The sequence below is a fragment of the Myodes glareolus genome, chromosome 10 (genome assembly GCF_982192425.1).
Source record: "Myodes glareolus chromosome 10, mMyoGla1.1, whole genome shotgun sequence".
In the NCBI taxonomy this organism is placed as follows: domain Eukaryota; kingdom Metazoa; phylum Chordata; class Mammalia; order Rodentia; family Cricetidae; genus Myodes; species Myodes glareolus.
In genome coordinates, this window is record NC_142035.1 from 84380932 (window position 1) to 84588869 (window position 207938).

At 43.2% G+C, this 207938-nt stretch overlaps 2 protein-coding genes, 2 long non-coding RNA genes and 2 pseudogenes across 10 annotated transcripts; 5 read left to right on the forward strand and 1 right to left on the reverse strand.

Moving 5' to 3' along the window:
- Positions 1-10326: 10326 nt before the first annotated feature.
- Positions 10327-34012, forward strand: Api5 (apoptosis inhibitor 5). Of its 4 annotated transcripts, none has more exons than XM_048443589.3 (14): positions 10327-10538; positions 18269-18430; positions 20108-20201; positions 20637-20702; positions 21178-21329; positions 22207-22413; positions 22967-23071; positions 24171-24260; positions 25196-25377; positions 26202-26295; positions 26717-26773; positions 28209-28285; positions 28743-28929; positions 31940-34012. In XM_048443589.3, the coding sequence occupies exons 1-13, from the start codon at positions 10470-10472 to the stop codon at positions 28918-28920; spliced, it is 1533 nt and encodes a 510-aa protein (XP_048299546.1). In that variant the 5' UTR covers positions 10327-10469; the 3' UTR covers positions 28921-28929; positions 31940-34012. The 4 variants fall into 4 exon arrangements, with proteins under 4 accessions (XP_048299546.1, XP_048299547.1, XP_048299545.1 ...); XM_048443590.3 differs by having other exon boundaries at positions 31945-34012; XM_048443588.3 differs by having other exon boundaries at positions 10328-10538; positions 28743-28879.
- Positions 34013-34055: 43 nt separating this feature from the next.
- On the reverse strand, positions 34056-38655 carry LOC125406573 (uncharacterized). The gene is made up of 3 exons (XR_007233949.3): positions 38426-38655; positions 37181-37439; positions 34056-34380 (listed from the first exon to the last, which is right to left on the reverse strand). It is a non-coding gene; the product is annotated as an uncharacterized LOC125406573 (long non-coding RNA).
- Positions 38656-38706: 51 nt separating this feature from the next.
- On the forward strand, positions 38707-151412 carry Ttc17 (tetratricopeptide repeat domain 17). Of its 4 annotated transcripts, XM_048443583.3 has the most exons (25): positions 38708-38887; positions 57802-57891; positions 64266-64435; positions 65010-65121; positions 65475-65606; positions 67017-67126; positions 67850-67994; positions 68401-68540; positions 71122-71282; positions 73425-73537; positions 76227-76373; positions 78191-78306; positions 78463-78628; positions 80172-80249; positions 80386-80610; positions 83091-83277; positions 106681-106851; positions 114599-114858; positions 116975-117128; positions 120502-120622; positions 122928-123087; positions 123623-123706; positions 146675-146794; positions 148522-148665; positions 150336-151412. In XM_048443583.3, exons 1-25 carry the CDS (start codon positions 38729-38731, stop codon positions 150465-150467), a joined length of 3597 nt encoding a protein of 1198 aa, XP_048299540.3. In that variant the 5' UTR covers positions 38708-38728; the 3' UTR covers positions 150468-151412. The 4 variants fall into 4 exon arrangements, with proteins under 4 accessions (XP_048299541.3, XP_048299543.3, XP_048299544.3 ...); XM_048443584.3 differs by lacking the exon at positions 106681-106851 and having other exon boundaries at positions 38707-38887; XM_048443586.3 differs by lacking the exons at positions 120502-120622; positions 122928-123087; positions 123623-123706; ... (1 more) ...; positions 148522-148665; positions 150336-151412 and adding an exon at positions 118693-119314 and having other exon boundaries at positions 38707-38887.
- Positions 125585-126104, forward strand: LOC148120713 (small ribosomal subunit protein eS12 pseudogene; annotated as a pseudogene).
- LOC148120714 (large ribosomal subunit protein eL32 pseudogene) lies at positions 133904-134388 on the forward strand (annotated as a pseudogene).
- Positions 151413-202045: 50633 nt separating the features above from the next.
- Positions 202046-203132, forward strand: LOC125406517 (uncharacterized). Its single transcript, XR_007233932.3, has 2 exons — positions 202046-202293; positions 202497-203132. It is a non-coding gene; the product is annotated as an uncharacterized LOC125406517 (long non-coding RNA).
- Positions 203133-207938: the final 4806 nt, after the last annotated feature.

Below are 207938 nucleotides of genomic sequence, written 5' to 3' on the forward strand. Positions count from 1 at the left end.
CCACTACTCCTGTGCAGACCACCGAAGAGGCAGCATGTAACTTGCCCAGCTGAGAAAGGTACGGAGCCATGTGGCTAATGTAGATAAGGATAATGGGGTAACATAAGTTATAAGAGTTAACAAGAAGCCTGACCTAATGGGCCAATCAGTATTATAACTTATAGAGATCTCTGTGTGATTGATTTTCTCTCTGGGACTTGCTGGTTGTGGGGTACCAGGCGGGAACAGATATCCCAACAAGCCGGCCGTCATGTTACATTATAATAAGTAAAAAACTGTTTCATTTTCTTAGAGACATATGTTGAACCATTATCTATCTTTATTTGTGTAGGTATACCAATGATGGTCATAACTTCTAATAAATGTGTGATTACCGAATCAGCCTTTTCTGAGCTTAAAGCAGTTGCCCACTGAAAACCTGAATAAGTATCAATGGTGTGGTGTACATATTTTAATTTTCCAAATTCTGCAAAGTGGAACACATCCATTTGCCAGATTTCATTCCTTTGAGTACCCTTTGTGTTAGCTCCTGCAGGTAGCTATGTTTGGCTATAGAAAGAGCAAGTAGGGCATCTCTTTATAATCTCCTTAGCTTGTTGACATATAATAGAAAACTCATTAAACCTTTGCTATTGACATAATGTTTTTATGAAATTCTGAGGCCTGAAACACACTTCCAATCAATAATTGATCGATTTCTGCACTACCTTGTGCTAGAGGAGCTGGCAGACCTGTATGGGATCGGATGTGTGTTATATATATAGGACAAAGCCTATTCCTGATTATGTCTTGCACTTGGATAAATAATGAAGTCAATTCTGTATCATCTGGTATAAATTCAGCAGTTTCAATTCTTTCTGTATATTGTGAATCAGTAACTATATTAAAAGGTTATTTAAAATCCCTTAGCACCATGCAAAGAGCATGTAATTCTGCCTTCTGGAGAGAATTATAAGGGTTTTTTTCCTCCTTACTTAATTCTTCTGATTTATATCCTGCCTTCCCTGATTTATTTATACCAGTATAAAAGGTATGGGCTCCAGTTATTGGAGCATCACATACAGTTCAGGGAAGAATCCAAAAAGTTCTCTTTATAAGATTAACTCTATCTCTTTGGGGATAATTGCTATTAATTTCTCCAAAAATATGGCACAATCTTTTTGTCATGGTTCATTGTCTTCTCATAACTTTTTTATTTCATCAGTAGTGAAAGGCACTATAATCTCTGCTGAATCTATGCCTGCTAATTGACAAAGTCTCAATTTACCTTTTATAATTAATTAAGAGACTTTTTCCACATACGTTTCTAATTTTTTACTTGGTTTATGTGATAAAAAGATCCATTCTAATACAATATCATCCTTCAGCTTTAAAATTCCTGTAGAAGAAATTCTCGAAGGCAATATGACTAGAATACAATTAAGATTTGGATTCACCCTATCCACTGGGCCACTTTTGGCTTGGGGACCTGCGTGAGGTCCCTCAAGGAGTTTCCTGGCGTTATTGGGTTGTCTTGTCTGTCTTATGTTGATCTGCACTCATTGATCCAATATCAGCCTTTACCAAACTCCTACATATACCTGAAGGCTGAGTCCTCCTATTCTCGCCATTCCCAGAGAAGATATTATTCCTAGGATTTCCTTGTCTACAATCCCTTCTCAGATGTCATATTCTACCACAATTAAAATTTGACATTTTGATGTCTCCTCATTCCTTTGGAAATCATTTCTCCTACTCAAGATTCAGTATTATAGTCAAATGTCTCAATGTTCACTATATGCAGGATCCATTCATCCATAGGTGCTGATCTAATCTTTAAATGCCCAAGTATCTTTGTGCATTCTAAGTTGGCATTTTCAAAAGCCAGAGATTCAATAAGTACTCATCTAGCATCTGGGTCTGTTACTCCTATTTGTACAGCCTTAGTTAATCTTTGTAAAAAGTCAGTAAAGGGTTCTCTCTGGCCCTGTTTAACCCTGGTATATGATTCAATTTGTTTTCCTAGTTCTTGAATTCTGTCTCAAACATTAAGGCTGCTTTGTGGCATAGGGACAAGATTTGTTCATTGTAAAGAGCTGGGACCAGTGGGTCAGCATCAGGGCCCTCACCAAGAATTTGATCTTGGGAAGTCTCAAGGCCTTTTGCTCTTCCCTGTTATTCCAAAATTTTTGCCTCTTCTCTGAAATAAATTCTAAACATTAATTGAGGCCCATCATCCAGGACTGCTGAAACTAACTGAATCCAATCTTGTGGTGTTACTTTTATGCTAGAAGACCATGTCTTTATCATCTCCCTAACAAATGCAGAATGAAAACCATAAGTTACAACAGCTTGCTTAATTTCTTTTAGATCATTCATTCCTATAGGTATTCATCTACTTCTTCGGATCCTTTGGGGCCTTTAGAACTTGATGCTTTGTCAGTGTAGATTATTGGGTAGGAAGATAAAACCCTGGGTAAGTCATTCCTGACAGCTACTGGCAATGTTGAATCCTGTCCTTGTGCCTTCTTTCTCTGTTCAACAGCTCCAATAATTTCCTCAATTATTCCTAATCTTTTTACTATTGTATTTTGTAAAGCCTGAATCTCCTGGCCTGTATGTATGTCTAGTGATTCCATTGAGGCACCTAGTCTCTGATCCTCATTCTGCACATGTCATTCCAAGGTCTGAAGTTTCTCCTTTAAAGATAACATCTCATCCTTGGACATTACTTCAATAGTGTGAAGACTGCCATCCTAGAGAGATACTCTATCTGCTAACTTATCATCAATTTTTAACAAATTTTAATTGTCAAATTCAACAGTATAAATTCTTTCAGATAACTTCTTAGTACCTTTAGATGTGGATTAAATTTTGTCTGTCAAACTGATGTTATTCTTTTTAATAGTATTACTTATATCAGATGACTTTTATTTTCAATCGTATTAATCCTGTCAACTAGTTGTTCATTATTAGTCTGCAAAGATGGTATCATTCCTAAAAGTGCCATATTCTTTCTTAATGATAGAATATGGCAAAGAAAACTGAGTCCCAATACCCAATAAATTGAAGTATCACCATAACCATATAAGCCTTGCATAATACAATACATTATATTAGCAAAAAAGTTACTAAAAGCTTTAATATTAATGTAGTCTGCCATATTGATTTATTAATTACCTGTTACATGATTCGGTAAATCTTTATTGTCCAGCAGATGTCGCGGTTGCAGTGTTGTGACTAAAAGCAATGCAACCGGTGGCGACAGAAATGGTCGCTCTAGTTTCTGGGCCACTTTAGTTTTCTGCCTTGGTACTGGTTAAATACTGAAAAATATGTTTGCTTGACAAATTAAAAGTAATTAAATCAATTCCATATATGGAGTAAAAAACCCAGAACTCACAGACAAGGAGCAGAAACTGGAAGGTGCACAAGTCGCCACACGGTAAGGAACCATGCCAGGGAATGCAGCTGTCATGTGTGTGCTTGGGAAATTTCCAGGTTTCCACGGGCAGTAAGCCCCTCTGTGGCGGGGGTTCTACAAACAACTGCTTAGGTAAAGCAAGCCAAGCAGGCAGGGTGGGAGACTGTCTGGACCGCGGACTGTCTAGGCCGTCAGGCTGTCCGCCCAGTAGGCATGGAGTCCAAATACACATGGGCACCAGATGAAGATGAAGGATGCTTAAAAGAAATCCCACACTAGCTTAAAATTGAGAAAATAGACAGTAATTTATTTAAGGGTAGACTCACAAATCAGAATCATCTGCTGGAACAGAGATCAGAAACCGAATCCAGCCAGAAAAGAGGCTGGACACATGCAGTACATTGGCATAAATAGTATAAGAGGCCATGCCCCAGTGGGCGGGTAACCACTGGCTGTAAGACTTCCTACAGCAATTTTCATAGTCAAAACCACCAATAAAATAAGACTGGACCTCCTCTGAGTTATAAAACCTCCTCCAGGAGACTGCCTCAGGTTCTACCTACAACACTGGCTCTCCTTGGTCAAACAATCTAGCTTTCGTTGTCTGGGATGTAAACTGGCCTTCAGAAATCAACTTGCAATGATCAAGGATCATATATTCATGATATTTAAATTATCTCAGAATGGTAAAAAGAAAGAGAGCAGACACTGTGTATTGGTGTGAACTGTCTGTCCTGGGCACTTTTACAATTCTACTTAATGTACAATAACTAATTCTATAAGGAGACACCATGAACATATGTATGAAGTTCCCCTGACAGGGCCCAGGTCAGATTAGGAGGTTGGTAGTGCTTTGATAAGAAATTTAAGGACTCTAGCCTTACTTATCAGAAATAAGCACATTAACCAAGAGGCAGTGTAATACAGAAGTTAGGGTTACCACCATCAGGGTCTGTGTGGACAGAAGTTTCTGTCCCGGCTGGTTCCATAGTCATTCAGTCCCAAAGAAACACACAGAGGCTTATATAAACTATAAACTGTTTGGCCTATTAGTTCAGGCTTACTATTAACTAGCTCTTACAACTTAAATTATCCCATAATTCTTATCTATGTTTAGCCATGTGGCTTGGTACCTTTTCTCAGTAAGGCATTCTCATCTTGCTTCCTCTGCATCTGGCTTGCGACTGAATCTCTTGCCTTTCTTCTTCCCAGAATTCTCCTAGTCTGGCTGCCCTGCCTATACTTCCTGCCTGGCTACTGGTCAATCAGCATTTTATTAAACTAATACAAGCGACAAATGTTTACAGTGTATAATAACATTATCCCACAGCAGGTCTGACTGCTGAGTATGAACCCCAGGACTCTGGTAGGCAATCATTGGTCCTGTGCCATCTACGTCATGAGGATAAATGCTGGTACACACCAGTGGTGGCAGATACTAGGAAATCAAATATGGAAAACAGGACAAAACCTGGCAGGAAAAAAAATCATTCCATGAGATTTAGCCATTATTATAACACACACATTAGCAAGCACACAGTAAACACCTAAGGAATGTTTGCTATTATTATAATTTATCCAATTAAGACCCAGGTAGAGGACCAGCAAGATGGCTCCATGAGTAAGTAAGGGTATCTAAAACAAGTCTGACAGCCTGAATTTTATGCCTGGACCCACACTGTGGAAGGTAAGAATTTACTCCCTCAAGTTGTTCTCTGACTTCCACATATGTATTATGATACACACACACACACACACACACACACTACAATAAATTTTTAAAAATTAAAGGGTCAGCAAAACCTTAATTTGGAAATCTTTATGATAGATTTTTTAAAAAATTGTAAAGACCCAGCTAGACCACAATTTGGAAAACTTTCTCTAATTTCTTATTGGGGTTTTAAAAGTCTTTCTTAGAAGAGAAACATCATTATTTCTTCCTTGGCCTAGGGGTGGTTCAGTAGTTGAATGTTCAGTTTCCATGAGTTCATAGGCTTTCTGGGGGTGAAATTGTTGTTAAATTCTAACTTTACTCCATGGTGATCTGATAAGACATAGGTGGTTACTCCAGTTTTTGTGTGTGTGTGTGTGAATATTTGCTTTGTTACTGAGTATGTGGTCAATTTTAGAGAAGGTTCCATGAGATACTGAGAAGAAGGTATATTCTTTCCTGTTTGGGTGGAATATTCTATAGATACCAGTTAAGTCCATTTGATTCATTACAATTTTTAGTTCTCTTGTTTCTCTGTTAATTTTCTGCCTGGTTGACCTGTCCATTGTTGAGAGAGGAGTGTTGAAATCTCCTACTATTTTATGTGAGGTTTGATGTGTGATTTGAGTTCTAGTAATGTTTTTGTTACATATGTGGGTGCTTTTATATTAGGGTCATAGATATTCAGGATTGAGACTTCATCTTGATGAATTGTTCCTGTTATGAGTACAAAGTGTCTTTCTCCATCTCTTCTGATTGATTTTAGTTTAAAATTAATTTTGTTAGATATTAGAATAGCCACACCCGCTTGTTTCTTAGGCCCATTTGCTTGAAAACCCTTTGCCCAACCCTTTACTCTGAGGTAGTGTCTGTCTTTAAGGTTGAGGTGTGTTTCTTTTAAACAGCAGAATGTTGGATCCTGTTTTCGTATCCATTCTCTTAACCTGTGTCTTTTTATAAGTGAATTGAGTCCGTTGATATTAAGCGATAGAACCTTTATCCAGTGACAGATGGAGATAGAGACAGAGACCCACATCAGAGCACTGGACTGAGCTCCCAAGGTCCAGTTGAAGAGCAGAAGGAGGGAGGATATGAGCAAGGAAGTCAGGAGTGCGAGGGGTTGGTCCACCCACTGAGACAGTGTGCCTGATCTAATGGGAACTCACCAAAGCCACCTAGACTGGGCCTGAACAAGCGTGGGATCAAACTGGACTCTCTGAATATGGCTCACAATTGAGGCAGACTGAGAAGCCAATGATAATGGCAGTGGGATCTGTCTCTACTGCTGCATGTACTGGCTTTTTGGGATCCTAGTCTATTTGGATGCATACCTTCCTAAGCCTGGATGGAGGGGAAGGCCTTGGACTTCCCATAGGGCAGGATACCCTGCCCTCTCTTAGGACTGGAAGGGGAGGAAGAGTAGGAAAGCAGGAGGGAAGTGGGAGGAGGGGAGGAAGTGGAAATTTTGAATGGTATTATTTGTAAAGCAATAAAAAATAAGAAAAACTTTTATTTCTTATGAAAAAATAAAAAAAGGAAAAGAGACATCAGCTTAAAATAAGATCTCTTACAATTTAAGATAAAGATGGATTCAAAAAAAGGCAGATAAAGTCATAGCAGGGGAAAGGGTGGCACTTTAATAAACTTTTCAATACACATTTAGAAGAGAATTCCAAAGAAAGAGCTGCAGAGATAGTCATTGCAGTCGAATGTTATAGAGCAAGAGACAGAGCCGGGTGCTGGATGGAACTTTGCCTGGTAAGCCACAGCCATGTGGTACTACACAGATTAATAGAAATGACTTAACCAAAGCTATAAAAGCTAGTTAACAATACACTTAAGTGATTTAAATAATATAGTTTCTGAGTGATTATTTCAGGTCTGAGCATCCGGGAATGAACTAGCAGCCTCCTACAACACACGGCAACGTTTATAAAGAAAAAATATTTAAGTGAGGTGGCTTGCATTTTCAGAGGTTCAGCCCATTATCATCATGAAATGGTGATGTACCGGCAGATATGGTGCTGAAGCAAGAGCTGAGAGTCTTTACATCCTGATCAGAAGGAAACAGGAAGGAAACTGAAATATTGGGCATGGCATGTATGAGACCTCAAAGCCCACCTCCACATGATCCACTTCTTCCAACAAGGCCACACCTACTCCAACAAAGCCACATCTCCCAATAATGCAACTCCCTTTGGAGGCCACTTTCTTTCAAAATGCCGCACAGCACAACCCAGAGGAATGCCCATCACGGACTCGAGCCTTTAGTGCACAGTCCCCCGCTGGTGGAGTCCTTTTAAGAGGATGAGGGGTGCCTGTGAAGGTTTTACGTGGCTCCCAGTCCCTTCCTCACTCTTTGCCTCCTGGTCGCCCTGAGGTGGAGAAGTTCTCTGCCCACACTCCCACAGCCATGATGCTCTGCCGAAACGCACGGAGCCAGACAACCATGGACTGGAGCCTCTGGAACAGAGACAAAATCTTCCCTCCTTCTGGCTGCTTTATCTGGCATTTTGTCACAGTGACACTTATGTGAATAACCTGAAGAGCAGGAGACTGCATGATTCTTGCTGACAGAGGCCAGGGGTCAGTGCAGAACTGTACACAGCAAAAGGCGGGACATGCGTATGTGTGTGTAGATGTTCTATCTCTCTCCTTCTGTCTATGAAGTCACCAGGTAGACTCTATACCTGGATGACCTCTGCAGGCCCCGGCCACTCCCAAAAGCCCTACTTCTAAGCACTCTAGCCAACCCAACTTTCCATTCTTAACTCCTCACAATGGGGTGTCCATCTCAACATATGAACCTTTAGAGGACATGCAAGCATCTACAGTAACCTCTGCACTCCCAGATCCAAAGACAAGGGAAAGAGTCACTACAAATACACAGCAGCCGTTGGAGAACATCCAGACTACACTAGATGTTTTCTAAATGCAAAAGTTAGAGTTCATGGCAATGGAAAATCACCCAAAAGGATAGGGATGGATTGTAGTGCCTCACCACAGGGCGGTGCAGTCCTGAGAAGGTCTACAGAAAACATCGCCAAGTGAAGGGCAAAGTACAGGACACAATGTGCTGCTATTTGTGAGTTTTTTGAAACTATATCTCTGTGTGAGGCCTATAAGGTTATAACCCACGCTGCTTGATATACCTGGGGAAGGGAGATGTGACGAGAAACCTTGCCTTCTGGACGGCGTTGTATTCTTTTTTTCAGTTATTTTTGTTTTTTGTATATGTGTACCACATGCATGCCTAGGGCCTGAGGATGTTGGATGCCTGGCCCTGGAGCTACAGTTGGTTGTGAGCTGCCCCGTGGGTGCTGGAAACCGAGCTCACATCCTCCGCCAGAGCAACAAGTACTCTTTAGCTACTAAAGCCATCCCTTCAGCACACGTGTGTTCTTTTACTTTTTCCTCTTTTGAGAATTTCAAGTGTTCACAATGAAATCGGATTCTATCTACTCCCCCATTTCCCTCCATCTTCCTCATACTCTCTCTAACACTTCCACTCCCAACTTTCTGTATTTTAACTGCCAGTGTGCGCTGCCCACATGTGAATGGCTGTGGTGCTCTCCACTGCTACTCCGTGGGAATCCGACCAGTGACTACATTTGCAAAGCAAGAACGATTCTCCCCCAGCAACTGTCCACTGACAAAGGCTCCTCCATAAGGGGTGTGGCCTGGAGCCCAGCCACCCCCATCCATGTATGCTAGGATTGTGGCTGGCTTGACCAAGTGTGGGTACCACCGCTGCTGTGAGCTCACGGTTGTGATCACCTGGTTATGTCCAGAAACCAGCATTGTGCCCTTCCGCTAACTTACTAAAATGAAACAGCTCAAGGCTGTTCCAAAGATACTTGATAAGAAGTAAAACTGAGAACCTGGGGTGAGGGAGGTCGGTTCAGTGACACAGTGTTGACCTAGAACATACAGGGAACAGGATTCAATCTCAGCAAATACAAAAAGTCAAGTTTGAGTGAAACTAGAAATGGGAGCTGTGACCATTTATATTAGTCAGGACTCTCGGGAGCCACAGAGCTCTCGCTCATATGTAAAGTCCAATATACATATAAATAAATATATATAAATTCCATATATATGGAATTTTTTGGAACAATTTGCAGACTGCAGTCCAACTACTCCAACCGTGGCTACATATGAATCGAAAGATCAGTCTAGTAGCTGTTCAGTCCCTCGAGGCTGGGTATCTTACGCAGCTGGTCTTCTGTATATGCTGGAATCCCAAAAACGTGGGCTCTAACGCCAGTGAAGGAATGGATGTGCTGGCAAGACAAGGGCAAGTAGGCAAAGAGCAAAAACTTCCTCCTTCTATGTTCCTATATTGGCTTCCAGCAGAAGGTGTGGCTAAGATTAGAGGTGGGTCTTTTCTGCCTCAAGGTCTGGATTAAAGGCTTGTGTTTTCCTGCCTCAATATCTGGATTAAAGGCAAGTGTTTTCCTGCTTCAAGGTGGATTAAAGTTGTGTCTTTGCCTCAAGATTCGTCTCAGAGTTGTGTATTATCCCCACCTCAAGATCCGAATTACAGGCCAGTGTTTTCGGATCTCAAGATCCGAATCAATTTCAGTTGGTTCTCTTTTTCCACTGCGGGTTCCAGGCACTGAACTCAGGTCGTCAGGCTTATATGGCAAGCACATTTTACCCTTGGAACTATGGCCTCATAACCTTGGTTTTTGAGGCAGGTCTCTTAATGAATTTGGAACTGCCTGATTTGAGCTAGCCAGTTCCAGCCAGTTCCAGCAATTCATCAGTCTGCATCTTGCAGGTGCAGAGATCACAGACTCACGCGCTGCCCCATGCCACTTTTTACATGGGTTCTGGGGAATCTAACTCAGGTCCTCAGCTTGTCCCACAAGCTGAGCCATCTTCCCAGAACCCCTCTCTCTTTTTAATCACATTTGAATGTTTTCCCTTATTGCGACCCTCCTGGATGAGAAGGAAATGGAGCGTGTGAATTCTCAAACATTGTGTGCTTTCAACTTAGCTCTGTATCTTCCTATTTCTGGTAAATGTAAGAACTTGGCGGAGCAGAAAAGCAATTTCCACCAACGGGCACCAGCTCCTTTAGTCCTTCTTGTTTCTTTTCGCACCGCCGAGCGGTAGGGGGCGGTAGATCCCGGGACGAGGCTCGGCTGCCTCCGCGGGCCGCTCCCGACGCGTCCGTGTCTGCGTAGACGTTGGGGGCGGGGCCGTGCTGTGCGCGGTGACTGGTGGCGGCCCCGGCGGTAGCTACCGGCGTAATAGTGCGGTCGACGGCTTAGATAAGTTCCGTGGAGGCGGCGGTGGCGCCGACTACGTGGTGGGCGGCGGGAGCGGGCCCGGAACTTGGCGCTCAGCATGCCGACGGTGGAGGAGCTGTACCGTAACTACGGTATCCTCGCCGATGCCACGGAGCAAGTGGGCCAGGTAGGTCCGCGGCCTGGAGGGCCCGCCGCTCGGGGAGTTGGGCTCCCGCCGCACTGGGCCACGTCGCGGGGCGCGCACTCGGGGCGGGAACGCGGGCTCGGCCTGCTCGGGAGCGCGCGGTCCCGCAGTCCGGCCTTCCCACGGTCTCCCGGGACCCACATCCAGCCGCTCCGCCTTTCGCATTTCCCGGACTGTGATGAAATGGAAAGTTTTCCTCAAGAGATCAAAATTGTCGGTTCTGGAGGCAGAAGTTGTGAATGGTGTAGAAAGAGTAGGATACAGGGCTTGTGCAACGCGCCGGCGGGGCCCTGCCGCCCGGACTTGGATAGGAGCTGGCGGCGGCGGCGTTCGGGCGCCTGGCGGACACCCAGCTGTGGCGGGCGTTGGAGGCGCGGTGGCAGCTTCGTGCTCCCCCGGCGACTAGTGTTGCGCGGGGAAAGGACAAGCGTTTTGTGTTGTTTCTCACTGGAAGAATTTTTGTGAAGAAAGTCGCAGGGCTGTGGAGAGGGGGGCGATAAAGCCCCAAATAGAATGTTCTAAGAAGTGCTCTCCACTCATTTTTTCCCCAGGTATAGTTTTCAGGACCCTGCTGAATTCCCCGTCTAGGTCTTGAAGCTTTGTTTTGAACTTGAGTTGTTAAGGTCAAATGCTTGTCCTCTGGGAAAAAGAAGCCAGGCTGGCAAGAGGTTTTAGAAGTCCACGTTTTCAGTGCGTAGACGCTTTAGTGATTTCTCTGTGCCTCATCCCGTAGCATAGAAAGCGAAACGTCCTTGAGCTGAGCGGTGGGGGAGTCCTTCCTGTCCCGTGGGACGTCTGCAGTTCTAGTAGAACCTTATGAAGTTTGCGGGGAAGGGGGGCGTGTTAGAACTTAACTCAGTATTACGAATGTACCAATTTCAAGTGATTTTGTTATGCCCAAATCCGCGGGGTCCCTACAAAAGCCAACAAAGGAGATCGAGTCCCATGTGTCAAAACAAATAGCCTTCATCGAGTTTGCAAACTCGGTCTCTCTGCACGTCCAACGTATATCCGGAGAGTCCCGAGCTCAATTAGAATTGGGTTTTTATAGTAGTAGAGGTGGGAGTGAGGGTTTTCTGAGGTTTAGGGCCCCTGATAGGGTGACATTTGTCTAGGGGTGTCTTGTCGAGGTACGCTGGCAGGTGTCTCTATCTCCAACTCTTGGAGTGCCAGGCATTTCATTTGAATGGTCTGCTCTTGGGTGGGGGTCAGGCAACCTCGGCCTGTGGTTCCTCCTGCAGCCAGGCATTGTCTCAGGGTAAACTGTTGAGACTCCAGACTCCATTTAAATTCATCGATGGCCAGAGTCCCAGGTGATAATGGTTGGAAGTAAAGAGCTTCCTTTGGGTGACCTGCCCAGACTTAGTTTATCATGGCTGGCCCCCACAGTTTTCCTTCCCTACTTCCATGTCTGTGGGGGCTTTATTATCAGAATGTGAAGGTTCGCCCTGACAGATGTGTATACGCTGTTAGAACCCTTGTAAAGCAGGATTTTTCTGCCTACTACGATAAGATGAAAAATAACAATGGTCAGTCATAGAGGAATTCTTTGTTCCTAGGAAAAGTGATACGGCAGCCTTGACCAGAGTGCTTTTGTTGGTGTTTGTAACTGAGTTAGGGAGGAGTGTAGTGATACTTCATTTGTATTTTAATAAATAAAGCTTGCCTGAAGACCAGAGAGTAAAGCAGCCCCACTGGTCAGCCTCACAGACCAGGCAGTGGTGACACGTCTTTAATCCCAGTAGCCACACTAGTTTGCCATGGAAACTGGCGGGCAGTGCTGTTGCATGCCTTTAATCCCAGCACTAGAAAGGAATATCAAGACGGAGGAGCCAGCTCTCAGTCTCATTCTGAGGATTCCTGGAGTCTGGATCTCCATTTTCAGACTGAAGTAGAGGTAAGAGCCAGTGACTGGCTTTTTTGCTTTTCTGACTTTAAGATTGAACCCCAATATCTGAATTTTTATTAACCGTGCTACAGAGGCGTGTGGCTGACTGCTTACCAAAAGTTAAATTTGTCGCACATCAGCAAGAGGGGTCAGGGATGGAGCCTAGAATAGGGATTCGTTTCTGGTTCTAGAATGGTACTCTCCTGTTTTAGGTTTTCGGGGTTTTTGTTGTTGTTGTTTGTTGTTTGCTTCTCTGTTTTTGGTTTGTTGTTTAGTTGTTCAAGACAGGGTTTATGTCTGTAGTCTTGGTTGTGCTGGAACTTGCTCTGAAGAGCAGTCTGGTCTCAAATTCAAAGAGATCCGCCTGCTTCTGCCTCTCGCGTGCTGGGATTACCAGGTGTGTACCACCACTGCTGCGTCCAAGAATGGTGCTCTCCTAAAGAGATAAATTGGGAATTTTCCAGGGAAAACTTAGAGACTGTGTACTTGCTGCTGTCTCATTCCCCACTGATTTTTGCTGAAGTAGGGAAAGTATTTTTTGACAACCACCTATTAGAGTACATTAGGGCAGATGGAAACCAAGTTCAGTTTGTGTGGGAGGGGAGGTATCCTTTTCTGAAATGCTTGAAACCACACACGTGTAAGTTGTTCTTTAACTTTCCATTTGACTTTGGAATACTGTAGACGGTATATGTTGATGAAGTGCCAGGCCCCAGTGTGACCTGGGTTTGAGAAATGAGAGTTGCAAAGGTCTCTTATCATTTAACTTTTTAATTTCATTTTTGCTGAGTGTGTGTGTGTGTGTGTGTGTGTGTGTAAAGATTCATGTGTTTATACCTGGCGCACACAACGTGGAAGCCAAGGTTGACATCAGGTGTTCTCCTTACTTACCATCCACCCTATTTTTTGAGATAGATTCTGACTAAATCTGGAGTTCACCGCTTCTGCCAGTCTGGCTATTTAACAAGCCTAGAAATCTTCTTGTTTCTGCCAATCCTAGTGGTGGGATTACAGATGCACAGTGTGAGCCAAACTTTTATGTAGGTTCTGGAGTTTGAACTCAGGTCCTCATCATATGGTAAGCATTTTACCTGCCGAGTCATTTCCCCAGCCCCCCTACGTTATCTTTATGATAAAAAATGATGTTGAATTGATAACTCTCCTCAGGAGAGCAAAAATGGCTTTCTTGAGGTAAAACTGCTGTTTGTGAAGAGTACTTAAGAAACAGAAGGTGAAAAGGACGAGTTTTTCTGGCTCAAGTGAGTGCTGGCGATTTCAAGGATGCTATATCGTGTTTGAGCATCTGCCAGGTGCTAAGCGCTGGGCATTGGGACCCAGCATGATGGCTTGTAGATAGTGGGTAGTCAGCATCTTCATGACACTGCAGTAAGTCCTGTCTGTGTGGTTCTTCTTCCCTTTGAGAGAAGATGCCTGGAAAGGCTCTCCAAAACACATAGTGGGCTTAGGATGTTGCTGCAGTTTTAACTAACCAAAGGCAAGTGCTAGCTGAGACACATAAACCATTGTAGAAAGAGATAATACCTTTTGTGTTTAGTAAAATAAAGTTTCATGTTACATTCTCTGACAGATTGTTATGTGGACCGTTCTCAAACCGACTTTGACAGTTTTTGATCTATTGTCTTTAATTTGATTTTTCAGCTCTGCTACTGCAAACCATTCTTTCCCTCTCTAGGTCTCTCTTTCAGAGCAGAACCCCCAAATACAAAGAAACACACAAGTCCTCTCAGGCCTAGAAGGACACAGTGGGTGCACGTGTGTATACATGCATCTAGAGGCTAGAGGTCACCTCTATTCCTCAGGAGCTGTCCACCTTGTTTGATGAACTAGTCTCACTGGGACCTGGAGCAGGGAAGCTCCAGGGATCCTCCTGTCTCCACTTCCATTGGGATTGCAAGCAGTACCATCATGCCTAGCTTCCCCAGACATCCTGGGTTTTGCACTAGAAAGTGGCAGTCACTTTCTAGACAGCAGTCTCCACAGATACCAGCCTCCCTCCCCCAAACCTTATTAGCTAGTTCCCCTCAAGCAACAGATCCTTCTCTCTCTCCCTCTGTTTTTTTTCATGAAATTTTTATTGTTTTGTACTAGTTTTTCCATTAGAGTGTATCAGATTCCCTGCAATTGGAACTATAAACAGTTATGAACTGCCACGTGGATGCTAGGAATCCATCTCCCCTCTGGAAGAGCAGCCAGTGTCTTAACCACTGAGCCATCTCTCCAGCCCAGATCCTTTGTCACTGTTTCTTCATTTATTAATAGTACTTCATGTTTGCATTTTATTTTATGTATAGATTTTTCTTATTCCTTTACTAAATTATAAAGTTGTGGGGGATAAGTGTTAAATCCTTGCACTGTATCTAGGAAATAATGTCTTACGGTTAAATAGATACAAAAAAGGTAAAAAATTTACAAAGTCTATCTGATAAATGAAGAGAGCTTTACTTTATAGACAGGTGAGAATCTGCATTTCTAATAAGCAGATTGCAGGTGATAAATTCTAAATAACTGTTCTTGTCTCAGAATATCATTCTCCTGTCAACTACAGGTGCTACACGTGCCTCCCCCATTCCAACTCTGCTCCTTCAGGTCTTCTCCTCTGGCTCTCCTCACTGCATTCTGACTCCAGCCTCCAAGTAGCCATGATAGAACAATGTGTAACCCACCTTTATTTCACATTTTAACTTAATTTTAAAATGTAAATACTTTACTTGTCTAGTGGAAACCTCCATATTCCCAGCACTCTGGAGGAAGAGGGAGAAGGAGGAGCCCTAAGCCAGCCTAGACTGTATAACAAGTTTTGGGCCAGCTTGAACTACATGTGATATTCTACCCTGTAAAAACTTATTGTCTAGCCTGGAGAGCTGGCCCATTGGGTAAGTCACCTGCCATCAAGCCTGATGACCTGAGTATAGTTTCTAATACCTACATGGAAGAAGGAAAGAACCAACTACCTCAGGTTTTCTTTTGACCCTTCCTAAGCTGCCTTGGTACGTGTGTCAAGACAGCTGTTAAGAGACTGGCAGCAGGCTGACCTGAGGCGTTGTGTAATCCCAAAGCTCTGATTTTGTGCATTGCCTCCTGAGGTGGAAGAGACTTGACTTGCTGACTTGTGATTCATGAAATAACACTCTTTTAGTAGCTTTATTCCGTATGATTAAACTACAGTCAAGGACCAAGTTCAAATTCTGAAAAGTATATGAAAATACTAGCAACCTAAGTAGTATAAGTGTTTGTATAAATACAAACACTCTTGAGTCAAGGAAGAAAGCAGTTATATAGTTTAGCTGAAACCCTATTTTCTTTCAGTGTTCAGTTGTATTTGAGGTTATTTTGCACCGCTAGGCATGGAACCCGGTGCTTACTGTGTGCTAGGCAAGGGTGGCACTGCTGAGCTGCATCCCAGCCCCTTCATCCTTTTCTTTACTCAAAAAATATATTTATGTGAAAGTCCCATCCTTCACCTAGTCTCTGACCAGTTAATGCATACTGCCTATGTTTTGAACATCACTGCTGCAGCTAATTTTGTTTTATTGGTATATTTTCATTATATTTTATATATGTACATAATGTATTTTTATCATACCCTGTTCACTCTCTCTACTGATCCCTTCCTTTTTCCAGATAGTCCCATTTTCATGTTTTAATTTTGTTGTTTATGACCCAGGAGTTTGATCCGGATTACACAGGAGCATAGATGAGGGGTTATTTACAGAGCATGGGTACTTTGCTAATGCCTCCACCACTGAAGAAAATGTCTTTCCCTCCCCTGGCAACTAGTAAATGCTTAGAGATCTTGGGGAGGGGTGCAGGGAGGGATGCTGTCTCATGCATTCCTTCCACTCTGCCAGGACGGTGGCTGGCCCAGTCTTGTGCAGGTATCACAGCTGCTGTAAATTGAGGATGCCACAACACTGCACTCCATCCTCTGAATCTGCTGTTCTTCTGCCTTACCTTCTGTATGTTCCCTGAGCCTGGAAGGGATGCCCTATGTCCCACTTTGGCTGTGTTTGCAATAGTCACTTATTCTCAGTACTTCTGCCATTCCTTTCTCCACTGCAAACAAGTTTCTCTGAGCAGTGCTGGCAGCAGCACTAACCTATAAGATAAGTATAATTATTTAGATGGCAGTTTGATGAGCACATGTCCATTTTAGCAAAACAACAGCTGTGGTTTCCCCACGTGCCCCTATGACCTTTCTGGCCACAAGCCTTCTGACCAGGTTTACAGTACCAGCTGTGAATTCCTTCATATGGATTGAGCCTCAGTTCCAGTCAGAAAACAATTGGCTACTTACATAACAGAATCACCACTGTTTCTCCAATGGGCATATCTTGCTTTGCATGTCAGGGTGCACAGCTGAGTAAGACTGTTGCTGACAAGGCTCCCCTGCAATCTGCAGAGTACCATTGTGGCCATCGGGAATGAAGCTTCCAGCTTATTTTCAGCCTGATTTCTCTGTGTCCCGCAACCAGAGCATGTAGTATCTTCATCAGTAAGGTCTTACTACCTAGTTCTGATGGGCAGCCAACCACAGTGGCAATTGCCTGTTTTCTTTGGGGAAATCTTAGATGCCTCTGTCACCAAGAATGCATAGGGAAGGAGCCCACCTCTCGCACTTGGGTTTTTACTTAATAACCTACACATTCTGGGAATGCCCAGAAGGCACCTCTGTTCAAACTCTTATTCTTAAATTAGTTTATCAATGGCCAGACTTCCTCTTGCTTTCCGTACAAGTATTCTACGCTCACCCCTCCCTGCCCATGCACACAATTCTTTCAGTAGAATACATTGATGAAAGTGATTCAAATTGTACCTTATATTTTTCTTGAAGGAACACCTTTAGAGTTCTATTTTATTATTGTTGAAAACATACCAAAACATGATTTTAGAAAAGCATCAAAAATATTTACAGTTGAGCTGGTGAGGTGCCTCAGGGACTAAAAGCTCTTGTTGCTGTAGTTCAGAGGATCTGCTCTTCTGACCACTGTAGAGACTGAATATACAAAGTGCTTACAGTTAATGCTTCTGTTGTTTTGAGACAGTGTCTCACCGTGGAACTGTTTGGCCTGGAACTCACTTTGTAGACACCAGGCTGGCCTCGAATTCACGTGGACCCCACAGCCATGCTGGGAGAGAGGTGGATAGAGCTGTGCACTATTTGGAATATTTTATGCTGCTGGCAGTCCAAAGTACCACTAAATAATAAGTCACTGATTCCTGGAGATGCTGTTTTATTTTCTATATTAGTAATTACTGAATTTCAGAAATGTATTTCTTTCAACTTCCTCAAGATGCTAATTAGAACAGGTCCATGTAGGTGGGAGGCAGGGTAAGAAAAGGTCTTGCTATGTAATTTAGGCTGTCTTCAAATTTGCCACCTTCTTTCTTCAGCCTCCTGAATGCCAGCTAGCATTACTCTATGCCTGGCCACAGGCATCTTTTAGTAAATGTAACACAACTGTGAGACTTCTACAATATCTTTCTCCATTTTAAAAAGCATGACAGAGTCACAAGGCCTGGTGATACCTAAATGAAGGGATGTTGAGCTATTGAGCATCTTACTTGCTTTTCTTCTACTTAAAATTAGGGTCATATTTCCCTCGTTCCTAATTGACAAATAAAACAGACTCGGCAGTAGGGAATAAGGAAATAGAGTAAAAAAGGTCATGTCTAATTTAAGCACTAGTTTTGGAACTAGTGTAAAACTCTAGTGTTTCTAAATATTGGAAGCATCCATGCATGTGTAGTAAATCTTCCTGTGCTTCTAGTTCTTCAGTATTGTTTCTTTTTGTCTTCCTTCCAGCATAAAGATGCCTACCAAGTGATCCTGGATGGTGTGAAAGGCGGCACCAAGGAAAAGCGATTAGCAGCTCAGTTTATTCCAAAATTCTTTAAGCATTTTCCAGAACTGGCTGACTCTGCAATCAATGCACAATTAGACCTCTGTGAGGATGAAGATGTGTCAGTAAGTTTATGATTGACACTTGAGTAAGCTTTCTAGTATTTGTTTATGTAAAAGTAACATGATCAAAGTAGTGATCAGTCCATAATCTGCTATCATAATATGGTCACATTATACCAGACCCCAAAAAATACTAAGTTTATTATCTTGTATTTATAAAAAAATGCATGGAATAACATTTTTGTTTTGCTTTTTCATTATTCACTGATAAAAATGGAATGTAGCTCACATCTTAAATTGTTACTCATATTTTGTATATTAGACTGTTAATGCAATTTTTGTACTGATAGGTGTAGTATATGTGTCACAGAAGTACTTGGTCACTGTAATACTTGTAACTGATTATCAGATTAAGCATTGACCCTTTTCTCATGGTTCAGAATTTACCATTAGCATTTCTAGTTACTGGTGTAGGCTTCTAAAATTTTTTCAGCTATTAGCTCTTAACTTTCTAAATGAAATGAATCAACCACTAGCATTTCATGCAGCAAATGACATATAAACTCTGCATCATTTTTGATGGAAGAGCTAGTAAATTGGAATCTTTTTTTAATTCAAATTAAGTAGTCATTGTAGAAGGCCCTAAAATAATTCTTGGTGAGGACTCCGTCACGGTTGCTGTTGTAAAGGAGCAGTATATTAACATACCTAAAAGTCACAGCCCAACAGCTGTATATACAAGTCACATACAAGCGTGTTTGTTACCAGTGAACTCCCTGCTGCAGTCCAGTATTTAATATCTCTTCCAGCTGCGTTTGTCTTATTTATTCTCTGAATAAATTTTACCTGAATAGTAAACTGAGCCAGTGGCATGTATCTTAGTCCCAGCTACTCAGGAGGCTAAGACAGGAGGATTCCTTGAGCCAAGAGGTTTATGGCCTGTCTTGGCAACATAGCAGTATCATGTCTCAAAAACAAACAGAGGGGACAAATTGTTTTTCAAACTGTTACAAACAGGAAGATGGATCAGCAATTAAGAACACCTGTTGCCCTTCTAAAGAACCTATCACAGCACCCACTAGTGCTCACAGTGGCCTCCAACTTCAGTTCCATTGGATCCAGTGTCCTCTTCTGTCATTCTGTCCTTTCTGGATACTAGCGCGCACACACACAAAACAAGAGACAGACAGACAGACATAAATAAAAGTAAAAATTTCCCCCCGGCCCACCAAAAATTTTTTAGCCTGGCAGTGGCAGGTGGATCTCTGTGAGTTCAAGACCACTCTGGTCTACAGGGTGAGTTCCAGGATAGGCCCCAAAGTTACAGAGAAACCCTGTTTTGAAAAAGAAAGAAAGAAAAAAAAAAGTAAAAATCTTTAAAAAATTTGTCTTTATGGCTGGTGAGATGGCTGACCAGGTGAAGATGCTTTGTACATAAGTCTAACCTAAGTTCGGTCCTCAGATCAGGACCTATGTCAAGGTGGAAGGAATGAATCAATTCACAGAGTTATCTTCTGACCTCCACATGTGCATTTGGGCCATGTGTACCTCCCTCCCCCATCCTCCACAAATGTACACAGTAATAAAAGTATCTTAAGAAAAAGCATCTTGCATTTTATGATTCATGTGCTCCTTAATATGGTTTCTTAATATGGTTTTAGTTGTCTTAAAAGATGAGTTTGTCATGAAGCCATTTTAGTTAATTTTTTTGTTTGTTTGTTTGCTTGAAATCATGCTCAGATACGACGCCAAGCCATTAAAGAGCTGCCTCAGTTTGCCACAGGAGAGAATCTTCCAAGAGTAGCAGATATACTGACCCAGCTTTTGCAGACAGGTGAGAGGTTCCTTTGTCGCCTTTGCATCTAAATATCCTCTCTGGAATACTTGCTGTTCTTGACTCTGTTATGCATGGGCAATGAGCATGGAGGCCCAGCCTCAGCCAGATGACACTGAACTTCTTTCTTTCATTCAGTATTATGAAACTCACTGGCTTCTGAGTCTGTGACTTGTTTTGTTTAAAATTCTATTTATAAAGGCATAATGGTAGGCTTCTCTTCAGACACATTATCATTTCACCTGTTTCCTGTGGTGCTGTCCCAGGCATGCCCCGTGACGTTCTGATGTGTCCCCATCCTCTGAAAGAGTTGCTTAGTGGCTGTAGGTTGCTTGTTCCATCACCTGAGTAAAACTTTGTTGAGTCTTAACTTTGAAAATGAAGGGGTTACTTTCAGTTTATCCTTTATTCTTCATGCTACTGTTCTCTCCCCAGATGACTCTGCAGAATTTAACTTGGTGAACAATGCGCTATTAAGTATATTTAAGATGGATGCAAAAGGTAAAGCCAGTTCTATTTCTGAATCATGCTTGGAGTCTTAGGAAACCAGGAGGCCTGGGCTTTACTCGGGTCTTTTTTATAAAAATGATGACTGTTCTGAAAAGGGGCCTCCCAGCTTAGATGTTTGTGACTAATTACTAAGTACTACTTACAATTACCAAGAAGTAATTGTAAAATAAATAAATAAATAAAACAGTTCAAATTTCCCCTCAAAATATGTTGGAAAAGTTCCTTTGGCAACTTTAAAGAATTCTTCCAAAATACTTGGACTTTATGGACATGGTTGAAACGAAATGCCAGTTATACTCAAGCTGATGCCCTAGGAGCAGAGCATGTGGCCTTTTGGTTTGAGCTGTAAAGATTTCAGACTGACTTTGGCCAGCATTGATAGTCTTGGGGTGTTTATTCCTTGTTTGAACAATGATGAGATAGATGTAAATGCTTCACACTATACAGTTGCTCTTTTGCTTTATAGGAACATTAGGTGGCTTATTTAGCCAGATTCTTCAAGGAGAAGACATTGTTAGAGAAAGAGCAATTAAATTCCTGTCCACAAAACTCAAGACGCTCCCAGATGAAGTGCTAACTAAGGAAGTTGAAGAGCTCATCCTCACTGAATCCAAAAAGGTCTGTTGAAGTCCCCTTGAGATTCACTGGTAATTGTCAGTGTTGGGCGTGGATGAGAGACGTGTTTCACTGCAAAAGTGTTCTTTACCTGCTTTTACCAAAACTCCTTCACACACTTAAATGACTCAGACCACTCTAAAGGGTATAATCATGTTGAAATCCTTGGTGGTGCTGTACTAATGACTCCTTATTCTTCTTTTCCATCTTGAGATGGTCAGAGTATTCTGGAGCATTTTAAAATGAGATAGCAAAGTGAAATAATGGAAACAATTTTTTTTTCCTTGCCTGTAAAAATCTTTCAAAAGTATAAAAGCATTTGTATGAACTGCTTACCTTGTTGCTGTGGCAGTAAACAGACTTCCACCATGTTGGACTATGCAAAGCAAGCAGGTAGTACCTTATATACCCTAGTAATGCTGTAGCTTAAGTTTTTAAGAAGTGCTTAGCATTTTAATAAGCACTCCTGGACAGTAAAGACTTACAAATACACAATAGGACAGATTTTCTTCATCATTTCTATCACTCCCCATCCTCACCAGGAATGTTTCTATGTATTTTTCTTATTTATTTTGTAAATTTTAATCTGAGTTATACTGTAAATCTGAAGCTCTATGTGTTGGTGGTGCTTTATATGTCAAAAAAGAAAATTTTTCTTTAGAATAATTTTGGTCCTCTTAAAGAATACAGCTTTCCCTTCCTCTGAACTTAAAACTTATCCTTTTATCATACAGAAGCATTAGGATATAACTGAAATAATGCCACTCTTGCTATTAAGCTCTCGCTCGTTCTCTCTCTTCCTCCCTCCCTCCCTCCCTCCCTTCCTCCCTCTGCCCCTCCTACTAATAAAAATGCTGTTCTTATGACCTTTTTTTTTCAGGTCCTGGAAGATGTGACTGGTGAAGAATTTGTTCTGTTCATGAAGATACTGTCTGGGTTAAAAAGCTTACAGACAGTGAGTGGAAGACAGCAGCTGGTCGAGCTGGTAGCGGAACAGGCTGACCTGGAGCAGACCTTCAGCCCCTCAGACCCCGACTGTGTGGACAGGCTCCTGCAGTGCACCCGGCAGGCTGTGCCGCTCTTCTCTGTGAGCTCTGTTCCACATAGATGATACTAGGGTTACTCTTAACTATGTCCGTATTTACTTGAACATTCCTCAGACCTTCCCACGACAGCGATCTTAGTGTGGTGGAGCATGTAGAAGCGGAGTGACACTGTAGGAACCCAGAGCAGCAAGAAGTAGCTCTAAGGGGTTGCTTAGAAACTTTGAGAGGTGTGAGAACTTACATTCTGTCTCCAGCTTTGTTTCCCTTGGATGAGTTTTCTGAGATGTGTATGCCTTACTTTGAAAAACATAAAGGATCTGTCCTTATTGGGAGACAATAAGCACAGTATGTAATACTGTGCGGTGTGTAAATCCAGCACTAAAGCACTTAAGTGCCACTAACTAAACTTGAGAGTGAATCCACGTCCCAGTGTTCCATATGTGCTTCATATGCAAGGAAAGTTTAATCTGAGTTATACTGTAAATCTGTGGGATAATTAGTTCCCACTTTTAAATGGCAGTCTACTTACTATTATAATCTTTGAGAAACAGACTTTTTGTTTTGTGACTTTTGTTTTTTACATTGTTTTTACAGAAAAATGTCCATTCTACAAGGTTTGTGACATATTTCTGTGAGCAAGTTCTCCCTAATCTCAGTACCCTGACTACCCCAGTGGAGGGTCTTGATATACAGTTGGAGGTAAGAGAACACCCCTGCTTTCAGCACCAAAAAGCTGTTCCCATATTTCAGTAGGAATGTGAATCACTGGCTTAGATCTAATTTCCAAGGGGGTAATTGAAATGTCTGACAGTGGCTAGCTAGTAATCTCCTAGGTCAGAATTAATTGCATAGGAATGATTTATAGATCCCATTATAGCTGCTGCGGTGGGACAGCACTGTACGGAGTTTATGCCTTTGAAGCCTAAATATTTTTAAATAAGGTACTTAGTTGATGACAGTTTGCCAGACAGAGTTAACCTAGATTCGGCCAGTGCGATGGTTCAAGCAGGTAAAGGTTTTTGCCACCAAGCCTGTCTTCCAGTGGAGCGAGCACCCTCCTGCTTTGGATCTCAGTTGTACAGACACAGTTGTGTGGTATCTGTTGTGTTTTGTGTGTTTACTGTGTCACTTCTCCAGCATTTCTTTGTACTCACTCCTGTGTCACACCGTGTGGCACAGAACCAGACTCTGAACAGCCATAATGGTGGTGAATTGACTGAAACCTGGGAATGCACATCATTTCCTTCAACAACCTCTAGAACAGGAAATATGGGTATATATTGCTTCAGATGTCCTAGGCTAAGCTGGTCAATCTGAGATTGGAGAGAACAGGATGAACTTCCCAATACTGGCAGTTACTAGCATTTTCAGATAGTACTAGAGTCCAACTTCAGTAGTTAGTAAGAACCCACCTTAATTAAATTTGAATGACTGGCTGCTATTACACATTCAAAGTGGTGCTTGGTGGTTTAATGTATTTATCATTTTTCAGTATACTTAAACACTGTCACTATGAGCCTATAGTAGAAAGGGTCATGGGTATTCTTCTCCTTGCTCCCCACAGATATATTGGGAATTAGAGGACCTGGGTTTGCTCAGAAACGGACCTCATGTCTGACTTCATTTCATTGAATATTTAATTGTAACATTTATCTCTAGAGAATTTTCCAGTTCTAACATGATTCTGAAAAGCATAATTGAAAATAAGCACAATCTTTTAAAGGTGTAAAGAATCACTCTCATTCCATAGCTCTTGCTCATTTAAAAATAGTTCTAATGGTAAATTTGTATGTTTTAGGTATTAAAATTGTTGGCAGAGATGAGTTCATTTTGTGGTGACATGGAAAAGCTAGAAACAAATTTAAGGAAACTCTTTGATAAGTTACTGGTAAGAGCTTTCTTCTTTCCTCATGGGGTGGTCAGTTTATAACCTTAAAGACTTCATTTACGGTTCATTTCGACATGGTGAGAACTTGCTTTCGAAATGTACCTTGAACACTAATCTAGTGCGTGTTCAGGCCTCTTTGTTTCCTCCTGTGAGGAAGTCTCTTTGGATCTTGGCATTTCCTGCTGCTGATGCTTTGTGTAAAGATCACCAGTGATTTAGAAACTAGATGATCCCCTTGCTCCCAAGTCAAAGTGATATGTCCATGAAAAAGAATCACTGACTCTTGTGATTGTGCTAAGTAGTCTACAAACTGTAGCTGGCATGGCAAGGTCATTTGTTCCTGGCCACCAACTAGGTAGCTGCCTTAGGCCAAATAGCTTTAGCAACCAGGAAATAGTCTGTCAGTTAAGTTGTAATTGTGAAGAAAATAGGCCATCTGATAAAAATCATTGTCAGCATCATTGAGTGGCTCTTGTATTTGATGTGAGCAGTTACATAAATGACCAGAGGTAAGCCTTAGGCCCTTGGCATATATGGAGACATTGAACATCTGCTATTTCCAGACTTTGCAGGATATACCAGTTGTTGTAAGGCTGATATTGAATGTCTGTGCCACACTCTGAGTGTAAAGAGTATAGACTTCAGGAAAAATTTTTTTAATTCATTAAGATTATAAAGTCTTGGTGTACATTGAATCTTATCTCTGAACTTTAGTGCCTGGTGCTCTATTTCCACGTTTGTTATTAATAGTAGCAGCTGTAACATAGGTTGATAATGATAGCTGATGTGTCAGAGCCTTGGTCCAATAGGTCCTAGCTCAATTTCCAGTCTGTTTTTAGTGTTCCATGTCTTACAACCATGCCTTAGGATTACATGGGTATTTATAACAAGAGGTTTTAGAACATACTGCAAACATCTGGTCTCTCCTGTCTTAGGAGTATATGCCTCTTCCTCCAGAAGAAGCAGAAAATGGAGAGAACGCTGGCAGTGAAGAACCCAAGTTGCAGTTCAGTTACGTGGAATGTTTGTTATACAGTTTTCACCAATTGGGCCGAAAACTTCCAGATTTCTTAACAGCCAAACTGAATGCAGAAAAGCTCAAAGATTTCAAAATCAGGTAATATAAGATAAAAGTGGTTTAGTCCTTGGCAAAGATGAAAAAATCTTCAAGCTCCTTTAGCTTTAATTGTGTTTTATAATATCTGATTCTCCCCACTCTTCTTTATACAGAGGAATAAGATGGGAGCCCAGAAGACACATGTTTGTAGCGTTTCACAGATGTGACATCACAGATCTCTGGTGGGAGGGAACTTTCAAACAAATGAACTCTGATTCTTCTCACTTGCCCCATTACCTTGGGCAACCACTCTACTCCTCAGACTTTTCTCATCTGTTAGATTTGAATGACGTAGCCATGTGAGTAAGCTAGTACAAAGCCCAGCACCTAGAGGTATCGGATACCTGTCTCTGCAGCTGATGATGTGCAGCAGTGGTAGGAAAGTTAGTGACTGATTTTCATAGGATCCTTTCAATAGAATCATTCCATTAACAAACCCACATCTTACATTTTGCAGTGTTTGAGCCTCACTGTCACCTGCTAACTAGCCTCTAATTTTCCACTGGGAGTGGTTTACTATGAACATACAGGCATCATGGCTCACAGACTCTATAGTCAAGAAGCTAAGGTACAATAATCACTTGGGCGCAGTAGAGGCCAACCTGGACAGATAGCGAGTATCCATCTCAGCATCAAATGCCTGATGAAATACTTGATCAGAAACAAACTACTTTTAAAAAGTGCCTGTTTTGTTTGTTTGTTTGATTGATTGATTGATTGTTACATGTAGCCATTTTTTTGCAGTGTGGATTGTTCCGCCACAGTAGATTATTTAAGAACAAAATTGAAGTGATGAATTACTGATTAAATACTTTGTCATTTAGGTTGCAATACTTTGCTCGGGGCCTTCAGGTTTATATCAGACAACTTCGATTGGCTCTCCAGGGTAAAACAGGCGAGGCCTTAAAAACCGAGGAGGTAAGAATGCTGGCTGATGACACAAAAGTTGTCAGTCCCATGACAGACTTTGGGTCCTTGCTGGGATTTAGGTCCCCCTGATCTTCATAATAAAAGCCAGCTTCATCACACTCCTAACAACACTTTCCAGTTTTCATTAAACTTCCTATAGTTTATACTGGTTTCCTTTAAGAAGATTCTTAGAAAACTATATGCCCTGTGTGTTTTTCAGATGAATTACAGGTCGTCCTTTCTCTAGCCTGCCAGAAGCATGGTTGATTTGCTTAGTATGAGAAATGGGGAAGGAACAAAAACACATTCTCTATAGATTTAAACCTCTGCCTAGAAATTCTCTACCTAGAGATGTGAATCTGGTTGCATGCAGAATGGGATGTACACACAGAAATTACTGATTTTAATTTTCTGTTCCCTTTACATACAGAACAAGATAAAAGTTGTTGCCTTGAAAATAACAAATAATATCAATGTTTTAATCAAGGTGAGTCCCTTTTTCCCTGACCTGCCAGCTAACAGAGTCAGTGCAAGAGGTTTTCTGTGTGTCTGCAATAGGGAGATGTCGTTTCCTTCCCAATATTTGCCTTCCTAATTTAAAAACTTTATACTTCTTTGTAATACTAAGTGATATTTCTTGAAGGTTGGAAAAGATGAGAGAGCCATGTGAAGCAGTCAGCAGATAGAGGTGGACTTGGAAAGTTCTGGTGTGTTATTTTTGTTTTGAAGACTTGACTTTTTTTTAAAAGAATGATATATTCATATTTTGTGCAAATTGGTTTTTTGCCTACATGGTGTCTGGGTTGAGGGTGTTTGCATCATCTGGAACTGGAGTTACAGTTGTGAGCTGCCATGTGGATGCTGGAAATTGAACCCAGGTCCTCTGGCAAAGTAACCAGTGCTTTTTACCACTGAACCATCTCTGCTGCCCCCAGTTCTGGTGGTCTTAATGTTATTGGGTCCTTTTGAAAGTCAGTGAACTTGGCATTGCCTGTTGTAATAATGGGCAGTGCTGTGCAGCACATGGAAGGTTCTCCTGTGGCCTTCTTTATCTGTTATTCATTCGACTAGTGGTACCTTGCCTTTAAGTTATAATTACCCTCCTGTTCTTTTTCCTAAATATCTGCTAGTGTGTAACACCCAGAGCATAAAGCCTGACAGTGAGGACAAGTATGCCATCAACTAATGTAGTAGAAATGCTATGGAGAAAGTGCTTTTTATCCAGGAGTGGACAGCATTCCAGAAAAAACGATAGTGTCATTAGACATGGAGGATGAGTGTCACGTTGCCAGGATAAGAAGTGAAAAGGCATTCAGAGCAGAGTCAGTGAATGTGTGGTGTGCTTTATAATTCTACCATTCAAAAGGTAGAGGCAGGAGGATCGCTACAAGTTCAAGATAGGCCTGCTCAACAAAGTGAAACCATCCCTCGTCAACACTCAGCCCTAACATACAACTCCTTTGAAAGCTACTATTTATTACCTGGGTTCAATCAGTGCCCATGTAAAAAGTCAAAGTACATGCATGGAATGCCAGCACTAGGGAGGCAGAGACAGTGAACCCTGGAACTCGTTGGCCAACAAATCTAGTACATTCTCTGAGCCCCACCCAGCTGACATTTTCTTTTTCATTGTTAAGGATTATACCCAGGGCCTCACACAAAACCAATATTTAGGATGTGATATGTCTTCCTAGCCAGGAGGTGGTGACACACACCTTTAATCCCAGCACTTAGAAGGCAGAGGCATGTGGATCTCTAAGTTTGAGGCTAGCCTGGTCTACAGAGTGAGTTCCAGGACAGCCAGGGCTACACAGAGAAGTCTCAAAAAACCAAAATCTTCCTGCCTCCTTCCTCGCCCAGTATTTTCTAACAATAGCACATCCATTAGAAATCTTGACTGATTCTTGTTTTTGTTTCTCTAGGATCTCTTCCACATTCCTCCTTCTTATAAGAGCACAGTAACATTGTCCTGGAAACCTGTACAGAAAGTTGAGATTGGGTAAGAAACGGATTTTAAAGAGATTCAAGAGTAAACAAATTCTGAGTGTATTGATAGTGAAATGATTCTCAAGAAATTGTTAAAATATGATGTTCAGAAAGAGGATTTAAAGTACAAGTCTTATGCCAAGGCTTTACAAGAGAGGGTGGTCGTGACAGTCCTGGAGTGCTTGGTTATGTTTGCATTCCTGTCATATTACTAGACTTTGTTGGTAGGTTTGCACAGTCAACACTGCATATGTCTTTGAAACCACATGTTTCAAGTAATGTATAGCCTTGTGAATGCCCTTTAGTAATTCCCGTATAACTGTATAACCCAACAATTACTCTGATGGTATGGAACTTTGTTTACTTTCTTATGTGACTGTCTTCTTTAGCTCACAGGATAGTTTAGGATTGTGTTGTAACTTTTGGCATAATACAGTGCTTTTTAACTATTGCTTTTCCCACTGTTATAGGCAAAAGAGAGCCAGTGAAGACACAAGTTCAGGTTCACCACCCAAGAAATCTCCAGGTGGACCAAAAAGGGATGCCAGACAGATTTATAATCCTCCCAGTGGGAAGTACAGCAGCAATTTGGGCAACTTTAATTATGGTGAGCGTTTTCGTTTGGGTACAAGCAGTCCAAGAGATTAGGTAGAAGTGGTACGTGCTTTTAATTGTGAATTATATATAGTATCATAGTTCTGTTAGGTTGCTTTTCTTGAGTTAGCCTGGAAAAGGGGACCACTGGGGAAATAATTATATCCATTTCTCTATAACTCTTGTGGACTCACTTGAAAAGGAAAATATGCCTGCTGTAGTTACAGGAACCAGAAAATTGTCGTGGGCCATCGTGTCCACTTCCATGAAGGGGAAGATCCAGCTCTGGCAGGTGTGGTGTAGAGGGTCTCTGGGACTTGTTAGCCTGTTGCTGAAAATACTCAGGTTTTCTGTAGCTAGTTGGAAAAGAAGCCATAGAAACGGAGGCAGGGGGTAGAGCACTGTTTGGCTGTGAGGCTGCTGTTATGCTGCCTTCTTTTGCCCAAAACACAAACTTCCTGCCACTACTTTCTATTCCCCCTTGGCTAGGAGACCTTCCCATCTGTCCATTCTCTCTGAAGGCTCATAGAATCAGTAATGAAGTCTGTCTCTTACTGGCTTTTCCCCATATAAATTCTTTTTTGAAAGAATGAAGAACAGGCTGGGTGGTGGTGGCGCACACCTTTAATCCCAGCACTTGGGAGGCAGAGGCAGGCAGATCTCTGAGTTCGAGGCCAAGCTGGTCTACAGGAGCTAATTCCAGGACAGCCAGGACTGTAACACAGAGAAACTCTTATCTTTAAAAATCCAAGAAAAAAGAAAGAAAGAAAAAACAGAATGAAGACTACATGGGGCATAGTAATACACACCTACAATCCCAGTGCTCAGGAGGGTGAGACAGAAGAATCGTAAGTTCAAGGCAAGCCAGAGTCAGAATGAGCAGAAGTAGCCCATCCAACCCCTTTTCTTGTGTAGGAAAAGCTTAATACTAGAAACCCCAACTCTAGAGAGGCAGAGACAGGAGGCATTTAAGGTCATCATCATCTGTATAGAAGGTTTGAGGTCAGCCTGAGCCACTAGAGCGTATCTCAATGATAACAGTATCAGCAACAATCATAACAATAGCAACCAAACATTAATGTGATTGATTTTGATTGCTAAATATAATAAATTCTGCAGTATTGTTTTTAAGTATATTCTGAGCCATATTTTACTTTATATTCGATTTCTGTTTTCAAGTGACATAATGGTGACATTGTAAATTCCTCTATTGAAGAAAGCCAGCTTTAGTCTGAGAAAAGAACCCTTCTATGTAAATGAGCTCTTTTTTGTTTGGTTGGTTGGTTGACTGATTTTTCATTTTCGAGACAGTTTCTCTGTGTAACAGCCCTGGCTGTCCTGGAACTCACTTTATAGACCAGGCTGGCCTTGAACTTGGAGCTCCGCCTGCCTTTGCCTCCAGAGTTTAAAGACTTGCACCACTACTTCATGGCATTAAATGAACTCTTAAAGACTTATTTGGGGGCTATATTGAATGGTATTTATCTAACTGCATATAAATGTGCATCTCTTTGCTTCTTATCTGAAAAATAGGGATAGCAGAGCTCTTAGGAGCTTCAGATAATATTTTTGAGAGCACTTTGCAAACAGAAGAGTCTCTATTGTTTTATTACATTGGATATTATCTTCTGATAATTTTTGACTTAATGTGTTATCTGTACTAATCAGAAAATCAGCAGTTAGATGATATGATGGTATATATTAGCATGAATGAAAGTAGCCATGAGCTTTTGTACAGTACATTAAAAAGTTCCTCTTCACTTGGGCAGTCACGTGCCTACTATGAGATTCCACAGAGATTTTTGTCTCATAAAACTCTCTGTGTGCCTGATAGAAGTTGGAGAAGAAATGCAGAAAATGTGACACCTTAGCTTGTATGCTAGTAAACCAGGATGTGATTATAGTTTAATTTTAAAATCTTAAAAAAAATGAAACAAAATTCAGTCTCAAACAAGAGTGGGGTATGGTGGTAAACACCTTTAATTCTAGCACTTACGAGGCAGAGACAGACAGATCTTTTGAGTTCAAGACCAGCTTGATCTGTATATATATTACAAGTTCCAGAACATCCAAAGCTGAGAGAGACAGAGACAGAGAGATACAGAGGGAGGGAGGGAAGGAGGGGTATTGACTAGATTGGAGAAGTCTAGTTAGTTTTCTCTCTCAGATTGAATTCTTTTTCCTTCTTGCAAAAGGAGAGATTTCATCAGAAAACCATCTGATAAGCAATACTGTCAAAAATTTAAAAATGGATTGTAAAATTGACCTAAAAGGTATTTTTCAAGACCCAAAATTGTGGATCAGAAAGGTAAATGCCAGCCTTTATTGCTGCAATGAGGAAGTTCAGCACAGAGACTGACTTCATACGCCCACGATACACAGAGCAGCCTGACTGCTAACTTCAGTTTCCTCACTGGAGAGAGTCCAATTCTTCATGATCCTGTTCTCCTGTGTGCCGTGATTTTCAGCAGAAGATGTCCTATGCTCACTCAGAATATATATGTGTAACACCCAGCTTTTTGACAGTTCTAGGGAGCTCATAGAGCCCATGAAGGGCTAAAAAAAAGGCTCAGCACTGAACCTGAACTTAACGTGAATGTCAGTGAAATCACAACGAAGGACGCTGCCTTTGTGTCACATACAAAAGGGCAGCCTCATTGTCCAAATCGATAGTTTAAGATACTTCTCATATGTAAAGATCAGAGATGTTTTTGTTGCATTTTAATTCTCTAGTAAATGCAGGCATTTTAATAGTTTTATTCTTTGATAGTAATGGGCACCACAATAAAAGCTTACAAATACGATTATCCCAACTTTGTCGCTTTGCAACAACTTTGCTAATGAGAAGCATTTAACCAAACTGCTATGAAGTGTCTGGCACTCTGCTGTTTACCTCTCTGTTTCTGTAAATGTTGTCCAGGTTTAATGGACAGAATGAGTTTGAAGACAGTAGAACACCACGTTAGCTTTTATAAGGCCTGCTGCTATTTTCAGAACTACAAGCTGTATTTTTTCTATTTGCTGAACCATGAAATTCTGAGCAAGACCTAAACCATTGTTCGCTTTTTCGTAGAGCAGAGAGGAGCCTTCAGGGGAAGTAGAGGAGGCCGTGGTTGGGGAACACGAGGAAATCGTAGTCGAGGAAGACTCTACTGAGTGCAACATCACATTCTTCAGCATTGTTATGAGCTTAATATTCTTAAATCTACTACTCATTGGATTGCCGGGGATGTCCCTTTAACAGGACTGCTGCCTTCAGCTGAAAATGTAATGTTCTTTCTACCTTTGTATGTATGATCTACTTTTGTAACAGACCATGGTTGTGTCCAAGGTAAAACCACAACAATATTTTTGGATGCTTTGTCTGCAGCCTTGACTTCTTTTCAAACTAGCCTCATTATTAGACTTGATCTTGTGAATCTTGCTTTTAAACATCTTGATAATTTGTTATTAAGAACTGAGTCTAATGAAAAATTCAGTCTAGCTCGTGATCTGGTAAAGCCCATCACTTTTGAAAGCTTACTTATTTTCCTCCCCATTCTGTTCCAGTTTTTTGCCCAACACATGGAGAAGAGTAATGATCAGTCTTAACCTTTTGCTTTCATTGATTTCTAATGAAGCTGCTAGGCAGTGTATAGCATTCCTACTAAGACTCATAGAAGTTAAATACTAGCTTCTCACAGTGTACAAGTGACATTAGGTTTTTAGGTAGTAAGTTTTGCATTGCTTCCTTCACTCTCCTCCATTTTTTGGGATACAGCTTTTGAACACAGGGTCTTATTATTTGAATAGGAATACATGTGCATAATATACATACAAACATAAGCATATGTTGTGTGTATATGTGCATGCCATGGAACTTGAGTGTACAACAAATCACTACTTTAAATTCTAGGAATGGGTCATCTGACACAGTGATTATCCTTTTGAGCCTGAATCCATTACTGACTTGGTATCCAGGTTTTTACTCCAGTAGGGAGGAATTTGAGTCAGTCATACTTACATGATTAAAATTGTTTAAAACTAAAAACAGATTTCTTTTCAGAGACAAATTTGAAGACCTTGTTGGTGAAATACAGCCAGATCTGGTGTACATACAGGTTCTCGCAGGATGGATAGTTTAGGATTTGGAAACTTAACCAGGGCTACCCAGGAAAGTGACTTGATGACATACTATCATTAAATAAGAGATGCTCGCTCAGTTTGCTTTTGCCACTTTCAAAATTTAACTTCTCAGGTTATTAATCAGATTATTGTATAAGTTAGCCAGTAGTCTTTAGGTTAAAACAACAGATGGGAGGTTTGTGGAGTGCCTCATATTGTGGACATTTTTAGTGGCTCAGACCCTTTGTTCTTCATTTGAATGTTTCATATATTTTTGTTCCACAGTTAATCTTCCTTCCCTAAATTTGCTATTCAAATCAAATATTCAGATGTCATTGCTAGTAGTTTTTTTGTTTGTTGTTTTGCTGGTTTGTTTTTTTTTTCTTTTTTTTTTTTTGCGGTTTCAATTCCTACACAGGTGTCCTCATTACCATTACTTCTACACTGGGAAAAAAAGCAAAACCCCTTTGTGAGAATTACTGCATATAATTTATGGAGAAAATATTGTTAGAAGTCTAGATGATACAAGTGAGCACAACAAGTTGGTCAGCTTGACTATGGAGTGCTGGCAATAATCTCTGAACATTCCACATGATTGAGCTGAACCTAGGCTCCCTTGGAATCTGAACAGACGTAGGAACATGGGATTGCCAGTTGAAAACTGACCATTTAGTATGGACCTCAGATACATCAGCCATGGTCTAATACCATTTTGAGTACAAAAATAAATTGGACTACAGCAATATAATTTTGAACATGTTATAATTTTTCCTTTCTCTTGTCTGAGTGTATTTGTAAACTCAGCAGAAATAACTTGACCTCATGTCTAATGCAGAGCTCACTGCATTCCTCTCTCTTCCCTTTGTTCCCCTTCCCTTGCCTAGGCAATAGTGCATAACTTACTGTTCTTTTGCTTCAGAGATTTGAATGAAAATCTTCATGCCATAAATATGTTTTTTCTTCTTCAAGACACCTGTTTATCCCCTTGTTTAAATGTAAATGTTCCCTTATGGTTTTGAAATAAATTTCCTTTTGTAATTTTGTTTTGTGTCTTAAAGTGTTATAATTATAACGTAAGATTCTTGGATATTCTTAGCATTTATTGATTGCTTATGGTAAACTGGTAGATCTTAAATATAAAGATGAAAAATGTGTTCTGTCATCAAGGTCAATTTTGATTCAGTCTTGCAAGCCATCTGTTTTATATTTTTATAAGTAAATACAATCTTCCGAAAAAAGATTTGGTTCTTTTTGTTGAAACAGTGTCAGCAGAGTTGTAACATGGTCCCATGCCTGTAATTCCATCAGGAAGCTGAGGCATGAGAATCACAAGTTCTTGTGTAGGCTGCATAGTAAGACTCTTCCGGTATTTGAGGATGGAAAAATATCGCCCAGTTCTGTGACAAACACCTGTACTCCCAGCAAACAGGAGGCTGAAGCAGGAGGATCACAAGTTTGAAGCAAGTCTAAGCTAAAGAGATCTATTCTTTTTTAAAATTAAAATCCCGGTCCAACAAGATGACTCAGCCAATGAAGGAGCGTCCTTCCAAGCTGGACAACCTAAGTTCAATCCCCTAGCTGGTAGAGAGAACCAACTCAATGAAAGTTGTCCTATTACCGACCACAAATTCACACTAAATGTAATAAAAAGAAGAAATTTTAATAAAAACCCACATCAAATACTTAAGAAATCATCATAAAATCTCTTCCAACTGCTCTTGCAGGAACCCCAGTTTAGTTCCCAGCATCCTCATTAGGCAGTTATGCCTGTAACTGTAGTTCTAAGGGACTGGACACATACTCCTCCTCAACACCATCTATGTTCATGTGTACACACCCACATACAGAGATAAATGCATAATTTTTTAAAAAAATAAACCTTTAACAGCTACTTTATCTTGAAAGATGAAGTAGGTACATTTCCTGTTACATACTGACCTAAGAATTGATTCACAGTGTGAGGTATTGTCAGTTCTCCCATTTACCATTTTATATTTTCTCAAAGGAAAGAAACGCATGTAGAATGGAAAAGAAAAAAATAAGTGCATTGAACAGGATTTTTAAAAAGTAACATGACTACCTGGATATAGAAACTCAAAACATGAGTTTTTAGAGCCATGGTTTGAATATGAAAAGTCTCTCTCTAATACAGTAATCAGGGGTGGGCTTCAGTGAAGTGGTTGAATCATGAGGGTGCAAGTCTAACATGATGAGTTTGCAACAGAATGAAACTGAAGGTGGAGAAAACTGCAGGTCTATTGTGTCCTTAGCCCACTTTCTTCGGATTGCTTCTCACCCTCCACTGTCACGTTCTCAGCACTATGGTGCCATCCAGCATGATGAGCTGAAACCCCTGCAACTGGGAACCAGAATAAGCCCTCCCTTTAAAGTGCTTGTCTCACGTAATTTAGGGACGAGAAATAGCACATTAGGTTGAGATTTATAATTATTTTACTCACTTGAAGTGGGGAAAGCTACTTTTGGGACTTGAAAAAACCCAGCCAAAAGTTAAGTATGGCTACTCAAGAAGACTATATTTATATGTAATAAGTATATATAATATATTATACATAACATAATAACATAAGAAATTCCTCCCATTTTTACCTAGGTTAAATAAGCAAAGAATTTTAGGGCAGACCCCTTAGATGGCCTTAGTCAGCCCAACTTTTTCCAGTCCTGCTTGAACTTCTCAGAACATACCAAGAATGAACTGATCTAAGTTGGGGACAGAAACCTTCATAAGGGTTGTGTCCTTGTTCTTTCTAGAGAACTATGTTGTACATGTTTATGCTCAGTGATACCAGTTTTACCTAGAATACAATACCCAGAATGCTTTGGGATCTTTCAGATGTGGTATTATATAGGATATTGCCATCTGCTCTGGGCAGCTTCCCTGACCTAGGAGAGAAAGTTTATTTGCTCTGCTTGTCTTTGCTGACTAACTGTATTGTATTTTCTTTTCCTAGTTTTAGTATGTATTGTGTCTCACTAGACTAAACCTAAGAACCTTTACAGAAATTACTAAAGTGTTTCAGTGCTCAAGATGTAGAAAGTATATCACAAGGTAGTCTGGTGTGTCATTAGTGCTACAAGAAAATTGACATTTTTACAAACTAAAGGAAGCACAAGTAAAGTCTGGGAAGAAACAAACAAACACTCTTCTCTGCATTAAGAATGCCTAAGGCAGGAATGGTGTTCATAGACATCCTTGTACACTGAATAAATACAGTTTTTTTACACTAAGACTGGGATTTAAAAAGATCCACCTGGACTATGGAAGACACATGTAGCTATGTGAAATTTCCTGAAATTCTATGTTATTTGGCCAAAGGTATTTTTGCAAATGCCATAGTCACAAATAAGCTAATTTGGGCTTAAGTAAAAAGGAAGATTATTCACTTGGAAAACCTTATCACAAATTAATTAAATCTAGACTAGAGATGTAATGAGTCAATTTCAAACACTGGAGACATTCTCTTGCTGGCCTTAAAAGTAATGGCCATGTTGAGAGCTACATAGCAAGATATAGTGGGTGTTTTGCATATTAATGGCTTGTCAGCATCCAGCTAGAAAACTGACCTCAGTCCTGTAACAGCAAAGAACTAAAACTTGCAAGAACTTGAATGAGCTTGAAGAGGACACCTCACCCAACTCTACCACCAAGCTTCAGACTGTAGCCCTGATACCAGTTGTGTGAGACAGTAGGTTTTTTCCTTAGAAACTACGTTTGTGAAGATTAGTTACACAACAGAAAACCATGGAGAGCTCTCAAGATCTTGTCTCAAAGGACAAGGATTATGATCTATGAGAAACAAATGGATGATCCATTGAGTTCATAGAAGCTAATTTTGCCTCCTTTCCAAAGGCTAAATGTCAAAGAAAAATTGCTAATAGTTAAAACATGATATTAGGGGTTCATTCTGGAGTTCTGAAGCCAAGTAGGTATATTAAACACAAGTTATTAAGTGATGGGCTAGAGATACATAACTCATTAGTGTGTTTGGCTAGCTGTGCAAGGTTCTGGGCTCATTCGTTAGCATTGTAAAGAAAAAAATCATGATGCCACTTTATATACAATAGATGACAATACCTAAAAATAAGGTGTTACTACTTTAACTCAGTTATACTCCTCATTGCCTACATTTAAACTCAATGACACACGAGACCCTAACAATTTGACACCAGCATCACCTTTACCACACTTTACCTGAATCATTTGTGCCAAGCCTTTTTTCACCTGGTTGTAGAGCTCTCTTGTACACACACACACATTATCTATATTTTAATTGTCAAACATCCTGACTTATTGCTCAGTGTTCATGTTTCCATGCCTGGTCTTCACTGTCATGCAAATATATGTCATACATTTATGTATGGTATATGTATTTGTGTATGACAGTTGTGCCACATATATAAAGATGGGTTCCCCCAGAGCTGGAGTTACAGGTGAGTCCAGTATGGGTTCCCTGAAAGAGAAAGAAATGCTTTTCAGCCCTGAATCATTTTTCCAACCCCAAGTTATACCTTTTTAGTAAAATGAATGTTAAAGTACTTTAAGAAAAGCTGCCCTTGGGGCTGGGCCTGATGGTTCATGACAGCAATACCAGCATCAAGAGACTGACAAAGGAGGACTTCAAGGCCAGCCTGGGCTAAATAATAAATCTCAGACAACTTGGGTTGCATATGGGGACTCCATTTCAAAAACAAAACCGACCTGCTGTCAGAATTAAACAATGTAATGGCCCCAGTGCCAATAGCATGAGGCAGATGTTTGTTTTTCTGCAACACCTATATGGGGAGGTGGCAGGGCACTATTCTTATCCTTTCCCAACAGAAAAAAAGCATAACAGCGACAACACAAAATGATACGCCATACTATTGGCAGTCATGAAATATCTGTAAGAACGTATGCTGGTAGAAGCTGGAACCTAAACTAGTTCATTACTCGGCTACCTGTTGATAGTAAGCTTCAAACTTGAATATGCAAATCAGTCATCTGAGACTTTATCCTTAAAACTCAGGGTGTGGGGAAGGGAAGCCACAAGTGCTGCAAACTTGCATATTTAATACAATCTTTGGAGATGCCAATATCTGGGCTCCACACCTAGACTTTTAGACTGGAGCTGCCCTCCAAAGTCCACTAGACACGTGCTGCTGTTCAGGCCCAGAAGGCACACTTCTGGGCCTTAACAGATGTGATTGATCTACAAATACATATCGCTTTTTAAATTTCGGAAGAAACTAAGTATCTATACCGATCACATATGCAGATCTTGAACTGCTACTTTGTATTTGATAAGTTAACCAGAGCGATTTTTTAATTCCTTATGTCACGCGCATTACATTAGGAGTGGGCCGCTTGACACTCCATTACGAACCTAGTAAAAAAAAATGCCTCTCTTAGGTAGTTCGAAAGCACATCTTTTATTGTACTACCGGAATTAATACTTACTTTTTTAAAAAGAACCGCCAGCCAGTATTCTCACTTCTGCTCAAGCTCCACCTAGTCTGCTATTACTATCTCCCCTCTGGTTCCCACGCTTGGAGCTCAAATAGCCTACGGGATAACTAAAGGCAGTTTCCAGCTCTGAGGTGTAGCGGGACCGATAGCCCCAAGCGACGCTGAAGGGACTGGTAGGGAGCCCGCTACACCCTGCGGGCTCCTCCTCCTGCTCCAGAGGCGACCTCCCCAAGATGGCGGACGGCGAAGAGTAGCTTCCGCTTCCGGTGTGAGCGACCCGGCTGGGGGGGCAAGATGGCGGCGGCAATAGGGGTCCGCGGCCGGTTCGAGCTGCCGCCTCGCTCTGGCCCACGGTGGCTTCTCAGCCTTTCCGCTTTGCTGAGCGTGGTGGCTCGAGGGGCCTTGGCCACCACGCACTGGGTCGTCACGGAGGACGGGAAGATCCAGCAGCAGGTAGCGGCCAGGGTGCCCCTCTGTCCCCGTCAGGGGCATCCCCGAGCCGGGCCCCTGTGAGGCTCCGCGCGGCACCGCCCCCAGCTCATCTCCCCGTGGTCCCAGCGCTGCTCGACCCCGCGCCGCCCCCTCCCCCTGGATCTCCCTGCCCAGGCTCCGCCGAGGGAAACTTCTCAGCCTTCCACCGTGGGGCCGCGCGCCGTCCCGGAACCGACCCTGGGGAACCTAGACTTGAGCTGGGGGCTTAGGAATCACATAGGCTTCATTAGTTCTGCCTTTGAAGCCTGTGGGCCGGGGCCCGCGCGCCACCAGCTCTTCCCGGGGAAGTAGAGAGCAGGTGGCAGTGCCGGGGAGTGCGCGAGTCCCAGGCCGGTGACAGCCAGGGTAGCTTTAGTGAATGGATCAGTCACTTAAAGCGACTCCTCCAATCTCCTCTCTCACATGGTGGGATTTGTTTCAGGATATGGTGGTGATTTTAGGCTGTGCCGTTAGCCAGGTCTCAGGAGCTCATTAAAGACAACCCATTCTTGCTGCTTCCGAAGGAATGTCAGAAGATGCCTCTGGTGGCATTGTCTGCATCATTCGGCTCTTAAGTGCCCTCATTTCATTGCGTCTTTATTTTTCATTGCTTCTTTACCTAGTCCCTGTGACCCAGCCCGACACGCAGCATATGCAGTTTACTAGATTATCCTATGCTTGAACTGATTTCTCAAAGGACAGACTGCTTTTCTTATGTAACTTTCTGATGCCCGCATTTGCGCTTATACTGCTGATGCTTAGAGTACGTTGTGTGTGCGCGCGTGCTCACGTTCCACCACAGACTCTTGTAAACTTAATGACTTTCAGTGCTTGACAACAATCGGAAAACGTCCAGCAGACGTTTAAAAAGTGAAGTGTGTACTCCATGCAATTGAAGCTTACTAACTCTAATGTTTTAACTAAAGTCGCGTGAAATTACTGATCCTTCGGGTTAACCGTAGAAACACTAAATCTAAACAAATATAATTTTTAAAAGTCAGCCCCTGTCTTTCCATTATACTGTTTACTTGCTTGTATTTATAGCTGTCTCCCATTTTAAAAGGTTTCTTTTCCATGAATAAAAAATTAAGCTCCAGCTTAATTTTTCATTGAGCTCCAGCTGAGGCTTATAAAGGTTCTCAGAAACCCTAGAAGATACAGTGAGGCAGTCTTTTCAACATAAGGTTAGAAATCTTGTATCCATTCGTTGTTTTCATCTTTTGTTTGCTGTTGCTAGTTTTCTCTAAGGCCCTCATGAAGGGAGACATCGAATGAGTACTTACACTGCAATTTGGGGAGCTCTTCTCCTATTGGCTCTTTTGCTATATTGTTTCTGGCCACAGCTATTTATACTCTATGACATTGACTTCTCCTTCCCATTCTGGTGTCCTGCCACTTGGCTGTAAAAGTAGTCCATCTGAAAAGTGAAGGCTCATTGATGGATATGGATTGTTTATATGCTGAATATTGCAATGGAAAAGTTAAATTGGATTTGGTTTTGTTAGCAGATGCTAACACTGGATCTATGTTTTAGAAGGGAAAAATGGGGTTTTAGTAACTTGCCTCAGAAAAGGACCAAATCTTCTGACTGCCTAGTCATCCCTTCAGTAAGTAGTTAGGCTTAAAGTTTAAAAAAGCAAGGTTTTTTGTGTCTTTTTAATGACCCCTTTTCATTGACTTTTCCAATTCTTCTCTGCACATTGAAAGTTGTAGCATTGAGTTCTAGCAGCCATGAAATTTTATTCTATAGAAAATAAAGTTGCACACAACAGTGTAATGACTGAAGGGTAGGGATAGGGAGAATGGAGTTAATATAAAGGGAAATCAGTACCAATAAATAAAATAGGAATTGGATATGGTGGGCAGCTTTTGTTTGGACTCCAATAATTGCCTAACTCCTGTGCCCTTTCCTGACAATAAACTTAATTCAGGCAAAACCTAATAAAGATAGTTTAGATTACAGTCAGTGGTCACATTGGGTATATATGAGTACACAGATTTGGGGATACTATAGTTCTGTTAGTAAATTCGAAACACAGTTAGGCGTCAGTGGCATATGTAATTACCGTTGCTGGATTCTTGCTTCTGTCGCTCAGCCAAGAGCAGAAGTGTGGTTTCAGTTTTAAAATGACCTGCTATCACGAAGGAGCTATGGGCAAACTGAAGTAGAAAATCTTAGAAAATTAGAGTGGCAAATGCCTCTCTCATTATTTGAATTCTAATATTTAAACTTTTTCTAATTATATGTAAGTCAGTATTTTTCTACAGTATAGTCATTTTTCCACAGCAAATGTGAAGATGTTTATATGAATTAATAGTCACAACTGAAGCCAACTGTGGTGCACACAACTTTAATCCCAGCACTAGGGAGGCAATGGCAGGTGGATCTATGAATTTGAAGCCAGCCTGGTCTACTTATTTAGCAAGTTCCAGGCCAGCCAGATCTGTATAATGAGATCCTATCTCTCAGGGAAAAAAAATCAGACTTGCCCAAAGCGTATATTTAATTAGGGGCATTTCCGTCATTGTAGTTAGTTTTAAGTACAGCATGGAGTCTTTACCAGGAGAAGTGCATATTCATTGGGTTTATATCTCAAGCGTTAGCCGACCCTAAAGATCAATACCCACCAGTTCAACACTGCAGGCTTGTGACTGTGCAAGTGTAGAAACCCTCTGTCCTCAGGTGGGTTGAACTGGGGCTTCAGGCAGGTAGATCTACATTCCTGCAGTCAGCCTCTTCACAATAAAAACTGGGGTTGCTGCTGGCTACAGCAAGTGTCCAATGCGTGCCATGGAAAATCAGAGTGTTTCTTTTCCATAATCCCTGCATTAGCTAAGAAGCATACCTTCCTACCACTGAACCCCAGGAACGTACTCTAGGGAGTCATGGAGTTGGGTTGTGAAGTGAATGCTCCATTTGCTATGTTTCTTCCCACCATAGACAGACAAAGATTAAGAAAAAGGCTGCCCACAATTGCAAGCTTCTTCTCAACTTTGGGTTCTGGGATACCTTTTATCATTCATTACCCCTGTGCCTGGAAAAGAGAAAGACCATCTATCTGTCTCCATTGTCCTTCCTGCTGCTCTGACCAAATACCCTTACAAAAACACCTTAAGGGAGTGCACCGCTCCATCTTAGAGTCCCTCATAGGAACATGCATGTCAGGGTAGCAAGAACTTAAGGCAACCAGTTTGAAGCAGTTACTCACGTTACAGCCATAGAGAGCAGTGAGTTAACGCATATAGGCCAGTGCTCAGCTCCCTTTCTCCACCTTTTTACAGTCCAGGCCCCAAACCTAGGGAATAGTGTTATCCACAGAGGGTGAGTTTCTCATCTCAATTAATAAAACCAAGACAATTCCCCCAAGAGATGCCCACTGACTGATTTAATTTAGCAGTCCCTCATTGAGACACGCCAGTGGTTCTAGATTGAGTCAGGTTGACAAAACTGATGATCCTACTTTATATCTCTTATTTAAGCAAGGGTCCTTAACTTGAACTCAGTCTGTGGATTAGATGAGTGTGTGCTATTAACCAGTTAGTGTGAGGCTCCACTGTGTAATTAGTCAAAAAAAAGAAAAAAAAGAAAAAAAAACCACACACCTTCCATCATCCTTAGGTGTTTAAATATGGGCTTCAGAGTTAGGTTTAGTGGTACACATCTGTAATGCCAGCACTTGAATGTGGAGGCAAGATGGTCAGTATTTTGTTATCCTTGTCAGTAGGTTATAGCAAGGTTATGTCCAGCCTGGGCTATGTAAGACCGTGTCTCTAACACAGACTTGCACTCGTGACACACATGCATACACGTTCACTTGGAAGAAGGATAGCAAGCATGCTTCAGCTAGAGAATGTAGGCGACTTCTTCGTAATCATAACTGGGGCTGTTGCTGGTTGGTTTTGTGAAGAATAAGCTTCTAGACAATATTTTCAAGTATTTCTTATTTTTTTAATTAAAATATAATTACATCATTTTCCCTTTCCTTCCTTCAACCATATACCCCTCTGCTTTCTCTCAAATTCATGGCCCCTACTTCTTTAATTTCAGTTAAATACTTTTGTTGTTTAATTTTGATATTCTTTGCTTAACGATAATGTAGGAACTTTTTTTTCCCCTCCCTTCTTCTTCTCTTCCTTCCTTTCTCTTGTTATTTGTTTGTTTGTTTGTTTCTTGAGACAAAGTCTCATGTAGCCTAGGCTTGCCTCAACATAAAAGTTTCATGTCCAGTAGATTTGCCTCAAGGTAACTGTAACAGAGGCTTGTCTTGAACTCTTTGATCATTCTGTTACCACTTTTCAAGTGTTGAGATTATAAGACTACCCATCAGGCCAAAGTTTTTTCTTTTTCTTCCCCCCCCCCAGAATACCTACTAATTAATAGGGAATGTTAAATAAATTTTTGGATTAGCCTACAGACCCTCTGCAGTCTCTAGTATCCTTTTTTTTTTTTTTTTTTTTTTTTTTTAGTTTTTGGGAGTTGTTTTGTTTTATTTTTCATTTGTTTTAGAAAGGTTCTCATGTACCTTCAGACCCACCAGGTAGGATGACTTTGAGCTTTGAATTTTATAACTGTGAGGTTATAGGTGCATGCTTCCCTGCCTGGCTCATCTCCTATCAAGTGAACTCTTGAAATGTGCTAGCTAAGTCTCTGCCTTCCCTATTGTTACCCACTGTCTCCACGGTGTAGCATTTGTTTTCTTGACCACTGTTTCTTTCTCCTCTAAAGTTAGAACCATCAAATTTTAAATTTAGTGGCAGAGGAGTGTTTTCTGTGGGGAAGGAATTCTTAAAGAAAACACATTAAAGGGCTAGAAAGATGACTCAGTGAGGTGACTCAGCTGTTAAGAGCACTGACCGTTCTTCCAGAGGACCCAGGTTCAATTCCCAACACCCACATGGCAACTAACAGTTAACTGTCTGTAACTCAAAGACCTGACGCCCTCACAAAAACATACATTCAGGCAAAACACCAATGCAAATAAAATAAAAATAAATTATTTAAGGTAAAAAAAGATTACATGTTACAACTTAGTAACCTTTTTCATACATCTAATGAGTATCATTTAGTAGTGACAATAATTATAAGCATATTAATCTACAGTAGCATGCACTTTGTGCTGTTTGAAGTACACGTTTTTCTACCCATCACCCCAGTAAGTGGAAGAATAGAAAGAAACATAAGAGCAAATGTGGAAATAAATGAAGGCTCATCTGATCTATTTTCTTTCCATTTAGATTATTTCAGCCAAGTATTTCTTAGTACATTTAGGCTAAGTGACAATGAGAGGAGAGGGGACTCAAATGTATGAGTTTATTTGGTGACTGTGTGATCATCTGCCTTCAGCCAAGCAGATGTCTAGGGAGCACAGATGCTTTTCCTTGCTCACAGTGAAGTTCCTGACGCATGAAATCTGATCCTTTCGGCAAAGCAGACATGCTAAGTGACTCTCAGCAGCTCTTGCCCAAAGAAGAGATATACCACATGGAGTTGACAAAGAGGCCAAAGTCCCCGTGGCACTGCTCTTCAGTAGGTTAGAAGTGGATGGGTTATTTGATTTTGGATCCAATAGTACGTGATTTAGGCAGATCTGAGAGGAGTTTCGCATGCACAGTGACTCAGCTGCGTTTCAGTACTTTTTAAGAAAGGAGATCACCTGGTTATGGTGTACCCAGGATATGACCCAAATTCTTCCACAACTTCTAACCTAACCCTTCCTTCTCTCTAGCCTTTATATAATCATCCGTCAGTGCCTAACCCTCACTCCAGCATCACACCCACACACACACACGCATGCCCACGCCTGTTTGCTACAAGCATCCGTAGGTTTGTTATGTTCTCCTTTGCTTCTGTTTTCCTCTGCACATGTAGCTCCACAACTTTGGTGTCATTTTCTTTGTATTTTCATAGCATGCTGAATTTCTTTCTGAAAGCCTTTACTGTCCCATGTTCTGTCCATTTGCTTAATCTTTTTTCTTTTTTGGTGGGGAGGTCTTTCAAGTCAGGGTTTCTCTGTGTAACTGTCCTGGAACTCACTTTGTAGACCAGACTGGTCTCGAACTCACAGAGATCCGCCTGCCTCTGCCTCCCGAGTGCTGGGATTAAAGGTGTGCGCCACCACCGTCTGGCCCGTTCACTTGTCTTCATATCCTTTGGACACTCACTGCACTGGTCCCAAGAGGGTCTGAATACATCCACCTCCACCACTGCCATCCCTCCCTCACTGTCAGAGCTACAGTTAACTCTTGATCGGCTGGTGCGAATAAGTGTGTGAGTGGATTCCACCTCTTAGACATTTACAGTTGCCTTTATGAAGCCGGTGCTCACTAGTTTGATCATCATCTGGAGACAGCCTGTTAGAAGTCTCACACTTGTGGAAATTTTTGAACAATCCAAGTTGATTCAATTGCTGAGCCCTTCAGCACTCAGAAGACCTGTGGAATAGACAAGGACTGTTACCTCAGAGACCACTCTTGCTCTGCTGCTGGTGATCAGGTTGTGCTCTGTAAGGGATAACATCCTCTTTTTCACTAGTGTTACACACAAAAGATCAGCTTTATTGCCCAGACATGTAAATATGTCAAGAAGCAATAAGAAAAACAGTGAACAAGAAAAGTAAGGGGAGAATGAGAAGGCCAGGCGGTGTAGACACAGACTGACAGCTACACTGCTGAGCAGGGGTTACAATCAGCTGTTTGGAAGCAAACAGAAGGCATGCTGGCAGTGAGAAATATGAGGTCTTGCCAACAGACCAAGTAAATTATTAGCTCAGATTTGTACTCCAGAATATGGAGAACAGTACCTGTGTCTCAGTGATACTCCATGATGGCAAAAAACTAAAACAGCAGAAGCTCCTGTGTGTGGTTCTGCAGCAGACAACTCAAAAGAGTCATGTGTGTACTCTTTTTGTTCTCTTAAAGCCAATCCAGTCAGCCCGTTATCCCTACAGCTCTCATAAGGACACCCAGGACTTCCCTCATTGCCAAACTCAGCTCTGAGTAACCTCAGCAATCGTACTTATTTAACCTCTTAGCAAACCAGTGGCCACCTCCTACCTTACTGAACTATTTACTTTCACGATTGCCAGGACACAGACTCTATTTTTCTTCTGAGCCCCTTGGCCAAGACTTTTGTTCTTTTCTGCTTGATCCCCCTTTCCTTGATGACGTTTACTGGCTGGTGTGCTGTCTTGCTCCCACCTTATGGTCTCATGCAGCCTCCTGCCATAACATTTGCCCTGTTGAAGTCTTCCAAATCTCGTCTGAGTTCCATGTCTCCTGGGAGTCTCCACTCAGAGTGGCATCACATGTACACATGCCTTAAGCCCACCCCACCTCAGACCTCTTCCATTCACTAGATTGCTGAGACACCAAAGACTGGTGTTTTCTTGACTCTTTCATTCTCTACTTCATACGCAGCCTGAAAATAAGCTGCCACTGTTACTTCCCAATCCAGCCATGTGTTTCCACTTCACTTCTGTAGCCCTAGTCCAGACTAATTCTGCCTCCATCCTGCTCTGCTGACAGTTCTTAGCTGATCTTCCTACTTCTCTTGTGCCCTAGATGGTCTGTCTGCTCTCCCCAGAATCACTGAAAATGTTTTGTGTTTTTAAACACATGTGGCCACGTCAGTCACTCTCAGATAGGACAGATAGGAAGGAGTCAGAGAACATGAGAGCCTCGGTTTTCCAATCACACATGAAGATGAATATCTAGGTTCTGCTGTAGCTTACAAGACCTGAGAGACCAGAGGCCTGCTCACCTCTCCAGCCTCAGGTCCCACTGTTCATCTTAGGTGATGTACCTAGCAAGTTTCTGCCTTTGGACCGCCCTCTACAGGTGCCATCATAGCTCAACTTGCCTCTTTTTTCAGGTCTGTTCAGATGGCATCTCTTATATACTAAAACATCATTTCTTCCAACAGTGTCTACTTCCTCTGCTTTATTCTTCATAGCACTCACTGCTGGGGCTATATTATAGCATTTATGTTTTATTTCCTGTCCACTCAAGAAGGCACCAACTTTGTCCTCTTCAATGAAGTAACCTCAGAACTGAAAACAGTGCCTGACACATTATGCACTCAAGGAATAGTGAATAAGTGAAAAAAGCATGTTTGCATACAGTATTTTTACCTGCAATATTACACATGTCAGCATACTCATAGGCCGCCATCATTTTACTGGTCTAGAGCAGGGAAGGTGTGTTTACTTGAGGGTGACAAGAGGGTTTCTTGATTCCTGTTACAAATGAAAAGCTTGGACAAGCTAAATCCTAGAGCATAGTGTCTCTGAATAAGAATTGTAAGATGTTCCCTTGCCACATCACAATGAGTGTTCTTCCTCAAAGTTTCTTGTATTTGCAAACACTTTTATGAATTTCTCTTGTAAACATACAACTGGGAACATTTTGTCTGATGACTAACTTGCTAGCTTAAAACCACAATAAAGGGAAAAACTTCCTTCTTGGTTAAGACTTGATAGTAACCAGTTGAATGAATATTCTATGTATGTTTATCCAGTGCTCTTGGCAGGCTTTTAGAGTCTTCAGGGTTTTTTTTTTTCTTTACTGTCAAATAATGCTATGGCAAATGAGGGTGTCTCTGTATTTTGCCTATGAGTATTTGTAAGGTGAATTATTGAAATGAAGTTAACTGGTTTAAAGAATGTGTTACTCTTAATTTTCCTAGGTATTGGCAAATTATCATGCTAAAGGAGTATGTCAGTATATGAATGTTGTGATTGTTTTGGCTCTTTTGAGGGTCACACCACCCAGCTCCCAAATAAATCACACACAGAGGCTTATTCTTAGTTGTGAATGTCCAGCCTTCACTTGGCTTGTTTCTAGCCAACTTTCCTAATCTTAAATTTTCCTAACTCTTAAATCTAAATTATCTACATCTAAATTATCTTAAACTGTCTATCTTTTTGCTTCTGGACTTTTATCTTTTCTTACTTCTACATATCTTACTTTCACTCTTACTCCGTGGCTTGCTGTATAGCTGGGTGCCTGGCCCCCAATGTCCTCCTCTCCTTGTTCTTATCCTCCCTCCCCTTCTCCAGATTTCTCCTTCTATTTATACTCTCTGCCTGTCAGCCCCTCCTATTCTTGCTCCAGCCTCACTGTTGGCCATTCAGCTCTTTATTAGGACCATCAGGTGTTTTAGACAGGCAAAGAATCACAGCTTCACAGAGTTAAACAAATGCAGCATAAACAAAAGTCACACACATTAAAATAATATTCCCCAACATTTGAAAATGCCCAAGAGTAGTTGGGATGTGCAAAACCTTTGTTCATAATTTCACTTCAGGAAAAGACTATGCATTGCCCTTAGTTAAACAGCACTGTCGCATCAGTAAGAGTGACAAGCAAAAGGCCACCTTCAGTTGCATCTTTGTGTCTTCCCAGAAAAATTACACTTTTACCATTAATGTGTGTTTCCTACTTGTTGTATTGCAGTAAAAGAAATCATCATATTGGTTTCATCCCCTGACCAGTGGGTTAGTAATGAGGTTAACTACATCCAGTTACTCTCTTTAGGGTGGTGATTTCCAGCATAAACTAGCAAAGTTATCCCCAGGCCATTTCCTTCCACTCAGTTACAGTATGGCCCAGTGTCTCGTCCTGATTGTAGTAGCTTTTCTAGGATTTGAGTAACCCAGTTATTGCACTAAGAATTTTAGAGCTCAAACCTGGTATTATATCTAGACTTAGTAAGTGCTTATATTATTTTCTATTGTTGCTGTTTAGGAGGAGAAGGAGGAAGAGAAGACCACAAACTTAATGGTTTAAAACAACTCAAACTTATTGCCCTCCAGTTAATAAGGCTAGAAGTCAACCTGAGACTCATAGGCATAGTCCAGAGGACAGCAGCACTGTGCATCCTTCTGGAGGTTCTGGGCAATGCCCACCTTTTCGAATGCCTGTGGCTGCAAGTATTCCATGGCTCTTGTCATTGTGTCTTCAAAATCAACAGCAGTGCATGCCTCTGACCTTGTTTTCTTTCCTTGTCTGTCTCTCTGTGGCCTACCCCGTGTGTGTGTATGTGTGTGTGTGTGTGTGTGTGTGTGTGTGTGTGTTCGTGCACATGTGCACACTCTCCCTCTTCCATATAATTTCACAGTACCCACCTGATATCCAAGCTGTGATCTCTGTCCTAATTAAGACAGTCTGATTAGCAACAATTCATCTGGTTAGTATCTTAATTCTCATTTGCCATACAGCATAATGTACTTACAAGATTAGGGATCTGAGCATGGAAATCTTGGTTGGGCCATTATTTTGCCTGCTGCTATATGTTCAGTACTTATTTACTGCTTGAATTAAAGTCGCATTTGAGTTACATATAAAAAAGCTATCTATAAACAACAATTGGGGGGAAAAGGCAGGAAAATCAGGGGGTTCACATTTAACTTCAGCTACATAGGAGTTTGAGACCAGCCTGTCTCAAAGGAGAAAACAGTAACAACAGAACCAGCTACATTGCTTTCATACATGTTGACAAGAGCTTCTTGACAAATACATGGAGAAATAATTCATGATTCTTGCCATCTCATCCTACATTTTAGTTTCTTTTCTTGGAAAGTTACAAATAGTCTAGCTGAGAGTAGATTGTTTATATATTTTCCCTGTGTCATAAATTCTAATCCCACTGTTGAAAGGGTGAAGACTGGAGAAATCCTGGGACTAGCCAGCCAGCCTAGCCTAATCAGTGTCCTTAAGAGAGAGTATCTCCCCTCTAAAAGAAAAAAAAAAAAAAGGAGAATGACTGTCTTGGGCAATAGCCTTCCACTGTGCACATGCACACACATGTACCACACACACATATGCACAAATGTGTGTAAGTTTTCACGGTTATAGCCAGGAGCCTACAAAGAACCTCTTATAAGTAGAGCTGGACTGATATTTCAAACTTGCAGTTCGAACCTGAAAGAAGGGGAAAGTCCATCATGGCTTAACTTGAGGGGTAGTTGGGTGGAGAGTTTTGACCGCATACCTACCTGTCTCAGCCCATCCCCTTTAAACTCATCCTGACTACCATGGTATGACCACAGCTGGCGGCACAGATGCAAAGGTTCCTTGACCAGTTCTTTGACAATGGCAATAATTTAGACTTCAGATAAGATTTAAAAGAAAGGTAAGGTCTAGAAAAGATATTTAGTTGGTACATTTTGGAGTTCTTCTCCTTAGACAAGAACTGTCTTTATGAATACTAAGAGAAAGCTTCAGACCTGGAATTCTACTTGTTATTGCAGTTTGTTTAAAATTAAATAAAACAAAATTGTTTCCTAGTATGCTCAAGTTTGATGTTTACAAAGATAACATACTTATCGGTAGACTTTTTCATTATAAATTTAAGCAATATACACTCCCTGTTGAAAAGACAGGAAGCACAAATAAGATAATCACCTGAGTTCCATTAACTAGAGTCATACTTTTAAAATATTGTACATAAACTATGAAATTTAAAGTGAGGCAGGAGAAATATTTTTAAATATAAAAGCACGGCCAATATAAAGCCCACAAAAAGATTGAGATTAAAATGTATTCCTGTGTTCTTCAAGGCTTATGGAAATTCACTGTTGGTAGAAATTTCAATTGATTCAACTATTTTGGAGAACATTAGCAAAAACCATGAAGTGTATTCCCTCTGACTTACACATTCTCTTCAAAGAGAAGAACTGCTGTCCCAAGAACATGTGTGGAAGGGTGCTCATCACAGTTTTTTTTTTTTTAAGAAAAATAATGAGTAACCTAAATTTTAGAAATAAAGTAGCGCTTTGTTAATCCTGAGCTAGGTTAACTTTGAGAGTCTGAGGTAGGAAGAGCATGAGTTCAAAGCTAGTCTGCTCACATGGTAACAACCTGTCTCAAAACAAAATATTAACCACTAATATTGAGGTTGAACTAGGGATGCAATTGGCAGAATGCTTGTGTCCATCCCCAACACTGTGTAATTGGGTGTGATAACCCACCCCTGAAATTCTAGCACTTGGGAGGTGGGTCAGAATTTCAAGGTCTTCCTCAGTTTAACAGAGACTCTGTGTCAAAAATAAATTGCCAGGTGATGGTGGTGCACGCCTTTAATCCCACCAATTGAGAGGCAGAAGCAGGTGGATCTCTGAGTTGGAGCTAGCCTGGTCTACAAAGTGAGTTCCAGGAATGCAGGGCAAGACACAATGAAACCCTGTTTCAAATAACCAATAAATAAATAAATAAAGTGCTTTCCCTTCAGTCCTAGAGCCCACAGAGGGAGTCCGAGTGCAATGGCAGATGAATATAATCCCAACACTGGGAAAGCAGAAGTAGAAATCTTGCTGGCTCATCCATCTAGATGAATTACTGAGAGACTGTCTCAAAACTTCAGGTGAACAGTTGAGTAGGGCACTTCTGACCTTTGTGCATGTGTGAGTACATATATGCTCAACACAACACACACACACACACACACACAAATAAATAAATGATGGAGTGATAGCTTGGTCAGAAGTGCTTGCTGTTCAAATATGAGGACCTAAATTCAGACCCCACCAGAGGACCTAAATTCAGACCCCACCACCCACATTTTTGCCAGTAGTAGCACATGCTTCTCATCCCAGAACTGTAGACATTCCAGAGCAGAAATAGGAGGATCTCTGCAACTTTTTGGCTAACCAAACTAGCCTAATTTGCAAGTCCCAAGTTCTACTAAGAGATCCTGTCTCAAAAAACAAGGTGGGCTATTACATGAAGAGTGATAGATGAAGCTGACCTTTGATCTTCACATGCACATGAACACGAACACACATACCTGTATATACACATAATAAGGAGATAAGATTAATGATCCAACTGTATTTACTGGGAGAGATTTTCAATAAAATGGGCAGGGGAAGGACTCAATGCACTAGAAATTATTCCCATTTAAAAAATTAGCCAGGCAGTGGTGGTGCACGTCTATAATCCCAGGGAAACATGGGAAGGTGGATCTCTGTGATTTCAAGACCAGACCAATCCATAGAGTGAGTTCCAGGACAGCCAGAGCTATTTAGAGAAACCCTTTCGAACTCCAGCCCCCATTCCTATTTGCCTATTTTTTAGGCAGGGTCCCTTCCCAGACCCGGTTGTTTGCTGCTGACACGCCCCAAGGATTCACATGTCACCACTCCCAGCTTTCTCCAAGTAGGTTCTGGAGCTTGAATTCAGACCCACATGCTTACATAGCAAGCATTGTTCTGATGGAGTCATCTTTTTAGCACCAGAAGAAGCTTTTAGCTGCAACTGTGGAAATCATCCTTGCTCCAAGCAAGTAAAGATTATATGGGCAAATTGAAAATATGCCAGTCTCATTGTTTTAATAGTAGAATTTTCCCACAGAAGTATAAGTCAGTCTGATAAAAATGTGATAGAGGTAGTGTTTAAAAGTTAGAAGAACCTAAAAGTCATCTAATTGTGCCTTTTCAGCTGATAGACAGGGAAGTACCTCGGGCAGTTTGATTCAGTTAGTCAAGGATATACAGTCAGGGGCATACTTGTTCTGACCTCTGGAGGGCTCCCCACTGTACCTCCAGTGGAACATCAAGCAAATGTGGCATCAAGACAGTGTCCTCAAATAACCAGCATTGTGTTGACTACATACCATACACCTCAGAACATATTACACATGAACAGTAGAAAGAGAGGTACAAATGGCAGTTGGAGAGTGTAATGCCTGATGATACAGGAGTATGTGTGCATGTAATGCCTGGTACAGGAGTATGTGTGCATGTAATGCCTGATACAGGAGTATGTGTGCCTATAATGCTTGGTGATACAGGAGTATGTGTGCGTATAATGCTTGATGATACAGGAGTATGTGTGCCTATAATGCTTGATGATACAGGAGTATGTGTGTGTATAATGCTTGATGATACAGGAGTATGTGTGCCTATAATGCTTGATGATACAGGAGTATGTGTGCATGTAATGCCTGATACAGGAGTATGTGTGCCTATAATGCTTGGTGATACAGGAGTATGTGTGCTTATAATGCTTGATGATACAGGAGTATGTGTGCATGTAATACCTGACGATACAGGAGTATGTGTGCATGTAATGCCTGATACAGGAGTATGTGTGCCTATAATGCTTGGTGATACAGGAGTATGTGTGCCTATAATGCTTGATGATACAGGAGTATGTGTGCCTATAATGCTTGATGATACAGGAGTATGTGTGTGTATAATGCTTGATGATACAGGAGTATGTGTGCCTATAATGCTTGATGATACAGGAGTATGTGTGCATGTAATGCCTGATACAGGAGTATGTGTGCCTATAATGCTTGGTGATACAGGAGTATGTGTGCTTATAATGCTTGATGATACAGGAGTATGTGTGCATGTAATACCTGACGATACAGGAGTATGTGTGCATGTAATGCCTGATACAGGAGTATGTGTGCCTATAATGCTTGGTGATACAGGAGTATGTGTGCCTATAATGCTTGATGATACAGGAGTATGTGTGCCTATAATGCTTGATGATACAGGAGTATGTGTGTCTATAATACCTGATAATACAGAAGTATGTGTGCATGTAATACCTGACGATACAGGAGTGTGTACACATGTAATGCTTGATGATAACAGGAGTATACAGTTTAATGTTAAATCAAGAGGAGGATGGTTGACTTCACAAAATAAATGGTTTTTGGTTCAATCTTCTAGCCCCTGTCAAGTATGTGCCTGGTAGAGGAAGCACCATGTGCAAAGTCACAAGAGTCTTGTTTTAGTTGGGATTTCCATGGCTGTGATAGAAACTTGGGAGGAAACTTGAGGGGAAGTGTTTATTTCATTTTAAGACTTTGAGGTAGCAGTTCATCAGTGAGAGATATCAAGGCAGGAATTTAAGCAAGGCAGGAGCTGAAGCAGAAACCATGGAGAATTGCTTCTTGTTGGCTTGGTCCTCATGGATTCTGTAGTCTATTTTGTAATAGCATCCAAGACAACCCATGCAGGGACAGCACCACCCACATTGGAAAATGCCCTATAGCCCCATCTTATGAAGGCATTTTCTCAGTTGGGGTTCCCTCCTCTCAGATGAAGCTATCTTGAGTAAGGCTGGCCAAAGAAGAGGGAAAAATAAGCAGAGTAGGCAGCATAAAGAGCCGAAAGATACCCTGGCAAGGTCTTTTAAAATTAGGTCAAGTTGGACCAGTGAAATGACTTAGTGGCCTGACACTTGAATTCAATCCCCAGCACCCACATAATGGAATGGAAGAACCTTTAACCTCTACTTAATTAATTAATTAATTAGAATGTAATAAAGATTAAGGAAATGTTTGATATAACATGAACACTTTCCGAATTATAAACATGTTACTGGCATATTGGACGAACTGCATGTGCTACACGTATGGTTTGTCCCAGGGTGTGAATAAAGGTAGGTTTTTGTGCTGCTTCAGCCCCATTGTCAGGCCCCTGGAATGCAAGCTGCCTGATCCCCAGTAGCTCAGCAGGAGTTCTGGATTAGTCTCTGTAGTACCACCTGACCTCACCTGGGAAACCCTATCTCAGAAATAACCATATGAGTAATAGAAAGAAGGCACTGGCCGGATCTTCCGGTGGAGAAGAGGAAACCAGCCATGTAACTGTGATAAAGAAGGAAAGTATGGGTCCTGACCAGAAAAAATTAGAAGTAGGCAGCAGGTAGAGCCATATTAGCTTTATGTAGAGGTGAAATGATAATGTCTTAAAAGGTTTCAATGTGATAGTCTTAATTTAAATAACTTAAAATTCTGAATTAAAAATATTCTGCTTCAAATTATTAACTTAAGGGGAATATTTTTAATGAGTATCATTACTGTAGGACTTTATTAAACAGTTTTCACACTGCTGCTAGAAGAACAGGTCTCCATGTACTTTAATATATTAAAGTGAATACCAGTGACGAGGTTAGAAAAATCACTATGTACGAATTAACGTCACTACAGAAATGTGTCATTGCCTGCTATAAATGACCATTGACAATTGATTGGCTCAAACTTGCCTTCCTAGAACATCAAACATCTTTGTACCCTAAGCTGGTTATTTTGTTTAAGATGTTCACCCTTATCTAACTTGGCAGGGGATCAATTTCCATCTGTTGCTGTATGGATTTACTGAATCCACCATCTTAGGACCCTGATTGGAGATCAGACATTCCCAATGTTTGGATTCGGGGCTGAAGGGATGGTTCAGCAGTTAAGAGCACTGGATGCTCTTCCAGATGACCCAGGTTTCAAATCCCAACACCCGCGTGGTTCACAGCCATCTGTATCTCCAGTTCCAGGATATTCGGCATCCTCACTCACATAGACATACATGCAGGCAAAACACCAATGTACATAATAAAAATAAATCATTTTTAAACATCTTGATTCATTAGAGAAAGCAACAAGAGAAATCTATAAAAGTGCACTTGATAGGAGTTAAACATTTACTGCTGTTTTATATTATTGCCTGTGTGTACTCATGTATTCTAAGGAAAATAAAGCTGAATTGCCTGGCATATTTTTCTTCTTTGGTGAAGTGGAACCTGTAGGCCCAGAGAATGCATCTTTCCCTGTCACAGAATTAAGTCCACAGTTACATTTCAAATGCCAGCTCCATTTTTCCCTACAGTATAATTTTTCTAAATATAGTTCATATTTCTTTCCTTAAAAAGAGCAGGTGAAAACAATTCTGCCTTTTCTTTGTGATTCGGGGCATCTTTTGCACCATCAGGAAATGGAAATTGGTAGTGTTTATCACTTGATGAAAAGCCACAGTGAACTTGGAGATCCTAGTGTGCAGTATGGTTGGTTGGTTGATCAGTTGGTTTCTTTATTTATTTTTTTGAGACAGTAAAATATAGCCCAGACTGGCCTCAAACTCATAATCTTGCCTCATACTCTTGAGTATTATGTTTAAACTTCCTCTCTTTGATACTTGGTTTTGATCCTGAAGGTCTTTAAATGCTTTAGATTATGCCATTGTATCATTCCTTTCCCCACTGCACAGAGAAAACATAGGAGTATGTAATTCCAAGTGTTCAATCGGTGTACCAGGCCTATAGAGACTTTCTAAGCACATGGGCGAGCGTATGCTCTGGTTTTTACAAGACTGCTAAGCAGACACTCATTTATAGTTTTCTGAGGAAAGGTACTCAAAAGGAGAGGTATCTATGCTTGGCACTATATACCAAGGTAATTGCCATAACATTTTAGAATTTAAGACCTTGAAATTACTGCAATAAAAATATGTGTCAGGTCATAAGTCTTCCCTTGCTAAACCTTTATCTGGCAAAGATCCACGCCATTTGCTGTCACCTCAAAAAGAGAAACCCAGCTGTCAGCTACCCTTTCTGTCAGCTAATAATTTTATCCTGATGTCTCTGCTTCTTTACTAGACCCTTTACTGCATCTTTACTGCATTCAAGGAAATGCAGCACTCTTTTCTCACAATGGAATGTGAGGAGAAGTCTGGTACAGCCATGTCTGTGTCCGCACTTCTAAATCTAAAGTAAGATTATTCATCCTCTAGCTCTGAAATGTGAAGTCTTCATCTGTCTTATTATTCCTGCAAGTCCTTCAGATAGCAGGTAAACAATGGACGTGGGTGTTTGATACAGAGGACTGTTCCCCTACCTCCTGCCCCTCTTGGTTCTTAGTTTTCTGGAAACTCCATTCAATAGCTGCTGCTTGAGGTCCAGGCAAATTGCAAGTAAACAAGCACTCTTTGCTTCCTATGCAAAGCTTTTTATACTCGGGCCGCAGGCTATAGCTTTTACGCTTTATTTTTGTTCCATTCCATTCTATTGCTTTATTGATAAGATTAGGTATCTAATATCCATTCAACTAAAAATGTTGTAGTGAGTGTCTTTATATATAGGTTTGCCTCCCTGTTTCAGAGTACCTCAGTTTCCTGGGGTTTGTTTTGCTAAGTGAAGGATCATGTAGTAACGGGGAACATGTTGATGTAATGTTGTAGATAACCCTGAGAAAGTGAGAGCAAATCTCAAAGCCTACTGCCAGTATATGGGGTTCATCTTCCTACATCAGCAACCACATAGTTGCTTGATCTGTTGGTCAGAGAACCCACACTAAGTAATAAATCTTATATCATCTTTGATTTATGACTTCTCCAAATGGCCTTACAAAAATGTATTTTTGATATCTTTTATCTCTTTCACATCTATTCAGATATGAAATGTACTGTCAAAACTAGGCAGCTGGTTTTTGTTTTGTTTTGTTTTGCTATTACAGGTATGAAAAATATTTAAAGGAACTTATTTTATTCTTTGATTGGGATTCCCCTCTGTATGCTGTGAATATGTTTTATTGCTACTGATTAATAATGAAGCTTCCTTCTGCCAATGGCTTAGCAGAGTAAAGCGAAGTGGAAAATCCAAACAAAGATGTAGAGAGAGAGTAGGCAGTCAGAGAGATGTGGTCACCAGAGGAGAAAGACGCCCAGAACTTTACCAGTAGACCACAAGCCTCATGGTAAAATATAGAATAATAGAAATGGGCTAATTTAAGATATAAGAGCTTAAGCTATTGGCAAAACAGTATTGCAAATAATATAGATTCTGTGTGATTATTTTGGGTCTGGGCAACCAGGAACGAAAGAGCAGTCTCCGCCTACAATTATTTGTTACCAAGTACTTCTCTTCCTTAGTTTACTCAAGGTGCTGAAAATGACTCTGCAGGCTGAGCTCACCAAGCAGCCCCTCCCACCCAAATGCAATCACCTCTACCTCCATGCAATCACTGTTGATATGCTCTGTAAACATACCAAGCAACTGGCACAAACTAGAATTGTGATAGGACCGCAGTTGAAATCATTAAATGGAACTTTATTAGTCTAAATAGACATTAATGAAATGGGAGTTTAATTTACTTATTTATTGCTTTCTTGTAGGTGGATTCACCAATGAACTTGAAGCATCCCCATGACTTAGTCATATTAATGAGACAAGAAACAACAGTTAACTACCTCAAAGAATTAGAGGTGAGGCAGCTGGACATATGATGCACAACTGAAACGTCTGCCTCTTAAGAGCTGATCGTGTTCAAAGAACTAGAACATACCATTAAGCCCAATTCCTGTGACTTTTTTAGGAATACAGTTTTAGATTTTGCTTTGAGGTGGGGTCTTTCAAAACAATTTTTCAAATTACTTTGTCAAAGCGGTGTGTGTGTGTGTGTGTGTGTGTGTGAGAGAGAGAGAGAGAGAGAGAGAGAGAGAGAGATCAGGTAATTTGCTCCACACAGTTTTACACATGTATGTACTACATACTGACTACTCCCACCCCTCCCCCACCTCCCTACTACCTCTGTCTACACTCATTCTCTCCATCAAAGTGATTGGAGGAACAGAATATCCTGGTGGAGGTAACAATTCTCCCTCACTTTTCCTAGAATAGGGTCTGTATCATTGCTCCCATCCCCACCTCAGTATGTGCTAGGGTGCTCTCTGGAGAAGAGGACAGTGCTCTGTGGTATGGTCTGGGAAGAGTTGGGGGGAAATATAAAACAGAAGAAAGGAGCTGGACATGATTGCTCACATCTGGAATCTCAGCACTCCAAAGGCAAAGAAGCAAATAGATCTCTGGGACTTTGAGGTTAGCCTGGTCTATATAGAGTTCCAGGATTATGCAGAGAGACTTTGTCTCAAAAAGAAGAAAGAAAAAGAAGGGGAAGGAAGAAACCAGACAGGTAGCATACAACCACTATCCCAGCTCTTGAGTCCCAGGCCAGTCCAGTGTGCATGGAGAGCTACTGTATCCAAAACAGAAAAGTTCTCATGAAACCTAAATCATATCCATTCATTCTGCAGAAGTAAAAACTAGGGTGCACATAAAATAAAAATAAATAAATAAATATCTAGGTTCTCACCTGTGGTCTTTTCTTATGGTTAAGTCAAAAAGTCTTAACCAGATTGTACCATGAAAGCTTAAAAGTTATACTTGGAAAAACAATATACGAGTTTTGTTTGATGAACAAACCAAGCAGTATTTTTAGGCTCTGATTTTTACCATTTATATCTATGAACTGGGTTTGCTCAATAACATGCAGTAATTGGAAAAACTAAATTTCCCCCCATAAACTATCTACTTGAAAGTTATAATGTAAATCATATCTCAGTCTTAAGGAAACTAAGTTATAGAAAAAGTCATGTGCCAGGTGAGAGAAAGTATTGGGAGTAAGCAGGAGGAAATTGTGTGGAGTGCTATACAGGAAGGGACACTAAGGATCGGCTCACCTTAGCCAGAAGAACTAAAACAAGACCTGCTCGGGTTCTCAAGGCAGACACAGCAGAACTAGAGGTAGAAGACTCATGACTTGTTCTTTGTTTTTTTGGTTTGGGGAAATTTTGTTATTCTTCTCTCTTAGTTTGCTTTCTATTAAAAGCAATATGACTACCCCTCCAAACTTGGGAAGGAGAGGGCTTATTTGGCTTGTGCATCCACATCACAGTCCATTGTGAAGGGAAGTCAGGGCGGGAAGCTGGAGGCAGGAACTGAAGCAGAAATCATGAAAGAACATAGCTTACTGACTCGTGGTCAGTGCCCCTTTTTATAACTCCCAGAATTGCCTGCCCGGGACTGGTACCTCTCGCAGTGTGCTGGACTCTCACCAATCGTTTTAATAAAGAAGGTGCTCCCGCACACTTGCCTGTGGACCATTCTGATGGAGTCAAAGCTTTTTCTCAGTTAAGGTTCCCACTCCCAGATAACCTTGTGTCAAGTTGTCAAAAGAGGGGAGAAAAAAGAAACTTCACTAGTACAGTCTTGTGGGCATTGAACCCAGAGTACGCGGGCAACCCCCATACTTCTGAGCTGTGTCTGTGCTCCCAGTGGCTTACCTCTTACCTTGAAAGTCAGATCCTGTTAAACTAAGTCAGTAATTCATTTTCTGACCACACTAAGCTCTGAATGTCATTGACATAAATTCAGACTGGTACCTCTATTAACATATATGTGTCTATAGATGTTTAATTTGTGTACAGTAAAAGGGAAGGCTTTTGGTACCTGTGAACTTTTACCTACAGGTAGAGTGTTCTTAGAACATAGAACTCAGTGTCGCAATATTTTAAAAGAAATTTCTCACCCTGCTACCACCAGCTTTGTCACTTAAACTTTGGAAATGTTGATATTTTTCCACTAATATCAGGAATACAACAGTAGATTTCTTTGCAGGGATTCATGTTTTGAAGTATGACCTGTTTTTCTTAAACATAGTGTTCAAATAAATGGTAATGGTTCAGAAGTTAGTTTTAACTTTTACATGCATAAAGACATTGTGTCTACTTACTGCTGTTACTTTTTTAGTGACATAAATAAAAGAATCCAGTTTAATGATAGATGGGGGACATGTAATTAATTCATCCAGTGAGTGAAATGCAAAGGGAAAGCACTGGATCCACCCTTTCTGGAGTAAGTTTAGTGTAGGAATTTGTGCTTATTTCATACAGACAGGAGCGACAGGTGAGATACAAATACAGATGCTAAGTGAATGGCCACACCGAAAAGCAGTGGAAACACCACCCGTGAAAGCAGAAGGGGACAGAAACACTAGTGGGGACCATAGCCACCAACAGGCTATAGTGTCCGTGTTTCAGCTCTTGGAGCTGAGACACTGACTGTGCTCTGGGTGGGTGAAGGGGCAAGAGCAGGCTTACTTCTTCAATACGGGTAGAGTCAAATTCTGCTCTTACAGAGGATCTGAGGAGAAAATTACCAAAAGGTCAAGTAAAGGCTGGTAATCCAGAAGGAAACAAGGCGCCCAGCAGTTCCCATTCTACCCCTCTCATATTCCCCCAAATTTCTCCCTTCCAACTTCACGTTTGTTTGTTCATTTTGATAACCTACCAAGTCCAAGTAGGTTATCAGTATGCTCATGGGTGTGAGACTATCTGCTGGAGGAGGGAAACCCACCGTGGACCATATCCTCAGTAGCTCCTCAGTATGAGGTAGGAGGACCTTGAGATAATCTGTGCCCTCTCCATGCTGGGATTCTGGTGCCTCAGTGTGCAGGGATCACAGCTCTGCTCCCCATCCTCTGGCTCTTCCACTCTTCCTGCCTGCTCTTCTGCCATGTCCTTGATCCTTGGTGTGGTGATCATTAATACTGATGTTTCATTTAGGACAGCGCTGAGTCTCTTATCCTCAGCACCTTGTACGTGTCTCCACTGAGTGCTGCCCACTGCAGGAAGCAGCTTCTCTGACCAAGGCTGAGAGCAGCCCAGGCCTAACTGCACTGGAAGCTGGGTCGACCTGACCAGTGGGATTCTGATGCAAACAAGGATTTAAAATTGGATTTCAAAAGGAGGGAAGAAAGACACAGTTGGGTTAGGTATTTGATATTAAGAGATTGCTATTTTAAATATATGGCAATGACATGATAGTTTTATGTTTCTAAGTTATTTTCTTACTGATAAAAAAATTAAAATAGGGGGTGGTCACTGAAGAGATGGCTCAACAGTAAGAGTATTGCTGCTCTTGCAGAGGACCAATTCTCATGGTGGCTCACAACTGTCTGTAACTCCAATTCCAGAAGGTCCAGTACCCTTTTCTACCCTCTCTGGGCAGCATGCATGAATGTGGCACACACACACACACACACACACACACACACACACACACACACACAAACATACACATGCCCACATAAAATAAAATAAATGAATCTTTAAAAAAAAATTCTCAGGGCTATTCTCAGAAAGATAGAAGCCCACAGAAGAACAGCCAAGCAATATGAATGAACCTGTTTAAAGTTTCCACTTGGCAAGATGGCCCAGTAGGTCGAAGTACTTGCTACATGGGCCTGAAATGATACTGGATTTGATTTCCACATACATGCCAAGAGAGGCACTTATATACACATAATAATAAATAAAATTCAAAATTTTTAAGTAAAAAAAAAGTTCTGAAAAACAATCACATGTCTACTCATCATCCCATTGACCAAAGAAAATCACATGGCTAAGCTTGTTATGTACATTAGGAAAAATGGGGTGGGAGGAGCACATTGGGAACAGATCGTAAGGTATAGAACATGCTCTTTTTAATAAGAAAATCTTTCTTAAAATACTTATGCTTATATTTGTGTGTTGTGTGTGTGTGTGCATGTGTGTCTTTATGGGAAGGGTCTTTATGTGTGCAGGCACCCCTGGAGACAGGAGAGGGTCAGATTCCCAGGAGTCGAAGTGTCAGGCTGTTGTGAGCCCCTGATGGGGGTGCTTGAGAGTGAACTCGGGTCCTCTAGGAGATCACTATATACTTTTCTTCACCGGGGCATATTTCCATCCCCTTTTGCTTTTTGAAGCAGGGTTTCATGAAGCCCTGGCTAGACTCAAACTTGCTATGTAGCTGAAGCTGTCTTTGACTTTCTAATCCTCTTGCCTTTGCCTCCCAAGTGTTGGGATTACATATAATCTCACTTGGTTGAATCATAAAAACTTAACAGCTAATTACTTGGAGTCTGACTTTCTGAGCTACTTACCAAGTCCCTGATCCATAAGGCTATCAGAGAAGACACTGCCTATATAGTAACATTCTCAGTAGCTAAAGTAAAACCTACTGTTAGCTTGCCTACTAGAGGGCCACAGGATTTCGAACATCATGTTGTGTAGGCTGGAGTCCACAGAGCAGTGGTGTAAAATTATTTTGTGAGGTGCAGGAGGACACAAAGGAGTATGATGTAGCCAATCATAGTAATGTGATCTCCCATGATAGTTAAAACCTATATGTCATACCCATCAGAACACATCAATAAAAAATAAGTTTAAGGATATGGACTCTGTTGTGGTCTGCTAGTAGCATTTTTATAATCACCATGAAGAACACATTTGACATTGTAAATCAGATGCAGGACTGGTAGGATACTGCTCAGCCTAGGGACCGAGTTCAATCTCCAGAACCAACATGATGGCAGGAGAGAACTGACTCCCACATGCTGTCCTCTGACCACACACCTAATTGTACTCCCAGCAGAATGCTTGCACTGAACATGCGTGAGTCTCTTAGGGGAAAGTAAACTGATTACCTAGTAGCCATCAGTTGCCAATAGCTCTCCTGCTAGAGGTGAAATCTGTAAGTCCTTCCCCAGTCCTTGCTGGAGTTTTCCCTGACTTGGCCTTGTGAGTGCTTCACAGTGCTCTGAGTTTATGATGCAGCAGCTGTCGTGTCTGTGTGACACTGTCCTCTGCCATCTCCTGCGACGAGAGCCTTGGAGGGAGAGTTTGGTATTGATGTCCAAATAGGGCTGAGCACTCCACAGTCTCTTCCTCTCTGTATTACTCACCGTCCACAGCAGAAGGAAGCTTCTCTGATATAAAGGTTGTGAGACTAATCTATGGGTATAGTAGTGAGTATTTACAGTATAGTTTAAGCTGAATACTGATAATTGAGTTTTCTTCTAGGACCTGTGACCTGCTTAGATATAAGTTTTTGGTCCAGTTAACCATTATTTTAGTTTTAAAGGTTTTTTTTTAATTAAAAAAATGTTGTGTATGTGGGTCAGGTATATTCAGGTGAGTGTGGGTGTCCATGTGAACCAGAGGAGGTCAGATCCCTTTCAGTTAGAATTATAGGGTGTTGTGAGCCACTTGGTGTGAATGCTGGAAACTAAACTCAGGTGCTCTTAACTACTGAGCCATGTCTCCAGTCCCTAACATTTTGTTGTGTTTAAAGTAAAGAAAAAGTTTAGAGAAGTAACCTAAGCATTGACAAAAATAAAGATATTTTTATATACATTCATGTAGAAAATGTGAAGCTATAACAACTGATAAAGGCAAATCTGCACATACAGTGTTACGTCTAGCACTGTGTACAGCAGTACATCAACATAAGACCAGTTATGAAAACAATTGAGTTTTTTATTTTGGGTCAATACATACATTAGCAAAATAATATTTTAAGAGAGTAACAGAACAAATGAATCCTGCATATGGATACCTTTTAGAGAGACTGATGTGTGTTAACTAGGGTAATTTAGGGCATTTCAGAATCTTTGTCTTCCTCTAACTAACTAGTTCAGTGCTCATTACATTCTCCTTTCATTTCAGTGGCATCTAGCTGATTTTTAAGCCATTTTTTTTAAACTTACATTTATTTGTGTGTGAAAGTATGCATGCATGCATGGTCAATTATGTCTGTGTGTGTGTGTGTGTGTGTCTGTGTGTCTGTGTGTGTGCGCGCACGTGCTGAAGCACACATAGGTACATGCAAAAATGCATGACAATTAGAAAACAACTTGCAGAAAGTTCTTCTGTCCTATCATGTGAAATCTGGAAATGGTCAGATCCTCAGGCCTGGTAGCAAGTGTCTTTACCTGCTGAACCATCTCACTGGTCCCCTTGTGTTTTTATTTTCTTACTAGAAGCAATTAGTTGCTCAAAAAATTCACATAGAGGAGAATGAGGACAGAGACACAGGACTAGAACAGAGGCACAATAAAGAAGACCCTGACTGCATCAAGGCTAAAGTGCCCTTGGGAGACCTGGATCTGTACGATGGCACATACATAACCCTGGAGAGCAAGGACATCAGGTAAAACGGTTCTCTTTCTAAGGCCTGAATCAGTAAGAAGTTCCTGAAAGTTAAGATTCATCACTGATTAAAGTTCAAAGTGCAAAATCTAGCAGGCCAGTTAAGATGTATTTCTCTACAATATAAAACGGAGCTATTTACAGCAAAAAGTAAGAGACAAGTGCCCAGTAAACATGTGGAAATACTTCTCTGAATTTATCATATGAGTGTAAGTTAAAACAGTTTCATCTACTACACTGCAAAAATCGCCCATGAAGATCAGTATCTATAAGAACATGAAAGGCTATCAGTGGCTCTCTCACTTGGTCTGACATTTCTAGAAAACACTTAGCCATTATTTACCAGTCTTCGAAAGACCACCATCTTAGCCACTACTATTTTCTGATTCTTGCTGTTTCTCTTTTGACTTGAATCCCCAAATACTTGACTTTTTATTGCAGCTGTGTGGAAAGTTGCAAATGTTGGCTGAGTACTGTTGCTTACAAGGTCGAGGTGCAGGGAGAATGTGAGTGAATTAGAGTTCCTCAAAGCAGTGTTTTACCTCTTTCATTCATTCATTGCTTCTTGATTTTAGCCCTGAGGATTTCATAGACACAGAATCTCCTGTCCCTCCAGATCCGGAACAACCTGATTGCACTAAAATTCTAGAACTTCCATATAGTATACATGCTTTTCAGCACTTACGAGTAAGTGGAGAATTTTAGAGTTTTGGGGCGGGGGGGAGAGACATACTTTTTTTTTTTTTTTTGGTCTTATGTTTATAACAAGTTTTTGTTTGTTTGCTTGCTTGGCGTTTTTTGGTTTTTCAAGACAAGTTTTCTATGTGTAGCTTTGAAACCTGTCCTGGAACTCACTCTGTAGACCAGGCTGGCCTTGAACTCATAGAGATCTCCTGAGTGCTGAGATTTAAGGCATGTGCCACCATCGCCGGGCCACCTACAAGTCTTATATCTTTAAAATAAATGCTACAGGATACTGTGTTTCTTACATCTTACATTCTCTACTATTACTGTGTTTTTTGAATTGCCTCCTCCTTTAGGGTGTGCAAGAAAGAATTAATCTATCTGCCCCTCTTTTACCTAAAGAAGATCCAATCTTCACATATTTATCTAAACGCTTAGGAAGGAGTATCGACGACATAGGTCACCTCATTCATGAAGGCCTGCAGAAGGTGAGTCACACAGTGACTGACTGAGCCAGGAGGCTGTGTGTGCACATGGATGTGTTCCTTTCAGGATACTTGCTTTGCTTCTTCCTCTAGAGGAGGATCCAAAGTTGTGATTACATAGGTACAAAAATACAGCATTCTACAGGAGAGGGCCTTAGGTAGGGTCATTTCCTTTATCAGGAAGAGATACTGAAAATATTTATTTAAACTAATAAAAGAAAGAAAGAAAATGAAAAGAACACTAGTAGAAACAATGGGGCTTATAAACTAGGTTCTCTCGGTTCAGCTTGTAAGAAAATTAACCGTGGATGCATCTGTACACAGCACACATTACCACCACTCTCTTCCCCAGTTACACTCATGTCTTCTGTCATTTGTTCACAAGAACTTCCTCCCGAGGCTGAGCTGGGAAACTCTCTCAAACCCACCAGCCCAAGACTAGCATGGGCAGCACAGGGTGACCCCAGCTCCAAAGTTTTTCTTTCTAAAGGAAGAAAAAACAAAAAGGAAGTAGGAAATTATGTAAAGTGAGCCAAGAATGTGTAGGGATTCCAAAGACACTTGTTGCTCTTTTCTTCCCTGTTCTAAGGAGTACCAGGCTGGGGTGTATGGCTCATTGGTATACTGCTTGCCCAGCCCTTGTAGGGCCCTGACTTCCAGCTTCAACACTGCATAAACCAGATATGGCAGGTATGTGCTTGTCTTTCAGTACTCTGAAGACAGACAGGAGCATCAGAAGTTCATGGTCATCCTTGCACTACATAGCAAATTTGAGACCAGCTAGAACTACATGAGACCTCATTTGCTAGAAGAAAATACAGTTCTGTGTCTAAGCAGTATTAATTATTAAGATGTATTATTACAGTTATACATTGTTTATTATGTATTGTTTATTCAGATACATGACTCTATATATTGAGAGAAAATTTTAAATAAAAGTAAGAAAAGTTTTATTTTCAAGTGCATTTCTAATTTTTATAGAAGTTAACCTCTTCACCTTGTCTTTCCAAAGACAAGTTTGCATTCTCAGAACTTGAGGAATCAGGAAAATTGGGGTGGATGCTCCCTCACTGACAGTGATAGGACTTTGTTGCTTGTTCATTTGTGTGTTTACTTGCTTGTGAGAGACAGGGTCTCATTATGAGATTCCGTCTTCCCTGAAACTCATTGTGTAGCCCAAACAGCCTCAAAGTCTTAACAATTCTCCTGCCTCAGCCCCCACCGTGACTCCACGAGGGTCTTTGGAAGGGTTGGTGTTCTGTGCTGTACCCTGTGTTCTTATCAATGTAGCTCACCTTACTTCCTTCATCTTGAGTTCCAGAAGAGCCAGTGTTTGAGCTGTGCTCATTTTGAACATCCTCAGTCAAATAAACTGTCTTCTCTTGTATGTGCTCTTGTTTTGCTTCCTCCTAGAACTCTTCCTCATGGGTGCTGTATAACCTGGCTTCATTTTACTGGAGAATAAAAAATGAACCGTATCAGGTAGTGGAATGTGCCATGCGAGCACTTCACTTCTCTTCCAGGTAAGATTCCTCCTCTTCAGGACCTCCTGACTAGCTGCATCACTGCAGACTGTTAAAGAGTAACACATATGGAACAATAGAAGCATTGTTGTGTTATAACTACACACTTCTCCATCTCTTAAAGAAATTAGTCTCATCTCAAAAAGATAAAGATCACAGATGTCAATAAGTTCAAAGTGAAAACTATGTAATATACTTTTCATTAAGTTTATAAGGTAAGTAGGCTGTGGCTCACATGAGATATTAGCGCCAGGACATACACTGGAGGAATTAGCATGAGTTGAACTGCCTTTTTTTATTATATGTGTAGACATATGTATGTGCGTGCCTGTACCCACACATTGCATGGATAGAAGCCTGATGTAAAGGTGCATCAGGTGTCTTCCTCTGTCACTCTCCACCTTATTTTTAAGACACTGTCTCTCGCTGAACCTGAAGTTTGATATTTTTGCCAGATTAGCTGATTGGTCAGCAGGCTCCTGGGATCCTCCTATGCTTAAAAAAGTGTGAGCGCTGAAGGTCCAGCCCCTAAAATGGACATCTCTTAAAGCCAATATAAGCCACAAATGACTTTTTCAATCATAAAATGTCTGTGAGATCTGTTTTGTGGCAGCGTGTGTAGCTGTGAGGTTGAGAAAGGACCGTCAGTAACTTAAAGATGAGAGGTAAAACATGAGGAGTAGATACACAGTCATGACCTCCAGTTGCCTTCTTCTCTTGTAGGCACAATAAAGACATTGCTCTGGTCAATTTGGCCAATGTTCTGCACAGAGCACATTTCTCTGCTGATGCTGCTGTCGTGGTCCATGCAGCTCTGGATGACAGCGACTTCTTCACCAGCTACTATACACTGGGGAATATATACGCAGTAAATACTACTGTTCTGTTTATTGAGCTAGAACAGTTGCTAGAGGGGAGTGAGCTTTGTTTATTTATTTCCTCTTGTTTTCTCTCAGAAGACTGCTTTTTTGTTTCCATTTTTGTCTGAACAATGGAAATAAAATGATTAGTGGGAGGGGGAAAAACACCTCAATGTTGTGTCATAATGTTCTTAGCTTTGGACAGAAATAGAATTAAACTGAAATTCTAACCTGCAAGATAAACCTCTTAAAAATAGCAGGTCTTTCCAGCTATGGTATGCCTTGCTGTTGTGGGATTCATGAAAGCAGTTTTCACTGCAGAAAAAGTGAATCATGAGGGCTTTAGACAGATACAACCATCTAAACATTTCTTCCACTGTGTTATGTATGTGTGTGTTTATTTTGTCTCCCCAGATGCTCGGGGAATACAACCACTCGGTACTCTGTTATGACCATGCTCTGCAGGCCAAACCTGGGTTTGAGCAAGCAATAAAGAGGAAGCATGCTGTCCTCTGTCAGCAAAAACTGGAACAGAAGCTAGAGGCTCAGCATAGGTAACTGGAAGCAAAAATGTACTGAAGCACCAGCACCACAGACCCTTGGGTTAAAACCATCCCAAGTGGCATCACCTTAACATGGTCAGAACAACTAAGGAGAAAACCTCTTCATACTGCAGGGCCACCCTGTTCACTAAATCCAAGTGACTTAGCACTGTTCATTGACAGGTAGCTGACTCTCCAACATCATCAGTGCCAGGAATAGAGAACATTTGTAATGAAAAGCTCCCAGTTTAGATCTTTCTAAGTTGTTTATTTTGAGGCACAGTTTCATTCTCTAGCCCAGAGTCTTAGTTACTTTTCTATTGCTGCAAAGAGACAGCATGACCACAGCAACTTATAAAAGAAGAGAGTTTAGTTGGGCTTGCTTACAGTTTCAGAGTGTTAGTTCCTAACCATCGTGACAGAGAACATGGCAACAGGCAGACAGGCAGTCATGGTTCTGGAGCAGTAGCTGAGAGCTTACATCTCATCCACAAGTAGCAGGAAGAAAAAGAGAGAGACTGAGCCTTTTGAAACCTCAAAACCCACACCCAGTGACATACCCACCAACACGCCCACACCTCCTAATCCTTCCCAAAATGTCTCCACAAACTTCACACCAAGCTTCAAATATGAGATACATTCTTGTTCAAACTACACCACTCAGACTAACCTAGAACTCACTATGTAGCTCAAAATAGCTATGAGCTCTCAGCAGGCCTCCTGTCTTAGCCTCCAAGTACTAGGATCACAAATGTGAGGCACCATCCCCAGCGTCTTGACCTCTTGTTGCTCTCATGACACTTGGTGCTCTTGGGGAGGCTCTAGGTATTCAGGAATTCTACTGATAATAGTTTTATTTTAACAGAATATAGTGTGTCAGTAAAATCACATGTGCACACAGTATTTTCTCTTTCTTTAAGCTTTTAGCTCCTAGGGTCAGACATTGCTTTTGTCCCACATTGTCACTGGGTATATGTTAGGTTGAACAGCAATGGAGCTCTTTTCTACATGATCCTATCAGGATTCCTGGCAAAATATGTTTGCTTCCATAGATAATAAGGCCCACTAAGAAACTTGATATGATTCAGAAGAGTTTTTTGTTCCTCAAAATTAACCTTCGTGTTTTGGGTCTATTTTGGTTATTAAAGAATTAAAGTGGAATTTAGGACCCATTAAATGTGCATATTTGCTCGTTTCCTAGTTTATTTAAAGCATTGTGTAGTGAGACAAAATGGTAGCATGCTTCCTTGTAACAGACTTCTATTCCACTGGATCAGAATATGCATATGTCCTGGCTGAAGATCTTCCAGTGTAATTCTTAGTACCCGAACTCACTCCCTCACAGTCTTCATACTCTAAATTCTCCATGTTATAATCAGTGTATAATAAAGTTCCAGTATTTAACTATAATCAGGCAGCTGGCTCATTGAAATCAGATGATGATGAATATTTCTAAACAATATTTCTCTATTTTAAGGAACTAGAATATGAGACCAGAACACTATGGCCAATAAATATGAACATGAGAAAAGGATTCTAAACTAATTTTGACTGTCAGTGGAATATACATTGCCATGATAAAACTTCATGACCAAAAGGAACTTGGGGAGGAAAGTGTTCATTCCATTTTCAAACTTACAGTTCATCATTGAGTGAAGTCAGGGCAGGAACCTAGAAGCAGGAACATAGAGGATGCTTGCTCAGCCTGGTTTCTTATAACACCTAGGACCATCAGTCCATGAGTGGCACTGTCCCCTATGGGGTGGGCCCTCGTATTCAATCATTAATCAAGAAAATGTCCACAGGCTTGCCTGAAGCCCAAAGAAGCATTTTCTCAGTTGTAGTTCTGCTTCTTAGATAACTCTAGCTTGTGTCAAGTTAACATAGAACTAGACAGCACAGATACAGCTTCTAGTTAACTTATATATTTGTGAATCCTCTGTCTATGATGCAAAGGAGTAAATGTAGAACTTGTACATGCTAGGCAAGTTCTCTGACATAGCCTCAACCCTAAATTCATTTTAGCTGATTTATAGAGACAGAGAGATGTGCTGTACTCTGTGAAATTTCAATGCATGAATTTATTGTCAAGAGCTATCTCTTGCCTGTTCACCATAATGATGTGTAAATATTTGAGGAGATAGTGTTTTCAGCTCAGGCAGCTGGGTGGTGTGGGTGGCATTGGGATTTTACTATGGACACAGGAAGCATAAGGGGGAGAGCACATCTTACAGGTAGTCCAGTTCAGTTGGGGCTCGCTGCAGCCGCCCTCTGCTCTACCTCAGTTAGAAGTCATGGGAAATCAAAGCAGATGATTCTGTTTCTTATGACATCTGAAAAGCCCAGCACATCATTTGATTTTAAGAAGGCCTTTGCATTTATGTTTTTTTTCAAATAGTATATTTTAATGTTTCTCAAGTATCAAGTTTAAAACAGCATTTATATAGCATTGCTATTCTTCAACTTGTGGTATAGAGTTTTTATTAATAACAATTATTGCTGGTAACCATAAAGTTTATGTATTTAAGCAAGTTTTTAAAATTCATGATTTTTCAAGGTCTGGCTTTTTCTGATATTAAAAAAAAATGTTAAGGTCCCTCCAGAGAACACTGAATGAATTGAAAGAGTACCAGAAGCAGCATGACCACTACCTGCGGCAACAGGAGATCCTAGAGAAGCACAAGCTGATTCAGGAGGAGCAGATCTTGCGCAACATCATTCACGAGACTCAGATGGCAAAAGAGGCACAGTTGGGTGAGTAGGGTCCTGAGTGCATGCAGGTAGAGAGTCCACTTCCAGCATGTTTGACTGGCAGACTTTTGGGGTAGCCTTAAAAAAATAAAAAGTTATATTTATGATTTTTCTGGATCTTTTTAAGAATGTGTGTGTGTGTGTGTGTGTGTGTGTGTGTGTGTGTGTGTGTATGTGTGTGTGTGTGTGTATACATGAGTATGCCACAATGTATGAGTGGAAGTCAGAGGATAAACCAGAGGAGGGAAAACGGGAAGTTTTCTCCTTCCATCATGTGGGATTGAGGTATCAAACTCAGGTTATCAGGCTTAGCAGCAAGCATTGAGCTATCTCCCAGCCTGGCTTTCTTAAATCTTTTTGTTTGTTTATTTTAATTTTACTGTGTGTGTGTGTGTGTGTGTGAGAGAGAGAGAGAGAGAGAGAGAGAGAGAGAGAGAGAGAGTCTGCGCACGCGTGTGCTCACCTGCCTACTTGTTTGTATTATCATTTGCTTGTAGGTACCTGCAGAAATAGGCATGGGATCTCTTGGAACCAGTGCTAGACAGTTGTGAGATTCCTAGTGTAGGTGCTACGAACCACTCCTGGGTCCTCTGCAAGAGCAGCAAGTACTTTTAACAACTGAGCCATATTTAATGTGCATATCATTCTCCTAGAGATCTTGGTTCAGCCCAATTTCTGACCCAGGATGTATGAGGTGGAGCTGAGCTCCTGCCCTCATAACAAACACTGTACTGCAGGCATCAAAGTTAATGGTTCTCAATCTTCCTCATGCTGTGACCCTTTAACACAGTTCATGTTGTGGTGACCCAAACCATAAAATTATTTTCATTGCTACTTCATAACTAATTCTGTAACTATTATGAGTCACAATGTAAATATCTGATATGCAACTCCTATGGAAAGGTCAAAGGGTCATGACTCATGGGTTGAGAACCACTATTCTAAGCAAACACAGAGAAATGCTAGAAACAGCGTGTGCATACTCTACCAAAGCAAATGTTGTTTTTTCCCTTGCTTCCCTAAAAACAAACACTATTTTAGAAATAGGAATTTAGACTAGAATTAGTAGGAAATCCTAGCCCAGGTCAGTAGATAAGCCGCAAGGGAGTTCCAAAGTCTTTTCCATAGCTGTCCGTAGAATCGCACGTGTGTGGTCTGTCTGTTTCCACAGTTGTCCGTAGAATCACACATATGTAATCTGTCTGTCTGTCTTTAGAAGAAGGCAGTGCATCACTTTGTTAGCCTCTCTTGAAGTCTATTTTCCCTAAAACAGAGCCACTAGTCTAGAAGAATTTAGGTTGGAAAGAGATCGATGATTTGATTATATCTAGAATATTTTGTTCCTAATTAAATCCCAAGGGAACAGATCTGACAACTCAGCAGCAGAGAATAAAGTCATAGACTGCCTTCAGTTGTTCCCTCCTCTCTTATGAGTATGTTCATCTCAAAGGACTTGAGCATTGGACCTTAGCTGTGACTATTTGTCATCCATTTTACAGTCCCTCTCACGGCTTTTCTTTGCCATTTTGAGAATAAAGAATATATTCAGGTTTTAGGATTATTTAGTGATCAGTCTGTACTAAATGGAACCTGTACTAAATGCTCTCAGATAAGCATTTGAAACAAAATTAAGAACTATATACAACAAATTCTCTCTGTAGAGATAGATGGTCTCTTCAAACCATGAAATCAACATGAACAGAATGTAATTGCTATGATAATTAACTAATGGGGTTAATCTCTCATTGTTTTCTATAGAGAGAAAAACCATGATTTAAAGATTTGTTTAAATTATGTGTATGTGGGGGGCAGTATGTGCAGCACATGAATACAGGTGTTCTCATCAGCCAAGGTGTCAGATCTACCTGGAGCTGGAGTGCCAGTGGTTGAAAACCACTTGGTATGAGTGGTGAGGACCACTCAGGTCATCTAGAAAAGCCGTATGTACTCATAATTACTTAGGCATCTCTCCAACCCTGAACTGGGACTTCTTTAATTATTTCATTTAATTACCTATTAGTAGATAGCCTGAATACTCCTAAGGCTAAGAAAGAGGCACAGTAGTAAAACTCAGAGACTTGCACTAAGAAAAAGCTGTCACTGCATGACCTTGCTCATCATATGTGTAACTTCTTCTTGCCCCAGGAAATCATCAGATATGCCGTCTGGTCAACCAGCAGCATAGTTTGCATTGCCAATGGGACCAACCTGTGCGCTACCATCGAGGAGATATCTTTGAGAATGTGGACTATGTTCAGGTCCTTTTCTTCGTCTCTTCTAGTTCTTACTGACTCACTTATGTATAAATATATCATGTTTTATTCCTTTGACGTTTTGTAAATTCACTTGCTGAAATGTGTGGCTACCGTTTAAAGCTTTTAAGATTTTTATTGTCTATTAAGTGTATGAAGGCAGATTTTGTTGTGAATTATCAGTTGCATTGATAATATTCCATTTCAATAGTACTAGCACTGTGTCTCCGTTCTTGTGCATTTGATTCTTTTCCTCTTTGTTATGGGAGTTAGACTTGACTGTTACTACTGTTTGACTCAGTTTTAATTTATCCTCTGAGCCAGTGATTTTCAATCTTCATAATGCTGTGATCTTTTAATATACTTTTTTATGTTAAAGTGACCCCAACTATAAAATTTTTTCATTATAACTTCGTATAATTTTGCTACTGTCATGAATCATAATGTAAATATCTGACGTACAACCTTGGTGGGGGCAAGACCCACAGGTTGAGAATTACTGGGTTTTTTTGTTTGGGTTTTTGGAGTGTTTTTTTTCCTTTTATGGGGGGGAGCTTGAGACAAGGTTTCTCTCTGTAGCTTTGGAGTCTGTCTTGGAACTTGCTCTGTAGACCAGACTGACTTCGAACTCACAGAGATCCACTTGTGCCTGCCTCCTGAGTGAGAATCACAGTTCTAAGGCATGAGTACATAAAATGTGGGAGAGAGAACCATCTCTTTCCTAAACTTCCATTGTATTGCCCATCCAGAAATACCAACAAAATTATATCGCCAGAAAAAAAAATACTTATTAAGTACCATTGCTAGGAGTGTGCTTTCTCTAACCATCTCTGTGTGCATATATCCACAACACACATACTCATCCACACACGTGTGAACATTCTAGCCTGTCTGTTTTGCAAGAGAGAGTATGTAACTATAGTGATACTGAGTAGTATGAAACTGTTGCTGGGAGAGTAATAGAGGGCGCATGCACAACCAGATTAATGATCATAGAGCAGCTATAAAAACAAAACCAGCATTTATCCTGTCCTCCGTATGACTCATTGTGCACTGTCCTAAAGAAATTTCTGTTAAAATAAGAGTCAGGAAAATATTTCTAGGGAACAAATCCTAAGCAAATTTGAGCCCTTCAATTTGAAAAACCCCAGACAACATAGGAATACTGTCTTAGTTAGGCTTTCTATTGCTGTGAAGAGACACCATGACCACAGAGACACTTATAAAAGAAAAGATTTAATTGGGTGGCTTATAGTTCAGAAATTCAGTCCATCATGATCATGGTTGGACATGACAGCATTCAGGCAGACATGATGTTGAAGAAGGAGCTGAGAGTTCTATATCTTGATTCACAGGCAACAGGAAGTGAACTGAGACACTGGGCATCGCCATGGCTTGAGCTTATATGAGACCAGAAAGCCCACCTCCATAGTGACACACATCCTCCAACAAGGCCACACCTCCTAATAGTGCCACTCCCTATGAGCTTATGGGGGCCAATTACATTCAAACTGCCACAAGTAGTAAGAACTAAGATACATAAGCCTTTCAGGAGGGGCAGCAGCATTGTGGAGCAAATGCTCCTCTAATTTCCACAGACCAGTCATTAGCACTCTTCCATGTTTGTTTGTGAGTAAAGACTCATACCAGCCTAGAGTGTATCTCACTGTTGTAAGCCCAAGCATTTTAAAGAGGAAAGAGGAAGGTTTAGAAATATGACTGAAATCCAGTATGACCTTTGGATATCCCGGTAGATTCAGTGCTGCCCTGGGGCAGTGTCCTTTCAGGTATATCACTTCTGTATAGCAGAAGAGTGTGTTTCTCTTCATGAGACATAGAAGTACAAAGTTAACATACTTGCTCCTTTCTCTCATGTCTTCCCTATTCTTCCCTCCCATGGTCTTTTCCTCATTCTCTATATGACACCAGTAGAACCAGGGTATCTTACAAGTGTTTGGAGGAAAACTATGTGTGTATGGTCCTTCAGTTTTAGTTTCCCCTCTTTAGCTCTACAGATTGTATAGAATTGGCAACAGTCTATACTCTCCAAATGACAGCTACATAAAACTTCTAAGAATACTTTTTAAAATTATATTAGTAGTTTTCATGTGTATAAGTATTTGTAGATAATGTGCATCATATGTGTGCCTGGTGCCTGCAGAGACCAGAAGAAGGTGTCAGATTCCCTGAAGTTGGAGTTAACAAAGGGTTGTGAGCCACCATGTGTGTGCTGAGAACCTAACCAGGTCCTCTGCAAGAGCAGTAAGTGCTCTTAATCTCTGACTTGTTTTTCCAACTTCTTTCACCTTCCTTGATTCTAACTGTAGAACTAGTTTTATAGAATAATAACCATTTTAGTTTTGGCAGGGTAGAGAAACAAATTGCCTAATTAGTTAACCATTGAATCTAAACTAGGAAAACCATAAAAAAGGAAGTGAAAGGACAGGAAGACAATTCGTGCTTTTTCTCACCTTCTATGGCAGAGTTGCATGAAAGGTGTTAACTGCAGCGCAGTCCATGAGAATGCTGTCGGGACATAGTTCTAAGGAGTAAATGATCCTATTGCTTATTGCTGACCTGCTTTCTGAATTTCTGTTAGACTGCTGATGAATGTTCACTAGGTTTTTAGTTTAAGTAAAACCTCCCTCATAATTCCACTTCTACTCAGAATTGATTTAAACTTTTCATTTTCTAGTTTGGTGATGACTCATCAACCTCCAGTATGATGTCCGTGAACTTTGATGTCCCTACAAATCAGAGTGATGTCAGTGAGTCTACCAAGTCTTCCCCTGTAGCCCATTCTGTCCTCTGGGTCTGGGGCCGTGACTCTGATGCATACAGGGTAAGTGTGTAGAGAATGATAAAGGTATTTTCTTCGGCAGACGTGGTCTCTTAAGCTGTGACTTTCTACTGCAGTGATTAATGTGGCCCCGACACTGTCCAGCCTCATGCAGCGCACATTGAGTAAACTTACTATTAAACGGAAGGCACTCTGTTAGGGAATTGAGTCAGGAAGATCTTCGCTGAGTTCCTCATCATCTACTGGAGCAGATAAAAACCCTGATTTCAGTTTTATATGCTGGGTATAATTTCTAGCTTGTGTCTTCTTTACTTGTTCAGTCAGTACTGGATGCTAGGCTGATACTAGGACATAGTAGATAACTTTTTGCCCTCTTGAAGCTTTATGCTAATGCAAGATGCATACAGTGACTGCATCGGTAAATACATTTCTAGGCTACCATGAAGAAACTGTGTGTTAGCCAGAACATGAGGACAAAAATGTGTACTTGTTATTTATCACTCAAATTTCAGAATATAATTGACTCTTTTTATTCTAACAATTAATTCATTCATTAGACTTAATCATTCTATAATACAAAATCCTCAAAGTTTGGATTAGTAGGCCTTTAGTACAGTTATTTATACATAGAAAAATGAACATTTTATAAATTTCTAAAGGAATTGTTGGGAAGCTGAAACAGGATTATTAAGTTTTGACATTTGATCAAAGATTTTTGGTTGGGGTTTGTTTGTTTTGCAATATTAGGAGCTTATATATGCTTTCATTTGCAAGTTACAAGCTGCACCTCCAAAGAATGTACCATTATTATACAGAGTCCAGAGATAGACAGGCTAAACTTCAGGCCGTAAGTGACCAGTCAGTGGCTTTCCCAGTGACATATTTCCTTCCTCTTATGGTGCCAAGCGCATTATTGGTTTCATTTGAAAATTTTATGGCATCCATCAGCAACTGGAACAGCAAGGCTTTCTGTTCATATGAGGCTGAGATTTGCTCTCTTTCTAGTAATGCTTCCAGTCTGTCCTGTGTTTCAGTGCCTTAGCTGACATAGGCCTGCCTTGCATGCAGTCAGTCTGTGGGGAAGCAAATAGAATAAAGTCAGACTACGAATCTGGTAGAAGGACTTGTAAAATCAGCCAGAATGCCCACATTTATCTGAAAATATTACTTTTATGTTCAGCCATTCTTGTATACTGTCTTAGTTGCTCTGCTGTGAAGAGACACCATGACGAAAGCAACTCTTATAAAAGAAGACATTTAAGTGGGGACTTGCTCACAGTTTCAGAGATTTAGTCCATTGTCATCCTAGGAGGGAGCATGGCAACAGGCAGGCATGGTGCTGGAGAAATAGTTAAGAGTTAACATCCTGATCCTCAAGCAAAGAGAAAGACACTGGGCTTGGCATGGACTTTTAAAGCCTCAAAATGATATACATCCTTCAACTAGGCCGTTAATCCTAATTCTTCTAGTCTTTTCAGATAATGTCACTCCCTGGTGACTAAGCACTCACATGTGTGACTCTATGGAGTCATTCTTAGTCAAACCACCACATATACCTAAATTATTTTTTTTAATATTTTTAGATTTTTTCTTATTTTTATGTATATGAACATTTTGTCTGCTTGCATACATGTGCATTACATGTGTGAAGTGGCCTACATAGATCAAAAAAGGGCTTCAGATTCCCTGGAACTAGAGTTAGAAATAGTTGTGAGCATCCATGTGGATGCTGGGAATGAAACGTGGGTCCTCTGAAACATTGTTCCAGCCCTAGAATGCCTAATTCTTTTGACAGTTTATTTACCATGTTGAAATGATGAGTCTAAAGTAATCTATGACAAGATTTGTTTCTTTCATAGGATAAACAGCATATTCTTTGGCCTAAAAGAGCAGATTGTAGAGACAGCTATCCCAGAGTTCCCCTTGGTGGGGAATTGCCAACATACTTTCTGCCTCCAGAAAACAAAGGACTCAGGCAAGTGCTGATGGATTTGGCAAAGCACCTGATTCTGCATGATTGTCTCCTGGCGGTTCTTTGAGAGCACCAGCCTTGGACTTGAAAGGTTAAGTCTTTGTCTTGAACTCACCCAAACTTTGAAAATATGAATCTTGTTCCTTTTTCTTATGCCAGGATCCACGAACTGACCAGTGATGATTATTCTTCAGAAGAAGAGGCCCAAACCCCTGACTGTTCCATAACTGACACCAGAAAAAGCCACACTCTGTCCTACTTAGTCAAAGAATTAGAGGTCCGCATGGATCTGAAAGCCAAAATACCCGATGACCATGCCCGCAAAGTAAGGCTCACTTAGGCTGCTGTTTCTTGCCGTCCACTCTGGGTGACTTTGGAAGCCTCTTAGATGGAACAGAAACTTGAAAGAAGGTGCTTAGTTTTCAGTCTGAGAAACCAAAGTAGCATTAAGAATTGATGAGATGACTGAGATGTCAGCCGTGCTTCTTAACAACAGAGCAGCAAGAAATGCTCTCTGGGGGCAGTGTATGGAGTCCAGCTGAGCACTGTCAGTGCCTCTAACCAGAGAGCTCTGAAGACGCGAGACATAGAACTCTGTCTAATGGAGGCAGTCCTGACTACTTCAGCTTAGCCTTGTGCCCTCTCAGCTGCCTTGGGAATTAAAAGCTCGAAAGTTCTCCTGCTCTCTCACGTTGTCATTTGCCTCGGACCTGTGTGAGGTCCTTGGGAATCTTTTGATTGCCATCCAACAAAATTATGAATAAATTCTGTTAATACTATTTCCTCTAGATCTTATTAGTTGTGTATGACTAAGAGAACTTTATTAACATAGATAGATGTGTTCTCCAGAGATAATATGTAGATTATCATATTTTAACAAATGTAACTAAAACTACAAATGAAAGCATTATCTTTTTGTGGAAAAACAGACCGAGGCAACTAATTTGGTGACATCATTTTAAACTAAGTATAGTGACTACTTAAATTTGGTACACATTCACTAAAGCAGAAAAATGGTTATTTACCAGGTACTGTTGTTGGTTCTTAGAACACAAAACATGTTTTAAGGCACAACATTTCTTTAGAGTGGCTCACAAGTACACAAACAGTGCAGAAAATAAAGTTGCTGGATTGAGGTTCAGTCCTTTCCAGCTTGGGACGAGTGCAGAGTTTTAGTATACCCAATAATGCATGTTGTTGATTCTGCAGAATTGCTCATTAGATTCTATACACTTCCTAGAAAGAGAGACAGACAGACAGAAACGGAGAATGTATGTACATCTTTTAACTTTCATAATTGAAGGACACTAGAGCATATATGTGAGCTGATGATTACTTGTTAGTATGTTAATAAACTTTTGTATATATGGTTATACATGAGTAATATTCTTGGGGAGACACCACAGTGGGTTTAGTGTTTGCCGCACAAGCGTGGGGACCTAAGTTCAGACCCCTGGACCTCCGTAAAAAGCTGAGTTTATAATCTCCCATTTTCTAAGGATGGGTGAAGAACTGGCATTTACTGGTCAGCTAGTCTAGCAAATCAGTGAGTTCCAAGTTCACTAAGACTTGTGTCTCATAAAATAGAGAGGACAGAGGAGAGGAAGACACTCTGCATCAACCTCTCACCTCCACATGTCATGCATACACATATATATACAGGAACACACACAGAACATATCCACAGTCATGTACAATGAATAAATAAATTCATTTTTATTTATTCATAAATAATAAATAATATATAAATAAATTTATTTATAAGTAAAATTTTGAGGCACTCATTTAAAGACCACCGTCATAGTGATTCTTCCAAATGCTTTCCCTGTTATTTTCAATTGAGTCAGTCTTTCTTTTGATATTTTCAGATTTTGCTTTCCCGTATTAAAAACTATACTGTCCCAGAAGAAGAAATTGGGTCTTTTTTATTTCATGCTATTAACAAGGTAAGTCATTTGTTTGCGACATCTAAAGCTTAAATACTTACTAAGTGTAATTAAAGTTTTTAATGTATTTGTTAAAGATTCTATTTAGAATGAGTACTGTACTTTTTACCTAACGGAAGTACTTTGACATTCTCAGCCAAATGCTCCGGTCTGGCTCATTCTGAATGAAGCAGGATTGTACTGGAGAGCTGTGGGAAACAGCACTTTCGCTATCGCTTGCCTTCAGAGGGCTTTGAATTTAGCTCCACTTCAGTACCAGGACATTCCTCTTGTCAACCTGGCCAACCTTTTGATTCATTACGGCCTTCATCTTGATGCTACTAAGCTGCTCCTGCAAGCACTGGTTGTCAACAGCTCCGAGGTGAGACACTCCTTTCTTACCGTCTTACAGCCGCGTGCTGTGAGAACAGTTTGATTGCAGAGTGCACTTTGTTTGTGTCTAGGAGGGTTATAAAAACTGTCAAGTTTGCTTTTTAGGGTAGAGTTTGCATAGTTCAAGAAAAATATATTTTACTTTCATATTTATTTTGAGACAGACAGCCAGAGCTCTCCTCAGTTCACAATTCTCCTGCCTCATGCTCCTGACCCAAGATTACAGGCATGTACCATCATGCTAGCCTTTTTCTTTAAATGAATGAAATTAACAATTCTCAGTTGGATTTTTTAAAACTTGCATGTAAATAAAAATTCTGCAGCTATGAAAATATACTGCCACTTTCTATGTCAGTCTGCAACACCTGTTCTTATTTTATCTCCTCATCTCTGAATGTACCTTGCTCAGAATTGTGTATTTTACAGATGGAATTTTTTGATTTTTTGATTTTTAACTGAGACAAAGCACAGTTAAACAGTTGTTTTTGTAAGAAATAACAGGCAGGGGACTGGAACTGAAACTCAGTGGTAGAGCCTGCCCAACATGACTGTGTTGTTATTTTTAGTTCTTATTTTTAAGGTACCACATTATAATTTATCTTATTGATTTATCACATTAGTTTTTGATGAAATGCCATTGTGTGTGTATGTGTATGTATATATGTATATAGCTCAGGTTTCTTTAAGGTATCCTAAAACTAAATTTCTAAATATAGGATGTTACCTATTGAGAGTTCATAAATTTACAACTGAATTTTAAGCATAATTTTTTAATTTCTATACTTTCCAGACGGTCAGGTTGCTAGTAAATCCATCAGATATTATCCAGTGTTTGCTCTGTAGCAGACATGGTGCAGTGAGAATAGGTGATACCCATATGCCAGGATGTGATGAAGAAGGCATACCCATGGAAGGCCCTATGCTGCTGTGCTCCATAATTCTGCACTTGCTGCTGCTACCAGCTAAAGCAGATACGTGACATTTTTCTGAAGAAGAAAAAAACTGAGCTCTCATAGAAACACTTGTCTTTCTGTATTTAAAATTATAAGTACATTTTAGTTATGAAGTGCTATGGTACTTCTACAAGATAAAGAGAGATTCAGTGAATCAGAAGGAGTGTAGCAAAAATATTCCTTACCAGCACTCCCTACGCAGCGTCAGCATTTGGGAATACTCACCTAGAACCAGGAATTGCAAGTATTTCATAATGAACCTTAAAGCTTACTACATTTAAAAAACTGTCACTATATAGTTTTAAAGCCATTCATTTAAATGGTTTAAAAAAAAAAAAGAATAGTCCATAGATTGTATTGCTACCACAACTTACTAGGTAGCTGACAGTCTTAATAACTATTGTTAGTAATGGTTTCTACCAGAGCCTTTTCTGTATTCCAGGTAACTATCTTAGCACTGAAATTAATAAGTCAGTGAAAGAGAAAATATCTTGATAACTGTGGTAGTCAGTTATTGGGTCCATACATATGATCGTAAGCAAGAGCTACAAATCCTTTTTGTGCCCGTGTCTTCATCTGAGCTGGGCACATCATTTGCTTTCTTATACGAGATTTTTTTTTCCCTTAGAGCCAGGCACCCTCCAGGTGTTTTACATAGAACAGTCCATTTTATCAGCAGAACAGCCTTAGGAAGTAAGTAGACTTCACCCTTGGTAGATGAGTTTAATGCTCGCAAAGACTAAAGGCATCAGAGCCTACCAGCTCAGATTTGAGCATGGGACACTGACCATAGCGCTCACACTTTACTAACAGTATATTGCCTCAGAACTAGCGTTTATAAAACTGGTTACCTTGTTTTAAAATGCCACCTCCCTGCCTTAACATTTTTTAGTCATTTAATAAAAATGTTTTCTTTTCTAAGATGATCTCACTGTGATAGTCCAAACTGGCCTCAAAGCTTATGTTGCCCTCTGCCTTTCAATTGCTAGGATTGCAGTTCATGTACTGTATGCCCAGTTTAGGAACATGATTAAGGAAAAGAAACTACTATAAGCAATATGTTTTGTATGTACATGTTAGAGAACTCACTGTTTGATTGGATTCCTGTGAACTTCATGAAGGGCAAAGTTAATGTGTGGTGGTAGAAGTCACAATATCTCAACAATGGTTGCTTTAGGTGGGGAGCTTCTGAGATACTGAAGACATTCTATTTTATATATATATATATTGGGTTGAGTAGCAGTTACCAGGATATATTAGTATGGAATATGAAATTCATTAAGTTACATTTAAGACTAGTTATAACTTTTAGTAGTTTTTAATCTTTGTTAAGGGTCCAGATATATATGTTGCACAGTTCTGAATGGGATGATGTGAATAACATGGACAGGTTAGCAGTAACCTTTATAGAGCAGCCTAAGAAAAGCTCAAAGAAGTATACTGTAAAGGTTTTCTGCTTCTCAAAACACAGCAGTTCATTTCCATTCTGCTGATTTCTTTTTTCTTATCTTCTCAGCCCCTGACCTTTTTGAGCCTGGGAAATGCTTACCTTGCTCTGAAGAATGTCAGCGGGGCACTTGAAGCCTTCAGGCGGGCCTTGAAGTTAACTACCAAATGCCCAGAGTGTGAAAGCAGCTTGAAGCTGATCCGCTGCATGCAGTTTTACCCTTTTCTGTACAACATCACCTCTTCTGTCTGTAGTGGTAAGCACCTGTTAAATGCCAGAACAATTAGGAGCTCAATCGGTGCTGTTGTCATGATTGCAAGAACAGAGATGCTTTAGAAACTTCCTCAGAATTCTAGAAAGCTAATTCCGGGTTAAGAAATGCTGGCTAGAATATTCAGTAAAATTGAGAGGTTATGTGTTTTCTCTCTGTTTAACCATAAAATTTCTGTTTAACCATAATTGATAAAGGAAACTCATGAAGTCAGCATGTGTCATGAGCACAGTTCTACATACTTAGCCCCTGAAGACAGCTCCTTACCTGTTAGAGTTGTGGCGCGGTTTTCCTGCACTTTCACAGTAACCACTTAATAGTACATCACAGGTATCCTTTCTCTGTAAGGCTGTCCTCCTCAATAGAACTAGCATGAAACCTTTCTAAAAGTCACATGCACTCCAGTAACCTTCATTGTAAGGAGAAGATTATTTACTTCACATTCAGCCTTTGAACTACGACAGGAACAGTTTACATGTGTGTGGATCTACAGCACCTAGCAGCTGCCAGGTGGAGCAACAGTGGACGTTCCATTGATGTCCAGATTATAGTGTGATGCTTAGGCAGAGGGCTGGCATTCTAGTTCCTTCAGTTTGGATATTAAAAATTGAACAAATCTGACACCCAGTTTATGTGACCTGACTTAGATGATTTATAATAGACTTAAGACAGAAACTGATTTCCCTGATTCGCTTTACCAGACTGCCTCAGCATGTTAATGGAATTTGGAATAAATGTCCTTGCATTATTAAATACCAAACTCTGTCAGCACCATAATAGGTCAGATGCATGTCAGTGTTGGGCATGGTATGAATTAGAGTTCTCATGAATACAGAAGGCCTGGATAGTATTTTAGTAAGGAATAGTCATGTGGCCAGCACTAGAATTACACAGAGTATGTAGGCCATACTCTGCCCTACAAAAAAAAAAAAACAAAAAAAACATATCATTACTTTTGCAATGAAAGACTAAAAAAAGCTGTCACATGCTTGCTGAGAGAATTAAGTGAGATATTTATGTTATAATAGATAACTGGGTAAAAGTAAACCTTTAGAAATTCATAGTAAGACCATTGAGATGGCTCAGCAGGGAAAGGCACATGCTGCCAATCCCAAAGACCTGAGTTCCGTGCCTGTAACCCACATGGTGGAAGAAGAGAGCCAGCTCCCACCAGTTGTCCTCCAACCTCCACATGTGTAACCACACACACACATGTGTGCATTAAATAAAAATGTAATTTTAAAGAAATTTATAGTAAATACCAGGTATTTCCTTTAGAGCTTTCTAGGGGAAAGTTTGGTTTTTACTTCATCATTTACCCAAGAAGAGCCTTGTTCTCCTTACTAAGGGTCTTTTATTAGGAGAAACTCATGTCCTTGCCTTCTCTCACCTCTCTTAACACTTTGGTTCCTGGAAGTTTATACATATTAGTGGCTTTCCTCTGAAAATTATTTTCCTTTGTGTTAATGGTACATACTTGTGTTCAGTTTTTGTTTGTTTTGTTTTTGTTTCTTGCACTTTACTCTTATGTCACTCGTGTAAACAGAAGGGATTTAGTTGTGATGGGCTTGTCCCCAAGAGCCTGACTCTTGGAACAAGTAATGTGAAACACATCTTTATCAGATATGGAACATCTGCTAGGCTAGATTATCTCCATGATATCCTTGGGTCCAACACAACTATGAAAGAAAACAATATAACTTGAAAGATGAACTGCTATTATTCTTTCAAAGAGAACTCATGAGCAAAAACTGGACAAGATTATTCCTTTTACACTAAGTAACTAACTTAACTAAAAGTTTAGTAACTAAAGTCATGAAGCCTTCGCCCTGATTCTAGAACAGGCTCTCCCAGTTAGTCAGTATTGAGATGGTGAGCGTGTGAACAGGAAAACGTCTAACCATGGCATTACCCTAGTATTCCTAGGTGTTAATCTCAGTGATCACACTGAGTGAATTTTACTACTGAATTTTTCTTTATGTATTATTTTAACAAACTCATTTCAGGTGTTTTATAAAGGAAGACTTAAAAGGTTGGATTTTTAAAGGTTTTTATTATTTCTTTGATAATTTTGTAAAATGTGTTATGATCATATTCATTCTCCCTCCTCCAACTCTTTTCAGAGCCACTCTCTCTTCCCTTTGTGCCCCATCCTACACCAAGGCCAATTTATGCTGTCCACATATTCTTGGGTGTGTGTCCTTCCACTAGAGCATGGCCAACTTTTCAGGGGCTATACCCTTAGAAAGAACTGACCCTTTCTCTCTGAGCAGCTCTTTGACTAGGAAGTAGAACTTGATGCCCAACTCCTCTCCTTATGCTGCTATTTAATCTGGTTTAGGTTTGCACGGATCTTGTGAATGCTGTCACAACCACTGTGAGTTCAGATGTATAGCTGCCCTGATACGTCCAGAAGACACTGTTTCCTTGTAGCTATCTACTCTATTTGACTCGTACTCTTTCCACTCTCCTTCCACAATGATCCCTGGGTCTTTGAAGCAGGGAGTATAGGGTATGTGTTCTACTTAGGACTGAAGATTCTGGAGTCCCTTGTTCTTTATTCCTCAGCCAGTTATAGTTCTCTGTGTTGATCATTACCTACTGTAATAGAAGTTTCTCTAATGAAGGTTAAGAGATGCCTTCGTCTATGGATACAATGATAAATCATTAGGAGAGGTTTGATAATGTGTCCATTTAGCAATAATAGATTCTCTCCTAGGGCCTATGATCTACTTAATCATAGGGTTTTGGTGCCAGGTATGGGTTTCATTGGATCAGGCCATAAATCTAATCGGAAAATGGTGGGTTACTCCCACAACATTCCTGACACTATAGTACTATCAGGCATGTCTTACCAGGCCAGTCGTTGTAGTGCACAAGGTTCACAGCTTAGTAAGACTGATGACTACTTTTCTCCTCTGGAACCATGCATAGCACCTTCCAGAACTATTTAAGCTAGCCAGTAGTGTTGATGCTTCCAGGTCAGTACTGTTCTTTGACCCAAGTATGTGATGTCTTCAACAATGGCTTACCACCAATGCACCAAGACATGTGTTTACCTAAAACATTACACTAGATATTTAGAAGTTGTAAATAGATATTCCACAGAATAAGTCATACATAAAATCAGCATATCTTAAAATTTTAGGCAAGTTTCTTTATAATACATGTTCAGTAGTTGTTGACAGAAGGTTTCTGCCTGGGCCCACAGCTGTTCAGTCCCACACAGAAGTCTACATTAATAGTAAAGTAGTTGGCTCAGGCTTCTTATTAGCTCTTATAACTTATATTAGCCCATAATTATTGTCTGTGTTAGCCACATGGCTTGGTACCTTTTATCAGCCAGGCAGTCTCATCTTGCTTCTTCTGTGTCGACTTCAGACTGACTCTTCCTCTTCCCAGAATTCTCCTGTTCTGGTCATCCCACCTATACTTCCTGTTTGGCTACTGGTCAATCAGCATTTTATTAAACCAGTACAACTTACAAAACTTTACAGGGTATAAGATCATTGTCTCACAGCACCCCTCCCCTTTTTTTCAAAACAAGAACTATGAATCAAATCTCCTTTGTTTAGCTTTTTTCCTGACCATTATCCATAACAACTTGCAACCAACATTCAAAACAAAGACAAACATTCATAATCCATTTTTTGGGAAGGTGGGCCTAGTTTTCTAGGCTACTCCCTGCTGATTGTGGGTGTTAATAATCTTATAGGGACCTAAAGAAAATTGAGAGTTATGATCAAGTCTTGACTGGAGTATTCTGTGAGGCTTGATCATCTCAGCCAGCAGTCTTGAAACTGTTCTGGAAGTAGAACTTAGACATCTGGGCCTATCGAAAATTCCTTCAGGGGGTCTTCCTTGATCAAACCTGATTCTTCTTAACCCAGAGTGAATCCACAGCCTATCATTTCCTGTGGAAACAAAAGCAAAACTTCTTCTCCAAAGTAACATATATTTTGACTTAAATTTTGAAGTCAAAACATTTTCAAAATGTATATGTTGTATTAATCCAGCAGCATATTTTTTTTAATTTACTTATTTATAAAAATTTTCACTTTCTCCCCTCCTCCCAATACCCTCCCATTCCCTACACTCCCTCCCCTCCTCCCTTTCCAGTCCTAAGAGCAGTCAGGGTTTCCTGCCCTATGGGAAGTTCAAGTTCCTCCCCCCTCCCTCCAGGTCTAGGAAGGTGAGCATCCAAAGAGACTAGGATCCAAGAAAGCCAGTACATGCAGACAAAACAAGACCCAGTGCCATTGTCAATGGCTTCTCAGTCAGCCCCCATGTCAGCCACATTCAGAGAATCTGGTTTGATCACATGCCCATTCAGTCCCAGTCCAGCTGGCCTTGGTGAGCTCTCATTAGATCAGTCCCCATGTATCAGTGGGTGAACGCACTCCTCTCGGTCCTGACATCCTTTTTCATGTTCTCTCTCCTTCTGCTCCTCATTTGGACCTTGGGGGCTCAGTCCAGTGCGCCAATGTGGGTCTCCGTCTCTATCTCCATCCATCGTCAGATGAGGGTTCCCTCTGATCCTGCCTTCCTTGCTCACATTCTCCCTCCATCTGCTTCTCATTTGGACCTAGGGAGTTAAGTCATGTGTTCCAATGTGTGTCTCTGTCTCTATCTCCATCCATCGCCAGATGAAGGTTCTATGGTGATATGCAAAATATTCATCAATATGGTTATGGACCAAGGCCAGTTCAGGCACCCTCTCCTCTGCTGCCCAGGGAACAATCTAGGGACCTCTCCTTGGCCCTGGGAACTCCTCCAGAATCAAGTCTCATGCAAACCCTAAAATGACTTCCTTAGTTGAGATATATACCTCCCTGCTCCCATAACCATCCTTCCTCCCTCCCCCCATCCCATTCCCCCAAGCTATCCCCAATCCTCCCCCTCTCCCTTCTCTCTAGCCCTCTCCCCTTACTTCCACCCCTCCACCCCCCGTGCACCCAAGTTTGCCTGGCAATCTTGTCTACTTCCAATATCCAGAAGGATAACTATATGATTTTCTTCAGGTTCACCTTCTTATTTAGCTTCTCTAGGATCATGAATTATAGGCTCAAAGACCTTTAATTAAGGCCAGAATCTATTTAAGAGTGAGTACATACGATATTCCTCTTTTTAGGTCTAGGTTACCTCACTCAGTAAAGCATTTTCTATTTCCATCCATTTGCATGCAAAATTCAAGATGTCATTGTTTTTTACTGCTGAGTAAAACTCTAATGTGTATATGTTCCACACCTTCTTTAACCATTCTTCTATTGAGGGGCACCTAGGTTGTTTCCAGGTTCTGGCTATTACAAATAGTGCAGCTATGAACATAGTTGAACAAATGCTTTTATAGTATGATAGGGCATCTCTTGTGTATATTCCCAAGAGTGGAATTGCTGGGTCCTGAGGGAGGTTGAAAATTTCTTCAGGGGGTCTTCCTTGATCAAACCTGATTCTTCTTAACCCAGAATGAACCCACAGCCTCTCATTTCCTGTGGAAACAAAAGCAAAACCTCTTCTCCAAAGTAATATATATTTTGACTTAAATTTTGAAGTCAAAACATTTTCAAAATTTATATGTTGTATTAATCCAGCAGCATTTGTAATCAGATGTCTTTTATCAGCTGTTGTTCCTTCTTCAGCCATTCAACCATTCAAAGACAACACAATAACATACAGTATCCAGACTCTCTGTGTATTTTCCATCTTTGCATGGCTTTATTTTAAACTCTATTTCTTTTATTTTTATTTTTAATTTTTGGTTTTTTGAGATAAGGTTTCTCTGTGTATCTTTGGCTGTCCTGAACTCACTCTGTAGACCAGTCTGTCCTTGATCTCAGAGAGATCTGCCTGTCTCTGCTTCCCAAATGCTGGGATTAAAAGTGTGTGCCACTACACCCAACTTCTCTCTCTCTCTCTCTCTCTCTCTCTCTCTCTCTCTCTCTCTCTCTCTCTTTTCCCTCCCTCTCTCTCTTTTTATCCTTTTTCTTTTCTCTCCCAAGCCTACATATATTTTTAATAACACTCTAAACCATTTAGAGGGTTTTTTTCTCATCTGACTCTATCTTTACTGTATGTCTCTCTTTTTCTGACCACATGAGTCTTTAAGTTGCTAGGTGATATGGCAAGAATTAAAGCCATCAGTTTGAAGACTGGATCCACCCCATTCCTTAGCTTTCTGAGAGTTTAGCCTCATGGCAGAGGTACTGGCCATGTTTATTGCCAGAACTCTATGAAGTTTCAAGGTCCCTGCCACCACCAAGAAGCATGCTATTGGCTATTCATCAACACCATTTAAGTGTTTGCTGGTGGGTCCTCTTAAAAGGGCTGCAAGGTTTTTGCAGCTAAAGCTGAGTCAGAAAATCTCTCTTAAATGAGCCAGGCTTGCCTCTTGCAAACAGAGCGCACATGAGAAAATGCTGCTACCAAGAAACCATGCTTAACTCTGTTCTTTTGTGTCTAGAATTGCTTCTCAAACTCTCTCAGGTTTTAAGTGGATTTAGCTATCCATGTTGGTGCCATTTTGTTGAAGGACGGTTTCTGTCCCTCCTGAGCCCATAGCCGTTCAGTCCTAAAGAAACACACAGAGGTCTACATTATTTATAAACTAGTTGGCCTATTAGGTCAAGCTTCTTATTAACTCTTGTAACTTTTATTAGCCCATAATTCTTGTCTGTGTTAGCCACGTGGCTTGGTACCTTTTATCGGCCAGGCAGTCTCATCTTGCTTCCTCTATGTCTAGCTTCCTCTGTAACAACTGCAGGCTGACTCTTTCCTCTTCCCAGAATTCTCCTATTCTGGTTGCCCTGCCTATACTTCCTATCTGGCTACTGGTCAATCAGCATTTTATTAAACTAGTGCAACTTAAAAAACTTTACAGGATATCAGACCATTGTTCCACAGCAAGTAGCCTTTGCAACAATTTCTAAATTGTGTATATGAACTTTAGTAGCTTGCAATGTATTCTTCTTATAGCATTTCTGCATTTATCACCTGCATTTACATAAATATCTCTTTTATAACATTTCATTCTATAAGATTTTAGTCTGTTTTCTGCAGCCAGAAATTATGTAGATTTATGGCTTGCTGTACACAGTGTTCTATAATTTAGATTTTAAAGAAAGCAATGTTGCAAGTTGCTGCCTCCTGCACACTCTGCAGCATATGCCACCTGTAGTTGTGTGGTGTGTGTGTGGTGTGTGTGTGTGTGTGTGTGTGTCTTTAAGATTTTTTTATAGATCCAGTTTGGGGAGAACTTCAATATATATTTAGGCCACCTCCATTTGTTTCCACAAAATAACTTAAAAAAATTAAGAACGCTAGTTATAGTTACCAGATAATTCTTTTGACATGCATCCATGTGATAAGGAAGAATAAGAAAAAGTCTGTGAGTTTATGGGTCTAGAAACAAAGGTTATGATTTGCCCAGGTCAAAGATCAGTCAGTAGAACTGAAACTAACCCAAACCGCTGCCTTCCTGCCAGTCTGACTCTTTCATTAATTTTCGTTCTTTTAAATACACAGTAAATCACCACCACATCCATGGTAGTAGAATTCATGTTTGTTGATCCTTGGGATGTTAATAAGAGTAGTACAATCCCTGCATTTCTGTTGCCATCCCTTAAAAGAAGTGTGTGTATCAGTAGATTATGAAGATTATGGAGAGCAGCTATAACCGCCCTCCCTACAAGCATACACAAGATGCTTGCTTTTTCAAGACTTGTGCACCAGTTTGCTGCGTGTGAATTGCTTTGGGCTTTGCATGGAAACTGGTAACTGTCCTTGTGTTAAGTCAACAAGCAGTGCTTTTCTTTGGATGTTCCCAGTACTTAGATTTTATGAACAAAATTTTTATCTCTGGGGCCAGCAAGGTAGCTCAGTGGGTAAAGGCAGTCAAACATGATGCTCTGAATTGAATTACCCAAGACCTACATGGTGGAAGGAGAGAGCCAACTCCCAAAGTTGTCCTGACCTACACACACACATACATACACACATACAGAGAGAGAGAGAGAGAGAGAAATAATTCAATTAAATCTTTTAACATATTTTTGTCTTTTAGGACACTGTATAACTCTATTTCATGGTGTTAAAACTGAAGGTATGTGACCCAACTAGGTTTATGTCAGCTTAACACAAACTAGAGTCATTTGGAAAGAGGGACTCTCAGTTGAGAAAATGTCCCCTTAAAATCCAGCTGTAGGCAAGTCTATAGGGGCATTTTCTTAATTAGTGATTGATGTGTGGGGGCAAACCCATTGTTGGCATTGCCACCCGTGGACTAGTAGTGCGAGTGCAATAGGAAAGCCGTCTGAGTAAGCCATGTGGAGCAAGCCAGTAGCAGCACTCTTCTGTGGCCCTTGCATCAGCTCCTGACTACAGGTTTTCTGCCTTGAGTTCCTGTCCTGATATCCCAGCATGATGAACTACAAGCTGTGAGATTAAATAAGCTCCTTCCTCCTGAACTTGCTTTTGATCCTGGTTTTCATCACAGCAAAGTAACCCTAAGACAATGTGTGAATACCTCCTGACTGATTAGTCTTAGGTAGGGCCTTGCAGTATAGCTCAGCCTGCACTTAAACTTGTGATCCCCTATCCTCCTGAAGGCTGGGCTTATAGTAATGCACCACCATTCCAAGCCTTCTTAAATTATAATGAAAACCTTTTGTCCTACATATAAAAATATTTTTATTTCTTTTGAGAAAGGAGCCTACTGACCCTTATACAAGTTCTTTCCACAATCATCCATCCTATCATATAGATTACTAACCTGGGCTGGGAGTGTGGAGTGTCAAAGGGCCTCTCTAGAATGTGCAAGGCCCTGGAGTAAGTCCCCAGCAAAAAGAAGTGGAGAGACAGAGTCCTAGTCAAATAATATCTAAGAAAAATTGTACATGATAAATGTTCTGTGTTGCCTATGTCTGTAATATATTGCTCCTCCTTATCCCCACACAGTGCTGGGAGTAGAACCCAGGCTGTCATGTGTGATCAGCAAATGCTCCACAACAGAGCAGGTTCCACAGCAGTGATGCCAAACATGCTCTCTTTTTTTCTTCAAAATTTCATTTATTTATTTGCTATTGTGTGTGTATAATATGGTGGGTTGGGGCACATGTCCCATGACACTTTTGCGGTGCTCAGATGACAACTTTGTGGTTCTCCTTCCACTATTGAGTGAGTTCTCGGGATCAAACCTAAGTCACTATGGTTGCATGTCAATCATCTTTACCCATGAGCCATCTCACCAGCCTGTGAATATAATCTTTAAGCAACAGAGTAGCATTTGATTTCTTTCATCTAAAGAACTTGCATGTGGTTTATTTATTCATTCAGCCAATACTTTGTGCCAGGAAATATTCTAGGACCTAGAAAGCAAGCACCAAAGCTTTATCTCTTATGGACTTACATTCTAGTTGTAAGAAATGGAGAGTGGATGGCAGGTGTAATTAATTAGGATAAGAGTGCTGCTGTGGGGGAAGAGCACAAGCATGTCAGGGGACCCCACCGAAGAAATGGCATGGTAGCAAAGACTTAATGCAGTGCCCATACACAGCATTAGAAGGCTTCAGACAGAGAGACTAGTCTTTGCAAAGACTTGACCAAGGAATAGACAGTTTATAAGCAGATTTCTTTGCAGTAAACATGAAGGGAAGATAAGAGCCTCATGTTTATTGTATGGCAAGTTGTTTTAATAACTGGAGGGTTCATTTCAAAAGCAAGATGTTTGGAAGGTTTTGAACAGTGATAAAGTGACTGAATTTACATTTTAACAAGATTATTCTGCTAAGAATAGATTGTGGTGGGGTGAGGGTAGAGACTTGAAGACCAGTTAGGATGATACTTCCAAAGAATCCATGAGAGAGGCTGGGAGATGGCTCAGAGAGTAACTGCTTGCTTCATAAGCCTGAGGCCCTGAGTTCAGATCCCTACCACCCATATAAAAGCCAGGTGTTGTGGTGTACATCTGTAACTCTGGCACTAGTTGTGGTGGGGGGGTGTTGGAGCAGAGATAGCAGGATCCCAGAGGCTCACTGGCTAGCCAAGCTAGTAACCAGTGGGCTCTAGGTTCAGTGAGAGACCCTTTCTCAAAAAAGAAGATGAAGGAGAGAGAGGAAGTCTCCCATTGTTAACCTTTCCACCTCTACCTGCACAGCAAGTTCAGAGGTGCACATATGCATACACACACAGAGAGAGACACACATACACATGCATGCACATGTGTACACACATGTCCATAAAAGTAATATTGATCTGAGTCAGACACAGAAGAAAGGGGCAGAAATGATCATGTTTAGGATAAAAGAACATCCGTAAAAGGAGATTGTGGAGAGTGACAGAGAAGGCAAGGAAGTCAGCTCCTGAACAGCTGGTGCGAGTTCATAGAGGGATGAAGATGAGTGAGCAGGCTGAGGGAGGAGAGCTGTGTGTCTAGACAGACTATGCTTGCATTTCCTCAGGAATTTACCAAGTGGAGATGTTGACAGTTGGCTATATGAATATTATAATGGTGAGTGAAGGGCAGGCTAGAAACTATGATTGTGAGCCATAGGCACCTGGGTTTTTTTGCATCACAAGCTTGTTTGGGAGTGCCTGAGTAACTGATATAGAATGAAGAATGTATAAACAATTACTAGTTGGGCATTTTAGTTTACATTGGGCACTGGGAAGATACAGGAGAATTGGTAAAAGTAGACAATACAGTAGGGAAGAGTAAGGTGAGTATTTACCCACAAGTCAGAAGTATTCAGAAGAGCAATCAAGACACCCAGTAGGTGCATCCTCGGATGCTGAGTCAGTTGAAGGCAGGATAAATCCAGCATTGGAGCAATCTTTTAAAACCTTCTATGAAATGGGGTTTGAAGAAGGTGAGAAAGTGGGATGGCAAGCTTTATGAGGGTGCAAAAAAGTAGGGTTTAATTAGAGGAGATTGTGAGATTGATGATGTTTGTTTTGGTTGTATGTTTACAAAAATAGAGTATATTGCAGCATATTTGCCTAAGGAAAATCAAATAAAAGGGGAGAAATGAAAGATGCAGGAAAGAGCTCATTGTTTCTCAAAATACTGTATTCTCTAGAAGAGGGGAGGGAGTGTGGAAAGGAGAGCAGGAAAGTAAAGGGACCCAAGACGTCTCTAGATGGGACAGGGACAGTATACAAGTAAGCATCCAGGTGTGCTTGCTCAAAGATTTAGTGGGAGAACAGTGGTTGCTCCTCAGCACAATAGAGAGCTGTATTGTCAGAGCAGAGTGAAAAGGAGCTGAGAGTGGCAGAGATGCCGTGAGGGAAGAGGTACTGAAAATTGTTTAGAATGTGAGTTGACAAGAGGTTTCAACTTTGCAAGGTCGGTAGATGTTAGTGTCACTAATTAAAAAAGGAAGCTCAGAGGAGAAATGACCCAGCATTGGTATTGTACTGGAGAACAAGTTCGCTCCATGTTCATTTACTGCCTCAGTTCCCTTGGAGAGGGGGAGGGGATTCAGGGTGTTAAATGCCAAGAACAGAGTCTCCAAAATGCTAACATTTAAAAATAGACACTGGCAGGCAGTGGTGGTGCATGCCTTTAATACTAGAACCTGGAAGGCAGAGGTAGGAGGATCTGTGAGTTAGAGACCAGCCTCATCTACAGAGTAAATTATAGGACATCCAGAGCTGCACAGAGAAACCCTGTCTTTAACACCACCACCCCCCAAAAAAAAATGAGAGAAAGAAAAGAAAAATGAAAATTGAGTTGTCAAGGTCTCACAATAGCCAAGGAGTGGGTAGTGCAGTTCTGAGGAACAGTTTGAGAAGAAAGATCAATAGTAGTGTAGCCTGTATTGTTTCCCACAGTCCAGTGTGGAACAGATGTTGCGGGGGAGGGTAAGCAGACTTTGGGAGACACTTGCAGTGTGACTTGTCTTGATAGGAATGACTAGCACTGAGAACAAGGGCAGCCAGGATGGGTGGCACTGCAGCTTTGCCACTCATAGAAAGCATAATGTTTATTAGTAAGATACAAGCTTGTATTCTCAGAATGACGGGACCAGAGACATTGGGAGCACAACCAGCCAGCACCATTAGGGATGCTGTCCCAAGTTTCTAAACGATGTATGGTTAGGGAACTCTAAGTGAGCTTTGCATCTCAGGTCCTCCTTTCTGCACCACACATATTATGAAGGTTGTTGTTATCGGAAAGTTGTATTTAGACAAGGTCTTCGTTTGTATTTGGGCTCCACTCTGCAATAGGAGCCTTGGTGATTTCTTGAACACACACTATAAAGGGCAAACTGACTGTGCAGAGCAACAGCAAGGAGTAAGATGAGCAGGGTGACTGGGCTGTGTCCTCTCCCTCCTGTGACTCTGAGTAAGTGTCACTGCACTTATACCCGAGTCTCTTCTTCTTTCTGCTTCTGTGCACTCAGTGCTGATTAGGCAAGTTCACTGGGCTTTGACTCATCTTATATCTTAAGTTTTCATTCACCCCTGATGTTTTTTTGGAGACAGCTAAGCTCATGTGATGTTAAGTTTCTTAGTTTGCTTTCTGTTGCTGTGATGAAGAATGTAGCTAAAATCAACTTGGAGAGGAAACACTTTTTTTCCACTTATGTGTCCTGATCACTGTCCCTAATGGAGGGAAGTCAGGACAGGAACTTGACTTCCCAGAGCAGAGACCACTTAAGAGTTTTGTTAACTGGCTTGCTTCTCCTGATTTTCCTCGCTTGCTTTCCTACTCAAGCCAGGACCCTGTGCCAAGGCTGAAACTGTCTTCAAAAGCTCGCCTTCCTATATCAATCACTAATTAAGAAAATGCCCTGCAGATTTGTCTACAGGCAGTCCCTTCCCAGATAACGCTAGCTTGTGACAATGTTGACAGAAAATTTAACCGGGACATAAAACTTTGCTCTTACACAGTGGCATTTGCATGAGTCTTCCTCTTTCAGAAAGGTTTTTGACAGAATACACACATTACACACACATGCAGTATCCATCCCTCACTGGTAGAGGGCTCTTTGACATTTTTTTATTTTTAATGACTTGTGCCGTTGGCAGTGCTTTTTACGCGATAGGAAACAAATTAATTCCTAGTTTGGAGACCTTTTAAAAGTTTGAGTGCTGTGTATTTAAACTCAGGTTTGGTTATTGGATGACATCTACTGAGTTCTATGGTCTGATGGGAATAAAACATTGAGTCTGTTAGGAAAAGAAATGGATAAGATTTTCAAATACAGATGACAAAGGAATATGCCCTGTGGGTGCTCCTGCCTGTGTGCGTTTGAATATGTGTGCCTTCTCTGTCAGTGCTGATACTCAGCCTTTGTGCTCCCTGAATAGGACAGTGGATAACAGAGTGAAGTAAGATACTGCAAACCCAGTAAGGATACACATTAGCTGTTGGTACCCAAGTAGGTAGACATGCCCCAGTCAAAGCCTATCTTCCTCACCTCCAAATACAAAGGCCTTGCAAGTGGGATCTGCAATGAAGTGAAGAAGTTTGTCACCGAAGTCTACAGGACTGTGCTCTAAACACTCTATTATAGAAGAACTTGAGTGGCTGTTTGTTGGAGGAAGCCGCTTGTTAGTTCCTGACCTCTCAGCCCCAAAATAAATACACAGAAACTATATTACTCTCCCAGCATTCCATTTAGTTTTCAGCCTAACTAAGTTCTGCCCTGCTATAGGTTCAAAGCAGTTTCTTTATTCATTAATGGTAATCATAGCATACCAAGGGAAATTCCACATCACCTCCCCTTTTCTGTTTAAATAAAAAAGGAAGGTTTTAACTTTAACATAGTAAAATTACATATAACAAAACAGGTATCAAGCAAGAATTACAGTTACAATATTTATATCTACTTTATCTTTTATCATAGCTAAGGAAAACTATACCTATAACTTCTTCAACTCCATCAAAGACTCCAGAAGAATATGATATTACCTAAGTAAACAGAAAATGCATTGCAAGCAACTTCCAAAACTCTAGAATTGACAGAGATATCTTGCTGCCTGGACAGTCACCCAAAGTTTTTCTCTACCATTGGGGCATCCATGTTCAGCCCATAGGCCCATAGTATCCAGCAGACTTTTCCATGAAGCAGGAAATTTGAAAGACAGTTCCGCCTATATTAGCAGTAGCAGACTCTTTCATGAAGCAGGAACCTCAAAGGATCATCTCACCTTTAGGCAAGTTGAGCAGTCATTTCTCTGTGCGTTCTACATGGCCAGTTCATCAAGCAGTTCAGACAAGAGCAGTTTCTTGCCCAAATGGCTAACCAACTCTATAAGGAGCCTCTTTGATGCCCATCTTTCTCATGAAGTAGCTTGATGATGCCAGGAGCAAATGTGTCTCATTGTCATGAAAAATCCTAAATTTTTAAACATTTTAAATGTCATGTTTGTAGTCTTTGAAAAGTTTGAAGAATACCTATCTGAAATACATCTCTGTACATCTGGAAAATCTAACTAACATGGCTACAAGCTTGACTATTATAGATTACTCTATTTACCTATATTTCTTAATTATACATTGCATTTTTAAATGAGCTGCACAATCACAATACCTTAATCAAGAACAAAAAATATATATACACAATATAACAAAATTGACCTTAAATTTGTATTAATAAACCAGGATCCATGCCAATGCAAATGTCTATAGCACATCCCCCTTTAAATGTAAACAAACATTTATAAATAATATTTGGAAATATGGGTGTAGTTTTTCTCCAAACTGCTTCCTGCTGTTATTTAGCAAAGTAATTTTTTGAGGGGTGTTCAAGGTGACCTTTCAGGGGGTTTTGATCATCAAACCATGTTAGTCTGGAAGCAGTTCACAGGTTCTCATCCTCTGTGGAAATAAAAGAAGAACCTCTTTTCCAAGGCAACATATGTTTATATCCATATTTTGAAATCAAGATACCTTTAAAATAATATCTTGGCTTAGCTTAGCAGTCAAAAAATTCAAAGAAAACACAATAGTATACATAATTCAGACTTCCTGTGTATATTCCATCTTTACATGGCTTATTTTTTTCACTTCTTTTAATCTATGACTGTCTGTATTCTGTCTCTTTAAAGACTTTGTTTTATTTTTTAAAGACCATTTACTTCTTTTTATAACTCTCTATACTCTTTTTATTTTCTCTACCAAACCTACATACATTTTTTAAACACACTGTGTCTTACTTAAAGGTCTTTTTCATCTGAATTTGTCTTTATTGTTTATCTTTAATTCTTTACTGTCCAGGAGCACTTCTTAAAATGAGCTTCTTAAAAACTTAAGCTGTGGCATAGCTAGGTCAAACACGGCACTCCCTGCTTGCCCCGCCTAGCCCAGCATGGCAGAGTGGAACTGTTCGCTGAGAGCCTTATACATTGCCCCATTTTCAGGCACATAGCCGGTCTGTGTTGCCATTAAGCAAGTTATCATACTCTGTTCACAAAACACATTTAAATGATCATTTCCCAGACCTCCCAAAAGAGCTAGAGCAGTTTGTGCTACTGAACCAGGAAGCCGCCACTTTTTTTTTTTTTTAGAAGTCTTGCAGTTTTTACTGTGCCCCGCAGTGCCTTGCTTCTGCAAACCCATCTAGGAAAAAAATTGTGGCTACCAAAAGACAATACTCTTACTTTGTGTCTAGAATTCCTTTTTAAGCTTTCTCGGGTTTTTAATGTGGATGTAGTGCCCCATGTTGTGTGCCAGTTTGTTGGAGGAAGCCTCTTATTGGTTCCTGGTCGCTCAGCCCCAAAATAAACACACAGAAACTCTATTATTCAAATCACTGCTTGGCCCATTAGCTCTAGCTTCTTATTGGTTAACTTATATCTTAATTTAACCCATTTCTATTCATCTGTGTATCACCACATGGCTGTGGCTTACCAGCTAAAGTTCCAGCATCTGTCTCCAGCAGGGCTACATGGCTTCTCTCTTACTCCGCCCTTCCGTTTAGTTTTCAGCCTAGCTAAGTTCTGCCCTGTTATAGGTCCAAATCAGTTTCTTTATTCATTAGTGGTAATCACAGCATACAGAGGGGAATCCCACACCAGCTCTTTAAAATTTAGTGGGGACAGAGAGGTGACCTAGTGATAAAGGCACATGCTATCAAGCCATATAACCTGAGTTTTTTCACCAGAATCTATATGGTGGAAGGAAAAAAATAGACTCCCAAAAGCCTAACCCCCACACAAGCTCTATGCATGCACAAACACATGTACGTTCTAAAAAATATAATTAAAGATTAAAAATTAATTCTATTAAACTTTGGTTTAGATACACTCACTATGCATAGCAAAGCTAAGAATTCCTGGTGCTCACATCTGAATCCTATGACAAGTCACTAGACCCAAGGTCTGAGCAGTTAGAGAATTCCTAAGTCTCTGGTTTTTGTTTGAGATGTTGTCTTTACAATTTACTAAACTCAAGAAATTCAAGACAGTTTATTAAACACAGATAAGTAAAGCTCATTTAGCTTTAAATCTAACAGTATCCTCCTAGCATCATGGCCTCACTCTAAGAGAAAGGGCAAGCCTGCTCCCAGCAGAAACTTATGATAGTGAGTCCCTTCCCTATTCCATTTCAAGAGTCTATGGCTTTTCTCAGTTCTTCTTCCTTCTCCCAACCCCCACTACCCTAAACTTCCTCCAGCTCAGAAGCTTCCCTACCCCCAGCTTCTCATCCTCCTTATAACCCTGCTATTTCAGCTATGCACTCCCTTGGTCTCTCTTTTACCTACTCTCTTTTGTCTTTATCTCCCTCCTCCCCACACTCTCCTCTGCTTCTCCTGTGGCCAGGCCCAGTCTGCTGGCCATATTCAGTCTACTTCTTTTTATCTCTGCCCTGGACTCTTCCAGATGCCTCTAGCTAGTCTCTCCCTCAGACCCATACGAAAATCCTTCCCCTTAACCACACCATGAAGCGATCATGTTATCAGTTTATATATTTTCATGTCTGCTTTTTACAAAGTTTACAAATTGAATCAAATTCTGGCATATAATGAATACATTGTATGTAGTCTACTTAACGTGTATGCACACATATATGTCCAAACTGACTTCCCAGTTTTGTGTGTTTACACATGTTTTCAGTAACTCTTCCCCACAACTTCGCATCCTCATCCCACAAATCAGCATATTCAGTTTTGAAGGCCCACTCTGCCTTCTGACGTATATGGTCCCTTATTTTGTTTGTTTTGTTTTGGTTTTATTATTTTCTGAGATAGTGCCTCACTATGTAGCCCTGACTGGCCTGGAATTTGCTTTGTTGACCAGGCTGACTTTGATCTTGCAGAGATTTACCTACCTCTCTCTCCCAAGTGCTGGGATTAAAAGTATGCATCACTGTGCCTGGCTCCTGGTCTACTGATTATAACTAATCACTGTGCTGCAATTTCCTAACCTTCTCAAGAGCAAGAACTAAGCTTTTTCACCTTCATGCCCATCATTTCTTCTGTTCCTCCTGTGTTGATGTCCTTACTGGAGTACTATAGTAGCTGATGATCCTTGGGGTTTCAGTATTCAGAACGCCTGTGTAAAACAATGGTAACAAGTAGCTGAACTGTTTGGTCCGTATTTACCCAGAATGCTCTGTAGAAACCATCTCTCATATGCATGCGTCAGCATAGAGCTTTTTAAAGTTTGCAGCTCCTGCCGCGGGAGGAAGATAAAGAAGAGTCTTGTCTCACTTGTCCACGATAAGCTAACAGATATTCTCCCAACCTTGTAATATACACTACAAGCAAATATCTCTTTTGACTCAGATTCAGTATTAGTATCTGTGAATTAATTAGGAATCCTGAGGAATTCAGTTGAGCTTAGTTCCTCACTATCCTAACTTGAAGAAAATCTCTCCAAGTTAAAGTATGTCACATTAAAATTAAAAATGGTAATGGCTATGGATAGTGGTTAACTTTTCCTTCTAGTTTCTGAATGTAAAATCCTCTCATAGTAAACTTCTTTAAGATTCTAGTGAGTGAATGCTGCTGGGTGTGATCTGGTCATTCACATTTCTAAAGGCAGAGCCTGGATTTCTCACTGAAGTAGTTTCTAAAGCTGTGTGTGATTCTGTCTCCGCAGAACCTGACTTTGCTTCCTAGCTTGGTCATCTCAGGAAAGGCCATGTGGCAGGATCAATAAGCCAAGTTTACATCCAGTTTCTTGTTTTCTACGCTATGACAATAGAGATCAACTCAACACCAAGCAGATAAACCCTCCCTACTTCCCTTGGGATAGAATTCAACTCCAGAATTTATAATATGAGGGACACACACACAGTCATGTGCTTTACTTCTTTTTTCTTTCCTTCTTCCCTCCCTATTTTCTGACTCATTCCCCTTACCAGGAGGGAATCCCAGTGAGTGCCAATTTCAAGTGTTAAAGATAGTTTCTTTCTCCCTGGCAATGCATATAGCCGTTACTTTAAACTTCCTGCAAAGAATTTCATTGGGCCTTAATTGCTGAATGAGAAATATAAGGAAACATTTCTGCTGATAAAATCATTTCTTTTGTTTTCCCCAAATAGAAGACAGCATAGGGCAAAGGAGGTAAAGCGCCTTCATCAGTCTCTCAGCTCCAGTCCTTAGCAACCACTTCATGTTACCCCAAATTCAAGGTGTTCTAAATTCTTACTTCAGCAGTGGTTTCATTAATTGTTGTTTCCCCAAGAGTCTCTGCACACAAGGGCTTATCTCTTCAGTTCAAATAAAGAAAGAAACTTGACAAAAATAGATTGTTAATTTGTTCAAATTTGCAAGACTAAGGTGGAATTTGATTTCCTGGCATGGAGTGTCATCTTGATCTTTAAAAGGGGAAGGCATACACAGGACTGTCACCCCTGACACAAGGCTCTCTGTTGTCAATAAGGGTTCTTCAGTGGGGCTACTGTGAGGCTACCTGCTAACAGATGCCTTGGGGCTCAGAAATGATGGCATTTGGAGCTGAATTGGTTGCTGTTTCTCTTCAAAGACTGATAGGATCTCTGCTTCCAGCATCCCATAAACACAGGAATGCATGCAGTATACATGCATGCAAACAGATACACACACACACACCACGTGCACAGAAGTGCACACAAAACACAAACACATATGCATACACACACATGTACAGAAATGCACACATACATGTGAACATATACGTACTCTCTGAAGTTATGCCTGTACCTCAGTAACTTCCAGTCGGTCATCTCTTAAGATTATTCAATGGCTAAAACTAAAAGGCCTTGTTGTAAAGAATGGTCATACCAGAAAACTTCTTTTTCCTTTGTGACTTTTCAAGGGAACAACACTAATAACAACAGCAGCTTATCCCTTGCTCACAATGGTCTCACTCTATATTTAATTCACAATGAATGAGTGAAGGCATACTATTTTTAAACTCAGTTTACATTGAGAGATTTGATACACAAAGATAATGAAAGTAACCCCCTGCTTTAGAATACTGATGATCCTAGAGACAGAGTTTGTACTCGAGAAGTCTGGTTCTTGCTGTGCTCCTGACTATAATCATGCCAAAAGCACCAAACCATCTTCTCCGTGACACCAGCTAAAGTTACTTGGCTGAGAGTTCCAGAATCTTGCTCCATAACTTTGCTGGCCTCATTATTGGTGCTCATGCCTCAGCCTTTCTAATGTTGGAGTTATGTGTGTGGAATATCATACTCCCTAAGATTTATCTCAGCATGCAAGTGATAGCTCTTGTTAGGAAGTGGAAAGTAATCTTCTAGGAACTTGGTAAACAGAATTAATGAGAAGAAAAAAGGTTTGCCTAACTTTAGAAATGACGGGAGCTCCCAAGATCTTAATTTACTCTGAAAAATCTATCCACAAATCAGTTTTATCTTTTTCCCTTTTTTCTACAACACCCTCATAACCTAGGTCAGTATTAGTATCCCTGGTATACAGCAGACACTCCACACAGAGAAGTATTAATAACCCTAGTATACAGCAGACACTCCACACGGAAAAGTATTAATAACCTTAGTGTACAGCAGACACTCCACACGGAGAAGTATTAATAACCCTAGTGTACAGCAGACATTCCACAAGGAGAAGAAGGGTTGAATTGCTGAAGCTCCTGCAGCAGTTCCCGAAGCAAAGGAGCCCTCCTTGGAGTTTCCTGCTTAGCTGGGATTGCAACAAGAGGAGATAGAATTGATTTAGATGAAAACACTTTGTAAGCAAGTCCAGAGTGTTATGCATAGAAGAATGCTTGTCTTTCACTTGGGACCTTGTTAGCTAAAGCATTTCATTTAAATCATGAGGTCCTTGTTAAAAATTATGGCATACATCTCAAGGGTAGCCTAAGCCATAGATAGAGTATCTTCCCTTCTACATCAGTTCAAAGTAGATGGTGTGTATAGAAAATGCTGTTGTTCCTTTTCATGCATGCATGCATGCCTGTCTATCTGTCTGTCTGTCTGTCTCATCAGAGTCTAACTATGTATCTCATGCTGGCTTCAAATCCTCCTGATTCAGCTTACCCATCTATTTTGGGTGTTGTTTTCTGGTATAGATCCAATACTTTCTTATCTTTAACAAGAATATCTACCAGGAAATTAAGTAACATGTTTCAAGGCTTGTCATTTCTGCTCTGAGTTGGAGCAAACGTGTACTGTGGTCTAGAGAACACAGACTTTAGCTCTTTCTAAAGTATTTCACTAACACTCGCCCTTACCACACCCGGATGACTGGAGATGTAGTTTTAAAGTTAGGCAACTTAACTTACCAGTAACCCAGCTACTTAGACAGATCACAGTTGATTCAAAACCAGTCTGTTTTAACTTTTGATGTAAAACAGTTAGCATTAATAGTTCTCATTTTTGAAGATTTAATTTTTTAAATTATGTATATGTTGTGTCTCTGTGTGGTTAGTGCTGGTACCCCTTGGAAGCCAGAGACCTTAATTCCCCTGGAGATGGAGTTATGGGTCATTGTGAAGTTGCTTGACATGGGTGCTGGGAAATGAACTCAGATTCTACGCAAGATAAATATGTATTTCTAAGCACCGAGCCATCTCTTCATTTCTTAATATTTAAAGCATTTAGTTTTCACTGGGTTGTTCTGATGCTTTGTATCACTAAGAAATGCCTTGTACAGAATAGCTGCCTGTTCTTCCTTCCCTCCCCTTTTTTGTTTCCCTCTCAGAGCTACTGGCTTGGGTTTGTGATTTGGAGGACAAGACATTCGTCAGCTTCACAGATGTTGCTTCCCAAGAGGGTCCAGTTCTGAGGCTATTCAGGAAGACCAATTTTAGCTTTAAGGTCTTTTGAAGATCATACCTTACAGGTTCCTCTGAGACACTTTTTTATTGCAGACATTTTAAATGATGAAATATTTTTTCAGTAGGAAAAGGGAAAGAAAAGAGAAGCAAGGTGATGTGACAGATTCATCAGAAAACTGCATCGGCCTATGCTTTGATACTGTTACAGTGTACACAGCCTGCATCAGGGAGAAAGTGATGTAACCAGTCTTCAGCATCAGTGTTTCCTCTCTGCTTTTAACAGCCATTCTTATTTATATCCCAATCAAGAATTGTCTTTGGGAAGTGTGAAGTTCGTCATAGTACATTAAAGTCAGTTGGGTGTGGAGAGTTGTCCATGTTGTGTTCCATTTCAGCGTTGTTATGCTTAGTTCTCTGTATTTAGTTGTTCGCAGCAGCTGGTGAAGCACAGGTGGGTACAGATCAGGCCCCTCTGTTCCCCGGTGGAATGTAGTGGGAGACTGCAGCTCCCATTGCTCGTGGCTGCCGTCCCATCGGCCCTCTGTGGACACATGTGCATGCATACTGTGTCTGTCAGTGTGTGTTCCCCATTGCCTCCTAGACACGAGTCTGCTCTTCTTTACCTGTGATGCCGGCAGGCTTCCATCCTCTCTGTTAGAAGGACTTCTGAGTAAAGGGTGACAGGGCCGACTCAAATTCCAGTTACCATTTAACTTAGTTTGGATTATTATTATTTTCACTAAGAATCAGTCTCCTTGTGTCTAAAACAAAGATATTGAACAATTTTTGTAAGGGTTAAGTGGAAGGATTTAAAAAAAAAAACACACACACAAAGCACTCCATAAATATTGGCACCTTTCCTTGCAGTTCCCTTCTGTGGGCTTATTGGATGTTCAGAGTTGAAGTTATGGCCCTCAGAGTGCTTTCTTGGAAGGACTTGGCACACGTGCCGCCTCAGCATTGTTTGCCTTGTATTTGCTGTCTTCCCAAGCTGCTTGTAATTTCTGAAAAGCAAGAACTCTTGAAACTGAATCTTCAGCTTTGGCAGTATCTTTGTTGTATGTGAGAAGCATTTCTTTGGAAAGTGACTCCCTCAGTCTGCAGTCACACTTAAATGTCCTGGTAAAGGAAAGAAATTACTTACATATTCTTAACCAAATGGTTGTCTCTACTAAGAAATCTGTGGCCTTCCAGTGATTGCATCTTCAGTGACTGTATACAGAGAGCAGAAAGGAGGAGGGAAGATCCCATTCAGTGAGCCAGACCATCTGAGACAAACAGTGGCAAAGGAGAGACGCCATAGGCTGGTTATTGCCACAGCAGACATAGTATTCTCTGGCCCAGAGCATCAGGTGGAACTCAGTCCTGAGGGTGTCAACAGGTATTCCTGATAGGGCCAAATCCTTTGACTCCCGGCACAGATGTAGTGAGATCAGTCCCACTGTGCGAATAATGAAGGCCAAAAGTGCCAGGATCTCATTCAAGATTGAACAGTTTGTTCTTGAACATCTTTACCCAGGCAGCGGAACATGCTGTCTGAAAGGAAGTCAAGCGACCTTTTCACACTGCAGTCTTAGTGTGGGATTGCTGCTCTCATTCTCCTTTAATTCCTTGGGGTTTTTAATGCATATACCTTAAGTAACCCCTCACGTTTTGGTATGACTCATGTGAGCTATATGAAAGACTAGTATATTTTTCTGTAATCCATTATTCTCAGACATATCCAGGCTCACTTTCTCACTTTTTTTTCTCAATTTTTTTTTTTTTTTTTTGGTTTTTCAAGAGATGTTTCTCTGTAGCTTTGGAGCATGTTCTGGAACTAGCTCTTTTAGACTAGGCTGGCCTCGAACTCACAGATATCTGCCTGCCTCTGCCTCCTGAGTGCTGGCATGTGTCACCACCGCTTTTTATAGTATCTTTAGCTTCAAGGGGATATTTTATAGTGATGAATAAAAACAAGATCTTGAGGCTTGAACTTTGTTACCTGCCAGCTTTTCACCAAAATACTTGATTCTTACAATACTATAGCAGCCAAAACTTGAATTTCAGTAAAAATCATGGATCACATGCATGCACCTGTGTACTGCTTTCTGCACTGTCTGCATTGTCACCTTTTGCTCTTGATGTTTCGGTACCTTGCATTATGAGGCAACGTGAGAGATGTTTCTAATGTGTGTATCTGTATCTCTTGTCATTGAGGTCATTGTCATGAGAAAACCCTGGACAACAGCCATGACAAACAGAAATATTTTGGCAACCCACAGTCATTGGATGCTGCTGAAGAAGAGCCCTCTAAGCAAGGAGCAGAGGAGGACCCTGTGCTTTCTGTTGAGAACTCAGGGAGGGGCTCAGATGCCCTTAGACTTGAAAGTAAGTTGATTTGACCTGAGCTATGCTTCTGTGGGAAAATCAACTCCCAAACATCAGGCTCACACTCCTCTCTCCTCTCAAGAGTTTGTTTCCTTCTTGTGACACTCATAGAGTCAGGAGAGTGACTCCAGATGACGGGGAAGTGCTCTTCACACGCTTTCTTCCTTTTCTGTCCTTCTGCTAGAACAGACTTGATTCATGCATGTGCCTCTTCTCAGTGCTCTCAGTCTGTGCAGTGAGTCACTGCTGAGAGGGATATCTCTGGCTTCTGGCATCCTTTCTCTTGACCCTGGCCTCTCCTCAGATGCTCTCCCACTCTCCTCACTTACTCTGTCCTGTGTCAGCAGCACACCTGTATCCTGGCCTTGCTCTTCTTCCTGCCCATGCAGTGTCTTACCTTCGGTGGTACAGATTCCTATGAATACATCAGTGACTCCCAGGCTGTGCTTGATTTAAGGCTTCTCCACAGCTCCAGCTGATGTTTGTAGGCTCTTTATCTTGATGAATAGGGTCGGCCTTTGAACTGAAGTGTTTAATTCCAATATCCCATCCTGTGATTGTAGCTCAACCCACCCAGGTCCCCTTTATCTCCTCAGTCTCTAAGACCTATTGAAGCTCTCATTTCTTCATCTACTCTCTCTGCTACTAACTGACTCAGGCTATCTTCACTTCTGCCTTTCCTCTTAATCTGTTTTCCTGACTATAGCCTTTTACCTTTTACTTTGTATATGCACTATCTCTCTATGTGTGCATACATTTAAGTCTATATAGAATTAGAAATATGTATATGTATAGTGTGTGTGTGTGTGTAGAGAAGACCATCAAAGTCCATTGTTATGGATTCCTGGTGAGTCCCAAGAGTTGTTTCTTAAATATACTTCTGATCAGGTAAGTTTCCTAAGCCTAAGTTTCTCAGGAACTCTCTATTATGATTCAGAAGAATCTAAACTAGTGTGAGCCATTAGGCAGCTTGGTCTCCATTCCTTTTGTAACGATACCTTAGCAGGAAGTACAGTGCCCATTTCTCTCTCAGGCCAGGTTCTTTTGAGCCTCCATATCTTTCACACAGACTTATAGTGACCTCTGCAAATGCTTTGCTGACCTGGGCATGTAGCTCAAATGGTAATGCTTTCCTGACAAGTACAAAGTCCTGGGTTTGTTCCCAGTACTGCATGAACTGGGCATGGCGGGTCACATATCAGCTACATAGGGAATTCAAGCCTGGTATATGTGAGACTATCTCAAAAAGGGAGGGAGGGTGGGAGGAAGAAAGATAGATCCTATACACATTTCCAGTGTTGCCTCCTCTGTGAAACATTCACAAAGGTTTTCAAACATTTAAGGAACTCCATCTGCTATCTTTTTCCTACATTTTACAAAACACATTTTATATATTGAAATTTGTTTGTGTGTCTTGGCTTCCATCAGATTATGAGCTTTCATTAACTCTTTTTGTTTTAGATTTACTTATTTTATGGGTGTAGGTGTTTTGCCTACATGTATGTCTGTTGCACCACATGCATGCAATGCCAGTAGAAGCCTGAAGAGGTCATCAGAACCCTGGGGTTACAGAGGCTTGTTAGCTGCCATGGAAGTTAGGAAGTTAGGAAGCAAACCCAGATGCTCTAGAGGAGCACAAGTGTCCTTAACTGCGAGGCCATTGCCCCAGCTGTTAATATCCATTTTTACTTACTGTTTCATGTGTTAAGTGTTTGGCCTGCATGAATTGATGAGCATCGCATGCATGCCTGGTGCCCCTGGAGGTCAGAAAAGTACTTTGAATTGCCTTAAACTGGAGTTACAGAAGATTGTGGGCTACGTGGGTGCTGGGAACTGAACCTAGGTCCTCTGCAAAAGTACCAAGTACTCTCAGCAGCTGCTCTAACGCTCCAGCCCCATCAGTTTTTGTTTGTTTGTTTTTCCTGAGGCAGGGTCTTTCACTCTGTAGCCCTGTGTCCTTGAACTCTCTATGTAGGTCAGACTGGACTTAAACTCATAGAGATTCACCTGTCTGCTAACCAAGTGCTGGAATTAAAGGTCTTCCCCACAATGCCCAGCATACAGTTGGGTAATAAAAATAAATATATTTGGGGATTAAAAAAATAAATATATTTTTACTGTTTTTTAATTACTTGTGTGTGGATATGTGCACATACATGCAGATGCCCACAGAAGCCAGAAGGGATGTCAGATCCTCTGGAGCCGGCGTAACAGATGGTTGTCCTCCACCGGACATGGGTCTTGGAACTGAACTGAGATTTTCTGCATGAGCACTCTGCCAGGTTTCTCTTCAGTGCCCAGTCTTTGAACTTTTTACATGCCATGACCTGTGAAATCTTACATTTGTTAATTGAACATGGTATTTGTCTTATGTGGGCTGAATTAAAATATTTAGCAAGTAGGGTTGGTACGGTGGTAGGTATGTGTGATGATCTGAGTCTGTTCCCAAAATCCACTTGATCCAGTGAGAGTGCTGACTCCTACACGTTATCATTTCACGTCCAGACATGTGCGTGCACACGTGTGTACACATGTACAAGTAAATAAAGAGAATGTCTAAAGGAGATACTAATACAAAATCTTTTCTCCTACTATTAAACATTTAAAAGCTCCTGTACAAAAGAAGCAAGTAAGTCCTCAGGAGACCACCACTGGTGGGAACGATTGTGTCTTTTCTGCCCACTGTGACCTTCACCCTTATCGATTTAAAGAAATAATCTGTTCTATTAGAAAGTATTAGACTTTAAGGAAACTAAATCTCACATACCAACTCACAGGAATTAATCCTTAAACTCGACTATGGGTTTGCTCCTTTAGTCAGGATGACTCCTCTCTGTCGCCTGGCCGTCTCGTGTCTTTTTTGGCACCATTACACCCACACAGTCCCCTGAACATCCTGAGGTCCTTGGGCTTACAGTCATCAGAAAGGACACTGAGTCATGCTAGGGTAGTTTACCCATTTATAGAAATGGTCCCTATTCCATTACAACTCTTTAGTATCCAGGATTTTTATGACTATTACATTAATCACTGTTTTTCTCTAGGATAATTTAGAGTAAAACCGAACCACAATTTTGACCCATCTCTCTTTTGTATAACACATCATTGCCTGAGACAGCAATCACCTGCTAAGCATTTTTGTATCTTCAATTTCGTGTTTTCCATGTGTTTCTATTCAACCCCCATGCTTAGGATGAGCCATACTTACCCTGACTGGGACAGGGAATTTCTTGAGCCCCTTCAGCATCATGCAGACTTACTCAGGTGGATTCCTTTTCTCTCTGATGATTCTGTTCAGTGTGAGGAGTGAACACTTTTAGGCACTCACTTTTCTTGGCCATGTGTCAATCATCTGAAGTTCTTTGTCTTGTCTTCTGGGTACCAATAATATGTCCACAAGAGAGCAGTCCACATGTTTTTATCAGTAGGCTTTCTTTGCTGTGATTATCAGTTGTAACAAGTCCTACTTTTTACCACAAACATATGATAGTGTGTTTTCATAGACACAGCCAAGCGTAGACAGTAAAGACATTTTGAGAAGTCTAGTTTTGGGGGAAAATTTTAAAAAATACAAATAGTTAGGTCCTCTCTGGTAACTGTTAACCGTGATGGTAATTCCTGCCTTTTGGTGGCATTTATAACTTACCCGGGATTGTGCATCACTAACTTGTGAAACAGATATCCTTACGCCCACTATATAGATAGCCAGTTAAGGCTCAGGAAAGTTAGATAACTCCCTCAAATTGTCAGAAGGTGGTATATCTAAAATTATATTTAGCTTCATGATGCATGTGGTCTCATTATTAGTGGACTTCAGAAATAAAGGTTTGATGGGTAAGAACATCATTTTTAGTAGGTAAGTCAGTCCTGATCAAAAATATACATCCAGCCACCTTATCCACCAACACACATTTCCCTAGAGAAGAAAGAACTTTACTCATGTGTCCTTTCTTAAAAATTTCACTTTGCTGAGAGTGAAGATGTTGCCACTGATTGACATTTTCAGATCACTACTCAGTACCTGTTTCCCTGGTCCACAGGTCCTCGGTGGCCACCACTAGAGAAGGAAGATGTAGACGCTGTAGTCAGAGACAGTGGTGTCATGACCTACTTCCACCATCACTGGAAGCTTGAGCAGGTCACCTCCCTGAGCCAAGTCCTTAACACACAGGAGCACCTAATATTGGTACCAGAGCCCCCTAGGAAAGATTCCCATTGGCATTCCTAGATTGTCCTCTGAGTTGTTGCTCCTGCTGTACTGACTCACATGGAAAAAGAAAGCACCACTGCTTTGTTTTTTGTTTTTCTGCTCAGAACACATCATACCTCCTTGCCCACCCTGCTTTCTGATTAGCACCCTGATGGTTTATACCAGTGCTTGTGACACAAGTGCCCAGCAGATCTTCAGCTTTGCGACCTGACTTATAGTCAAGGAGGATACTGGAGCACCAGACAGTATTGCCCTAACTGGTTGCATCCTAATTTGGAACCAAGTTAGTCTGTGTCCTGTGTTTGGTATCATTAAAAATGTGTGTACTCTGCTGCCCTTCGTGATGCTCACTTGGAATCCCAGTACTTGGAAAGCCGAGGCAAAAAGGATCAATGAGCTTGAGGCCAGTTCAAGATGTATAGCAAGCTTAGACTGGATGGCATGACAGAGCCTGTCTTCAAACCGACCAGTTCAGTTCTGGTGCTCCATAGGCTAGTGTTTCTATTAGACCATAGCAGGGGTGTTTCAAGTCAGGCATGAAGGTCTGCCTTTAGGCTGTTTACTGTGCATGTACTTTTTGTGAATCTATTCACATCTTTCTAATTTTTGCTCCTTAAAATGCTCTCAAAGCTGCTCTTCTGAAACTATAAATGCATTTTCTTATCCTCCACTTCCACCAAAAAAATATAGTCATGTGCTTTTATCCCCATTCTGATGTTCCTTTCCCTCCCAATAGGGCCCCTAACAGCAAGTCATCCACTGGTTCCGTGGCTACCCTGGGCATCTGGACCTTTCATCTCTACTTGATGATCCATTTCATTGTTCATTGATTTAAACATTTCTAACACTGAGTTGGAACACAGGCCTCCTCTTAGGAGGCCAGTGGTCTTGTTTCCTGTTACTGTCCTGCCCTCCTAGCATGAAGGGGCTGCCTGCCCACTCACTCTCCACATCAGTCCAGTGTGTTCATTTCCTTCCACAGTTCTTCGCTCCAGGTCTCACCATCCTTAAAATCCTCTCACTGAGACTTTTTACAGCTTTCCCAGCAAAGTATTTGTTCAGCTGATTGTTTCTGAGTTGTGCGTCAGCTGCCATTCTCAGCCCTGTGTCACCAAGACTCTCTCTGTTAGCATAGTCTCCTTTGGAATCTCTTACACTAAAGGCCTCAGACTTAAGCCTGAATGTCCATGTGTTTTTGAAACATTGAGAAATCACACTGAGCTGATTTTATTTAAATTGGGTCACATATGATAACTGCATTCTCAGCACCCCTACTCTCTGTGACTCTTGACAGAATCCCTAACATGACTGGAACCCACTGTGAACCCATGTGACCCTTACTGTGGGTACTCGTGTTCTCTCCAGCATCACAATATTTACCCTCCATTTCCCGTATGAAAATAGTGCCCGCTAAAGAAGATGAAGGGAAACTGGAGGCGTGGGTGTCAGTCTCTGTTTCAGTTTATATCACACCATCTGCCCCACGGGCTGCAAGCCTAGAGTTACTCCTGCTGCTTGCTTCCAGCGTTATTTAAAATCTGAGATTCCTCCACAATCCAGACCTGTCACCATATGGAAGGCTGTATTTCCAGCAATATCGGACATTTGTGCATGACAGTGCTCTACCTGAGCACTGTCTGCAGATCACTGCTTCTTTCCATTCTAGTCTAGTCTCTAAGCTCCATGGGTTATGATATCCCAGCCCTCGTCACACTACTGTGCACCAGCAGAAATGTTTATATGAGCTATCTGATAACTGCATTAAATCCTAACTCTCTCCTAACTCCACTTCTGTAGACAGTATTCCGTTTTCATACTCAGGTTGGAAGCTGACATCCACTCAAAGAAGCCTACTATTTCACATAAGACTTCAAAATCATCTTTAAGCTTACCGTTTTTCTTCCAACGTTCTCTTTGCAGTCCCAAAGTCAACTTCCTCTGTTTCATGAAATACCTGTCTAGTCCCATTTCTGTCCTTTCTTGTCCCTTGCCACCCACACCTTCACCACTGACTCTGTACTCCTAGACTGGGCTGTCATCATCCTCATGGCCTTCACATACTTCATTATTATTCTACCTAAAGAACAAGGGTTCCTTTTGTAGACTCCACCAGAAAATATTAATGTCACCAGCTTTCCTCTGAATTATCTTTGCTGATTGCCTATCCATATGCTTTGTTCTGAATGTTGTTGGCTGTATTTATACCCCTGGCCACGAGCTAGACAGCAACCAGCTGCTTTTGTTTCAGTGTCCTGATGAAAGCAGCAGTTGGCGTAGGAAACCTAAGAGGCACTTCCATGAAGTGACAGCAGTAAGGTCTGTGGTCACATGGTCATAAACAGAACCTTCCAGATTTCTCAAGGAAGAAGCACAGCTTGGCCTCAGGCTCGCCCATGTTGCACAATAGAAACTGGAAGGAAGGCAGAGGTGCCAGCAAAACAGAGGATCACACCACCGGCCTTGTGCAAAGTTGTTTCCAGTTGTGGTCATCACTCTAGCTCGTCCCCACCCTCAGGAGACGACTAACATGCGTTCTGTGGCTAAAGATCTGGTCATATATACGTGAGAGTCCTGACACTGGCCTGTTAACACGATGTCCTTAATCTCTGAAGAAGCTAGGATTGCCAGCTGAAGGAATAATAGAACTGGGATAGACTGTCAAGCTAACCAGTGGGGACATGTTATAAAAGGAAGCAATTTGCTCTTTGTTTTTGTACCTTATCCACTTCTGGAAAGGATAAGACATGACATTTATGAAAAACACAATATAAGGTCTGGTGATTAATTCAAAATAAATAGCAAAGATTGAGTAGTCAGCAATTTAGCAAAGAAAAATCTGCTAAGAAACTCAGAATAATCATTTCTGAGCGTCCTCATAGTCTGAGCACGGATGGAACTTAAAGATTGTAAGCTTCTTGGGAAAATAAGACAAATATGCCAGATTCTTGAGAGAAAATTTTTGCTAGCACATTCCACTGAAAGCCTCTGTCGGAGCCCTTAAATATTTGAGCAACATAAGTACCCGTTTTAAAGAAATTAAGCTAGCGTATGCCTATTTTTATAGTAACTATTACTGAAAATGGCCTTTGTGTAGAATTCGAGTAGTTTTCTACTAAATCACTGTTCAGACAACTGAGCAAGCAGTGTGGCCTGGACACAGGACTGTTCCATGATAACTGGATAGCATGTTCAGTAGTAACAGTGAGTATCATCCTTGCCTTCTATGTGTTATATAGACAGCAAGTGATCTTTCAGAACAAACCATGTGAGCCACAGCTGTCCTGTCACTAGCGACACCATGCCTGCCTGCCTGCCTGTGGTTTCTGCCATTGCTTTCCAGCAGGGTTTGGCAAAGGCTAAATGGCAGAGATGGTGCTCTGTTAAGATGTCTGAAGAGGCTGAGTAGTATTCTATAAGAGGAGCATTATAGCTAAGCTGCTGAGCAGAGCCAAGATGTCTGTAGAAACAAGGTTTGAGGCACTTGGAACTTGAATAAATGCTATGAAATTATTGACAATATGAACCCTTGAATTGCAGGCACAGTGGTTGAGGAGAGCAATGGTTCTGATGAGGTGGAGAAGTCAGATGAAACAAAGATGTCAGAAGAGATACTGGCTTTGGTGGATGAGTTTCAGCAGGCCTGGCCCCTAGAAGGCTTTGGGGGAACACTGGAAATGAAGGGTCGGCGTCTGGACCTACAGGGCATACGGGTACTGAAGAAAGGCCCCCAGGATGGAGTAGCCAAGAGCTCTTGTTATGGTGACTGCAGAAGTGAAGATGATGAAGCAACAGAATGGGTAAGAATTTGCCAGCTCGGAGCCGAGGAGAAGGCCCAGTCTGGCAAGAGCGAGAACCTAGGCTCAGTCCCCAAAGGCCACATTATAAAACCACGCATAGTGCCACGTGCTTGTCGTGCCAGCACTGGGGAGGCAAAGGCAGGAGAAACTCTGTGGCTTGCTGCCCAGCCAGCCTAGCCTCATCAGGAACCCCAAGGAAGACCCCATCTCAAAAAAACAAAATAAACAGCTCCTGAAAGTGTATACTTCAAGTTGTCCTCTGACCTCCATACCCATGAGTGCCAGTGTGTTCATAAACACACACATACGTGTACATGAGAGTTCACCATCTCAGTCCTCATGAAATAGATCCAGCTCTTTGGGGAATTCCTAATGGACAAGTGTGAAGGTTTTGGGTACATGCTCTACTGGACTCCACATTCCAGGACACTGTTCACACCAGACTTTTCCAGGAAGCGTTTTGTCTGTATAAGCATTGCTGACATCTGGGAAGGGAGAGGAAGGGGAGGGGTATAAAGCCCCTCCAAGCCCCAGACTTGGGGCAGATGCGGTGCTTCTCTTAGTGTCTGTGTGCTTGTCAGGACCAGGTTACTTTGTTCATTTCACTACCAAGTTTTCGTTAGATCTTTAAAATTAAACTTAGCCAGATGCAGTACACACCTGTAATCTCAGTACTCAGTAAACTGAAGCAGGAGGATGACATAAGCCCAAGAATTCAAAATTAACCTGGGCAACATAGCAAGATTGTTCAGACTTACTACTGCTAATAATAAGCTTAAGCGAAACTTAACAAGACTGGATTTTGGAAGATATTTTTCCTTTTCAAACTATATATCTAAATATTTTAAATTGGAAGCTAGGGGCATGTGTCAGTGTATAGAAGCACTGTTTATTCAAGTGCACTCGTGAACCCTTCCCTCATCTGGAGTCCTCACAGCCACTGTAGTACAAATGTGTGCTCTCAGCATTCCTGCAGGGAGAAGGAAGCAGAGACATGAGCATCCCCGAAGCTCTCAGGCCAGCTAGCCTGTGAAGAGACCCACACAAACACAAATGAGCACACACATGTACTCACATCTCACACACACAGATTTTTAATTGATCCATAATAATTATACATATTTATGGTAAAATGTATATATAAACATTTGTTTTTATCTCCAGTGGCTGTTTCCACATGTATACACAGTGTGAATGTGCAGCAACCAAACTGGGTAATTAGTGCATGCATCCAGGTTATATTTTTAAGTATAATATTCTTTGAAAATTTCATATGTATATATATTTTTATTGTATTTACCCCCTCTAACTCCTCTAAGACCCAGAACTCTCAACCTGTTTTTTCCCCCTAGTAACCTACCCAGTCCCATTTAGGTACACATAGAATACTGAGTATGGTACTATCCACTGAAGTGTTCAGCCCACGTGATGCCTTACCCTTGCCCTTACCCCTGGCTCTTAGTCTTTCTGTCCTCTCTTTCTCAGCTGTTCTGAGCCTGTGAGGAGGGATAAGATATAGCTGCCCCACTGTGGATGAACACTCTGTGTCTTGGCCAGTTCTGAGTTAACCACCATTCACTACACAAAGAAACTCCTCTACTGCGGTCTCAGAACTACACTATCAATGAGTATATAGGTACAGATTTCAAAGGCATGTTGATACTGTGTCCATTTAGCAGAATAGTAATGGGTTCAGCCCACCCTACCCCCAGGAACCATGGGTTCTTGGTCAGATTCCCAGCACCAGGCATTCATTCCCTCCTATGAAGCAGATCTTAAGCCCAGTAAGATAGCAATTGGTTACCCCATCGTATCCATGACAATATTGTACCCATGACACATGTCTTGCCATGCAGGTTGTTACTCTTCATCAGTGACTGTTTTCCTCTAATAGCCTGCATTGTCCTTGCTGGTGCTAGGACAGGCAGCCAGTGAGGAGGAAGCTTTCCGATCATATCTGCTTGATTTTCCATGTCCTCTGACCAAAGTGTGTGATGTTTTCAGAAGTAGAATCTTAGCAAGTTCTGGGGTATCCTTAAAAACCACTGAAATATATAGTGAGAGACAGATTCACTCTTGGGTCTCAATTTGTTTCTAACATGTTTTTGATTTCCAGATCACATTTCAGGTCAAACGTGTAAAGAAACCAAAAGGGGATCATAAAAAACCTCCTGGGAAAAAAGTAGAGTCTAATCAAGCAGAAAGTGGACAGCGTTACCAAACGAACTTAGAGATCACTGGCCCGAAGGTGGCATCTCCGGGACCCCAAGGTAAGTGAGGGTGTGTCAGATCACATTCTTCTGAGGCCACTGTCTCTCTCATAAGGAATGTGTTCTGTGACTTAGAGCAGTTCAGATGGGATGATAAAAGGACCATTTGGGTTAAAGGACACTGCCATACACTCAGGAGACTCCTTTCTCCCCCAGTAGTTAAATGGTGGTGATAGAATTCTTCTTTTAAAAAAGTAATAGTTTTACTATCTTAGACTGAAATTCAATTCATTAAAATCTGTCTTATTTATCTGGTTAAATGTGCTGACTAAAGCAGAGGGCAATAGTAGAATATATAGAATAGAATATATTGTCCAAACCCAGGGTGCACCTTAATAAAGTATGTCCAGTCAATAGCAACTATGGGAGAGTAAATGTAGACAATTGAGACTTTTGCTCACCACATTGGCTCTCAATGTATAGTACACAGTGAAAATTAGCAGAGCAACCCTGGAGTTAGTTTGGCTAGATGAGTCAGAGGAATTTAGAACGTACCAATTATTCTTCTTCTGTTAACACACTCTAGGAAAGTTGCCTTGTAGTCACCAAAGACATGTAGACAGAGATGTTGATTACAGGGGGCTCCTTATAGTAACAGCTGATAAGCAGCCTAAATATTGCATGTCTATGGCATCTGCTGTACACCAGAGAAACACAACACAGTAAGTGAGTAAAGACGGTTTGTGAATGGCATAAGGATGTTTCCAATTTGAGAGTTAAACACACTGTGTTTTGTCAACTGTATTTTTTCATATTTCAATGTCTCTGATACATGAGAGGCTTGTCACAGTACGTATAGTTGTATGTGTGTATCACTGACAATATGTAATAGTTGACAGGATTTTTCTGTCATAAATTGTCTGAAGTAGTCCATCCCGTGGAGATGATGGCCTCTTAGATCAGCTGCACTTGGCCTATCACGTGTGTTGACATGTGTGTAGAAGCAGGTGACCAGAGCACTGCAGATGTTCTCTGTGGGTCCTGAGAAAACTGTAGATCATCTGTAGTTTCTTCTCTGTAGCCTCTTCATGTTACAGACACTTTCTAATGATCCTGTATTACTTTAAAGAAACCGTCTTACAAAGGGAATTTTAAAGCTAATATGACTGAGGTTATATGAGAACATCTGGGCAGGTGTGTGTTTGCTTACTTGCTTGCTTGTGGAGCTTGGGGATTGAAGTGAGGACCTTGCTCATATTAGAAAGCTCCACTACTTCGAGCTTCGCCATGGTCCCACTTAAGCAGTTTCAAATGATCTCAGCTTGGTAGGTCCTAGTGGAACATTGAAGGCACTTGCAAATCATGAAGGTACGTACTTTTCTTAAAAGAGAATGCTCAGGATGAGAAGGTGCAAAAATACTGCAGGGAGTTAGTAGCCCAGTTTAAATAAGTATGGATTCTGTCCACTGCCAGCCTTCCAGCAAATCATGTCCATGTTTTAAAGCAAATTATTGAGCAAATGTCTGTAAACCTGTGGGGAGGAGTGGAGATCATTGTGAGCCATAGTAGATACACTAACTGCTAATGATAACATTGAACTCATTTTATTTCCTTTTTTGGCTAGGGCTTCTAAACTGGAAGACCAGGGAAGTGCCATAGACATAATGTAACTGGATTTCAGCAAGGCATTTAACATCCTCTTAATGAACAAGATGGAGAGATGTGGGCTCGAAGTTTCCCACTGCCTACAAGATAAAGTGCAAACTTCCTAGTGTGGCATTCAAGACCCTTTATAAACCAGCCTCTCTCCACCCTTCAACGCCACCTATGAAAAAACCATGCTCTTATTTTATCCATGCCTTTGTACATGCTATCCCCTCTGCCTCATATACCACATCTGTGGTGCTAATATTGCTCACCCTTAAACTGTAAAGTCAAGTGCCATTCCTCCCTTGCTACCTGCAGACAGAATTAGTTGCTCTTTCATTTGTGCGACTCTTGGGTTCCTTCTCAGGCACTGTACTGTACAGTGTAGCAGTTTGTTCAAGTTTGCCTTCCTCACTAGCCTGTGAGCTGCAGAGCAGGCTGCTCTTTATGTGTGTACCACAGTGTGTTACACAGTTCCCAGACCCTTATAATAGGTGCTCAATAAATACTTCTCAAGTGAATTTCTTAAATACAAAAAGAAAATGAGCTTTATTGTGACATGTATGCTTTATTTAAAGTTAATTTGAAATTCTCCCAAACTGTTCTTTTTTTTTTTTATTAAAATCTGAATCTAAATCCCTGCCTGAACTTCAAATGCTTTCTCTTACTGGTAAACACCTACAGTGTAAAAAGTGCTAAGTAGAATTAAGGTTTTCCATCCTGCCGCCCCCATCAGAAGCGCATCAGATAGACTTGGTTTTGCTCTTTCTCAGGGTTTGACATAAAGTGAATGACTCAGGCTGGAAAGGTGGTGACTTTACTACACAGGAACTGGACTCGTGTGTGCTAGAGTCAAGTAACCTGTGTCTGGGTTCCAGCTCTGTGCGCCCAGCCAGAGGACTGTGGCTGCTTCCTCCTGTGAGTTGTAAGGACCAAAGTCTAATGAGGTTAAGAGTTGCAAACATAGAATTCATCTTCTGAACACACATGAAAAACACTCATGGAATAAATTATGACTTTACACTGTCATAGATCCCATCCTGACACTTTTCTTTGTAGCAGTGATTCTACCAGGGGCACTTTTGCCCCCATAGAACGTTTGGCAGTGTGTGACGGTATTTCCTGGGCAGTATGTGACGCTGTTTCCTGGGCAGTGTGTGACGGTGTTTCCTGGGCAGTGTGTGACGGTATTTCCTGGGCAGTGTGTGACGGTGTTTCCTGGGCAGTGTGTGACGCTGTTTCCTGGGCAATGTGTGACGGTATTTCCTGGGCAGTGTGTGACGGTATTTCCTGGGGAGGCTGTGCTACTGAATTCTCACAGGTTGAGGCCTAGGTGCTGCTAAAATGTTCTCCAGTGCACTGCAGCATCCTTACAACAAAGCATTATCCAGCCCACACTGCCGCAGTGCCAGGGCTAGATGCCAACTCTAGGGATATCTGTTTCCATTAAGTCAAAGTTATCCTCATAAAAATCCAAACCCAGAAGGGTAAAAATTAAACATGGTAAGATTGTTAGAGTCTAAGAGGCTCTTAATTCGTACTTCCTGTTGACCAACTTCAAGTACAACAAAGGAGACAACTTTTATTTCATTATCTTTGAGAAGACCTTATTCAGAGAGGATTTTTATTTCCATTGTCATGAATAATAAAATTTTAATTAGATCTATTTGTCGATGGTGCCCATTCTAAAGACAAGAACTAAAACATGCCAGTTTGGGTTGTGTCACCAATAGGGAAAACAGCATTCCTTTGTACTGTGTCCATTCATGACATACTTTCCTTCCAGGAAAAAAGCGTGACTACCAGAGTTTGGGATGGCCCAGTCCAGATGAATGCCTCAAACTTCGCTGGGTAGAGCTCACTGCCATTGTGAGCACCTGGCTGGCAGTTTCTTCAAAAAACATTGAGTGAGTATCTTCGATGTTCATGGAATATCCTTACCCACGAACCACAACCATGAACCACAGGGGCCTTAGCTGACTATGGTGATGTCGTCTGTGTCACTGGTAGCTGGCAGAGCCATCTTTCCGACACTGGTGAACAGAGAATGACCATTATCACCCACCCACAGCCTAGATGGACTCAGTCGATGCCAAAAGCGGCGGGTGAACCGCAGGCTGCCTTCTTCCGCACTTCACAAGCTTCGGGAGTCTCATGTAGCACAGTTCACACTGAAGACCAGGTCCTTCTCTCTAGGAATACAGAGCCCACTGTGCAGAAGTGGGGCAGATGGAGATGTCCCAGCATCTGTGAGGAGACAGCAGACGTCCTGTCCTGGAAGTGTTGCTGTGCCCCTAGGTCTGCTCCCCTTCTTCTTTCTCAGTCAGTGACTGCTCCTAGAGCTTCCTTCACCACACATGGCAATGAGCCCTCCAAAATTTGTATCTCCAGGCCAGACCACTCTTCAAAGCCCCAGACTTATTTATAGCCACCACCTCAAGAGAACAGTTTTCTTGCCCAGCACCCAACATTTTTTTAAAAAATTGACTTTGTTTCTTCATTTCACATGTTTTTAAAGATTCATTTTTATTTCTTAATATTGTGCATGTGTGAATGAAGGTACCCATGCAGTTCAGACATAGAGTCCCATGGAGTGGAGGTTGCAGGAGCTTGTGAGCCACTTGGTGTGGGCAGCTGGTATGTCCTCCTAACCAGTGAGTGTTGGTGAAGGATGTTGGAGGTTGCTTGTTCTTCCCGCCCAGCTGCTTAGACCCGAAATAATCACACAGAAACTGTATTCATTAAATCACTGCTTGGCCCAATTAGCTCTAGCTTCTTATTGGCTAACTCTTACATATTAATTTAACCCATTTTTGTTAATCTGTGTATTGCCACAAGGCTGTGGCTTACCGGGCAAAATTTCCAGCATCTCTCTCCAGTGACTCCATGGCTACCCCCACCTCCTTTCTCCCACCATTCATTTTAGTTTTCCCCATCTAGCTCTGTTCTTCTGCCCTATCACAGGCCAAGACAGTCTCTTTATTCATTAACCAATAAAAGCAACACATAGACAGAAGGCCCTTACACATCAAGTGAGCCATCTCTTCAGCTCCTCCATTTCATATTCTTCAGAAATTAATTCAGCCATGTGCAGACCAGAAACCTGGATATCATCCTTATAATTCTTTCCCTTCATCCCTCAAGCCTTGTCTATTACCAGTTCTTACTATTTTTACTCCCCAATAACTTTAGAATTGCTTTTCTGCCTCCACACTGCTCTTCCAAAGCGTCTCTGCTACCACACAGGTGCATGCAGTCACCTCATTAGGCCTCTTGCCTGGCGCCTTGCCTCTCTGTCCCTACTGTGACAGTTCTTGCTCTGCCCATGCCCCTCAGTCATAGCCTTCACACCAAGGCTTTTTGAGCTCTGCTGTCTCAGGAAAGCTGCCGTAACCACCCTCCTTATGGTCCAGAGGAGATAAATACCCTCTTGGGCACATTTTCACTATTGCATGTCTTATAACTGATCATAGCTGTAATCCTACCCCTTCCAAGGCATGAGTAACATAACAACTGGGACTTCTTATGTTTGCTTAATTACTGTACTCTTGGTGTCTGATATACAATAGGTTTGAGATAAATAATCATGGAGCAATAAATGTTTCCCAAATGTAAGTTAAAGTTTTTAAATTTAAGTTGCAAAGTAAAATTTGTTAGTGCCAAATTACCATATGTAGAGCATATGATTATATATTCAAGAGCATGTACTTCTTTTCTAGAAGGCCAGAATTCGGTTTCCAGCATCCATATTGATGGTTTACAACCACCTGTAACTCCAGCACCAGGGATGCCCTCTGGTCACCTGCACACATGCACATACCCCTCACACACACACACACACACACACACACACACACACACACACACACACATATATATCTTAAAGTTATAATTTAAAAAATAACTTCTTGAGGTCATGAAGTGAAGTACTTGTATTTGATACTGAATACAATGAGTGTACAATGGGTCTGCATAAAATTTACTGTCTCATAGATGACTTTTTCTTTGAGCACAAGTGTGCTTATGCATGTTAAGGAAAAGCAGACTGGAGGAACTGTTGTGTGTGTTACTTTGTTTCCTAAAAGGAACGCCCACTAATTCCAAACCCTCCCTGGTGAGGAGTGCTATATGGAAGTTAGATCTGCTGGTTGTTAGAGCTGTCTCTACCTACTTGGGTTTTCTGTGGCTGATGTGGTCATCTCCATTTTCCAGCATCACAGAGCACATAGACTTTGCCACACCTATACAGCAGCCAGCAATGGAACCGCTGTGCAATGGCAATCTCCCCACGAGCATGCATACCCTCGACCACTTACATGGAGTGTCCAACAGAGCCAGCCTGCACTACACGGGTGAGAGCCAGCTGACAGAGGTGAGTACTCAGCCTTGTCCGGACTGATGGAATGTTAGCCTCACAGTTTTGGTGTGGCCAGGGCTCTTTGTGCTCACTCGCTCGTCCTTTCTTTCTTTCTTTCTTTCTTTCTTTCTTTCTTTCTTTCTTTCTTTCTTCCTTCCTTCCTTCCTTCCTTCCTTCCTTCCTTCCTTCCTCCTTCCTTCCTTTCTTCCTTCCTTCCTTCCTTCCTTCCTTCCTTCTTTCTTTCTTTCTTTCTTTCTTTCTTTTTTGGTCCTGAATTGTGTGACTTTTGGCTGAGCCCAATTCCTTTCAGTTCCTAGGACAGAGCTGTGATAACTGCTTTATGTGTCTATAACTTTTATTACGTGGGAGAGGGCCATGGTCTGTCAGTCACCTGAAGTATGTCTTTCATAGACTGGCTCCGAGCAGATGCACAGCAGGGTACCAGAAAAGTATTCTGATGTTATACGCCACCACCCATCTCCAAGGCGCCAGCAGCATTCAAATCCAGTCTCATTTTAGCCCTGTCACCTACCATCTCCTTCTGTTCCAGGTATTGCAGAATCTCGGCAAAGACCAGTATCCACAGCAGTCACTTGAACAGATTGGCACCCGAATCGCCAAGGTGTTGGAAAAAGTAAGTCTCCCAAGTGACTAGTAGATTGTTGGTTCCCACATGTCTCTTGCCTCTTCTGTCTGTGACTAGGAAGACCAGAGACCCAGGGTGAAGTACCCACTCAGGCTATCTCGGTCACTTTCATAGCTTCTCCGTCACCACTTTGCCTCTCTCCCACCCATCTTTGCCTTCTGGGATGAGGCGTGCCCAGTCAGCAGTGTCTCCTTCTGCTGTGTGGAGAGGTGCTGGTGGGAGCTCTGGGACCTGGCACAGGAAGTGAGCAGAACACACTGCTGACAGGAACCTTGTAAAGTAGCTTTTTTCCTGCAGTCCTGAAGCACATTTGCAGTGCTGCTTCCCTACAGCTCAAATCTCTGCTCTGAAGAGATGACTTTTCTACCTTAAGAAGGAGTTGCATTTTTAATTTGATTACTTTGTAGCCAAGATTCTCTCTAGTGCTGTCTGATATTGAAGAGGTTATTTATAACAGTGATTAAGAAAAGCAAGTCACTTGAGTGTGGATATGACAGATGTAGTAACAACTGCCTTCCTTTGAGTATCACACATGGGAACTCTCCATTGTAGTGAAAGTGGGGCACGGATGTGATCTCCAGACCCAATGTGAAGAGTAAGAAGTAAAGAGTGCAGAAGTGCTTGAGATCAGCATAGAAGGCACGTGGGAAGTGGAGGCAGAGGCAGGCTCAGATAGCCATTTCCCTGTTTGTTCACAGAAGTAAGTCCTCTACCTGACAGGAAAGGTAGACAGACGCGGGGCCGCCACACAGGGGCAGCAAGGCTCACCAGAGACCGCGCAGCAGAGAGATCCTGCAGGAGTCAAAAACATGGTTTAGTCTAGCCTTCTTGGCATGAATTTTAAAAATAACATGAAACAACTGACTTTATGAATCAAGGTCACAGAGCAAAACTAAAAATGCAGGGAGAGGTTAGCAAAGGGTGTGAGAACAGGATTCTCACCCTGAATGCTAGCAAACAGAAGAGATAGTGATTGATAGATTGGGGGAAAAGGGAGGTACAGGAAGGAAAAAAATGAAAGAGATAATCAAAAAGAATGGAAGAAAACATGATAGGATAAAATCAAATAAGACTTAGCAAGTTCTCATTTTTCTGTAAACATGTCTAATTAAAATGGCATGTTGTATGACAAAGAAACTGATTCAAAAGAGTTAGCAATGATGCTTATCCAAGCAAATTATTCTGATTTCATAAACAAGAGAGAATCCTTGTCACTTATCTCCTGACACAGCAGTTCTGTCTCCATGAGAGGTCGCCCCACTTCAGAACAACTCCACCCTGCACAGGAGAAGATGCTTCTGAGTTACTATTGGCCCTACACAAAGCAGATGTCCACAGATCTTTGTATTCATTTAAAGACACAAACAGACCACAAGTGTGAGTGTGAGCTCACTAAGAACAGCAAGCTAGAGTCTGCTGGTCTAGAGAACAATGAGGAGCCCAGGCCTGATGCAGACAGGAGGACAATGAGGAGCCCAGAGCTCATGCTGGGGTCTGGAGGGCAGTAAGGAGCCCACAGCTGGTGGAACTGAGCCTTGGACTCCCACTGTGAACCAGCAAGTCTGGAAGAACAGGTTAGCTAGGCTTGGGAGAGCTAGAGAATGAGACTGGTGGCAAAGGGGGATTTGAAAAAGAAGCAATGGCATATTTAACAGAATTACAAGTGAAAGAAATTATTTCCAGATGAAGACAAGAGAAGACAAAAGCAAGCATGCTGGATAATACCCAAGGAAGACAGAACACAAACAGGATCATTCTTTTCATCAAAAGGAGGCAGAGCTGCAGGTGGAGAACCACAGGCTTGCAGCATTCTGGGCTACATAGTGAGTTCGAGGCCAATGTGGACTAGCCAGCAAGTCCTTGTTTCAAAAATACAGACCAGAGCTTTTCCCCTGCCGCCGCCGAGTTGCGCGGAGGCGGAGCCGCGGGTGTGTTCAAGATTCGGCCTCACCCGTAATCCACCGCCATGGCCGAGGAAGGCATTGCTGCTGGAGGTGTAATGGACGTCAACACTGCTCTTCAAGAGGTGCTGAAGACCGCCCTCATCCACGATGGCCTCGCACGTGGTATCCGCGAAGCTGCCAAAGCCTTAGACAAGTGCCAAGCCCATCTCTGTGTGCTTGCATCCAACTGTGATGAGCCTATGTATGTCAAGTTGGTGGAGGCACTTTGTGCTGAGCACCAAATCAACCTAATTAAGGTTGACGACAACAAGAAACTCGGGGAATGGGTAGGCCTCTGCAAAATTGATCGAGAGGGAAAGCCACGGAAAGTAGTTGGTTGCAGCTGTGTAGTGGTTAAGGACTATGGCAAAGAATCTCAGGCCAAGGATGTCATCGAAGAGTACTTCAAGTGCAAGAAATGAATAAATAAAAAATTTGGCTCATTTAAAAAAAAAAAAATACAGACCAGAAGCACCACCCTCAAAAATACAGAAAATGCCAAAAAAATTTAAAAAAAAGAAAGAAAAAGTTAAAAAGCTAGCTATAAAAGAAAGAAAAAGACCCATTACCCATTTAATAGGAGTCCTAAAAAAGTGAAACAAAGCAAATATTAAAATTATAATTTATAAAAACATTCCTAAAAGAAAAAAGTTTGAAACTGTATTTTGAAAAGGCAAATCCTCTAGGCCAGCCAGAGCTGTGTAGAAAGATCCTGTCTCAATAAGTAAATAAACTACATAGAGAGAGCCTGTCTAATAGATAAATATAATTAATAGAATAAAATAATTTTAAAATGCTAAAATAAAAAACTCCCATCTACTTTTGGAGTTTAAGATAGACAATTCTAAAATATATTCTATTAGCATTATATTTTTAATTACTAGTTTCTCTCTCTCTCTCTCTCTCTCTCTCTCTCTCTCTCTCGTGTGTGTGTGTGTGTGTATTTTGAGTGCAGACATGTACACCATACCTGTGTAGATGTTAGCAGTAACTTTCTTCAGGAATTGACTCCTGCCACCTTGTGGGGTCTTGGGGTCAAACTTAGGTATTCAGTCCTGTGCACAGTGCCTCTTCCTCCCGAGCCATCTCACCTATCTCTAAAAATACTCAGAATAGACTCGTGTTGCTGGGTTTTCAACAAAGACACAATTCCAAAAGTCAAAAGAATAAAATTTTTAGGAAAAAACCCATGAGCCTTGAGTTGAGGATGAATATAAACTCCATATGCAAATGGTGATGAGCTTGCAGAGACTGTTGCTCCATGCACCCTTTCTGATAGATTGTGCTCTGGACAACCTCGATGACCATAGCAGCATTGGTAGAAGGAACTAGTGTCAAGCATGCTGTCTGCCTGCACAGCTAAGATGCTCTATGGAAACCGCTGTCATCCTCTGAAAATACAGATATGCTACACTGTCAAAAAGTAGACTGGGTAGGGGCACATATAAAAGGTAAGATCAGTGTACTGATTAATTGCTAAGTACTGGTTAGGATTTGAAGCTTCTGCTTATGTGGAAGAAGGAAGGAATGTGAAGAAAAATAAGAAGCCATCACAGTGCCGCATAAAGAAAGTGGCAAGCCCGGAATTCTGTGCCAGTGTGAGCACCCTTCAGAAGCTGTAGAAAAATGAAGATATGTTCAGTTGATCAAAAACTGAGGGACCTTTTCACTAGTATATCTAAACTGAAATAAAATGTAAAGGGAAATCTGTAGAAAAATATCTCAGGGGCTAGAGAGATGGCTCAGAGGTTAAGAGCACTGGCTGCTCTTCCAGAGGTCCTGCGTTCAATTCCCAGCAACCACATGGTGGCTCACAACCACCTGTAATGAGATCTGGTGCCCTCTTCTGGCCCGCAAGTATACATGCAAGCAGAACACTGTATATGCAATAAATAAGTAAATCTTTAAAAAAGAAAAATGAAAAATATCTCAGGTAGAAATATGCTATATAAGAAATGAACACCAAAAATTAAGATGGAAATGCACAATGCATATTCAAAACAATGACTGTAGTACCTGAGCAACTCACTCTTGTAACCATATAATACACAACAGCAGTTCCATGGGGACTGCGTGGGGTTTAGAGTACCACAGCTTAACTGGTGTCAATCAGAGTGTAAGAGTAATGATTTACATGTTTTTAAAATGTATGTTTTAAGTCATAAGCTAACTACCAAAATTATTTTAAGATACGTCTTAGTAGAAAGAAAATGCAATAGCATGAAAGTATCTGGTTAAATTCAAGGAAGTCAAGAAAGGTAAGAGCACAGAAAGCATCAACTATAATAATATAGACACAGATGAGTCGGGAGATGACAGGTGCATCAGGAGGTGGGTGCAAAGACAGACATGTAAGTCACATGTGCATCAGCTTTTAAACCCAGCCATGTACTACTTAGAAGAGAAACTTTAAATATTTGAATATGAAAAAGTTGAAAGTACAGATAGGAAAAATGACATCATGCAAAGTGACAAAAAAAGAATTAGGTATCACTGAATACTTATATCAAGGAGACATTGAGATAAAAAGCATTAATGGAGTTAAAGTGGTATTTCATAAAAAATAAAGAAGTCTATAGTAAACTGAACCATAACCCCCAAAAGATGTCTATGTCTGAATTTCAGAGTCTATGAAAGTTACCTTAGATTAGAGGGGGTACTTTGCAGGTAAGATTTTCAGAATTGAGAGATGGAAAGGTTTTCCTAGTTTATATAGGAAGACTTCATGCACCCACAGGTGGTCTTCCAGGAGGGAGGATAGAGGAGCCTGTGCTTCCATGACCACAGGGACATAGGTAGAAGTGATATGATCCCCAAAGAGTGCCGACCACCACCAGAGGCCACAGGAGGCAGGAGATGATCCTCCTCTCAGTACTGTGTGGGGAGCTCAGCCCTGCTGATCACGGATTCGCAGTAATACTGATCTAGGATTCTTGTCCCTAGTACTGTGCAAATAACACATTTCTGTTTCATTAAATTACTAAGCTTGAGTCAATTTGGTACAGCCATAGGAATCTAACCAATTCAATGTAGATGAGCCCTATTAACTGTATCTAATTCACTTAGCTCCGAAATATATACCGTGACTTACCTTTTAAAAAAAAATAGTGGCCGTACTTCCCATCTAGGTAGATTTTTAATACACATTACATAATAACTGTAAAATGAGCAGGAAAATGAACAGTGGTACACTTGACCCAGGTGACCACGGTGCAGAGCAGCATGTCTAGCAGTGACCAGGCCATGTTCTTCTCAAGTGCATAAGAAAGAGGGTCATGTATTGATTAACCAAAAAACAAAAAAAGAAGCTTCAATGTCTACAGCATTCCGAAGTTTGAAATCACTTAGGATATTAGGGCTAAACTAAAGTAAGTAAAAATATTTAAAGTGGGGGGCTTTCATACAGATATGAAGAAATTGTTAACTTATAAAAAATTTCTAAAACTGAGGGAAATTATAAAACAATGCTGAAAGATATTAACAAATGGAAAAATACAGCCATATTCCCGAGTGTAAAGTCCTTAAAGCCTAAGAACGTTCGTTCTTCCAAAGTTAATTTGTGATTTTAGCACTAACGATAAAAGTGCTGTGTTTTCCCCAGTAGCAGACAGGCTAATTGTAAGTTTATCCCTAAGAGTGAACAATGAAGAATTACCAGGCAGACTGTGAAAAAGAACAGTTAGAGAAGAGGAGGATTTAACCTCATATTAAACATACATGAAGTCCTTAATTAAAACTGTTTAATGGTGGCGCATGAATACGCAGACCAATGAGAAAGGACAGAAAGCTAATTGCATGTGGCAGCTTAGCATATAAAGACACCCCCTCCCCAGTGCAGAGAAATACATGTTTTATGCTGGGTAGGAAAAATGTAAAAATTAAATCCATTCCCTACACATACACCAAGATAAATATTAAGTGGATCAGAGACTTAAACTCATCTAAAAACAGATCTCATGTAAGTACAAGTAGAATGTAGGATCTTTGTGTGACCTGAATGTGGCAAACATTTCCAGATTGACTCAGAATTTGCATGCAGTATGGGAAGAGGTTAACAAATTACGTAACTATTAAAAGCTAACATTCACATGAACACTATAAACAGAGTGAACGGGCAGGTGCACACCTAGGAGCTATAGTTTCAAATGACACTAGAGGGAAAGTGTTTTTAAACTTCATTTCTAAGGCGCTCCTAAAAGGAAGAAAAGTCAGTATTTCTTGGCTTAGCATAAATGTAACAGAAGAAAGGGTTAATGAAGGAGCAGGGAAAATGATGGAAATATTCAGAAAGGTCAGAAACTATAATGTATTTCATTTAAACGACTGTACAGGAGGGTGGTGAGTCAGACAAACCCACAGGCTCAGGAGCCCTCTGGCCAGAGAGAGAAACTGGTGGTCTCTGGGAGAAGAGTGGGTTACTGGTCTCAGCACTCTCAACAGTACTCTGGCACACTCGAGTAACAAAGCAGAGGACAGGAAGCTAAGGCAGAATCCATGGGAAAGTTTGAGATGATCTTGCCAACTATGGAGGCAAGAATTTGAGCTCTCAATCACCATTGAAGTCAGGGGCTTCTGATAAATATCCCAGGATTTCATTTGAACCATCTGAAGATTTGTGCCTTTAAGAAGGACCCAATCAGAGAGGAGCCTTTGCACTGTGGTATAGAAGCCAAAACTCAGCTCCCATGATTGAATTAAGCAGGCTGGCTCTCACACACCATGTGAGAAGACAGAAGTTCTCTGTAAGAAGATAACCTTGGATCTCCTCAGTAAATTGGGAGCATGGGGACTCTGGGAAAGGATAGAAGGGAAAGGGAGGGGAGTGGAGAAAAGTATATAGCTCAATAAAATCAATATACTACACACACACACACACACACGGATAAAATACATCATATATAAAAGATGATAACCTTGGGTCAGCACCGGCCACCAAGCCTGATGGCCTGAGTTTGACCCCCCAGGTCCCACATGGTAGATGGAGAGAACCAAGGCCTGCAAGCTGCTCTCTGACCCCCACGGGAGTGTTGCAGCATATGTACATGCATACAGACACATTAATTAAATCGTGAGCAAATGAATGGATGAATAAATGTGAAGAAAATTGAGGACCCCAGTATCAAGTGATATTTTCAAGTATGAACATTAAATCTTATAATAAAATTTGTCATTTGGAAAAAGAAGATCAACTCATCTGGAGCTTCTGCGGTATTGGAGACAAAGGTCAGCCCCTCTACTAAATCACACTAGCTCTCATGGGCAAGGAGAGACTGTGGACGTAGACCTGCAGATGATGTAGGCTCTGGAGTTAAGACAAGTACTTTAAAAATCTCAGTGTTCAGTATGCTCAAGAAGACAGAAGGAAAGTAGAATAGGATTGGAAAATTTTCTCTAGAGAATTGGAATCTGTAAGAAAAAATTAAATGGACTTTTGGGGACTGAGAATCATAAAAACTGAAACTAAGAACTTACTGCATGATCTTAAAATGAGACCAAACAGTGGAAGCCCAGAAGTCAGGTGATGTTTGACCAGCACCAAGATTATTCTCTGTGGCAAATGGCATTAAGGAGATGGTATACTCACATGGGGAAAGCAGAAGCTCAACTCTTACATATAGCTGGACTCAGAATGGCTCAAAGGCCAAAACTACATGATTCGTGGGTGAATCCATGGAACGCTGATGCTGGGCATGGCAAGGGTTCTTGGTTGTGACATCAGGAGCACAGGAGTCAGAATAATAAAAGAGAGACCAGGCTCCACCATGACTAAAAGATTTCGGTGTGTCACTGGCACGAGAGGCAGGCTGTGAAATGGGAGGCAATACTGTCAAATCATCCTCTGATAACATAATGTCCAAAGCATATCAAAAAGTTCTACCATTCTGATGTGGGAAGTCCTTCTGTGTATGCGTTGCTTTTTATTGGTTAATGAATAAAGAAGCTGCTTTCGGCCAATGGCTTAACAGAATATAGCCAGGCTGGAAAAGATATATATAGAGAGAGTAGGCGAAGTCAAGGAGAAGTCTTGTAGTCCCACCAGAGGTAGGTGCTGGGGGGAACCTTGCCAGTATGCCACAGTCATGTGGTGATACACAGATTAATAGAAATGTGTTAAATTAATGTAAGAGCAATCCAGTAAGAAGTTAGCACTAATAGGCCAAGCAGTGATTTAATTAACACAGTTTTTGTGTGGTTATTTCGGGGCTGAGCAGCCAGGAACAAACAAGCGGCCTTCCTACAACACCATTCAGTAATAAATACTGAAAATTCAACCTAAAAATGTGCACAGAGTTTAAGTAACCATTTCTGCAGTGTTAGCATGCAATGGCTAAAATCATGAGAAAAGTATTGTGCATTACTAGTCAGAGAAATGCAAACTAACCAAAGTGTGTAGTTGATTTTTTTTTCCCTCTTTGAGGGCCCACCACCCAGCTTCCAAATAAATGCAGAGACTTATTCATACTTATGAATGTCTGGCTTTTACTTGGCTTGTTTTTAGCCAGCTTTTCTAACTTAAATTATCCTGTTTCTCTTTAACTTTGGTTTGCCTCTGGGCTTTTGCCTTCTTTATTCTATATATCTTTCTTTCCTTCTTACTCCGTGGGTGGCTGGTGGCTGGGTGGCTGGTAGCTGGCTCCTGGCATCCTCCTCTCCTTTTCTATCTTCTCCCTGTTCTTTTGAGTCTAGAGTCCTCCTTCTATTTATTCTGTCTGCCTGGCAGCCCTGCCTGTCCCTCTCCTACCTAGATATTGGCTGTTCAGCTCTTTATTAGACCAATCATGTTTTAATCAGGCAAAGTAACACAGCTTTACAGAATTAAATAAATGCAACATAAAAATGCAACAATTTTTGCATCAGATATTCCAAAGCACAAACAAATGCAACACATCTTAAACTAATATTCCACAATAGAAGTGGCCTCACATCCTTTAGGGAAAATGATAAAATGAAATGTTAATAAGGATGAAGAAGAATTGTAAAAAATGAAGTTGGTATGAACATAAAATCTTGCTGTTGCTGTGGAGGGGGAGGGGAGAATCATAGGTGTTCTTAAAGATAGACGTGCCCACAGAATCAGCAACTTCACTTCTTGATACATATTCAAAGCAACTGAAAATGTCATTTCAAGGAGATACTGGTGCAGTCGTGTTTGACTGTTCTCGTCTATGTAGCCAAAGTAGGGTTAGTATAAATGCTCGTCTAAAGATGAGTGGACAAAGGAAATGGATATAAATACAATGACTCAGCCGTTAAAAAGGAAGGAATTTCTGCCACATTCTATGACGTATGTAAATCTCAAGAAGTTTTGCTACCTAAGCCTGTTATAAAAAGTCAAATCCAGAATGTTTCCACTTAAGTATCAAAACACTCACACTCATATAGCAGACAGTGATGGTTGCCTGCCAGAGACCCGGGGGAAGGAGCTGCTGCTTAGCGCAGTTTGAGTGTGCAAATGAAACAGTCCTGAAGATTGATTGTGCACAGTGTGAGTGCTTTAGCACTGCCAAACTGTACACTTAGAAATGATGATCATCATAAATTTTAGGAAGTCAGAAGAGACAGTGGAACATGAGATTAGTTGTAGGAGTGAAAATGAGTCACATTAAGATGGGTTATTAGAAAATATTCAACCTGAAGAATAAAGAGGTGAAGGAATTTAAAGGGAGTTCACATAAGGACTTAAAAGACAAGAGACACATCCAGGAAAAGAACAAACAACAGCAAGGAGTGCAGCATAATCCAGGAAAAAGAGAGGACAGCGCAGAAGCAACATTCGAGAAAGAAGTAAGAGCTAAGCATTTCCTAACAATGATGAAGGATATTATTCCATAGAATCAAGAAAGTCTGCGGCACAAAGAATTGTTTGTTATGTTATCATCGTAATGACTATGGACAAAAGACTAAATAAAATCTTAGAAGACAGAGAAAAGGGTGTCACTTTCAAATGAACTACAGCCAACTTCACAGGAAAGTCACACTGGAATGCAAAGGAATCGCAGCTACTGAAGGAAAACCCTAGACTTCCATCCCCTGCAGATACCTCACACAGCGAAGGCTCTTCAGTGTGTGCAGGGTGAGCAAAGATGGGTAAATGGAGGCACAAAGCAGAAATAAAAGGCCACAGATGACCATAGTACTCAGTGTGAAAGAGTGTTGTGAATAGATGACTATTAAAGTAAAGGGGAGCCACTGTACTTCATGTAGTCCCTAGAGGGCAACTCGAGATGAGTTATGAATGTAACTCTCAAAGCTGAAACAGGCTTCTTCCTCGGCGCTACCTGTGAGGTGGCTGCCATCTCCTTTGCGGCATCATGGCTGCCCTCCGACCTCTGGTGAAGCCGAAGATCGTCAAAAAGAGGACCAAGAAGTTCATCCGGCACCAGTCAGATCGATACGTCAAGATTAAGCGAAACTGGCGAAAACCCAGAGGTATTGACAACAGGGTGCGGAGAAGATTCAAGGGCCAGATTCTGATGCCCAACATTGTTTACGGGAGCAACAAGAAAACCAAGCACATGCTGCCTAGCGGCTTCCGGAAGTTTCTGGTCCACAACGTCAAGGAGCTGGAGGTGCTGCTGATGTGCAACAAATCTTACTGTGCTGAAATTGCTCACAATGTTTCTTCCAAGAACCGAAAAGCCATCGTAGAAAGAGCAGCACAGCTGACAGCTGGCCATCAGAGTCACCAATCCCAACGCCAGGCTACGCAGTGAAGAGAATGAGTAGATGGCTTGCATGCGTGTTTTATTTGTGTTTAAATAAAACCACAAAAACTGCAAAAAAAAAAAAAAAAAAAGCTGAAACAGTACAACTATCCGGATAACATAGGTAATCCTGAGGTCCTTAGAGTAGGAGAGTGAAGATGTTCCAAACACAAAAGCATGAACTGCACAGGAAGAAACTGAAAAGCCAGACTTCATCAATAGATATTTCAGAAAAGAGGCAAGCCACAGTATAGAGCCAGATACTCACAGCTCATGTATCTGGCACAGGACTGAACTCAGCAGTTATAAAGAACACAAATGCAAACCAAAACCCAAAGAAATCACACTTATAAATGTAGGTTTAAAAGGAAAAAGATGAATGGCAAATGTTGGAAAGGGTGTAGCCAGCTGCCAGTGACGTAATCATTTTGTCAGCAGGGTGGCAGCTTGTTATAACTTAAATCTCCGTGGCTCAGTAGTCTTACTGCTATACATTTATCAAAGAGACATGAAAACATATATCCACAGAAGTACTTATTAAGAATGTGCACGGAAGCTTTAACCACATCCACCAACAAAATCGGAACAGTGGGGGAAATGGGCAACAGACGCTGGTGTATTTGTGACTAGATACTATTCAGCACAACAGAGCCGGCGTCCCCAAAACTCAAAAGTATGCTAATAAAAGAAGTTGAGGGTGGGGGAATAGCTCATTTGGTAAAGTGTTTGCCATCCATATTAGTTAGGGTTCTCTAGAGGAACAGAATTAATAGAATCTGTGCCTCTGTATGGGGGGGGGGATTAAAGGGGAATCTTTTAGATTGGCTTTCAGGATATGACTGAGGTAGTCCAACTCTGCTGTTTCCTACATTCCCAGAGACATGCTCTGTTCACAAGCCTGAATGTCTCAGAAATCCCTATCTAGCACTAGGACCTGCAGGGTTTCTGGAGAGCTGCTGGTCATTAGTCTATATTAGAAGCCCAGAGGCGCTGTTCCTAATGTCTAAAGAAATGCTGCCGCAGTAGGATAGATGGGCATGCCAGCAAGACTGGAGGAAAGCAGGGAAAAAGCAGTTTTCTTCTTCTATGTTCATGTTTATGTGGGCTGCCAACAGAAGGTGCTTGCCCTCATTTGGCATAGTTCTTCCTACTTCAAATAATCTAATCAAGAAAGTTCTTTGCAAAAGTGGTCAGAGGTTAGCATTTTAGTTGGTTCTAGAGCCAGTCATCAGCCATCACACCATGAAAGCATGAGACATGAGTTTGGTCCCCAGAACTTACATTTAAAAAGCCAGGCGTGGCAGCACGTTTGTAATCCAGTGCTGGGGCAGGGGTGGGGGAAGGGCAGAGATGAGCTCCACGGGACTCATAGGCCGCCTGATAACCTGCTTGATGAGATCCATGTAGAGAAACTGTCTTAGATAAACAAGGCTGGTACCTGAGGAATGACACCAGTTAACCTCTGGTCTCCGTGCACATAACGTGTGTATCTCCTCCTTGAATGTACATATACCGCCCACTTGAACTCTCTCTCTCTCTCTCTCTCTCTCACTCTCACTCTCTCTCTCTCTCTCTCTCTCTCTCTCTTACACACACACACACACACACACACACACACACACACACAGGGTTTGGGACAGTTCATAATGTGTGGTTCCAGCTCTGTGGGATTCTAGACACATCACAAACTAGGTTTATCGTGGCTGTCATAATAGAAGCTAGGCTGCTTCCTGGGGACAGTGTAGAAAGGAAGCAGCATGGACGCACTTTCTGGATTGTTGGGTATTTAAGGAATTATCAAGGCTGAACATTACACTAAGATTCATATTTCTATGTGAATTATGAAGGAAATTTTGATTCTTTAAAAATAAAAAAAGTTTAGATAAACCACCCAAAGATGTCTAGACTATCAAAGATGGAAGGATGTATGTTGCCTGCAGACTCCAACTAAAAGTCTCTAGCAGGGTCTTTTCAGGCCAAAGGGAAATAAACGGTCAAAGGTGAAAGCTCAGATATGCAGGAAGCAGCAGAGAGCACCTGATCACATCAGTACTGGGTATGAACAGAAATAAAGCTAAATGAATGAGTAGACAACCCCTCTGAAGTCATTTATCTCATGGCTACAGGAGTGCACAGGCGACAGACAGTTATGTCTATTGACGGCCTAAACTGCTCAGTCCAGTTCAACACTTCTTTCACATAGCTTGGGTGGCTTCGTGGCCTCACCAGAAGGGTGTGGTACAGGAAAGGCAGTGAGCTGCACAGAAGAGCATCTTCTACCTGTTCCCTTCTCTACCAAGGTCCAAAAGAACAAACAAATCACGTGATCCATTGTAACTTAGGTCTCAAGTCCCATTTAAGGGGTTTTCATATTTTAATATAGTTACCCAATCCAGGTACAGTTCACCAACCAGAGTCATTTTCACTATAAGCTCTGCTGCCTGTTACCACCCGTTATTAGGTTTTCATGGATGAAGAACTAAAACATTAATCCAACATTGCTTTCATTGTAGGTTCACAGACTAAAGTCCTGAGCTCTGAATTGGTAGCCTTCTGTAGTACTCAGACTTCAGGGTACACCAGAGTCATAATCTTGTTAAAACATAATGATGGATCCATGTGGCCCTCCTCGATATTCCATAAGTCTGGGGTCATGCTTGGGATTTTTGTTGCTACTGTATTCTCAGATAATACTACTGGTCTAAGGACCCCAACCAGAAGCCAGTACCTTAGCACGGGGCTGAGAGAACCGCAGGTGTGGTGCGCTTTCTTCCTGATGACCATAACAAGGCATAACAAAGACCTCTGTGTTCTCTTGCCTTCAACTTCTAGGATAGTTCTTACCCATTAGTATTCTTCAGGTGCCCATCAGTAATTATCTCCTTGGGGAATTATTGAGTTTGCATTGCCATTAATTATCACCAACTGCCAACAGATGACATTAATTAGACTCCACTCTAGGTTCAGATCAATAAGCATCATCAGACCCTCAACACTCAGCTGAGCTTTCCACACAGTGCTCAGATGCCTCAGCGCAGGCCCCTCTGTGCCACCACGCTTGCACCACGCTGTTGCCGCCACCCGCATCATGTACTAGGTTGCCACGTGATCCTGTTGGACCTTGTGCAATGGTACAGGGGAGTTCTCTCTCCATGTGCTCCATTTCACAGGTGCGGAGTCCATGCCATCTGGGCAACCGGCAACCCAACAGAAACAGTTGAGTTCGGCAGAATCTCAGGCATCTGGCTTCCCCCGTCACCTGTGCTTTGAAGTTCTCACTCTATAGCAGTTATTGCCAATGTCAAGAGCTGTCCTCTGCTTCTTCTGATGCTCTTACAGATTTGGGTCTTATAATCATTAATAACAGAGGTTTTATATGAAAAGGACTGCTAAATGTTCTGAATTGGAAATGTAAGTGAGGCTTCTGCTACATTATATCATTTGTAAAATAAGCATTGCTGACACTGGAGGCTGCAGCAGTGCCTGGCCTGTGCTGAGGTCTCAACTGTGGTGTCCAGGCTCCTACTACACTGCAGGGAGTGTATTCCTTGGACAAATTGCTTTCTTAAAAAGATTCATTTATCCTATGTGTACGTATGGATTCCTGAGTGAATCTGTACTCCATGTGAATGCAGGTACCCATAGAGGCCAGAGAGGCCTTAGGATCCCCTGCAACTAAAGTTACAGGTGGCTGTGAGCTGCCCTGTGGGTGCTGGGAACAGAACTCAGATCCTCTGCAAGTGTAGTACATGCTGTTGACTACTGAGCATCTCTCCAGCCCCTGGAAATAGCTTCTACCAAGTCTGACAAGGAATCTCCCAAAGACAGGAACTAGGTCATGTCAGAAGAACTCAGAGCCAGTGTAAATAAGCTCCCATTGTCTAAGAAATGGGTAAGTTGAGTGACAACGTTAGTGACCACGGTGATTTCAACTATCACTTGTATTTAAACTAATAAATCTGCTGTAGTAATTTTTATCTAGGGTGCATGAGAACAGCTTTTTATTGAAAATGAAAATAGAAAATCACATGCATTTTTCCTACTAAATTCACTGTATCTTGATATAACAAATAATTGATGTGGAAACTATATAGGATATTCTAACTAGAACACTAGGAATGATATCCCTGGTGTGTTAATGGGTGTTGCCATGCTCACAAGTATATGGCAGCCAGTGGGGACCAGTGGCTTCATAAACAGATAGTGACACTGTATGTGACATGTTGAAAGCTCACATCACTATTTAAAAATAATCCTGCCCTCACTCTCCCTACGAAGTAAAATCTGAGTCCAATCCAGTCCCTAGTAGCTGTTGACAGACAATGTTGGGGACAGAAGAGCATGCTGGGCGGAGTTATTGGGACGCATGCAAGAGTTCAGGGATGGCTACATATTGTGTAGCCCTGCTTCTTCACAGAAATAATTGCTGAGGAAAGAACTAGGTAGACTCCAGAGACTGAATGAGGCATAAGGAATGTGCCAACCAATTGCAGTGTATGGACCTCACTTAAATTATTATTCGACCTGTAAAAGCAAAACAGAACTTTCATAATCCAATTGGGGGAAATATGCCAACTAAATAATTAATAGTATTACAGAATAAGTTGCAGTATTTTAGACATAATCTATTAATCATGGGCTTTAATATGAGTTTTTAGCTCAGCAGTACTCTGAAAAATTTATTGGCACAACTACGTAAAGACTGGGATTTGCTTCAGTTTAATGTAATTGAGGGTGCAGACAAGATGGAAATGGACTGATCTGCAAAGCTGGTAATGAACACAAGGGGGTGTCACACTGCTTTCTTATTGCATGTGTGCCCTGTATTTTTTTAATTACAAAATTGTAATTGTAACTAATGTATGCACATGCAGGGATTAGCTGACAACTTGGTGGTTGTTTTTCTTCTATCATGTGGGTTCCAGAGACCAAACTCAGGTGGTCAAACTTAGCAGCAAGTGCCTTTACCCGCTGTCCATCTTTCTGGCCCATGGCTGCACTTCCTAATCACCCATTATAATGTATTTTAAACATGATATTTAAACATGATAAAGTAAAGGAAAAACAGTTTAATAGCAACAGTGAAGATCAAATGAAATGAGAAAGAAGTGAACACAGGCTAATTAGGAGGAAGGGTTTGGAGAGTGGTATTTTTGAAACCAAACCCAGTGTAGCCCAGGGTTGCCTCAGACTCACTGCATAGCTGAAGGTGATCTTGAACTCCTGAATTCCCACCTTCACTTCCCCGGTGCCGGGGTTACATGTGTGTGCCAGCTGTAAGTGGAACACCTCAAGTTAAAAATGTAATTATTTAAGGATTTTAGTCACACAGTGAGTGGATATGTTAGAAGAACCTAAAGAGTGACTTAGAAGCTTTATGTAAGAAATGACCTGGCTCCTCTGTCCAGAGAGTTCGTGGATCCCAGGACCTGCTGCCCTTCTTCTCAAGTCAGGCCTCTATCCACTGTGCTCCTCCTCACCAGCACACTGGTGACTTTGCACATAAAACACATAAGTCCACATAAAACAGTGGACTTAAAAGCAAGAGCATTAAATAAAGAGACAGGGAGATCAGTCAGTCGGTAGACAGGACATGTGATGTGTCCCAAACTGGGTAAGTACGGAGACCCACACCTGGGTACAGTGTACGGAAGCTGCCAACAGCACAGACCAAGATGACCTTAAAGCGTTTGTTCAATCAGGGCGCCATCAGGGAGACAGAAAAGGCACCACGTGTTTCAGAAGAGCAAACTTAGTTTAGAAAATCGATTGTGTTGTTGTGGAAGGTCAAAGGGGAACAGGAAATACTGAGGTCAATCAGGAGTAACAGCTGTAGGGAGTCCTCCCAGCCCAGAGGTGGGAGAAGGCGAGCGCTGGGCCTCTCCTAGCTTAAAGATCTGCGGGAGGCATTCTGAAGGGTTGGAGCCCTGTTTCTAACACAATCTAGCTGCTGATGACCAGTGAGGCTAGTTCTAGGGGAGCAGTTGGGGGAGCGGGGAGGAGGGGGAGGAGGTGGGCAGCCCTGTGCGCTGTTGCTGGTATGAGTCTGAGCAGCATTACTTTCGAACAGGGAGAACAACTTCCCTTGCCCCACCGACCCTTCAGTTTTCAAGCGCACATTTGCAGAATGTAACAAGAAGCCTGCTCACAACAGAGCAAGGTGACCATGGTGCAGATTATGGAATTAGGCTTTGGCCTTGAGGTAAACAGCTTAATAAATATCAAAGCAGCCGTTCATTCATTTACTCATTGAGCAGATATTTACTGAGGGCTTAGTTACTGCATCACTTCTCAGTGCTCAAGATAAAGCAGTGAAGGAAAACTGAAGGACTTCTGACATCATGGAGACTGGGGAAGGACAGATCATCTACAGAGGACGGTGACTGAAATGACAGCCTGTTTGATAACACCATCAAATGGCAGTTTCGAAAGGACACAGACCCCCTAGAATTATATGACCTTCGGTGGGGGAGGGAAAAAGACATTTAAAGATAGAGAGCTAAGAAAAGTTCACATCCAAGAGTCCCTCAGGAACTTCTCTGTGTAATAGACACCAACACAAGATTTGCTAAGAAGATGACAAAGTTACAAATACAGACATAACCTATAAATCATGATTACTTATTTTAAAAGAAATAACAAACTTGAAACCCTGGAGTTAGCCTATTGGCACTGACCAAATATCTGTGGCAAACAAGTCACAGAAGGAAAGGTTGGCATGCTGGGGGCTAAGTTCAAGGCCAGCTTGAGCTACAGAGGAGAGGGAGGAAGAGGAGGAAGAAAGCTTCATTTGTCTCACAGCAGTTCTTGTATTATAATGCAAGTTAAGTTTAGAGTCTGGATAATAATGACCGTGTGTAGAGTGGAGAAGTATTCTTCCCACCTCAGTTTTCTGAGACAGTTCTTGGAGAATTGATATTTTTTTCTTAAACGTTCGTTACAGTTCTCTCAGGACAGGAGTTTTCTTTCTAAGGGGGTAAACTAATTCAGTGTTTTAAATAACCATGGTGATCTCTTCTTCAGTGATCTTTGGTAGTTGTATCTGTGAAAGAATTCATACTTTTCGTGTAAATGATTGGACTGATTTATTGATTTGCCACCATTTGAATATCTGTAGGATCTGTAGTAATGTCTACCCACTCTTAATCCTGTAATGCTTTGTCTTCTTTTTTTCCTGCTCAGACTACATAGAAGTGTGTACATTTTATCCATCTTAGCCACGGTTTAATATGCATTGAGGTTGTTTTAGTTTTTCTTCTGTTTCCTCTTAAAAATCAGCTTACTTACTACCTGTATTTTTGCATATATGCACAGGGACACACACATATCTCTGTGTGTGTGTGTGTGTGTGTGTGTGTGTGTATAAAGAATTCAAAGAAGGCGTCAGGTATCCTCCTCTGTCCTCCACCTGTTCCTTTCAGGGTCCCTCCCTGAGCCTGGGGCTCACATTTTCTTACCTAGTCTGGAGATGAACAACCCTAGTAGCTCCCCTCCCTAAGTGTCCTGTCTCCGCCTGCCTTGGAACTAGAGTTATATATGTACACAGCTGCAGGGATCCAAACTCCAGGCCTCATGTCGTGCAGCCAGCACCCTTGACTGTTGAGCTACCTCTCCTGACCCCTGCTTCCATGACCACCTGCCCTTTATAATTTCTCCTACTTAATTAAAATTAAATTGGAAGTTTGTAATGTGGATTTTTCCCTTTGTTCTAAAGCTAAGTAGTCTCATTAAATTTAGAGGAAATTTCACTTATCACAATGTGATTGTTTAAGTTGATTTACAGCTTCCTGTGGTTTCTTTTTTTTTACTAATTTAAAGGTGGTACCTGGTTTTCAAATAGATGAGCATCTTCCAGGTCCATGCACATGGTGTTTATTGTGTAGTAGTAAACAGACATGTAAATGTACTCAGATTATTTTATGGTCTAGAAGATGGCCTTGGGAAATATTTCATACACTAGAAAGAAACAGCATCTGTTGTTAGGCAGACTAATCTAGAAATGCTGGCATACATTGATTGATAGTATTGTTCGTGTTTTCTCTAGCTTCAATAATTTTTTAATGAATTACCAAGAAGCAAACTAAGCATCCATCTATAATTATGAGTTTGTTTATATCTTAGTTGTGTATATTCTATTATTAGATGCAGACATCAGTGCAAGTGAGAACAAAGAATGAACTCATCTAAGAATGTAGTACAGTCAACACTGTACAACTTGGATTTTGTTAACATTTAGAAAAACTTCTTACAAAATTAATTCTAAAAATTATAAGTAACTAATATCAGGAGGAAAGAGAAAATAAAACTGCAGCTGTGTTTGATTAAAGAGGTTTTTAAAAGCTGGAACTGGGAAGGTGGCTCAGTGGAAAGAGCATTTGTGGCACAAACGTGAGGACCCGAGTTCAAATCCCCAGCCAGTTGTGGCCAAGCCCACCTATAATCTACGTGCTGTGGGGACAGAGGCAGAATTGCTGAGGCAGATTACCTGCCGCCCTAGCTTCAGGTTCTGTGAGAGAACTTTCTCAAGGGAATAAGGTTGAAAATAATGCCTCAGAACACCTGGCCTTGGTGCACAGGTGTGTATACATGTACTTACATAAACATTTATGCCACACTTACACTACACACACCCACACACACACACACATTAAATAATCAATCAATAAATAAAGGCATACTTACATCTTTATATCAATCAATTTGAAAATACCTAACTTTAAATTCCTAAAAAAGAAAAAAATCCTGTAATTTATCTAATCTGATTCAAGAACAAAAACAAAATCTGAAAACTCTTGAGCAGTAAGTTAAAAAATATGTTTTCAGCAAGAAATAAGACACAGTTGGGTTGGGGAATTCTACCAGACTTTTGGTAAATACTTCAATCCCAACAAATAGACTCTGGAGCAAGAGAAAAGAGAACATTTATCCAGTTACTTCCTTGAGTCAAAAGTAATCTTGAAAACAAGACTGTAGTATATAATGTATTATATATAAAATTTAAATTAAAAACTTAATCTTATGAACACAGCAATATAATAAACAAACTATTGAAAGACTGGATCCAACAATGTATTTTTAAGATTTATATTGACCATTGTGGATTGTCCAAGAAATTTAGAAAGGAGTAGAACCTTAGGAAAGTTCAGAATTTCATTTACCACACTGAAAGAGAAAATTCTGAAAAGTAGAATGCATTTGAAAAATTCAGTCACAGTCCTGATGTGAACTAATGTAGAATGAGCAGTCTGGGACCACCACGGTCTGCACAGCAGGACTTGGGAGCTAACTCCTAATGGGAAAAAAGTATGCCAACCCCGACACTTCTTCTCAACCTTGCGTGTGTCTGAGTTCCTGTCTGCAGCTGTGGTCCAACACTGTGACCAGGAGTGCCTTGCAGAAGGAAGGTTGTGTGAGCCCTGTTCCAGGAAGTAGAGTCCTAAAGGCAGGGAGGCGTGGCAGCAGGCCTCTGGAGCAGGAAGCCCCAAGGTCACTTCCTCATCCACACACTGGAAGAGAGGTGGCGAACTAGAAGTAGGTCGCAGTTCTGCTCAGAGCCCACCCCCAGCGGTATCCTTCCTCCATCAAGGTTGCATCATCTCCCCAAATAGCACCAACAACTGGGGACCAAGAACTCTTAATACTTGAGCCTGTGGAGAACATGCCTCATACTGGAAACAAGCAAATAAAAAGAATTAATAGTGTGTTAGGTAAAAATCAATGTTTCTCAGAAAGAATACTGCTACCTATGTAGTAATCAGAAAATATACAGTCAGGTTTTTAGGAGCATTTTTATTCGGTGGCTGCATGTAAGGGCAGTAAATAAAGATAAGTTGCGTTTCCATTGTTGCAAAAATGTGTTCGTAGCATTTGTTATAACAACAAATGAAGCTGAACCTATGAACAGAAAGGGATAAAAATTGAAAGATATTTTAAAAGACCTAAATGGGGCCAATGTTCTTGGTATATTTATGTTTGTACATATTTCTATATTTACGTACTACTGGGCACAGCTCAGTAGTAGAGAGCCTGGCCAGCGTGAGCCTCAGTGCTTCCAAAAGCAGAGAAAAAACAGGAAGAAGAAGTGTGTGATAAACAGGAAGTAATTCTTAGTTCTACTGATGGTCAAGAAATGAAAACTAAGATCCTTTTACGGCCATGATAGACTCAGAACGAGATCATGTACCACCCTCAAAGAGCCCTTTTGATCCACCGTAACTGTAAATCAGTAAGTGTGTAGGAAACAGTATAGACTTCTCTTGGGGTTTTGACCATCTGCTTGTCCTGTCGCCCAGCACATCTGGCAAATCCCTGCTCTTGATCACAGAAACTCTGTGTTGTATAAAGTTTTACTCTTTTAGCTCTTTTTGGGGCCTACCACCCAGCTCCCAAATTAACCACACACACAGGCTTATTCTTAGTTATGAATGTCCGGCCTTAGCTTGACTTGTTTCTTGCCAGCTGTTCTTAAATTATCCCGACTGTCTTTTGTCTCTGGGCTTTTACCTTTCTCTATTTCTGTACACCTTTCTTTACTCCTGACTCCATGACTGGCTTGGTAGCTGCATGGCTGGTCTCAAGAGTCCTCCTCTCCTTGTTCTCCTTCTGTTTATCCTCTCTGCCTGACAGCCTGCCTGTCCTTGCTCCTGCCTTGCTATTGGCCATTCAGTTCTTCATTAAACCATCAGGTGTTTTAGACAGGCAAAGAATCACAGCTTCTCAGGGTTCAACAAATGCAACATAAACAAAAGCAACATGCCTTAAAATAATATTCCTGCGCAAGTCTGCACGTTTGTGCATAGGGCATTAGAGCAGGCAGCCATTCCAGTGCCCATGTGTATAAAGGGCACATGCGCTGGAGTGAATTCTTAGTGTCGTTTAACTGTCCAGTGAAGACAGTGAATGAGACAGAAGTACATAGCGCCGCATGGATGAATTGGATTCTGTGTGTGGCAGAGGCAGCAATTGGAAGAGGTGACTTTTTCCTTTAAAACTGTTGAAACAACTGAGTGGCCATCTGGAAAGATAGTAAGTCAGATAAACATTTTATGTCTTTTTAAATTTTGAATGAATCAAAGATTTCCATGTGAAAATGAAATTTAAATTTTTCTTGGGGAGAAAAACACAGTAAAATTTCTTGATCATCTTGGAGTAAAGGTAGCCTTCCTAACTATAGCCAGAAACCCAGAAGTCATTGTAGATAAATGAAAAAAAAAAAACAAATTCTGCAGAAATAAGAACCTGTGTCATATGAGGCACTGGGATTCCAAAGGTAGGCTTCATGCTGAGTTACCTGTCTTTGAAGTCTCAACACATGAAGTACTTTTTGCAGAAAACATGGCAAAGACCTCAGGAACATTAGCAGAATGAGACAACTGAAGGTTTGAAAAAAAATAATAATCTAAAATACTACAGATAGGCAACAGCAGCCAGTGCTGTTCCTAAGTGGGAAGTGCAGACAGAAGCTGGGGTTCACCTCTCCCATCAATACAGGGCCCTAGGGCTCTGCCGCGCAGCTGCTAGGAGATGGGAGCACTCATGTCTCTGGCAGACTGTCACTGCAGTCCTGTGAACAGCAGCGTGGTAGTATCTACTGAGTGAGAACGTACATCCCTTTGCGTGCCGTGTCCACCTCTGGAACTGTACACACATGCTCACACGGTAAGGTCACACCTGTGTGCAGATTTTTTTTAATCCCATTTAGGCAATAAAAGCAATAAAATATTGGGAAGAGGTATTCATTAATTAGAGTTCTGTGAAGGAGAGGACAGACAGCCACACCAGGAAACACTGTGCAGCTATTGACAAGGTGGCAAGGACGCTTTCCTCAGGCCAACAGAGAAAGTCCCCAAGGCACACTGTTTCCTATAGTGAAGCAAACACTGATTCATATAAAGTCTTGTTTTTTAAAGATAGTATAATTCCATATCGATAGTTGCTTATATAAAGCATAAAGATATGATGAAAAACTATATAGGAAACTAAAAGTAGTGTTTACTTACAGAGAGGAGGGTGGGAAGCTAACTTTTTTCTTTAAGTATGCATATTGGTTCAAAGAAGTTAAATAGAACAACATAGGGACGCAAGTGCCACTCTGCTTGTTCTCCAGTGACCTTGGACAAGGACACAGCTCTCAGAACCACAGTGTTCTCCTTGGTAGAAAGTTGTATTTAGTAGATCCCAGCTGGTAGAACTGTCTCAAGGATCCACGAGAACACCAAGTGGCTAGCTGAGCGCCAGCACCTCTGACTCAATGGCAGCACTGGATGCGTGGTCCAGGGGACTCTGCTTAGCCCACTGGTGTTTTGCAGAATCAGACATCGTGGGTCCTTTCCAGCATGGCAGCCCTCTACTGGAGAGTGAAAGGCCAGGGGAAGAAAGCCATCGACTGCCTGCGCCAGGCCCTACACTACGCCCCCCACCAGATGAAGGTGAGTGAGGGGGGAAGGGAATATCTGTGTGTGCTCCTCTCTGATGGCCAGTGGCTTCATGCTGTTTCAGTTAGGCGTCCACAGCTCAGAAGGTGGTGCACAGAGGTTGCGGTGGGAGCGGTGGCCTGTGGCTATTCCCACCTCACAGAGTTGGAGTGTAAAGGAAGGTCTGTCATCTCACACCTCTCCTGTACTGGAGAGCCACTCCTTATACAAGGTATCCTCTGGCTGGGAGTCTCTCTGGGGTTAGCTCATGCCCTGTGGGTTAGGCCAGCTCCTAAGTGCTTCACTTCCAATCTTTTTGCATATTAGTAAACGCCCTTCTCCTTCTCTGTGCACCGCGTGCTGCTGTAGCTCTTTTGGTGTTGTCAGGGGCTGAGAGTGTGGCTGAGGATAATGAACATTCCCGGCTCTCAGTAGTCTAGGTGCCCTGCCTTGTACAGACCTGTGTGTGTCAGGTGGCGCCCAGGCTGGCAGAAGAGCCACTTCACCAAGGGCAGCTCTGGGTTCCAAGCACAGGTCTGCTTTGCACTGACGTTCTGACCTGGGGTCAGACATTGAACACTGCTCCTATCTGCCCATTGAGGACAGAGATGTGTCCCTTTTTGTTGTTTGTCCATGTCTCCATAGGACCCAGCGCAGTGTGTGACAGCCATGCTCAGATGGCATGTTTAAAGGGAAAAGATCTGTGGGAATTGGTTAGTGTTCTGTTCTTCTGTGCTTCACACTGTGAGCTGCAGACAAGGCAGACAGTAAGGCATTGTGCTGTGCCCGCCAGAGAGCCTCTGCACACCTGCTGGTCTTGCCTGTGGTGTGAAGCTGCCACATCAGTTAGAGGGAAGTTCCTTCCAATCACCACAGAAGCAAGTGCTGACTGGACCTGGCCTGTGGGCACGTCTGCCAGTTACTACAAGTGACATACTCGTCCTTGCACAGAATCGAGGCTGTAGCTCAATAGAAGAGCGCGTGCAAGCGCACTCTGGAGCACTCAGTCGTGTCAGCGCTCAGCGCAGGCTGTGGCTGTGCCCAGGTGCCTGGCTGTAGACTTCCCATTCACCGTCTGCGGTGACAGAGAGCTCGCTCCCGTGGAAGTCACTCAGAGCTCACTTCTGTTTGTTCTGAGCATTAATATAAGAGCATTAATAATAATTGTTATCATTATTATTAATAATATTAAATCTTTTCATGGAAAGCTTTCTCAGTGACAGGGTTTTGTTAGGTTTTTTTTCTGGTGCAAGCTCCTATTTTGCTCTTTGTTTCGAGACCAGTAGCAAACAGCAGCCTGGCTCTGTGTACCTCCTTGTCATACTCGGTCATCTCCCAGAAGCAGGGCTGTATTCTGTAGCGCAAATAATAAAAACCCAGAGGCCGATATTGGGGTTCAAACTGAAGATCAGAAAAGCAAAGCAGCCAAGCCACTAGAGAGCTCTTTCCTCTATGAAATCTTCAGACGGAAAGAGAACGAGTTCCTGTCTCATCCCACCGTATAATCCTCTAGTGCTGGGATTAATGGTGTGCACCACACTACCCGGCCTCCATGGCTCACTAGAGTGACGCTGGGATCGAAGGTGTGTGATCCCACTGCCTGGCTGCCTAGTGTGACGAGCTGTGCACTCTGATCTTCAGGCAGCCTTTATCTATTAGATCATTAACAGAATATCACTGTAGTATTCTTCATGTCCACAGTCAGGAGAGAAGCTCAGCTCCCCTCTCTCCTCCTTCCCCAGGATGTGCCCCTCATCAGCCTGGCCAACATCCTGCACAACGCCAAGCTCTGGAATGACGCTGTCATAGTGGCCACCATGGCTGTGGAGATTGCACCACACTTCGCCGTGAACCACTTCACTCTGGGCAATGTCTACGTGGCAATGGTGAGACTGGGGTGTCAGCCAGCTCAGGTCTGATACAGAGGACACTGTAACTCCAGAGCTTTGTTAGAATATGTCACTGTGCTCAAGTTTCCCAGAGGTTTTATGTCCAAAATTACCAGCTACATCAAAATAAAGTTTATCCAGGGGCTTGAGGGGTTGGGTTGGGTTCTTTTCTTTTTTTGGGGGGGGGGGGTTGTATTTTTTTTACAATTTTATTTTAGATTGTATTTTATGTGTATGACTATTTTGCCTGCATGTATGTATATGTGCCACGTGCTTGCCTAGTGCACTCGAAGATCAGTAGAGGGCATCAGATCCTTGGGAACAGACAGTTGTGAGCCATCAGATGGGAGCTACAAAACAAACCCAGCCCTCTGGAAGAGAAGCCAGTGTTCCTAACTGTGCATCTATCTCTCTGACCCCATGGGTTGCATTTCCTTAAATAGCACATGTTATATATAATCTAAGCATTTACAACTCCGTGTTCTTCACCATTAGTTTTTTAGCACAGTGGCGTTAACCCGGTAATCTAAAACACTTGAAACGACTCGAGTGTTCGTCTCTTCCTCTAGATTTCCCCTCTGAGCCCCTGGGACAGAGCTGCTCTTTTTCATGTGCAGGAGCAGACTTGGTGCCCAGCAAATCAACACTCGCTGATGAAATCCAGTAGCTTTGCAGCTACTTTTCACCAGGGAGAATGATAATGCCACCCTCCAGTTTCCTCATTTAGTCAGAAAGAGGTCTGACTTCACAAGTGTGTGTGTACGTGTGTGCCCGTGTGTGATGTTGGGGAGCAAACCCAGAGTCCTCACACATGCTAAGCAAGTAGTTTCTCATTGAGCTCTGAAACCCCAGTCTTGATTTCAAAACTTAAAGCCAAATGTTCTACCAAACCTGTCGTAACCATAACCTTGGGAAGCAGGCTGTCTGCTTTCATTTGAAGGAGAGGGCGAGGGGGCAGCTCCATGCTGCTCTCCTAGCAGATAGTAGAGCGAGCGGCTCTGGACTGTGAGCTGTGAGGGTCGTCCCTGACTTCTGAGACATTATGTCTCTGCCCAGGCTGACATTGCCAAATGTGTAACCTTCTTCTCTACTTCTTAAAACTGGAGACTGTTTTTATCCCAGTAAATGTGAAGTTGCTGCAGTAAGTGAGCAAGTGAGTCTCACTGAATGAGAACGCCAGTGAGGCCTCCTGGTCTCACCGTGTGGAACTGTGCTCAGTGTAACGGTGCTCACTTCTAGACATTTTAAGTGTTTAGGAAAATACAAAGTTCTAATATTATACAGTGGCAAGAGATGCCCGAGTTCAGCCCCGTCTTGCCAGGCATGCTAGAAAAAATCAAAGCAGATGCACAGTGAGCATTTGCCAGGCCTCAGTCCTGCGGCTTGGGAGCCTAAGTCAGGAACATCGGAAGGCACTAGCACCATGCCAGGCACACCTCAGCGCTTAGTGGTGGTGGCTCTGAGGAGCCACTGCCACTCCAGACCAATACAGGCCAGTTTTCTGCTTTCTGTTTGGTTTGGGCACAGCCACTGCTTGCTTTGTGGTTGTGCCTTAGGGATAGGCCACCGTCTCCTCCCACACCTCAGCTCTCTTTAGTGGGTTGTCACTGGTCACAGTGTGTGTAGTCAGGTGGTGCCCCCCTCACATGTGTTTCCTGTCCTCACAGGAGGAGTTTGAGAAGGCCCTGGTGTGGTATGAGTCAACACTGAAGCTACAGCCAGAGTTCGTGCCTGCCAAGAACCGGATCCAGACCATCCAGTGCCACCTAATGCTGAAGAAGGGCCGGCGCTCCCCCTAGGGCCTGCCTCCCCTTCCCCAGCTCTCCCAGCCACAGTCAGAGCAGAGCCCCATCACTGCCGGTGCCCACGTGAATGGTGTGTGTGAATAACAGGACTTGGCCTGCAGAGCTGGCTTTGCTTGGTTTTTAAGTTCGTCCTCCCCAGCCACCCTCAGAAGAGGCATCTTCAGAAACAGGGTTTCCCAGACACTGTAAATACTGAGCCAAGACAGCCGGAGCTCTGCTCTGTCTTCAAAACCTCCATGCCTTCAAGGCTCCTCAGTGGTCCAGCCTCTTCCCTGGAGAGGCTCGAGCCACGCTGCCCATTCTCTGCTTCCTGCATAGCCTCTGTTGTCCCTGGAACTGCAATGCCACCTGGGGCCGGTCACTGAGAAGCAGGGATTCCTGTTGTCCCCACCAGCTCTGGGCCCTGCCCCAGTCCCGTCCATTCCACGCTGCTATGTTACGAGCGCTCAGAGATCGTTTGCAGGGGAGGAAGGGGAAACAATTTTACAAACAAAATATTTACAACAGCAGAAACTCTTAGGGTCATGTGACCTTTGTAAGTTATTTATGTTGGGGTGGGAGGGGGGCTGAGCAGGGGAGTCAGCCGTGTGCAACATCTTTATCATTTGTATTTTAATTGCAGATCACAAGGATACCAATACATTGAAATCCTATATAACAGGTTTATATATATAGAATATGTGTATTTGAAGCCCTCTACAGACTGACTCTGCGTTACTAACTCCTTGTTCGCTGTGTTCCCCGTCTTGGACTAGGCGTAACTGTCAGCCCTCTCCCTGACACTGGCACACCAACTCCTCAGAGGAGAGCCAGGAGCCAGGGTTGGGTGTCCCATACAGTGCCCTTACCTTTGGTCCCTGGAGAATCAGAAACTCCAACATTTTGGAATATTTAAGGGCACATACCGAGAACGAAAATAAAAATTGTTTATGAGCAAAATTGCTCCGTGGTGTAGTTTTTCCTTCAGATATGGGCTAATTTGGACTCTAATGGCTGTGCCTCTGGTTGCCTGCATTCTGGGTCATCTCACAGCATCAAGATGAGGAATGAAACCATCTATTGCTGGTGAACAAACTCAGAACTTGAAACTTTGACCAGAAAGCTGCATCGTCAGCAGAACTCGCCGTGTGACTGGGCTTCCTGGAAAGGAAGCGTCGTTTGTTGTTAAGCCAGAGTCACGACTCCTCGACTTGTCAGATGAGCCCTGAGCCTCTTGTCTGCCCAGGACAAAGTGGGGCCAGGATGGATGGGGGCCCACCGAGGGCAGCAGTCTGCAGAGTTTTCCAGAACATCGTCAAGCCATCGCTAACGCTGGCTCACTGAGGTAGTCCAGTGAGTGGCGTTTGGAAAGCAGCAGGCTCTTTCGTGACTGGATGTGGCAAGGCTCTGCTCAGGAGGACCCTCCGGTATGTGTCCAAGGGAGGTGCTCCCTTCTCACCTCATCACAGTCTGACAGTTTTCCAGAGACCTTCAGCAAATGCTTGTTGGCTTTTGAAACTTACAACAAAGTTGATCTGGTGTATGCTCAACGAAGCTGAGTTTCCACAGTGGTATTGAGTCCTACAGCCGTGATAGCAGTCAGAATATAAAACTTCCACCGTGGTCCAGGGGTTGTGGCTCTGTGGCAGTGCTTGCCTTGTGTGTGAGGCCCTGGGTTTGATCCCTCATATCACAAAAAAAAAGTAACATTAAATTTCCTACCCACCCACAAAGGCCTCTCCCACTGATGCTCTTTTAGCCCGACCACCTCCCGTCTGCCCCTGCGGCTGCACGTTTCCATAGTGTCAGAAATAGAATCACACAGTGTGCATCTCATTCTGAGGCTAGCTTGCCAGCTCCTCAAGGTCTTCTCTTTTGTGCCCACTTAATTCTACTGGTTTTCTAGGGCTCTCTTCACTGGATGTCGTCATGAGGTAACATTCACCACACTGAAGCGTCCCCTGCCAGGTGCCCAGCTCCTTAGTCTAATATCAATATCTGTACCCTCTGTTCTCACAACAGGCCCAGAACTTAGTAGTTGCTTAAAACTATTGAATTAGAATTAAAACTATTGAAAAGACCAAACAATAAAACTGCAGAAAACTATAGTGTACCAGGCTTTTTCTTTTAGGCCACCAACCAGCTCCCAAATCATGACACAGAGACTTGTTATTAGTTATGAATGCTTGGCCTTAACTTGGGCTTGTTTCTTACCAGCTCTTATAACTTAACCTGTTTCTCTTCATCTATGTTTTGCCTCGGGGCTTTTTATCTTTTTTCTTCTGTATTGTCTTACTTTCACTGCTTCTCCTGTCTGGTTGGCTGGTGGGTGCCTGTTCTGTCCCCAGGCTTGTCCCTCTCTTTCTCCCTTGCTCTCTCCTCCTCTCTTCTCTCAAGCCTAGATTTCACCTACTTATTCTCTCTGCCCACTAGCCCTACCTATCCCTCTCTTGCCTAGCTATTGGCCATTCAGTTTTTTATTAGACCAATCAGGTGCCTTAGGCAGGCAAGGTGAAACAGCAGCAAGTCTTTGCATAATTAAACAAATGCAGCACAGACAAATGTAACACATACATCATTAGCAAAGGCAACAAGAAGCAAAAGTAATACATCTTCAAATAGTTAAAGTAATATTCCAGAGCATAAACAAGTGTAACACATCTTTGCCTATATAAAATAATATTCCACAACACTATAATGACATCAGGGAGAAGACACCAGGAAAGAGGAGCTAGAAGAATGGGGGAGTCTAAATCATCAAGAACAGCAAAGGCGTGGGAAAGCTGCTGCCACCAACTAGGTCCTGCCCCGCCTCTGACCATGCACAACTCCTGACACCGGTAAGCCCTTGGAATAAATATAGCCATATATTAAGCTATCAATAGGCATGAATTCTTTTTAACACAGGCCTTCACTTTCTAACTAGGCTTTCCCCCAGTTCTGGAAATAATAACATTTGCCTCCCTAGTAATCTTTATTCAGAAGTGTGACTGTTTAACACAGTAACTGTGACATGGAAGGTAGGATACGCTCCAAAAAAGCCCCCAGTAGAAACTCCTGGGGAAGTGTTTAAGAATTTCAAGTTGATGGATTTTTTCCATTCTGTTTTCCAATTTACTAACTCAACTGTATCAAGTCTACCATTTTAACCCACCTGTGATTTTCATTTCACATCACTTTTTGCACTGAAAAGATTTCCAGATACTTCTTTGTACTCTATCCACCAGATTGTATTATATAATCTCTCATTTTGTGGGGTCTGGTCTTCCTTTTAGCCACTTGAACAATTTCGGCATCCTTGTGTTTCAAATCGGCCTATTTCTCTGTTAGGCATGAATTCTTCTCATGTTTGTTGAATATAGGTTATATAAGATAAAACTCAGAAAAGAAAAGAATCTATCCAAATTGGCTTGCTTCCTTGACCCATTACTCTCCCTCTTACACCTCCTGATAGTAGTTAAGCACCCCCACTTGTGCTTCTGCCTCAGGATCATGCTTTTGCTGTTTCCTTAGTCCGCAGTATTCATCTAAATAACTACTTGGCTCATCCCAATGTTTTATGGCTCTCTATTCTTCTATGTCATATATAATTTAGGATAAGGGATTGGTACATGTGATTGTGGGCATCTAGAAGCCCCATGATCTTTTCTCTGCGAGCTAGAGAGAGCTGGATGCCACCAAGTTCCAGTAGGGTGATTGAAAAGCCAAGGATCAGGAGCACTGAGGGCAGATAGACCTCCATTCCAGCTCAGTAAGGCAGAAAGAATTCAGCCTCCCTCCACTCTGTTCTGTGCAGTCCTCCACATTTAAGATGAAGTCCACCTTCATGGGAGCAGCCACTACTTTATTGTTACTTGGTTCATATGCAATACCTCAGAGACATAGAAAATATAAGCCATGTATCTGAACAGCCTTGGTCTTTATGATGGTTAGTTAATTGTCAACTGGACACAATCTAGGATATACTGAGAAGAGAGTCTAAATGAAGAGTTGTCTACATTAGGTTGCCTATTGGCATGACTGAGGGATTTTCTTAGTTATATTTATTGAGGTGAGAAGACCCACTATGAATGTGGGTAGCACCATTTCACAGTCTTGGCTGTGGACTGAATGCCAAGGAGAGAGCGAGACGTGCCCTAGTGTGCATGCATTGCTCTCTTTTCTTGGCTGTGGGTGTAATGTGCTGAGCTTCTTGACATTCTTGCCACCTTGGCTTCCCCACAATCATGTCCTGAAACTGTGAACACAACCTTTCTCCTTTAAGTTGCTTTTTTAGAGTGTTCCTCACAGCAGCAGGAACAAAACTAAGTCCCTGTCAAGACAACCCGTAAAATTATCTATCCTCAAAACCCTGATGAGATGAAGTCCCAGTGGGACACTTAGCACACGCTAGCCTCATAAAAAAATGGCTGTGAAGAGCTGGAGTATTGATAGCTAAGTTCTTTCCAAGAGTTTCTAGTCTGAGTCTAGAGTCTGTCTCCACAGCCATTCCCACTACAATCAGATACGCAGAGCAACTTCATAGAGCTAGGCAATTGGATAGGCTAAGGGATCAATGCACTTCTGCCTGTTGTTCTCCAAATCCTGCAGGGCCACCTGAGCACAAGGCTAAGGATCTGAGAACCAAGCTCTCCGTCTTTGGCAACTGTATATTTAGGCACAGTGGTGTTCATGGTCAGGGGGCCTTAGGTGGGCTTAGGCACCAAAGTGTTCACGGCTGCCAGCTAGCTGCACAGAAGGCGTGAGTTCGAAAGAAGAGGACAGTGCTGTCCTGCTAACCACATCTGCCTGTTGACACTTGCACATAAGTTCATTAAATTTTACTTACAATTCTCCTTTCTCTATACTGAACTCATTGCAAGGACTTACAACGGCTGCTGTGGAGGACATGCAGATTAGAAATCAAAGTCCCACAGGTTAGCATGGTGTTAGACAATGAATTTCACCCATCTCCAAAAGCACTCTGTCTAACACCAGAGGAGGCATACCGACAGATGCCCACTTAAAAGGCCAGAGCAGAGCCCTTGATGCCAACTACTCTCAACTTCTTAGGAAATAGCCACTGCTCCTCCCTCCAGACTGCACAAAACTTAAGAGTTCTGGAAGACTCTGGCTGTGAGATGGAGCAGACTCTGGACCTTCTGGCTAAGGAAACACGGGCAGGTTGTGTTGAAGATGGTACCAGGCCTCCCACAGCTCCCAAAAGAACAGTGCCTCCAAATGTACGTGTGTGTCTCCCCTGTGTGCCCTACCCTTCAAGTCTACTCACCTGCCAACCATAGGTGCTAAAGATGGCTTCCATATGACCAAGGCTACAGACCACACAAGATCCCCCCAAGAAAGGGGTGCCAAAGCTCATTGGCACAGGCAACCAGAGGCCAGGAGCAGCTCTCTGCCACGACACCTTTGAGATCACTGAGACAGGTGTTTTTCTCTCAGAATCTCTCCTACACGGGGCTCAGCTTTGGGGGCCACAAGATTGATAGTTACCTTATCACTGTTGTGGATGGGCAGGGTTTGCCTGCATGTATGTCTGTGAACCATGTGTGTGCCTGGTGCCCATGGAGGCCAAAGATATCGTATCCCCTAGAACTGGAGTTCTAGACAGATGCGAGCCCCCATATGGGTCTCTGCAAGAGCAGCAAGGTCTCCTAAGCACCGAGCAGTCTCTCCATCCTTCTATCCCTACAGCGTCATCATTTTATTTTGAGAGACTTATTATACATGGAAGATATTTGCTAATATCTTACTCCCCAACTCTAAGCCCCAGTTCTACGCCCTTCCCTACCCACCCAACTTTGTATAACTTGATTTTCTAAGGCTTTACGACCAAGTTGTGCTGCCCAAATAGTTTTGGATGCACCGGAGCATGCTCAACTCACCAGAGGCTGTGCTCCTGGAGAAACGGACTTTTCATTGCCCAGCAACTGCACAGTTGAGGGTGGACTCTCATGCCTCACTCTGCCTTGCATGCGGACACTTAGTCTGGCTTGAGCTTGTTCAGATCCTATGCATGCTGTCGCAACCACTGGGAGTCCATCTGTGCACCGCCCCGCTGCACCCACAAGATAGTTTCCTTGCAGTCACACACAGCCTCTGGCCCTTATCTCTCTGTCCACTCTTCCACAATGATTCCTGAGTCTTGGTGTGGGGGGCAGTGTGTGTGTTCATTCCCCAGTGTTTTACTTTCTGTATCTTCACCAGTAATGGGTCTCTACGTTGGTCATTAACTAATAAAAAGACATTAGGTGTCAGTTTAATGCTGTGTTCACTTAACAGCATAAAGGACATGTGTGAATTCTTAGTCTTCTTCTGGAACAGCCTAAGCCCACCTCGAAGTCTTATGCATGCCAGACACAGTAGCGATCAGAGTTTGAGAAGACTGTTCCTTCCTTTTTCAAGTGGGGCAGGCTTTGGGTGTAGCTCAGCTAATAGAGTGCTTGCCTAGCATGCGTGAAGCCAGCCCTGCACGCTGTTGCCTGTACAGCATAAACCAGGTATGGTGGAGCACTGCTGTAATCCAAACACACAGGAGGCAAGGCAAGATGATGATGATGATGATGATGATGATGATGATGATGATGATGATAATGATGATAATGGTTCTGATAAGATGGCTCAGGGAGGGAAAGTACTTGTGGTGCTGGTCCCCGGGACCCAAAGTGGAAGAGGAGAACTGACTTCTGCAAGTTTTCCTTTCCCTTTGCACAGTGGCACATGTCTGAGCACTCTCCTGCTCACTTGCTCCCTTTCTAAATCAATAGATAAGCAAACAAACTCAGTTCTTCCTGGGTGAGTTTGCAGTGACAGACAGGCAGAAGGAATGGCCAGAAGACTGGGTTTAGAATCCTGAGAGAGAGCAAGGAAATGTGAGAAGGGTCATGGCTGTGAGACTCCAGCCCAGCCTGGGGTGGGAGAAGGCAGGAGCAGTTCTGGTGGGAGGGGCGCTCATTAACCCAGTCCTGAGAGCAGGGAGGGGCACATGCTCTAGACAGAGCCCTCTGGCAGACAGTGAAAAGGAGCCACTGCCATCTTCCACCCTCTGGATAATATGATTGCATTGATGCAGGTCTATTAGAGAGAGGACTGAGGGGTCAGATGGGCCCAGGAGACTGGTGCCAAAGTGCTGATAAGGAGTGAACTCGGGGAGGAAGTAGGGCCCCTACTGTCTGTGGACAGACAGGAGAGAATGCTGAGGAAGAGAGAACCCGATGACCCGCGACGGGGCTTGAGACAGAGGTGAGGTATCAAGGGGATCCCGGGGTTCTGGCTGAGGAAAGCAGGTAGATGATACAGAAATAAAGGAAGAAGTGCTGGAGTTGGACTTGATCTTGTGGTCAGCGTGGTTACTGGATCTCAAACGATGGTCCCCAGACCAACAGTGTTCTGCGAACCTGTGAAAGATGCACACTCTCCGGTGCTGCAAAATGAGGAGTTTTGAGTGGGTCCACTATTGTGAGTGCTAAGGAACCCTCTTGTCCCCGGATGCTGCAGTCCTGGCTCTGCAAGGGAGGAGGGAAGCCCTTGCTGTAGTGTTTGCCTATGCCAGTGGTGTAAATAACCACACTGTTTCCTATCTTGAGCCATGTGGGGCTTGGGCATATTAGCTGCACTTGTGATCCCAGTACTAGGGAGGTGGAAACAGAAGTGACCCACTGGCCAGACAGAGAGCTCAACTGCTGGGTGGGCTCCAGGCCAGTAGGAGAATCTGTCTCGATAAATAAGGCGAACAGCATCTGATGAACAACACCTGAGGTTGACCTCAAGCCTCCACAAACTCAAGCTCACTAGTGAATGCTCACATGCACGCATGTGCGTGCGCGCACACACGGGGGCAATTTAAATAGAGGTACAAATAAAGGGAGGGGTGCTTTCCACCTTAGAAGGTCAGCGGAGCTTCTCAGGGAATAGCAGCTGTGGGTCTAAACACAGGAAGGGGCTGTGGAGATGGTTTAGAGCAATTGCTATGCAAGTTTGAGGATCTGAGTTCAAATCTCCAGCACCCATGTAAAAAGCCCAGTGTGGGTGTGCATACTCTGTCACCCCAGCACTATGGGGAATGGAGACAAGGGATCCCATGGGATTTGAGCAGCCAATATCTTTCTCCGACCCCCATGTGCACTCACACACACACACACACACATGCACATAAAACGCACAGATACACAAAGATTAGGGGTGTGGCTTGATGGTAATAGAGTGCTTGCCTGATATGTATGATGCTCTGGGTTCGATCCCCCAAAATAACAAGATAATAAACACAAGGTGGGCAGGAGGAGGGCGACGAGTATCCTGTCAGAAGGAAAGGCTCCGCATGTGACAGCGGATTGGAGCACCACGGTGGCTGTGAGGCCAGGAGACGCAGGTGATGGTGGTACTGGCTCATGGAGAAGCCCTTCTCTTTCATCAGCCTCTCCATCACTGAGCCATCTCTGCACGAGACTGCTTTCTGCTCCTCAAACAGTGATCTGCTTCCCACTCCAGGCCTGTGGGGTCCATCTGCCTGGGGCTCTATCCTGTTCCCCTCCCTGAGTAATCCCTCATCCTAATACTCCCTAAGTATCACCTCCCTTAAGGAGCCTGCACCGGCCAGGTTTCTCAGCCATCTTTTAGGTGTTCTGTGATGGAGAGACAAGCCAGACATTCAAACTCAGAGAGTGGTAGTGGACTGCGGAGGTGGAGAAGCTAAGTGGACATTCTCTGCCTGACCTGGTCATCATAGGAAAGATACTTCTTCTGCCACTGACTACTGCAAACCTTGCCTTCACCGCCTGGTTCTGAGTCCTGGTTCCTCTTCATCTCTGAACTGCTGTTTTATTTTCCTGTATGCAAATGACCCTCCCTGCAGCGAGTCTCCCCTCTCTTTCAGGGAGCTTTGTTCTGGGAAGCACCTATCTCCTTCCCCATGGCATGGGCTTTATGGCTCAGCCTCATGACGGAGGATGGGGGAAATAGATTATAACAGGAACGCTAGCAGGATAACAACAAAATGCCTGAGACCACTCTCTTATGAGGAGGAAAAGGCTTATTTAGACCACCATTTGGGAGGCTCCAAGACCAAGACCGGGAGGTCTGGCCTCCGTGGCACACCAGGAGCGTATGCAGGAACACAGGGTCCCATCATGGCCCAGACAGCAAAGAATGAAAACAGGCAGGGCTATGCTTGACCCTTTATATCAGTATTCTAGAGAAGAACTGAGGAGTTCCATGATCCCAGCACAGAGGCAGGAGGATTCCATGCCAGCCCGGATTACAGAGTGAAATAACATGAGAACAGCCAAGGGAGTTAAAGACTCCCACGACAATGGGAACCTGGGCTCGGACCCTCCCCCATGTACCCACAGTTCCCTCGTATGGATCAAGCTACACATATGACCCTATACAGGAACTCCGCAGTCAAGGGCAGCAGGGAGCACCGGAAGGGTGATTCCTTCACAACTACCCACCTCTATCAGCTGTACCCGGTCTTGCTCACGGATATCAGTACATCCCCTTCCTAGTGGAGAGGCTGGTTAGTGGTCAACAGTCATCGGCAGCCCAAATGATGGGAGAAAATTCCTGCAAATCACACATCCGTCAATAGAAGAACACCCAGGGTCAAGAGGGTGATGTGCTTGTTGTACGAACAGGAAGACATGGATTCCATTCCTAGAACCTTGGAAAACCTGGGCGTGTTCGCACACTTGCAATCCCAGCACTGGGGAGGCAGACACAGGAGAGTCTCTGGAGCTCACGGGGGAGGAGGGCCTCACTGACTAGTCATTATAGCAGGTGAGTTCCAGGCTCAGTGACAGCCCCTGTCTCACCCTGTCTCAAAGAGTAAATAAAGCAAAGATTTATTGAGGAAAACACTTGATGTCCACCTCTGGCTTTTGTATGCACAGACAGAGATAGAAAGAGGGGGAGGAATAGAGTCAGAGACTAGAATATATAGCAAGCTCCTAAAACTGGGAGTGAACTTGGTACCACTTAGATGAACTTTAAGGGCATCACTAGTTGAGTACGGCCCTGTGTTTCTCCATCTGTAACAATCCACAGTCTGTGCCTGACGCTCCAATCTTACTCAACTCCAGTGCAAGTATCTAGACATCTTGAATACCCACCCCTAACATACCTTATGTGACCCAGGCTGGCCTTGACCTTTGGATGTTGCTGGTACTACATCCTGAGTGCTGGGATTAGACATGTTTACCACACACTCCATTTATGTGGTAAAGGGGATTAAACACAGGGCTCTGCACACACTGGGCAAGCATTGGACCAAGTGAGCTGCATCCACAGCCCTGAGTGTCTCAAGTGTTATATGGCACATCCCTGGCCACACCTTCTCTGTTCTCTGCCTTATACATCTTTTAGCCCGGTGGCTGTCCCTAGGTCAGCTGTTTAATAGCTCATTATGGTCTAGTTACTGAATCATCAAACTCCACGAAGTAGACTCCCCAGAAAATGATCCTTTGACACTCCCTTTCCCCTCTGTATGCGGAGGGAAGACACAGAGCTCCTGCAGCAATGCCACCTGCCCGCCCACAGTCACCTTCATCCCAATACTCCTGAGGGTGACACGCTGGGCCTTGTTAAGGGGAAGGAGATTGTGGAAACGGCTAACACTCTTTGGATCCCAAGCCGGTGACTAAGGAGGGCGATCGAGCTGGGTCGTTCTGGGGGCAGGAGTGACTGCGCTGGGGAAGAAATGAGCCTGAAATTCTTTTGTAGTTTTCAATCTGTCCCCGAGGACAGCCCAAAGGAGCTCTAGACAGATACAAAGGCAGTGTGTGTCCCTCCTACAGTGATGAGTCTGGGGAGTGCGGGGAGTGTGGGGAGGGATGCACAGGGTGCTTCTGCTGGAGTTTTTAAGTCTCTGAGTTCCTTGAGAAATGATGCTAGCCCTGAAGCTCTCTCCAGAAAAATCTGTGAGTCCATCGTCTGCACGTCATTTCAGGGGACCATGGGTTCGGCTGGAGGACCTCAGGCTGGAAGGAGCACACAGTCCTGCATGGAGGTACCAGAGAGCAGCCATTGGTGCCTCAGTTTCTCAGTTTCTGCCCACGGAGACAACGATGGGCACAGCCTAGTCGTGTGACCTACAGAGATCCCTAACTCGTCCATGAGCTTCTCATACAGTCTTAGTTGCTCTCAGACCAGACAAGGTCTCTGGGTAGAGGCTGCCCCTGGCCCACGGTTCATTCAGAAGCGTAGCCGGCAGTCTGCCTTCCGGAGAGCAGTAGGTAGCAAGGTTCTTTCTTTCTTTGTCTTTCGAGACAGGGTTTCTCTGTGTAGCTTTGGAGTCTGTCCTGGAACTTGCTCTGTCGAATAGACCGGCGGCAAACTCACAGAGATCCACCTGCCTCTGTCTCCCGAGTGCTGGGATTAAATGTGTGCACCACCAGCCCTGATTTACCAGCAAGGTTCTTGCTTAGGAGCGAGCAGAAAAGAGTCCTAGGGTTCCAATAAGACTTGAGCTAGGCATGTTTTTACTTTGACTGCACAACCAGCCTGGCCTGGTGTGTCCTTTCCTGAGGAGGAGGATAACTCTGTGCTGCAGTCGCCAAGGGCATTGGATGGGACGCCACGCGTCATGAGGCCTCACAGCCACAAGAGGGAGCCACGAGCTCTGAAAGGGGACAGTCTGGCTATGAGCCTGTCTCCCGCCTTCCTCTCCCCCAACACCCACGCAGGCTTCCTAATCGTGATATTGGGTGCTGATTATGGAGGTGGGCAAGCCATGGGATGCTAGGTGTGGGTGGACCAGTAGCTGAGCAGGTGTTCCCCTGCCACCTGCCTCCTGGCAAGTACCCTGTGCACAAAGCCCGGGCACCTTTGGGACAAGATGCCCACCCCCAGTGCCCCTGCCCCTGCAGGCCTTTCTCAAGGAGCGCCTCACCCATTCTTAATCCTTCATTTTCTTGGTGAAATCAACTGAAATTCAAAAGGGGAATGGGGAAGGCAGGTAGGCAAGGGGAACCTGCAACTGCCCCTTCTCAGAGCCAGCCGTTGCCACGACAGAGGGATGTCCTTCCCAAACACTGCTCTCAGAAGGTTAATAAGCACCGGGGGGGGGGGGGCTTTCAGGAAGAACGAGGGTCACTGGAGATGGGTGTCTGGACAGTTTGTGTAATGCCAAGAAGCACCTGAGCTGCAGTATTCTGACGGGAGAAGCAAGTGGACCTCCTGTGTCCCCGAGACTAGGGGTGTCTGCCCTGTTCAATGCCAATGTGCCACCTTGGTGAGGCCTGCTTTACAGCTGGGGAGACCGGATGCTGAGGACTGAAATGACTCCCTGGGGCCTTGCAGTTAGATCTGAAGCTGAACTGTCTTGCCCAAGAAGAAAGCGCTTCAGAAACCCCCAGGGTCCCTAGAAGGGTCTGTTAGCTTTCAGGCTCAGAGAGCAGAGGGCCTGGCCCTGACCTGCCTATATCAGCACCTCACTCCAACCTGTGCCCTTGGCAGCCACAGACAGTCCCGAGTTCTCAGGACGTCCCCGGAGTTACAGATGTCATCCTGTCAGCCCTGTGTGTGTCAACCTCACCATCCACTGACCCTGACGGGCTTTCAGAACCTGTGAGAGCTGGAGAGGGGGTGAGTCCTTACTCAGACAGCTAGACTGTTCGCTGGTATTCTCCCTTCACCAGGGACTCCACGGCAATGCCTCCAACAGTGGTCCTCGAGAATGGGCCAATAGGGCTCCGATCATCTTCTCTGGGGAGAAGCTGGGCTCCTGTTCTTAGTGACATCCTTCCCCCAGCTCTGAGAACACACCAGACCCCTCTCTTCCCACCTCCTGTTCTTAAGACACCTATTCCCAGACTCAGCCTTGAGGCCCAGGGAGAGGCCACTCTCTGTTGCCAGGGCAACAGCTTCATTGTTCCCGGGCTGTAGTGGAGCTGTAGGCCCCCTCAGTTCCTGGACTGGGCTCTCCCTGCCATTCGGAGCCAGTGGAGCTAGCAGGGCCCCCATTCTACTCCTCAAGATGTAGAGGAGGGGGAGATCGGCCAGCTGGTCACCATGCCAACATCGCACTGCCCACATTCCTGAGGGAGGGAGCGGCAGGGTCTCTGCAGTCTAGAGAGCTAGTGTTTAGTCCCTTAAGTCACCTGCCCAAAGGGCCCCTGCTGCTGACCCAGCCACCAGCCTGCAGGCTCACAGCGGGAGAGGGTTTTCCTAGCATAGGTATTTTTGCCCATTTTGCTCCATGTTTGCATGTTTAAGCAAAGCTTGGGGCTAAGGACTTCCCTTGGCAGACCTGAATCTTCAGCCAGCCGGCAAGTCCATCGCTAGCCAAGGCAAAGGAGCCAGAGCAAGGCTCCCTGAGTTGGAGCCTTCTCAACAAGGCTTCTTGTTGCTTCATCATTTCTCTCTCCTTCCCTACTGCAGTCACTCACGACATTCACCAAGGTGACTCAGGACCATCTTGTTGGTTAATTTATACCTGGGAGAAACTCTTCAAACTTGAAAAGGTCGAAAGTGTCCCAGACACCAAGCTTTCGGAGGAGGGAGGAGGCTGGGTCTGCCTGCCTGGCTCCAGCATCCCCCGTTCAAAGCTGAGAAGCGATCACATCTCTCCAGCATCCCCAGCATCTTCATTCCCACTGTGCACAACAAGTAAATTGATTATTGACTAAAAATGAAGCTGGCTCAAGGAAGTTAGGGGCAGGGTGACTTGCACGGTTGCAGCTGTTTCATATTACAATGAATTTGTAAGTAGATGTGCAGAGTGGCTACCTGCCGTGTTAGGGCAATAATGAGATGACAACTGTTTGCTCATTCATTCTCTCATGCTCTCAGCTAAAAAGTACTAATGGATCCTGTGTGCTATGAGGACAGAACAGACACTATGGTGAGACGGACAGATGTGCAAACCGTCCTTTGCCCTCCAACAGGAAATGCAGGGACTAGGGGCATCCCCACTCTGCAACTGCCGGTCTGCAGGGCCGGGAGCCACTCAGTCTGAGTTCAGTGGAGTTTCCCCTGTGGAAAGCCATGAGTCACACACGGGCTGGGCTGACAATGACTCTGACACTCCTCTAGCTCCGCTGTCATCCAGTCACCACCGTCTTTGTCATATCTGTGCACCACCTACTGCTATTCAAGTAATAATTTTCTTTACACTGACTAAGGTCTAAAAATAGAGGCTGGAGAGGTAACTCAGCCAGCACAGCGCATGCACAGAGCCGGCTTCATGCACTGCATAAAAAGGACTTGGTGGGCTCATGCCACCAGGAGGATTTTCCCTCTTTGACTTAGAAGGCACGGGGAAGAATTTAAAAAGCAAGAGTTGTCCTTGGTAGGCACTTTAATTCTATCGTGGGACTGCCATGCCAGAGCCCCCAACTCCATCTCTCTGCCACTCGGTGATACCCACGCTAAAAAAACAGATGCCTCTTGGATGCTCCTTTGCATCCATTTCTGTGTGGAGAAGACCGGCCGCAACCCTCCCAGTGACCTCTCTACACAGTCTTCTGTGTGGCTCTCATCGCCACCCATTCAGTATTTCCATTGTGGCGATCTGCTGTGGGCCACTCTCATCTTCCTCTCCCCCTGTCCCCTCCAGATCAGCGCCATTTGGTCTCTTCTTCCTGTGCCTTCGCTCCATCAGCTGGTCCTCCCTCCAGAGGGGAGCCCCAAGGGCGGAGATTTCCCAGCCTTGCTCTGCACAGCAGGCCTGAGTACTGAGTGACTCACTGGCAACCTCCTGGATTCTGTTTTCTGTTGGCTTTTGGCATTTTCCCTTCTAAGCACGTTGCAAGAGGGGAAAAAAAAAACAGGCAAGGGATTATTACATTCCAAGGATGTGAAATCTGAGCCTGCAAATCCTGCTCCTTCACCAGCACACGCACACACATGCACACTGTACACATGTGTACACCTGTTACTGCTGTCTGATAGTCTGTCACTAGTGCTTTGTCATGCTGAAGGATTCTTCCAGCTGAAATAAAAGGCCTTTTCAGAAAGCAGGCCGGCTAGTATGCATTTTTACTTCATTTATATGAAACCGCCAAAGCAGGCTAACCTGGAAACATGGAGATAGGAAATAGATTAGTGGGTTCCTCGATTTGGGGTGATGGGAATTTGGGGGTGACGACTGAAGAAGACAGAGGGGTTGTTTGTTTCCTTGCCTGCAGAGCTGTCAGGCAAGTGCTCTCTCACCAAGCTGCACCCCACCCCCAACGTTTGTTTTGGTTTTGAGCTGATGAAAATGTCCTATAGTCATGTGTAATGACTACTAAACCATTGTGGGGATATACTTAAGAACATTTTGAGCTGTATGATTTAAATGGGTATGGAATGCGAATTGTACCTTGAAACTGTTATCAACAGTTAGAGGAGAGCAAGGGGGAGAAGGGGAAGGGAGGGGAGGATTCTGCATCAACTTCCACCACTGCCCTTCCTGTGTCTTTATTGCAATTGTCAGACCTGCCCACTCTTCACCCACCCAATTCCTTCCATCCACCACTCACTAGTGATAATTAGAACTAGCACTTGCTGAGCACTGATTCTGAGTTTGGCAAGAGTTTGTTGTTTAATACCTTTTTCTTTCTTCTTTTTTGTTTTTACTCTTTTATAAAAATTTATTTTATTGAGCTCTACATTTTTCTCTGCTCCTCTCCCTTTCTCTCCCCTCCCTTTCAACCTTCTCCCATGGTCCCCATGCTCCCAATTTACTCAGGAGATCTTGTCTTTTTCTACTTCCCATGTAGATTAGATCCATGTATATCTCTCTTAGGGTCCTCATTGCTGTCTAGGTTCTCTAGGATTGTGATTTGTAGGTGTTTAATTCCTTGGTGAGGCTGGTTATGCACAAAGCCCACTGATACAGCTCACCTATTTACTCCATGCAGATGGTTAGGGGAAGGGCAGCATCTTTTGGTTTCCTATGCTACTCTCAGCCCCTTCTGCTAGCATAGCCTTCTTATAAAACTAGGCCATCCATTGACAGCACCAGTCTGCCAGCCTGCAGGCTCCCCTCCAACCTAACCTCCCCCAGACTGTGCCCACCTGACCATGAGCAGGAGCTGCGGCCAAGAGGAAAGCTCTGACTGTGGTGCAGACACCAGTAGGATCATAACAAACTCAAGACACTCAATTCAGGACTCAAAATACAGCCAGGGAACCAGGGGTTTTCTGTGACTGTCCTAAGAGTGTCCTAGGTCGCCTTAAACCAACATCATCACCTTCAGAGTTCAGTGCATGAAGAGAGCCCAAGTTCAGAGAGAGATTTTTCTCCACAGGTGGTTGACTTGCGGTGCTGGTTGAACTCACAGCTTCACCAGATTCCTTACATGAAAGGTGAGTCAATGGTTAGTTAAGACCACAGACCCCCAAATGAGAGCGACAGTATCCAAGGGGCTTTGGGTGAATCTAATCACCTGAAACCCATGCAACTCTATCAAGCTCTCCCATAGGCAGAGACCACCTCTCCCACCCTTCCCAAGGCAGCTGATCCTGCTTGCTGAAACTGTCCTTTGCCCTCAACACTTGACTCAGCCTCCAGATCTACAGTCAAAGACAATCTCTGTGTTCCTGGAACCAGTTAGAAAGTTTGTAACTTGTATGTCAGTGAGACGAAAGTGGAGAAGAGAAAGGAAGGAAACTGGGGAGAGAGAAGAAGTGAAGGGGAAGGGAAAAAGAAGGACAGAAGGCAGATCTGCGTGTGCATGTGTCTGTGTGCACAAGCATGAGCGTGTGTGTTCAGATGCATGCATATGTGGGGGTGCATGTGTGGGAAGGGGTGTGAGCACATGTTCTGTGTGTGTGTGACACATCTGCTGTCTTCCTCCATCACTCCCAGCTTTAGACAGTGGTCTCTCAACGTTGGGGACCAGCCTCGACAAAAATACAACTTGCCAGGGTCGGGGCATGGGGATCAGAAATACAAGAAAAGAATACAAAGACATGTGTAAAAATAACAAGACAGAAAGCATAGAATAGAACTGGGAGGGAGTTCCAGCGAATACTGAAATCACTCATGTTTAGTTTCCAATTGCTTAAAATACCCTGACCCCAAGAGGTAGGAGTAAGATTTAAAAAAAAAAAAAAGATAGAATTAACATGATACAAGGAAATGAACAGGCCAGTTGAAGGTCATGGGCTACATCCATAGTTAAACAATCTGTTGCTAGAACAAAACAAGTCACGTTCACACCCCAGACCTAAACATTCTGTAGGCAAACCACTCCCTGGGTGGAATCCAATGTTATCTCCTCAAGGGAACTGTAACAGTAGTTGGATCCTTAGACTTTTGTTTGAGATAGGAACATATCTACTTCTCTATTCCTGAAATATAAGGGCTGGATATTAGCCACACCTGTTGACAATAACCTTGAGACAGCAGAATTCTCTGATCTAAATCTAGGTGGGACCTTTGGTTGAGGTAGAAACACTATAACCTTGAAGGAATAGGGGTAAGTTCCCACTCTCTGACCTTTGGTTAAGGTGGAAATAGGCTCATATTTTTGGGCCTCCACATCTCAATAATCTTGGAGCTCACCAGTTGGGGGAGGCTGGCTCGCCAGTGAGATCAACAGATCTTCCTGCCTCCACACCCCAGTGTTGGAGCTGTGTGTGCTCAATGGCTCTTATTTTATGGGTATGAGTGTTTGGGTTGTAGGTATGCATGTTCACCATGTACATGCCTGGTGCCTGTGGAGGTCAGATCCCCTGGAACCAGAGTTACAGGTGGTTGCTGGGAGCCAAACCCAGGTCCTCCGCAAGAGAAACAAGTGTCCTTAAGTGCTGTGAGTTCTGGGGTAGAACTAAGTTCCTTATGGTACAGTGGGCACTTTAGCGTCTGAGCTGTCTCCATGACCCTGTTTCTGCGTATAGAGATCCCAGCTTTGGTTATGTCATAAAGCCACAAACAAACCATTGGCTATATAAGAAACACAAGTACAGTAGACACAGACAACAACAGAACCAGAGTGACTGCCAGATAAAGGTAGTTGCTGAATGATTGTGGATAGCAAGGACTAAAATATGTGGGAAATTACATCAAGATCCTATGTGAATAGTTAAGAAAGAGAGGGGGAAAGAGAGGGAGAAAGAGGAAGGAACGAAAAAGGAAGGGGGAGGAAGGGAGGTCAGGAAGAGGAGAGAGAGAAAATTGACAAATTGTTTGAGGATATCAAAGGAGGCATACATCTCCGCTAAACTCCCAGACCACATCAGGTTAGGAGAAAAACGGTGTACTCGGTCGCATATGACATTGCAAGCTGATGCTGTAACTCTTCTTCCCAAATTCCCCCCGAGGGAATTGTGGTCATTTAGTGGAGTGACTGTGCGCGGACAAGAGAGCAGTCCCAGTGCTTTCAGGGCTCCTCACAGCTCTGACAATGAGAATTCCTGGTCAGGGACTGAGGAAGGAATAAGACCCTGGAAATTCATGGAGTTGGGACCAAATGGGGGTGGGACAAACAGATTTGTTTCTGCCCTGTGGTTGTTCCTACACTCTACCTGCATGCGGAGCTGAAATACACATTCAGATGTAGGCCAGTCTGGCCTGTGGAATATGGAAAGTCGAGACAGGAACGACCAAGAGAAAGTGTCTGAGGACACCAGTCCCCTACAAAGGAGTTGAAGTCGATGCTATGCGGTGGAGCTAATCACAGAGATCGGTGCCACCAGAGAGGACTGAGGCGGGAATGGCAAGCTGGAGCCAACCAACAAGGGCTCCTGAGAACAGTTCTCATGAGGTCTGTCTGTCTGTCTGTCTGTCTGTCTGTCTGTGTCTTCTGTGTCTATGTGTGTTCACGTGTATGTGAGCCAGTGCATGTATATGAAAGCCAGAGGTAGACAGCACATCTTATAGAGAGAGCCAGGGTCTCTTAGTGAATCCAGAGCTCACTGATTCAGTTAGTCAACCCAGCCATCTTCCCCTGGGGATCTGCTGTCTCCCCTCTGGAGCATAGGACTTACAAGCAGGTAGTCACACCTACCTAGCAGTTACATGGATGTTGAGCTTCCAAATTCACTTCCTCATGTTTGCAAGGCAGGTGCTTTACCAATACCATCCCATGACCTCAGATGTCTTCAGTGGCAGCACTTTGGATGTCTGCAGTCTGACTTGGCTCTGGTAGTCAAACCAAGGATCTAGGAAACGTGCCTTGGGTCGAGCCCTTGTGCATATGTATCCTGTACCTGGAGAATGGTGGCAGTGTGTAAGGGTAATTAAGGGTAATCAGATTGCCGGTTTAATTAGAGCTGAGGTCCCAGATGTGGTCTACTGAACCCTACCAGCACAGCCTCGGAGGCCCGCTGTTTTGGATGGATGGACACAGCACGGATGCATCACTGGAGGGAGTTGTTTCTACAGAGGGACAGTTGCGTCTGGGAGCACACTGCTATTGCTATTGTTTTATTGGAATTTAAATACGGGACTGAAGATGGGCATAACTATAATGTTGAACAATCAGGCGCCACTGTCTTATAGTTGGAGAGAGACTCGGGTTCTTCTGACAAACAACTCTCGGGGACACTTGAATTTGAAAACTTGGTTCTGTATCCAAAAGCAGAGTCATAGCTTCTTGACCCCTGTGTCACCGTCAAGGGAGGGTCCCCTGGATTCAGCATTTGTCTCTATGGGTTCCAAGCTTCCCCCCGCCTGCCTTGCCCATTTCTTGATGGTGATTGAGGTGGTGAGCAACTCTTTAAAGAAATCAGCGATGAGATGCTCTTGGATTCATCCCAGGGTCTTCCAATCCACGCAATGACATTGTGAGCATCCAGTGCCTGAACACGTCCTGCTCCTGTATTTTGTCATCTGCAACCACATTCTAATACATACCTCTCTCGCAAGCTTTTCTTTCTTCACTTTATGAATCGAATCTGCTAGTAGATCTTTTTAATCTCCATTTAATCCCCGAAGAAGAGCATTTCATTTGGGGGGTCAGGGTGTGTGTAATATTGTGTGGGGCCTTCCCAACCCCCTGCCTCTCTGAGGTCTCTGGGGCTAGCGCCACCAGCAACTTTGCTGTATTCTTCCTCTGAGCTGAATCACCTTAGCTCTGACGCCCACCCTTTTCCAGAAGCACACAACCCCCCCCCCATCTTGAGTGATGCTGCTCTTTTGGTATTGTGTATCTCTTAGAGAAACACCACCACCACCACCACCACCACTTCAAGTTCTTTGCATCCTTCTACTTAGGGACACTACCAAGCCTTCTGAAGGAACCATCCACACGTCCTCCCTTTCCTTTGACTCCTCTCTCCAAGCAATTTTGCCTTTCTCACTTTCGTCCCCTTGACACTGACCTCACCCCGTCCACCTTATGGACATTTTGAGATCATCTCCTTACCCCATCCCCCTGAGGCAGCAGGCAGCACCATCACCACCATGATAGCACATTTCCAGGCCTTGCCACGGGAACTTCTGCTTGGTCTTTATCTCCCTTGGAGGCTCCATGTTCTTCTGCAGAATGCTTACTTATTCAACGTTCTCTCCCTCGGCCCTCCTTTTCCCCCCTACTTTAATGGTTCACCCTAAATAATCTCATCCAAGCCTTTTGCTTCAACTCCTGGCAACCACCAGATATATACCCAGGCCTTCCCCAACTTCCACACTGTGTCTATTGACTTCCCACTCTTTCAGTAACTTCCTGCTTACATCCAAAAATTTTGGGCATCTATTCTCACTGGAACGTCTCACAGGCATCTCGTTTCCAACATGCCTAGCACAGAACTGATCTCCCAAAATACATGCTTCCTTTTAAATCCTTGTCCTGTGAATGACACCACCATTCACACAGACACTCCGAGAACCATCTTTATTCCTCTCCCTTATCGCTCCCACTAGATTGTCACCCAGGCTTCAGGTCTACCACAAACACTGCAGCAGTTTCTCTCTTTATCCTTTCTGTCATGGTGGAGGTCCCCGGAGGACTGTCTTCTCCTCTCCCACTTCTTCCCACTCCCTTCTTCTCTCCTCTGCCCTCCCCTCCTCTTCTTTCCATGCCTCTCTCCTCTGCCCTCCCCTCCTCTTATTTCCACGCCTCTCCCCTCTCCCACCACGTCATTTGCCAACTCCCTCTTCTTTTCGCAACCATGTAAATGCATTCCCCACAAGGAAGGCGCGCCTTATCACACCACTCTCTTCCTAGATCCCGAGGATCCCAGATGACAAGGACAAAGTCCATATTCCTAGACAGGAAGCCCTTTGCCATGAGGCTTCTCTAACCTCAGCTCCCTCCACTGACCATAGACTGCCGTGCTGCTGTGAGCCCATCAGAGCACAGGCCACTCCACAGGCTTCCTCTGCGGCAGGCTGTTCCTCCAGTTCTTCAGCAGCACTTTGGGAACTGTCTCCCTCACCTCCTCTAAGAAGCCGTCAGGCCCTCTCAAGCAGAGGCCCACTTTCCTTTGTGTCACCACAATTCCTTCTGTACCCTGAACCTAGCTCAAGCTTTATACCAACCTCTCAGCACTAGCCTGTCTAGAGACGAACACCTCTACAGCTGCCTTCATTTACCTGAACTCCATGCTTTGATTTCTTTTTTGTTTTCTTTTGTTTAGTTTTGAACCTGTTTGTACCATGCGTTCCTAAGGGCTGAAGCCACACATAGTGGTATGCTTCAGACTAACGACTCTTTATATGGAATATGTTGGCCCTGGACATTTTGCTACCATACGACCACAGATTCCTTTATAAAATTCTTTATATGGATGTGTATTTGAAGTGTGGGTATGTGTGTTCACGTGTGTGTGCGTGCGTGGGTGCGTGCGTGCGTGTGTGATGGAAGCAGCCATCATGTATCACACTTGATTTCACATGTGGAAGTCAAGGAACAAGTGCTGTCACCTTCTAACTTGTTCGAGAAAATATCTTTATCGGGTTTTGCCGTTGTGTACACCAGGTTAGCCGGCTGGGGGGCTTCTAGGGAATTCTCTTGCCTTTGTCTCCCATCTCTCCACAGGAAGCTGGGATTTCAGAAGCATGCTACTGCTCAGACAGCATTCTGGCAACTGTGAGTGGCGGGTGTTTTGCCTCTCCGCCCACTAAGTGGAGCACTTAAAGTATAGACCCCTCTCTAAATTGTCACTGGGTACCCAGGCAACTTCTGCCCTCATTTCTCTAACCTGATCCCTCATCTCTCACCTTCTTCTGGGGCATGCACTTTCTGGGAACCAGTGTCTCTCTCTCCTACATACACCATTTCTCATGGAGACAGTAAAGGAGGAACGGAGGCAGGGAAGGTAGGATCTGCCTGTCCCAGAGCCAGTGGGGTTCACAATGCTGTTCAGCAGGGAGCTGTGTATCACAGGAGCATCCGTGGCCTTCTGTTCCTCATGAATGACATTAGCGGACTGGCAGGCGAAGGTCCTCCTAGCAGTGGTCAGGGGTCGTGGGTCATGGGGACGGAGGTAGGGAGGAGTTGGGAAAAGTGGCTACCCTGCTCTTGAGCTGAATCAGAGACTCAGATAGCCTTCCAATCTCCGACCTTCAAGCCACCAGTTTGCCTCCTTGTCACTGTCTCACCCTTGAGGAGAACTGTTTTCATCCCCAATAAATATTTCAAATATTAAAAATTTCAAATTCTGAAAATGAAAACACAACAGCGCAGGCTCCAGATAAGAACCGCCATTGACAAGCTTGGGTTCCCCGGGGTAAACTCTCTGCTGCCCAGGAAAGCCACCTCCCTACTCCACCTGGGTCTCCCCCTTGGCCTTGCTCGCTTTAGAAGGACAGAGGGAAGGTCAGTGACCTTCAGCCTGTCTGTCTGTAGGTGGGTTTTCTTCTGGTTTCTGCTAAGCCTCGAACCCCTACCACCACTGCCAGCCTTCTGTCTCTCTGTTCCCTTCTTCCTGCACCACTAAGCCTTTCCCCTGAGCGCTGAACAGCTGGGGGCAGATGAAACAGAAGCCTGGGTTTGATCCTGCTAACGGTTTTTCCTTACGTGGACTCTCCCCAGCAGCAGACAGTGGCTGTTCTCCTGCATCAGGTCTTCACGCCATTGATACAGGGTCTATTGTTAATCACAAACAGGAGACAGAAGACCTCAGTGATTAAACTACTGCCTCACTGGGTCCTCTAAGGGCAGAAGCCAGCTCTGACCAGAGTAGGGCAGTCCTCTTAGAGCCCCCAATTCCTAAACCAAGGACTAAGTGTGGTTTACGAAGGGCAGCCTTCTTGACACCCAATGAGATTGCTTTAGTTTCTTTTAAAAACAGGAAAAGGAATCTGAGTTGAGGTTCCCAACTCCCTCCCCAGGACTGTGGGATGGGGAAGACAGTAAGGCACAGTGCAGTACTTTTCTGATCAAACTGTTGAGGAGGTTGGATCCCCCTCTTCTCCGCCAGTGGAGCCAGGGTGCTTCTCCTGCAAGCTAGAGTCAGCTGCTCCCTGAGGAGAAGTCAGCATGCTGGAGGTGACCAGGGACGGAGGGAAAGGCCTGACTGGAGTTGTTCTCGCTGAGATAAGGACCAGGCCCACGTCATGGGGGTGCTCAAAGGAGAGGGGGAATTGAGAAAGGAAAAACGAGCAGGTGCAAGTTCACTCAGAAGCTCACATTCTTTGAAAACACAGCACGTTCCAGTCGCTTGTCCCCTCAAGATGTGCCAGCCACATCAAGAGAGGAAACCGTGGCTCCTAGGGAGGTGACAGCCTAGCATGGACTGTGCGCAGGAGCACCTACCTGGTTCTGGTTCCAGCTTCTGTCCAAGAGCTGCTGCTATAGGGGCACCTCACCACCACGGAGCAGAACTGGAGGTTGGCTATTTAAGGGGAAATGTGACAGGAAAATATACCCCAAAGAACAGGAAGTGGGACTCCAAGGAACGTGACTGTCCCTGTCATGGCAGCATTAGTCACACCAGCCAAAGTTTGAAACAACGCAGGTGACTATCCTCAGATGGATGCAGAAAGAATATGTGTGTTCACACTGTAAAATGTTCAGCCCTAAAAGGGATGGCATTCTGACACGCGCTACAACATGAATGAGTCTGGAAGTCACTGCTAAATGAAGTCAGTCAGACATGAAAGGACACGTAGTGTACGATTCTTCCTGTGTGAGGCTCCTAGAATAGGCAAATCCATAGAATAAGAAAGAAGACTGAGACTTGTTAGTGGCTGGTGGGACAGAGTTTCCTAAGGATGACCACACCCAGGAGATGGACAGTGAGGAAGGACATAGAGCACTGAGACCATGCTCACTGCAACTGGATTGTGCACTAGATCTGGGGCCAGCAAGGTGGCTCAGTGAGTAAGGGAACTTGCTGCCAAGCCTATGAGCAGGGTTCAATGCCGAGAATCTACATGATGGAAAGAGAGACTCTTCCCTCCAGCTGTCCTATGACCTCCACAAATGTGCTGTGGTGTGTCCAAGTCCCACATAGACAGACACACACATTAACTTAATTATACATATGTACCACACACACTGTCTATATATGGATGCGTGTGTGCATGCGTGTGCACATGTGTTTGCATACATACACAAACATATGGTATGTCTTGAAGCTCAGTTTGATGGAGTTCAGCACGCACCCCAGAGCTCAACCAGGAACAGGTATGTGGGACTTGCCTGGGTTCAGGAATGGACAGAGCTGCAGGACACAGCACAGAATCTCAGACTAAGGAGCAGACCTTGGGTCAGGGCACTGGGGGTAATCCCATCTTCCCCAGCCCTCCATCGTCTTCAAATCTCTTGCTGCAGACTCAAAACCAGGAAGAGTCAGGGTGAGCACCTTGAATGAGAGACATGAACCCCTAAAAAGAGTGGGAGACATAGCTAGATTTAAAACGCCCTCTGTCTTTTTTAAGTTTCAAGCACGTTTATTTGATGGATAGTACGCTAATTATTTCATCTCCCCGTCAGATGTTTGATCCTCTTGTGAACCCTTTCATTTCTGAGCTTGAACATGGACCTTTATTCCATCAGTAACACCGTTTTTCTGCTGTAGTGCATTCTGGAGTTCTTGTTAAGAAAACTGAACCCAGTCCAAGCCTCTGTGAGCCAGTGTCTCTGTCAAAATGTACAGTGTGCTTCCTTACATGGCCAAACTCAGCAGAGTGGCCTCTCAGCTCATTCATTCCTATGTAACATGAGGGCCGGCTTGTTGGGGTTTCTATCCCGCCGGGTACCCCAACCAGCCGGCAAGTCCCAAAGAGAAAAATCATACATAGGACTCCATAAGGTTATAAACTGATTGGCTCATTAGGTCAGGCTTCTTGTTAACTCTTATAACTTATATTAACCCATTATTTTCATCTATGTTAGCCATAATGGCTCCGTACCTTTCTCTGCTAGGCAAGTTACATGCTGCCTCTTCAGTGGTCTGTACAGGAATGGCTGAGAGAGAGCTTCTGCTTCCAGAATACTCCCAGTCTCTTTGCTCCACCCCTACTTCCTGTCTGGCTTTCCCGCCTATACTGCCTGCCTGGCCAATCAGCGTTTTATTAAAATATGATTGACAGAATACAGATAATTCTCCCGCACCATTTCCCTCTCTCTCTTTTTTTTTTAAACAAAGGAAAATACCCATAATCCATTTGTTGGGAATGTGGGTGTGCTGGTTGGGGGCGCTGATAGTCTTAAGGGGACCTAAAGAAAATTTAGAGTTATAATCAAGTTATGACTGGAGTATCCTGTGAGTCTCGATCATCTCAGGCAGCAGTATTGAACCTGTTTTGGATGTAGACCTCTGTCATCTGGGCCATCTGACCAGCAACTTTTCTGACCAGCAGCCCCTCACAGCCAGGACTGCCATGTTAAAACTGAAAGACCCTGACACCTGGCCTCTATCTGAAGGAACACCTCCATGAAAGACAAGTAGGGCAGTGGGCCCTGAGATGCTGAGTCTTCCAATTCAGCAGAAATCAAACAAATCGAAGATGCCCAAAGTCTAGACAAAAACCCTAAGCAGTCTAGTCTGCTGGTGACTTGCTTCTTTTGTTTGTTTTTAAATATGTTGTGGAAACAAAATACCTGATGGGTAAAATGCGAATGGAGATATTCATTTGCTCTGTGCTTCCAGTTCTAGACCTGAGTGATACCCCGGGAACCCATAGAAAAGCTGGGCATAGTGGCCTATGCCCAGAATCCGAGGATGAGGGCACTGAGACAGGAGGATGTCTGGAGCTCACAGGCCAGCCAGTCTAGCGGAATCAGTGAGCTCCAGACTCAGTGATAGTTCCTGTTTCAAAACACTGACCTCTGCCCTCCTTGTGCAGGTGCACAGAAAAACACACAGACACACAGACACACACAGAGACACACACAGAGCATGGGGGGGGTGCTTATTGCCATTACCAAAGCACAGAGCACACAGCCTTCATTCATTCTCAACACGGTGAGCAGTCATGAGTCCCTGCACCTCTGCCTTTCACTGCACAGACAGCCTTCTCTGGTTGAGGCTGAGTGTGTGGCATTTGTCACCAGCATCTTCAAGAGCAGATGCTTGGGCAAGGTCCCTCTATACGCACACTTTAAGATGCTACAAAGCCATACCTGAAGTCGCCTCTGCTCTGTAGATGTTTTAGTTACGTGAATTTAAAAGACAAAATCCCTGGGTGGTGGCATGCACCTTTAATCCCAGCACTTGGAAAGCAGAGACAGATGGATCTCTATGAGGTTGAAGTTAGTCTGGTCTCCAGAGTGAGTTCCAGGACAGCCAGGGCCACACAAAGAAACTCTGTCTCTGAAAACCAAAGAAAGAGAGATGGGGGTGAGGGGAGGCACACATAAGAATCCCAGCACTTTAACTTAAGTGGATTTAACTTAAGCTGGATTTTCAGTCACATGCGAATCCCCACCCAGAACTGTCACATTAACCAGTCCTCCTGGGGCACCTGGAGCACCTGAAAAACCAGAGGAGGAGGAGGGAGGGAGGACATTACACCCCATCCCTGAAGAAATCGTGAAGTACAGCTCAGCACAGTGTCCGACAGCTCAGGACTGAACAGTACAAATCTGCCGCTGCTCTGTGGCATTTGTGAGGAAAGCAGAAAGTGAAAGCGGAGAGGAGGGTGACACCAAGGGACAAGGCCGGGTCTGGGCAGACTCTATAGCCCTCAGCTGCTCCAAGCAGGTGGGACACCTGCTGGGGTCACTTACAGGTGACCCACATACAGCAATCCAGCCCCAGCACAGGCCAGGCTGCATGGCTTCTGGGATTAAAATACTGTGGCAGTCAGATGATCGCTGCCTCTTAAAGATGCCTCTCTGTCAGGGATATTTCAGAGCACTTAACTACACCAGGTAGAAAGCCTTCCACCCCGCACCTGTAAAGTCAGTGCTTGGGTAATGAATTCAAGGTCATACTCAGCTCTGTGGGTTTGAGAGCAGCCGGAGCCGGAGCGATGTGAGACCCTGTCCGTAAAGGGGAGGAGGAACTAAACACAGTGATCAAGGGCAGGCAAGATGAAGTTAAGAGCAAAGACTTTTCAGTGGGTAGGGAATGGGCCAAGTCCCTTATGACTGTGGCTAACAAGGCTCCCTCTGCAGGAATTCCTTCAGTTTTAGTCTGAGTGTGAAATCAGCCTAATCATCACCTCCGCCAAAGAGATGTGGCAGCCTGTGTAACTAGTCGAGATATCTGCCAGTCCCCCCACCCCCCCAGAGCTGCTGACCATGTGGGAGGATTGTTTTCCTGCTCCATTTACTGTGGACCTAAATCAGCTGACTGACTTTGGCCAATAAAATGTGCATGCACGTGACAGAGGGAACCTTGGGGAAGTCATCACGTGATTCCACCACCTCTTATGTCCTCCTGCTCAGAGATGAGGCTCCGCCGTTGCTCTCCCTTCCAGAAGGAAGATATGCAAAATTGAACCACAGAGCTCGGGGAAATTAATGATTGTGTGTGTGTGTGTGTGTGTGTGTGTGTGTGTGTGTGTGTAAAATCTTGTTTTTCGCCACTGATGCTGAGCTCATTTGTTACCGCAGCACATGAAGTTCAAGCTGATTGATGCACTCCCTGAGGCAAGATATCTGCAGCCTCTTCAATATGTTCTCATTCTGCCTCTTGAACAATCTGGTTCTCTTCACTGTGATGTAATTGGGTTTTTGGTTTGTTTTCTCCTTGTGTATCCAAAACTCAAAGCCCACGTCGTTTTGACTTTTCATTTGGTGCCTACCTCGTCATGAAGCAAGAAAACAAATGAATGGCCAAAGAAGCCAAAAGTTCTGTCCTGTCTAAGAGATAAGCCACGCCCACTCCCTCCCCCATCCGCTGAGGCAGGCAGATCTTCTTTCCTGCTTGCAGCCTGAGTCTCTTCCCTTTTTCCATCTCCCACTGGAAGAGGCAGCTTCTGTCTCTCCCTTCTGTCTTTCCCTTCTCTCTCTCTCTCTCTCCTCTCCTTCTCCTTCCTCTTCCCTTCCATAACCCACTAAATATCCAACCTCACTCTGTACGGCGTGCCTATCCATCTGTCTTCTCTGCCACATGGTTCCCTGCCCATGACCAGCCGCCTTCAGAGACCTGTGGCGTGGTCTCGTGACATGCCCATCTGCCTGTCTCTCCTCATGGCCTGCTGCAGTCACTCAGGGAACTGTGCCATCCCTGCCTGGGACTGACTGCTCTCAGCACCCCCTGCCCACTGTCTGCCCCCCTCTCGGGGACCTGCTACCCACTGCCACCTCTTGACCTGCAGTGTTTCTGCCGCTGCAGCCACTTGGGGATCCGCAGCATTTTTATTAATCCATTACAGTCTTAACAAAGGAGGTCAACCCGCCACAGATTGTGCATAAATCCCTGTCTTTGAGGTGACATCCGGTATCAGTTGACAAGAATTAACGGAAGTCCAAAGCAAACAAACAAACAAACAAAACCCCAGAAAGCTCAAGTTGGTGCTAAACTGCATCAAATAGCAGGAATTCCGAGCAGCCAGTGCTGTGCAGGGGCTTTCTGAATGATGAATCTAAGTCCCCATTAGCGACACTAGATTCAACAGATTCATTACGACTGTGCAGGGAGGCAGGAGGCCCTGCGCGATAAACTCTGGCTTGTGAAAGCTGCTCCAGCCTGTGTGCAAGGCTGTTCAAGCTTCTACTGCAACCCAGAACTCAGAAGCTTGGGTCTGGCTTGCCTGACTTCTAGAAAGATTTCAACCTGGCCACTACACCTTGGACGGAAGAGGGCGTCTCTGTCAAGGCACACCCCTATTCTGCCTCAGGCTACCTAAAAGCTGCTGGCACCCCCTAAGGCAGAGCACTGACACGGGTGTGATTTCTGAGGCTCTCCGACTTTTCAACTTAATTCTCTTACCTACTGTGTGATCTCAGACGCTGGATATGCCTATCTCAGCATCCGCCTTCCCTCACTACATCCTTAAGAAGAAAGCCGCCTGGTCAAGGTGGCTGCCCAGGTACCAAGGGCACTGAGTGCATCTTCTGGGTTTCAGCAGAACCAAACCACAATGTTTCCCGCAGGAAGGAGCATGTGTCATGAAATCAACAGAGAAGGATGAAAAAACTAGGGTTGGGTCTGACCAGGCTCACTCCTGTTTGATTTTCCATTGCCCTGTCCAAGGTGCTCACTGTGGCCCTGATGTACAAGTCTGGGCACAGTCCCAAGACCCCACCACGCCCCTCTGCTGTTAGCACAAACACAGCCTCGGGAGAGGTGGAAGGGATGGTCAGGGAAGCCCAAGGAGGAGATGAGCATTTTTTTTCTTTTAAAAGAAAGTCTCGGGGATCCCATTCTGGCTTCCAACAAGGGCGACCTTGAACTCCTGAACTTCAGTTTCCTGTCTCTGCCTCGCAACTGCTGGGATTACCTTACCAATCACGACCTGCTTTTACTGCGCTGGGGATCAAACCCAAATCACTGTGAATGCTAAACAAGCAAGTGCTCTACCAAAGGAACTACACAGTCAGCCCTGAAACAGATCTTTCAGTGCCTGGGGAACAGCTGGAGAAAGGATAGAGACCCACGACTAGGGGAGTCAGAGGGGTGAAGACACAATGTCCTTTAGGAAGTCAAAGCAGGATGGGGGCAGGGAAGGCAAGTGGGGTGGCTAGCGGCTAAGTAGACTAGGGTCACCCCTATATGCCATCGCTGCTCCCCCTCCGTCCAGTGCACGCTGCGCTGCGGAATTCTGCCAGCAAGAAGCAGAGTCACGAGCCGAGCTGGAGCGAGGAGCAAGCAGGACATCGTCAGCGCCGGGAGAGCACGCGCGCGTGGGCGGACGGGGGCAGGGGCCTCATATCCAGCCGCCCACTCCCTGTGCCTCCCGAGGCTCGCATTTCCATTCCGCATCTCCCCCACCTGCTTCCCCTCGCCCGACAAGGATTTGGAGAGACTGGGAGGAGGTCTGAAGCAGTTTGGAGCCCCCATCCCCCTTCCCCTGCAGCCCCCTCCACTCGGCGTCCCGCCCCCGCCTCCCCCGACTGGGCTCCGGGTCTCCGCACCGCCCCCGCACATGCGCAGGGCTCTAGGGGAGGGAGAGGCAGCAGGGCCGGGTGGGGCAGGGCGGACTCCGGGCTGCTACGTCAGTGGCCGCGAGAGGGGATCCTGGACGCGGCCCCGCCCCCTCACGTGTGCGCGGCGCAGGGCCGCGTGCCTCCCTCGTGACCGCCGCCCCCACTGCAGCTCCGCTTCCACGCGTGGGAGGGAGGCCGCTGCGGCTGGAGAAAAGTCTTCCATCTGCAGCGGCACCGTCTCCTGGTTAGGGACCCTCCCCTCTGCCCAGTGGTTGCGGGGGTGGGGGATGGGGGTGGAACAGGTACTAGGTACAGGTATAGACACCAGGCCTGTCTACTGGTTTGGGGAACAGACTTGGTCTCCCTTCCCCATACGTCATTGGCCTTACGTCCCGCTAGTGGTAGGAGGAGACTGGAAAGGAGACTCTTATCTCAAGGGAAGACTTAATTTCACATTTAAACTGAAGCTTGGGAGGGACTGTGGGAGGTGAGCTTTTGATAGGAAGTTGGGGATGGTGTCCCTAGCACGCTTCAGCCTCCATTACTGTGACATTGACCTGATATCACCACCAGTATTAAACTTGGCCCACCAGGGTCTGTGCTCCTTTGGACCTGGTATCACGAGTTACCAGAACTTGGGTGCAGCACTGGGCTCAATGCATGAGCAAGAATCCAGCATCTTCATCTTTCCTGTGTCTTTGGCTTCACTGATACCTCTGGTTCCCCAACCCCAAAATGGCGAGTGGAGGTTGGAAAGGACCAATTAGGAATGAAGATAGTAACAGGCCAAGCACAATTGGGTAGCCACAGCAACGGAGTAGCTGGAAACCCATCTGTGCTTTGACGATGTGTCCTTAAGTGACTCATTTTCTGAGGTATCAGGTACCAAGGTAGACCGTACAGCCCTGTTGCTATCCTGAGACCTCTGTCCTCTGGTTGCTGTTTTCGCTGGCCAGTTAAATAGGGAAAGTGGGGCTGGATAGGACCAGGAATCTGGAGCTGACGTTCCTAAAGTCAAAGAAAGCCATATTTGGTGAAGCACAGAGCCTGGAATTGGGGAAGAATGGGTGCCATTTGTAGATCAAATAACCAAGCTCTGGAGAAGAGCAGGGGATAGGGTGTACACGGACCTAAGCAGGCCCAGTTTCCGGTCTCTCTAAGAATCCCAGCCTCCCTGCGCTTGCCTGCGTGTGCCTTTTGTTCCAGGGACAAGCAGCTCCAGGCAAGGCAAAGCTTCATTGTGTCGAGATCGTGGTAGGCCTCTTTCCGGTATGGCCAGGGAACGAGGGAATGGAGAAAGGGGTGGGACGGTGTCCTGAGCCCCATTTGGCTATGCAATTGGATACCAGTGTGTCTGAGCAGTTGCGCTCTCTTCTTGACTCCTGAGAAGGCTGCTCAGCTCTGTGTCCTCAGACATGGAAGTGGTCAATGTAATGGAGCAGTTACCAAGTGCCAGCCACTACATGGAGAACAAAGGGAGGGCCAAGTAAGCCCCACCCACCCATCCAAAGGAACTTCTCTATTGTAGGAGAAGTCTTACATGCAGTATGTGACGTTAAGAACCAACACCTTGGGGGCTGGAGAGATGGTTCGGAGAGCACTGGCTGCTCTCTCGGAGGACCTGGGTTCAATTCCCAGCGCCCACATGGCAGCTCACAATTGTCTGTGACTCCAGTAACAGGGTCTCTGACACCCTCACATAGACACCATATAGGCAAAACAACAATGCACATAAAATATAAACAAATCATAGGTGATAAGATAGAGCCAACAGCAGGCACCTGACGGGAAGGGGTGGTTATGACCAGCTAGCTCTTTGACCAGGCATATTAGGCTGGTTTGTCTGGAACAAAAGAATTCATGACCAGGGAGAGGCAAAGATCTGGCTAACAAATGAGTGTACTGAGGGTAAGTCATACGCTTCTAGGTTCCTCAGCCCCAGGGTGCCCAGCGTAACCTACAGCTCAGCCAGATAGACGGCAGTGGCTGTCCTTGCCCATATCTGTTGTGGCACCAGAAGGCCCTTCATGGTTTTTCACAGACCTCCCCCTTCAGATTCATCTTCCCAGGCATCCTTTGGCGCGTACCATATCTACTGGACGACCTCCCGATGGGAACATGGCCTGTGAAACCCGGCTTGTATGTCTTCACCCACGTGCTTCCCTTTTTCTTAGGAGGAGCCACCCCTTCGCCGCCATGTCTGCCCACTCATCCTTGAAAACAGCTCACTCGAGTGCCAGCTCATCTCCCGGCCACATGCAACCTGAGTTCCCACAACACTGTGTTCTCTGGCTTGGCATCTCACATGTTGTGCTGTGTTATAGGGGTGCCGAGGACACGGTCCTTCTGAGGAAGGATCTCTTACTGATCAGATGGCTGCTCACCTCTATCAGTGAACCCATAGGCTCCCGGCTCCCACACACCATGCTCCAACCATCACCATCCCAGGTTTTGACTGTTGCGACAGCATCCCGAGCAGATCCATCCCTTCCTTCTTGCTCTCTTTGGTCACCTCTACAGCAGTTAGAAGGATCCTTTTAAAGGAGTCATTAGATCAGGCACTCCTCTCCTCATGATCTTGTCATCACCTCCAGACATGACTCAAGATTTAGTGAGCTAGTCAAACCCACTGCATCTGGGGCCAGGGAGATGGCTGAGCCAGTAAAGGCACTGGCTGCCAAATCTGTGACCTGAGTCGAAAAAAGGGAACTGAGTCCCACAAATTATCCTCTGACCTCTACACTATTCCTGTGACATGTACATATGCATGTTACACACACACACACCCACACACACAGACATACACATGGAAGAGGAGGAAAGAATTTTGGAGGAGAGAGAAATGATTCACAGCATCTGGCCCTGACTGATATATGCCACTCTGCCTTCTTTGGCCACCCTGGCTTCCTTCCTGTTTTTGGAATCTTGCAATATAAGTCTTCCTCGGAGACTTTGGGCTTGCTGACCCGGGTAATGGAGTACTTGTGTTTTAAATTTGATGTGGCTCTCTCCCTTACTTCGTGCAGCTCCTTTGGTTCAAATGACTTCCCTGAGAATCGTTCCTGGCAGCCTCATGTGGAATAAGCCTTTCTGCCAGTCACTCTCCTTTCCCTTCCTTTTTCCTCATGGCCTTGACCACTGTCCAAACAAGAGTGCTTATTGGTTATCATTTTGTTATTATCTGCCACTACCATAGAAGGCAAGCCCCACAAAGTCAGGGGCTTTCGGCTTCTTTTCGGGTAGAGAGAGCTTCCTCACTTATGGTAAGCTTTCAGTTAGTTAAACAGTGGATGGATTTTAACTCTGGGAGTAAGCCATAAACTCCCTGAGGACAAGCACATGTTTCAGACATTTGAATTCCCTTCTCCATCCCTTGTTATTTATAGGCAAGTCTACACAAATGTTCTCAGGGTCTGAAGAGAATCTCGCTCTGGCAAATATCCCCACATTTACATAATTGAAGTAGTACCTCCTCCTCTGTGGGAGGTAAATTCCAAGACACCCAGTGGATACTTGAAGCTGTGGACAATACCAAATTCCAAGATCCACTATAATTTTCAATACTTACATACCCATAACAACATTTAATTTGTAGATTGACTCAGATTAAGAACAACAATTATGGGGCTAGAGAGATGGTTCAGAGGTTAAGAGCTCTGACTGTTCTTCCAGAGGTCCCGAGTTCAATTCCCAGCAACCACATGGTGGCTCACAACCATTTACAATGAGATCTGGTGCCCTCTTCTCGTGTGCAGACATATATGCAGGCAGGACACTATATATATAATAAATAAATAAAATTCTAAAAAAAGACAGCAACAATGATAAAAATAGAGCAATATACCATACAATAAAGTTGATGTGTTCCTTCTCAACATCTTGCCCTTCTTGTGATGTCAGGCACACCTGTGTGGGTAGAAGAGCCAATGTCTGTGTGACGAGAGAAGCAGAGTAGATGGTGGAGATGTTATGATGCAGCTTTGGTAGCACAATACTGAGACGCTACTGACTAGTTACAGGGTGGGTAGCAACAATGGTGTGGATTCACGGACAAAGTATGATTCATATCTAGAGCACAAATTCCTCATGCTGCCCAGAATGAATGGCTACAAATTAAAAGCTTATCTTGTATTTATTTACTGTGCATGGGGGTGTGGGTGTAAGTATGCACCCATGACATGGCATGTGTATAGAGGTCAGAGGGCAGCTTTAAGAAGTCAGTTCTCACCTTCTAACATGTGAGTCCTAGGAACTGAACTCAAGTTAGACTTGGTGGCAAATGTCTTTCTTTACCCATTGAGTCATGAATTATTTTGGGAAACTTTTCATTTAATATTTTCAGACCAAAGTTGACTGTGGGTAACTAAAACCAAAGAAAGCAAACTGCAGCTAAGGGGAGTAGGGCACTTAGAAAACACCAGGAAATGATGTTAACCTATATCCTCCATTCCCAAAGAGGATCCACGTTTTACCATAGGCTCGCGGAAGGTCTACCAGATCTCTGTTTCTCCAGCGGTGTATCTCAGTTGGTCAATATGCTTTGAACCCAAAGATTTTGATGGAATAGAATGGTTGAGGAAATTCAGAGTGGAGAGTAGATTTTAAAGCTAAGCATTACTTTCAGCTGGGTGGATATTTTCATATCGTGATATAAATATTGTTGGTCATGGTTCCGAAGCTTTTTAAGCTCTACATGCTTCATAGATGGGCATTTTCAGAATGAATGGATGCTCTTCACAGGTAAGTAGCATGTACTGTGGGGCTCCTGTGTACCAGTCACTATGTTACACAGCCTTACATGCATTGTCTCATGCAGACCTCAGTGTAGGTCTAAGACCAGGGTGCTATTGTTCGAATTATCTCTTGCTGTGAACACAAAGCTACCAAACAACTAAACAGATGGCCTATTTCTAGAGTCCTGCTAACCATTACTCTGTCATATGTTACGGTGCCATCTAGTCACTGAAAATGCTCTCCTTGGTTCCTGTTTAAAAATAAAACGCTACTTACCTGGCATTGTAATGGGAGATTTTGTTTTAGGTATCTAGCAGTTGTCAATGAGATGGATGGATTTTGTTCTGCTTAAAAGTGCCAGAGATGGCCTGGCATGGTGGCACTTGGGAGGCAAAGCCAGACAGATCTATGAGTTCAAGGCCAGCCTGGTCTACATAGTGAATTTCAGGACAGCCAGAGCTAGCTATACAGAGGAATTCTGTCTCAAAAAAACAAAATGACAGCAACAACAAAAAAGAGTTCCACAGATAAAGCTTGAGAATTACTTGTCTAGGTGTGTACAGGGGGCAGGGTCTCCACACACACATAAACATACTTGCACGTGCACACACTCACTCATTTTGGAAGCACCCATAACTAACTTTCAAGAGGACAACTTGTCAGAAGCTATGGATTTAGTAGAGAGGGAAGACGAGCCCCAGCTTGGCAAGGAGAAAGGTGAGGCACATGTGTGACTATCTTCTCCATGCTCACCTGAAGTGTTGACTCTCCATCACAGAGCACCCCACCCCACCAGCTCAGTCAGGGATCAGGGGGGTCTGCTGATGCATTCCTTAGAAGTCAGTCTCCTAGGGCACAGAACAGGTGGGGAGAATGCCCAGTGGATCTAAAAGGGTAAATGCAGAGTCCTCAACTTCAGATCCCGAGCACCAACAAAAGCTAACAAGAAGTCTCCAGGGATGGCCTGGGATACAGTCTTGGCACCTGCAGGACTTGACAGCTCACCACAGCCCTCACCTCTACCCAAAGGACAAGATCAGAACGGGACAAGCGGGGCATTGTGCTGTCATGGGCCACACCGTGAGCCCCTCCCTCGGCCTTGTCTTAGTCACTGGACTCCCAGGGAGAAACATCAGGCCAGGAAAATAGCTGCACCCACACACACACAACCTAGGTATCCGCAGCTCTGCCAGCACTCTGGCATCTTGTCCATGATCTAATCATGGCCAGGGGTCAGTGAGTCTTTTTACAGGCTGGGGATTTGATTGTCTGGGTGGCAGAAATTTATTCCTGCCAGGATTTCATATGCCTCAGACTTGAACCCCCGTGAGGAAAAAGAAGCAGGGCAAAGAATGGGGGATGGGGTTAAAAAAAAAAAAAGAGGAATACACTGCAGCCTTCCAAGGGCGTTCCTGCTGTGTACACTTTCAGACTTTGCAGGCAAAACTGTGGCTAAAATATGAATGGATGTGGTTGTGTGCAGGTGCATGAATGACTGTAGTTTCTATGAATGAATGCATTTGTGATGAAGGGTGTATGGGAACCCTTGCAAGCTGGGGTAGTGGCTTGCAGGTGCCTGGCTGGCTGAAAGCATCCACGAATAAAGTATCCTTATTGAAGTCTGTGAGGTTAGGTTGGGGATATGTTGGGGGAGTATTTGGTTTTCTCATAGCATCTGCCTTTTGTGCTGTTGTTGCTGCTGCTGCTAAAACATGAACCATTAGCAACTGTATGGTCCTCCCAGAAGTCCCAGAGAAGGGGGAAACAGGCAGTCTGTTTGTCACCAGCTGAAGGCTCCTGTGGTCACTAGGAATTGTCCTTAGAAAAACTCTAGCCCCACACACAGCCTCTTGTATAGCCCCTGATACTCTTCCTTAGCTTAGGGGTTTTAGCAAGGGACAGGTGAGTAGTGGCTAAGTAGGGATTTCTCTGACCTGTGTCTCCCCCCCCACCACCACCACCACTAGCCTGGCAGGGAAGAATTACGCAGATTGGGTCCTTGTCTGACATTCTGGGATTTACATCTGATGCCCTTCTCTTTCCCAAAAGGCTTTCAAGGAAGGAGGAACTTCCTCATTTGGGGCTATAGAGATAAGCAAAAATGACTGAGGGGAGGTGAAAATTGCAAATCAGACCTGATGAATGTGTTTAAAAATTAAGGAAGGTCGACTTAATTTTAAGTCATACGATTTAAATATATTTTGGGTTCTTCTCCTCCACCCAAGGCCTCATACATCCTTTGTCACCCAAGTGCTCTCTGTGAGCGCCCCTGTACACAAGAGTCCTAATTAGTCCCCTCTTTAACCTTCTGGGAGATGCTAAGGACTGAATGGGGCAGGGAAACCAAATTCTTTCATCATCTAGGAGGGTGATTCAGGGGAGGGGCCGAGGAGCAAGAAATGTAAGAAATAAAGACCACCAGATGATTACCATGTCCTTTCTCTAAAATCAAAACAAACAAAACCACATCCTCTTTCCAAGATCCGAAAATGATGTATCTTATCTATGTGAGTCTGGTGGAGGCAATAAGTGTTCCCATGAAGAAGTCACAGGTACATGTGAAAATGTCTGGATGTAAAACAAACCTTTGGAAATTACACTATTTAGCTATGGAAAGGATATAATTGTCCCCAGTAACGAGCATATGTTTAATAAATGCAGATTTTAATGATGCAATTTTGGCATCAGGTTACGTATTTAAGTTCCCCTCAGATGAAGCCTCCTTCTATTTTGAGGCATGAATTTTGTATCTTTTCTGCCAAGCAACCACGAGGGGAAGGATATCCCAGAGTCCTTGTCTGTGAATGTACTGCCTCCACGAAGCATGAATGCGCCGGCACTTTGTGTCTGCATGAATGGGGGTTGCATGTGCTGGTCAGAGGCCACGTGAGACACGTGGGGTGGGAATTGTGTCTTTGGAAAAAAGTGAATTGGAAGAAATGAAGCAGAGAATCTATGAATGGCATAAGTCTCTCCCGTGGTGCCCCTCCACCACAATGCCCCTCACCATCATAAGGCACACCTGGTTTATCAAAATGAATTCCTGGCTTTGCATATATCAGTAGTCTATGCTTGTGTGCCACTGTTCACAGGGTCCAGACTGAAGAAAAAAAAAAAAAACAACCAAGGCTGCAACACAAAAGATACCGCAGTCGGCTCAGGCAGGGAGTTATTTTTAGATCAGAAAAAAAAAAAAAAAAGGAGAAAAAAAGAGAGAGAGAGAAGAAGCACTTCTGGGTTTTGCAATCTAATTTGGTCCCCTTTCTTAAGAAAACAAAATCCCATCGATGGCAATTTCCATACAATCTGATTCTATTTGGCTCCTAGCATAGAAGAAGAGATCTAGGGCTGAAAATTCTGGAGTTTTATGGCTGATTCTAGCTAGTAGCCTTTCTTCACCAGGCTCCAGCTGAATTAATTTGATACTATTTTTGAAAGTCAGTGTTTCTAAGGGAGACCTAATGACGCACTGACGTCAATGCAGGTCAATAGCACACGCTGCTGGAACTGGGCGTGCTACACGGAGCCAGGGCTGGAGCCTTTCCAAACAGCCCCAACTCTGCAAATATCCCAGCTTTGCAAGAGGTGGGGGAAAGCCGGGGTTTTGTAAATACCAAGACCCCCATCATTTTTCCAGAGCCTCCTCAAAATCGATGCATCTTTTCCTGACTCAAAGAAAGGCTAAATAGATAGAAGCAGGCGCACTGCAGCACTAAAAAAAAATAAAAAAATAAAAAAAATCATACCTGTCAAAGGAATCATATGTAATTCGGGCAGCGTGCACACACATTTACACTCAGAATGCAAGGCATATCATTAGGGTGTGTCTATAAATAGACCCCAGTGTGTATGCATTGGGACTTAGTCCCTGGTTGGGGTTTTCGAACGTGGGTGGTGAATTCTGGGTTCTGATCAGTTAGTTACTCGGGAGGTGCCTGAATGTGAGGGGGGGAGGCGTGTGGGAGGGGGCTGCCTCCTCTCTTCTCTTTCCCTCTGGCTGCTTTTCTCTCCTCCCCCCTCTCTTCCCCCTCCCTCTCTCCCCGCTCCCTCTCTCCCTCTCCTCTTTCAGCATCTCCCCTACCCTCTTTCTTTCTCTTCTCTCCCTCGCTCCCCTCCCTCTCTCCCCCTCCCGCTCTCTTCTCCCTCTCCCTACAAGTCTGGCACTGAAAGAGAACTGTTTTGCTTTGCTCCGGGAAGAGTGCAGACACGACGTGAAATCCGGAGCTCTTTGCGTGGTGCATTTCAAATGCTTCCTTATTTATATTACCCTCATCCCCTCCCCTCTCCCACCCCCTCACCAGCCCTTCCAAATTTCCCTAGAAATCTGTGTAGAGCGTGGAGGGGAAAACATTTGCATAAAAAGTGAAGGAGCTCGCCAAGGTAGGTTATACCATGCACTGCCTTGTGTTTGCCTTTTGCAAAGTTTATGATATCAATTGGTGAATGTTCGGAAGAGTATTTCTTTATGACTGTCCGTGATCACTGTCTTTTTTTCATTGAACAGTGTCTGTACAAATTGCCTAGACTTCTTTAGCAGGCTTTGCTAGGGTCATGCGTGTATGATTCTTGCAAGAGGCATGCCTATAAGGAGTCAGTTGTAATGTTGACCTGGGAAAGAGATGCTGTGTTGGGGGGGGGGGGGGTGGCCGGGTGCAGGGAGCTTCTCTAGGGGACAACTGCTCGTTTCAGTTTGCCAGATTTGGGACTGATTCTCATTCACTACATGTCTTCTTTATCCTGGTAATGATTTTGCACATGAAAATCTAGTTCCAAAAAGGTTTCATGAAGTCAGAACAAAGTGAGGGGGAGTATAGGGTTATGAAGAGAGTTGGGGCATGCTGGCGGTGGCTGTGGCAATGTTTCCATCAGAGAGAATGTATTCTCTCCTCACAGTACCTGGCAAAAGATGCTATGTCTTTAGTGAGTGTAAGCAACAATGATTTTTAAAAACTTATTAGTTGGTAAAATAGAAAAAAAAAATGTTTCCATTGGAAGAGCAAGAAACCTGCTGCAGCTCACAACCACCTGTAGAGGGAAATCTTTATGCACAATTTCGTAGGGCCGGTTGTGTGGAGGAAAACCGCCCGGAAAGGCGACTGGCAAACTTTGCTGCAGGAAGAGAGGCAGGCCCCCACAGGGTGAAGGGCGAAATCGCGGGGGCGGGCAGCGAGGGAGGGGAAGGATGGAAGCTCACTGGAGTCATCTATGAAGCTTCAAAGTTGGCCTCCCTTGCTTTGGGGTGGGGGTGGGGTGGGGGGTGAGTGGGGGCGGGAGGAGCGTTGAGATGGGCAAGCCTGGGCTCAGGGGTTTGCAGGGTATGTGGCTGGGTGGGGAACATCCTAGGAGGTTTTGCTTATGTGTTGTCAAGTACCTGTGGCAGTGTGGAGATCTGAGTCCGGGGTTTCCCTCCCTCCTTGGGCTCTCCTGCCTCCTGCCCCTGCACAAAGCCAGGCGGTAATCAACAAGTGTCTCTCCCAAGATTAGTTCTGAAAGGACTTGGAGGGTTTTCTAATCGAGGTAAATCCACCGTCTGTATTGTGTGTTGTAGAGGGACCATTGTTAGGTAGGAGCTTTGAAGAGTGGTGGAGTTGAGTAGGGGGCTTTAACGTCAGTCATTTGACCTTGGGAAACAGGGTCCAAATCCTCCGGAGTGTTGAAAAGGCAGAACAAGGGTCATGCTCCTCATTTTTTATCCTGAGCTTTGACAGGTACCCAGAGAAAAATCTAACGCCTGCTTTTGGCCACACCTCGTCAATGGGGATTCCATGTGTCTGAAAGCAGGATTTTTTTTTTTTTTAATCTAGGGAAGCAGGAAGCACTGTCAGCTCAAGGGCTGTGTTTTTTCTCCCCTGCATAGGGATCTTCTAGGAAACCTGGCTCGCCTGTTCTCTGAACAGCAGCCTGTTCTGGGAGATGTAGTACAACTGTGCCTGGGGAAGGGGATGCCTGCTATCTTTAACTAGAGATAGGAGCTTGCGGTTGGGCTGTCTGGTTAAACTGGACTTGAAATAGGGAAAAGACAATGAAGCCTCGCACTGGGGTGATGGAAGAGGGGATCAGCTGGGTGACATGTCAAAGGAAAGTGATGTTTTGGGGGGTGTTCTGCTTCTAAAGGGGGGAAGTGGCTGAGTCACCAAAGATGACTGGTAAGGAATATCAACAAAGGCAAGGGAAATGTAGGGAGGGAAGTTGGAAGTTAGAATCAACATTGCCTCACCCTCTGGAGCCAGAAAAACCAAAATGCAGGGAAGGGGGTGGGGCATAGAAATAGGTGAGTGCTGGGCATGGTGAGACTTGGGTGCAATCCCTGTGCTCAGAAGGCAGAGCCAGGGGAATGACTACAGGTTTGAGGCCAGTCTGGTCTACATAGTGAGTTTGAGGCCAGGGGGAGGGGGGTGGGCTGGAGAGATGGTTCAGCAGTACCAGCACTGATTGATCTTCCAAAGAACCCGAGTTCAATTCCCAGCACCCACATGGTAGGTCACAATTGTTTGTAACTCCTGTTCCAGGGGGATCCAACACCCTCACACAGGCATACATGTGGGTAAAACACCAATGTACATAAAATTATTAAAAGAAAGAAGGGAAGAGATAGAGATGATACAGGCTGTAGTTAATGTGAGCACTTTCTGGCTGGGGAGAGCAGACGGATGGAGACTCCACCCTGAAGTAAAGCCAGGCCAGCATGTCTGATATGCACCCCAGCATCTCTCTGGGTCCTGGTAAAGGGACTGCTCCAATCACTTTCTGGCCACTGTAAGAACAACAGTGTCTTTCACGGCCTATAAGTTAAGGTCATTTGGGTTAGTCTTCTCGCAAGAAAATGGCCTATTCTTTACTTAGGCTAGCAAATGTTTCTCTTGGATGTAGAGAGGAGAGAAACTGGTCTGGCCTTGAAATCCAGCCGTGTGGCCTCCATCATTCCCTGAACCTATAAATCCCTCTCTACTCTCAGCTGTGGTCTCCCAAGGACCAAATTTCAGAAGGACAATAGACCAATGTATACTCCTTGACACTTCTTTCTCACCAAAGACATTCCATGTCCACTAGGTGTCCCACCCAGAATCCATCTTTATCAGGTTTGAACATACCAAGGCGTTTGTCAAGTGCAGACATGTATGCAAAGTATATATGCATCTGTATGTGTCAAGACAACATGAACACATGCGAGTATGCCCAGGATTCTCACCATACGGAAGTCCATGAGCAACACGGACTTGTGATAAGTCCAGAGATGCCAGTGAAGAAATGCTCCGGCTGGTTTAGGGGTGGATCTGACGTCCCTGAGTGTATGTGGTGAACCTGAATTTGCCCTGGGTTTCCTCATATTCATTCAGGAGCGTCAGCTGCCTCTTCGCTCGACGTTGGAGAGAGTTACCTCAAGCAAAGCTCCATTCAATGAAAAAAATGAAGTTCCAACTTTTTCTTCAGTGCCTTAGATAACCTGGTGTTTATCCTCTTTTTCTCAAAAATAGGGGAATAAGGAGGGGCATCTATATAATTTGGGGTGCCCAATACAAAATGAAAATGTAAGACCCCTTGTTTAGAAAGCACGAAGAGAATGCCATTAAAGATACTGAGATAAAAGGTTTTCCCTTTTTTCCTCGGTCTCTCTAGACTCATTTCTCTAGACTCATTATGGAGCTGATTACATGCCATTCAGTGTTATGCTAAATAAACATTATTTTATTTTTGTCAACGTGAATTTTACTATTCATCTTTATACTGTGCAATGTTGGCTTTAAATACAGACAAAAGAACATCTAACTCATTCTCACAATCCCAGAAAGTACACACCTCATGCTTTGTAGTTCATGCATGCCCAGGCACTTCATTCATATCTGAATGATGGCACATCAAGCAAAGTGAATTTTCCTCACTTCTTGGTAAGGGTACCCAGTGCCAGTGCCTTCTGACTTGCTGTCGAAGCAGGGAAAGTCTGAGAAGAAAAGTTCTATGGGTCACCTTCTCTCCCCTCCTATGGTAAGGTTTTCAACATCCCACAGGTGGGTACTAACTACAGAGAAGGCTGTGCTGTCTACTTTTGTCAGTCTGACACAAGTAATAGTCATCTGAGAGGAGGGACCCTCGATTGAGAAAAAATTTCTTCAGAAGATCAGGCTGTAGACCAGCCTGTAGGGCGTTTTTTCAATTGGTGATTGATGGAGGAGGATCCAGCCCATTGTGGATGGTGCCATCCTGGGCTGGTGGCCCTGGGTTCTGTAAGAAAGCAGGCTGAGCCAACCCTGATGAGCAAGCCAGTAAGCAGCACTCCTCTATGGCCTCTGCATCAGCTCCTGCCTCCAGGTTGCTGCCTGGTATGAGTTTCTGACCTGACATCCTTCGAATGATGTGGAAGTGTCCTCCAGACAACCCCCTTCTCAACTTTCTTTTGGTCATAGTGTCTCATCACAGCATTAGTAACCCTGACTAGGACAAGGGCCATGAGTGACAAGTTCTATGCTAGGGTCCCTTAGTCATTGGTGATGTTTAGAGTTCCGTGGCTTGTCTCTTACATTCAAAGCAGCTTTACGACAACAAACATGACCTCTCAAAACTGTAGGATCCCTGTTCCCTTCATCCTAGACTTAGAGCTCATCTACCTTGAGTCTGAGAGTCTGAGTGAATTCTCACTGGCTTTCTGCACAGGGTGCTGGCACCAGAAAACAGAGTGGGAACACATCCTACCTGTCTTCTCCATTCACTTCATACTCCACTGTCCTGCAGACTTGCAGAATACGACTTCAAAGATAAGATGATTGACAACTCAAGGGTCACGAATTTTAGGTTCTCCTACAAAGCACTCAGTTCTCCTGAGCACAAGACCCGACATGATAGCTATACAGGCCACAAACATTTGAAGATATCCTCGGCAGGAATGGATGAAAATTGACCCAGCTCCCAGACCAAGAGCTCAATTGTTCACCTTCTTCCATCAAGCAAACAATTCCTTCTTCCATCAGCAGAAAGCTTCGGCGTTCTCCATTACTTATTGACTGGAGGACTCATCTTCTCCAAGTTCCACCTTGAAAACCCCGCTACTTTGTGTTGATTGGTGTCTCCATTTTGAAGACAGACCCCACCTGTTGATGTCTCCCAGGCCCACTGATGCCTTGCCCTAGAGACCAGGCCTTGAAAATGAAGCATCCACTCTGATTCATACCCAAGCTTGACTAGATTAGTCAGATACCCTACCCAGGTATCCCTTTAGGTTTTACCATCTAAGGCAAATAAAATGATGCTCAACATGCTCCGTGAATGACTGTGCCAGTGATTTAATGCTTATTAATCATTATTGATTTCACTATCACTCTGAAGTCTATCGAGAGATTTCCTGGCTTGGGATGACAGGTGTTCAGAAATTACTTTGGCAGTATAGTCAGTTCATGTTGACATGAAGAAGCAAGAGGACTTGAGGCTTAAAGGGTCCAAGGGAAGATGGTCCTGTATTCCTGATGGATCCCAGTAAGAAAGAAATTTTTCCTTCCTCCGTCAAATGCCTTACTTTTTGTAGCACTCTAAGGAGCAAAGCGGAAGTGATATGGTGACCAGGGAGGGACTAAGACAGCCTTAAAAGTGCCTCCAACCTGGAGAATGAAGACGCCATTGAACCTGCAGCATTGGCTCGGGGTAGCTGAGGGTTGTGTGTTTCAGCCTTAATCTGACCTTTCTTTTCTGCCAGGCCCCTTTAGGTAACAGGAATGCCCTTTTGTGGAATATTTAGTTTACTCTATACTACTGAGACTGTGTAGGAAAAAGAAAAAGGAGTTACTCTTCTTTGTTCTTTCCTGCAACTTTTATGAGGTTTGGAGCAGCTTCAGTGATAGTCCAGTTAATGGGCTGGAAAACTAATCAGTGAATTATTATTTACTGTTTATGAATTAGCCTAGTACTGAGTTTGACCCGTCATGAGGAATTAGTGATAGATGACTTTGAGTATGTATCATCACTGATCTAATGGACTTGGCGCACGCTACATAGGTTATTTTTTTAATATTTATACATTTATTACGTATACAGTATCCTACCTGCATATATCCCTGCTGGCCAGAAGAGGGCACCAGATCTCATTACAGATGGTTGTGAACCACCATGTAGTTGCCAGGAATTGAATTTAGAACCTCTGGAAGAGCTACCAGTTAACTGCTGAGCCATCTCTCCAGCCCCACTACATAGATTTTAAGTAGCTATGTGGATGTGTTTTAAGCAAAATACTTATCTGCATTGCTCACTTGACCTGAACAGTGGGAGTATTCACCTTATAATCCATACCCAAGAGCAGTGGTCCTCAACCCTCCTAATGCTGTGACTTTTTATTACGGTTCCTCATGTTGTGACCCCCCACCATAAAATTATCTCATTTCTACTTCATATCTGTAAGTTTGCTACTATTATGAATCATAATGTAAATATCTGACATGCGATCTCCAAAGGGGTCGAGACTCACAGGTTGGGAACCATTGCCCTGGATGGTTATCATGAGACTAGAATGAGATGGCTCATGCGACATCACTTTAGCACATGTGGTGTATACCTTTGTATACATGGGTACACAGACGTAGATACCACGATGTCTTTAAATCTGGCCTTTCTCTTTTTCCTAAGTCACTCAATAAAGATAGATATAGTATCCTGATAGACAGTATCGTGCATGCAGTATAATGATAAACAATCAGGTTGTGCAGTCAAATACTTGGTTGGGTATGTGGCTTTTGATAGATTATTTCAACTCTCGAAGCTTCCATTTCTTGGCCTTTAAACTAGGTACGCATTTCAAAGAGCGACTATAATTCATTAACTTGTTATTTGCACGTGACCATAGGGCCTAAAGATTATCGAGTATCTGCTATGTTATTTTCAAAGTTTTAGCTGTTACATCTGTGGCCACTGGTGAACCTGTAACCATTGGAGAAATGAGTTAGGAACAATGTCTCTTGAGATGCGCTGTATGTTGGGTACAGTTCTACTGCTGACTTTTCTTAGTTAATTCCTCCCTTTTCTGAAGCTACCATTTTCCTTCACTTGTGGACTCTGGTCTTGAGAGAACTAGGTAAAATGTGTCTTCCCAACTTCCTACTAAAAGAATTGCTCTTTACTGACCTAGCCTGAGCCATGGTCATGGAGCCGTCACTGCAACTCAGAGTCCATGCGCTCTTTTTATCCCAGCAGCCTCCACTTTGAAAGGGGAAACATCTAGGTGAGGGAAGTTTAGCCCTGGGCTTCAGGAATCCATGTCACCATGGCACCTGTAGTCAAGAGAAGGAAGATCCTTCCAATGGTCCTCATTCTTCTTCAGGTGAGGCCCTTACTGACTCTGTGTTCCTAGACAATTAAAGAGTCCTTGTGTGGACCGTAAGCCATCAAAGGCCTCTGTTTTTATTCCAGATTTATCTTCCCTATGGCTATCCTGCTCTCGGAACTTTTTTCATTCCTGAACTAATTGATGTGAGCATGTGAATGGTGTGCTGGTGCCAGTTGGGAGAGAAGAGCAAGGGCCATGCAGTTCGACCACAGAGTCTTGGTGAAGAGGCTAGACTTTTATGACAGCATTCTTACTAGAAACTCATAGTCTCATTATGTCAGGAGGCCCAGGAATACAGAATTTACTCTGACCCTACATCTTGGTATTAAAAACCACAGAGCCAGAGACTAGGGAGGTGGCTCAGTTGGTTAGTTTCTTGCTTTGCAAGTGTAAGACCCTGGGTTTGGTCTTCCTAGCACTCTTGTAACAACAACAGCAAACAGCGGAGTGTTGTGGTGATGTGTAATGATGACTGCAGCACAGAGGAGGAGAAAACAGGGATCCCCGGGGCTCTAGACAGTCTAGCCTGTTTGTCAAGCACCAGGCCAGTGAGAGAGACTGTCTCAAAAAGAACAAGGTAGCCAGTTGCTGAGGAACAATAGCTGATGCTGTGCTGTGACCTCCATGTGCACACATGCACATACTCACATAATTTTCCATTAAAATAGAACCATAGAGTCAGAAGTTGCCACAACATCTGCAGAGAGTGGCCTCAACCTTGCCTCTGGTTGCAGCACTTTGGATCCTGGTGTAGGGCAAGGGCTATCTGCTCCTACCTGTCATTTTTCATACTCTGTTTCCATACATTTGGAAAAAGGGAAATGATGAGAAGACGTGATATAAGGGAAGAGAGGATCAAAGTAGTTACTCTCCTTTCTCACCCACCATCTCCCTAGACATGGTCACCAAATCAAGAGTGTCTCCTACTTTGCATTAGTTTTCTGGCTTCTAAGTTTTTAGAGTTTAAAAAAGGTATCTCTCTCTCTCTTGCTCTCTCTCTCTCTCTCTCTCTCTCTCTCTCTCTCTCTGTACATAAGTTAGTGTAAATGTATGCTAGATATGTGTGGGTGTCCTAAGAGGCTAACAGAGGGCATTGGATTTCTTGAAACTGGAGTCGCAGACAGTCGTGGGCTACCCAGTGTGGGTACTGGGAACAGAACAGTATTCCTAAACACCAGCCCATTTCTCCAGCCTCAAGTTTTCATATTGTTTTAAATGTTAAGCATATCTACTTTAAAAATTGTGGCATCATAAAGGCTGATCCCCACTGAGGACATGCTGCATTCATAGAAGAAGCCAGGAGTTCACTGCACTACAAGTCCCTCAGCAGAACAAATCTCATATCCCATCAGAACACTGATTCTCCTAAGTCAGTGATTCTCAACCTGTGGATTGTGACCCTATTGTCAAACTTTATCTACAAAAATATTTGCAGTATGATTCATAACAGTAGCAAAATAACAATTATGATGTGGCAGCAAAAATAATTTTATGATTGGGGGGTCATCACAACATGAGGAATTGTATGAAAGGTTGAGAACCTCTATCCTAAGTTGTAATCCAAACCAAAGTTGTGGTTTGTTTGGTCACCTAACTACGCTTTGAATCCAATGGGGTCCCACATAGCCACTGACACCTGTGAGCTAGGGTAACAAATTATCCCATGAAGTAGAATATCTGGTGCTTGTGCTGGTGAGAGCTGTACATGTCCTGTAAATGTGACCAGCACAAATCCTGTATGAGGGTGGTAATGCTGTTTGGTGCTAACTCTGTAGAGGAGGGCCTGAGTCTGGGTCCTGATCTTCCTGTAATCAGTGGTCCTCAGGCACTTGGAGTTCCTTTCTTTACCTCCACACCTTCGGAAACTCACCATCTTACTGGACAGCTTCCTTCTGTTGACTTCAGGAAGTAGAGGATGAGTATAAGCAGCCAAGCTCATTGGGATGAAAACATACTCTTTGTCATCTGTGACCAAGGAGTTGTGCCTCTTGTGATGTTAGCTATACAACCTCTGCTTCCCCTGAGTGATCCAACCTCTGTACCAAAGACGTCCACACTGCCCTTGACCAGAAGTGGGCAAGCAGACCCCAGTAAAGACACAGAGAAGGATAAGGATACATGGAGTAACAGGGATGGTGGCAGATGATCATTCATTACCTGCTCCCATTCTCTTTGTGATGGCACTTCTAAAGAGTACCTTTTCTTTTAAGGCCCAGTTGTCAGTTTTCCAGTTCATTCCCAAACTATGAAAATACAAAGCATTTTCCAAAACCGAAGTATAATGAGTCCTGTTGTCTGTGTGCCTTGGTCAGGTATCTCAGAGACCACCAGAGGGAAAAAAAGGGGAGAAAACCCTTCACCCTACTGAGACATATCCCTCTGAGGTAGGCTTCATTTGCTCTAGTAGAGCAAGACATGACATCGCACGCTGCCATCAGTCTTGGTTTGACCTTAAGCCGGTGTGTCCTCACCTGCACAGCCTCTGCTGACCCTTAGAAACCTTTCCTGACCCTGAAGCTAGCTCATTATTGTCTGTTTTAGAGAGCCCAGCCAGTGCTCAAACTTCCCAATACTAGTACTATGCATGAGAGTTGTTTGGCTTTAAACAAGTATTTTAACCTCCCTGTACCTTGTTTTGTTTTGTTTTTTTCAACTGAAAAAGTACATTGTATTAAGACCCCTTTGTCAGTGTTGGCTAAGGTTTTAATGGGATGATGCGTCCATAGTCTAGTACAAGTCCTGAAATGCGTAGACGCTCAGTGCCTGTCACTACTTTTGATATGTCAGCAGAAAAGAAAGAATGCTCATCTCACACTTTGAACCTTTGTGAACGGCAAGTCTTTGTGTCTTTCTGAGTCCCTTCCAAGCTCTGTGTAAGCAGGTGAGGAGCCGGGTCCCTCGGGTACCCTAAAGGAAATGAGGCCACTGTTAATCAAACTCAGGTGGTGAGCAGATGTTACTTGTAAGAGAGACAGAAATATCTCTCTTCATCTCTTGGGCTACTACTAGTGAATCGATTAACTGTGAGTTAGAAAATAAATGTGGAAAAATAGCTGTGCCTGGGTAAGCCAGCTAACTGGTGAAGAATCTCAGAAAGGAAACAAGTGTGGGAAAGCTTGGCTCAGAAGCCTGGGGACAGTCCATCCTGCTTTGGGTGGCCATTTTAGGTCTCTTGTCTGAAAGGGATCTGCACCCACCCTTTAAAGGCCCCCCAAAGTAGGAGTGATCGTTTCCTTCATTTTGATGCTCTTCTCTGAGCTACAAAACCCCCTTGGTGTAAATCTTCTGGGGAGCAGAGGAATGTTTAGACTTTAGGATACCTTTGTCACAAGTTGTTTCTAAATTGTCAATACCCTTTGCAGCTGTGATCTAGCTGTTTGTGGAAGGAGGCTGAGTAGAAAATGAGAGAACCCTCAACACTCCAAGGGCCAGAGATGTGTTAGCTTCGAGTCTCAGTCCATATTTTTTATTCCATTCAACGTAAGAGTTGAACCTTGACAAGGGACCAAACCAAAGTTCAAGACCCACATGTTCTCTGAAAATAGACCCAGGTCAGATCCCTAAAGTCTCTAATTTTCTCTAAACAAAAGAAGATTTCTGATGGTGAAAAAGCCTCTTAGCAGAGGTTTGTTTTATGAAGAACTGAAGAAAATGTAGACAAAATCCATTTTACTCCGGAGTGCCCTCTACTGGTCCTGTAGTAAAATTCCATAACATCCATACCCACCCTGCCCTGTGGGTATTAACTTGAAGCCTCTGAGCATTTTGATCTGATTTCTTCTACATCCTTCATAATTTATTCTGCTGTTTACTGGGCACCAATACAGTGCTAAGTGTTTTGCTTACATAAGTTTATTTAATGCTTACCAAACTCCAAGACTGAGTTTTACATATTAGGTGACTGAGATCAAACATTGGACAAAACAAGCCCCTGGCATTTCCATCTTTGAGATCCTTATTATTCTTAGGAGTAAAAACTCAAGAGAAGCAAGAACCAAGGAGGAATGTAGAGTGGGAAGTGGAGTTTTCCCTCAGCATCTAATATAAGGAGGTAGACTTAGGCTCTGAGATTGCTCCATAACCTTTCTAGGGTACCAGAGCATTTCAGCCCCACTTTTGAAAACATATCAGCCCAAGAGGCAGTTTATTAGAGGTCTGTGTCTATCCTCTATTACACCACCTTGAAGAAGGCAGAACAGACATCAGGCTGACCAGAAAGAACTTCCAGGACAGAGACGAGGCCTTTTCCAACCTACAGAACATGCTCACACCAGTGTCTCTGCAGATGAAGGTCGGTGGAGGAAAGACTGGCAGGTTGCAGTACATGTGCAAATTGAGACACTAAACAACCGAGGGAATTCTGGGGTTTGTTTTAGGAGTCAGCATTAGTTTAAGCCCTGACTTTCTGCTTGGTGTTGATTGGGACTGAGGTTTAAAACTGTTGGGTTTTTTTGGTTGTTGTTTTTTGCTTTTTGTTTTTGTTTTTTGGGTTTTTTTTTTGAAAGAATATTGCAGGGGGTGGGTTATTTCTACTGCTGTGTAGATATGGGTACCCATGGAGGCCAGAAGTGGGCTTTATATCCCTTAGAGTTGGAGTTAGAGATGCCATAAGCCACAAAAATGTGGGTTATGGGATCTGAGTTTTTGTCCTTTGATCAAGCAACCACCAAGACCCAGTAAGTTGAGCTTTTTAATCTCGGGAAATAAAGACTGTAAAAATGTTCTTGCTATACATGTAGACCCTTTTCTGAATTTCCCCTTTCTCATATTAGATTACTTCTCTATTTACCTCCCTTGGCATTAAGCATTTGAACTAGAAATTTCACTGGGCACTTGTCTTTTGGGGGCAGGTCTCTTACCAGTCCAACTTTTAGAGTTATCTAAGATCCTGGGAAAAACTCAAATATTATTTCAGTGCTCCTGGCCATATGAGTGTGAAGATGTGCACATTTTCAGCCTATCCAGGAGAACCTCAGAGCATGTCCACACTAATTCTTCCCAGATATTTGAGATATGGGTAAGTAATAGGGTTCTCATTCCTGCCCTGGATGGGATGCTGGCCTCTAGTCTCACTGGCTCTGTCACAATATACAAGGAGATCATGTCTCCAAATCACACCCAACTCTGCTTCTTCCAACTCAAGACCATCCATTAACCACCCTTTCCCAAAGGCCATGATGTCATAATAGGGTCAGAATGATGCCAACTGAGAATATAGAGCTGACAGTTAGTACCTTCTCCGTGACTGGTTTGGTATCATTGGCCCAAACAGTGTCCAATCTAAAACTATTTGTCCATGATGGAACTACCCCAGCCTTTGGCGGCTGTGGGAGAAACAGCTGTTGCAGTTTGACTTGCTAAAACCATGAACTCCACTTTGCCAGAAGTGGGGTTTCCTGGTGAATAGTTCCAGATTTTGCCAGCTGGGAGTGAACACATATTTGGCCACCTGCTGGTAAGGGTGCCTGTCCCTTTGCCCAACAGTCGGTAGCTTTGAACACCTCCCCCCCCCATTCTTTCTGTCTCTAGGAAAGTCTAAATAATGCTAGGCAGGGAAGGAGGGGGAGAGGCTGCCCTAATCCTGAATACCTGCAGGGGATTGTGAGGGATGGATTGCTGACTGCTGACACCGTGTCCCTTTCCTCTCACTTGTTGTAGGAGCACGAACGACCAAGAGGAGACCAGATGAGTTTTCAGAGCAGTGCTCAGACACCCAGGACGCATGTCATCCTTTGCCTCGCGCTTTCTGCAATGTTGCTGCTCACCTTCATCTTCCTCTTAACCCTCGCCATAATTATCTCCTCCTGACCGCCTTTTCTCCATTTGTCATCCACTCAGCTCTTTCTCTGAGCCGTCCCTCCCATGGGACATGGCTTTGTCTCTGGCGAGCTCCCCTTTGAATCATATCCAGGTGGCTACCATTATTTCCCCTTTCTTCTGTCTCCTCCTCACCCCAGACTCAGCTAACACTTAGTCCCTTGATCAGGAAAACCTGAGAAAAACCTCCCTCTTCTTAAATGAAGTCACAAGATGCTCTGCCAGAGCCATCACACTCAGGGAAGAGACCCAAAGTATAGCTGAGTGTGATGTCATTAAAACCGGATGGGAAGACCAGAAATCCCTTAATCCCATTGAGACCTAGTGAAGGAGCTTTATTCATGACTGTTGGGATTGATTAAGGATATGGGGGCAGGGAGGAGGAGAGGGAGAAAGATGTTCTGAATTGAATTGCCCCTTAATATAGAATGGAATCCCCTAGACTTTTTTCTCCAATTAAATGTGCATTTCATTCTACCACATTGTGATGGCTTCACTATAGAGGTTTCCCCTGGAGACCCAAACCACAGGCTACCAGATGATGAGGTAAGTGACATTGTCTAGAGGGGTTTGTAGTGATCTCAGAAGCCCAGTGCTGATGAAGACCCACCTTATGAGACAGCAAGGTTTGTCCTCTGGTGAGTTCTTCTTGGCTTGATCCCTGCCAGGGAACCTAGAATAGCTGTAAATGTTAGTGGGGCTCCACAGTATTCTGGAAAGCAGAGAAGACCCTGAAGACTGACTAAATCAGGAGTTGGGAATATCAATCTACTCCTTTTTTTAAAAAAAAAAAAAAAGAGTCAAGCCTTGGTGGCATATGTCTATAAGCCCAGCTACATGGGAAACTAAGGCACAAGGACTTTCAGTTCAAGGTCTGTCTGGCCCACAGAATGAGTTCAAGGCCAGCCCAGGTAACTTAGTAAGACATGTTTTAGAAAAACAAAAAAATCAGAGCTTATAGTTGAATGGTAAAGAATTTATGTAGTATGTGTGAGGCCCTGGGTTCAATCCCCAGTACCGAAAAAAAATATAAATGTATTTCTTTCCACATCTAGGAGTAACGGAATTGCTAGGAGATGCTAGGTTTTCACATGTAAGCTGACTCTCCCTTAATGACACAATTCAAAGCAATTAATCAATAGATGCTTGCCAACAAGTGCAAATGCTCAGCAGGTATTTTTGGCCAGTGCTTCCTCTCTGTTCCAGAGCCTAGATCTTTTGGGGGTGGTAACTACAGAAGTATAACCCCCATTCATTATTACTGGCCTATCAAACCCTTAGTAGATCAACAGCTGATGGCAAAGCTGACTTATGGCTACAATGTTCTGCTAATTCTGACCCATTTAGAGCCCCATGAATTTGCAGTGGTGCTGACTCTGCCTGCTGAATTCTGGGAGATAGTCCACTGTTCATCATAAGCTAGATTCTCACAGGTGTCTCTAAGCTTCCCTCGGGTCATTCTTTTCTTCCTGTGGTCTGTGCTTCTGAAGATCTGTTTGGCCTCTAAATATGCTGACTTCCTGAGCTCCACCCCACCCCCTCAGCTTCCGTTCCGTATCATATGCTTGCTCTGGCTTAATCTTTGCTTAGATCCTCACCATGAAACCTACTCTAGATATTTCTGAATGACCCTCTCCTCATTCTATAACAAGTGCCTTTCAGTGCCAAAGCATGGAAACCCTACCATCTGGTTCTCCGAGGTGCCTTGCAGTTAGAATTAGGGTGGGAAGGGGCTTGCCTCTTAACAGTGAAGTTGTGTGCAGATACTGTTGTAACTGTTCCTGAGTTGGATAATGTTAAATACTCTCTTGTGACTAGAGAACTGGGAATCTTTTACCACTGATAACAACAACAACGAAAAGGTGGTTAGGGGTGTGGAATCTTAATCACTTCCCTGGCATTAAACTATTCACCCTCAAGCCTCCAAATACAGTGGCTTTTAAGAAATGTTTCCCTTGGTTTGGACATACCTCTTGATCAGGTGAAGTGGTGAAAACATGTGTTTACCAGGAAAAGGGTCATGGAATAACTTATATTATGCATGGTGTGACTTATTCCCCCTCACTTTCCTCCCTGCTAATGTCTCAGTCTTTAAAGTTTCCAGAGTCAGGAACGTGATCAGGGCACCAGTTTCTAAAGGAGAGCTGGAATGGCTGGTCAACTCCAGGCTCTCATCCAAGACAGCTGTCTTGGAAGACGCTTCCCCTCCCCCCCCCCGACACTACCCAAGGGGCTTGTTTCTTTCCCTGTAGAGACATAAGTGAGGCGTCCTGGATGGAATGGAAAGTTTGGTGTGTCTCCATCCCTTCTCTCTGGTTTCAGACAAAGCCCTCCTATTTGGAATGAGGCTGAGCTAGCTGGAGCCTCCTTTGCTATTGGTGTAGTTCTTTTCCCCAGCAGAGCATCTCTCAGACTCTAGGGAAATAAGTGGTGTCTCTTGATTCCAAAGATCTCCCTAGAAGGAGCAAAAACAGCTTTATGAATCAAGTTATGACTGAGAAAGCTTCACACACATCTACCTCTGAATAATGGAGTCTAGACCTTGACTACTGAAGATTAGAGTTGGAGTTGAGCAGGCGTGCTGAGTGGCATGGGCCCTACACATTGCAGTCATACAGATGGGAATCGGAGCTGATCACTGGTTTTTGCAGATTCAAGCTCTAAAGGATTTTAGACACGCCATTTAAACTTTTGACCTCTATTTCATTGGCTTTAAAATAAGTAATAATAACCAACAGTTTAAGAGTGATTTCTTTACTTCATAATTCTATGAGGTAGGTGTCAATATTCTAACACCCATAGAGTTTCTGTAAGGATTAAGTAACATCTTTTCTGTGTAAGCGCCCATTACAATGTCTGGTGTATAGTTGGTATTTAAAACTTGGTTTTCTGAGACCCTCATTTATCTCTCCTGTTCCATACACAGCATTTTAGCTACCGCCATTTTCCTTGGTGTTTGGAAAGGAGAGAAGAGACCTAGGCAAAATATTTCTTGGCTTCACTGACCTGAAAGAGGAGAATCAGTTCTTCTCAAGGGCTGTCTGACAAACAGCTTACTTTTACATGGTCTCTGAGGGGAGCATCAGGGGAATGGAGTCTAATTTGTGCCCATGATCCCAGGGATGGGTTGAAAATGCAGAGTGGTTTTCATCTTGGACAGGCTCCATGTCAGTCTATTAATTCCCCGAGTCTTTAGTTTGAGTGCTTAGACAAGAGTTGGGCACCAGAGCCCTTAACAAAGAATGATGAGACAGCTGGGAAAGCCAAGGTCACCCACTCCAACCCAGGCGTGCATCGAGGAACCTGACTAGGGAAAAGAGAGCGGAGAAGTGGGATGGTAGAGGACCAACTTTCTGCAGTGGTGGCTTCTGTGTTTCCTCGCCCTACTCAGGCAATCTAGTCAGTCCTGTGACTGCAGCACTGCAGAACAAGGCAGAGAGTCAAAGGAGAGCCACTGACTCCACCAGGTGGCCCCAGTTAGATTCTATTTTTCAGCTGCTGCCCTCAAAGCTGTCATGGTCATGGCCTAAGGACCACCCCCACCTCTTTATTGTTTAGGGTTTCCTGAAAACGATCAGGAATTATGAATGAATTTTCCGTGATCTCAAATCAAACATAGCAGCATACCACCACCACACAGAGCATAGGGAGCACAACGATGGATGCGTCTCTCTATGGTTTGTCATCTGTGTAGAAACCTGTAGTTTCTGTGAATGAGCTCACATCTGTGCTTGTATCTTATGTCTGAAAACGTACCTCTGTGCCTTTAAACACACACTTAGCTGACATTTTTATCAATCCAGTACTACTTCATTGAAACACTGCCTGCGTTTTATGTCTGCCTGGTCACATCTGACAGCCCCATGTGATATGCCACCCCCAGCACAAGAACCACTTGCTTCCCTCTCATTGATACTGTTCTGGCTGCACACCAGCCCGCTGCAGCAACATTCTCAGATGCATACATACATACATGCGTGCATTCAGAGAGCTAAAAATAAACAACTGCTGATGGGCCGCTGGAGGGTGTCCTCCGCGTGGAGCAGAAGTCCTCTGGCCCGCTCCAGCAGGCAAGTGTAAGGCACAGACAGAAACAGAAGCCATGCTGGGGCTTAAACAGAAATGTAAGTCAAGTTACAAAGAGTAGGAGGGCTTGGGAAGGGCAATAATAGCCTCAACAACCTTCTTTTCCAGACCTTGTGACCCAAATCCTCTTGGTGACCTCTGGATAATTGTTCATTGGCATCCAGCAAAAGGACTGTAAAGGAAAGTTGATAATTACGGTTAAGAAAGGAGATGGTTCAGTCTCTGTGTAGCTTCTGACTTCCTAGTTTTTCCCATTTTCAGAGCAGAGACCCATTCAGGCAGATCCAGTCCTGTGTGCATCTGAGGAGGGGAGTGTGTGTAATTTTATGCGACCTTCCAGTGTTTAAGAACCCTCCCCACTTCCATCGATCAAGAAACCCTTTGTCATGCTGAGGTGTGGCATTTCTTCGGAGCCCCTCCCATTCAGGCACACACACTGAGACACACAGAGACTGTCCTGAAACAAGGGCCATTCGGACTGGTTTGCAAAGAATGCTCATCCATTGAGGCATTTTTGGGGTCATTATTTTAATAAGGAAAAAAAATATGCTGGTATTTAAGAGTAAAGCTTCTCCTGGCCTCCAAAGGACAGACAGCATCTGCAGCCTTTGTTGAATTATTCTGCCTCCTCATATGGAAAGAAAAGTTGTATATTCACCAATACCACGCTGTATCTATTTGTAGGGGCGGATTCCCTCCTTAGTGGTAAAGAAAAAAAAGACTGTCTGGCCCTCCCCTCTAGGAGTTCCCACCACCCAGCACTAGTCATTGGCAAATGCTACCTGTGCTGGTGTGTGTGTGTGTGTGTGTGTGTGTGTGTGTGTGTGTGTGTGTACGCTCCAGGTCAATTTCAGGCTTATCCGTCCCTGCCCTGTGAGTCTGTAGGTCTCTCTGTAACTCAGGTCATTGCTCTCCGGGAAGCTGTAGCTGGCTGATTCCGTGGGAGACCAAGCAGGATGCGTGGGCGCAGTAAAAAGATGAGGAGAAAGAAAGAGGAGGGGGAAGGGATCTAGAGCTGGAAAGAGGCGGGGTGGGGGGCGGGAGAGCCATAGAATCTGTTATTTGCGTCACTCGAGGAGCCGGGGCTATCTGGCCAACAAACAGAGATTTAATCCGAGTTATAGCCATAACCTGCTCTGTTACTGTGGCCAGATGCGAAAAGGGCGGGGAAAGCACGCGCGCGCACCGCCGAGTTTG

Coding starts and splice junctions, on each gene's coding strand:
- Api5 (XM_048443588.3), top strand. CDS start 10,470: ATGCCGACGGTGGAGGAGCTGTACCGTAACTACGGTATCCTCGCCGAT. Junction 18,431..20,107: donor GTGAGGATGAAGATGTGTCA/GTAAGTTTATGA, acceptor AATCATGCTCAG/ATACGACGCCAAGCCATTAA. Junction 26,774..28,208: donor ATATCAATGTTTTAATCAAG/GTGAGTCCCTTT, acceptor TTGTTTCTCTAG/GATCTCTTCCACATTCCTCC.
- Ttc17 (XM_048443583.3), top strand. CDS start 38,729: ATGGCGGCGGCAATAGGGGTCCGCGGCCGGTTCGAGCTGCCGCCTCGC. Junction 65,122..65,474: donor ATGCTTTTCAGCACTTACGA/GTAAGTGGAGAA, acceptor CTCCTCCTTTAG/GGTGTGCAAGAAAGAATTAA. Junction 71,283..73,424: donor GGCAAAAGAGGCACAGTTGG/GTGAGTAGGGTC, acceptor TTCTTGCCCCAG/GAAATCATCAGATATGCCGT.